Source organism: Leguminivora glycinivorella, chromosome 23 (assembly GCF_023078275.1).
Source record: "Leguminivora glycinivorella isolate SPB_JAAS2020 chromosome 23, LegGlyc_1.1, whole genome shotgun sequence".
NCBI classification, from domain to species: Eukaryota; Metazoa; Arthropoda; class Insecta; order Lepidoptera; family Tortricidae; genus Leguminivora; species Leguminivora glycinivorella.
Window position 1 is genome coordinate 3,571,336 of NC_062993.1, and position 255,098 is coordinate 3,826,433.

The 255,098-nt window shown below is 38.1% G+C and overlaps 9 protein-coding genes and 1 long non-coding RNA gene across 16 annotated transcripts; 5 read left to right on the forward strand and 5 right to left on the reverse strand.

Annotated features, from left to right (window-relative positions):
* Nucleotides 1–12,840: 12,840 nt before the first annotated feature.
* Nucleotides 12,841–53,997, forward strand: LOC125238181 (Y+L amino acid transporter 2). Its single transcript, XM_048145456.1, has 12 exons — nucleotides 12,841–12,930; nucleotides 13,497–13,734; nucleotides 20,256–20,399; nucleotides 28,057–28,159; nucleotides 29,596–29,721; nucleotides 40,492–40,585; nucleotides 41,015–41,156; nucleotides 41,759–41,889; nucleotides 42,377–42,545; nucleotides 46,433–46,526; nucleotides 47,824–47,982; nucleotides 53,750–53,997. Exons 1-12 carry the CDS (start codon nucleotides 12,875–12,877, stop codon nucleotides 53,995–53,997), a joined length of 1,704 nt encoding a protein of 567 aa, XP_048001413.1. The 5' UTR covers nucleotides 12,841–12,874.
* Nucleotides 53,998–65,260: 11,263 nt separating this feature from the next.
* Nucleotides 65,261–83,867, reverse strand: LOC125238281 (biorientation of chromosomes in cell division protein 1-like 1). The gene is made up of 8 exons (XM_048145569.1): nucleotides 83,692–83,867; nucleotides 76,189–76,376; nucleotides 74,088–75,431; nucleotides 71,534–74,010; nucleotides 70,284–70,421; nucleotides 69,646–69,786; nucleotides 67,836–67,972; nucleotides 65,261–65,623 (listed from the first exon to the last, which is right to left on the reverse strand). The coding sequence occupies exons 2-8, from the start codon at nucleotides 76,372–76,374 to the stop codon at nucleotides 65,478–65,480; spliced, it is 4,569 nt and encodes a 1,522-aa protein (XP_048001526.1). The 5' UTR covers nucleotides 76,375–76,376; nucleotides 83,692–83,867; the 3' UTR covers nucleotides 65,261–65,477.
* Nucleotides 76,860–125,486, forward strand: LOC125238282. 2 transcript variants are annotated; one of them, XM_048145570.1, is made up of 17 exons: nucleotides 76,860–76,955; nucleotides 85,475–85,749; nucleotides 86,306–86,475; nucleotides 89,593–89,732; nucleotides 91,385–91,550; nucleotides 93,477–93,638; nucleotides 94,910–95,040; nucleotides 99,506–99,582; nucleotides 100,525–100,606; nucleotides 101,178–101,240; nucleotides 102,687–102,760; nucleotides 104,332–104,406; nucleotides 105,954–106,026; nucleotides 106,501–106,630; nucleotides 123,719–123,925; nucleotides 124,264–124,378; nucleotides 124,915–125,486. In XM_048145570.1, exons 2-17 carry the CDS (start codon nucleotides 85,475–85,477, stop codon nucleotides 125,033–125,035), a joined length of 2,061 nt encoding a protein of 686 aa, XP_048001527.1. In that variant the 5' UTR covers nucleotides 76,860–76,955; the 3' UTR covers nucleotides 125,036–125,486. The 2 variants fall into 2 exon arrangements, with proteins under 2 accessions (XP_048001527.1, XP_048001528.1); XM_048145571.1 differs by lacking the exons at nucleotides 76,860–76,955; nucleotides 85,475–85,749; nucleotides 86,306–86,475 and adding an exon at nucleotides 89,382–89,498.
* LOC125238283 lies at nucleotides 113,826–115,481 on the reverse strand. Its single transcript, XR_007178421.1, has 4 exons — nucleotides 114,944–115,481; nucleotides 114,542–114,644; nucleotides 114,115–114,235; nucleotides 113,826–113,864 (listed from the first exon to the last, which is right to left on the reverse strand). It is a non-coding gene; the product is annotated as an uncharacterized LOC125238283 (long non-coding RNA).
* LOC125238182 (sperm flagellar protein 1-like) lies at nucleotides 125,214–133,263 on the reverse strand. Its single transcript, XM_048145457.1, has 5 exons — nucleotides 133,119–133,263; nucleotides 129,047–129,256; nucleotides 128,663–128,761; nucleotides 128,173–128,318; nucleotides 125,214–125,354 (listed from the first exon to the last, which is right to left on the reverse strand). Exons 1-5 carry the CDS (start codon nucleotides 133,234–133,236, stop codon nucleotides 125,214–125,216), a joined length of 714 nt encoding a protein of 237 aa, XP_048001414.1. The 5' UTR covers nucleotides 133,237–133,263.
* A 16,457-nt stretch (nucleotides 133,264–149,720) lies between these two features.
* LOC125238360 (retinol dehydrogenase 14) lies at nucleotides 149,721–172,345 on the forward strand. Of its 5 annotated transcripts, none has more exons than XM_048145662.1 (4): nucleotides 149,721–149,838; nucleotides 162,689–162,803; nucleotides 170,353–170,531; nucleotides 170,998–172,345. In XM_048145662.1, the coding sequence occupies exons 2-4, from the start codon at nucleotides 162,691–162,693 to the stop codon at nucleotides 171,741–171,743; spliced, it is 1,038 nt and encodes a 345-aa protein (XP_048001619.1). In that variant the 5' UTR covers nucleotides 149,721–149,838; nucleotides 162,689–162,690; the 3' UTR covers nucleotides 171,744–172,345. The 5 variants fall into 5 exon arrangements, with proteins under 5 accessions (XP_048001619.1, XP_048001620.1, XP_048001618.1 ...); XM_048145663.1 differs by lacking the exon at nucleotides 149,721–149,838 and adding an exon at nucleotides 159,758–159,889; XM_048145661.1 differs by lacking the exon at nucleotides 149,721–149,838 and adding an exon at nucleotides 159,837–159,855.
* A 1,768-nt stretch (nucleotides 172,346–174,113) lies between these two features.
* On the reverse strand, nucleotides 174,114–178,219 carry LOC125238362. Its single transcript, XM_048145665.1, has 2 exons — nucleotides 176,925–178,219; nucleotides 174,114–176,544 (listed from the first exon to the last, which is right to left on the reverse strand). The coding sequence occupies exons 1-2, from the start codon at nucleotides 178,113–178,115 to the stop codon at nucleotides 175,318–175,320; spliced, it is 2,418 nt and encodes an 805-aa protein (XP_048001622.1). The 5' UTR covers nucleotides 178,116–178,219; the 3' UTR covers nucleotides 174,114–175,317.
* Nucleotides 178,220–181,711: 3,492 nt separating this feature from the next.
* Nucleotides 181,712–210,730, forward strand: LOC125238355 (erythroid differentiation-related factor 1). The gene is made up of 16 exons (XM_048145654.1): nucleotides 181,712–182,015; nucleotides 183,225–183,409; nucleotides 183,837–183,945; nucleotides 184,268–184,405; nucleotides 187,740–187,857; nucleotides 188,399–188,945; nucleotides 189,920–190,065; nucleotides 190,831–191,180; nucleotides 192,162–192,290; nucleotides 193,287–193,932; nucleotides 195,850–196,008; nucleotides 197,609–197,825; nucleotides 198,422–198,593; nucleotides 199,959–200,098; nucleotides 208,378–208,535; nucleotides 210,308–210,730. Exons 1-16 carry the CDS (start codon nucleotides 181,977–181,979, stop codon nucleotides 210,688–210,690), a joined length of 3,636 nt encoding a protein of 1,211 aa, XP_048001611.1. The 5' UTR covers nucleotides 181,712–181,976; the 3' UTR covers nucleotides 210,691–210,730.
* Nucleotides 210,731–213,785: 3,055 nt separating this feature from the next.
* LOC125238342 (facilitated trehalose transporter Tret1-2 homolog) lies at nucleotides 213,786–225,076 on the reverse strand. 2 transcript variants are annotated; one of them, XR_007178432.1, is made up of 11 exons: nucleotides 224,918–225,076; nucleotides 220,173–220,334; nucleotides 219,490–219,692; nucleotides 218,836–219,022; nucleotides 217,768–217,889; nucleotides 217,346–217,522; nucleotides 216,755–216,847; nucleotides 216,011–216,237; nucleotides 215,362–215,514; nucleotides 214,828–214,916; nucleotides 213,786–213,832 (listed from the first exon to the last, which is right to left on the reverse strand). XR_007178432.1 is itself a non-coding variant. In XM_048145642.1 (10 exons), the coding sequence occupies exons 1-10, from the start codon at nucleotides 225,012–225,014 to the stop codon at nucleotides 214,895–214,897; spliced, it is 1,443 nt and encodes a 480-aa protein (XP_048001599.1). In that variant the 5' UTR covers nucleotides 225,015–225,076; the 3' UTR covers nucleotides 214,723–214,894. The 2 variants fall into 2 exon arrangements, 1 of the variants encoding a protein (XP_048001599.1); XM_048145642.1 differs by lacking the exon at nucleotides 213,786–213,832 and having other exon boundaries at nucleotides 214,723–214,916.
* Nucleotides 225,077–227,395: 2,319 nt separating this feature from the next.
* Nucleotides 227,396–234,691, forward strand: LOC125238440 (facilitated trehalose transporter Tret1-like). Its single transcript, XM_048145789.1, has 9 exons — nucleotides 227,396–227,509; nucleotides 228,112–228,273; nucleotides 229,576–229,778; nucleotides 230,694–230,880; nucleotides 231,372–231,493; nucleotides 232,050–232,226; nucleotides 233,105–233,197; nucleotides 233,389–233,615; nucleotides 234,448–234,691. Exons 1-9 carry the CDS (start codon nucleotides 227,461–227,463, stop codon nucleotides 234,596–234,598), a joined length of 1,371 nt encoding a protein of 456 aa, XP_048001746.1. The 5' UTR covers nucleotides 227,396–227,460; the 3' UTR covers nucleotides 234,599–234,691.
* Nucleotides 234,692–255,098: the final 20,407 nt, after the last annotated feature.

Below are 255,098 nucleotides of genomic sequence, written 5' to 3' on the forward strand. Positions count from 1 at the left end.
TAATTTATTTTTAAATAAAAGAACATATATATCTTTAATTAAATAGTATAAATTTTAGCGCCCGACATAAACTCATCACAAACATATAATAATACAGATTATATAATACATCTAACAGTCTAACACACGACCCGTCATTACCGATAACCCGGCACTGATATAATGTGTTATTTAATATCATAGTAACATATATGTGTGACATACGTGCCAGTAAAAGTGATAGTGTTCAATTATTAACTCTCTATCGGTTCCTTTTTATTTTCTGTTATACTTTTTCTTCCAAATGTGGTAATTTTGTACTTTTCTACTTAGAATCATGAACTCTTACGATTCCGCAAGAGAAAAAAAAATGTCTCACGATTTTTTTTGAGAGACACACAACTTGCTCGATCGTAACATTCATAACTCAGAAAAATGTATGGAAATTTTGGGACATTTTTGTCTCATAGAAAAATCGAAAGAGCTCATGATTCTGAGTAGAAAAAGTGCAAAAAATTCCAAAAATAAAAAAAAGTGAAAACGACAATAAAATAAAATACGTTTGTTTGCAAAAAAATTATTTTTGGCGTAAGCTTTGATCGCCGACTGTACCTTTCTTTCAACAGTCATCCTCATGATTCTGAGTAGAAAAAGTGCAAAAATTTCCAAAAATAAATAGTGAAAACGACAATAAAATAAAATACGTTTTTTTGCAAAGAAATTATTTTTGGCGCAAGCTTTTATCGCCGACTGTACCTTTTTTTCAACAGTCATCCTGCTTTCCGAGACGTTTCTAAAAACCCCTTACTCGATGGGGATGTGACGTTTCATAACAGAGTTCCTATGACCACCTTTCTGCTCCATCATCAGATCAGCTCTATGATACCATAATATTGTATTGTCACGTGATTTACATATATTATGTGTGAAAAATTTCAGTCCAATCGGAAACTGGGAAGTGGGTCAAATTTAGCTTCTACGTTTTGACCCAAACTAACATACTAACAAGGCAAGTTGAATAAAAGCTTGTAAATATGCCCACATTGTGATGACATGAGGATATTACTAATGTTATAAATATACATTTGCATACTCACTCTGCATCAGATTATCAATAAGTATTTGGGCATATTTATTTTCTGGATGATTTCACATCTTTTATTTTTGGAGATTTTTACATTTTTTTCTGTTCTAGGAGACATAAAATATTCCAAAATATACAAGTTTATTTTTTCTATCCTCTGAGTTATGATCAAACAAAAAAAGTTCTATGAGAAATTGTAACAGTCGAAATAAAAATGTGAGACAATTATTTTTTCTCCTACGGAATCTTAAGAGCTACATTATGAGTAGAAAAAATTCCACATTTGAAAAAAAAAAGTAAAACAGACAACAATATAAAAATCTGACAATTAACGGTTTAGTTTGAAGAATAGTACATTACATCAGAGGCCGGGAAAATGAGGATTTCCGGCCAAGTGGGTATATACGGATAGGGATACGAGGCCGGGAATCCGTTTTCACGCCGAGGCATGTATAGTGCTTTTCTCAAACATACAATGAAATAAAAAAAATGCTCTAAAGGACAATATTTTATAAAAAAAGTTACTTTGCAGGCCTAGGCCTAAAAAATAATATGAAATCTCTTTACAGTCCTCTCGAGTTGTTGCGCCCAAAAAGCGATACTTCCCAGCCCATTTTAAGGAACGTAAAGACAATATTTCATTGCATGTTTGAGAAAATAATTTTTACAATGAAATAATCGATCCATACCGTAACCAAAGCTAAAATTTGACATTATCTTAAAGTTCGAACCGCGTCGACGTGGATCTAATTGGTCAGTGTCAAAAGTGAGGTTTATTCAATGATAAAAAATCTTTATTACTTAATATTTGACTTATCTTTACATCAATTTAAGAGCAAAAGATCCAATGTAAATCATATTCTACTGCCAATATAAGTACCTACTTGATCTTTCAAAAAACTTTACCTTGTGTCTTTTTTAATCGTTATATTATAAACAAATAAAAAAAATAGGGACAAACTTCTGAATATCTTCAGATTCTTGTAGTTTATCTTTGCTACGCTGCTACATTCGTCGTAGCAAGCGTAGCGTTTCGTAGCCGCGTAGCTGATTGCATATCGAAATAATTTCATAGAAATTAGGTAACGTATGGGCTAGGTACTTGAATTATTATTAATTATTTATATATTTGTAATAGGTACTTTAAATATTTATTTATATCAATACTATGTAAGCTATAATAGTTAATTGTACAGGTGTCTGCACTTAACTGTAGGTAGTTACAGTAAACCAGTTAGAATCCTAGGCCACTCTAGAACGTTGTCGTATTGACACCGTGCTTTATTTGCTAACGATTCGCTCACGATTCGCTAACGATTCGCTCACGATTCGCTAACGATTCGCTCACGATTCGCGAGCGTTTCGTGAAGCGTTTTGCATTCGGCTACGCACACTGGTATTAATTATATTACTGTACTCAAAGTAGTACTCCAATATCTCTAACGACGTGTCAACTATTCAATTACTGACATTAACCTCACAAAACACAGGTCACCAATCTCACGGAAACCACACCTAAAAAGGTTTCATTAAGACATTTCTACGGATATTTCAGCCACGTGGTTCAATCGATCGGTGGGAACCGGAGCCTAAACAAACCAAAATACACCCTCTACCCTTACATTTAAGGCTATTTTCGCTTATATCTGACACTACCTCAAGAATCGTCCTATATTATAAGCTACAGTTGTTCTAAAACCAACTTCAGTACCTTTTATTTAAGTTCAAATCAGCGTGTTTTCATTTTATTCTTCAAAATTGGACCTTAGATTATGAGAGGTGATAGAAATGTGACCTTAATCCAAAGAGGTTGGAGTTATTTGCGAATGGTTTTAAATGCTCAGATTAGGGCGTTGACCTTAGGCTTTTTTAGTAGTCATAGCAGTGCTATTTATGAATAAAATAGTGACTATACCAGTGGCCTGTTTCACAACAGTGAGAAATGTCGCCCAACAGTGACACTAAACTTCGCCGTTTATTGCCTGATCAATAAGGAAATATTGACGCTGAGGGAGTATCGATACTCATCAATCTCATCATCCTCCTTGCGTTATCCCGGCATTTGCCACGGCTCATGGGAGCCTGGGGTCCGCTTTGACAACTAATCCCAAGATTTGGCGTAGGCACTAGTTTTTACGAAAGCGACTGCCATCTGACCTTCCAACCCGACGGCTAACTAGGCCTTATTGGAATTAGTCCGGTTTCCTCACGATGTTTTCCTTCACCGAAAAGCGACTGGCGAATATCAAATGACATTTCGCACATAAGTTTCGAAAAACTCATTGGTGCGAGCCGGGGTTCGAACCCGCGACCTCCGGATCAGTATCGATACTATCAATGTTATTTATCTACCCAGCAATAGGCACATCAATGTCGCTGTGGTGAAATACGCCATAGGAAAAGTGGTTGATTTTGATTGATTGGTTGATTTTTAGGGTTCCGTACCTCAAAGAGGAAAAACGGAACCCTTATAGGATCACTCGTGTGTCTGTCAGTAATTTAAGAAAATAAGCAAAAAAATTACCATTCCCCCCCCCCCTTATCTCCGAAACTACTTAGCGTAAAATTTTCAAAAAAATACACGAGATAGCCCTCTACCTGTAGATTACTGACAGGAAAACCTATTAGAAATCTACAGTCAAGCGTAAGTCGGACTTTTCCATCCTGATAGGAGAAAAAAAATGTCCCAAGATTTCCATACATTTTTCAAACCTTCCATTCCGTTACCGCCATGCAAAATGTATGAAAAATGGCAACGGAATGGAAAAAAGACCTTGAGACACATTTTTTCTCTTATTGGGATTGAAAGAGCTCGCGATTCTGAGTGGAAACCACATAAAAAAATCCAAATCCAAAAAAAAAGTGGGCTGGACAACTTTGATAAAAATGGCCCTATTGTCAGGGCATTGGCAAGGCATTATTACAAGGGGTTATTATTTAAGTGTTTCAAAGGAGTAAAAAAGGTTATTGAAACACAATATATGCGTCAAGTAACGCTTATCTTTAAAATTATGAGAATAAATAACTGTGACGTTGGAAATGGAACAAAGAATAATAACGATTGAAAATCAATATCCGTGAAGGTGTCTTTTAGACTTGTTTTTTAGTCTTTAGTCAATTGGAGGCAAGAAAAATTAGAAGCAATGCGAATAATATAGTAAGCGTTAAGGAGAGGCATACTATAATCATCTGCAATAATATACTGTATGAATATAGACTTATATTGACCGGGATATAGACCGTGATTACCTTTTTGATTTTTGTCGAACCGACGGGGTCAGTTTTCCGTGATCATGAAATGAAATGAAATGAAAATGAAAAAAAAATTTGATTGTTTTAGGGAATTTTAGGTGAATTGTACTCAGAATCACGAGTAAGTACTTTCAATCTCACTGGGAGACAAAAAGTGTCCCAGAATTTTCATAAATTTTTGTTACTTTCCTCTTTTGTTACCCTGACGGACAATGGTAACAAAATGAGAAAAAATCGTATGGGACAATTTTTTTAACTACTAGGATTGAAAAAGCTAGTAATTCTGAGTAGAAATAGCATTTTTTTTTTTTTCAAAAATATCACTTCATAAAAGTGGCAAAAAAAAAGAAATGCAGAGTACGGCAGAGTGAATTGTATTTCCGTGATCAGGGGTTTAATGTGATAGTATTTTTTACCGTGCATTTTTGCAGTTGACTACAATAACCCTAAGTACAATATATATAATGGAAGATATTTTGACCGATATTTTCCCAGAAACTTGAGCACACCTGTTACTCCACACACAAACACTATAACTTTATCAGAAGGCAAAGGTAATATGCGACTAGGATTTTGTATGGCAGTCAGCCTTTTCAAAGATGGGAAATCGGGGGGAAACCACGCAAATTACTTGACAAATAGAACGAACGACGTGACATGGGTACCTCGTTATTTTGTCCGTCAATGCCCATTTGATAATTATCATAATTATGTTTAGCTAGGATAGAAATAGAGACTCTATACTTGATAACTTGTACCTATTCTTTTTTTGTTGAAACATCAGGATTTTTGCCTAAGGGCTGGCCCTTACTTAGATTAGTATATAAAACCCTTTCCATCAATAAATTTCTCAGCAACTTGGAAATCGTCTTGATATAACTATATGTATTTGCTTCTACATTAATGTAGAAAAATTAATTATACTTACGAGTCCAAACTTATTTTAAAATTATAGGAAAATCGGCCGAAAGACGTTTGTGCACGATAAAAAAATTGAAGCTTCGTTAAAATTAATTCTTCGAAAACAAAACAACTCATTTTACTGGCATAAAGTAATGCTTTGTTTCAATCACCGCTATTGATGTTGTTTTAGTATTTTAAAAGGTTTATTCCAGCATTTAACACTTGTTTAGACTCGACAGTACCTAGGGCATAAAAGGCTAGTTCCCTATACTTGTAATAAAATATGTTATGCAGTGCACGAAATACCGCACCACATAATTAGAAGAAACATATGGACAGTGGTTATGTTTAAAATATAATTTCTATTTAATAAGTCAAAGAGAGATATAAAGTTAATGAATTTACCGTGACATCACTCCTGAGTATTTCATAGTAATTCCATATTTTTGCAAATCGTTTTGACAGTTCTTAAAAAGGAGCTGATTTGACTAGTAGGAAACTAGCCTAATGGGTCAAGGTCGTTGCTATGGTTATGTGATGTGTGAGGGTCCAATGGTGGCTCTTAAAGGCATCACAATATTGTCGCAACAAATGTTTGTTATTAATATACGTTTTTTTTTTTTTTTTTTCATTTTAACCTTTACTTTTATTCTTAATGATTTTTAAATGTTATATTATGTATAAAACAAATAACAAACTTATACTAAGTAAAAAACCAAAAACTTAAATATGAACTTATAAATAAAACTATAACTAAACTAAAACTAATACAAAAAAACAACTTAACTATATGAACTTATAAATAAAACTATAACTAAACTAAAACTACCTATGAAATTAAAACCCTACAAATAAAAAATTGTGTCTAAATTTGAGCCGACTGGTAGGGTGCCCAGAAGGCTGGCAGCATTGCCGCGCTGAACGGCAATGCCAATGCGCTGGGCAAGGTAAGCCCCAACCTTCCGGTCACCCGACGCGTCTATAAGACGTTTAGCCAGCTCCTTAAAAATGCCGTGTGCGCCTTGACCCCACGGCCCAAGCGTCTCTACGCCAAAGGGCTCAAATATGTAGCCGGCGTCGATGGCTGCATATTTTATTCTTAATAGGTATTCACATCAATTGTGCTCATCCTTTTCTTATTGTTTTCAATTTCAATGAGCTTTTATTGAACCTCCTTGTTATCTGACCTAAATAGAGGAATATTACAGGAATGAAGGTTGGGAATTGTCGATGGAATTTTATTATAAGGTTTATGGTGATAATAGCGATGTTTTGGTATTCGATGTTTGTGTATTCTATTTGTATAGGAAACTAAATTGGAAATCTTTTGGAACCAGGGTGTAATGACAAACTTACAAGTAAAATATATAGGTGCCAAAACTGTAGGTAATATAATAATGCAGAATAGAAATAAAATATTCCCGAAAAATATTTAGTAATATCAGACACAGATAGTGAGATACCCATTCAGATTTCCTACTTGTATGAACCGCGAAAATGTATCAGTTTAAAAAAAACCTCACATTTTTGTACTACTATTTTGATACGATTACTTATTACTACTACTTCGATATTCTTAAAACTCTTGGTCCTGGCAAAGGCCTTTAACACCACAATTCAATACACGTACCGAATCTCGTTACCAGTACATAATAATGGTACATGAGAACGCGCTAGTCCGACCTCTCTCAGGCCTTTGTACTGCAATTCAAAGAGTGACGTCAAAAGAGTGCGCTTAGTACTAAAGCGTTGCTTGGGGTCCCCCAAGGACGTATACTTGAGCCGCTTTTATTTCTTACTACTTTTTTAAATTTATTTTCAATGTAAATTTAATTTATTTCTTAATGGTTATTGAATTTAGGTAAAATTATATAGATTAAATATAAGAAAGTTTATCACGGGAAATATCGAAAGATGCTTCTCTTGACACAAGCTGTAATAATCTAAGTACCTATCATAATATGAAGTAGGCCATCATGTGAAGTAGGCTAATATTATTTTAAAATCCGATATTGTACACCCTAACAGGGTAATCATGTACCTACCTGACCAAATGTAATACCAAACTGTACAAATGAACATGATTTACAATGGAATAAATGAATATGAATATGAATATAATTATATGTATTAAAAAGTAGATTATTTGGACACCTACGCTACCATATTACCCACTTAATGCTTCCTTAGTCTTTTGTAGTGCTTTTCAAAGTGCTGCGTTATAAGAGACTAAGTACTTAAAGCGTGGCTTGGGGTTTTTCAAGGACGACTTCATGGGCCTCATTCCTTGCGACTATTTCTAAGTGTAAAAATACATAACTTCAAAAAAACCTATTTTATTTTACGTCACATTATATGTACTTATTCCATATAAGATAACCTCAATTTTACCTTTAAAACCAAGAATATTTAATATTTATGCAACATCGTGCTAAAATATAAGAAATTCACAAAAATCTGCATACGTAATTGTAAAATTAAAATCTGCATGTTTACTTTGACAATAACTGTATCATAACAGTGATACAATATAGTATAATAATTCATTTCATGGCTATAGACAATGTTACGTCAATAACAGTGTATAATAACTGTTACAGTTCAGTTCAAGGAACTTACTCCAGTTTCAATAGTACGGTGAATCTGGGGTCACTCAAGGACGCACTCTCGGACATATATTGTTTCTGTAAACATCTTTTGTGTTTTATTACGGTATAATGAATAACTGACAGTTATATGAATGAAAGGCATATGTAATTCAATGTTAATAATTATGGTCATAAGCAAATTTATCCAGTTATGAGAAGGCAAGGGCATTTATTTGTGTGATGAGCACAGATATTTGTTCCTGAGTCATGGATGTTTTCTATGTATATAAGTATTTATATATTATATATATATCGTTGTCTGAGTACCCACAACACAAGCCTTCTTGAGCTTACCGTGGGCCTCAGTCAATCTGTGTAAGAATGTCCTATAATATTCTTTTTTATGAGAACAACGAAACAATATATTTAGTTCAAAACACTGGTCAACTTCTTAATAGTTTTTCGATTCTGGGGTCATTCAAGGACAGTCTGCTCCTGTAGACATCTTTGTTGGCGTTACGGAGCTCGGAGGGGTGACGAAGGTACTTTAGAGGTCAGACCTCTTAAACGGCGCAGTCTTAGTATTGGTAATAAAGAAGTAGTATTCTTCATTGATTTATTTTAAACTTTTAATAATTACATTTATCATCAACATAAATTATATTGATATATTTGGAATATTATTTTTAAGCCAACCATTTTACTAATCTAAACTTAATGAAAAATGTCATGTAGGTATTGTAGGTACTATGCTCTGAATTGCACTACATAGACAATGCGAATTATCATCCTGTCAACCGTTGTCATGTGTAAATCATACAACATATCGAAACTACTTCGAAAAAATCTCGTATCTCACGCTGCTCCTCAAAGTTAAAACGTTAAAGTGGAATTCCTTGCCGGCGGCTATATTTCCGAGCTCATATAACCCGGCAACCTTCAAATCAAGAGTGAACAGGCATCTTCTGGGCGAGCTCACTCCATCGTAAGCCACGTCTTTGCCTTTGGCTAGTCTGTGGTCAAGAGTAAGCCCATTTATAAAAAAAAAAAACGCAGTAAGTCTATATGCATTCCATACATACTTACTACAATTTTCTTTTCATTGACAGACGAAGATACAAGTTTTTTTTAAAGTAGTGACGATATTATTGTTACTTTATGATAATTGGTTAAGAGCAGTGACCGTCAGTCGATTATGAAATCAAATATAATCTGTACCATTATCGGTGAACCCTGACTTATTCGTTTTTTTCGTATAGGTACGGAATTTTTTATAACTTTCTATCCTTCCTGGATGTGTTTGTAAATGAAGTATACATATAGTTTGCGGTTGATTCAATTTATGTCTGAGTAAAATTTTCTTTATTCATTTTGATTCTTAGGCTAGGTTTGTTATAATATGATTATAAAAGTAAAATACAAAACCACATACAAAACAATACAAAATATATAAACACATTATAAAAAACCTAACCTAGGGTGCCGCCAGCAGCGGGGCAGGGCCCAAGCTGCCGGTGGTTAGGGCTGCAGAGAGAGGAACCGTCGGACTATCCGCGCCGTGTCCAAGATCACCGCCTTCTGCATCTGACCCTTGATCCAACCACCTAGCGAGAGTCTCTCGAGATGTTGGTCGAGACTCTTCGCTATGAGACCGTTCGCTGAAACGACTATCGGGACAATGATCGTCGAATCAACATCCCACATGGCGGTTATCTCGTAAGCCAAGTCTAGGTACTTACTGGACTTGTCCTTCTCGGCTTTCACGAGATTCTCATCATGGGGGATGGTGATGTCGACGAGCACGGCCCGCGTTGCGATCGATCTATTATGACAATGTCAGGCTTATTGGCTACAATAGTCCTGTCAGTGATAATAGATCGATCCCAATAGAGCGTGGCACGACCATTTTCGAGAACTGGCGCAGGTATGTACTTGTAGTACGGTACTTCGCGGTCCACAAGACCGTATTGAAGAGCAAGCTGCTGGTGAATGATCCTGGCTACGAGATTATGCCTGTGCAAGTACTCACCGTTAGCTAGATGAGAACAACCGGAGATGATATGCCTGAGTGACTCTCCGGGACGGCGGCATGCCCGACAAATGTCGACCGTACCGTCCTTCAGGATATATTTCCGGTAGTTGTTCGTCATCATAACTTCGTCGGCAATTGCACAGGCAAAACTCTCGGTTTCTCCGAAGAGGTCCCCGAATCGTAACCAGTTCACCGATGCGAGCAGATCTACATCGGGTCCCGTGAGGGCCTTGTAGAACCGCCCGTGTAGCTGCTTACTCTCCCATACCGCCTTGCGGTCCGCAGTACTTAGTACCACAGGTTTGCGCCAGTTCTCTTTCGCCAAGGAGAGCGGCGTAAGGTTTCCGTCCACTGCCACCACATCACGATGCATCTCACACTCGTTGTTAAGGAAGTAATTCCTGAGATTGTACACCTCACGGTTGTGGAGATCTTTGGCGTTTAGGAAGCCTCGACCTCCGCACTTCCGTGGGATGTACAATCTCATAACAGACGAGCATGCCAAATGCCATTAGTATGCCAAAGGAGTATGTGAGTAGAGGCATTACCCAGGCGTTAAAGGCGCGCACTTTGTTGCCTCCTGACAAAAGACTGTTAAGGACTTTTGTGAGCCGACTGAAAAAGCGCTCCTTCACCGACTGTCTAATGCCATTATCCTCAATACCCAACGACTGTGACATACCAAGGTACTTATAGGTTTCTGATTCAGAGATAGATCTGAACGACATCGTCTCAGAAAGTTGTAAATTTTCTGAATTTACAACCTCCCCCGCTGTACATGCATAACCGCACACTTATCGACACCAAACTCCATTCTGATGGCGGTACTGAAAACTTCTGTGGTTTTCAATAGCACCATCAGATCTTGGGTGTTCGGTGCAAATAGTTTGAGATCGTCCATGTACAGAAGGTGAGAGATGACTTCACCCTCTCTCCGAAGCCGGCAACCTAGCCCAGAATCCTTCAGCAGGGTGCTGAGGGGATTCAGAGCTAGGCAGAACCATAAAGGACTCAGACTATCACCCTGGAATATACCTCGCTCAATCCTTATGAAGTCCTGCGGACCAGGGGGGGGCATCCCTACCTCCTGGTTGACGAAGGACTGTGGTCCACTGCCTCATACATGCGGCCAGGAAGGATATTAGAGCTGCATCAAGTTTATACAGCTCCAATATCCGCCTCAGCCATGAGTGAGGCACCGAATCATAGGCCTTCTTATAGTCAATCCAAGCGGCCGAGATGGCCCCCTTGTTCCGCCGAACTTGTTGGCAAATGGTCATGTCTATGAGGAGGAGCTCTTTAGTACCACGGGACCCAACCCTACATCCATTTTGAGCGGTGGCCAAAATGTTGTTAGCGACAATATGCGCATTAATTTTTGCTCTCAAAATGGATGTAAGGAGCTTGTACAGTGTAGGCAAGCATGTAATGGGTCTGTAGTTTTTTGCTTCCGTGGTACTACCGGACTTATGGAGCAGAAAGGTAACACCAGTTGTTAAGGAAGGTGGGAGAGAACCAAGCTCGAGGGCTCGTTGGAATTGCGTTGCCAACCGCGAGTGCGAGCATCGAAACCATTTTAGCCAGAAGTTGTGCAATCCGTCCGGTCCAGGACTTTTCCAGTTCTGGGCCGTACCGATGGCACAACTTACGTCGTCGGGGCTGATGTTGATAGCCCCCATAGGCTCGATGTTCTCGCACTCACGTTCGACAACGTTCATCCACTCGCCCTCCGTGTGTTCAACGGGCACCGACCAGATGCTACGCCAGAAATCAGACATGGCAGTAGCATCCGGCAGCCGCACGTCGGACACACGATTGTCGGTTTCCTCCCACCTTCGGTATACCTTCCTTTGGTCGCTTTGGAAAAGACGATTCTGCTGGAATCGGTCCACACGCTTTCTGTAGCGGCGAATACGGTTTGCCCATGCATAGACTTTTTGCTTCAGAAAGTCGATGCGCTCTGTGATATTGATATATATATATATATATATATATATTAAAAAAAGATATTTCAATTATACTTCTGGTCCTTATCCCCAAGTGCAGGTAAATTTTGACTTTTTGACAAACACGGGTCCACTTGACCAATATGGTGGAAAATCTCTCTGGCTTAGTTGAAGTCTTGGTGGCTCAGTTGGTGCTATAGAGCGCTGGTGAGCGTTGGTGGTATAGAGCGCTGGGATATAGATCCAGAGGCCGTGAGTTCAAAGCAGTACTTTTCCACATCTAAATTTATTCAAAGCCAAGTGCAGCTACTTCGACCGAAATAGTTTAACAAGATTACTCAATTGCAAATAAGACAGGATGAGACACTTTAGTCCAGTCGAACTCTCATTGTGAAGGTGTGTGCTTGTGTGTGTCATGTGATTGTGACAGATATAGGTTCATTGTGCCCATATATCATAGGGAGTAGTTTATCGTGACATGTAGTGACTATATGCGCTGTAGGAATATTAGATTTATGTAATCAACTATCCAATATTTTATAATAATACTCGTAAACAGCGCGTATTATGCTTCCAATTTGATCACTTATTTATGTGGATAAAGTATCCGTCACGCTTTGGCAAGTATGTCAGTGTGAGAGTGACAGGTATCTTTTTTAGCAACCGGCATTTAGCATTTTATGCAACCGGCATTTAAAGGAGGTAAAAAAAGACGAGTGGCGTGGGTGACAAATTTGAGGCGAAGCCGAAAATTGAGAATAATGACGCCACGAGTATTTTTTGACTCAGTTAAACACCCAGTTTTTTAGAATAACTTTCGTGAAATTCACACTGTTTCCTGCATTTTGACACAAAGGTTTGCACTGCCAGCGCTCGCGCCAGCTGCCCAAAGCCATCCCCCGCCGGCTCGCCGGCACCCTCGCAGTAACAGTAACCCTGTAAATGACGAATAACAGTTCGGGAGTGGTAAAAATAATTCATTGTAATATTTGCAATATGTTTGGAGTATGCGCGAATTAAGCAAATGTATTGTTCATAGTTTTTCTAATGTTGTGTTCTGAATCCCTCTCGTTTTAGGCGATAATTTATCATGGTGGGGAAGATTGCGGGTGCTGCTGTTAATGTGCGCATCAATAGGAAATATAGGTACTTACAATTTTATTGTGATATTACAAAGGACTTACCGTGAATTACAAGTAGCACGTAACTTTAGCGCTGACCGTTATTGCGCAGAAGTCAAAAACAGGTCCCTCAGGGGATTACAGGGGGTGAAGGGTATGCGTCCCCATGCGCAGCTATCCCCTCCACATTTCACTCGGCGCTAAAGTGACGTGCCGCCACTTGTACAGAGGTCTTAGCCAAGCGTGGATCCAGCTTTGTGCCCGGGGTGGGGGGGGGGGGTCACGTGGTAAAGACCCAGGCCTCAGGGTCAGGGGTCACGTAGTCTATTTGTATGGCCAACCTAGGCTCCAGGGGGGGTCATGAATGAACGGAATGGGAAAAAAACCTTGGGACACTTTTTTCTCCTATTAGAATTGAAAGAGCTCGCGATTCTGAGTGGAAACCACTTAAAAAATGCCAAATCCAAAAAAAGTGGGGTATGGCCCAAATATAGGCTTAAAAAATGAAAAGGTCGCTATACTCATCCGTGTATTTCATGTTCACCCCTAAATGCCAGCAAACAATATTAAAATTATTCTTTTCTCCTCCAGGTCACCCAAAAAAGCGACAGACGAAGAATGCGAAGACCTAAAAGCGGACGTCGAAGTGGAGGGGGGCAAAGATGCTGGAGCATTGGAAGCCAAGATGTCACTCCTCAATGGATGCACAGTTATTGTGGGATCCATTATTGGGAGTGGTATCTTTGTGTCCCCAACAGGAGTGCTGAAAGGGACAGGATCTGTCAACGCTAGTCTGTTGGTGTGGGTAGCCTCTGGAATCTACAGTATGGTAAGTTTTGTCATAAATATAACTGATTGAAAGGAGAAAAGATTTTTTAGAATCTTTCTGGAGACTTTAAAATAAAGACAAAAATGCCGTAATATTTAAGGCCAAGATGTCACTCCTCAATGGATACACAGTTATTGTGGGATCCATTATTGGAAGTGGTATCTTCGTATCTCCAACAGGAGTGCTGAAAGGGACGGGATCTGTCAATGCTAATAGTCTGTTGGTGTGGGTAGCCTCTGGAATCTACAGTATGGTGAGTTTTGTCATAAATATAACTGATTGAAGGGAGAAAAGATTTTTTAGAATCTTTCTGGAGACTTTAAAATAAAGACAAAAATGCCGTAATATTTAAGGCCAAGATGTCACTCCTCAATAGATGCATAGTCATTGTGGGATCCATTATTGGAAGTGGGATCTTCGTGTCTCCAACTAGGGTGCTTAAAGGGACAGGATCTGTCAAAGCTAGTCTATTGGTGTAAGTAGCCTCTGGAATCTACAGTATGGCGAGTTTTGTCATAAACTTAAGTGGTTGAAAGGAAAAGAAGAAGTTTCTGAAGATGTAAAAGGGTGTGAGATTATCTCTAAAGTATACTGACTTTTTTTACTAACATGGAGATCCTACCGATTGTGCCAACTAGATTATGCTATATTAAAAAATACGTAAAGGAGCAAGTAAATGAAGCTTTCTGTCTGTAAAGCTTTTATTTAACTTGCAATGTAGTTAAGTATGTATGTATATGTACAGGTAAAATCTTGCCACTCGATTTTAAGTCCCATCATCCTAAGATGTCATGTTGGTCCAGTTTTATAAGCCTGTTGCGACTAATGTATATGTGTTTCGCCAAGTACTGGCGAACTGCCAAAGTGAACAAAGGCATACTTACATGCATATAATGTACCGAACACATAGATCAGATGTATAATGTGAATCCAGAAACATACTTGGTATGTTTCCAATGTCTGCTCATTTGACGTGAAGTGAAAATGTACGAGTAGATAACACTGGAAGATTTAAATAGACCATGTCTTCAAGTTAAATGAATGCATGCATGAATTAATTATAATCCAACAAAAATACTTTTTCATTTGCAAGCAAATTACGTAATTGAGCATTTCTTTTTTTTTGCCAATAATTTTTTTTATCGTTTTAGGGAATTTTAGGTTAATTGTACTCAGAATCACGAGTACTTTCAATCTCACTGGGAGACAAAAAGTGTCCCAGAATTTCCATACATTTTTGTTACTTTCCTCTTTTGTTACCCCATACAACATGTACGGACAATGGTAACAAAATAAGAAAAAATCGTATGGGACAATTTTTTTAACTACTAGGATTTAAAAGGCTAGTAATTCTGAGTAGAAATATCATTTTTTTTTTTTCAAAAATATCACACTTCATAAAAGTGGCAAAAAAAAAAGAAATGCTCAATTGTGAAGCAAGTTTAAACATACATTGGAAATTGTTGTTTGATAACATGGCTTTTTCTATATTATACACATTGAGCCATCGGATCATCCCGTCCCGTTTAAGCATAAGTCCACCTTCGCTTACTGACAGTTGATAAAAACTTCCACTCAATCAACCACGATAACAGATGTTCACAAACTTTTTAATTCCAAGCCATTTCCAATTTATTAATTGCAAGTCATTTCCAATTTCAATTTCACCAAAAAGCTTTCGACAAAGTCCTGAAAGCTTCAGCAGATTAACTTCATCTTTAATGGCCCAGGGACTTGTTAACTTGGTGAGACTTGTCTTGCCTTGAAGAATAATTATGGTTTATTGAAAAATGCAGGCAGTTTGCAAAATAAATGAAATGAGATCTGTTTGAAATATGATGGTAGGGAAATAAAGCACTCTATCAAGTACCTACCTATCGGACTACAATATTCATTATGGAATAAGGGAAATTTAATAGTTATTTGTTATACAAGGGGGCAAAGTTGTATTTTAACGCCGAGTGTGGAATTGAAAAACGAGCAAGTGAAAGGATTCTATAGTTGAACCACGAGCGAAGCGAGTGGTTCGAGAATATAATCCTGAACTTGCGAGTTTTTTAACACACGAGAAATAAAATACATTTGCACCCGAGTGTAACACAAAACTTTTCCCCTCACTATAGCGAGGAAACTACAACGCAAAAAATGCGTTTATAACTGCTTCCACAGGTGGTAAATCATCTAAATTACTAGATTCACCTACTTATATCAATTTTAAAGCAGTTAATTTGACTTTATTCAAGGTCAAATTACTTTACCCACTAGTGGATAAAATGCGTTTTTACCCGCTGGTATTAAAGGACAAAACACGTGTTTCCGAGCTAGCGAGGGGAAAAATAATAAATAGCAGACCGCCAAGCTGAAATGGAACTGGGCAGGCCATGTCTGCCGTATGCATCCACAGAGGTGGGCTAAAGTAGCCACAGTATGGATGCTGCAAGACGGACGAGGATCTGGCAGGCCCAGGCGGAAATGGCGGGATGACCTGGACGTATATCTCAACGACTGGCCGGAGATCGCCCAGAAACGGGACGAGTGGAAGTCAAAGGGGGAGGCCTTTGCCCAGCAGTGGGAGTAGTGGGACACAATGTAGGCTTGTAATAATAATAATATTCAACGCAGGGCAGCTTGTGGCGAGCTGTTGGGGAACAGCGACCCCACGTACCCGAGTGCTCCTGGGGAGTTCTGTTACCCGTAAGGCGGGTGGGTGGGACAGTACTCTCTACCTCTGGCTTGCCTTGGCTGGCCGTCCAGAGTGGAGTCGTTAGGGCTACATGCCCCAGGGGTGGAAGTGAAAATTTGCATAAGACGCGAGTTGGTACAGTGGCTTAACAGCCACTCGGCAGAAAGCGGTGTACACCTCTCGACACTCTTGAGTTCTCACACCGGTGTTGCCCTTGAGCCATCTTGAATGTCGCTTTTTGTGGGGGCCCATCTTGTGGGGACGAGTCACCGTCTGCCAGAAATAAAATTGGATACCGTTTTATTAGGCAGGCGTCCGGTTTTTTATCCATAGTCCAGTATTTAGTCCATCACTTTCATCAAAATAGACCAGTTCATTTTAGATTCCATTAAGTCTCAAATAGTCCTTACACCCTGGCGGGTGTTGCCGCTGCGTGTGTCCCATGATACGGGCAAGGGCAACATCCGCTCGGTGTACCCCTTACATTTCATTAAAGTGTCGAAAGGGCCTCTACGTGTTGGCTTCGGCCCCGCGCACGCCTCCCAAAGGTCCGGAATACCATTGTTCCGTGATGGGAAAGACATACAAATAATAAATAACAGAACGTATTATGTGCCACTACTTTTATAAATATACATAAATTGATAAGTCATAATAACCTTTGTTAATGTTATATAAGTACTTAGTTGTAAAAGCAGACCCCAATAGCCGGTCTACATGGGACAAATTATTATGTAAATTTAGTCGCAAGATTTTACTTGTATCATGCACATACACAGGCTCCCATGAGCCGTGGCGAATGCCGAGATAACTCACAACATATTAACGATTATTTTTATCATCATTTTCCGTAAACATTTTAAGATTCTAGTAGGTATTGCTGCTTTGTAACAGTGACGATAATTATTTAAGTAGCAACACTATAATTATAGGTCAAATGCCAATCTCTCTTCTGAGTTCTGATAAGGAATAGTTGCTAAGGGGTCACACGTGAAATCGACTGACGTATAGAAAATATTGATATTATTGCATAAAGCAATGATCCTATGTGTGATCGTCTGATCGAAAAAGAGGTCAAACTTAGGGTACCCAGATATCATTATTAACCCTTAAATGCATGAATTTTTCTTTTAACGAGATATTAATATATGTGATAGACAATGGTTTGGGAAAAATAATAAAAAAAAATATTTAATACCGATTTTAATACTAAATCAGTGTTAGAAGTTAAATAGGCCAAAACTTATTTATATAAATATATAATTATTGGTAAGTTTTATTTGTAAAGTTTGACTACTATTAGAAAGGTACACTATTTGTAAAACCCCCATGATAAAATGTTTAAACATAAACTAAGTACTAAATCCGAAAAAATCTGCCTAAATCACATACTAAAAATCGCCATCATCCCGTTTTTTCACACTTTTCCGCCATTTCATCTTTATCCTTTTTAAATAATAAATAGTAAATCATAATATTATTTAATTTATTTAATTACTGATTAAATAATAATAAATACTGAATAATAATTAAGCTATAAATGTGATTTTGGATAGCTACATATTGAGCCACAGGCCAACAAATATATGATGCATATATACATCACCATGCATTTAAGGGTTAAAGCATTGGTCAAACAAATTGTACCAAAGCAAAACCTACAGGAAGGGTCACTAACATAATGAAAGCATAGATTAAATATAAGAAGATCATACCATCCCATACATTAAAATGCGACCACCTAAGAACGCGCATACACTACACCACACATAGATGGCGCCACAAAAATGTCTTGGAGCTTTCGATTATACTTGTAGATGGCGTTAAGTGTCACTTTTGACATAGATTTATGGCTCGACATTTAACGCCAATCGACAAGTAATCAATGGCAACAAGGCATTTTTTGTGGCGCCATCTATGTGTGGTGTAGTGTATGCGCGTTCTTAGGCGGTCGCATTTTAATGTATGGGATGGTATGGTCTTCTAATCTAAGATAAAGGTAGAAAGAAAGAACATGTACTTATAGTCATTTTGACAATATTTTGATTTATCGGGGTTTGACAGCAACGGTTTTCGTGTAAAGGTGTTTTTTTATATATTTTTTTTATTATAAAAGGGCTTACTCTTGGCCACAGACTAGCTGAAGGCAAAGACGTGGCCTACGATGGAGTGAGCTCGCCCAAAATATGCCTGTTCACTTGATTTGAAGGTTGCCGGGTTATATGAGCATATGGTTATATGGTTTAAGTAAAAAAAGTTTATAAATACAACGACAATAGAAGTTGTAACTAATAGTTCACATACATACATTGCAGTGACAGGTTGCCCGCCTCTCGCTTACGCCACAATTTAACCCGATATCCCACAGTCGATTTTTACGACACCCACGGGAAGAAAGGGGGTATTGAAATTCCTAACCCGTCTCCAAACGGGCTAATAGTTCATTGTAGTATTTATACATGTTTTTCGTGTGTACCCTTCATATAGTCTAGGAGACTGTAAAAAAAAAAATCTGTCGAATTGAGAACCTCCTCCTTTTTTTGAAGTCGGTTAAAAATGGCTTTTCTCCTCGGTCACCCAGTAACAAATACGCTTGAGTATTGCACGACTGACACCAATAATTGACATTGTTATAAATATAATATTTATCCCAAGTTTATTGCCGGTCAAAACCATTGACCCCGCTATCAGTTGATAACGTGATTTGTCTCCGAGCCGGTACAGTACAGCAACACGTTTTTCAATCATTATTGATAAGTAAACATAATAAAGTTTTAGCTTCGATTTATTGCCTTTTTATCGCTATTGTCGAATAAATAAGGTATAATCTCAAGGCGATTTAATCTGAACTTTTCTTTTTCCTATAATTGTATTATTTAATAGTAGCATAGTATTTGTAGTGATATCTAGCGTCATCCACGCGTCAACTAGCGTAAATTATCAGTACTGCTACTTGTCAATAGATGTCGCGACGAACAAAAAGTCTAATGCTCAACAATCTTTAGCTAATATTACAATAGTATTAATCAGTATTCTGTTTTCAATTCCTTCTGCTTGTAATATAAGTTGTAAACTGTTTTAATATTACATTTTAAGCATACGCAACACTGTGGCACCTAGTGTCGAGTAGTGGTACTGATAATTTACGCTATTTGACGCGTGATTGACGTTAGATGTCTCTACAAATAACTTGCATTTACTGTTGTATGGAGTTACAACTCTTCCGTTACTTATTACTCTATGACAGTAGGTAGGTACAATTGGTACATGCAATCCTCGTCAGACAAAGCCAAACGTCAGGCCGTCCCTATCGCACTTACAAATAGTGTGCACGTGCGACGCAGTGTGTCGGCGTGACGTTATATCATTTATCGCGCGACCATGCTATTGGTTCTCTATCTCTTTCTGACGTAGTTAAAGGACCTTGGTTTACCATTATGACTTTTTATGTTTGTGCGTGTGTACATTTCATTGTGTTGGTAGTACCAAAGACATATGTAACTCCGTATAGACAGCTAAAGTCTAAGAAAAAAACGTACCTCAAAACCATGCAGAAAAAGGCACGGTGTGACCTAGATGGCGATACACCTTTGGGGGACGCTCGGCTAGATGGCGCTAAAATTAATATTTGACATTTTAACACATATCAAGCTAACAATATGGGCCAAATTGTCAAAACTGAGGTTCAAAAGTGTTAAACTTGTGTCGAGAGATGGCAGTCTATGCACTATGATTACACATTTTACTTTGACAGTAACTCTCTATAATACTAGATCCTCTTTGGTAGTACGATAGTTTGAATTTGAAGGTATTGACTTATGTTATTATTTGTTCCCAGATCGGCGCCTACTGTTATGCAGAACTGGGGACCATGATTCGTCAGAGCGGAGCTGACTACGCGTACATTATGGAAACCTTCGGACCATTTGCAGCTTTCGTTCGACTGTGGATCGAGTGTATGATCGTCAGACCTTGCTCTCAGGTAGGTTTTAAACCAGGTAGATTTTTTTTTTAATTTAATTTATTTATTTCAAAAAAACTTATAGTTATGACTAATGTATTACATTTTTTTTCGCCAAACTGGAACCAGTTTGTTGGCGAATAGTGCGATCTCAAACATATTTTACCTTAATTAAGTTGTTTACCACAAACCACAATGCAACTTACAACTAACATGCGTTTGCGTGCCTACAGCTCCTTCTTCTTACTTCTTCTTCTTCTTATTATTTACATGCTGGAACTAAAATTAGGCATACCAATTAATAACCAGAAATCGAATAAAATAAGCAAAGCGCGTGTAGCCTAGCGGTAAGTACGTGCGACTTTCGTTCCGGAGGTCGCTGGTTCGAACCCCGGCTCGCACCAATGAATTTTTCGGAATTGATGTGCGAAATGTCATTTATTATTTGCCAGTCGCTTTTCGGCGAAGGAAAACATCGTGAGGAAACCGGACTAATTCCAATAAGGTCTAGTTTACCCTTCGGGTCAAGTCAGATGGTAGTCGCTTTCGTAAAAGCTAGTGCCTACGACAAATCTTGGGATTAGTTGTCAAAGCGGACCCCAGGCTCCCATGAGCCGTGGCAAATGATGTATGATGTTGATGAATAAAATAAGCCCTTGAATTGTAGCAATGCTCGCTGTATCAAAATGCTGATACGTTGTGCAAACTTGCAAAGGCGTTAGTCCGTCAACAATCTTATGCGTTTCGGTGGCTTCCATTCGGTAGTCAGCCCACCAATAATGCGGCAGCTGACGTCCAGTCGAAATCATGATCAATTATACATTGGGGCCGTCCATAAATTACGTCATCGATTTTTTTCAGATTTTAGACCCCCCCCCTATAATCATCCTATCGTCATATCTTAATGACCCCCCCCCCCCTTCTCCCAAAATTGACGTCATTACCAGTTTGACAAAATAAAACATTGCAGATTTGAGAAAAATAGGGTATTATATGATTAAAACACTTGGTTATGGCGCCAAAGACAAAGGAAGCAGACTTTGTTTAAACAGCGCCGATTTCTTTTATTCGCCGAGTCGCCGCCAATCTTCGTTTAATAAACACAGTGTCGCATACAAACTATTTTCATAGGTACGATGTTATTTATAGTTTAAAAAAATAATGTAGACATGCCTTGACCTTGTAATAAATAAATAAATAAATAATGAGTTCAATAATTAATACCATTAAATACTTGCAAAATATCACAAGAACATTATCTTTCCTTAGTATGAGACATGTATTTAAGTATAAGTATAGTATTTATGTACTTTTATTAATTATGTAATGTTGTAGTTATTATTTAAGTATTGTGTTTATTATCAATACATAGTATAAAACAAAGTCGCTTTCGCTGTCTGTCCCTATGTATGCTTAGATTTTTAAAACTACGCAACGGATTTTGATGCGGTTTTTTTAAATAGATAGACTGATTCTTAAAGAAGGTTTATATGTATAATACATTTAAGTACCACGGGCGAAGCCGGGGCGGGCAGCTAGTATTATATGTAATATTATTGTTAGAGTATTTTATCTGTAGTTATTACTGTATTTGTGTACATCTATGTTGCATTACTTATGTATGTTTATTATGAGTTATTTTAGTATTGTATGCGCCTTAGCCGCCTCTCACATTTGCAGTCTCACTTACTAGGTGTGCTGGAAGAAATTTCTTTTTAGAAATAATCTTTTTGTACGCGAAAAATAAACTATAAATAAATAAATAAGAATGACGTCAATTTCGAAACACCCCCCCCCCCCATCTATCATTTACCGTCATCCGCAGACCAAACCCCCCCCCCCCCCTAATTTAGAATGACGTAATTTATGGACGGCCCCATTGTCTTTTACGAGGTGACTTGACATGCGTCTTGGTTCATACCATAAGCACATCTCAGACAGTGACGAGTAAATAAATGAAAGTAGCGCGTTCCTACTCACACAGTTTAAGCTCGTGAAGTTGATCGCGTACCATGCTTGTATGAGTGAGATATGACAGGTCGACTGTTCGCGTTCTTGACAGGCGGTAAGTGTGAGGTAACCGAGAGCGAGTTGGCGGTACTTTCAGCGGGAAGCAGGAAGTGGACTGTACGATGGTAATCAATGGTAAGCTTTATAATAATACAGTGCCATAAGGTTAATTGGATAAATTTGCGCGTCATCCTGAAAGGCACAAAGCACAAACGATACAGTTTTAACGACCAAAGCAACCTTCACCAAGTTTGCATGCCATTGACCAAACTGTTACCAATTACCCTAATGTGTTGACCTTGATGGGTAAACAATCGACAGGCGTTTAGAGTGATAGTTTACAAAACAAACTAATGTAACTCAGTTGCGAAAATTTTCATCAAAGAATAAAGTTGGCACTTGTCGTATCAATTGAACAGAGACCGATTCAAATAAATAAATTAATCGTGTTTTGCATACACATGAAGTGGAAATGGGTAGGGCATATAGCTAGACTACCTAACACTAGATGGACCAAAAGAAGCACAACCTGGAAAGGACCACCTGGTAAACGAAACAGAGGACGACCACAGGCTAGATGGATAGATGACATAATAAAGCATGTCCCGAGAAATTGGCACACTGAAGCCCAAGATAGAGAGAGATGGCGCAAACTGGGAGAGGCCTTCACTCGCGAAGAGGTCCGCTCGTTTAAATAAAGTATAACATATAGATGTAAGTAGTAATAAGTTAAAAATGAGTCGGAATAAAAGGCTTTTTTATTTTTTATTTTTTTATTTTTTATTTTATTTATTTAATCGTGTTTTGATTTTTGATCACCTTTTGATACCTTGAATATCGCTTCCGATACGTGATGCAAAGTAAATTAATCATTAATATCATATTAAAAACCATTTTTGAGCAATTCCCGCGCGGCAACTTTGTACATAGCCACGTCAGCAAATTTTAATTGATCCTATTTTGTTACCAACATTTAGTAATATAAGTCGACTTTCCTAAGATATATACACATTAATTGTTATAATTAAGAAAATATAGATACTAGAGAACCTCAATGACGAAATAAAACTTACCTACTAAAATCTCAATTCATCAAAAAAATCTTGGTAACAAAATAGGAATAATAAAAACTATAGCGGGACGATTTGTAATAACAACACCGGCACTGACGTTAGAACAAAGTTTATTTTGTATCAAACAAAGTACACAAGGTTTGGTTATATTAAACAAGTGAATCCAAGCTATATTAGTTAAACAATTAAAGAGACTAAAGGGTCGTAGGGTCTATGTCTGACATGCGCAAACGCGTCCGTTCTCTACTAAAGCTAACGGCCACTGTCCCTGCAATGCGCAGCGCTGCCAGCCGCTACGTGATTGGACAAAACAAGTTACACACGATAGCCAGCTAAGGTTGACCCGCGGCTTAGTCCGTTAGGAAGCGAGACGGGGGTCTACCTCTGTTGGTCCTATTTGGGAGTCTTCTATCTCCCTCAGACTGACTCGTACCGTCTCTCTGAGACGCGTTAGGCGTAAAGCCAGTGTCACACGCTATAAAACAAATTTAACATTTTCCTTAATTTTTGTACAAACTTTTCGAGAACTGCTGTTTTAGTTATATTACAATTGACCTCCATCCAGTACCATAGATCCTTAAACCTGAAATAGAGTTGATCTGGCCGTCAGAATATGTAAATGCGCTTGCGTGGGACATGTGTAGGCTGTTCTATACTTAGTTTTTCTACTCCCGTACTGTTATTCGTGAGTTACAAGGTCGTGCATAGAACTTAAAAACCCTACATAAAAGATGTCAGGACAAGTCTATCTAGTCTATACCCTGAAAACATTTAGTAGAAGTAGCACGATATAGCTGTTACAGTTCAGTAAATACATTGCTACCAACTTAACAAACCAATTCGCAGAGTCGAGACTCCTTCGTTTTCTGCTGCGTTCATTGGCGACGCGTCGAATCGCATTTAAATGTATGAGAATTCGATTCAACTCGGCTCGATTCGTCTTAGTGGCCAGGCTTCAAAGAACCATACCATAGACAATTTTATTTTCATGTTTGCACTGAAACTGCATATTCAAAATGGTAGGCGGTCCACTAGATAACTAAGATGACTGAAAGTAGGTATTTGTTGATTTATAATTTTCTTTCAAAATAAGTGCTTGGTCGTAGAAAAAGTATTGTATGCAACGGTGTTTAACTGAGTCAAAAAATGCTCGTGGCGTCTTTATTAACAATTTTCGGCTTCGCCTCAAATTGTTACCCACGCCACTCACCTTTTTTGACCTCTTTTAACCACCAGTTGCATAAAATACTATTACTACCCGTCTTTGTCTTTTTTTTTAATTATAAATGGGCTTACTCTTGGCCACAGACTAGCCAAAGGCAAAGACGTGGCCTACGATGGAGTGAGCTCGCCCAGAAGATGCCTGTTCACTCTTGATTTGAAGGTTGTCTGGACTAGATATATCTAGCCGAAGATAAGATTTAAAAAATTGCGAAAAAAAATACAAAGATTGAGAGGGCTATTGAAAATAAATCACAAGGAACTCGTCAGAAACTAGTAAATGTAAATTGCTTAATTGCTAATTTGCTATGTGCTTATCAGGGTCCATGAGATGTTGAAACTATTTTTGTCATAACAACTGTATTGAAAACCGTGGTTGTAATACATATAGTACATTAAATCACATTTAAATCGACACGAGTTACGAATTTCCTTTTCGCACGTGTATCGTACGACGTTTTTCAGTACAGATGGCCCTCCGAAGTTTCGACCTGGCATATAATGAACCACTTCTCGCACTAGTGCGTAAAAATACACCATCTGTACTGAAAAAAATATTATTACTATCTTTTGCCCGCGGCTACGATCGCGTTAAATTGGAAAATTGTGGAATGCTCCATACAAAAATCCACCCCCCATTTTACGGAAGTGTCGGAAGTATGAGGTTAGTTAGAGAGAGACAAAAGTAGCCTATGTCACTCTCCATCCCTTCAACTATCTCCACTTAAGATATCACGTCAATTCGTCGCTCCGTTTTGCCGTGAAAGACGTACAAACAAACCGACACACACACACTTTCCCATTTATAATATTAGTATGGATATATAGTGAAGATCATAATTGCAATTTTAATTGACCGAACTTTCACCCACATAAGTTATCTTTCTAAAAAAACTTTGAATAAGGGCCCATTTAGACGGTACGAGAACTCCCATACGAGTTTTATTACATTGCGGTATTTGATGGTTGTGCAAAATTGTATGTAACCTCAAAAGCCCGCAATGTAACTAAAATCGCATGCGAGTTCGCACGTCGTCTAAATCAGGCCTTAGTAGGCAATCGAACATCAAGATAGTGCTCACTTGAATTTATTATATTCCGAACTACTAACAAGCAAAGTTTTTGTATCGACTGTACAATCCATATCGACCTATCAGCTCTTAGCCGTAACCAAGAGTACAATCGTTGCTGCCTCCCTGTGTGCGTAGCCGAACGCACAAACGCTCACAAAACGCTCATGATAATATCTCTTTCGTAGCTATCCATCTCTATCGCTCTTGCGTATTGGCGCAACAGAGCCAGACTACATTTCTGCGGCGTTTCGGTGGTGTTTCCCGTCGCAGGAATGCCATTCGGCTACACCCCTGCGTCGCGTCGCGTGCGAGACAGTTCCAATAGCCTTGTGCGCCTAGTGTTGGAATCTCCTGCTTGCGCTTTCTGGAGACACTGGGATACTGTACATATGGCAACCAAAGGCCAAGTGTATTTTTTTATAGTTTGGATTTTTTGCGAAATATATGATTGATGATAAAACGCTACTGGCTCCATCGCAACAACAGATAATCGATTGAGATAAAATACGATCGGAGCTTGATCTGAGAGACGCGACAGCCAGGGCTGTTATTGCTGCTGCCTATTGGGTATCTACTATATAAAAAAGAAAGAAACCTCGACACGATAAGAAGAAGAATACGATACATAGCGTTAACGATTGTATTCTTGGCTACGGTGCCTAGTTTATACTCTCCGAGCTTTTAGCTTCGATCGTGAAATAAATTGCTGTTCGTTTCATGAATCAATGTGTCATGTGCGTTTATTTTTATTCTATTGTTCGGCATCCATTATTGTTATGTAACTTCTGAACTTTAAATAAATAAATAAATATTATAGGACATTCTTACTCAGATTGACTGAGGCCCACGGTAAGCTCAAGAAGGCTTGACTTTACATTACAAAACTGGAAGTTTTTACAAAGGTTACAATTTGCCTGTCGTGAATTTTGCTACGAGTTCTCGTACGAGTAAGTCGATAGCGTATAAACATCATGCATTGAAAATGGATTGATTTGTAAGAAGAAAGTAAACAGTTATTTAAGTACTTTCTAGAACAAAAAACTACACATCAAATTAAAACTTTTTTTTGTACCACGTCCGTGGCAAACAGGCATACGGTCCGCCTGATGGAAAGCGGGAAACTGCCATAGCCATTCAACATTAATTGCAAATACTATGCAAAGTTAAAGTAGTGCAAAGTGACTTATATTGACCGGGATATAGACCGTGATTACCTTTTTGATTTTTGTCGAGCTCCCGATATTTCGACGCAGTTGCATGCATCATGATCACGGAAAACTGACGAAGGCGGGTGGATGTTAAAGTTGTATAGACAGCGCGCGATCTACCCTCCTTCGCGCGCGTCGGCTGCGTTCACTTTCAGCGTTACCACTGGTCGCGTTCACACTTGATGGTCACAAAAAGGTAATCACGGTCTATATCCCGGTCAATATAAGTCTAATGAAAATAACCGTGAATCATTCAAAACTCTTAGTGCAAAGTGATTCGACTCTAAACACGATCCGGTAATAAATATCACAATAAATCCTTATTACCATGGGTATTGCAGTCTATTGGTTCAGCCGGCCTAGCTAAAATGACAATCCTTGACGCTAGACGCCGATCGAAACGCAGTCTGGCTCTGTCGCGCCAATATGGAAGAGCGAAAGAGATAGCTACGATAACGATAGTATCGTAAGCGTTTGTGCATTTGGCTACGTATCCAGGAATAAACCTTCATTACCCTGTCTTTGCAGTACATTGGTACAGGATATCTCGCGGCGCTTAGATTGTAAAATGGCGCCCAACGTGGGTCCAATTTATTTTTATAGATTGCATTTGTGTTTAAAAAATATTTGATTAAAAATATTGTTAGTTACAACTATGACTTTAGAAGTTTTCTCTTCAACACGTCGTCATAATTATTTCCGAACTTATTACATACGAGTATTTCTTAATTGTCCTTTCATTTTTGAAATTTATTTTATTGCAATGATAACATAATTAACTGTTACTTAATTTCTTATTTATTTATATTAGTCATTCTTCAGATCAATTTATACATAAATCGTCACTTAAGGAGACGGCTCAATTCGTAAGTGCAGATATTTAAACATATTTAATCAAATCCGAGAAATATTGCAAAAAGGCCAGGTCAGAAGTATCTACTCGAAGACGAGGAGCATGTATGAGGAAAGTTATGTAAGTACGTGAAGCGAAAGCGGTTTATCAGATCCGTGATCTCTGCCTACCCCTCTGGGAAACAGGTGTTTTTGTGAGTATGTAAACATATTATTTAATGAATATTCTATTTGTCCCCAGGCGATAGTGGCGCTAACGTTCAGTGTGTACGTACTGAAGCCGATCTTCCCGGAGTGTGACCCACCAGCAGAAGCTACCAGGCTACTGGCAGCCTGCTGCATACGTAAAAACTGTTCCACGTTTAAATACTTTCTTATTTAGCTACACATTTCTTTTTATCCGAAATGTCGGGTGTTCAAGGACGACCCGGTTGGATTCCATGGATTGATGGTGCCAGACTCACTAGGGAGATGGTAACATGTGCACTAGCTACGTCTTTTCCGGGACATATCCCATGTAATAAATTTTATCACCTCATGAAGAAAAAGGATACAAACCTCTGTGACTATTGCAACAAAATAGAAGACTTAGTCCACATATTTATAGAATGCACCAGGTGTCTAGTTGAGCGGAGAAACATTTTAAGTGATATGTTAGATAGTGCCTTATCCCTAAATATGTGGCTTTCACAGCCTTTGTCAAAAGAGGCTGAGACAATATTTACGTATTTCAAAAAATATCTCGCACTAAGATCTGAATGTTAGGTACACATGTGAAATTTCCTATGAGGCTGGCATCGTCACCACGAGTGTACGGAAGCCTCTATAAAATAAAAGATTAAAAAAAAATGTCAGGAACAGAGTTCTGTGTTTATTCCAAACAGAATGAAGAGGTCAAAGCTGCAGGTTGACTCTCAAACGAATAAAAGAATGCACGTGTGTGACAAAATTACATGTTGACTCTTGACAATTACAGACGACTGGCGACGGTATATCGATACAGGTGTCACTCATACAATTAAAGTTTTGTTCATTCCATTCAACTGTCATAAATCGACCTGTACCATATTTCATCTCATTGACAAATCAACTAGGACAACCACATATCGAGGGTTTACTGGTGAAACCCATTAATTTGTCTTTGAAATAACACTGTGGAAATTGCAAATAGTTCGAATTTCAAAAACCAGTTTGCTCGACTTATCGGGTTTCACCAGTAAACCCTCGATATAACATGCGCAATAGCAATTGCCATTGCCAATGCTTCATTTAAAAAACCTACCTGCCCGCCTTTAGGTACCTAACACAATTCATGAATTAAGGGCTTTCTTAGCTGACCAAAATGCTTTACGGCTGTATAAATGTGAATTATAATAAATAGGTATATATTGATTTAAACTAACACAATTTGCACTCATAATTTTAGATCTAAACGGGACTTAATCGCGTAAACACTTACATTTATATTTGGCCCGAAATTAATCCAGTAGGTAATTAGCGAATGTAAGCTTGAAAAAACTCCTAGGGACACACCGACTGATATCGTGAGCGTTGTGTGTAGGCAAAGTGACAACCCTAGCGCAAAAGTGAATAATCAAGAACAAGTGCGGGTAGTTAGAAAATTCGCGCGGCTAGAAGATGTTGATGCAATTCCTCGCCAGTCTACCCGTGACCACGAACATAATGTGATGTTCGAAACGTCGGGCCAACTATAAACGTATGTTTTTACGCGATTAAGTCCCGTTTAGTTCTAAAATATAATAAATATGTTTTCTTTCAGTTCTCCTAACCTTCGTGAACTGCTGGTCAGTTCGGGCGGCGACACGCGTACAAGACTGGTTCACATACGCTAAGCTCCTAGCTCTTTTCATCATCATTGGAGGAGGCATCTACCAGCTGTGCAGAGGTTAGTTTCATTGTCTCCCATGAAACCTAGGAATGTATGTATACTCAACTACTTCTTCCTCCAACTGCCCCATACCCCATCTGTATAGTGTAGAGGTCTGAGGTTTTTCAAAATTTTAATTTTGTGGTTAGGTTATATTCTATGCCTATAATATATGCGCAGTCGCTTGCGCCTTTAGTAGTGGTGGAGCCATCTCACGGTGCAGTGGAACACTAACTCACACAAGGACACCAAGCTCACGCTCAACTGGATCACCCATTGGCTGCTGATCGATCGAAGCGATCGTTTCAAACCAGTCGGTGTTACTCATGACGGAGTATTTAAAGGTGCTGGTCTTCTGAAGAGTAGAAGAAGTGGACTACGCTCGTATTGATCAAAGTTAGGCCGTGTGTGACATTTCCAGCTTAAGAAAAGGGATGAAGATGACCATCGTAACTTGGTATCTTTGAAATTGTCGACTAAGTATTTTGCTGAAAAACTATGACGGCAAAGCATTATGCATTTATGTCTGTAGTCTGTACCTATCAGCACCAGCTGGTCCATACAAGCCGATTCCCACCGGCTTGCCTAAAATTGATTACTAGTACAGTACCTTAGGTTTCTTTTTACTCAGTGTTGCCTAGCAGAAATTTTCACCAGCCGCCACTGGTACCTATTCCTAGATTATGTATGAAAAGTAAACCCCATAAGTAATTCTTTTTTTTTACTTTTCGTCATGTTTCATTAAAGTGCAAGCATTACGTAAATCATAAATCCATTATTTTCAAGGCCTTCAATCTGTACAAATATTGAATGACGTAAAAAAAAGAAGTAAGTAAGTATGAACAGGTGGCGCTGTCATCAATGAGTGGCAAAATTACCCCCTCTGGCGTCAGTCAGTTAACAAGGCTGTCAAACGTTCGACGCCCTATCAAATTAAAGGCAAGACGGATCCAACTTCCATATTCCGGCCACAAAGCGGGCAATTACCCGCAAATTGGTTCATCTCGGGACACGGGTGGAGTGTTTCCATCATTACTGCTTTCTTTTGCAGTCCGGAGTGTTGAAAACGGAATTCATTTAAACTTTCTTCTCATTTGATGAATTATCAATAGGGAACTTGACTGTACTTAAAATAATAGTTATTTTTTATACAAGGGTGCAAAGTTGTATTTTAACGCCGAGTGTGGAATTGAAAAACGAGCAAGGGAAAGGATTCTATAGTTGAACCACGAGCGAAGCGAGTGGTTCGAGAATAGAATCCTGAACTTGCGAGTTTTTTAAGAGGGGGTAGAGCAGGGAGAATTTTCAGAATCTGTCAAATTACCCCATTACACACACAAACACCCTTCACTCACACTACCTCAATTTACTGTGAAAGGTCAGTGACCCTTAATTTTTTTCAAGGGTGTTATTTTGAGTTTGTAGTCAACTACTGACCTCCTTTGAGAAATTAAAACTGTAAAAAAGGTAGCATACAAGAAGACAGAGAAAAAATACGCGTCATCTAGCTTTCCTTCTCTGTCCATGTCTCATGTGACTTTAATTTACCTAAATATGTAGATAACGTTCCTTACTCAGTTGATTGTTTACCTAGGTGTATTTCAAATTACTTTGCACTTCATTTTGCGTTACTTTTCTATACTTAGATTAAAAATCGTCAGCCTGCCTATCCCCGCAAACATTTTTCAAAGACGTGTGTGAAGGCCGATACCTCCAGGCAAACAATTATGGTTGCATGCTAAATGATAAAACATCGGCCCTATCGCTTTATTTGTAAGTGCGATAGGGACGGTCCGATGTTTTATCATTTATCGCGCGACCATGATTGCCCTGCAGGTCTTCAGAGGCCTGAGCTGTGCATTACGTATATGCGGGTTGTATTAAAGACTATCAGATATTTTCTTTATTCTTTTTGGTCGTTTTAGCTTCGTTTTTTTATCATTTAGTTTATACAAAAATAAAGCATGTGTATAAAATAAAAACCTAATGAATAGAGTACAGCTAGCAGCAGTCAAGTCAGAGACCCAAAGGAAGACAGGGAATATCGACGCATATCTTATCATATCCAATACCGCCATCGCTATCTGCATCAGACTCTTGATCTTACCCAATTTCCTAGTCTCTTCTCTTAATTTCAGTTTCTTGAGTTGAAAATGTTGAAACTCATACTTAGCATTAAATAAAACACAAATACTTATAAAATCACAATATAATTTTAAATTATGGCTTAGGCCCTGTACCAGTTGCAGTCGCCACATCTGTAAAGCCACTTGTAGTTTCTTGTAAATGGCTAAATACCTAGATGTTATGTCATAAACATCTGTGACGTGACTGAAAATTAAAAAACATCGGTCAGAGATAAGGTTCAAATTAGCATGGCAAAAAATACAACAGTGCAGTCAAAATACCATCAAAATACGAAAAAGCCAATCAATCAATCAATCAATCAATCAATCAATCAATCAATGTCGCCGTATTTCAGGCAATAAGGGCTGTTTTCTCAAATATGAAAAAATCTCAAAAGCAGAACTTTATTAAGACTTTCTAGGAAAATTATTTTGAACTTGATAGGTAGAACAATTTATAAAAGTTTTACAGAAAAAAATTCTGAACTAAGTTTGTAACTATATGAAAAGCATTTTTTTTATCTCAGATTGCATATTTTAGTATCGTAACGATTTTTCTTTCAAATAAAAAGAGAATTATTAGAAAAGGTTCACGGTGTCTGCCGTAAACTGGGGTTACATTGACTAATTTGGGAATTTAAACTTCTCTAGCTTCTACATTTAATGGGTATTTTTACCCATTAAATGTAGAAGTTAGAGAAGTATAAATTCCATAATTGGTCAATGTAACGTAACAAAGAAAGAAAAAATGGGACCATCAACTTTTTTAGTCTTTTCCTGCTAAAAATATAGAAAGGTAACAAAATAATGTACGCAAAAAAAAACGATGTTATCAAACTTAAACTGACATTGGGGTTACTTTGATACCCTATGTATTTTTTTAATGGTAATCGAATGTAATCCCTTACAAAAGTATTTTATCTCAAGAAAAGATAAAAAACGGTTCGCAGAGTCAAATATTACAACTCTTTAACGCTATTTTGGGGTTACTTTGATTAAAAATAAAAATTACCATCTTCGAAAAACCAACTTTATTTGCAATTGTTTCAATATTTATCACAAGAAGAGATCAAATTATCAGTCTCAACAAGTACCGTGACATAATCAGACAATAATCAACAATGTGTCATTATGGTCAATGTTACCCCATGCAAGTGATCAAAGACACCCCACATAGTAAATAATTAGTAATAAATGCCTAGTTTGACTTTATGATACAACACTCAATACAATGGTATAGCTAAACACATGTCTGGCAAGCTAATGTTCACTGTGAACCTTTTACTTTAATACCCACTACGTTAGTTTAGAAGTTATTTAAACATGAAAAATAGCAACAAACTATGCTTATATTTTGACACGTTATCCGCACTGCCCACGACCATACTTACTTGTTCACTGCGTCAGAGCACCATATAAAGGTTGGTTTAGGGTTATCATATGTCTAGATTTCGATAAATTTATTTTATTAATACATTACCGACTACTCATTACATATTAGTTCCTTATTTTTTGATAAAATAAATATAATATGCTCGTGACAGGTCAGGTTTTGTTCGTAATCCAAAAAAGTCAACCCTAGCACTTTTCCCTATTCACCCCCTTCCCGACCCCATTCACCCCAACGTTTGGGTGAGCGAAAATTACTAAATAAAACGATATATTTTCAAAGACAACCCGGAGTTCACACCGCTGGAAGATTTTTTGTGTAAAAAATTTTCATGGCACATATAAAAAAACTGCTATCGACGTTCAAAAGTCGGTTTTGGCCCTATTCACCACAAATTAAGTTAGTTCATACCCGTTCCGACCCCATGAACCCAAAATCTTCAGAAAATGATGTACTAAGTAGCCCAAAGTACAGCGCCATCCTAGGTGAATTGGGTAACTAATTTATGCAAACTACTTAAGTCGCAATAGATGTCATTTCATTTAGTATTTTGGAGGTAACTAGTAAAGATAATTTAGTTTTACAATTGTGCGAAAATAGATTCTCATTTGGCCGGATTTTTTAACCGAATTCCAAAATTCAAAAGGTTATAAATGTATAGTTTTTTTTAAATATCACTCCTGGTCCAATTTAATATCCCACAAATATTAACGGCAAACTGTGTGGCTAGCCGAATGGCACAATCGCTCACGAAACGCTCACGAAACGAAGCGCTAGTAGATATCTATCTCTATCGCGCTTGCGTATTGGCGCGACAGAGCCAGCGGCGTATCGCTTTCGTTTGGCGTCGGAGAAATGCCATTCGGCTACGGGGCCAGATAATGACTTAAGTATTTTTGAAATAAATTTGTGACAAATGTGGGTAGTTTAGTAATTAGGCGCCGACTGATTGTGGGTAGGTTATATTTTCGGTCTCTGCTAATAAATCTTGTATGGAACGGACGTGTTTTCTTTGGTGCCTCTTCATCAGCGCTGATCTTCGGCTGGGAGCATACCTTACAAAATTGAATGCCGAAAAAAAAGTTTATCAGCAAAAGTTACTTACTTGAAAATAAAGTCATAACCGTTTTCATACTTATGCATTGAAATAGATATCACGCACGAAAGTAAGAACGACAAGGCCTCCTGGTGGCTGAGCCGGGAATCGAACCCGCCATCTCTCTCGCTATACCCTAATCCTCTAAGTGCCACTTGCACCAACGAATATGGAGGGTTAACCTGAGGGTTAACCCACTATTTTACATGGAATTTGACAGTTGACAGCCCACTAACCCTGAGTTAAGTGGTTGGTGCAAAAGGGCCTTAAAGATTCATATACGAGGTGGTCAAAATGTGCCTATCAGAGATAACATACACTAGAGAAATTTCGTCGGGTACCACACGGCGGGCGGGTGGCCTAGTGGTAATGACGTCAGCTGCGTAAGCTGAAGACCCGGGTTCGATTCCCGGCTCGGCCACCAGTGGGCCTTATCGTTTTTTCTTTCGTGTATGATATCTATTTCAATTTATGTATGTATGTATGTGAACACTTTATTGTACATAAGACAAGTTAGGACATAAAAATACAGTATAGTTATGGTGTACAAAGGCGAACTTATACCTATAAGGGATCTCTTCCAACCTTTGAGCGAATTGAGAATTTATTATTTATATAAACTTGAAAATAACAAATCAAAAATTATTCAATAAAATAATTTTATTTCTTCCCTAGATGTATAGTTTCATACTTATGATTTTTATTTTAAAGTAATCCGTTTATATTATAGCAACCATGGGTGATTTTTGTGGACTTAAGTAGAAACGTTGACTTGTGGTTGACATAAGTGTGATTAACATTTCTAAATGTTAATTTATTGTATCTAGTCTAACTACGAAGCAATACATTGACGTATAAATTGCGTCCATATACAGAGAGGTCATTCATAAAAACATCACTTTAGGTAAGTTATATATCTTTTATACAATTTGACAACCATTGACTACACATCCCAATTAACCCCTCTTCCGACCCTAATCACCCCCTTCGTAAACCTATTCACCCCCTTTACGACCCGTTTCCCCCATTATTGATCCTATTCACCCCTCAGGCCGCGGATATTTGTTCATCCCGTAAAAGTTCCCCAACACAGTTGCATCGCTTTCTTCATGAAAACCATTATAAAAATGAAAATATGTCTTATGATTTTCTGTTAAACATAAACTTTATATAGTATAGGTATACACTACATTCAAAAGGATAATGAACAAATTCTTAGCAAAATTTCACACAAAAATGAAGTTAAAATGAGTAAAAAATCCAATAAATTTGAATGCCTACTTTGACAGACATTTTCATGTCTGTAAATATATTATTTACATAAATCATAAAATACATTATTTAAATATAATAGCATTAGGCTTATGTTTAACTGAGCACCTAATTTAGTAACATTTCACACCAAATAAAATCCATTCTAGCACCAATTTTAGTAAATGAGCACCAAAATCAGTGTACCAATTTAATGAAAAATGATAACCAAATATTGTAACTTTTGTTAAAGAAATAATAACTAATTACCCAAAAATTGTAAAATGATCACCAACATTAAAATACCATTTTAATGTAAATGGAAACCAAAATTGTAAGATTTTGCCGTGCTATTAAAGTACATAACACTCAAAATAATCGTTGTCAACCCAAAAATAATTAATGAGCACCAATGTTGTTACCGCATTTTATTACAAAATGATACTCAAATACTATTGGCCTAAAAATAGTCTGTGTGGGGGGGTCGCAGTTCTAACCTAACCAATCCCACTTATTGTAGCAGTTCGTCTGTATACGGGTCGCAGTTCTAAACTAACCTAACCCACTTTTTGGAAGCAGTTCGTCTGTGTATGGGTCGCAGTTCAAATCTAGCCTAACCTACTTTTTGGTAGCAGTTCGTCTGTGTGGGGGTCGCAGTTCTAACCTAACCCAGTTTTTGGTAGCAGTTCGTCTGTGTAGGGGTCGCAGTTCTAACCTAACCTAACCCACTTTTTGGTAGCAGTTCGTTTGTATGCTGGTCGCAGTTCTAACCTAACCTAACCCACTTTTTAGGAGCAGTTCGTCTGTTTATGGATCGCTTCGCTGTCTCATGAGACTGGTCAAAAGCGCTGTGCATGAGGTGCGGTGTGCAGGGGGTTTATCGTGAGGAGCTACTAAATTTGGTGTTATTATATTTGGTAATATACCTATATGCATATTTTTTGGTAATCCATTATTTATTTAGGTTACAAAAGTGCATTAATTTGGGGCTCAAAATCTGGTGCTCATTTACTATTTTTGGTGCTACTTTACTATTTAATGTAAACGGTTTACTAAAACTGGTGGCATTTGTATAATTTTAAGTAACATTATTTTGGTGCTCAACTACTTTTTTTGGTCGCAATGGTTGGGGTACCAAAACTTTTTTTGGTGCTCATTTAAATAGTTGCCATAGCATTATATACCCCGGGAACCCTATTCACCCCAAATTACGGTATTTATTAAATTGTCAATATGTAAAATGTCGGAAAGTACGGAACGGAACCCTACACTGACCGTGGTCCGATGCGCTCTTGGCCGGTTTTTCTTATATAAAATAATATAAAAATTCACCTCCCAATTTATAATAAGTTTTTTTGCAAAAAAATCATTTTTGGCACAGGCTTTACCTTAGCCGACTGTACCTTTCTTTCAAAAATCATCTATTGCTCTCCGAGATGTCTCTAAATACCACTTACTCAATGGGGATACGACGTTTCATAACAGAGTTCCTCTGACCACCTTTCTGCTCCATCATCAGATCACCTCCATGATACCAGAATATTGCACTGTCACGTGATTTACATAAGTGTGCAAAATTTCAGCTCAATCGCAAATCGGAAAGCGGGTCAAATTTAGCTTCTACGTTTTGACTCAAACTAAGATAAATACTAACAAGGCAAGTTGAATAAAAGCTTGTAAAAAGGCTTCTGATATCAGATTTGTAATAAGTTTACTTGTCATAGTTTATCAACAGATGAGACAGACATATGCACTGACAATACTTCACGTGTTTCGTGAGATGTCAAATCACCTCATACAATTTACCGCTCTAAGGCAACTAAGGTAGGGTTTGTTATTGCACTTTAATTACATATTAATGATTTCTAGCCCGTAAGATATATATTTGCTTTAACAATGGATAGATATTTATGCGAGTGAGAGTGTAATTTAGATTTTTATTTATAAGGAATCAAATATTTTTAAGCTACCCGATCATACAGATATTTCTGCGGATAAGGACACTCCCCACATCTGCCGTCTAGCAATCGTAGCGTCGGGCCAACTGTATGGCTAAGCCGCGCCGACGCGGCGTCTTTTTCCATACAGTTGGCCCGACGCTACGCTCGCGAGACGCTAGAAAGAGAGACGATGTTTTTGCCGGTCACGGAGCATCACAAATTTTTGCCGGGAATATGTCGTCATATACTTATGGTCCCTTATAGAAAATTAGATATTTTTGCACGGCCGTTCATAGTCATATAATTATGCTGGTGACTGTTCCATGAATATTTGGTCTAGTCTAGTTGAGTGGAGAAGTACCATTCAAAACGAGCGTTAACTTTCTAAACAACAATATATTTAGGTACTTTATAATTATTATTGTTTTCAACTTACGGTTACGTGTTCGTGGTATGCACAGAGTAAATCTTTAATGAAATTGAGACATTTTTTTATATATACAATTAAATTTGAACTAGAACCACTAAACCTATACCCGCTCGCATTCCCTTTTTTCTATTCTAAGTAAGAATCAGTTAATAAGTATCTGAATATATGTATGAATAAATTAAATTGTAATTGTTTACATACAACCTGTGAAGTTTGGTTGACAAAATTTGACGTAGGTGCTGTCATATATATTTTTAAAATGACGTACTGTTAATACCAGCGTAATGAAAATGTATTCCGATGAGTAAAAGAAAACATGAAACTTTTTTCAATTTAACCGAACTAGAATGAAATCATTTATACTCATTCGGTTGTGTTCGTTATTTTCTTTAATAATGTGATATATTTTTATTTATTTTTTATGCACAAGCCATGCACCTTTAAACTTTAAATGAGATTGGATCTCCACCTGACATTATTGATTTACCCTATTTATTTTGAGCACAGTTTTACACTGGTATGGTTTTTCGTGTACGTACACTATTTTCTGTCAAAATATTTGTCAAATTTAAACGTCAACGCGGAGCGACCGGCGACACGTCTGCCTCCGATGAGCCGCTCAGGGCGTCTAATCGAAAGGAGAATTCTGACAGCAATGGCGAATGTATGGAAATTTTACGATAGTTTAAATTTAAGGTAAAATTTCTTTGTTGCCTTTGAGAGGAAAAATATAAAAAACCTCAAAACTTCTAGTCCATTTATCTGGCTTTTAGAATCACTTAATGTTATAACTAAAGTATTGAATTTTTTTAACAAAGTTTACTAAACGGCGACATACGTTTTTCTCATTTTAGGTCAACTTTGTGTGGGTTTAGTTATTACACCGTTAATAATTGGAGATTGTGAATAGTCAAAAGTTGTAGACACACTCTTTAAGATAATAACTACATTTATTTTATTTCATTTAATTTAGAAATGTGAGCAGCATTTGTTAAACGCCGAATGCACTTTTCGAGGATTTCGTACGACCCCCTCTTAAGTGTAACACAAAAGTTTTCCCCTCACTATAGCGAGGAAACTACAACGCAAAAAATGCGTTTATCACTGCTTCCAGTAGTTCCACAGGTGGTAAATCATCTTTATTATTACTAGATTCACCTACTTTTATCAATTTTAAAGCAGTTATTATTACTTTATTCGAGGTCAAATTACTTTACCCACTAGTGGATAAAATGCGTTTTTACCCGCTGGTATTAAAGGACAAAACACGTGATTCCGAGCTAGTGAGGGGAAAAATATTTTATACCATGCACAAAATAAAGCATCAGATAATTATAAGAAAAACAGCAACAGAAGTTATTAATTTTAACTCCAATTTATATTTTACTAGCTTTTGTCCGTGGCTTCGCTCGCGTTAGAAAGAGACAAAAAGTAGCCTATGCCACTCACCATATCTTCAACTAACTCTACTTAAAAAATTACGTTAATTCGTCGCCGTTTTACCGTGAAATACGGACAAACAAACAGACACGCACACTTTCCCATTTATAATATTAGTATGGATAAATCACAGAAATATATAAAGTAAATCAGTCGACCGTGACGTCACTCCATTCGATTTCATATTAATTCCATATTAGCAAGTCGTTCAAAATCGTTTTGACAGTTCTTAAAAAAGCTGATTTGAATAGGAGGAAAGTAGCCTATTATTTTACGCTAAATTTAGCCACATCGAAATCAGTTAAATTTCGACTTGCCAAAGGTCATCCAACGTGTCAAATCCATTTCGGTCGGAAGGCGTCGGCGCGCCTTATTAGAAGATTGCCCGGTTCCGCCACCGCTGAGCTTATAGCCAATTCAATTGTGGACTCCACACGGCGATATTAAAAGGTTAAGTGGTTTGAAGCATTTCTTAAAGATATTGTACCATTTAAGGCCACGCCTAAATTCAAAAACCGTAAATATTTCCTGGCTTTGGTTTAATAAATAAATAAATATTAAAGGACATTCTTACACAGATTGACTGAGGCCCACGGTAAGCTCAAGAAGGCTTGTGTTGTGGGTACTCAGACAACGATATATATAATATACAAATACTTATATACATAGAAAACATCCATGACTCAGGAACAAATATCTGTGCTCATCACACAAATAAATGCCCTTACCGGGATTCGAACCCGGGACCGCGGCGCAGCAGGCAGGGTTACTACCGACTGCGCCAGACCGGTCGTCGAAGGTGGTTTGAAGAAAGAAATTCGGAGATTCTTCTAAATTTTTGGAGATGTTATTTTACTTATTTTAATCTGTTTTGATTTCGGGTAACCACGGAATACCATAAATGGTGTAGGTATTTTATCCGAAAATGCAGGCGACAAGGTTGAGTGGAGGAAAAGAGGGGAGGCCTTTGCCCAGCAGTGAGACACCAAAGCAGGATAATAAAAAAATGGAAAAATAGGTACCTACAGCTTAGTATTTTATAAATGCCTATAAGCGTAAGCGTCAAAAAGTAATCATCTACTAACTAAATAAATATGATCCATTATTGTTTACAGGGCAAACCCAGCACTTCACGTTCGAGGGCACATCGAGTGACGTCACATCCATCTTTCTCTCCTTCTACTCGGGACTCTTCGCTTATAACGGATGGTACGTCATGAATTGCTCTGTGGGTAACTGTTACCTACCTAATTGACTTCAGTATAGTAATTGCCGTACAAAAGGGACGTCCCAATGGGCTGATTAAGTGTCTAATTTCTGTGAGAATATGTACTTATGATGATGACAGATCGACTGAGAAGTTGAGTTGAGGTTGACACAGTAAAATATTATAAAATCTGATTTTTCTTTTTTTAATACTGAAAAAGTACCTCTTAAAGAGTTGGCAACGCACTGCTTCTGGTATTTTGGCGGCGGCAAAAGCATGTCACATACGATCCGTCTGTTCGTTTCTCATCTCTCGCTCGTTCATCGTCTCATAAAGAAGGGACCGTTGTGAAACGCTCCAGCCTACGTCTCCAACATTTTATTAGGTGAAAGTCTATAAAATGATCTTACCTCACTTCTCTCTATCTACAGGAACTACCTAAACTTCATCATCGAAGAGCTAAAAGACCCCGTCCGCAACCTTCCACGAGCTATCGGGATCTCCGTTACTTTAGTCACTATCGTCTACACTTTCACCAACGTGGCATTCTATACCACCCTTTCACCCACGGAGGTAAGCAACCTCCCTACTTCTAATTGACCATAACTCCCAAAGCTTAAAGTAGACCCTACATCATGAAAAATCCAGGGACTCATATACCCCAAGGCCATGGATGGAGTGACAGATTGAGAAATATGGTCCACTCTCCATATAAAATTCCGAAGAAAATACACGTCCGAAAAGACCAGAAGAAAGCCCGAGGAAACGTTGAAATCACTTGAAAATACAACGAGGCAAGGCTTCTCCTTGTTATCCATATAACTGTCAACATTTTGAAGTACATTTACTTTTATTTACAAATTTTACAATGTTTAGGTACGTTGTCACCAATATGGTCATGCTCTCGGTCACATAGCATTTTACTGATCGCCATTTAGAAGGCGAGTAATCTTTATTATTAGCATCTTAGGAATATATGACCTTCATAATTACTGCCTGAAATTTTGCACATTTTCTACTGAGCCGGAAACTAAAGGAAATTTTGATATTGTTTCTCTGATACTCTTTAGCCGAATAATGGCAGAAAATGACCTAAGAAAAGGTGAATCTAAGTAACTGCCCCGTGTCTTTATGCGTCCTTAATAGTAATTTTAACAAACCGTTCTACTTTACAGATGTTGGGAACCCCGGCGGTAGCTGTGATGTTCGCTGAGCGGTTGTTCGGAGCGTTTGCGCTCTCCATCCCGCTGTTCGTAGCTGCTTCAACCTTCGGCGCTGTCAACGGTGTGCTTCTGACTTCTTCTCGGTAAGTAACAAACAGATAAAAGTGAACTTTCCAGAGGAGTACTGTAGTTTAGTAAAATGTTCATAGCAATTTTAACCAATAAGTACTTGGGATCGGCGCAACACGTCCTTTTCTTCCATAGGTATTAAGTACCTCTCAATCGGATGTCATCTCATCATTCCCTTACATTCGTTTCATATCATTTCTCACACAGTTCATCCACCTTTTATCAGCTTTCCTTTCCCGCTTTCTCCTTCCACATACATCCGTAATACCAAGTAATACTCTAAAATCTAAAAATTAACTGTTTTTGGGAGAAGTAGTACACATCTTCAAAGCTATGATCTGCTCCTTTCTTCCTTTAATTTCTCTCTCTCTTTTTCATTGTTATCTTCGACCTAGGTTTAAAGGCGCTCGCTCGCACTTCGCATTTGATTTTCTCGATACTGTAAATACTTACTGTACTTGTAAATTCTGCTATTATAACAGTTTCTTTTTAAATTTCCAGCCTGTTCTACGCCGGAGCAGCCCAAGGCCAGATGCCAGAGATGCTAACCATGGTGTCATCACGAGCAACCCCGGCGCCGGCTGTTCTCGCTGTAGCCTTGCTATCCCTGTTATACCTGATGAGTTCAGACATCTTCGTGCTTATCAACTACGTCGGCTTCGCTACCTGGGTAAGAATTCATTAAGTATCTAAATGACAGATGATGGCAACGTCCACTTTTCATCATCACATCTCTCTCTAACGACAGGGCGCTCATCCACACACCTTGCAACATGGTCGCGTACCGTGCGGTTTCAGAGGAATTTCCTCCCGCGGACGCTCCGGCTGCCCTGTCGAGGTATTCCCGATGAACTACAGTATGGGGTTCTTCAAAAAGGGAGTGTACAAGTTTCTAATCGGTCGGCAACGCGCATGTGACACCCCTTGAGTTGCAGGAGTCCATAGGTTACGGTGACCGCCTTCCATCAGGCGGACCGTATACCTGTTTGCCACCGACTTTGGTATTAAAAGAAAAAGATGCCAGCCGACCTAGCTGAAGTGACAATCGTTGATGCTACGTAGCATTCGCAACACAATCAATCGAGCTCTTTCTCGCCACTATAGAAGAGATAGAGAGAGCTAGCTACGATACGCTTACGAAGTGTAGTCGATTCATGCGCGGATCCGGGGGGGGGGTCATGTGGGTCATTACCCCCCCTGGAGCCTAAGTTGGCCATACAAATAGACCACGTGCCCACCCCCCCCTGGGGCTCCAGGCCTTTACCACGTGACCCCCCCTGGGCACGAATCTGGATCCGCGCTTGAGTCGATTGCGACGCAAGCTAGGTATCCAGAAATGCTCACCATGGTTTCATCAGGAGCAACCCCGGCCGTACCTCATGAGTTCAGACATCTTCGTGATTATCAACTATGTCGGCTTCGCTACTTGGGTAAGGGAAATAATCAAGGCAGTCTGAATAGTAAAGTCATCCTTTTTTTTTATTATTATGGACTGATCGGCGATTGACCCTAGTCACACCTGATGGGAAGTGAAGACAGAGTCTAAGATGGAGCTCACCGATTCAGTAATAGCCTATTCACTCTACGTTTAAAGAGACCGAGGTCGAGGTCGTATCCTCTTGATAATTGAGATGTCCTAGTGAAAATCAGTATTGTGTCAGATTTAAATGGTATGGTTTTGGCAAATCAACATGTTATCTTTATGTCTTAAAGGAGCTAGAAGTTTTAATATTTGCCTATTGGTACACCACCAGGAAAGTTCGAGGTTTAGAAGTGTTTACAATTTCAATATCCCTCCAAGTCTAACCACTACTGACCCTAAATTGGATTTTAGCACGGACTACGCATTACTGTTGCATAGTTGCTTTGGAGGGTTAGTAACTCCAGCACGGGAAACATGGTCGCGCGATAGACGATAAAATAGCAGGCCGACCCTATCGCACTATTAGTAAGTGCGATAGGGACGGCCAGATGTTTTATCATTTATCGCGCGACCATAATTGCCTGCCTGTAAGTATAATGTATTTCTGCTGGTATAATCAGAGATATGGTGCAGTCGTGCTCCATATCGTTCCATAGTTTTTTTTCTCTATCGATTAAATAGGATCGATTGAGAGAGAAAACTACGTCTCCTGGCTGGGGCCCATTTGACGACCGGTCTGACTCAGTCGGTAGTGACCCTGCCTGCTAAGCCGCTGTCCTGGGTCCGAATCCCGGTAAGGGCATTTATTTGTGTGATGAGCACAGATATTTGTTCCTGAGTCATGGATGTTTTCTACATATGTATATAAGTATGTATTTATCTATTTAAGTATGTAGATTATCGTCGCTTAGCACTCATAGTACAAGCTTTGCTTAGTTTGGGGCTAAGTTGATCTGTGTAAGGTGTCCCCAATATATTTATTTATTTTATATTAAGTATTTCTCGAAACTGAAAGTTACAAGTTACAAGCGGAAGTCTCTTTCCAACTTGTCATATTAGACTTTGACAGCCACTTGTAAATTGTAACTTGTAGCTTCGAGAAATGGTCTGAAATATTTATTTATTGGATGTATATCCTCATTATCGACCACTCGTTGCTTCTCTCCAAACTATCGCGCTACGGCTTCGAAGGCAACTTTCTTAATACGATCGCCTCATTTCTGAGAAACCGACAACAAAGCACTGTCGTCCATGACTCGAAGTCGAACCTTGAACCTGTAGGAGATTGCGCGGTACCGCAAGGATCTATGATGGGTAATAACCTTTTCCTAATATTAGTTAATGACATAATGACAGCATGCTCTGACCCTGAATATATTATGTTCGCGGATGACACGTGCATTATAATAAATGCAGATAATTTCAACAATTTAAAAACTACAGCAAATAAAGTAATGCATAAAGCCCCGTATTCATTGTAAACATTTGTTGAGCAACCTTGTTTAATCAACATGTTGCTGAGTTGCTGGCAACATGTTGCAGGCAACACTGGGTGTTGCAGAGTTGCTGACTGCGTGTTGCAGTGTTTTCGCTTGTCGATCAAAAACATCAGTTGATCAACTCATGTTGACATGTGCATACAGTTCTTGCAACTTTTCTAATAAACATGGCGGTAGTTTGGGACAACGACAAAATAATGCAATTAATAGAATGCAATTAAGATAGCCAGTCTTGTTTCAGATGAAACTGGTTGACGAAAATTTGTCGCTTTTTTTGTTATTGACGGGCTAATTAACCCTAGAAGATGTTCGAAATCACTTTTTGACATTCTCATAAAGTTAATAAAGGAGCCATCTCCCATTTTAAGATCACTTAATAAATTTTGCCTTTGTAAGAGGTACTTCCGTATCCATCATCTTTTTTTCTTTTTCCGGGGTTTTAGGTTATACGCTAGATACACAAGAGAGCACAACAACACGACTTCTTCAGGCAACATTTTCACGCAGTCTGCGGTGTGGACAGGAGGTCATGCCGTAAACAAAGTTTCCCGCAACTTTGTGCCATTTCATCAACAAAATTGATCAACTGTTGGTCAACAAATGTTTACAATGAATACGTGGCTTAACATTGCCAGGTGGTTTTCATCTAACGGTATGATTCTGAATATAGAAAAAACTAATATTATGCACTTTCAACTGCGAAACACTGGTATATGTCCGCTAGAAATATATGTAAACAATACTATGCTTCCCCAGGTCGAGCAAGCTAGATACCTCGGTTTTACCATAGACGCGGGTCTAACCTGGACCCCCCATATAGATACGGTTTCTGACAGGCTGGCGTCGGCGTGCTTCGCCCTTGCTAGACTCGCCCCATCTCTAACACCCCAAAACCTCAGAATAGCATATTACGGGTACTTCCACTCAATTTTAACACAAGGTGTAGAACTATGGGCTACTGCTGCCGAATGCAATAGACTGTTTAGATTGCAAAAGCGAGCCCTTAGGATAATTTCAAATAAACCATATGATTACCCAGCGCAGTCGTTATTTAAAGAACACAAAATCCTCACGCTGCCATGTGTCTATATATTGACTGCATGCAAGTACGTGCGGTCCAATCTAGGGTTGTACATGACCCGCGGGCAAAGCCACGGGCGCAACACGCGCGGCGAGCACCTGCTGCTGGTCCCGCGCCGCCGCCTAGCGAAGGCTCGGAAGTCACTCGGTGTCATGGGTGTAAAGATTTATAACACACTTCCGAAAGAGGTCATTGACTCACCTAGTGAGGCTATATTTGAAAATAAACTTAAAAAAATGTTGATTACATCTGCTTATTACACAATAAACGAATTTATATTAAGAACTACTAGGATGTCAAACTAAAATGAATTCTCTTTAACATAAATGTTGCAAAATAAAAAACTCTGTAACGACTGTAACTATAAACTAACTCATTAACTTAACTATAAGATAAAAAAAGATGTACCTAACTCACTATAATTGGGCCTAGCAATATACTAGTCTGTTTAGTTAATAAGAATTATTTATTATTGGAGTGACATGTAAAATTACTTATAATTTTATCAATAAAAATCTCATTTCTCATTAAAGTAATATTTGCATTATTTACAGTTGAGCATCGGCGCAGCGGTGGTGTGCCTGCCCGTGCTGCGATGGACGCGGCCCGAACTTGACCGCCCCATCAAGGTCAACCTCTTCTTCCCTGGTGAGTGAACACTTCGTTATTGTCAGTGAAAGGGAGAAATTAGTCGCAAAAGTGGAGAATAACTGACTAGATTATATCGCCTGGCGCAATTATTTACCACGTCATTAGCCGGGTCCACACAGAGCGAGGCAAACGTCCATTGTAGACATGCCTTGGCCGAGGCAGATTGCTTCCCCGAGCATAACGCGCGTACTACCTCGGCCAAGACACACCTACATAACACGTTTGCCGGGCGCGGAAATTCTTTATATTATATTCCTTAAATTAACATTAACAGACTAGCTAAACATGTCAATCGTACACAGGAGGCTATAAACATGGTACATTTATATAAAATAATGTGGCGGAACATAAAATAGTGTAGGTATCGAACATAAATGTGTCAGGGTTTCGAATCCCGGCCTGAAATAAAGTTTTTGTATTTTTTTTTTGTACTTATACGAGTTTTTTTTTTGGGGTCCGTAGTCAACAAGGAACTCTTATAGTTTCGCCATGTCTGTCTGTCCGTCCGTCCGTCCGCGGATAATCTCAGTAACCGTTAGCATTAGAAAGCTGAAATTTGGTACCAATATGAATATAAATCACGCCGACAAAGTGGTAAAATAAAAAGTGGAAAAAACGTTTTGTTAGGGTACCCCCCCCCCCCTACATGTAAAGTGAGGACAGATTTTTTTTCATTCCAACCCCAACGTGTGGTATATTGTTGGATAGGTATTTAAAAATGAATAAGGCTTTATTAAAGTCGTTTTTTGATAATATTAATGTTTTCGGAAATAATCGCTCCTAAAGGAAAAAAACGTGTCCCCCCCCCCCCCTCTAACATTTGAACCATATGTTTAAAAAATATGAAAAAAATCACAAAAGTAGAACTTTATAACGACTTTCTAGGAAAATTATTTTGAACTTTATAGGTTCAGTAGTTTTTGAGAAAAATACGGAAAACTACGGAACCCTACACTGAGCGTGGCCCGACTCGCTCTTGGCCGGTTTTTTTTTAATCTAAACACGTGATTTAATAAAATAGAACCGGTCGCCCAGATATTAAGTATTCATAAGTGGACGGTCTTCGTCTTCGCCAATTGACCTTACACATCTTTGAAAATTCGAGCTCTTGGGCCTATTACTTCACTTTGTTAAGTTTGTTACCATACAATCATAATTACTCTCCGCTGTGTTATAGAGAATAGAATAGTTATGCATATGCCGACGCAAAAACGACGGGGTGTTATAAGTTTGACGTGTCTGTCTGTGTGTCTGTCTGTGGCATCAAATTTTAATTTTGTGGTTATTATTTCAGCAATATACATCATCGCAACACTTCTCGTGGTGATCGTGCCAGCGATAGCGTCCCCCGCCGAGACCGGTATAGGCTGTCTCATGATCCTGACTGCCGTCCCTGTCTATCTTCTACTTCTGCACCCTCGCACGAGAGTGCGAGGTATGGCGTCTCTCACTAGTAAGTACATACTATACATACATACACTCACATATATCCATATTATTCATACGAAGTAATGTAATAATTTTTAATGTATTTCAACCATTTTCTTGTTAGTTGTTTGTCTTTTTTAATGTTTGCATGTTAATTTAATATAGAAATTTAATGTAATTGGTATGTGTATACCCAATTTCAAAATAAAATTGTACTTTGTATGCCTATCGGCGAAGCATAAGCGCTCTGACAGAATTTTGTACCAACATTGTTACCTATGTTTACTAACAAATAAATCGTTTAAATCGTTTAATATTATAAATGGGAAAGTGTGTGTGTCTGTTTGTTTGTCCGTCTTTCACGTCAAAACGGAGCTACAAATTGACGTGATTTTTTAAGAGGAGAAATAGTTGAAGGGATACTTTTTGTCTCTTCCTAACGCGAGCGAAGACGCGAGCAAAACCTAGTATTATAAAACTCACTCCTGTATTCCCAAAGGGGGTATTTCAGTGCCACTTAGCAACTTAGGGGTTGAAGGAAACGAGACTATGATATTAACAATAATAAACGAATTTTTAATGAAATAGGAGGCAAACGAGCATACAGGTCGCCTGATGGTAAGAGATCACTGCCGCCCATGGACACCCGAAACACCAGAAGTGTTGGAGGTGCGTTGCCGGCCTTTAAGATGGGTGTACGCTCTTTTCTTGAAGGTTTGAAGGTCGTATCGGTCCGGAAATACCGCAGGCGACAATTCATTCCACAGTTTAGCTGTGCGGGCCAAGAAGTTTCTGGAGAAACGCACAGCAGTGGACATAACGGTGATATTGCAGTGATAGGCCGGCAACAGACAGTCTTAAAATTCATAATCTGAAAAATCATAATGCACGGAGTTCTATACAATTTTGCAACTGTCCACACACACTCTTATTATGAATTTTCAGATTGATCTGAGAGATTGTATACAAATCTTCTCTTTCAGATTATGCATTTTAAGACTGTCTGTTGCTGGGCATAGGTTGGCTCGCCAATATGGATATCACACTGTCTTTTCTAAAGTAGATGGCGCTATATGACACCATAACATAAAGCTAGGAACATACTACGCGGACGTCCGTCGTAAATCGACCGCGACCGCGACCGATCAGTGTGCACGGTCACCAAAACATCCAGCGAGCCAGATTTCGATTCTTAAGAGCGTTATAACATTTCGGCGTCGGGCGAAATTAGGTATTTTACCCGCCGCGCGAGCCCAATATGCCGACCCTTTCTAGCACGTCTTATCACTCGCTCGCACTACAATAATGGACAAAACAATCTTGATCCTTTCTATGGAATTTTGATAACAACCACAATCTACTATCTCGATATAAACTTTTGATTTCTAATAAACATTATTTTGTACGAAAATACTAGAATGTAGCGCAAAATAATATCAATTATGTTAAAATTTATTTAAAAAATTAATTATAAAAGTAGATCCCATCCCAAATATTTGCTTTTGTTATATGAAAATTACTGTAATGCTGTATTATGATTACCTCTGTAATCCATTCCTTTGGAATCGGTATAATATAGATTCCTGTAATATGGATTCCTCGGTAATCAAGTACTTAAGTAATCTGAATTCCACTTTACTTCGATTCCAGGCTTATTACTTTACTTCTTTATGTCACTCAAATTGTTTTTGGTTTACATGTCATTCTAGCATTTTCACTTTCACATTTCAAGTGCATATACCACGAGTATAGGTTTTCGGGTGTGCTGATTTAAAAATTAATGACCGATTTGGAATCTGACATTGCTGACTGTCACTTTGACACAAAAGTCGTCATGGGTGTCGTAAAATAGGTTTTAGGGGGTGCTGATTCCAAAATTAATGACCAATGTGAAATCTGACATTGCTGACTGTCACTTTGACACAAAAGTCGTCATGGGTGTCGTCAAATAGGTTTGCGGGGGTGCTGATTCCAAAATTAATGAACAATGTGGAATCTGACATTGCTGACTGTCACTTTGACACAAAAGTCGTCATGGGTGTCGTAAAATTGGTTTTAGGGGGTGCTGATTCCAAAATTAATGACCAATATGGAATCTAACATTGCCGACTGCCACTTTGACACAAAAGTCATCATGGGTGTCGTAAAATAGGTTTTAGGGAGTGCTGATTCCAAAAATAATGACCAATGTGGAATCTAACATTGCTGACTGTCACTTTGACACAAAAGTCGTCATGGGTGTCGTCAAATAGGTTTCCGGAGGTGCTGATTTGAAAATTAATGACCGATTTGGAATCTTGACATTGCTGACTGTCACTTTGACACAAAAGTCGTCATAGGTGTCGTCAAAAAGGTTTCCGGGGGTGCTGATTCCAAAATTAATAACTATTTTGGAATCTCACAGTGCTAATTGTCATTTTGACACAAAAGGAATCATGGGTGTAGTCAAATAGTTTTAGGGGTACTGATTCCAAAATTAATGAAATGATTTAAAAAGTCATGACCGATTTGGAACCTGACATTGCACAGTACCCCTGGAAACCTATTTGACAACACCCATAACGACTTTTATGTCAAAGTGACAGTCAGCAATATCAGATTCCAAATTGATCATTAATATTGAGATCAGTACCCATGAAAACCTATTTTACGACACCCATGACAACTTTTGTGTCAAAGTGACAGTCAGCAATGTCAGATTCCACATTGGTCATTAATTTTGGAATCAGCACCCCTAAAACCTATTTTACGACACCCATGACGACTTTTGTGTCAAAGTGACAGTCAGCAATGTCAGATTCCAAATTGGTCATTAATTTTGGAATCAGCACCCCTAAAACCTATTTTACGACACCCATGACGACTTTTGTGTCAGAGTGACAGTCAGCAACGTCAGATTGAACATTGGTCATTAATTTTGGAATCAGCACCCCCTAAAACCTATTTTACGACACCCATGACGACTTTTGTGTCAAAGTGACAGTCAGCAATGTCAGATTGAACATTGGTCATTAATTTTGGAATCAGCACCCCTAAAACCTATTTTACGACACCCATGACGACTTTTGTGTCAAAGTGACAGTCAGCAATGTCAGATTCCACATTGGTCATTAATTTTGGAATCAGCACCCCTAAAACCTATTTTACGACACCCATGACGACTTTTGTGTCAAAGTGACAGTCAGCAATGTCAGATTCCAAATTGGTCATTAATTTTGGAATCAGCACACCCTAAAACCTATTTTACGACACCCATGACGACTTTTGTGTCAGAGTGACAGTCAGCAACGTCAGATTGAACATTGGTCATTAATTTTGGAATCAGCACCCCCTAAAACCTATTTTACGACACCCATGACGACTTTTGTGTCAAAGTGACAGTCAGCAATGTCAGATTCCAAATTGGTCATTAATTTTGGAATCAGCACACCCTAAAACCTATTTTACGACACCCATGACGACTTTTGTGTCAGAGTGACAGTCAGCAACGTCAGATTGAACATTGGTCATTAATTTTGGAATCAGCACCCCTAAAACCTATTTTACGACACCCATGACGACTTTTGTGTCAAAGTGACAGTCAGCAATGTCAGATTCCACATTGGTCATTAATTTTGGAATCAGCACCCCCTAAAACCTATTTTACGACACCCATGATGACTTTTGTGTCAAAGTGACAGTCAGCAATCTGAGGTACTACATATTTGTAATCTGAAAGTAATCAAGTCAATAATTTCAGTTATTTTGAATCGACTATGATTCCGAATTATTGGTAATAGTAATTATTGTATAGATGATTAGTGATTCCTTTACATGTAATGGTAATTTACCGTTTCACTTGATTACATTACAAGTAATCTGACACCCAGTAGTGGATTACAAAGTAAAATCAAGTAATCGTGTAATCCGGAATCGATTACGATTTCCCCATCTCTGGGTTTAGTTATATGGTTCATTGGTACTGGTGACCACCATCTGGCTCCATCATCAGACCCTGAGTACCACCTCTTGTCAAAGGTCTTGTTGAGACGAACCCAACGAGCCTAAACACGAAGTCGTTTACTTACATGGTTCACTGGTACTGGTGACCACCTTCTGGCTCCATCATCAGATCCCGAGTACCATCTTGATGTGTCTTATCATCTTGACCGTATTGTAATTTTTACATATTTATCATCATAACGTTGTAATACTTTAACATTCAAACATAACAAAATATTACAAAAGCAAATATTTACGGATCTAGGATCAAATTCGTTGGTCGCTGTTTACACACACACAATGCGAGGATAGCCCGTGTATAAACAAGGCGTCCGACCCACACAACGATAAATATTCTCGACGTTTGCGATCAAAACTCGGAGAGCGAAGTGACATACGTCTCACCTATACGAGCTCCGGCGCGGCACTGAAATCGCAGGCGTCCGTCGCCGGTCAAATAGCGACAGGAAGGCTAGTTTTCAAAAAATTGGCAAAAAATCATTATATAATATTATAACGACAAATGGATAACAGCAATTTAAGCAGATTGTACAGATTATTTATATACTAAAATAACTTCGATAACATGTAGATTTTCGGAGAAATGATCACTTGTTTCAATGTATTTTCAAGACAAAATTGAGTTCGTTTTACTTTCAATTTCTCAATTTCAAAGGATTAAATGATAAATATTGTTTAATGGGCCTTAAGTACAAGATATTTGGAACTTAAATTTACCTCATTTATGAGAGTGAGCTTATCAAATTGTAGATAATAAGAGCTCCGAATTCTGTGCTTCACGCGGTTTTTCCTAAACGAGCATCAGGAAAACAATCATTACTAATTGAAAAAGCTTTTTTTCCATATGTTTTTTAATTAACCGACAGTTAATAAGATGTTCTAACTGAAACAAGTACTTTCACTGTCTTTTAGTATGAGTAAAGTGTACAATTTTGTCGATAAATATTGTGCATTTTACAATATATCGCCTTTTTTGTCATAGCGCTCTTAGTAGCATCTCATTATGAGTAATTTCAAGTACATTATTTTACATTCCAATAGTATTACATTTTAACATACATAATAATAAAAATCGGACTTAAATAGGTTTGTATGGTTTATTCATAAAACCTATTGGGACCATCTCATATAAAGACGAGTTTCGTGTAAAATGTTCTTTTTCATGGAATAATTGTAATTTGAGATTAAAACTGAGCTGCAATCTCATTATAACGCTTTATTATGTTCATGACCTCGAAAATGACAATACTTTCGTAATTATGTATTATAAATAGTAGCTTTTATATATATCTCAATTATAAGAGATTAGGCACTAACAGGCAGTTGTTAAAGACGTGTTTACACGAAATATATCTGTGGTCCTTCGAACCTGATGAATGAGATAGAAGAGTGTGCTTAAAAAATACAAAAACATTAGTGACTTGACTTGTTGCTCGTTCACTTCATATATCTACAAATTCTGCACTTACGTCCATTAAGTAGGTAATAAAGTCCTTTAATTAAAAAGTAAGGGCAAAAACCCAGTTAATGACCAATGACATGAAATATAGGGTCACGGTAGATAGGCAGGATCTACAATATGTCGACCAATACACATACCTGGGCCAGATAGCATCCTTCGAGGACAGGCAATCCAAGGAAATTGATCAACGCATCAAGAATGCCTGGAAGAGCTTCTGGTCCGAAGGCGTTAATGAAGGGTAACCTTCCAATTGCGCGTAAACGCAGACTTCTCGACATGTGCATCCTGCCTATCCTAACCTATGGAGCCCAAACATGGTCATTGACAGAAGCCCAAAAGTCCCGACTCAAGATTTGCCAGCGAGCAATGGAGCGCAGCATACTTGGAGTCCGTAGAATCGATCGGATAAGGAACACGGAGCTGCGCTCCAAAACAGGTATCACAGATGTTGGTGTGAAGGCAGCCAAGCTCAAGTGGGATTGGGCGGGACACGTCTGTCGGATGCATCCGGAGAGATGGGCCAAGGTACCGAATGGGTGCCACAAACTACCAGAGGCCGAGGTAGACCAAAGATGAGATGGCGGAAAGACCTGGACTCATTTTGTGGCGGCTGGCGAGAGCATGCACGGAGCCGTGACGAGTGGCGGAATACAGGGGAGGCCTTTGCCCAGCAGTGAGACACACTATAGGCTATTAAAAAAAAAAATTTAAAAAGTAGCCAAATTAACATTCTTCAAATTTCTGTACAGTAGCTGTTAAAATACCTTAGTTTTAGACATAAACTTGAAAAGAGAAAAAGTATAATGCTTTTTAACAACTGTCTGTAAGTACAGGTTTGTAGTTGGTAGCAGTGTCTAAGGGCAACAGAGCATTAAGGTGTTTGACCTGGTTAGCTCACTGAATGCATTTATAAAATCATTTCATTAAAAAAAAACACTATTTAGTTTTTTAAAAAAAGTCATAAAAATGTGACCTTTCATGAAACGAGTCCCAGTTCTAATCACGTCAAGGGCCATACTTTAGAGTATAGCAATAAACTATTTTACTTTAATAGAATAATGTGAGTCAGTTTCTGATAAAACATTTTAACTTCAAAAGTCGTTGCCATTTTTTTTTTCAAATAATATGTTTTGGCTGTGTCTACTTTTTTAAGCCTCCCAAAGATTCATCTCTTGTGTTAATATTATTTATAAGCGTAGTGTAAGTAATTAAGTACATACATGTATTGATTTTTTAAATATTTTTATGCTTTTTGATAGATTTTTTGTTTGTAATTTTGTATATAATGAAGAAAAACATACGAAACATTCCAAAATACAAATGCCTCGATTTTAAATTGTTGGTATTTTTTTATTAAATATAATCAAATTGATAGGTTAAGGTTTCGTGAAAAATTTTTTTGCTCATTTTAATTTAAAATTGTGTCGCTTAACTTCAAAACTGGGTAAATCCATTTTGATTTAAGGTTGATTATATAAAAAATAACTATTTTTATCTGAAAGATAATCAACCTTATAGAAGAATGGATTTACCCGAGTTTGAAGTTACGCGACACAATTGTGAGATTGTATTTTAGTCAGTTATATGGTATAAAAGTCTACAAGGTTTTTTCTGACATTTATTTTTGTTTTTTCCTACATTATACAAATGATACTATTATACTTACTTGTTATCAGGCTATAACATCAGGATTTAATTTTAGTATGCACTTGCAGATACATTGCAGTAAGTATATATGTTTATTTATTATTTATAAAAAAAAACTGCTGAAAAATGTAAGCGCCAAAAATTGTAAAGACAGGAAAATCTTATTTATTTTCACTTGTTACTGTGTATACACTTGCATTTGTTTTCTATCTGCACTCATATGAATTAAATCAATTACTATACTAAGTGTAATGTTATATGTGTCGCCGTGTGTGTTGCATCGGATGTAGTCGCAGGATGGGCACAGTATGACAATAATAATTTGTTAAACAAACATTTTGAGTATTATTTTATATTTAGGTATACAGTTACCTATTTCCTGTTTCCCGTGTGTAAAACATATAAATTATAAATTCAAAACAGAAGTTTCGCAGTTTAAGAAGTTTCGATTTTCACGATTATAGTCCTGATACTGCTCCATCGCGTTTAACACCCCTGCATAGCGCAGTGTGCCTCCCTAGGTCCCAGGCCCTGTAAAAGTACCTTTTACTTTCAAACATCGATCATATTGTTATTTCTGCCTTAACATCTGTTTGACCTAGACTCGAGCCTACTGGGCGATAGGAAAAACCCACCACTATTGTTGAACGTTTGAACAATAATTCGTGATGGTACTTTACTTAACACTTAAATGCATGACTTTGACAGAGATTGGTTCAAATTTGAATTTTGACATGTAAATACAGTCAAAAATACATGATGCAAATATACATCACTATGCTATGCAAGTATGCATTTAATAAGGGTTAAAAATGAAAGGAAGACTTGGAAATACAAGCTTTTTGTCTATACCTGGCAACTTTGTCGTCTATGGGAGTTGGGGATACGTTCAAAATGAATCAAGATTTTCCATATTAGTAACATCTTAAATTACATTAACACTTTCGAAACCGGGCTCTACGCGGCGCTACGACATTTTCGCTACATACGGGGAAACCCATGTAATCGGCTACGCTTCTACGAGCGGTGTACCCGACAGTCGGGTTCTTGGTAGCGAAAGTGTTAAATGTTTACTGGGTAACTCACACTGAAATTATAATAGTTCATTTGTTACGACTGATTAAATAAATTGATCGTATTTTATTTACAAATAAACCCAACCACAAATATTGGACATAATTTTATTAAAGTTTTTGAACGTATCTATCAAACTGTCACTGTCACAATGACGCGCTGTCAATTCAGTCAATAAAATTGGTCACGTGTGGGTCTCATAGCAAGAATTGTACCAGAATCTCGTAATCAATCAAGATTTTGAAATATTTTACTGATCAGAATAAAAAGTAAAACGACACAATTAAACATGGTTAAAATGGGGAAGCACAAGTTGAAACTCCTGAACAAGTCACCCAAGTCAGAGAAGATCGAAACCAAACTTGTGGGTAAAATCACGAAAAAGAAAACGGGGGTAAGAGATCCCACATCAGAGAAGAAAAAGGTGTCTATGATAAAAGAACTGGCCACGACAAGCAACGATCTAGTGAATGTTAAAGAAAATAAGCAGCTGAGGTTTGCTAAGTCTCTGGTTTCAAAGGACGAACGAAAACCGCCACAGCCTAAGCAAAAACCGGTGGAGAAACAAAAAAAAAGACAGAAGACTCAGATAGATGATACTAAAATGCTGTTAAAGTTGATGAAAAAGAAATAGGGATATTGAAAGCATGCTAAAATATTTCTCTTTGCTAGGAGTTGTATCTGGTGAAGAAGTTTTGACAAATTTTAATATTGTATAGTGACTCTTGTGGTAAAATATTGATTATTTGTTAAGATTCTGATGATAATAGATAGGCACTGTTAAATTTAAGCGAGTTGTGTATAGATTTATTATAGATTATAATTTATAAAATTGTAGTTTCATTCCAATCTAGCATGATTCTTTTTTTTTCGTCCTGGGCAGGCTAGGACCATACGCCATACTGCCTCGTCTTGAGTGGGATAACTAGCATGATTCAATCCTGCATTGGCAGTTACAAAACTTACAAAGTGAGGTATCACACAGTGTAACTATTAAATTTTCATATGACGACTGGTCTAGCTCAGTCGGTAGTGACCCTGCCTGCTAAGCCGCGGTCCTGGGTTCGAATCCCAGTAAAGGCACTTGTGTGATGAGCACAGATCTTTGTTCCAAAGTCATGGACGTTTTCTATGTATATAAGTATGTATTTATCTATTTAATAAATTTGTCGCTTAGCACTCATAGTACAAGCTTTGCTTAGTTTGGGGCTAAGTTGATCTGTGTAAGGTGTCCCCAATATTTATTTATTTATTTCATAGTACATACTACCCACTTTTCACAAACACTGAAGTGTTTGAGTTTTGAGTTAACCACAATTTTTGAACAATTAATTGCTATATGATTTTCTAATTTCCAACCCCAAATTTTAGTGCCAATCATTGGGCAGTTGAGTCTACCTTAACCTTTCAAGACCCTCTGACTCCCCAGAGAGCCACCTTAAAATTTAAATAACACCTTAATTAATTTTGGCATAATTTAAAATTGAGTGTTCCTCACTCAATGCATGTGTGGCACTGAAACTTGAGTAGTTTCATGTGCTCTGCCTACCCCTTCATGGGATACAGGCGTGATTGTATGTTATGTTATGTTGAGTGTTCCTATTTGACGTATGGGTCTATTTTTTTGCTCTATATGGCAAAATGGCCTCTCTCTATGAGGCTAAGTGCGAAAATCGGAGCCCATAACCATAACCATGGCATAGCCGAGGTTGAAACCCACGATTTTTTAACGCATCCTCACACGACGGGTAAGTTAGCAAAAAAAAATAAAAGAAAAAAATATGTTCAAAATACTTTATTCTCAACAACATGTATAAAACATTCTCACTGGTACTATAGTAAGTATGTATGTACTAAACTATTACATTGGACTTAAATGTGTACTATAGACTCAAGATGGTGCCACCTCTATAAAAAGCCCTATTACCTAATCCTTAGTGCCTGCCCAACATGACAATTGTTTATAGTCCATAGCAAACGAGAGGCCAATGTGAAAGATTGAGAGATGACTACGCTACACTACAAACAATCGACATGTTGGCTAGGCAGGTTAGTGCTGCCAATTTATCAGGAAAACCCAGGGCAGGAATAAGTAATATTAGTATGATCTATTTATTTTCTTCAATAATAAAACCATCACAGATCAACTTTTTACAACACAATGAAAGTGTCGACTTAATTTTTGTTTAGTGTCAAATTTACCTACAACTGTAGGGTCGTAAGGGATAAGGCAGCGTTCCCACTTAAGCCTCGCGTATCTCGGGGCGCGCAACGGACGTCTCCGCCACGCCGCCTGGGGCGCGTCTTACGTCCTTCCTATACAAAATGTACTGAGACGTTTTTTGAATTACATTCAGGCGGCGTGGTGGAGACGTCCGTTGCGCGCCCCGAGACATGCGTCTTATGAGTGTGGATGGTCCCCAAGATAGCTGTCACAGCGTAGGTATATAATAGATAAAATAGCTGTCCTTCTTTACGATCTTTGAGCATTGAACTGTCTAGTCATTTACGACCTCAATTTGATGATTTTAAAAGAATATTTAATAATACAAATTGATTTTTCCTTCCGGATTTTCCTGGGAGCACCTTTATAAAACTTTGGTTAAGGGCCTAGGTATATGACGCTTATTTCTATTAAGATGCAGTCACACCTCACTTATTTTTGAGGAGTAATACTGGGCCATATGGTAACATCTAGGTAAGTTACCTACTTTCTGTTGCAGCAATTCTCCACAAAAGCTAACTGCAGTGTGGATACACCTTATATGTATATAGATACATTTATAATGTAGCAAAAAATGTACAGTTTGAGAAGGCATACTGACAATTTATCTCACTAGATGGCGCGACTATAACCGCCTGCGGTCACTGTAGAATCACACATTTTTTTCTAGTTCAGCAACACCACCGTATAAGACCAGCAGTAATTTTTATATAAAAATGAACGAGAACGAATCATTTTCATCCGCTTACATATGTCGCGTACGTACACAGTGCACACACATACATTCCGCTCGGCGTAAGTTAGAAGAGTTATTACTAGGCTTATACTGTGCCAACACCCTATACTCGCTAGGGGCATTTTCAAAAATTGGGACCTGAAATTAGTGAAAATTGCTAACAAAAATTAACTCGATGTCAGTTTTGTGACGACAATTAAGCATGAAATTTCAATTAAAAAATTGCTTTTGTGTTAATTACATGAATTATAAGCAATAATCTACATTTAGAACATGAAAAAAGTTGGTTTTTAGACAAATTTTATTCTTAATTTTATTGTCGTCACAAAACTGACGAGTTAATTTTGTTAACTGTCACTAATTTTGGATCCCAATTTCTGAAAATGCCCCTACAGCGGCCACAGCGTCTGTCTTAACCATTTAGTGTGCCTCCTTAGTAGATAAAGGTTTCCATGAAACGTCATTTTACTCTTACAACCACTATCCAATTCCATAGAACTATAAGGGTTCGATTGTTCCATTCAATATTCGAATTATAACGACAAAAATAATTCTGTAGCACTATTGAAAAGGGGTACCCGGTACAGTCAAGTGTAAAAACATGGGTAAACAAAAATTCTCTTAATTCGTAGGTACTTTGGTACACCCCTATTTTTACTCTTGTACCCTTTTTCACTGGGCCCACAGACATATATCGATAGGTAATTATTTTACACTTAAACTAGGAAATAAGATACAATTGAAATGACATAGTGAGAATGTATGCACATAAATTTAGAACTTAATAACGAACAAGTCATTGTTTTATTAGAGAAATCTTTTTATAATGTTAACATGTTCTAAAACTAAAATTTCACTAAGGAAACTAAATTCTACTAATAGAACTCTCGCTAACGTAATAGCGTTTTCCTGTGGTGGCAAACAAGGGTGTTGCTCACCAAATACAAAATTGCATATAAACAAAATATGTAGCTTTTTACGTTTTTCATAAGATTTTAGATGCCTTTTTAAGCTATCCATCTATTTGCTTCATATGAGATATAATAATAATATTTCAAAATACATAGGTTAAACAATATTGTGCTATAAGACCACATTCTTATATTTTTAGAGCGCGATCGTTTCGTTTATTTATAGAGAATTATAATTTTATTTTCGTTGACTTTTCATCAATCTTCTTCTATTAGAAAGAGAGATGGATAATTTCGGGCGCCAATTGTAACGTGAAAAACGCTAATACGCCATCTTTGGGCTACATCATGACAACTTTTGGCAGCACTAACAGTCTTTATTTGTAAACAAAGCATTTCAAAGAGGTTGTTATTCGTTTTAGTTAATAATATTAGTAAGCTGCCAATACCATAAGTATTTTCAATTCAAAATCAGAATTATTGACAACATTCACGTTTTTAGTAATTAAAATCAAGTTTACGTAGATATTATATACAGCTGACTGAAATGGAACTAAATTTTTTCATCATAGCAACACTTTTCTCATACAAAAGTTACTCAATAGTTGCGACATGCAAAACGGTTAACATTAGCCAATTATTTTCCACTCTATTTTGTGAAGCTGTACATTTGTCGATAGAAATTGTTTACCAAAGATATCTTTTATTGATTACCAAAATTGATATTCTGAAACGTCTGAAAATTTTAGAAATTAACTGTCATGAAAAAATAGTTTAAGCTCTGCCACTGTCGATAGGACACTCGTCTCCTCAGTGGACAGGCAGCCTTAGTGCCGCCATTTTGGAAGGTCTAACTTACAGATAAAGTACGAAATAAATACGATCACAACAGTACTCCGCCCGCGATGACTAGGCCTTCAATATTGTATGGAAAATCCGAACAGAAATGTATGACAGATATTCAACTTTATGACAATTTTGATTTTTGACGTCCAAGACAGCTTTGCATACGAATATTGTCCCAATGTTCATGCAATTTTCCTTTCTGGACAGTCAGACTATATTTTTGATGATCAAAGTACCTACATACCAGATAGTTTCCCTAATGGGGCCTATTATATCCACACTTCCCAACGGGCCAGACTATTTTTTGGTTGCACGAAATATAAGAACATCGTTAACAATATTTGAAATGTAAAAAAGTATGCAAAAAAATCAAAAGTTGAATATTTTTGGCTATAACTTTTTTTATATCACAAATATGAGATTTTCAATTTCTGTTCGAATTTTATTATAAACCTATATTTTAAATGTGCACTTATATTAAGTCGTTTAACTTACCTCATAGTTGTTACATTCAATGTTACAATACAGCCTTATTCTAAGCACTAAGCGCTTAAAAAGCTCAGAAAACTATACTTAGGTCATCCATATTGTTCAGTGCGTCTATATTTGTTCCACATTAGGAATTGCCGATATTCTATATTTGAATGGACTAAAATGGCAGATGTAAAAAAAAATAAAAAATATTTGTTTATATCCAAAGCTGTGATATTTTTGAACAAGTCGGTCGCTTCCACACATACACTGCACACATAGGCACTGGTCCCACCGCGAGCTAGTAAACTATGAGCTATCGGCTATAAAAACGAACAAAAGAAGATCACTCCCGTGTAAATAAAAGAGACACGGCGATGTTTATATGTAGTTACTCACCCAGCGGTGAGCTATAATATCGCCATGTCTCTTTTATTTGCACGGGAGTGCTTATACTGCTTATCTTTTGTTCGTTTTTATAGCCGATAGCTCATAGCTTACTAGCTCGCCGTGGGACAAGTGCCATAGGAACTAGGAAGGAAGGAGATCGAACATGCCGGGCGATATATATTGAATAGGCCTGTGCAAGTTCTTGGACAGTACCCACACCCTTGTAGATGGACGCTAAGTATATATACACACGCATCATTTCCTTGTCTGTGTACAGTCGACTACAGAGATGTATCCACTTTTTCACCTTATTGCATTGTAATGTAACGTGTCATGCTATTTCAATCAGTCTCAGTACAAGATGTACTAATTGACTGAACTAGCATGACAAATACGATAGAAACCCTTTTCGTACTACTGTAACTCTTATATTACCATCCTCCATTTTAGTCAATCCTTAAAAAGTTATTTAAAATTAAATAGTCAAAATTCTCAGTGTGTTTCTATAGTATTAGTAACTGTAAGTGTATATATCTGTAACTATAGTCTGTGGTTTAGGAACGCTTCAGTTTGGCACTAAAAATCTCAATGGAAGCTTATGGCGAAGAAATAGTTATTAAGCGTATGGATAGATAAAGACGTAAAGAACAAATACATTTGACGGAGAATAATACTACCACGATTTCTGTCAGAATGATAATTCTCTTACTTACAACGCCGAGTTTTTTAAATGATTTGGTAATCAACTTTTTTCTAACAGAATTATTAAATGACTGTTTGCCTATTTTTCAAATATGAACTGTTTCTACAGCTCATGTAGAAAAAAATTCAAATGGATTTGGATCAACAAATATTTTTGACATACTATCGCCACTGCCATTTTTATTTTAAAAAGAAATATTACTTCATTAATATGAAATGTTAACCTTTCATAAAACGAGTAAAAACGAAAGAAAGAGCACTTTTCTTTACAATAAGTCAAATTTATGACTACTTATTTATAATTAAATTTTTGGAGTCAAATATTTATCCTTCACGACTTTTTCTATTCACGCCATTAAAAAATCAAGTTTAATCTAAAAACATTTTAATCATAAATAAACCTTTGTTTTAAAGAAAAACGTTACTAACGTTAATTACAAATACCCTTTTAACACTCGCAGTCGGGTAAGAATTAAAGTGAATACCTATAATGAAATTGGTGACAAGGTAACTTATATAATGACTGTACTTTTAAAGTGTAAAAATCTGTCAACAACATTTCTGTCAAATAGTCGACAAGCGATACTTCCACAAGGGCTTTCCGATATTCGCCAGACGATACAGAGGCGCCAGGTTTTTCTGACAGCAAAAATTAAAAATCCATCAATCATAATTATCAAATCGACATCGAATTGGTGGATTTTGAAAAACCTCATTGAAAACTACTGGTTTAGGCAAAATTTGGGACCATTTAGAACAATTTTGTGTAATTCCAAACAGGAGTTTTTTTTTTTTTTTTCATTTTTCCTTAACTTAAACTTGGTAGCATCGAGGTTCAAATCTGATCGTTCACAGATTTTTACAAATCAATTGAGATTATCTAAATTTAGAGATAAAATCGTCAAAACTTTATACAATATGACCAGCAAATAATATACTAAGTATAATTTTACACAACCTAATGGTTTCCTCTTGATCTTATATCAAAGCAGACTTCTGTTTTTGATATATTGTTCATGATAAAACTAACATACATTTTTTTATTTGTTTTTTCAGTGGAGAACTAAGCCTCATACGAAAATTTCAATCGTACCATCTTACAATCAATAACATTAATATATATTTTCAAAACATTTTTGTGCTACGTTGTGGTCTGCCTTAACACGAATTAGTAAGCATATTTTTTATATTTTCTTAATTTTCCAACGATATCCATGAAGGATTTATTCAAACAATAAATTCGTACTTATTAATTATTTAATAAGCGAACAAAATAAACTGAAAACTAACTCAAAGAGGTAGCAGGATTAAGACGTATTTACAAAAAAAAAACTAAACTATAACTACTATTTACACGTTAAAAACTAAAGAGAAAACTACAGTGAAATATAAGTAGGTACGGCGTGAGCAAAAATGATCTAACACGATACTCTTAAATGTCTTTTTCGATTGCACGATTGGAACACAAAACCCGGCTGTCAGTTTGACAGCGGACGCCATTGCACTCACACAGATACACATGTTTTTAGCCAGGGGTTTTAGCCAAGAAACTTAAAAAAGAAACCTTTTTAACAGGGCTCGGAAGCAATTTTTTTTTAATTCACCAATGACTGGTTAAAGAACTTCTATTGAAATAAGTTCATGACAAAATCCTTAATTTTTGTGAAGTCGATTAAGCAAGACCAAGCTAAATTGACGGCGATTTCGATAGGGTAGACTTTGCAAGTGTTAAGTAAACTAAAGATGGGCCGAATATTCGGTATTCGGCAAATTTTTCAATGTTCGTATTCGGCCGAATAGTTCGGTTACATTGCCGAATATTTACCGAATAAACGAAGTAAATAAATAGCGTAAGTTGTTTCGTAAATTTCATCGAATAATGACATCCTATTTCAGCAATCTAAGGTCCTCCAATGCTTTTAAAAATAAAATACAATAATTTTGTAAAAAAGGTAAAATAACGTTTCTTATGAAAGAAAAACCAAAATTTTCTTATGCACTAAATTATAGGAACATTAAGAGCCTTAGTAAGATAAACGTGGTACATATTAGACGACCGGTCTGGCGCAGTCGGTAGTGACCCTGCCTGCTACGCCGCGGTCCCGGGTTCGAATCCCGGTAAGGGCATTTATTTGTGTGATGAGCACAGATATTTGTTCCTGAGTCATGGATGTTTTCTATGTATATAAGTATTTGTATATTATATATATCGTTGTCTGAGTACCCACAACACAAGCCTTCTTGAGCTTACCGTGGGGCTCAGTCAATCTGTGTAAGAATGTCCTATAATATTTATTTATTTATTTATTTATTTATTATTATTACCAATCATTGAAACGTTTTTAACTCAAAGCCAGGATTTAAAATATGGCTCAACCGAATATTCGGCCGAATGTTCGGTTCGGTAACAGCTGAACCGAATATTCGGCAAAGTCCGTATTCGGCCCATCTCTAAAGTAAACATCATCATAATTTTATACTACTAACCCCCTGAGGAGATGTCAAAATCTTTGTCAAGATAGCTTGGTCCTACTCTAGTAACTATTGCAAATGTTTAAGGAGTTATAGCTTAGACAGTTTACACAACTAAAATAGATCACATTTATTCAGTGTTACCCGTTCCATGGGTACCTATGGCAACTTTTATCCAGAGAACAGTTGCCATGGTTACCCGTGGCAGTGTCAAGACTTCTTACGTTGACTGAACTTCTGTATAACATCTATCAGCATGACAAACAAAACGACAAACGACCACCCAGACCTGTAGCTTTTACACGCAGTGGCTTGGCTTTCCCTGGCTATATATATTATGACAACTTTTATAGATTACTGGTATACTAGATGGTTACCATGGTTACCCGTGGCAATGTCAAGACTTCTTACGTTGACTGAACTTCTGTATAACATCTATCAGCATCGTTCAAACAAAATGTCGATACGACTACCTAAGACCTTTTCCACACGAATTTTACACGCAAAGTGGCTTGACGTTCCCTGGTCAACTTTTATAGAATTCTGGTATACTAGACGGTTACCATGGTTACCCGTGGCAGTGTCAAGGCTTGTCGTCATCCTTCTTGCGTTGGCTGAGCTTCTGTTTGACGTCGAGCAACATCTGTTCGAAGGACATGTCGTCGCGACGAGACATCGAGGTTGGGGCGCCGTGGAAGGCGCTTTCTACGTAGTCCGCCTCTAGGCCGTCTGTGGGTGAAAGGAGTTTTTAAGATCAGGGATATAGGGATATTTATTATTATTATTGTTTGGTATTGTGGGCCTTTGACGTCGACCAGTAGTGATCTATTGTGACGGCCCTTTGTGGTTAAATATCCTTACTTATGCCCGTTGAATCCAGGAAATTCCAGATTCTTTGGGCTGTAAGGTCTTGTACCTCCTCATAGGGTTGCAGTACTTGCCGCCCTAAGTAGGTACTTCTCTTTGACATTAGTGGTCCGCAGGAACAAAGGATGTGCATTGCAGTCTCCTCGGTTTCCTAGCAAAACCTGCATGTCGCCTCTTGTTTCAACCCCATTTGAAACATGTGTTTGTTCAGCTTGCAGTGTCTAGTCAATATTCTGGATACCGAGCTGGATATAGGGATAATAACCTAGAGCTATGTAAGGAATATGCTAGTAATGCAATAAAAATCAATAAATAACTAAATGGTACATCGTTATTGGGCTTGTGAAGTCCATAACCACAGTATAATAAAGAGTACTATCGTACAGCATGGCCACTCTGCCTCCCGCTAAAGCCTGGCGTTCACTAAGGTGGAATAGAGCCGCGTCGAATTGAGTTCTCATACATTTGAATGCGATTCGACGCGTCGCTAATGGACGCAGTCTCATAAGAAATGCAGGAAGCGAAATAACGAGGCTCGACTCGGCGCGCCTAGTGGACGCCAGGCTTAAAGTGCCTCCCACCCGCTCTTGGTAACCTCAGTCACCGGCTGTCAAAGATGTGACCAGCCAGTCTTAGGAAACTCTTATATAAAAAAATGTACTTATGGAAAACTCGTCACATTAGACAACCTAACAATAGTATTTTATGCAACAGGCGTTTAAAGGAGGTCAAAAAAGAAAAGTGGCGTGGGTAACAATTTGAGGCGAAGCCGAAAATTGTTATTAAGACGCCACGAGTATTTTTTGACTCAGTTAAACACCGTTGCATATAATAGTTTTTCTACGACTATGCACTTAGTTTTAATTTTTAATAGTTTTCTTGAATAACTTTAATACACGCGTACGCGCGCAGTATCGTTATAACAATGCGTTGCCGTGGTTACAGAGCCAAACAATGCGTTTTCAGTTTTTTCGATACCGCGCGCATGCGCGGAAAGCCGGTGGACGCTTGCTTTGGGGAATAGACTTTTACGTAGGGTTTTAAATGACGAATAACAGTTCGGGAGTAGAAATAGTTATTTGCTATACAAGGGGGCAAAGTTGTATTTTAATGCCGAGTGTGGAATTGAAAAACGAGCAAGTGAAAGGATTCTATAGTTGAACCACGAGCGAAGCGAGTGGTTTGAGAATAGAATCCTGAACTTGCGAGTTTTTTAACACACGAGAAGTAAAATACATTTGCACCCGAGTGTAACACAAAACTTTTCCCCTCACTATAGCGAGGAAACTACAACGCAAAAAATGCGCTTATCACTGCTTCCAGTAGTTCCACAGGTGGTAAATCATCTTTATTACTAGATTCACCTACTTTTATCAATTTTAAAGCAATTAATTTGACTTTATTCAAGGTCAAATTACTTTACCCACTAGTGGATAAAATGCGTTTTTACCCGCTGGTATTAAAGGACAAAACACGTGTTTCCGAGCTAGTGAGGGGAAAAAGAAATAATGCAATGTCAACGGGGGGATTATTGTCTTATCACTGTGCACTGATACAAGCATGGTACACGTTCACCTACAGAAGCTTATATTGTGTGCGTACGAACGCGTTTGTTTCATATATTTGATCGCCATTGTCCAAGGTATGCCACAACTGTGTATTATTTGAGCATTTCTTTTTTTTCGCCACTTTTATGAAATGTGATATTTTTGAAAAAAATATGCTATTTCTACTCAGAATCACTAGTTTTTTTCAATCCTAGTAGTTAAAAAAATTGTCCCATACGATTTTTTCTTATTTTGTTACCATTGTGCGTATATGTTGTGAGGGGTAACAAAAGAGGAAAGTAACAAAAAATGGACATTCTGGGACACTTGTTGTCTCCCAGTGAGATTGAAAGTACTCGTGATTCTGAGTACAATTGACCTAAAATTCCCTAAAAAAATCAAAAATAAAAAAATGGCAAAAAAAAAATGCTCATTTAAGTACGGAAAATCAAATCTCTCCGCAATCATGGATGGATGGTGTTGTCATGGATGGTTGGTGTTGGAGCAGCTGGCTAGTACTAACTTACCCAGGTCGGCGTAGGACTGGCGGCAGAAGGCGCGGCGGCCGCCGAAGCCCACGTCGTACTGCGGGAACTGGCCCGCCGCCTCCACCGCGCTCCACGCCTCGCGCCCGCGCGAGTACGTCACGAAGCCGTACCGAGTCCTGTCACAAAAAATAGGGATGACAACTACATAAAAAAACATGGCATTTCGTTTAGTCACTTCATCGTAGGCCACGTCTTTGCCTTTGGCTAGTCTGTGTAGGCCTAGCACATGATGGCCGCGGGAGTATGTCGCCGCGAGATAGACTACCCGTCCTTATGTCATTAATACAGTTAGAAGAAGACGTGGCATCTATCTCGCGGCGACATACTCCCGCGGCCATCATGTGCTAGGCCTAGTGGTCAAGAGTAGACCCATTTATAATTTAAAAAAAGTTCGACGTTAATTAAATAGTCCAAAAATACTGAACACATCATTATCCTCCTTGCGTTATCCCGGCATTTGCCGCGGCTCATGGGAGCCTGGGGTCCGCTGTGACAACTAATCCCGAGATTTGGCGTGGGCACTAGTTTTACGAAAGCGACTGCCATCTGACCTTCCAACCCAAAGGGTAACTAGGCCTTATTGGAATTAGTCCGGTTTCCTCACGATGTTTTCCTTCACCGAAAAGCGACTGGCAAATGTCAAATGATATTTTGCACATAAGTTCCGAAAAACTCATTGGTACGAGCCGGGGTTCGAACCCGAGACCTCCGGATTGAAAGTCGCACGCTCTTACCGCTAGGCCACCAGCGCTTTTTAAAAATACTGAACACATATTTTTCACTTTTTCTAATTAATGAAAAAATGCAAAGATATAGAGCATCAAAGTACCGGAGTAGGGGTTTTGACGTCACTTCTAAGTAAAAATTGTACCTAGGCGTGACGTCAAGCGAAACTTCAACGCACTGTACCGTCGTCATTTTTCGTTCATGAGAAAAAAGAAAAAATATGTGTCCAAAATTCTCTGATAATCTAACTAACGGACTAATTAATTTTTTTTTGTCGTCTCGCGAATTAAACATAGAAGTAAGGGAGTTAGTAGCTAGCAAAAATAGAGCAAAGTTCTTGGTTATATTCTAACTGAAATTTAAAAAACTTTAACCATTATTGTTCTGTTTTAGCAGACGGGAAAATTATTATTTGTATTGTTTTTAATGTCTTAAAAATATGTCCGGACGAAGGAATACATACATACACCCAAACCATGAAATCAAAGCACGCGTATTTTACATACATACAATCACGCCTGTATCCCATAAAGGGGTAGGCAGAACACATGAAACTACTAAAGCTTCAGTGCCACTCTTGGCGAATAAGGGGTTGAAAGAAAAAGAAACTGTGACATTGCAGTGACAGGTTGCCAGCCTCTCGCCTACGCCACAATTTAACCCATATCCCATAGTCGCCTTCTACGACACCCACGGGAAGAAAGGGGGTGGTGAAATTCTTAACCCGTCACCACACAGGTAACGCGTATTTTAAAGTGTCTTAAATGACTTTTTTTAAAACCTGAGCTGTTTCGGCGCGTTGTATTTAGAAACTGAAATATATTGTCAAAATATCTCATAATCAATACTATTTAATAAAAATATTGGATGCTAAACCAAATGGGTCTTTTGTTACCTGATGTAATAAATAAATTAAATTAAATTAAACATAATTTCTTCTATTACCTCGCAATTTTATTTAGAGAAAAGCAATCAAAAAGCTGTTAATAACTAATAATTTTTAAATTTTCCTGCCTGCAACAATTATTATTTCATCGCTAACAGATGTAGAAAAACCACTTACCCATCCTCCTTATTATGCAGCCGCACTTCCATGATGTGGCCAAACTTGGAGAACTGAGCTCGCAACGTCGCTTTAGTGCTGTCCTTTTCCAACTTGCCGACGAACACTATGCGTCTCTCTTCCACAGGCTTGTTGCTTTCTCTGTAACAAGATTTATAAGTGTTAATGCTAATTCTATAGAAAATAACCTAACTACAAAATTAAAATTTAAAAAAAAACCGACATAGTGGAGTGGAGTTTGATTTCCATCAAACATGACTGAGAATACTTCTGACGAATTCAGCTTTAAAAAAAACATAATCTAAATATATTCATCAAAAGCTACGATTCCACAGACAGACAGATAGACACATCAAACTTATCGGTGGTTAAAAACTGTTAAAAATAAGTAATAAACAATTCTTGTAGGAGATACAAGTTCTTGTGCTTTAAAATAGATAAATATTATAGGACACTAGCTTTTGCCCGCGGCTTCGCTCGCGTTAGAAAGAGACAAAAAGTAGCCTATGTCACTCTCCATCCCTTCAACTATCTCCACTTAAAAAATCAAGTCAATTCGTGGCTCCGTTTGGCTGTGAAAGACGGACGAACAAACAGACACACACACTTTCCCATTTATAATATTAGTATGGATTTACCTGTCATCAGGGCTGTAGCTCCTATACTGCCGTCTGTAGGGCTCCTGTCTGGGACTGCTCGAGCGCCCGGAGTGGACAGAATTCGACCGGTTGGTCGAAGATGATGACGAGGAACTGGACGATGATGATGATGATGAACTAAACAAAGAGGTTATGTTAATATGATGCGTAGGTTTTATATCGATTTATAACTAGTGATTATTTCATTTCATTTCATTTATTTTGCAATGTGTGTTACAAAGGTCTTAATAAGTATACATGTGAATAGTTTCAACACACCCTGTGAGGGTATTGCAATATATCTAAAGCTAAGATCTAAAAATAGATTTAAAGTTAATATTTCTACATTATGCTGCAGCGAAAGGGTTCAAAGACTTCAAAGTGACAACAATGTATATTTTAACATACAATATTGTTAATTCATCACTGTTGCACATTTTACAAATGGTGCACTCTTGGGTTGACACGTTCGTTTTTCGTCACGTTCCTAAATTTGTCCAATTCTGCTTTCGTCAGCCATTCTTCATTCGTCAACTTAGTCTGCAGTCATTATCGTCTTTGACCATAATGAGTTGTTGGCCTTTTTCTCATTTCGACTCAATCGTTTTTCGTCATTTCGTATTTGGTCATATTCTAAGTTGGTACAGACCTAAGACTGCGAAAAAACACGAAAAACATAGATTTAACAGCGAACATACCGAAAGAAGATTATGACGAGTGAAAAACGAGATAAGATAAAGGTGAACAACGAAGTTGACCGTAGTTGAGAAAGACCATCGACGATTGTGTCGAATAAAGAATGGCTGACAAAAGCAGAATCGGACAAATTTAGGAAAGTGACGAAAGACGAACGTGTCGACCTTTAAAATGCTTCAATACAGACAAGAGTCAGTTCAAACCTTTTCCCCGCCGCAAATGGAATAAAATGAGATCTTTTTTTTAGTTTAAATAGTGACAAAAACAACGAATACTTATACTGTCATTTTTAAAACTAAGTAGCGAATCGGCTAGTTTCTAATGAATATAATGAAGTTATAATTGTAATAAATACATTTATGAAAAGTATTAATTTAAAAATTGCATTAGACGAAGTCGTTTTATAAGACAATGATCATGGTAACATTGAAAACTGACCAATTCTACAAAAGATTTTTCAAAAACAAACTTCAACATTGTAAATAAAAATCCTGGAGCCACTATGCGCTCCAAACCTGCAACAGAAATGATTGAGATTAAACCACGATGCTTACCTAGAGGAGGAATCAGAACTTTCAGAAATGGTAGGTTTTCTTAATGGAGGTGTGTACGATTTGTCGCACTTCTTCTCAACTCGAGGGGGTGTTTTCCTAGGACTTTTGGATCTGGCTGAGTCGTGCCTAGATCTTGATCTAGACCGGGATCGACGGTAGTCCCTACGCGGGGTAGGCGTGCGTCTACGGTAGGGCGATCTTTTCCTCTTGTAAGGAGATTCGCGTCTTCGCCGCCTATAACGGTCGATGGAGCGTGAGCGTCTAGTTCTAACGCTCCTGCTGCGAGATCTTCGTCTTCTACGGCTGTGGGATCTTGATCGCCGTCTGTATCTATCGTAGCCACGCGAGCGGGACCTAGATCGCTTCTCTCTTGAGCGCGAGCGTTTCTCGCTTGAGCGTCGCTTCTCGATTGAGCGAGATCGCTTCTCGATTGAGCGAGATCGCTTCTCGATTGAGCGCGATTGCTTCTCAACTGAACGGGAACGCTTAGCTGTCTCTTTTTTGTTCTCTACGTTTGTTTTATCGCGTGATGGACTAGCATCGCTAGACATAGACATGTCACTGTCATTCCTCTTCCTTTGCACAGGACTCTTTTCTTTAGTAGCTGCTTTCTTCGGTTGTACTGCAACAGTCGCTTGGTCCATCTCTGTTTGAATGAGGATACTAGCAGATTCAGGTTTTCTCCTATGCTTGCCTAAATGTAGGATAATTTTGTCTTCTCCATGATCTGCTTTTGTATCATATTCACGTACAATAGTAGTTTTATAAGTTTTGACTGGTTTAGGTTGTTGTTTCGGTTTTTCGGTTGGTTCTTCTGGAGCTTTCTTTAGTACAACATCTTGAATAGACGCGAATAGAGAATTACTAGATATTTTAGTATCTACTTGTTTTTCTACACTCTTTAGAGCAGCCGTTATATCCTTATATCTTTCTTTATCTATTTTAACATCTGTATGCCTCTTATCGCTTTTATCTGGACTTCGTTTTTCGTTTCGTGAGCTGATCTTTTGCGCTTTCGAGTCGAAGACATTTTGCTTTAGAACTTCAGACTTTTTGATCTTAAAATTGATTAGTGCTTTAGCGTCTAATGGTGGTGACTGAGATTTCCTGACTTCTTTATGTTTAGTCTTTTCCATTTGTTTAAATATGTTTTCATCAGTATTTGTACCGACGCTAACTAGTACTATCTCCTCGTAATCAGTCGCTTTTGGTTTTTCATTCTTTATAACTGGCACTTCCTCTGGTGCCATTCCTCCAACTATTTTGAGCATTTCAGCGTCACTGATTAGGGGTTGCAGTTCCAAATTCTCTACTTTTGGTATTTTACTCATTACAATATCTTCGTCCCTCTTTCGCGTAGCCTCGGCTTTTTGTTTCTTGGTGTTCATGAGTATTTTCCTAGATGCCTCTCTGATCGGATCAAAGATTTTCTTTGGGGCTTCTGGATTCTTCTGTTCAGTTGTGTTTATCGTTCCATTTGGAGGCGTCACGTTCACATTATTAATGGCGACTTTTTCCAAAGGACACGGACTAGGTAAATCAGGGAATATCGCTTCAGGACTAACGGCTGCGGAGCTATTATTTGACGTTACCGATCTCCGCATTTTATATTCTTGGAGATTTAGTTTCTTTTTCTTTTGAGGCTGCTCCATCTCGTTCCTGTTCGATATATCGACTATAACTTTAAGTTCCTCGTCTATAGGTCTCTTTTCGGTTTTGAGTTCCATCGTTTGCGGTATCTGTACATCTTGCTTATTGCTAAACAACGCCGTGTAAAAGTTCTCCTCTTTCGGACGGGCTTCAGTTTTAACTTCTACACTCGCGCAATTATCGTCACTAATGTTTACACTTACATTTTTATCGCTATCTAATTCCTGTATTTTAACAGTTTCAGCGCTACTACTAACACTAGTACTACTAGACGTACACTTTTCAACATCTTTAACATTCCGATAGCCTTTATCATCACAGTTATTAAGTATAACCTCTGATTTATTTTTAATAGTTAACTTAATGCTAATGTTCGTTTGACTACCGTTCGTATCACTCGCTTTAGAAGCATTTTTAACCATCACAGAACTGTTAACTTTATCTTTACAAGTATCGTTAGCACTATGAGGGGGTGAGAGTTTTTTGCGACAATTGGACGGTGTCGGCTGTTTTATAGGTTGTTTGAGGGTGGACTTTTTAGCTTTCACATCGTCGTCGTCATCCCTCTTTTTGTTTTTGGCGGTCTTATCGGCTTCGTCGTCGCTACTGAGGTGGTAGACGACCTTTTTGTTTTTGCAGGAGCGGTGCCTGGAGTTGAGGATGCGATTGTTGCTGGAGAGGACCTCGGGTTTGAGGAGGCTCTGGCCGCCCTTGAGCGTGGGGAGGCTGTGGCGCTTGTTGGCGCAATAGTCGTGGTCGGAGCGCTGCGCGGGCGTCGGCGGCGCGGGCGGGCTGAGCGAGCGCCGCAGCGCCGCTTTCGGCGGCATCTGCAAACGAGTATACTGATACTGATAGTCTAGTATACGGGGCTTCACCTAGAGATTAAAAAAAGGGATGTACTCACCAGTATTTGCCGCATCTTGTTCTTGTTCAGCTGGACGCCTGCGTCCTGCAAACGCATACCGTTCGTCAGACCGTTGGGCTTCGCCTTAGGCTCCTCTTTCGGCCTTTTCGGTTTGGTCGTGAATTTCTCGTTAGCTTCGAACTGTTCTAGAAGGGAGTTGACGTTGTTCGCCGCGAGCACCGGTATTGACGCGTCGTTGCAGGATTCTACGTCTACGAAATCGTCAGTTTCCGCTTTCACGTCACCGGTTTCTACTTTCACTGGTGTAATTGCCGGTTTTTCTATACAAAAGTCTAGGACGTTCGGCTTTTTAATAGGAGTCGATGTTCGCGGAGTCTCTACGTGTATGGTTGCGTCTACGGGGTTTTCTATCTCCATATCTTGAGTGCTAAAATCGTCATCATCTTTCTCAGGTTTCTCAGTGTTGTTGGTAATCAAAAAGCTATTTACATCCTCGTCTGTTAAAGTTCGTGGAATGTCGTCTATTTTGTTACCGCTGTCCGATTTGTACTTGTCGCTGTCGAATGCTAAATCAGATAAGTCTAGGTTCAGATCTTCGAAGCTGAGGCAGGTTTTGGCGTCGTCGATGTCCATGCAAGCAAGGTGGTGCATCGGAGAATGAGGTACGGAACACGACCGTTGCGTAGTCTTGAATTTATAAGGAATATCTTCAAGCAGGTATCTTTTAATTTCCTCTATATTTGGAAGGACATCTAAATCGGACTCGTTTATAGAAACCTCTGGAATAGGATCTGATTCGTTATGCTCTGGTTCTTTAGCATCGACAACAGGTTTAACCTGAGGTACACTTTGAACAATATCAGGTTGTGTTTTAGCATCCTCAGGCTCTTTTTCTTTAATAAAGAACTCCTCAACATCTGGGACTTGAGCTACCGGTTTAGTATCTTTAATAAAATATTCGTCAACATCATTAACTACTGGTTCATCTTTTACATCCAAAATCGGTTTAGGTTTCTCTTTGATAAAATACTCATCGACATTTGAAACTACTGGACCATCTAGGTTAATATCTAAACCATCTTGGCATATATCTGTTCTGTTCTCCTGGTATTCGTATTGTGTTTCTTCTGTATATTGGGGGTCTTGTGCGTATTCTTCTTCTGAGTTGTATTCCTCGGCCACACAGTAGTCGGGTTGTTCCTCGTCGGAGGAGGCTTCAAGGTCAAGGTCGGGATGGACGGCGTATACTTGGATGACGTCATAATCGTCGCCTTCTACTAGAGTGTCTTCGTCGTTTTCATCGTAATGGTTATCGAGTTCGACGACCTCTACGTTTTCCTCTTCGTCAGAACTAGAGTCTTGACTTGTTTGAGTTGTGTTTGCCTGAAAGTTATAAGAGTGTGATACAATTTTGCCTGTCTAGGTTCAAGTCCCTGTATTCATGTTGCTTAGCCTAATAATTAAAGAAATCCTACTACATTGTGATTTGCTTTGAGCTGCGCCACTTTGTTCATACTTATGCTTTGAAGGTTTGCTCTTGTATATTTATTTTTTAAGATTCAATACTTAACACATTCATTGGCCACGTTCAGCCTTATTACAGAGCCGTAATGTTTACAATTCAGAGCGAAAAAATGAATGCGTTAAATTGTGTTAACTGTCCAGCAGCTTGCTAGGGGCAGTGATGCTGATAAGCGTCAACTTCGTCTGGTTTTCCTAATTCAGAGAGTTACTAAACTCATTAAGAAAATTAAAGCTCTTATAGGTGAGTGTGCATGGGAAAATTCCCACTTTGTCGATTTCTATAAAGCAGCTTTGTCAGTCTATTCATATAAAGATACAAACAAACCTTACCTTAATGGTAACCGACAAAGTGGGACGTTTTGAAAAAAAAACTTGTATCTTCTTCTGCCAATGAAGAGAAAAATGTAGTAAGTATGTGTGGAATGCATATAGACCTACTACATTTTAACTTTGAGGAGCAGTGTGAGATACGAGAATTTTTCAAAGTAGTGACGCTGACGATATGCTTTAACCCTTTAATCGGTAGCAGCAAAATACTTCATCATACTTAAAACAAAAGACGTCTCGACAATGAGAATAAATTGTTAAAGGGTTAAATAAATTCATAAAAACTGACCGTTTGACTCCAATATTCCTCATTGCCCTCATAACTCCTCCCGTACTCCGGCTGAGCCTGAGCGTACTCCGGGCTGTTCTGGTTACAACTACTCTCCGAGGAGAGGTCACTAGTGGAACCCATCCTTTTGTGCCCGATGGTGCGGTAGCGAGCCTGGTGGTATGTGTTCAGAACATGTGACTCCATCGCTGGAAAGAAAAAAATTTGGTCAGGTTTATTTCAGAACCAGGTTTTTTCAAGGAAATCAAGAAATAGTCTGTCTCCTAGAAAGTTTATTTGGGACCTTAAATGGAAATGTTAAGGTTGAAATTCTATTAACTTGTACTTATATAGTGAAGTATACTATGTCTGGAAAAAGGTAAATGTTTATTTGTAGTGTTCCCTGTCTAAAGGATCCTTTTTGTCAGATTTTCTCTAGGAATTTTCAGTTTTACTTTGTAAGAAGAATAATTCCACTTATTTTCTGAAGTTTTTACTTTAGGAAAAGTTTGATTCATTAATCATTAGCTCAGTCAATTGGTTTTTACTTATACTTCAAGACTTTTATTAATTAACTGTATAAACCATAAACAACTAGATAAAACCTTAAAATATACCACAATTAAATACTGGCAGTTTTTAAGTCACCATGACAAACACTTGACAGACTGTCTAACAATCACAACAAAACATCAAAACACAACAAAAAAATCGCAAAAAGTAATAAAATTACAAAAAATACAAGTAATGCTTTATTTTGTGTGTTCAAACAATATTTAAACTTGAAGGTAGGCCATTTAATATTATAATTATCTAGCAAATAAGTTTGTTTAGTCGTAGTTCGTAAGTAACAATGTTTTGATTGTGCTCTTATCTGCCACCTGCTAATAACTCTTCCGAACCTAAGTGACCGGCCACATCAGAGCGTCGCGTGTCTCGGGGCGCGCAACGGACGTCCGCGCCACGCCACCTGAGTGTAATTCAAAAAGCGTCTCCTCAGTACATTTTGTATAGGATGGACGTAAGACGCGCCCCAGGTGGAGTGGCGGCGGCGTGGCACGCGCCGCGCCGCTTGGCGGCGCGCCTTACGTCCTTCCTATAAAATCCCTCCCAAAATGTACTGAGGAGACGCTTTTTGAATTACACTCAGGTGGCGTGGCGCGGACGTCCGTTGCGCGCCCCGAGACACGCGACGCTCTGATGTGGCCGGTACCTAAATGTGTCATCATCATCCTCCTTGCGTTATCCCGGCATTCGCCGCGGCTCATGGGAGCCCGGGGTCCGGTTTTGACAACTAATCCCAAGATTTGGCGTGGGCACTAGTTTTTTTTACGGAAGCGACTGCCATCTGATCCTCCGAACCTAAATATAATAACATACATACATACATACAATCACGCCTGTATCCCATAAAGGGGTAGGCAGAACACATAAAGCTTCAGTGCCACTCTTGGCAAATAAGGGGTTGAAAGAAAACGAAACCACAGTATAAGAAATAGTACTACCGTACAGTATGGCCACTCCCGCTCCCCGCTGATAGCGCCGCCCACCCTCTCTCGGTTACCTCACAGTTACCGCCTGTCAAAAACGCGAACCGTCAACCTGTCATATCTCACTCATACAAGCATGGTACGCGTTCACCTACACGAGCTTAGAATGTTTGCTAGGAACGCGCCTCTTTCATATATTTGATCGCCAGTGTCCGAGATGTGACGAAACTGTGACATTGCAGTGACAGGTTGCCAGCCTCTCGCCTACGCCAAAATTAAACCCACTAATATAATATAATAAATGACGACCGGTCTGGCGCAGTCGGTAGTGACCCTGCCTGCTACGCCGCGGTCCCGGGTTCGAATCCCGGTAAGGGCATTTATTTGTGTGATGAGCACAGATATTTGTTCCTGAGTCATGGATGTTTTCTATGTATATAAGTATTTATATATTAAATATATCGTTGTCTGAGTACCCACAGCACAAGCCTTCTTGAGCTTACCGTGGGCCTCAGTCAATCTGTGTAAGAATGTCCTATAATAATAATATTATTAATATTAATAAATAAATATAATAAATAAATTGATAAATTTTTCATGAATTTCGACTACATTCAGTCAGGAACTTTTTTTATTGGGTACCAAAATTTGAAGCAGTCTTAGGCCCACTTGCACCAATCACTTAACTCGGGATTAGTGGGCTGTCATCTGTCAAATTCCATATATAATGGTGGGTTTACCCTCGGGTTAACCCTCCATTTTCGTTGGTGCAAGTGGCCCTAAGAGGGCCAGATTTTTACTACAGGTACTGTGCTGGACATCAACATCCTCCTTGCGTTATCCCACCATTTGCCACGGCTCATGGGAGCCTGGGGTCCGCTTTGACAACTAATCCTAAGATTTGGCGTAGGCACTAGTTTTTACGAAAGCGACTGCCATCTGACCTTCCAACCCGAAGGGTAAACTAGACCTTACTGGAATTAGTCCGGTTTTCTCAAATGGAAAAACTCAGTGGTGAGAGCCGGGGTTCGAACCCGCGACCTCCGGAACTAAAGATGCACGTACACCGCTAGGCTACCAGCGTTTACTGTGCTTGACATATCACACACTATGTGGAAGGCCTGATAAAATCCCTTCCTAGGCCTGTACTTTGTACTATGCCCACCACTGTACCGTATACCTACTAGATCCTTTTTAAAGCAATTTGACCTAAGCTAAAATTTAACCTGTATATGTTTTAAAAGAATCACATTTTTAACCCCCACACAAAAACGACAGGGTGTTATTGACGTGTCCGTCTGCCTGTGTGTGTGTTTGTCTGTGGCATCGTAGCTCCCGAACGGAAGAACCAATATAGATTTAGTTTTCAGTAGTGTTTTTAGCCATATTTCATGGAAATCGGTCCACTATGGGTTTTTTCAAAAATTTTTTTTTTTTTTTTTCATTTTTTTTTTCACAGACTGGACACACGCGGGTTGTTCGTCGCGCCGCGTGCGTCCAGTCCGTAGCCTTAGTCGTATAATGTAGGTTTGTTTACTTTTTTCTAAACAAAAGACTATGAGGTGGTCACTATTGCATAACATTGCCTACATAGAATACAAATGATGTGAGTCATACTACGCGTATTGACTTACTTAGGATACTATACTTTTATTTGCACTCTTATTTGGATACATACAATTATTATTAGCTTTCTATTATGTTCCTTACTCCTTATGCATCATTTGTAATAACCTAACCACAAAATTAAAATTTTGAAAAAACCCAGCCACGACATTGGTCTAAGCGCGGCAGCGGTGAGCGGCAGCCATACGTGCGAATGAAAAGTCCCATCGCTGTGTCTCGCTCTAATGTATGGCCGCCGCTCACCGCTGTCGCGCTTAGACCAATGTCGTGGCTGAGCCCTAAGAACACTCCCGACTAACTCAGCTTTCAAACAAAAAAAAAGTAAATCGAAATCGGTTCATCCGTTCGGGAGCTACGATGCCACAGACAGACACACATACAGATAGACAGACAGACAGACACGTCAAACTTATAACACCCGGTCGTTTTTGCGTGGGGGTTTAAAAAATTACCTTTTTATCAGAATTTCAGATGAAAACATCCTTAATGCACTTTAAGACTATGGTAATAGAAATCCTGATTATCTATCAGCTATTACCGTATGTACTCTTCATTGTTTTAATAGTTTGAATTAAATATAACATCCTGCATATCCCTTCCCTTTATTATGACTAAATTCATATTGAAATTGGAGACAAGCAAAAAGAGACTTCATCACTTTAACATAAAGTAGTCACAAATTATCAGTAATTATTGTATTCATACCACAATCATTTCTAAAGACTACTAAGTTATGAAGGAAATATTTGTAATATAATAGACTTCTATTGTAAACAATCAGAGAAATAATTTTAGTAGTAATAATAAACAATAATCTAATTAGTCTAAAACAAACATGATGAAAGATTGTTTAACAACAAATAACTGATAAATTAATTGCATATCAAGAAATAAGCCTTAGCACAGATATAGTTATTTGTTATACAAGGGTGCAAAGTTGTATTTTAACGCCGAGTGTGGAATTGAAAAACGAGCAAGTGAAAGGATTCTACAGTTGAACCACGAGTGAAGCGAGTGGTTGGTTCGAGAATAGAATCCTGAGCCTTCGAGTTTTTCAATACACAAGAAGTAAAATACATTTGCACCCGAGTGTAACACAAAACTTTTCCCCTCACTATAGCGAGGAAAGTACAACGCAAAAAACGCGTTTATCACTGCTTCCAGTAGTTCCACAGGTGGCAAAACATCTTCATCACTAGATTAACCCACTTTTATCAATTTTAAAGCAGAAAATTTGACTCTATTCAAGGTCAAATTACTTTATCCACTAGTGGATAAAATGCGTTTTTACCCGCCGGTATTAAAGGACAAAACACGTGTTTCCGAGCTAGTGAGGGGGAAAAAATATATATTTGTAGAAAATTGAAAGACAAGTCTGATACACAAACAATGAAATCTCTGTAGGTACACTTTAGAAATTAATTTAAATGAAGATATTTTATTATTATTATTATAAATGGGCTTACTCTTGGCCACAGACTAGCCAAAGGCTTCGACAGGCCTATGATGGAGTGAGCTTGCACAGAAGTTGTCGATGTTGTTGATTAGAAGATATTAGAATACTGTGAAGCATTTGGCATCATTTTTATTTTATTTATTGCGCTAACATTTTATAACATATGTTAGTTTCATGAAGGGAACCAGTCTGGCCTAGTCGGTAGTGACCCTGCCTGCCAGCCGTGGTCCTGGGTTTGAGTCCCGGTAAGGGCATTTCATTGTGTGATGAGCACAGATATTTGTTCCTGAGTCATTGATGTTTTCTATGTATATAAGTATATCATCGCCTAGCACCCATAGTACAAGCTTTGCTTAGTTTTGGGCTAGGTTGATCTGTGTAAGGTGTCCCCCAATACTTTTATTTATAATTTATCAAATTATCACTTATTATATCAATAAGAAAAATGTTTACAGTAAAGTAATATGATTAAAACAACTTTTATGTAAGATTTTTAAGTTATGTAACTGCATAGAGTGATCAACTCTGATTAAGTGAGACAGTAACATTTGTTTGTACACAAACAAACAATACATTATGATGTTACATGATCATCAATTTGGCAAGAATAAATATATTCAACATGCTAGTTTTGTTTGTTTACATTCAGAGGTCATTGTGCTAGTTTGTAACCACATTATGCTAATTTTCGGCTATAGCAAATGACCTATTGAATTTAATTTTTAGATAGACAGATATTTTGTTTACTCAGTAAGGAGTGCAAAAAAAAAAGAAATTTGAAAATCGGTTCAAGATTCTCGGAGATATCGAGTAACATACATACAAAAAAAAAATTCAGTCGAATTGAGAACCTCCTTTTTTTGAAGTCGGTTAAAAAAAGGTTTTACTTATACAGTAATACCCCGCTTTACGCGACCCCGTTTAGGGCGGATTCGTTATAACGCGATTTTATCAATTTTAACTCCCGACGCAAAAACGACGGGGTGTTATAAGTTTGATGTGTCTGTCTGTCTGTTTGTCTGTCTGTCTGTGTGTGTGTCTGTCTGTGGCATCGTAGCTCCCGAACGGATGAACCAATTTCGATTTAGTTTTTTTTTGTTTGAAAGCTGAGTTAGTCGGGAGTGTTCTTAGACATGTTTCATAAAAATCGGTCCACTATGTCGCGGTCGGGGGTTTTTTCAAAATTTTAATTTTGTGGTTAGGTTATGATGGATCGGAATCAAAAGCCACTCAGAAAACATTAGATTGTTTTTTTAATAAAAAATAGCAATCTATTATTGTTTTTTTAAATGTAAAATATTAAAGTTTCTGCAAACAAGCTATTTGATTGTAATTTTTCAAGTAAAGTATAAACTTTTTTTCTGTTTGATTTTAAATTTGGTACCTTATGCAAGTGACCCTGATATACGCGAAATTCGCTTTACGCGAAATTCGCTTTACGCGACTTTCCCTGGAACGCATCACTCGCGTTAAGCAGGGTATTACTGTAATTTAGTCATATTGTTACAAACTAGGGCTGTACAGAAACCAGCACACCTATATTGACGCAAAAAAAATCTCATGAGCAGTAGTAAAACATACAAGATAAAGAAGATAAATAAAGATTTGGTGAGAGTCTGAGTCAAATGTGCTTCATTCCAATATCAATCCTCGATCTTTGGGCTATTTTTTTCAAAGTTTGCCCCACTTTCTTTTGGATTGGGAAATTTTTATGTGGTTTTCACTCAGAATCGCGAGCTCTTTCAATCCTAATAGGGAAAAAAAGTGTCCCTAGGTTTTTTTCTCATTCCGTAACCATTTTTTCATACATTTTGTATGGCAGTAACGGAATGGAAGGTTCAAAAAATGTATGGAAATCTTGGGACATTTCTTTTCTCCTATCTTTAATAATTTTGTTGAGGAAGTTTGCCTAATGGCGGACCCTCGTTACTGTCTAGATCGCACAGTTAGATATAAAGTTTAAATTAATTATTTAAATGTCTATACGAGAGCACTATATTTCAACATTGTATTGCTTATAGTAACTATGCAGTGGGACACATTGTATTGCTAAATTTTAGGTTATTGCAACATATGATTGTAAATAAACAATAAGTACAAACATAATAAACTAAAATCATCAGGATGCAATATACAGTATGCACAATACTAATAACTATGACGGATAATACATGCTTTAAATTAAGCATGTTCATTAAATAAGGTTAAATTACTAACCTCACTGTTTTTAACCCACCTCATCCATTTTTGCTATGAGTTTATTCTACCCACATGTACTGATAAGTAAGGTTATGTGAATGTAAATATTATACAATTGGACACTTAATTACTTGAAAAATGAATTGTTTGTTTCATGGGAGTTTTCTGACGGCTATACACATTTTATCGTGTTATATTTATAAAAAATTGGCGAAAAAACCGCGTACACAGATAAGCGGCGCTCATCCACTCAATAACTGTCAAAATGTGAAAACAATCCAACTATCACGTGATTACCTGCAGTTTACAGTTAAACTGCGCTCAACTTAAGTGATAAACTGTTAATTACACGCGCACGGATCAACTAACGGTACTCGAAAGCAATTGTTGCAAAAAAACTGCACCAGATTTCGTTCTAGGTTAGGTCACGATTGTCCGATTTTTTTCGCTCTCTGGACATACTGGACGTTACGAAACCACTCCAAATTTCTAAATTACGTTTATTTAAGCTGTTTCCAAAGTTTTAACAGTTTATATGGAGGCATATATGTAAACATTCCCAGCGTGAAACGAAAACCCGCGCGCTACTCCTAACCTTGATAACGAAATAAGGTTGATACGGGTTTCTAGTTCAAGGTCTCATGAAAAAACTGAAAAGTCACATGCAGGCGTTACACAAACAAAACTGAAATATCATTGCGACCCGCACAAAAATCTATTTTGGGACAAACAACAGATGAAAAAAGTACTAACCTTACGGACTCAGGTGACGGCTTTATCCATGTAATTTGCACTTGAGGACTTGTAGGCCTCTATCACAAATTACACCACGAAAAACACTCACACTGATATATCCTTTACACTTTCAAACACGATTTGGCACTATAACTAATTGTTTTTCGTAAAAAATTAACACTTTTCACGAAACATCACATGTTACGAACTTCACGACTGCAAAATTTAGGTGTTGCCACAACAAAGAAAATATGTGATAAGAGGTTCAACACACGTACACATGTTACACACGATGAAAACACCACAAGTTAAAGTTAAAACACTTCACACTGCTGGGTCGGCTGATAGTTTGTAACTAAACATGTTGTCTTAGAGACGTCTCTTCTTCGTATTGAATAAGGTAAACTTACCGCTTTTCACAGAATTATCCCTTCCTATCTATCTTTTACTACCTGCCAGCTGAGTTTAGGACGTTTTATAATAGTTACCCATTGTTATGTTTGTTAGGGTAGGGAAATTTGGGATATTTATTTCAGCTGTTGCACAGGTCAAAATAAAAACAATTGCTGTCGTAAAGTTGTAAACAGCTTTTACTTGAGCCAGCTGATCTTTCCAGGAAAGTTTTTTTTGGTCTTGAATTGAATGAAGTTTTGAGAATAATTTGTTGAATTGTTTATGCGAGTGTATCAATGTGTCCGTAAACTTTCTATTCGTTGCAATTATTATTATAGCCGAGTTGATCATGGGATACACTTATATACACCGTGTTTCACTTAACACTAAAAAACCTGAAAACAGTTTGTTCAGAATCGAGAGTAGAATCGATTGAGCTATATCTTGATGGGGGTAATATTTTTATTTAAATTAGTATTATTAATTATTTTTTACGTGCCCATTCTATTGTACTCGTAATACAACATTGTGTATATCGCATTGCTAGAGGTCGTTTACCTTTTTTCAAATACTAGGGGTATTAATACTGGCCGGTTACTTGGACGATTATTTTTTCCGCTACTAGTTTGACGTTGTTTGTCAGTTTAATCTTAATGTTTATCATAAGTCATAACAAATTGAACTCGTACCTAATTACAACCTTGTCATTTTGAATATTGAGTTTATTTGCTTACTGCGATTACCTGCCCAATTTGAAGTTTACTGTGACAAAGCTTTAAAGTGTTTTACAGTGACATCTTAGCTGTCTATTGGTAAACCTTATGTCGTTGCAGTAACGTACACAAATAAATAGTGTTATGGTTTATTATGGTAGTTAGCAATTATTTTATTGAGTGTAGAGCTAAAAGTCAAGTACAGCTGTACAGAAAATTAAAAATTCAATAAAAAAAAAAGTAACGATCAGATTAAAAGATGAATAGAATCGTCCCACGATAAGTCTGCATAGATTTTAATAGCCCCGCCTCTGCAAGGGTTAAGTAAACGTCATAATTTCATCAAAGTTTGACGTTTAAAATAACATCTGCACTGGCGAGGGTGTGAAAATCGTTGCAAATTTATCGTGGGACGATTCTACTCTACATGAATTTAAAAAAATAAAAATCAGTTGGGGTGTCTGAGGTTTTGAGTGATACCGGAAACACCGTGTATATACTTCTTCTAGATACGGTATATCCTTCTTCTAATTCACCTCTTTCCAACTGCTGATCACTGATAAACTCCGTTAATTTTGGATCCATTTGGGCACTCCACATGTATTGAACGATGAATTAACTTGGATCAAAGGTGGCTAGATAATCGTACAAGAACCTGATACTCCACATAGGTATTATATACCTACTTATTTCAGATGTCTCGGGAACGTAGCGTCACAATCGCCGACGGAGATGGACTAGCGGTGATAAGAGAAGAGCAACCCAGTGCCTTTGTCTCAAAGGATGATGTTTCATTCACAAAAGAATCTGTCCAATCTCAAAAACGTGCTAACATAACTCTTGAAAATTATGGCGACGCTGATATCGACGCACTGTTTGCTAAAAGAGAAGCTCAATTAAGAGCAGAATTTGACGAAGAATTAAAAACACAATTAGGTATGCTGAGGGAACGATTTGACTTTGTGCTGCAGTAAGTGATATTAAACTCGCCGTCAATAGAAATTGTCAACAATGTAAACAAACTTTTATATAAAATATCAATATTTTAGCACAATTATAAAGGTTGAGGATCATAATGTGAGATGATTTCATTAAATAACACATGGATTTAGCCAGTATCTGACAGGATGTAGGAGTTAGAGTGGAAATTAAAGACATTTTGACTACAAGGTTTGTTTACATTGTTCACAAATTCTATTGACGGCGACTTTACCTGAGAGTTCTTATTCTATTCAAGCATTTGTTAAGCTAAGATTAAAAGATTGTATTGTTTTTCATAAGACGTACTAATATCACTTTTTGTTTTTGTTTAATCTCGTGGTGTTTTCTTCTAGTTGTCAGTAGTCAAATATGTAATGTGAAATTTTTTTTCTGATGAGATTCTTGATAAAATTTACAAAATGAAGAATACATAGATATGCTTATGTATCTATCTTGACCTCTACAATACTTTATTTATAATATTGTATCAATTATAATGTAGAGTTTCCAGTAACTATAATGACGAAAATTGTTTGTGTTTACAGACATGAACAAGTCCGTTCCTGTTACATGTTACGGGAAGCTCATAGGGAAAGGAAGGAGAAAGTTCAAGCTTTGCAGACACAGTTAGAATGTAAAAACTTAACAGGCCTGATGTACGTAATGTGCTCGGAAAGAAGAAAAGCGAAATTGGAAAAGATGAGGATCATTTCTGGTAGGTTTTTTACTTCAAAATACAATTTTATTATTTTTTTATAAACCAATAAACCTATCACGTTAATTTTACACACTGATTCTTAAGACTTCTTTTTTCAGTCGTCGGTTATCAAACTCTAATAAAGAAAATTAAACAATAATGAAATATTATTACCTATTCTAGACTAATTTTAAATAGGGTATTTCATTGCAATATTTAATTGCGCGGTTACAAGGGATTATAATTTGCTTCAATCAAGGACGTATATAAGGGGGGGGTTCAGGGGGTTCAAACCCCCCCCTTAGGCAGGGCCGGATTAAGGGTAGAGCGAGTGGAGCGGCCGCTCTAGGCGCCACATGGTAAAGGGGCGCCAAAATCGAGAATGTGGAAAATCCATACAAAAAAATTATACGTTGCGTGGGCGCGCACATATCACAAAATGGCGAGAGGATTCGGAAATTAATCCACCTAATAATTAATCTAGATTTGTAATTCAGATTAAGTGGAAAGTTGCACCATACTGACATTCATAAGGGCGCTGTTGCTAGGGCGCCGTAAAAGGAGGATTCTAGCCCTTGACGAACCACATTGTGCGGCGAACGGCAAAGTTACGTCGCTATCCAAATGCAAAAATATGACTCTACCCGATAGTCCAAAGCGGAGTTCCTCATAAAGCCAAAGGCGCAAAACGTCTCAGGGAGGCGCAATTTTGTGAGTCGCAGCATATCAGCATCACTCAGATCACTTAGTGGCAAAATACCGAAATGGGCGTCCCGCCGGTGACGATCGAGTCCGCAGTTAATCTCTTAAGTCTCTTAATTAACTCTTAAGCATTATTATAAAAATAATAGTGATGGCGAAATATAAGGCCTAGAAGCCGGGAACATAGACGCCCTGTGAAGTCAAAATACCCCAAAATATGTCAAAGACCGCAACTCTGCAGAGTGCAGACGATAAAAGCTTGAAAGTTCGCGGATTCCCCGCTGGCGGGTTGTCTTAATTAATCGAGTCAATACGAAAAAAAATCGCGCTTACTATTTATAATTATCTGCTCTTTTAGTTAGGACAAATTCCGAATTTGCTTTCCTGACTTGGCCACTATAGTGCTCCATTTTGTTTGTTATTTTATGTACATGATATTCACGTTCAGCCACACGGAACTATACTAGGGTGCGGCTACGAAAGTTCAACCATTTGTCCCTTTCGCACTCTGTCTGATGAAATCCATAAATTTTGTATTGCGTTAATCTTCAAATTACGGCATTACTATGAAAAAAATTTCGCGCTCGCTACGCTCGCGATTTATTTTCCTACGTAGTGAAACTTCTTCAAAAGGGCGCCGAAAATTTATGCCCGGCGGTGAACTAGTGGCACCTCGTACAACTGGTCGCCAAACCCATCGCAATAATGTTCTAGGGGAAACTGCGGAGATATACTACCGGCGAAACGTATATTAATTACCTATCCTTTCTTGGAACATTTGATATCCGAGTTAGACGCCCGATTCCAACCTTATGAATACACAGTTGGCACATTACAAAAGGTCTTGCCAACGAAGACTAATAATGTTGGCAACGCCACAAAAACGGAACTACTGAAAGCTGCTAAACTTTTTCTTGGGTTAACAGAAGCAGAAGACCACAAATTCAAATCTGAATACGAACTCTGGCATAATCATTGGTCAACCCTGGAGTCTGAAAAAAAACCTAGAACTGCTATTGGGGCCATCGACCAGTGTGATCCAAATTTCTTTCTTTCTTTCTTTCGATCAGAAAGTTGCTATTGCCACTTGGCCAGTATCAACACCAACTGCTGAAAGAAGTTTTTGAACCTTAAAAAGGTTAAAAACATTTTTGCGTAATAGGACGGGACAAGAGCGCCTCACGGGGCTAGCCTTTATGTCTATCCATAGGGAAATAGCTGCCGTAATAGACGCTAATGACCGTTAATCAACTAATTTTAAGAAGAAAACGATTAAATATAGGTTTATAAGGAAGTAGTGTCTTTTAATTTGCATCATTATTAATTAAATGTTCGAGACCGCTTTTTATCCGGTTGAGTTTATGACCCGGACCCCCCCCTTAGACTTTCTATATATACGTGCTTGGCTTCAATCAAAACAACTCGCAGCAAAAAATACGCAACATTTATTTATTTTTATACTAAACTACTGGGCACTGGCGCAATAATATACACGTTTCCGAATACGTCACATGTGATGTGAAAAACACCACGCGAAATTCTTGCATCTGACAGTTGCGAGCACGTGTGAAGCCCCTTTAGCCCTTCAGGAGGTCACAAGCGGCCTGAGATTAGCCGGTCGAATGACGGACGCTGTCGGACGTTCGCCGATAGACAAGACAATGCCACCTTTTCTTATGATCGGCTTTCTAGCAATACTGCAACGCAAAACTGACATTTATTGTTTTGTAATAGAGTTCTACGTATTTTTTGCAGGAATTCCTAATTTCGCAATGAAGCCGTGAGGTTTTGTGTGATTGACCTTTTTAGTGTTGTATAATTTGTTCGAGTTTGGCTAGGTCTGCAAAAAGGCTGGCTACGTAAACAAAGAAAAGAGGACGAAAATGCCATTTAAAAATAAATAAATGTTTTTTCATCACACCCGCACTTTAAATGTGTTATTGCAATCAGGCGGAGCGTGAGTTATAGAAAAATCGTTCTCCCAAGGGAATAATGAAATTTCTTGTAATGTACTTAACTTTTTTACATCTATTTACATATTTTTTACATTGCGAGTGTGATGAAAAACATTGTGTGTAACTCGGGGAGTATAAATATTACTAACTCGAGTCTTTAAATCGCTCCGGCAAGCCGTCGCGATTTAACTTACTCTCGTTAGTAATATTCAACTTCCTCCCCTTGTTGCACAATGTACTATTTTTTAATATCGCTAAAGTTAGCATTAGCACTGGGTCATCGTGCCACTTACTTTAGTTTTTATCCAAACAAAGTTGCGAAATTATATTGATTAAAGGATTGCAATAAACAGGGCAAAATGAACCAAAACTAAAATAGAATAGGTATGTAGGTAATGATTTATTGTTTAACTGCATAGGTGTTTTTTTATAAGCAAGCATCATTTTAACCGTTTAGATACCTTATTATACATTGTAGAGTACACCAAATACATCCACACTCTCCAAGACATTCTAACTGAAGGTCAGCGCCTCATCCTCCACCTTTCTCGAGGGTACAAGACGGCAGCTCGCGTGGACCACGAGTGGCGACAGAAAATGAAGACTATCATCAAAGAGGTAAGCACGGATATGGTTTCCTATTTGTTACGGATATTTGTAGAAATACCTACAGAAAAGGAGAAGGGAAAATAAAATTGATAAAGCTAGTTTGAACAATTCTAAGGATTTACCGTGGTGTAGGGCCTTAGTAAATAAAGAAAGAATTATTTATTTGCAAGAATATGTACAGATAAGGTGTTCTGACATTGGTATAAAGTCACAATGTTCAGCCATGCGGCATGCAAACATTTGCAGTAATCATAAACTAACATTATATAGGTAACAATATACAAATAAATCCCTGAATTCTTCGGTAACAATGAAATATTTACTAGTGTTCTATTTAAAACTCTTTTATGCAATATTCTGTAATGAAACTAATGAATGACATTTACGAGTTAGCTTAAATAGTGCCTGACAGAATAATCACTGACAATATGTTGCATTGCTTATAAAAATCAACAAGGCGCTTTTTAGTTCTTGACGATGGTGACGACTTAAAATCGAAATTTAGAGACAGACGAATCATCATCCTCCTTGCGTTATCCCGGCATTTGCCACGGCTCATGGGAGCCTGGGGTCCGCTTTGACAACTAATCCCAAAATTTGGCGAAGGCACTAGTTTTACGAAAGCGACTGCCATCTGACCTTCCCCGAAGGGTAAGCCTAGTTACCCTTATTGGAATTAGTCCGGGTTCCTCACGATGTTTTCCCTCACCGAAAAGCGACTGGCAAATATCAAATGACATTTCACACATAAGTTCCGAAAAACTCATTGGTACGAGCCGGGGTTCGAACCCGCGACCTCCGGATGAAAAGTCGCACGCTCTTACCTGTAGACCACCAGCGCTTTTTTCGCTCGTAGAGACAGATGAATAATTCATAAATTAATTCAGCACACGTATAAAAAATCTTCATTCACCAACGCCCTTCCTCCCGTGGGTCTCGCAGGAGTCAACTGTGTAATATGGGTTCAATATTGTGGCGTGGGCAACAGGGTGGCACTAGCATCCTAGCTGTCACTAGAATATCACAATTTTGTCTTCTTTTAACCCCTTAAGTAATTGCTAAGAGTGGCACTAAAGCTTGAGCAGTTTCATGTGCTCTGCCTACCGCATTTTGTGAGTATAGACGGACTGCAATTCAACTGCAGTTGCTTCATTCTATACAAGCATATACAAGTCTGAACATAAAAAAATACACGATGTATAAATGCGGTGTGGTCTAGTGTCACAATATAATAAAGAGTACTATCGTACAGTATGGCCACTCCCGCTCCCCGCTGAAGGCGCCGCCCACCCGCTCTCGGTTACCTCACAGTTACCGCTTGTCAAAAACGCGAACAGTCGACCTGTCATATTTCACTCATACAAGCATAGCACGCGTTCACCTACACGAGCTTAGACTGTGTGCCAGGAACGCGCCTCTTTCATATATTTGATCGCCACTGTCCGAGGTGTGGTAGTGTGAGTGTGCATAACCTCTACTCGTACACATCAATTTATAATTTACTAGCTTTTGCCTGCGGCTTCGCTCGCGTTAGAAAGAGACAAAAAGTAGCCCATGTCACTCTCCATCCCTTCAACTTTCTCCGCTTAAAAAATCACGTCAATTCGTCACTCCGTTTTGCCGTCACTTTCCCATTTATAATGTTAGTATGGATTTCCCAGTTTCAAGAATACGTATACCACTTCGCCGGCGGAACTCCCGAGACCAACCAGTATGTGTTCGACGTGCCAGCCCTACTGAAGACAGAGGCTGCCATAGTCGATGACCCTGAGGAGGACCCGTGTACTTGTGAAGAAGAGGAAGATAAAACTGTCGTTGATGAAGATGGTAAGATTTAACAAAACTATATCAAACGATATGGAAAGACTGCGTATAAACAGGGGCGGCTCACTCCGCGATTCTATCGCCGCGCTACAAGTACATGCTGGCGGCCGCGAGTTCGCGGCCTAATCAGGGATGGCGCGTGTTCTCACAAACCACACGTTCGCACTTTCTATTGTTATTTTACGTCGCGAGTTTTTTAAATGTTAATATGCCAAGTCCGCGTGTGGAGTGGCTAATAATGCTTATTTAAAGACATCATAATAAAATAGGACATTCTTACACAGATTAAGTCCCACGGAAAAGTTCAATAAAGTTTGTGATGTTGGAACTTAAACAAAAATATATAAATACTGTATATGTATATACTAGTACGTAGAGAGTACCCAAGTTTTGAATATAATAGTATAACATTTTATCTGAGTAGGTATTAATTCGTTTTAGGGCCAGTTGCATCAACCACATTTGACAGACACATCATCGTCACGCAGCAGAGGTCTATGGAACTTTCCATACAATAAAATTTAACGAATGCTTTGACGGTGACAGACGGTTTGGTGCAACCGGCCCTTAATCCAACCCTATCGTCGGACGCTGCGCACGTGTGGCTCGTTTCTTTGTAAGAAAATTGTAGGTATTTAAAAAGGCGGCATTTCGTGAACATCAAAGTAGTGGGCCTTCTGTACTTGTACTATTATATAATATTCTGTGGTATAAATAAAAGTGCCAGATATTAGAGCACTATAATGTTGGGTTACGGTCTTTGCGCTAGACCTAGATCTTGCTTAGATTTTGTTTGAGCTTGACCTTGATATTGCTTTAGTTTGAGATAGGTAAGTTAAAACAGTAGTGCCTACCCTACTGACGACAGACGCCATAGTTGATGACCCTGAGGAAGGTCCCTGCACTTGTGAAGAAGAAAAAACTGTGGTTGATAAAGATGGTAAAATTAAAAAAAAACTAGGTATACCAACGATGTGGAAAGACTGCGTATAGATAAGTGTTCAATATTAGCACTATTCGTTCACGACTGGTGCTGTTACGGCTCAGCCACGACATTGGTCTAAGCGCGGCAGCGGTGAGCGGCGGCCATACATTGGAGCGAGACACAGTGATGGGACTTTTCATTTGCACGTATGGCTGCCGCTCACCGCTGACGCGCTTAGACCAATGTCGTGGCTGGGCCGTTATCATTTTGTCGGCTTTTCCATTTTAAATTGTATAGTGTCAAATTAACACCAACGGCTGCCGCTAGCATTCATGTTGGACATGCCCACCTGGCACTCCTAGCTGGACTCGAACCTGCGACCTTTTGAAACACCGGTTCGAAATGTTGCTGGATAGAAATAAAAAAAAAATTGTGTCACAATATCACTATCATCATCCTCCTTGCGTTATCCCGGAATTTGCCACGGCTCATGGGAAAAAAATAAGTATATGCTTGTTCAAAAAAAAATTTGCAATGACATGTCTCTTCGAAGGCCGTGATGATATCTGAAACATCTTATTTATAAATTATAAGTAATAGACCGTGTCATTTTGCCACCTTCACAGAGTGTCTTTACCAACCTATATTTATGTTACTTACTGTTTCTTTAGTTAAAAAAAAAATGGGCTTACTCTTGGTCACAGACTAGCCATAGACGTGGCCTACGATAGAGTGACCTCGCCCAGAAGATGCCTGTTTACCATTGATTTGAAGGTTCAAGTTTTCTTCTTTCGCGGCTGCGTTCGTGGTCTCACAAATGGTCTCGTCGGAAGATCAGCGCTGACCTCCGGGTCACCATTATGCTGAGATTGCTGAGGCGGGACCATTTCGTGATAAACTTACCAATCCATGATACATTTGTAGTTTTAGTAATACTTTTTTTGCATATTGTGTAGTTTTAAGTTAATTACGAATAAATATTTTGATTGATTGATTGATTTCAGGTGTAACAGAAGACAAGACATGGTGGGAGCTGCTAGACTCCCCCTGCAAGCCGTTTGTGATGTTCGGAGACATGGAAGAGTTCCAGCCCCCGCAGAGGAGGGAGGTCGTCACCTCTGCTAAAGAGGCTCTTAAGAGCGCCCCGCCCAAGTGGAAGGAATACGGTATGGAAGACTACACTACATTATAATTCTCGTATGTAGGTAACTAGCTTGTACCCGCGGATTCACTCGCGTTATAAAGAGATAAAAAGTGGCCTATGTCACTTTTTTGACAGGCGGTAACTGTGAGGTAACCGAAAGAGTGGCCATAGTGTAACGATAGTACCTACTCTTTTTCGTTTACGAGAAAAAAGATAAAATACGCGTCTAAAAACAGTTTAAGATAGGGTAGTTCCTTCGGTCTTCAAGCTCCAGTGTTTCCATGCGTAGCCGGCGAAAACCCTGCGTCAGAAAGGTCAAGAAGATTACACTTTTAGCATTTTATTTTGGGTTAGCATTTTATGCTGAGTCGGGACCATTTCGTGGTAACTTATATGTTTAATTTTCTTTTATTTGCTGTTTCTGTTTTCTTACTTGTGTATTTTGTAGTTATCACGAATAAATAATTGATTGATTGATTGATTTATTGATTGACTTTTCGAACCACTCGCCTACTATTGGTTATTGTTGAATCTTTCGCTAGGTTCTTCTTCTTTTTCGTATACTCTTGTCAGAGTAGTCGTGGTCATTGGGGTCGTTGTGCTGCCTTTCTAATGGTTTCACGACAATATTAGCACCAAAGTTAATCAACAGTTTCGCACCCTTGTGAAACAATAGTACTTAATACTTGTCAAACAAGTCTGTCAGTAAATAAGAACAAAGAAAACTATAGGTATCCTTTTCTCTAGCACCCTAAAGAAAAGGATGCATATAGTTTTCTTTGTTCTTATTTACCGACAGACTTGTTTGACAGAGTTTAGGTACATTGTTTATTAAGGGCGGAAAGTGAAGGATTACGAACGAGAGGCTGTTTGAAGCCCGATGCCAAAAGCTTTAATAACTCGAGTTTGTAATATCGTAATTCAGCTGCTCGTGATATACACAATGTTTTCCATAACACTCGCGAAGTAATAACTAATAACTAAATTTTAAAGTAAATGTATTGAAATACCTGACAGTTTAGTTTAGTTTATTTCATAATGGTAAATTACAGTATAAATTATTCTACGTTAACCTGTATGAATTTACATTATGATTATGACATTTCGAACATTCGTCCACCATCTTGTAATCTTTGACAGGTCGTGGAAGGCCCCACCGTATTCACTTATTCCTAGGGCGGTAAAATAGCTCATTACGTATCAGTAATATCAGTATGCAGGCATGTAATAACACCGTTTACGAGCGAGTGTGATGAAAAGAACGTATTATAATGGCAAATCGTTTCCTTCCAGTGTTCAACGAGATGTTCCTGAAGTCCTCCTGCCCGCGCGCTGACGTCATCAAGGACGAGTACCCCAAATATTTCCCCACTGACAAGTGGGAGTGCCAGGTCCATGCGGACCATAGCAACGAGTCTAGCAATGTGAGTTTCCTACGATTCCGTTAACTTCAACATATACGATTTGTTCAATACTTATTTTCAGTCCGTTTTTATTAAAAATGATAAGTTGTGCCTACCTTTCCACCAAACCGCTCCGAATTGTGATGATTCTTTTTCAGATTGCCTTATTTCGACAATTAATATCACCTCTTCTCTAGTTGAAAGTTATCTCAAAGGACTGGTGACATCTAAGGGCTGCGGACCAGATGGAATTCATCCGGTATTTTTGAAGAATTGTCGGAAGAGCTTATCTTTTCCCATAAGCCTCTTGTTCAATTATTCTTTGAAGTCTGGGACATTGCCAAGTTGCTGGAAGAGATCTATTGTTGTTCCGATTTTTAAAAGTGGCAATAAACACGACATAAAGAACTATAGGGGTATCTCAAAGTTGTCAGTTATACCCAAACTATTTGAAAAAATTATTTACGACTCTTTGTTTCACGCAGTCCGGCCGAGGTTAATTGAACAGCAACATGGTTTTATTAATAAACGGTCCACTGAATCTAATTTATGTCAGCTAATTGATTATGTAACAAATGCCATGGATAAGGGTCTCCAAGTAGATGTTATCTATACGGATTATTCGAAAGCGTTTGACAAAATTTCGCATTTTTTACTTATTCAAAAATTACAAGCTTTTGGTATCCATGGCAACCTTTTGAGATGGTTAACATCTTATTTACGCAACAGGACCCAAGCAGTTGCTATTAAAGGGCACACGTCTAGCTTTGTTCCTGTATCGTCCGGTGTTCCTCAAGGATCGCATTTGGGTCCTTTACTTTTCAACATCTATATTAATGATGTAATTTATTGTTTTCAATCATCTGAATTATTATTATATGCCGATGATACTAAAATATACTCTATCATACGTTCTGAAGACGACTGCTTAAAACTACAGGCGGATCTAAATAGGTTAAGTACATATTGCTCCATGAATGAACTATATTTAAATATCGAGAAGTGTTGTGTTATCACATTTTCCCGAAAACACAATAATATAAAATACAATTATACATTAAATAATACGACTTTAAGTGTAGTATCAGAAGTAAGGGATCTAGGATTGCGTCTTGATAGCGAGTTAAAACTAATTTCACATGTAGACACAATAGCCGCTAAAGCATACAGAATGTTGGGATTTATATACTACGACAAAGCAAGGATTTTAAAAATGCTAAAACTTTAGAACTTCTATTCAACGCATTTGTTAGGTCGAACTTGGAATACGCTACAACAATCTGGAATCCTTGCTTCAAGGTTCACATTCATACAATAGAGAGGATTCAAAATAAATTTATTAGAAGTATGAAATATAAATTCAATAATTATAGTCCTAACGACTTGGACACTCTTCGAACACGCCGAGAAATTCGTGACCAGATATTTTTGTTTAAGATTTTACACGGTCTTATTGATGCTCCCGATCTACTTTCAAAAATATTTATTAGATGTCCCGATCGGCGAACTCGTTCCACAAATTTATTTGCAATTCAATCTGGGCGAACTACTTATGCAAGAAATAAATTCTTACCTAGAGCATGTAAGATTTATAACGAAAAATTTGGCGACATTGATATATTTCATTTAACCTTAAATCAATTTGTTTCCGCAATAAAAAATAAAAGTAGAAATAGCAATTAAATTATTAACTGTACCTTAGCAACCAACAATCACTCTCTTTGCATGTAACTTAGAACTGATAGATTTAAAATTTTACCTTTAGTATGTATTAGTAATAATTCTGAGCAACAGAGATACATGTGTTATACATTAGTGGAAACTGTGTGGCTTTTGTATGTGTATTGTGATTTGACTATATGTGTTGTATTTGCCTGTTTGTTTCCCAAAGGTTTAAATAAATAAATAAATAAATACGAATAGGAAACAAGGAAAATAATGGCATAGTTAGTTTACTTAAATTAGTATTTTTTTTCTAAAAAACCATACGCCTGCGATAGATATCAAATTGCTATTGAGAAACGGGCTTTACAATTAACTCACACTAAATAAATATGTTCATCTCATATCGAATACACAAAGCGCGTTTTTAACAGCAATTGATATGATTGATAATTGATATTGTTTTTAACACAAGCCTTCTTGAGCTTACCGTGGGCCTCAGTCAATCTGAGTAAGAATGTCCCATAATATTTATTTATTTTATTATTTATTTATTAATTGATGTAACATCTATCGCAGGTGTATGGTATTTAAAAAAAAAGATACGAATTAAAAAAAAACTTATGCTATTCTGTTTCCTATAATGGATCTAACTATATGCTGAAGTTAATGGAATTCAATAAAAACACGGTGTATAAACGATGAATGTTTGCAACATATGCAGAATAGTTAGAGATAAGTAAAAATGATGATTGATGGCATTCGTTGGCTCTTTGGGTGGACAACATTCGGAAATTGCGGGTCATACGTAACTGGATAAGACTAGCTCAGGCAGGCAAGAATGGTCGTGCGATAAAAGGTGCGCTATTTATAAGTGCGATAGGGACGGCCTGATGTCTTATCATGTTTTATCTGGACCGGGAAATCAGATTCCTTTGGGAGCGTAGGTTCGTATCCTACCGACTGCGCCAGTGTGCCTGTTTAGTACGCAATAGAAATGGGTAGTGAGTAAATACTCAAGAGTAAATATCGAGTAAATACTCAGTATTTACTCAAAATACCCGTATTTACTCGTTTTTACTCAAATTGATGGGTATAAACTATTTCGCGTGCTGAAATGGAAATACAAATTAGAAATATTGGTGTATTTTGTTATCGACTACTAAGTTAAGTAATCAAATTTATATTAATTTTATTTTAAAGACGTGCTCTCCATACATGTAACTATTTTTCACAAAAATAAAATTCAGAAATTACCAGTGTGTTATACATCATCTGATAGGTCTTTAAAAATTAATTGAATGTTTCTAAAAAAGTTTTTTAATAATATGAACAGTTTTGGAATAAAACGATAATTAAGGCCGAAATAATGTTTATACCTTTATAACTTTCGAATTCGTTGTTGGAAAAATATCCAGAAACCGTCAAATTATTGGCCATATAATACAAAACACAAAACTAGTACTTTAAACGTCACCAGCTGAGCCATTTTTCAGTTTTCTTTAGAAAACCCTTAATAAAAGGTCGTAAGTGCCACATTAACAATCACTTCCGAACGTCATGCCGTTATCTAGAACATCAATTTCATTGAAGTCTCATACTTTTACTGTAAATACCTGCTTTCTTAAAACAAAACTGCTAACTAAACATTATCACTATTTTTTCTCACAAAGATTACCTTTTTTTCGACAAACTAAGACTCCCATAAGCTTCTAATAATATAAATCTCATTTAAACATGTCCACACAGTTAAAATAAACACGACTAAGTACTTAAATCTCATTTTTTAAATTATTTTTAGGTAACAGTTTATACTCACCCAAATGAGTAAATACGAGTATTTACTCGGTGCTTTGAGTAAATTACGGGTAAATACTCAGTATTTACTCACCCCTACCCATCTCTAGTACGCAAGGACACATCGCCAGCATTGGCCACTGCATCCCTGACGGATGACTTTTACAATGTCGTATTAGGAGCGATTGAGCCGACTAACAGCTCGGCCACGACATTGGTCTAAGCGCGACAGCGGTGAGCGGCAGCCATACGTGCGAATGAAAAGTCCCATCGCTGTGTCTCGCTCCAATGTATGTCCGCCGCTCACCGCTGTCGCGCTTAGACCAATGTCGTGGCCGGGCCGTAACGCATTTTCGCCTATGACTGTACAGTCTGTACAGTCCAATTGGAACCCTAGGTCACTGTAGAACTATGTCATAGTGACGTTATAAATTAGATTGTAAGAAATCTCTTGCTGCTTGTCATTTTGACATGGTTATAGAGTGGCCTAGAGTTCCAGACCACTTAACGCAACGAACAGGCAACGAACATAATTTCACGTCGAATCAATCACTGACATAATAGAATGTATGCCTTATACCAAAGAGGATCGAGTATTATAGAGAGTTACTGTCGAAGAAAAATGTGTAATCACAGTGCATAGACTGCCATCTCTTGACACAGGCTTAAAAGTTGTGAACCTCAGTTTTGACAATTTGGCCCATATTCTAAGCTTGGTATGTCTTAAAATGTCAAATATTAATATTAGCGCCATCTAGCTGAGCGTACCCCAAAGGTGTAAATGCCATCTAGGCCACCGTACCTTTTTCTATATGGTACTGAGGTACGTTTCTTTCTTAGACTTTTATCTGTCTATACGGAGTTATATAATTATGTCTTTGCTCATACTTAGGTAAATGACAGAAAATATTGTTTTCGAGTCGAATGACGTCATGCACAGATAATCTATAGATTAAAGATTTTTAAAAAGTTTAAGTAGCCTATTATATTATACTTACAGATAAATTGATTTTAGTTATGTTTGTAGTGTTCCAGATACGGCAGCCGGCGTGTGACCACTAACAGCAATGAAATGCGCAGTATGGGATCCATACTGAAAATTATGTAAGTTTCTTGGTTAAATAATAGTACATTACGATCACAGACTTAGATTTAGATAAGTAGAAGAAACGAGTTCATTTATTTGTATGGCGGCCGAGCGTGTCAGATTTTGTACTGAAGTTGTTACTTACCTGTGATTTTAAATATGTCTCAGGCCCTTGAGTGTTGATAAGTTTTATGTTGTTGCAATTAAATATCATGTAACGAGGCATTTTTAATGTTTTTGTTGACTTCAACTTACAAAAATTGACGCCCGAAAGCTGCAAGCTGCGATTAAAGACGGACAACTCAGTGGATTTCACTGAGTTCATTTGACACGCTAAGTAGATACGTTTGCTTGATCTATGGTTTATATGACATCTGTGATTACGATACAAGTGCGTAAAAAAGGAAGTTCGAAACGAGTGGCGATAAATTAAAACACGACCGAAGGGAGTGTTTTAAATCGACACGAGTTACGAATTTCCTTTTCGCACGCGTATCGTACGAGGTTTTTCAGTACCGATGGCCCTCCGAAGTTTCGACCTTGGATATAATAGACCACTTCTCGCACTAGTGCGTAAAAAAATACCATCTGTACTGAAAAAGTTATTTATTAAAGACGATCGGTCTGGCCAAGCTAAGCATGTAGTGACTTTAGTGATCCTGCCACCTAAAAGGCGGTCCTGGGTTCGAATCCCGGTGATGGTATTTATTTGTGTGATGAGCACAGATATTATATTTGTTTCTGAGTCATCGATATTTCCTGTGCATTTAAGTATTTGCATAGGTATTGTATATATTATCGTTGTCTGAGTAGGTATCCACAACACAATCCTTCTTGAGCTTACCATGGGACTCCTATAATATTTTTTTATTTAGGAATTAACTACATAGACCATACACTACACTAATTTAGACTACTTCGTCTTCATCAAGTTTTGATCAATACCACTTTGTCCTCAGCACTTCAAGTGGCTTGTTACCACCAAAAACCAACCTTCTTGCAGCAAGAGACTCCATGGAGATAGCTTCGTCCACCAAAATTGTAAGGGCTTATTAAATTCACACGATCGCCGGTGATATAATGTATACAGAGTGATTTTGAAGTACTCGCTAAACTTTGCGTACTGATATTGTCTTCGGTTACCGCGATAGTTACTCATGAAATAAAACTATGGAAACGGATTAAATCGCGTATAATGAATTTACAATTCATCCCGACGTTTCGAACACTTTACAGCGTTCGTGGTCAACGGGTTTTTTTAATATTGTATAACTAGCTTTATTTATAGTGTGTGAACCTGCCTTAGAAATCTATATTATTTCTGGTCATGGTTTGTTAATATTTCTTGTATGTGGGTAGCTTTCGGTCATTGTAATTTTTCCTTAGTCACCCGTTGACCACGAACGCTGTAAATCCATGATACTGATATTATCTTATCTTTTTTTTATCTTTACAATATTTAAAACACAAAGGCGAACTTATCCCTTTAAGTTATCTCTTCCAGTTAACCTTTGAGTATATTTATCAAAATCGAAGACGTGATCCATTTGTAGAAACTTTTTGAGAAGGGGTCAGACCTAATAAATCTAAAAAACCTGTTTCATGGTTTCAGCGAGGAAAGAAGAATGGATGCAACGACACTAAAAATGTCTCCATCTGTATTGCAAGAACTAGAGTAAGTATACTCTGTCAAACAAATCTGTCAGTAAATAAGAACAAAGAAAACTATAGGTATTCCTTTTCTATAGCACCCTAACGGCCCAGCCACGACATTGGTCTAAGCGCGACAGCGGCGAGCGGCAGCCATACGTGCGAATGAAAAGTCCCATCGCTGTGTCTCGCTCCAATGTATGGCCGCCGCTCACAGCTGTCGCGCTTAGACCAATGTCGTGGCTGAGCCGTAAAAGGATACATATAGTTTTCTTTGTTCTTATTTACGGACAGACTTGTTTGACAGTGTTTATTTTCCATTCATCTTCGCTTTTAAATATTAAATAAATGTCATATACAAATATATTATTTTTCTAAAGTTTGCGTATTATGACGTAATACGGTCGCCATATTGAATTTTATGTGACGCCACATACCCTATGTTCATTGAGGTGATGTAAGGATTACAAGGATACATCAATCATTTAAATCGGTTAAGGCATTCAGAAGTTATGGTGGAACAAAGAAACTCACATACATACATACTTACTTACATACAAACATGAACGCTGAAAATAATACACTCTTTTTTTTGGGGCAGTCGTGTAAAAATGCCCAATGCCTCCAAGTGTTCCAAGCTGGATTCTATTCTAACCAACGTACTCCGACCTTGGAACACTTGGAGGCATTGGGCATATTTCTTTGTATATGACATTTATTTTACTCAAAAAATACAAATTAAAATATTTTCTATGAGAAAATAGTTTGATCGGTCTCTAAGGCCGATAGTCCACTATCATACGTTTATCATAGAAATATGATAATAGGTCTGTATGCTTCCCTTTTTCTCCAACGTAAAGAAAGAGGACGGCATGTTGCCCATGATATGATAAACATAATAATAGTGGACTATCGGCCTAATTGTGGATAATTTTACTCTATCCTTGAGCTTAATGTTTAACACGCTTCCTTCCATATTGAAACGAATATTAAATGCGTGGAAGAAAGAAGAAATAAAGGCGAAAGAAATACCATACCATACCAGAAATTCAACAACATAACAACAACATACAATCACGCCTGTATCCCATAAAGGGGTAGGCAGAACACATGAAACTACTAAAGCTTCAGGGCCACTCTTGGCAAATAAGGGGTTGAAAGAAAACGAAACTGTGACATTGCCAGAAATTCAAAGTTTTCAATATGTGCATTTTACCAGTACTCACTTATTTATTTATTTATTTAATCTTTATTGAACAAAGAAACACAATGTACAATAGGCGAACTTAATGCCATAAAGCATTCTCTACCAGTCAACCTTTAGGCAAAGCAGAGAAGTTGTAGGCGGACTTATGGATGCCAAACTTGGGCACTTACAGGAAAACAAGAAAAGGAACTGGCTACATGCCAAAACAATATGGAAAGAGGGCCAATAGCTACTTATAATTGTCTAATTTTGTCATGTTTACAGTCGTCGAGCCTCCAAAAATTGCCGAAAGAATTCATGCCCGGAAAATCGACCCAAGAGTCAGAAGCTCCAGACAGGTAACCACTTTGTATGATGATGATGAATACTTACACGACATAAAGGCGTATTTTAAATATTTAAGTATAATATGAGCCGATTTGGTGACTATGGATGAGGTCGTGGTAGCTCAGTTGGCAGAGCGCTGGAGTATCGCTCCAGATGCCGTGAGTCCACGTCTCACGGTCTCACCTAAATCAGTATTTTTCTGCTTTTAAATAGAAACGGTTGCAGATGTTTTGGCATGCTAGAAAAAAATGATCAGTGTAAATAAATAGGTACAAAATTTAGTTAGTTAACCCACATCTGTTTTAAATTTGCCGAAAATGTACTTACAAATTATTTCTTTTTCTTTTTTTAATACCTAAAATCAAAGACATATGTAACTCCGTATAGAGAGATAAAGTCTAAGAAAAAAACGTACCTCAAAACCATACAGAAAAAGGTACGGTGGCCTAGATGGCGCTAATATTAATATTTGACATTTTAACACATATCAAGTTAAGAATATGGGCCAAATTGTCAAAATTGAGGTTCAAAAGTTTTAAGCTTGTGTCGAGAGATGGCTGTCTATGCAATGTGATTACACATTTTACTTTGACAGTAACTCTCTATAATACTCGATCCTCTTTGCCTAAAAGTACAGAGTTTAAAGTACAAAGTTTAATGTGCTGCACTCTGGCGGGAGAACATTGCTGTAATATTTTCTATTCTAACTGCATAGCTTTGCAAAAAAGAGTAGATTATTTTTTATCATAGCAACTCTTTCTGTTCTCCTAGAAGTGTCGAAATCTGTCAAAATTTTTGCCACATGCGAAACGTTTTACATAGACGGTGGCGCCTCTATTGTGTACTCTTTTTTCCCCGGCTGTGGAAGTTGATTTGTCAACCGACTTCTTTACCGAAAGTAAAGAAGAAGGATATTCGGGATCATTTTATGTATGTCACCTGATTACTCCGAGACCCGTGATCCGATTTCAATAATTCTTTTTTTGTTTGAAAGGACCTACATTAAGGTGGTCCCATATTAATCTGAAGCTGTTCTGATGATGGGATTCATGTAGAGTTGAGGGAATTCCTCAATTTTTAAAGGCACATGTATGGTTATTTCGGTGTTTTCTTAAGTAACTCGAGTAGTTTCTCTCGAAAACTAGCACTTTCATAAAGTGAACCTCATGATGATGATTATTCTTTTTCAAGTCGGTTGTATTTTTTTGTAAAAAGTTTTTTCTCAAACATGAAATGAAATATTGTCTTTACGTTCCTTAAAATGGGCTGGGAAGTATCGCTTTTTGGGCGCAACAACTCGAGAGGACTGTAAAGGGATTTCATATTATTTTTTAGGCCTAGGCCTGCAAAGTAACTTTTTTTTATAAAATATTGTCCTTTAGAGCATTTTTTTTTTATTTCATTGTATGTTTGAGAAAAGCACTATACATGCCTCGGCGTGAAACCGGATTCCCGGCCTCGTATCCCTATCCGGCCTCGCTCGCACGCTCGCTCGGCCGTATATACCCACTTGGCCGGAAATCCTCATTTTCCCGGCCTCTGATGTAATGTACTATTGTATTATTTACTTTCTGTTTTACAGTCCGCCTCAGCGATCCCCTGAGCCTCGTGATGATGAGGATATAGTTGAAGCGGAGGACAATAAGAACGGCTTAGTGTACGTATCGAAATCTAAGGCACAGGACCAACCAATAGCTGGTTACTCGTAACCAGCGAAAGAAACGAACAAAAGATAGTCGCTACCGTGTAAACAAAAGAGACGTCATGATAGCGCGTGTGGATTCCATACGGGCGAATAATGTATCCAGAGGGTGCGTAGGCGAATGGCATAAACGCTCACGAAACGCCCACGATACGAAACGCTCGTAGATATCTATCTCTATCGCTCGTGCGAATTGGCGCGACAAGGCAAACTACCTTTCGCGGCGTTTTATTTTCGTTTCTCGTCGCAGAAATGCCATTCGGCTACGGCACCTGGACCCACCAAAAGCGAAGCTTATGATAGAAACGAACACGCTACCGTGTAAATAAAAGAGACGTGATGATAGCGCGTGCGAGTTATGGGACTATGGGACCGTCCACACTCAAGAGACGCATGTCCGCCGACGCAGAACGGACGCCAGCGCCACGCCGCCTGAATGTAATTTAAAAAACGTCTCCTCAGTACATTTTGTATAGGAAGGACGCGCAAGAGACGTCGCTTGGCGCGCCCCAGGCGACGCGTCGCTCGGCGCGCGCCGCGCCGCCTGGGGGTGCGTCTTACGTCGTTCCTATACAAAATGTACTGAGGAGACGTTTTTTAAATTACATTCAGGCGGCGTGGCGCTGGCGTCCGTTCTGCGTCGGCGGACATGCGTCTCTTGAGTGTGGACGGTCCCATAGTTCGTCGCCGAGGGAAGAACCTCATATAACCCGGCAACCTTCAAATCAAGAGTGAACAGGCATCTTCTGGGTGAGCTCACTCCATCGTAGGCCATCTTTGCCTTTGGCTAGTCTGTGGCCAAGAGTAAGCCCATTTATAAAAAAAAATAACTATGATCACTAAAAGCTCTCTCTTTTAACTCGGGAGCGACTATCTTTTGTTCGTTTCTAATGTTTCTATCCACGATAGTTCATCGCTTAGGCGCTCTTGGTGGGACCAGTGTAATAAAATTTACAAAACGCTCTTTAAAAAAAAGATATTTTCTCAAACATGCAATGAAATATTGTCTTTACGTTCCTTAAAATGGGCTGGGAAGTATCGCTTTTTGGGCGCAACAACTCGAGAGGACTGTAAAGGGATTTCATATTATTTTTTAGGCCTAGGCCTGCAAAGTAACTTTTTTTATAAAATATTGTCCTTTAGAGCATTTTTTTTTTATTTCATTGTATGTTTGAGAAAAGCACTATACATGCCTCGGCGTGAAAACGGATTCCCGGCCTCGTATCCCTATCCGGCCTCGCTCGCACGCTCGCTCGGCCGTATATACCCACTTGGCCGGAAATCCTCATTTTCCCGGCCTCTGATGTAATGTACTATTATTTACCAACCACACAGCACGAAATGGAAATGTTTTAAAATTTAGTAAGTAAAATTACAGATGTGTGTGCAGTTAAATGGATCTACTCTTCTGTATCAGTCCCTTAGCGCTTAGATACAGTTGCATTCAATTGCTATCGAGCGTTAACGATTAGCATCTTGTGTACGCAGTATTTCTTTTGCAGAAGCACTCAAGATAGTCTGCTGGTCATGCCTCAGCATAAGGCGGATACGGATCACAAAATTAATTATGAAAAAGTAAGTGTACCTACTTAAACATCCGCTGTATCTCTATGGCTTGTTTTAGTGTCGCGACCAATTTGTATGGCGCCCTCCGCGATGCTACGAACGCGAGTGTGGATACTTTCTTGCGTATCGAATCCACAGCCACGCGTTCGCGGCATTGCGCCGGGATACGCGCGCAAGTGTGGAGAATGCTAATGAAGTAGATGTTGTCGATGTAGATACTTTCTGCGTATCGAATCCATATTAGTCCGGTGCGGATCGCTCCGCGCGGTCAGTCAGCAACTAAAATCAGCCTATGATGCGCCTTAAAGTAATTTCCGTACTTTTCGGAAAGTTTAATGTCAGGAATGATATCAGGATCAAGATATCCTAATTCTGAGTGGGGCATACCCTAAATGTCCCGATCTGTGTAATAATTCTACCCTATCCTAGTTTGGCAAAGGTTCTGTATGGGTTTCTCCATTATTGACTGATTTCCTTTGTTAGATCTGCCCCATGGAGCAATGCCAGCGAATGCAAGTGGACTCCTTCATGCGTTCGTTGCCAGCTTACATGCGTGCGAGTCCGTACATGCTTTTTGAACAGAACTTCGCCGAGTACGAAACGTGTTCTCCTGGTGAGTTATCATCATCATTCGTTTAGTCTAGGTGTTTATTATTGTCTGACCCAAAAAGCTAACTTTTCAGTGTTGGATACTCTATGGCAGTTGACAACATTTCATATTTTTGAGTACTACTTTTTATTGATTGGTTTGAAAGAACTCAATACTAAAAGATACACGTATTTTTTTATTTTTCCAAAAACTGCTATTTTAATGAGAAAATCCCTTCTTATTACTACTTCGAGCAGAAAGAGCGTAAGTTACAAACGTCAAGACACAGCTTCGTGACGTCACATGTGTTGTTTCATACACCTAAGAAAACGACAAAATCATTTCTAAAAAAAAAGTTTTAACAGTCAGCTCAAACAGTCCGGTATGTCTGACTGTCAACCATAGTGAATGACTACGAACCATAGACTAAGCCATGAAATTTTTAATATCTTTGCTACGAACTGTGATAAGTGTCACTTGCTGTCAAATTCAAGTGACATCCTAACTAGAAGATTTTTTTGGTATAGTGGCAGCTCTAAATCAGCTATTTGACGTCACTTCCCCTTTAAACTATTTTTAAGATTTTTTTATACTAAAAATACGGAAAAAAAAATTAAAAAAATTATTTATGTGATCTACAAGCGTATATCTCGAAATGGTTTTCGATTTAGGGGCATTGAAAATTTTGAAACGTTGTCAGTTCCGACTCAATTATAATAAGCTCATTATAGTTGACTTTAGTTAACTGTAATAATTTCAAAAATAGAACTTCATACAATTTCTATACTAATTTGCGATACCTGGCAAATTTTCCTGCATCTGAAACACATTATTTTATCTGTCGCGTTATCGGCCAATCAGAGACGGTTATTACAAACAATTGGTTGCTAGGTAATTCGATGTTGATACGACGGTGAACGACTCTATTAATATTAATTTTAACTTGCATGAATGATGATATTTCCGTCCATTGATGATGAAGATGATGACTCGTAGAAAAACTATTGTATACAATAGTGATATAATTAAGCTTTTCACTCTCGTACCGTACTATTAGGCCACTCAGCAAGCTTCGTGGCCAAAACATGGTACTCGACTGAAAAGCTTTGTATTATATCACGATTGTATAAAATACTATTTAGCACAGCAAAAAAAGTTCGACAGATTTTTTGACGAATCAAGATGTTTATGATGAATCCGCCGCTTCGGTTGCACAAAAGCATCTATAAAAGTTCTACCCTGATCTCCTTCTAACGTTCTTTCCTATCATACGGATACTTTTCCATGGTATGGGATATACCTACTCTTTCGAGACAGCCCGAGGCTAGGCTGACAATAAGACGTACGACAAGGTATATTCTATGAGTACTGGTGCCGTAGCCGAATGGCATTTCTGTGACGCAAAACGAAAACGAAATGCCGCGAAAGGTAGTCTGGCTCTGTCACGCCAATACGCAAGAGCGATAGAGATAGGTATCTACGAGCGTCTGTAACAGAACAAGCGTCTATGACGAGGAAATGGACTCGTTATTACATATAAAACTTACGGCGAATCAACTTTTCCTTGACCAACTTTTTGGTGCATATTTCCTTTGGGATTTCATTGGATATTTTGACAAATAATATCTTTGAAGCTTTATCACATGTATAGTCACGTCTTCACTCATAAAATTCAATGTTATTTGATGCAAAACAGGTTGGAAAAAACGTATTTATCAACAAACTACGTTCACATGGACGGAATACTGACACTGACAGTTGTCAGCTGCGTAGCGTTCCGATATTATTATATAAAGTTGATAATGATTAGTAGTATACTTTCTGGATGTGTTTAATGTAGCATTTAGAAACAAAAATGATATTTTACTGCGTATTTGATCTACAAAACTAACTAAAACCCTTTAACAAAAAAATATCTGCATACCTATACTAACCGCAATACATAACTCTTCGTCGCTAACTAGGTATCAATAAAATTATTCCTATATCACTTTGGAACACGTGCAGTCATGCAGATGTTACTATTGAGAAGCAAAAACGTACGTGCTGAGATGTCTTGGACATTAATGCCTAAGGCGTACGACTTAGTAAACAAAACAGTTACGACCTTTTTCTTATAAGTGTAATTTAGCGGCTATCCATTGTTATTTGTCGCCAGTAGCTCTTTTGTCGCTCTTTTGTAGCCCTTTTGTAGCCCTTTTGTAGCTCTTTTGTCGCTCTTTTGTAGCCCTTTTGTCGCTCTTTTGTCGCTCTTTTGTAGCCCTTTTGTAGCCCTTTTGTCGCTCTTTTGTCGCTCTTTTGTAGCCAGTCGCTCTTTTGTAGCCCTTTTGTCGCTCTTTTGTAGCCCTTTTGTCGCTCTTTTGTAGCTCTTTTGTCGCTCATTTTTATCTATAAAAGGGTCGGAGGGAGCCGACGCGCGTCATTCTTAAAATATCTACAAGAATAACAGTGTCTCTGGCTTTCGTGTGTTATACTGGTGAGTGAAGTTGTTCTGCTATTATTTCTCTGTTTGTTTTTACTTGGAAATTATTCTAAGTGATTGTAAACTTTGAAATTGTGTCTCTGTTTGATTGTGCGGGGACAATATCGTCGTACAGTTGAACCTAGACCTGTGGTGGAATTGCTTTACCGTCAGTTGTGGGGTTAATTTAGTGTTCTATTTATAGTGTAGTGTTACATTTAAATTGTTGTGTATAGTGAAGTTTTCTGTGCTTTGTTTCATGAGTGCCGTCAAGCAATACAAAGACTGGGTCGATGTATGGCTGGTGCTTGGAGATAAGTCTGTGTTTGGTTTTGTAGGGAGTAATTCTTGCAAAACTAAGCTTAGATTATAGCACGTAAAGGAAACTTCACTCGTTTGTTTAGTCGGTCAGTAAAATTGAATTTAGTAATTTTCTATGGGGTTATTTTGTGAAAGTTATAAGCCAGATCATTGTTTGTGACAGACTGTTGTCCGGCTAGGCGCTTCTTCCCTTACGGTGTCAAATAAGAGGCGTTTAGGGGTCTTTTTGTTCCAAGTGGAGGGCTTGGACGCTTTTCTATACTTACAAAAGCGTATTTTCTCACCGGTCTCAAAGAGTCCAACTGTTAGATGGAAGTGAGGACTTTCACGATTGACGAAAGACATTAGGAGTAATCCTTGCTCACTGAAGTCGGCAGTATTTGAGGCTGGGGTCCTATATATATTTATATTTATTTACTCGGTGCTCTGGTCCATGCTGGCGTTGGTCGCTGGAGATTTCGGTTGTGATTGATCCATATCTAAGTAAAGTTTGATCGCAGCTGGGTTTCCCATGTGGCTGGTACTGGTATGTCCTAGAATACTGGATATATACACGGATAGGGCGATCTACTCTCTGCTACCCTAGCCCGCGGGCAAAAGCAGAGGGGGGGATCATAACTCAAGCCTATAGGTTGCCTATCTCAGCTTCGCTGGCTGAACTGTACAGCTTATGGTAGGGATACACTTGTGCATATTTTGAACACAAGATCTATGGTAAGTGATGGTCTGTGTTTCAGATATGCTAGAGTAGGGAAAACGATAGGACTAGGGTAAAGTCACACACTATTTCTATGAAAGTAGAGTTCTTTTATGATTGGTCTTGGAATATAATTGGTCAACGTGTATTGTGGAGAAATAATTTAACTACTACTATTTATATGGATTAAATGGACTTTAAATGTGGTGTTTACTATCTTAAAATAAGTGGTAGAACTGGTAATTTATAAAATCTCTTATTACTTAATTTATCTGAGTGAAATTAATAATTGTGGTAGCAATTTCTGATCTTTCGGTGTGGCTGCGGGACACTTAGTGTTGCTAACTGGTTTTAAAGGTAAATTCTATCAAGATGGTTAGGGAAACAAACTATTCTTTGGAATAAAAGGCATAGGTTTGTTATAGGGCCCAGTGGCATGCGAGCGCCGTCCACTGATGGAAAGTCAAAAGCTTAGAAAAGTTTGACTTACTTAGTTCTTATAAAAGTTAGCGACTGCTCGGTGTTTCGATAAAACATTAGAAAGATCGAGAAGTTATGGTCTATTAGCAGTATTGGGGAACGGGGGGTTTAGCTAGGGACAAGAAACAAAACAAAAAGGGGGTTAGTTTGTAGATAGATAGCCCTTCAGGCTTACTTGCTTAGGATCCTGATAATGTGGTTTGATCAGGTCAGGGGTCCCATACCGAATCGCAAGCCCTTGCCCAAACCGGGACCACTAATAAGGCGTAGCGGATGATTACCAAAATATTTTTTAATATTTATTTCATGTATGTTTCACTCACTAACTTTTATTCTAAAATTTCTTCATCACGTCATTAATTTTCTCACATATAACTTTCTAGGCCTAAATCTGATAAAATACTCTTCTATAACACTATATTATTATGCTACAATAACCTTTATTCTTCTTTAAAATATAAATAAATAAAATTTTAAAAATTAATCAAAAATACAGCTGATACTCATTAAAGGATCTAGGTTATCGCGGTTCACATCGAAGGGTTCTACATACTCACACTGGACGATCACAAGGCCAAATTTACGGGATATATTTAAAGGGGGGTTAGCTATACTGTTGGTTAGTCAAGTAAGTAAGTAAATAAGTAAGGTGAGCGGAGGTTTAGTTACATTTGGTGACGTGACCAAGGGATCTAAGATGTGCTCTGTAGAACACATCTTGGATACCAAGGTTTATAAATAAATAATAGGAATTAGCCTTACCAGGCTACATTTGTTGTTGTGAAAACGAGTGGGTGTGCTGTATTTCTTGACTTATTTCATCTCTAAATAAAACTCATATACCTAATATTTTTATTCAATCGCTATTTCATAAAAACTAAAATAACTTTATCGTTAATAAACAAGTCTGTAGTATTTTCTTCCATTGTTAATTCTTGCCGCGTTCCGAGCGAAGTTATGCATCAGTACAGAATCAATTATATTTTCGTCTTCCTCTGGTATCTGTAAAAATAAAATAATAAAATTAAAGTAGCGTAGTAAACTTAGACAAAATCTATTTCTAGGAAATTAGCTCATAATCGCAGTGGTTGAACTAAATATTGTCCCGATTAGGCAATTTTAGCACCATTCGGGTTGCATTGCTACGTAGCAATTGTTGGCATTGGCACATCTTGACGTTCCTTTGCGCCTGTGCGTAGTACTATTATTTATTCTGTGTCTTAATGTATGTTTTATGGCTGTTGTATAGGCAGGGCAAGTACTGGAAATACTAGGTACTTATATAGAAAATACCCATGTATCTAAAATAATAGGAAGCGCGGAGCTGTAGCACTTTAGAAGAGTTTGCCACCTCGTGACCGGAATTGGAAACATAAGTGTGTACACAATGTACAATAGTAATAGAATTTCATGTTAAAACAAATAGTTCTCTATATGCCCAGTACATTTTCTTAGCAGGTTCTGCCATCTTCAGGGTTATTTTGAAAGCTAACATCACGTTTGCACTTCACACCGGAGATCGGATAGCTTCGATGCTGTCTTATATAGTCTATGAACACTCTGATGATATACATATTCCTAGCAGGCTGTTATACAGAATTTCATTCATAGGCAGGATAACTACTAGTCTAGATGTAAGATGATTTTCCTAAAATAATCCTAGGATACCTAAGCCCTAGATTTAAGACCTAGTAATACAAGAAGATAGGCTATAGTCTAATGGCTATGGGGGCGCGATTATTCATTGTCGCGCTGAAGTACAATATTATATGGGGCGTCCCGCCATTTTTCTATGAATGCTGAATAGCTACACGCATGTGGTATTATGACAAGTACATCCTTCGATGGATGGCTTGTTTGCATTTCAGTTGTAACTCTATAATCTACATATTGGCTTACAGGATTTCATACATCATACAATAATTTGGCATATTGTTTGTACGGTTTGTACCAAATATTGTCACTGTAGTGCAGCCATGAGAAGAACAGGTTTCTGTCTGTTAAGATATAGGTATTAATAATATTAGGACTAATTTAAGTTCATTAGCTTATAAGTTGTCATACATTTTCATACTACATCATTGGTAAACAGGCATACGTCCCTCTTGATGGTGAGAGGTCACCGTAGCCTATATCTGCCAATTATTTCAATAAATTAAATCCACTGTACGAATTTCAACTTTCTATACGTATATATTTTTACTGTAGTAATACAAATAAGTATGTATGTATAAACAAGATTTTCAATAGCTTCATATGACATGAGTTCGATACCTCACATGATAAGCTGTAGGCTAGTCTAAAATAGTAAGTGTAAAACCATACAATCATTATGTTCGGTAGATTGTGTACACAGCTTTTATACAATATTACACAAGTCAGGAGTATGCCAACATACTGTACTTCATTACAACCATGTCAAACATATCCTACGAAATATTAGCATTACCAGCATCTGGGAGGTCGTACCTTGCCATACCCTTACTCCACTACTGCTTGATCATTGTCACAATTGCTTAATGAATTTCATGAAAATTGATTGAAATTTGTAATATTCCTGTTAAGTAGGCATACTCGTAGATAATAAGCACCATTACTACTATAAAACTATATTTTACTGAGGTTCAGAAATAGTATGTATGTAGTATGCAGTAGGTATGTAAACTTACCTAACGTGACCAGGTCCAGTCTGATTGTCGGATTACTTTGTTGTTCAGTAACGTTGAACATGAGCTGGTAGTGCAGATCAGCGAGTCCTTAGTACACTGAAAGGAAATAGTCAGACATTAGAAATGTTCATATACAAAGAGTAAGAAAAGGGTATTGTTTAGAGTGGGGTTCTGTCAAATTGGGTTCAATATTATTTCATTTATCTATTCACGGGGGCGCGTCGCTTAATTTTTGGAACTAAGACACGCCCGTGAGAGGTGTTGTGTCAGAAAAAACAACGCATACAACAAAATTTACAAAAGGGAAATTAAAAATAGAAAAGTTTGAGAACCTCTGCCGTGCAGTTCATATCTACATGAGCTAGGACATAAATGAGTTAGTAATAAGTTTGCTTAGCCAATAGAATTAGGATAAGTTCATTTAAGTTCAATTTTCACTTCATCGCTTATTGCCATCGCTATACTTCGCCTAAATTATCTAAATATAATATTAATGCCATGAGCTGTTCACTTTTAAATTTAATAATTAGAACGTGTTATTATAATAAAACATAAGTACCTTTCATTTATATGAAGTCAGTAGATATATGGAAAACGGTCCAACCTGAAGCATGGCCTCTCGGGTAAAACCTGAAATTGTATATATGAAAAAAAAATTAGTTAAAAAAAGGGTGTATGTATGTTTAAGGAATCTTATTTATAAATACGTATCATTAAGATTGTTTATATTTATCTAGGCCATTCATGGTTAAGAAAAAAAAAGAAGAACAACCATATCCATGTTTCTATGTAAAATTTCCTGCCGAGTCGTTTTACTCACTAAGTAGAGTTAATTAAGTTAAAAAGTAGCTGTTTAGTGGCAATGATTTTTTGTACTTACTTGAGGATAGTGCTAAGACGGAGTACAGTCCATAAAGGACACACCGGAAAATTCCTCAGTCCACCTGCACATTGCCGACAGCTGGTTGATGTTCTTCAAGGATGGTTACCCATTTCATATACTGAAAATTAATACATACATTGTTTAAACTCAATGTAGCAGAAATAAAATCTATGCTAAGTCTGGATTTTTAGTCTACATAATTTTATTTAAGTGTCCAAAAATACAAAATTAAAGTTTGGACAAGTTTCAATGCCTATTTTTAAATGTCATGACATTCATTTGAGGTCCTACAAATATTGCTTTCCATAATCCATAAGCTTGAGAAATTTTATTGGTTGGAACGGAAACAACATTACATTGTTCCAAGTACAGTTAGGAGACCTAGGTCAAGTAAATTAGTCAAAGATATAATTTTAATGCTTACCGTTTAACCAAGGTATGTTCAGTTTCTATAAATATTGTTTTCCATAAAATTTGTGGCAGATGTGTAGAAATATCGGGCATTGTAAATTCCAATTAGATGTTGACTGAAAAATCAAACAACCATATAAACCTCTTTGAAAGTAGCAAATATATTTTGACAGTTAGGACTATTTCACGTACATTTAGAATATTTAAGATCCTCTTAGGCAATGTGAAAGTCAGAAAGTACGAGTAACGTGGGGAAATTTATTATCATTAACTTATCTGACGACAGAACAATGAAATAAGCAACATTTCACCATATATATTTGGTCTATTTATTGTAGTTCGCAAGTATGTTCTGCTGGGTTTCGAAAACAACGACTTGTTTGAAAACACATCAAATAATAAAACAAAAGCTTACCTTTCATGCAAAACTGCTTTTGAAGTAGGCAATTAGTTCACTTTATCGATTGAGGCATAGCCCGATAAGACATCCTTTGCATGGGCTGTTTGCTCATTAGATCATGAGTATGAGCACTAGATTCTTCTATTATCTTGATGAGAAACACAACTAAACACATGTCCATTGCATTGCATTCACTAAATGTCATGTCAATTTCATAACCTCACTTTCGCTATCGGAAAATTACATTGCAATTGCAGTTCGGAGTTCAGTTTGATAAAACAAGATCACTTTGTCGACAAAAATTATTTAGAAGTAACGCGTGTTTAGGGCAAATAATGTTTTGTTTGCATTTTCTTAGTTTGCTAAATGACAAAATGGCGAATATGGACGGTTCATGACCGGCGTCGGCGCAGAATTGCCTGTCGTATTGTTTAAGCCGAGTAAAATAAAGCGAATATTTAAATAATTCTAGTTGTAGATCACGTAATTAATAATGAGCTAAAGAAAACAAAAACGGATCTGCCATTTTTTCGCGAACAAGCGGATTAGCGATTTAGCGGTAAGCATGACATAGATTAGAGAAAATAATTTAACCACAGATAACATATATCTTCGCCAAAAGGTGTTCTATCGGTGACATTACACAAACTATCATTGTTTTTAAGTTGGTACGCTTGATCGGTCATACAATTTTCGACAAAAGATATTCAGTAATTCAGTAATTTATTTTCCGGTGTCGTCATTTACAAAAAATTTACTTCACTTTTCTCTACTTCATTATAGTAAAATTAATACAAAAGATGTATTTAAATACAAAAGACTTTGTTAATTTAATTTTCTATTGCTTAAATCACATCAAACTATTCAAGTTGTGTAGATTCTGAACGGTATTTTGTAAATAGGGCCTAACACATGTCCCCTTACAAGTGCGGTCCGACCGTCTGTTAGATCCTTAAAGAATCTCACAATATATTTTTAATGTGGTCACACTTTTGTAAACCGATGCGCACACGCGATTTCCTACGCATTGACAAATTTACACGATAGTTTTCGTTCGATTTCATTAAATTATGAAAAAAAAAAAAATCTATTATATATTTCTAATAACTAGTCAAATATTTGAACATTATGATAGGCTAAATTTATGATATCAAATAATTGTTTTGTTGATTTAATGTTTGTGACTACACAAAACACTATAGTGTGTTTACAATGAAAATACGCCCATGAGGACAATTGTAAAAGAAAAAAAAACGGTTAAGGATGACAATATTGACAGTGACAGTTCCTTACGAAAAAAATCTGAGCGCGAAGTTATTAAATTTTATTTAAGAAAACGATTTCACAGAAATTACAGTGTTGTGTAGCTTCCAATAATTGGTATAGTTGATTGTGTAGAAGCACGTGTGATTTTTAGTGACGTCTTATTATCAGACGAAGAGAGATGTGAACTACGGTTTGAAACGAAGAGCTCTGTTAGTGAAAACATAGTAATTTCAATTAGTTTTAGGCCATAATTAGTTAGTTAAAAAAGGTGTTAGTGCAATAGTGCAAGACTTGAGTACATGGAGACAGAGTTAGCAACAGTTTGGACGCGAAAAACATGAAGTGAACATTGAGATATTTCGTGGGACGTTCGAGTTGAAGTACCCGGCTTTTGATGTCAACTAACGGAGGAGTAAGAGTTTTTGAGCCTGGTCTCATACCTGCTCATAGGACCAACGTGTTACTGAAGATTTTCAATATGATTATGTTGTTAGTGGTGCCATATTATGCCACACTAAACAGAAGAATGGAACAGAAAATGCCGATCAAGAAAAATACATATATGTAAGTGTTCAAAACCCCAGTTAATTTACCCTATTCTAGTTTTATTGAGCAAACAAGACGGAGTTTTATAGTCTGCAGTAATTTTTGAGTTAGAAAAATTAAAGTCACTTAGCGATCAGACATCATACTTGAGAAAAAAAAAAAAAAATAATAATAATTGTAGGTGAACGTAAATGAGACGTACGTCTCATATGGTTAAAGTACCTAGATGGTCCTGCAACCTTAGTTGGCAAATATTTTTGGAAAATATTTTGACCTTGTGATTTTTATTTTATCTTTCCCTCTGTTTATTGGAAGTCTTTAACTTAACTTTAGTTTTAACCTAAGATAGATTCTTATCACAGCAGTGTTCTGTCATTGAACATAGTGGATCAGCGAGGACGGTGGAAACATGCGGTGAAAACTTCAGTGTGTGTTTAAGTGCATGCTTAGTAACGCTAGTGAAATAACAAGTGTTTATGATATTCGATTTATGCAATATTTTATTTTTTGACCAATGATTGGACAAATAAGGACTAGCCAACTTTAGAGTTGAAGAAATATTCATTGGTTTCAAGTTACTTGCTGTGTTCAAAAATAAGTAACTGGATCTTTTGCGGTTATGCTGATTGTGATCAAGTGTGCAACGTGTCTTCGGAAGAGGTTTCATGGTGTCCTGGGTTATGACACCGACTGAGAAGAGAATAGTTTGGAAAATTTTGAAATATTACCAGGAGGCCAGCAGGATCTAATCATCATCATTAGCTACTCAAGAACTCATCATAGAACTAGCCAAGTATGAAAAGAAAAAAAAGGAAGAGAGACACTTTAACCAAGTTCCTCAGCCCATTGTCGTGTTTGTTAACAATTTGCAAAGTTTGCTGCAGCTGCAAATGTAATGAAGAAGGAATAAATTGCCCGAGGTTACAAAAGACTTTCGGGGCATGTTATACAATATTGAAGACATAGAATAGGACAATACAAGTTTTAAGCTCGTTTCAAGAAAAAAATCATTATTTTGTTATATTATTATCCAATCAAATAAAAGTATTTTGAACCTACTTATGCCATCATTTTGTATTTTATCATAAGGCAATTAAAACCAAAATAAAATTTTGCAGATAGTTTGAAAAAAAAAAAGGAATATATTTTATCAAAACCACAGCAAATTTGATGTTACATTATATTTTACAAAAAATATCAAAACCATATCAAAATTAAGGATACATCATATTTTGCGGGAAAAAATTTAAAATATGAAAACCACTTCAAAACTGCAATTACTTTTTTTTGCAAAATTATATTATGCGTTTATTATGAACATTACATGATGTGTAATGTAAATTCTATGAGTACATTGGTTACAAGTCAATGACTTCTTAGTAAAGAATGTTTATTTATTGCGACATACTTATGTGGAACATTATTATTTTTCTTTCTTATCATCATTATCATTATTTTAAATGCGTCATGAGTTCTTCAAAATTTTATTGAGATTCACTGTTATTATTATAGGGGTGGTAGAAGTCAAAATTTTGACTAAAATTAATTTTATTTCTATAGTGATCTGTGTGATAAAGGGCCTTATTGGCTAGCCCATCGTAAAGTTTCACTGTCATTTAGTAGTTTAATTCCTAGGATTATAAAATGGTGTATGGTGGTTGTAAATCTATAATACGGTTTTTTTTAAATGATCTAGATAAAGAAGTCAGTTCATTATATGGACAACAATTTTTTTTTAAAAATCTTTATTTTGTAAGAAGAATGTATTGGATATACATTGTATGGTTAGATTATTTTAATATAACAATAACTGGACATCATAGTAGCTAGTCTGCCTGGGGTAGACGTTAGGAAAATCGAGATTGGTGGAAAAGCTATTTTTCATTTTAGTTATTACAGTTAGCAGTGATATTTATTATTTATGCGTTATCATTTATTACATTATATAGGGTGGTATACTGTACGATATCGGTAATCACTCAGATCACAGACACAGCAGATCCTCGTTCCTAAGCATAACTTGGTCAGTATTTTATCCTACAAAGATCAGAGTAGGGAGGGCCACTATTCTTTTTTTGCTTACTTACTTTTATAATTTTTTGCATTTTATGCTATCAATTTTGCATTATGAACTGCAGGAAAAAAAAACAAAGACAGGAAAATTGAAAGTAGGGTAGTGTCCTTACAGTAATTGACTCTAATTAAAATGTGAACATAAAATGTAACGTTTTCTTCGTACGAACATTTTATTTTTAGTATGTGCATCAAACAATTTTCACACATTGTCAAATTGTTTGCGGTTAGTAATTATTTTATAAAATTAAATATAGATGTATAAAATGAAACCTATCATAAATAAATTGAAATTTTCTTTGCCTTCGAGTCAGGGTAGAGTGGAGTAAAATGGGATACGTAAACTTTTGAAGTTATTGTGTAATTTTATTTCCATTTTTATTCGTTATTTTGATTACTTTTAAAAGCGTTGGCTTTCTGTTGAGATCGAGTGAAAGAGCGAATGAGGAAGTAAGAATGGTTACATTATGTGTGTGTATAGATTAGAGGTGATGAATGCTTATAGATGTATGAATGTTTGATAGGATGAATGGATGGACGAAGTTTGTCTTGAATGTAATTTTTTATAGAATGAGTGGATTGATATAGACAGACAGCGCTGGAAAGTGGTCAAAACTAGTTTGGTCGGAATTTGCGGGGAATAAACAGCGGGGGGGCTGAGGGAAACACATTAGTCATAAAATTCTTATTGGTTAGGTTAAAATCCAATGGATTCGACCCATTTCAAGGGTAGTTTTTTGTGACTACTAACTACACAAGGTAATAAGACCCACACTGAATCCACACACCTCATCTTGAATGGGATGTATTTGACAATCGACATATTTAAGGGCCGATATCGTCTAGTGAGAACGAGGCTCTTTTCAATATTTGTTTCCTTGCTATGTGTTCAAAGATGTGAAGTTTAGTATCATCAAATCATTTCTTCATTTGATCATGATATGGTACCGAGTTGAGGTACATGCTTATGTCATTTAAGGTTTGTTTTATAAAAAAAAAAAAACACATCCAAACAGATCTTAAGTCAGTATATTTTATTCAAGTATGAGACATGCGCCAAAACATGTGGCTGGAGTGATTAGGTAGAGAAATTGGTTTGAGTTCCGACAATGGAGATTGAAGGCTCTGGACTTATAAAGAGAGCTCTAAAGGTTTCTTCGTAATTGCGTGGGAAGTTATTGTGAACTCGTTGAAATTATTACGATAATTATTCCGGTCCAACAGTGTGGATGGAATGAATATTCGCCGCGACCGGGGAACGAGCTAGCAAGAACGGGTTAGTAGGACCTATCAGATTCACAACCTGATATCCCTGGCGATGCGTGGACTCTGGGAAAAGAGTTATCATGGTTCATTGTCGAAATTCTGATGAGCTAATTTCAAAACTGAGTCGCTGGCAGTTGCATAGTATTGGAATACACACCACACGATTAGAAATGGGGGGATATTTCCGACTGATCTAGAGATATTTTTCTTTTATTCTTTTATTCAATTTTATTGCTTCTTTTGCTAGGTGAGATTGGATTTTTTTGCAAACTACTTTGTATTTTGTAAAAGAATTCCAATCTGGGGGCGAGTTGTAACAGAACAAGCGTCTATGACGAGGAAATGGACTCGTTATTACATATAAAACTTACGGCGAATCAACTTTTCCTTGACCAACTTTTTGGTGCATATTTCCTTTGGGATTTCATTGGATATTTTGACAAATAATATCTTTGAAGCTTTATCACATGTATAGTCACGTCTTCACTCATAAAATTCAATGTTATTTGATGCAAAACAGGTTGGAAAAAACGTATTTATCAACAAACTACGTTCACATGGACGGAATACTGACACTGACAGTTGTCAGCTGCGTAGCGTTCCGATATTATGTCTTGATTTCAATCACAGGTCATGAAAGTTGATAATGATTAGTAGTATACTTTCTGGATGTGTTTAATGTAGCATTTAGAAACAAAAATGATATTTTACTGCGTATTTGATCTACAAAACTAACTAAAACCCTTTAACAAAAAAATATCTGCATACCTATACTAACCGCAATACATAACTCTTCGTCGCTAACTAGGTATCAATAAAATTATTCCTATATCACTTTGGAACACGTGCAGTCATGCAGATGTTACTATTGAGAAGCAAAAACGTACGTGCTGAGATGTCTTGGACATTAATGCCTAAGGCGTACGACTTAGTAAACAAAACAGTTACGACCTTTTTCTTATAAGTGTAATTTAGCGGCTATCCATTGTTATTTGTCGCCAGTAGCTCTTTTGTCGCTCTTTTGTAGCCCTTTTGTAGCCCTTTTGTAGCTCTTTTGTCGCTCTTTTGTAGCCCTTTTGTCGCTCTTTTGTCGCTCTTTTGTAGCCCTTTTGTAGCCCTTTTGTCGCTCTTTTGTAGCTCTTTTGTCGCTCTTTTGTAGCCAGTCGCTCTTTTGTAGCCCTTTTGTCGCTCTTTTGTAGCCCTTTTGTCGCTCTTTTGTAGCTCTTTTGTCGCTCATTTTTATCTATAAAAGGGTCGGAGGGAGCCGACGCGCGTCATTCTTAAAATATCTACAAGACTAACAGTGTCTCTGGCTTTCGTGTGTTATACTGGTGAGTGAAGTTGTTCTGCTATTATTTCTCTGTTTGTTTTTACTTGGAAATTATTCTAAGTGATTGTAAACTTTGAAATTGTGTCTCTGTTTGATTGTGCGGGGACAATATCGTCGTACAGTTGAACCTAGACCTGTGGTGGAATTGCTTTACCGTCAGTTGTGGGGTTAATTTAGTGTTCTATTTATAGTGTAGTGTTACATTTAAATTGTTGTGTATAGTGAAGTTTTCTGTGCTTTGTTTCATGAGTGCCGTCAAGCAATACAAAGACTGGGTCGATGTATGGCTGGTGCTTGGAGATAAGTCTGTCTTTGGTTTTGTAGGGAGTAATTCTTGCAAAACTAAGCTTAGATTATAGCACGTAAAGGAAACTTCACTCGTTTGTTTAGTCGGTCAGTAAAATTGAATTTAGTAATTTTCTATGGGGTTATTTTGTGAAAGTTATAAGCCAGATCATTGTTTGTGACAGACTGTTGTCCGGCTAGGCGCTTCTTCCCTTACGGTGTCAAATAAGAGGCGTTTAGGGGTCTTTTTGTTCCAAGTGGAGGGCTTGGACGCTTTTCTATACTTACAAAAGCGTATTTTCTCACCGGTCTCAAAGAGTCCAACTGTTAGATGGAAGTGAGGACTTTCACGATTGACGAAAGACATTAGGAGTAATCCTTGCTCACTGAAGTCGGCAGTATTTGAGGCTGGGGTCCTATATATATTTATATTTATTTACTCGGTGCTCTGGTCCATGCTGGCGTTGGTCGCTGGAGATTTCGGTTGTGATTGATCCATATCTAAGTAAAGTTTGATCGCAGCTGGGTTTCCCATGTGGCTGGTACTGGTATGTCCTAGAATACTGGATATATACACGGATAGGGCGATCTACTCTCTGCTACCCTAGCCCGCGGGCAAAAGCAGAGGGGGGGATCATAACTCAAGCCTATAGGTTGCCTATCTCAGCTTCGCTGGCTGAACTGTACAGCTTATGGTAGGGATACACTTGTGCATATTTTGAACACAAGATCTATGGTAAGTGATGGTCTGTGTTTCAGATATGCTAGAGTAGGGAAAACGATAGGACTAGGGTAAAGTCACACACTATTTCTATGAAAGTAGAGTTCTTTTATGATTGGTCTTGGAATATAATTGGTCAACGTGTATTGTGGAGAAATAATTTAACTACTACTATTTATATGGATTAAATGGACTTTAAATGTGGTGTTTACTATCTTAAAATAAGTGGTAGAACTGGTAATTTATAAAATCTCTTATTACTTAATTTATCTGAGTGAAATTAATAATTGTGGTAGCAATTTCTGATCTTTCGGTGTGGCTGCGGGACACTTAGTGTTGCTAACTGGTTTTAAAGGTAAATTCTATCAAGATGGTTAGGGAAACAAACTATTCTTTGGAATAAAAGGCATAGGTTTGTTATAGGGCCCAGTGGCATGCGAGCGCCGTCCACTGATGGAAAGTCAAAAGCTTAGAAAAGTTTGACTTACTTAGTTCTTATAAAAGTTAGCGACTGCTCGGTGTTTCGATAAAACATTAGAAAGATCGAGAAGTTATGGTCTATTAGCAGTATTGGGGAACGGGGGGTTTAGCTAGGGACAAGAAACAAAACAAAAAGGGGGTTAGTTTGTAGATAGATAGCCCTTCAGGCTTACTTGCTTAGGATCCTGATAATGTGGTTTGATCAGGTCAGGGGTCCCATACCGAATCGCAAGCCCTTGCCCAAACCGGGACCACTAATAAGGCGTAGCGGATGATTACCAAAATATTTTTTAATATTTATTTCATGTATGTTTCACTCACTAACTTTTATTCTAAAATTTCTTCATCACGTCATTAATTTTCTCACATATAACTTTCTAGGCCTAAATCTGATAAAATACTCTTCTATAACACTATATTATTATGCTACAATAACCTTTATTCTTCTTTAAAATATAAATAAATAAAATTTTAAAAATTAATCAAAAATACAGCTGATACTCATTAAAGGATCTAGGTTATCGCGGTTCACATCGAAGGGTTCTACATACTCACACTGGACGATCACAAGGCCAAATTTACGGGATATATTTAAAGGGGGGTTAGCTATACTGTTGGTTAGTCAAGTAAGTAAGTAAATAAGTAAGGTGAGCGGAGGTTTAGTTACACGTCTCGTTTCGTGAGCGTTTGCGCCATTCAGCTACGTACCCTGATCGGTAATCACCATGAGGTTTTAATACAAAACGCAGCACCGGAAGCTCCAGCTAGGCCCTGGTTATCCCTTATTCCGTTTTACCATTCTGACTCTTCTTCTTGTCCATAGAACAACTAGAAATCCTCCAGCATCGCTTAGAGCAAAAGCAGAAACGACACATGCCCGAAGAAGACAGCGCGTCCTTACCAGATTTCGAACCAATGGTTGACGGCGTTGGTGTTCAGACTTCTGATGAGCTGATTACTGGACTACCGCCTTGTACTTGCAAGGACCCTTATCCATCTGTCGCTTCAAGTACTACTAGGATCTTTAAAGGTTACTTCAGAAGCAACTAGTCTAGTACATCACAGACACTGCTAGACTTCGGCTATTTTAATAGCAAAATTAAATTAGCTTTATTTGACGTTCATATGCGCATTGTAATATGCCTACTTGAAAAATAAATATCTCATTTTCATTTTCAAAAGACAAGAAGCATTTGGCACATTGGCAGACATGGAAGCGTGTCATGAATAGGTTGTTCACCACCATAGCCTAAAGTTTTTAAAAATGGAATATGCAAAGAATGACACCTTTCTTGAGGAATGAGGCACCTTCCTTGCATCGTCTTCAAACTAATGTGCAATTAAAAAAGATATATACAATCATTTCAGTGGAAGACCTTCTCCCGATGAAGGAAGCTCTGGACGAGATCACGAAGGAGTGCTTCTACAACCAGAATATCATGTTCGACCGGTTCAAAGTGGTGGGACAAGAGAGCAAACATTCGTATGTATACCTACTTTTGTAGACTCAGAGTACACCTCAGACAATGGCGATCAAATATATGAAAGAGGCGCGTTCCTACGCACATAGTCTAAGCTCGTGTAGGTGAACGCGTACCATGCTTGTATGTTTGCGAACGTGTGCATGATTTGTGTATCATTACTTCATATTCCTAGCTCCATCTTCGTTGTCATACGGTCCATAGCATCCACTTACTTGTGGACGATATCCGGAAAACTCCTAAATGATATTAAATCAGAACCGGGGCAATTAATGTACTGGAAGAGAGGCCTGGATGCTCAGCAGTTGGCAGCGATTATGGGCAGATATGATAATGATGATGCCATATAGTCCACTACCCTGCTGCGTCGGTATTCTTGTGGGCTATGTGGCTACCATCTTATTTTCACATTACGGTGCACAGCATTTATGTGTTGATACGAGTATAATGCCTCAACAGTTGACACAAAACTGAGGTTTGAACCCAAGATTTTTGACCATGGTACATTAAAATTTTGCTACATTGAATATCCTTTCAGGTATGCTACTGAACCGAAATGCAAAGAAGAATTCAAGAAGCTAAGAGTACAAGAAATAAAGAATATCCTAAGAAAGCACCCAAGCATGCTAGACCTGTTCCAGCCCAACCCTCAGTGTTAAGAAACTGAAATGTCAATTTTTGTAGATTTTATTACAAACATTAAAATTCTAACAAAACACGCTGTATAAATAATTCTAACCCTAATTGAAACATGTGAACAACACTATAACGTTTTATAAACTAAAGAGAATCACAAATTTAATAAATTAATAGGCACGTATCTAAATACAGACAAATTCATTTCAAGTAATAAGTTTCATTAGCAAATTGTAATGTGTTAGTTATTTCTTTCACTTCCTTCTTGATGCTATCTTCAATGGTCATTACAGCATCTTCTACACTATCCTTGAACTCGTCCATTAATTCTTCTGATCTTTGCTCATGCATTTCAATTTCTTTAAATACATTCGAATCAACATTGTCGACATCCACCTCATACTCCGCTACTTTAATATCCAACGTACTTAATTTTATCACACTATGTTTCGACTTGGTTCCGTTTTTGACAGAGTCTATTCACCACCAACAACTGTTCTACATACACGGTGGGAATGAGTATACCGACAGATTTTAACTAACGCTTCTAGGGCCCATTTCGACTCAAAAAGTTCATACAAACATTGCTAGTTAAAGCCTTAGTTTTCGAGATATTAAAATATTACAGTAATTCGCATGCTGAAAAATGTCCATGGTACCACGCCTTTATAATGTGACGTAACCATCCGCACAAGGATGCACACACGAAGTTTAAATGCGGTAATAGCAAACTTGCCTGCCAGTCCTAATCATTTTGTGAAACTTTTTGTTAATAGTTGAGTTTCAACAGCAAAGAGTTTTAATTATTGAGGATTATGTGTTAAGTACTTATGGCTGCCATAACTTAGCACTCGAACGAGTCGAACGTAACGATTGCTCTGTATGAACGTAGCTGTGCTCAAGATATCCTTAAAAGTTAAAATAATATTATCACTATAAGTTTGGTCTTATGTTTTACCACCTGTTCTCAACGATATGCAGACTTTTCTGGTTGTGTACGTTTACTGGCCTTTAATCAGTTAGGAAACGTTCTTGACATATTATGACAATAAAATCATAACCGATTGTCACCAAAGTCAAAATAATAAGTTATTATGCCGCAACATTATTGTAATAACCTAATAGCGGATATTCATTTTGTATATGGATTCTGTAACGGAAATGGACGCAGATCAGTTGCCGAATATAGGAGACGATTTCCTAATCGTCGCACTCCGCACCATACTACTTTTGCAAGTATTCATAGACAAATTCGTGAAAAGGGCTTAAAAGCGGGGCATGCAGAAAGAGCAATTAATTTAGACTTGCGTACAGAAAACCGGATCATGAATTTAATTGTCGAAGATCCCACGTTGTCTTCTAGAGCAGTAGCGAGAATTGTGAATGTGAACTACAGAGTTGTCTTACTTGTATGGAAAAGGTATGGCCTTCGTCCATATCACTACAGAAAAGTTCAAGGACTAATACCTGGTGATGGGCTAGCCAGGGTGGCTTACTGTCAAATAATACACCAAAAGCTTTTGGAAGATCCGGATTTTACAAGAAAAATACTATGGACAGATGAAGCCCTCTTTACCAGGGAAGGAATATTCAATTCGCATAATATGCATATGTGGCTTGAAGAAAATCCAAAGGCAAAGTGGGTACATTCTTACCAGCACAAATTTTCCATTAATTTGTGGGCTGGGATCATTGATAATATTCTGATCGGCCCAATTGAGATTCCACCACGCTTGAATTCCGCAAATTATTTAAATTTTTTGAGGAATGAATTGAATATTTTGCTAGAAGACATTGATTTGCAAACCAGACACACTATGTGGTTTCAGCATGACGGCGCTCCACCCCACTTTGGCCGTGAAGTGCGAAATTGGTTGGATCCAGCATATCCTCGCCGCTGGATAGGACGTGGAAGTGAATCGGTAGCCTGGCCGGCCAGATCACCCGACCTCACCCCTTTAGACTTTTTTTTTTGGGGAACGTTGAAGGACAAGGTGTACGCAAGGCCGGTAAATTACAAGAGAAGAATTATTGGCACGGATCATGACAGCTTCGGATGAAATAAGAAATAGTAATTTCTTATTACATCATCAAATCAGATTACGATTAGCTCTTTGTGTTGCAAATGAAGGCTCGCATTTCGAAAATTTATTATAATAAAAAGTATGTGGTATTTAACCGTATTTTTTTCCTAACTCATACGTAGTCTAGTTATCTTGCGTTACGACTAATGTGTCGATTTTGAACTCAAATTTTGATAGTCGTATCAAGCTATAAGCTGGCAGTGATTTTGACAGCCCCGCGGTGCAAATGATATTTCAAATAGGTATCAAACTTCTATGAAACTATTACGTCGTTTACACATGCGGGTCTGTTAAAATCTTTGCCAACTTATCTTGGACTGACTCTAATTGAAAAAAAGTACATAGTTTTTAGTTATTTATAAATTACAATAATCCCATTAATTAATAACAAAAAATACCAAATCCAACCTTTGGTAAAAAGAATTTAAATTTCTTATTTTGATAAAATAGTAATACCAAAATTAAGTCATAGGTAGAAAATATCAACAAAACATTATAATCCCGCCGTCTATCTACTAGATGAGGTCCTCTTATTGAACTTACATAGTCTCATTTTTTCTTATGTACCATCCCGACCAAATTACGTAGGTTCTTGTCTGCTGTCAGGAACATTCTACATACTCCAAACGTATTTTTAATTTCGTCGTATTGTCTCTAAGTCTATGGATCACACTAATATGGCGGCGAAAGTCGACGTTTGTTGTCTTAAACGCTTGAACTCGTAAAAAATCAAGTGTCATACTGAAGTTCACTCGTCTCTTATCTCGTATCTTGTCGGAGCCGTTCGTGAAATGTACCTATAGTTTTCTTTATCACTCCTTAGACTTAGGATTTGTTCACAAGGAAGACCATCGTTAATTGTTTTTTTTGTTCCAGAAATTAACTAAGTTAAAATGTCGGTATTGGACCAATGTTGATATAACAATATTTACTTGTAATGTCACCAGGAAGCTGTTGTTAAAGTCTGTCGGTATACTCGTTCCCACCGTGTATACACAAGACTTCACCATCAATAATTTTATTGTTCTACATAACATACCTAGTCTTTGTGCAAAGTGAACATGTTGAGAATGTACCTTGTTTTTCAGAACCTCGTTGCAATCCTGCAAGTCCTTGAGCTCCTGCTTCAATGCGAGGAAGGTTTCATGGCTGACCACCTTCTGCTGTATCGTCTCCAGGATTCCGTTCACTCTGGACTTCACTGGCACCACCAGGACGTGTTCTGTAGACATTAATATAATCATGCATTTGTAACCTACGTGTAGTGATCAGCTGATTCAGCTCTCATCTGTTACCAATATTCAATAACCCTGGTTATCGTGACCCACAAAATCTTAAATTCTAGGTGGATTAAGTATCACAACGGAATGCCCCGTATTACGTAACTTGATTTGTCCAGCCTCTCTTTGTTTTGCGGAATTAAATTTTATGGACTCAACTTTCGATTTTTTGCACTTTTGGTGGTTTTGGGTTATCCACAGAATCTAGAAATTTCTTACTCATATCTACCTATTAATGATTCTAGTATTCGATGCTTATCGTACTAATGAATATAAGAATACGAACCATCATCCCCACATTCATAGTAACTGCCGCCGCTATCCAGCGGTTCCAGCCCTTCCTTCGACTTGGTCAGTTCCTCGTCCCGACGAATTTTCTCTTTTACTGGAACTCACAAGATATTCAGTTAGTTTGGTGTAGGAGTAGCGATGCCAGGGACTTGTGGTGTGTTCTTAAAACTTTTTGAAAGGTCAGATGGCAGTCGCTTTCGTACTACTAATACTTACGCCAAATTTTGGGATTAGTTGTCAAAGCGGAACCTGTAGAGGTTGAGTTTAGGCTTCCTGAACACTTTCCTGTTGAGTTTTATCCAGTTATTGAGCTTGAGCGCGTGGCTGTTATGGGCAGGGCCAAGGTACACGTTGAGGATTTATAATAAGATTAATTTACCCATTATAAGCACCCGTTCTATAACTCCCGGGGCACAATTCGCCAATTGCTCCATGGTTGAGCAGCAAAGGTTGAGCTTAAGCTTTCTCAACACTTTCCTGTTGAGGGTCATCCAATTGTTGAGCTTAAGCGCGTGGCTGTTGCGGGGAGGGTAGTTGTGCATTTCCACCAGCTTCGGGTAGTAGACATTGAGGATTTCGGCGAGAAGCACTGCGGAATTGAAAATGGTTTGATAAACTGAATATATGGCCTGTTCACCATAATGACCATAGCTGGGCACCGTTAATCAAATAGTTAACTTCGTTAATCGTTAATCCGTTACTTAAAAAGTTAACTTCGTTAATCGTTAAAGCGATACATGTCGGTAGATTTAACGGAAGTTAAAGTTAATCGATAATTCGTTAACACGTCATAAAATAGGACTTCACTGTAGGTATTATGTATTTGAATTTACTTAGTATCCACCAAAAACCATTAAAACCTGTGACGCCAATCGGTAAAAAACCGAAATGTAATAATTACGGTCTCTTCGGGCTTTTACCGCCATTGGTTGGCTAAATCCTAGGTTTTACTTCGGATTGGTAATTATTGGGTCATTCATGCGGTCGCGATCGTGGTGCGTCGGTTCTTCAGATTGAGATTTGAGACGACAATTCGATGCTGGGGGCCACGATAACTTGGTAGAGTAATCTAAGGCCCGCCGGACTCGATGCGTCGGTTGCGCGATTTGTCTGTCATGCCTGATGATTGCACTCTATTCCCAGGTTAGTGATCGATCTAGCACGTCTAATAAGATTTAGAAGATCTCGAATAAGTGATCCAAAGTCGCCAATTGGTCTTTAGACTGTTTATAACCGACGGATCTGCTTTTACCGATAAATACTAGGTTTTGCCGTACGAGTACTACGGGCTTTTACAGTAGCAGTCAGGACGTGGTATTCGCGACGCAGCGAGCCGCTTGGGGTGCTGGATTAACGATTAACGGACTCGATGAAATTTAACGGAAGTTAACGAATCCGTTAACATTTTTTAAAGTTAACTTAAAAGTTAATCCGTTAACCGAAATGTTAACTTCGTTAATTAACGATTAACGGATTAACGAGTTAATGCCCAGCTATGATAATGACAATTGTCGCCCGACAGTGACACTTTACCGTTTATTGCCTGTTCAACCAGAAATTTGACGCTGAGTAATAATGTTACTTTTTCTACTCCCGTACTGTTATTCGTGACTTACAAGGTCGTGCATAGTACTTTAAAACCCTACATAAAAGATGTCAGGACAAGTCTATCTAGTCTATACCCTGAAAACATTTAGTAGCAGTAGCACGATATAGCTGTTACAGTTCAGTAAATACATTGCTACCAATTTAACAAACCAATCACTTCATCGTAGAAAATTAAAATATTGTATGAAATAGGTACATTGTTGCCAACCTTAGAATGTCAGATAAAGCCTGGCATTCGCAGAGTCGAGAGTCGAGACTCGTTCGTTTTCTGCTGCGATCATTGGCGACGCGTCGAATCGCATTCAAATGTATGAGAACTCGATTCAACTCGACTCGATTTGTCTTAGTGGCCAGGCTTCAAAGAACCATGTACCATAGACAGTTTTATTTTCATGTTTGCACTCAAACTGCATATTCGAAATGGTAGGTGGTCCACTAGATAACTAAGATGACTGAAAGTAGGTATTTATTGAATTTATAATTTTCTTTCAAAGTAAGTGCTTGGTCGTAGAAAAAGTATTGTATGCAACGGTGTTTAACTGAGTCAAAAAATACTCGTGGCGTCTTTATTAACAATTTTCGGCACCGCCTCAAATTGTTACCCACGCCACTCGCCTTTTTTGACCTCTTTTAACCACCAGTTGCATAAAATACTATTGTGAACCGAGAAATCGTCTAATTGAAAAGCGTCAAATCTTAATCGTCAAAATCTCCAGCATCTCCAAATACCTATTACTTTTAATGGCGGTTTTTAAAAATGTTTATTTCCATATTTCTTATTTGCTTTGGGAGGTTGGGAGAGTTAGTAGCTTGTATTTCTGTTTCATTTTGATCTATTTTGAAGAAATCTATGCCTATTAAACATCTAAAATCGGATAACTCACGTAAAATTGTCAAAGATCGCTCGACATAGCGCGTGCTTAATAAAAATACTCCTCGTTACGGAGCGAAACATGTCGAGCGACCTTCCACAATTTTACGTGAGTTACCCGATTTTCCATTTTTAATATGTCAGTGTCTCACGGTAGTTTTATTATTAAAATCTATGCCTCCTATAGGTGCTCTCCATAGTAATGTGGAAATTAAAACATAATACCGTAGAGGATGTTAACTATCTACACTACGTGACAAAAACCTCCGCCTTTGTGTGTGGTATAAATGGTATAGTGGTACATATTAGGACTCCCCTTCCTTACTAAACGAATTACGTTAATATAGTATGGTTTTCCCTGGGTACGTACATGTATTTAGATATCTAATTATCATTTAATCTTCATGATTACCGCAAGCTTGTAATGTAGCTTGTTTGATCAGAAAGTGATAGCGACTGATGTTATTACAGTTAATGATATAATTAACTTAATTACGTGCAACATAATATCAGTGTTTCCAACTGCAGTGAATTAGCATAAAAGCCAGTATAGTCGGGATAAGATCCTAATCGTTTTATTGTGCAGTTCTAATCTTTATTAAGTCATTAGGGCCAGTTGCCTCAACCACATTTGACAGACACATCATCGTCATGCAGCAGACGTCTATGGAAGTTCCCATACAATGAAATTTAACGAATGCTTTAACGGTGACAGACGGTTTGATGCAACCGGCCCTTAGTAATCTAAGATCAAGTGACAGTTACGCAACGTGGATTGAAATGCAGTATTTTTCTGTTGCGGGACAGAAAACTAGAGATGGGCCGAATATTCGGTAAATATTCGGTATTCGGCATATTCGGCAAGTTTTTCAATGTTCGTATTCGGCCGAATAATTCGGTTGCATTGCGGAATATTTACCGAATAAACAAAGTAAATAACTAATGAAGATCTTACGTATTCCACTGGATAATAAGCTCCTATTTTAGTAGCTTTTTAAGGAACTGCTAAAAAGAGAGAAACCTGTGTCAAAATATAAATACAATTGTTTTGTAAAAAAGTTCAAAAACCGTAGTTTAAGAGTTGAGAAGAGCTCAGAGTCGTTTTAACTAAGTTTAAGTTATCCTCTAAATGATAAAAACATAGTTGTGGTAACATTATGTAACCATTATCAATCATTTAATAGTTTAAATTAACATCCCCTTTAAAAATATGGCGTAACCGAATACATACATACATACATACAATCACGCCTGTGTCCCATGAAGGAGTAGGCAGAGCACATGAAACTACTCAGGTTTCAGTGCCACTCTTGGCAAATAAAGGGTTGAAGAAAACGAAACTGTGACATTGCAGTGACAGGTTGCCAGCCTCTCGCCTACGCCACAATTTAACCCATATCCCACAGTCGCCTTCTACGACACCCACGGGAAGAAAGGGGGTGGTGAATATTCGGCCGAATGTTCGGTTCGGTAAGAGCTGAACCGAATGTTCGGCCGAATATTCGTATTCGGCAAAGTCCATATTCGGCCAATCTCTACAGAAAACGATAAGGAGAGCTAAGCCACGATACGTTTACGAAGAAGTGATTAATGACGTTGGCTAGGTACCCGGTACTTAAAATTTCGAATGAGTGTAGATAATAGGTACCTACTGAAAGCACCAAAGAACGGAGTCCCAGTCTAAAGGAACCTAGGCCTGTTCCTATTTTTCAAATGGCTACCCTATTATGTATATATCTTCCCGTGGGTTCCCAGTCTTTCTTCCCGTGGGTGTCGTAGAAGTCGACTGTGGGATATAGGTTAAATTGTGGCTGGCAACTTGTCACTACAATGTCACAATTTAGATTTCTTTCAACCCCTTTTTGCCAAGAGTGGGTCCACTGAAACTTAGTAGTTGATGTGCTCTGCCTACCCCTTTATGGGATAGAGGCGTGATTATATGTATGTATGTATGTATCTTCCCAGTACTAACCGGCATCAGAGAAATCCCTATTAATCTTCTTCGTGGGCCTCGACAGCTTGAAATTGTCCACCCACGCTAATACTGCCTCGATATCCGCTAACGGGATGGGCGAGTCAAACGCCGACATGTTTTTGTATTTTACGTATTTATGCAATTTTTGCTTGTTTGTGATTGACAGGGTTTGACAAGTGACAAAGTGTAGTATTTTTTTGTAGCCAGTGTTTTTAAAAAATAAAGTTGGAATGCGTAAAGTTCGCATTGAATAGGTAGTAGTAGTAGTAGTAGTAAACACTTTATTGTGCAGAACAAATTACATGTACAGAGAATAATTATAACGGTTATGTACAAAGGCGAGCTTATCCCTTTAAAGGATCTCTTCCAGCTAACCTTAGAATAACTGAGAGAGGAAAATAGATGGTAGACAAACAACTAAAGTGCATCGGTATATATATACACACATAATACATACATAAATAGGTATAGGTAATATCCACACTTCCATACTTAATATTATAAATGGGAAAGTGCGTGTGTCTGTTTGTTTGTCCGTCTTTCACGGCAAAATGGAGCGACGAATTGTTATGATCTTTTAAGTGGAGATAGTTAAAGGGATGGAGAGTGTCATAGGCTACTTTTGTCTCTTTCTAACGCGAGCGAAGCCGCGGGTAAAAGCTAGCAATAAAATAAATGTAAAGTCGGTGCGTCAAATCAAGATAGAGTCTGGCCCATGGCATTTCTCCGACGCGAAACGAAAACGAAACGCCGCGAAAACTAGTTTGGCTCTGTCGCGCCAATACGCAAGAGCGATAGAGATAGATACCTACTAGCGTTTCGTTTCGTGAGCGTTTGTGCCATTCCGCTACGCACCCTGTTCGGAAAGTGAAGAGTCGTGAAATGTATTATGGGGTCCAATGTCCAATACATAGCACGACTCTTCTCTTTCTGAACATACTTTAAAAGTTATATATAGATGTAGTTTTACGCCCGGCAAAAAATTGATCCGGGATCGGCCCAAGATGGCCTTTCTTGTCCATAATAGGTCTATGAAATTAAAATCTCTAGAGCAAAGATTCTAAAACTCACAGAAAAACTTGTTCTCCAATTGTAGGTACCTAATTTTATCTTATTATAATTAAACAAAACCATTCAAAAGACGATCTAGAAACCAAAAATAAAATACCTACTTTTATAGGACACCTATCAATATCATACACAACTAGATTACTTACAAATACAATACAATACAAGCTTACAATGACACAAATCGAGAGCCTCTAACTCGGAGAAAGTCCTAACTGTACACTTGAATGCATTTTACTAGGCCAGAGTAACTTGAGCTTTTAGTTCTCTCCACGTCAGTTAGTTGCTGTAACCATAGACTAAAGATAGATAGATAGATAGATAGATATATTCTTTATTCATACCCACAACATACATGGCATTGACAATTTAACATCCAAAAAAAAATTAAAACAAAAAACAGTAAAAGAGTTACATGCAAACTTAACTAGTAACATTATTTTAACTAATACCTATGCCATGCATCGTGGCAGAGAAAAGGCGCTGACTCAGCGTCGTGATGCGGCAAGCCACATCGCTGGTATTCTGCCAGTACCTTAATATAAAATGTGCAACGCTTTTGCGAACAGTTTATACAAGAAAAACTAACGTGCTAGTTGTGTGCAGTGTGTGTGTGTGTGTGCGTGTGTGTGTGTGAACTGTGACTAAAAATTATTAAGACATTCTTATAGGCAATCCAAGATAAGTTTGCAATGATTTTCACACCCTCGCCAGTGCAGATGTTATTTTAAACGTCAAACTTTGATGAAATTATGACGTTTACTTGGGCCAGTTTTTTCAAAGTTGTCCACCCCACTTTTTTTAGATTTGGAATTTTTTATGTGTTTTCCACTCAGAATCGCGAGCTCTTTCAATCCTAATAGGAGAAAAAAAGTGTCCCAAGGTTTTTTCCCATTCCGTTACCATTTTTTCATACATTTTGTATGGCGGTAACGCAATGGAAGATTCGAAAAAATGAATGGAAATCTTGGGACATTTTTTTTCTCCTATCGGGATCGAAAGAGCTCTCGATTCTGAGTATGAATCGCGTAAAAAATACTTATGTTACAAAAAAGTGGGGTGGACAACTTTGAAAAAATATGGCCCACTTAACCCTTGCAGAGGCGAGGCTATTAAAATTGCAGACTGTCGCCAGTATCCTTGGTACAATGCCTCAAGGGCCTATTTTAGACATTAGCTAGCTTTTAAGTTTAGTCTTAGTTTCTTATACAGAGTGGGGCCTGTAACAAAGGCGAAGAATTGGACTCTAGGCTATTCTCCTTATACTGATCAACATTTGTTCGGCGACTTTTAAAAATAACTTGTATTTTGATTTTTATCACCCTTGAAAGTTTTTTCTAAGAGGTAATATATTGCGAATTCTGTTAAGTCTAAAGTGTGATAGACAACGTCAATGACAACAATAATGGCGTACATTGAAGCTAATATTTATTTTGTATGAAAAATTAAAAATTTAAAGACTTCATAATTTTTAAAAGTCACTGAACAATTGTTGATCAGTATAAGGAGAATAGCCTACAGTTCAATTCTTCGCCTTTGTTACAGGCCCCACTCTGTATAATTATGTAAATATGTTCATGTAAATAAAGATAATTGCCATGCTTGTCTCAATATTCTTAGATCTATGCCACAACATAACACAAATCGTATTGATGGTTCAAGAGGGTTCAAGTTAAATTGGATGACAGGTCTGGGTGCATTTTGTGAAATTACACTTTCTATTTATGCAGCTTTTGATGTCTCGTGGCATCTATAATGATTATAATGAAGGCATGAATTTGTAGGACAGTGTGGGCGTCAAGTCTTTAGAAGACAGTGCGTTTTCACATTATCCGATCCGATATCGGATGCCGGACCGATATCCCATACATTACAGGCGCCATTTTGGATTTTTTCTATTGAAATCCTTCCGACACCCGATATCGGATCGGATAACGTGAAACTGGCCTTAGGGCCAGTTGCATCAACCACAGACACATCGTCACGCAGCAGACGTCTATGGAACTTCCCATACAAACGGCTTGATGGAACCGGTGACAGACGGTTTGATGCCACCGGCCTTTGAGGACAGTTTCAGTCTGACTGAGCGTAGGTATAGGTACTGAGCGTAGCTATACCCGTGGCTATAGGTACCGGCGGCACGCCTCGGACACTGGCGATCAAATATATGAAAGAGGCGCGTTCCTAGCACACAGTCTAAGCTCGTGTAGGTGAACGTGTACCATGCTTGTATGTTTGCGAACGTGTGCATGATTTGTGTATTATTTGTACTCTTTATTATACTGTAGTGTGGGCGTAAAGTGTTTGAGTGGTATTTTAGGACAGTTTCAGACGAGCGTAAGTATAGGTACGGGTATACCGGCGGTGACCGGTTAAGAATTTCACCCCGTTTCTTCCCGTGGTTGTCGTAGAAGTCGACTGTGGTGTGGAATATGGGTTTTAACAATTTATTGCGGCGTAGGCGAGAGGCTAGGAACCTGTCACTGCAATGTCTCAATTTCGTTTTCTTGCAACCCCTTATTTGCCAAGCTAAGAGTGGCACTGCAACTTGAGTAGTTTCATGTGCTCCGCCTCTTTATGGGAAAAGTACATGTGATTTGCGGTCAGTGACACTATCTTGTAATTTTAAATTTTGCTATTATTTATAACCTAACCACAAAATTAAAATTTTGAAAAAACCCCCCGACTGCGACATAGTAGACCGATTTTCATGAAACATGGCTAAAAACACTCCCGACTAACTCAGCTTTCAGAAAAAAAACTAAATCTAAATCGGTTCATCCGTTCGGGAGCTACGATGCCACCACAGGCAGACAAACAGACAGACAGACAGGCAGACACGTCAAACTTATAACACCCCGTCGTTTTTGCGTCGGGGGTTAAAAATAACATTGACATCCATATAAATATATGATTAGTAAACAACACAGCTGCGAATACAGATAAAGTGTCAAAAATATGTATACACACAGGCAATAAAGTTCTCTTTCTCTATACATATTTTTTAGCACTTTGGCTGTATTCACAACCGTACAACCACAGAATATATGTATAATAGTACAAGGTACAGCTCAAAATGACACAAGATAAGACTTTGCAAAAGTAACTCAGATACAGTCGACACAAAAACTTGTGACGTAACAACTCAGACGGACGACCGCGCTTTCTCGACACCAAATATGCATGAGGAATAATTTCTATAAATAAACGTACAGACCACAGATGTCTTATATACCATAGATCAAGCAAACGTATCTACTTAGCGTGTCAAATGAACTCAGTGAAATCCACTGAGTTGTCCGTCCTTACTCGCAACTTGCAGCTTTCGGGCGTCAATTTTTGTAAGTTGAAGTCAACCAAAACATAAAAAATGCCTCGTTACGTGATATTCAATTGCAACAACACAAAAATTATGAACAATCAAGAGCCTGAGACATATTTAAAATTACAGGCAAGAATCAACTTCAGTACAAAATTTGACACGCTCGGCCCCTATACAAATATATGAATTTGTTTCTTCTATCTAAATTAAGTTCTGTGGTACAGACTGTCATTAGCCTAAGACCGGTACGATATTTTTGAAAATAATTCTATAACAGTAGTTTTATTTCATATACAGCGCTTAATCGCAATTTAAAAAACCTATATTTTCGAATCCACCAATAGTTTGGAATGGAAGATATTAAAAAAAACTACGCCCAGAAAGTAAGCGTTTTCTTTCAGCAAAATACCTAACAGTAATTTAATGGTGGAAACATGTAGAAAAAAATCCGTTTTAAGGTTTACAACCCGAAACCACCTATACATATGACGGGAAATAAGACTATTTTAATTGATATAGAATTTTTGAATTTTGTCTAACGTGCTCTAGAGCTGATATAATAACAGATATTTTTAAGCAGAAATTAATAGCACATAATTTTCCATATATTTAACATATAAAATCCACCAACATATTTATATGGAAATAAAAAAATCTAAATATTTGACCGGGCAAATTCGAAACAGATAATAGTACGAGGTTGACTTTTATTGTCCCTATTTAACAATATTAACAGCATGATAATCCACCCAATAAGTTTGACCTTTATTTAATACTTTAATTTAATAATATATTTACATTTTTGCGTGGTTTGGTTTGGACCTTAGTGTCTTACATTTAGGAATCCATATGGCAAACCACCACGCCAGTGGAGCTGGGCCGAGAGTAGGTGATGAGCCGTGTCGCATGCTTTTTATTCTGTTCTTCTATTACACATTAACGTAAATGAGGAGGTGGCACACTGACACTTTACCCCGCCAGGCGGCGCCTATGCAAGAGTCTAGGCATGTCACTGTCGTTCATATGTGAGAGAGAGAAAAAACATAATCATCAGCTTCTCGCTCTCACGTCTCACGGACTAATAGGGTGGCGCCATCTGTCATATCCTTTGAATGTTCCTCCTCATTACATGCCTGTTTCTACATAAGTAATATTTTAGGTAGATTAAAAACAGACGTTTCCCATTGATAATAAAGTCCAAAGTAATTTAAAAAATTACATATTTATTTTAGGCATGCGATTTGACAGTCGTCGAAAAGAGTATATACTTGTCAGTACATACATCTATCTCACGTTTTTCTCTTCTACCATTTGACAGATCTCCGTCATCTTGTGAAATGTATTCTTCCATTCTTCAGAATCGTTGAAGCAACGCTTGTTACAAACACGCGAAAGCTATGCTAAGTCTAATTTCAACCCATATGTCACAGCCAGGTATAGCCCCGGTGATTATCGTTAGACTTACAAGCCACAGGTCACGGGTTCAAATCTCAGTGTCGCATACGTAGATATTACAGCATTTTTAATTCATTTTTTTAATGTTTTATTTATATTATAAGTTGATGAGTACAAGCTACTGCAATGACATTAAGTAAATACAAGGACGCACAATTCCTAACAAAAATGTTTTAAAAATCAGGGTCTAAATTATATCTATAACATTCTTGTTGATGCTAATAACGTTAACTTCTTATCTGCTTAGGAAAAAAATCGTTCATGCCATAACCAACTTAGTGTATAAAGACCTAAGTATCAAAATTGCAAATGGAACTGCGACACACTAAAAACTCTTTATCAAAATACCTTTTGTCATAATATGCTCAAATGACTTATATGTCAAAATGAATTACGAACGAATATTGAACGAATGGAGCCGCTACCAATATATAATAAGTATGTAGGTATTAGATATTTCCAATTTATTCCATAAATAGAAATACCTAAAAAAGGCCGCAATTTTACTTCTTCATTACATAAACTTTAAAAATACCCTACTGTATCATCTTTATCTTGGTCACTTGTACTCCGTTTATTACAATAAATGTATGTAATGTATGTATGTGTAAATTTCCTGAAATAAATGTCATATCTTGTTGTCACAAAGAAAAATTTACAGGGCTTCCAAGAATCTCGAGCTGGAAGGAAAATATTTTTTATGAAAATAATTAAATTCGACAGCAGACAACCCAAAGGTTAATCGGATTTATTTATTATTGGGACCGTGCGCGACGACACGCCACGTGACAGGTGACCATTATGGACAATATTGTCGCCGCTGTTAAGCGAGAAGTAAGTAAAAATTGTGAAAAAATTAATGAAATCTTGTGTTATTTTACTATATTAGACAATTTTGGACGACGGTGGTTACAACATTATCGCCAATAACATTAAAATTGTTGTTTTCAGTGAGAAATTAACAAACTGGTGACTAAAACGGGGTTTCGTGCCATCGCTCACGAAACCATTTTCCAACCTAAGACGATGAATAAAGACAAGAAATTGGTGCTAGCTGGGCATTTTCTAGAGATTGAAGACTTTTTTACACCATTTGTACCTATGTGCAATAAAGTATAAATAAATCATTGGCTTTTGAAATAGTTGATCAGTTCACTGCTATCCTGTCATTTTCATAGGCTAACTATAGGTATTATAAGTATCATTGCAGGGTACAGGGTTTATTGTAAAATAAAAACAAACTAGCTATAATAACGTTTAATTATAATATACATTACATAAACTTGTTTCATTTACTTGAAAATATTGGAGGTTTACCAGATATCACATCAAATACAATCATGAATGCGATGAAATAAGTTCTCAGGAATTTTATTTAAAATGTGATAAGCCTTCAGTGGATGGACTGCTTCTGCTTCTATTCTTCTCGTGCTCCTTCTTCCCATTGAAACCTCGATATTTACGCATTTTCGTCAATCCGTTTCGATTTGTAAACAGGAGCACAGATGAGGAAACAAATAAAATTATTTCCGAACATAACTGGGATTGGCTTCCACGTCGGCTTTTCTACCTCCAATAAAATTTGCACTATAAATTCACCGTAAATTCAATTCAATACTTGTATCAAATGATTACGCACTTTAAGTAAAACTTCAGAGATTGGACGACACTTTTCTTCTTACGGCAACTATTCACTTAAACGGTGGTTTCGTTTCCACCACGGTCTTGGAAATAGCTAGAATTTAGTCGCTACTTTTCTTGGAGTTATTACAATTCGCCATAACAAATTTTACTGGGCCCGTATTAAATTTATCTCAAAAACGACATGAAAATGTTTACTGCAATATGGATTTGACAGCGCAAGTCAGCGACTAAGATGTCAATTTTGGCCGTAGTGAGCGCTGTGATCGTTTTAGCTACCCCCTCCACCCGCTTTGCACCCTGCCAATAGGCATTTGTTTTAAATTAAATACCAGTGGCTCTGATCTGATAGTGGGATATTCTTTAAAATTTCTTTTCAAAAGGAGATTTAATGTTGGTAATGCCATTCAAATAATGTTAGAAGTGTCTACGCGAGTGTTCAAATTTATTTATAGGATAGCACATATTGAAAGTACTGTAATATGGGTACAAAAGCCTGCCTATTGAAATATAAAATACATAGCAAATAGTATAGAAAGGACCTACGACTTTTCGACTTTTTATTTACACTACATACCGACCATACAACTCACTCTAATTAATCTTGGTTTTAAAAAGAGATTTAATGTTGGTAATGCCATTCAAATAATATTAGAAGTGTCTACGCGAGTGTTCGAATTTATTTATAGGATAGCACATATTGAAAGTACTGTAATATGGGTACAAAAGCCTGCCTATTGAAATATAAAATACATAGCAAATAGTATAGAAAGGACCTACGACTTTTCGACTTTTTATTTACACTACATACCGACCATACAACTCACTCTAATTAATCTTGGTTTTAAAAAGTGCGTTTTCACATTATCCGATCCGATATCGGATGTCGGACCGATATCCCATACATTACAGGCGGAATCTTGGATTCTTCTATTGATATCCTTCCGACATCCGTTATCGGATCGGATAATCTGAAAACGGTCTAATAGCGACTCAATAGTTTTTGTTCCTTGACGGTCATTAATTTGAACTAACAAAATTACTTATTTAAATCTATACAATTACAACGAGTATTGGAATGTATAATACATTCATTTTTTAATGTAATCCAAAGAAATAACTTATATAAATATATTCTACCCTTTTTTTCCGATCACTATTTAGCCAATTTTTCATTGAGTCATACCATGGATTTTCAATAGGGACTGAGCTCACACTTTTTTTGCCATACTAAATTGAACTTTATCACCGGTGCAGAAAGGCGTTCTTATTAGACTAGTAAAAGTGTGTCCACATGAGAGGGTCAAAGTTGGGGCTGATGTCCCTCTCGCACGTGTGACCAGTGTTAAAGAGATTACAATAGTAGTAGTATTTTTACCTGTATGATAACTAAGTTCATAAACTTCTTAAATGATTTTTGTATTATATCGAGGCAAAGATATTAATACCTTGTAACGAATTGGTAAGTCATTATTATGAAGCCATAAAACCAAAGATTTGAGCAATTAAAAAAAACCTTTAATTCGGTATTAGTAGATTTGGTAGTAACTTTGAATATTGACTGGTATCCCCAAATAATGACAGTGATGACGTTATTCAAATAATTTTGACAGTGGCAATAAGTGCGAGAGGGACACCAGCCCCCAACAGAACGTTACCCTCTCGCGTGGACACACTTTTTGGCCTAACAACTCAATCTAGCTAAATAATATATAAATCTATGAGTCATACCGGACAACTGTCACTGTACATTTGTAATCCTTATTACAAGGGCATATCGTCTAGCGATGGTTAGCTAAGACAGAGTATTGCGGTTAGTAGGAACGATGTTGAACCTTAGGTTACCTTCAATCAATACTAATACTGAAAGACAATTTTTAAACTTATTGCATTAAGTACATGTGTCTAACAAAATTTCAATGAAATGGGCTGTAAATCTAATACTAAAAAAATCTATATTTAAAAAGAGAGGGTTGAAAAGGGTATAAAATATAAAAAAATAATAACAAGAAAAAAAGGTCAGGTCAGGCACAACGTCAGGTCAGGAGCGCGCCCATTGTCTTACGCCACTATAACTGAGCTATTTAAGCGATAGTAAAGGTGGCGAAATATATTACTATACCGCGATGTAATGAAAATACGAATGAATAACTAACTTTTGAAATAATGCAGAAAATGACATCGTCAATAGCAGAGTTTGTAGGTACATGAAAATTATGAAAATACTTCTTTCAGTACAGGTTTTAGCGGTTCTTGGCGTGCATTTAAAGGTGGCTTATTTTTTATACTTCTTTATTATGATCTTAACGAAAAGTCTGTTCCAATTTTTTTGCTGATATAATTTTTGCCGTGAATGTTCTTCCGAGCTAGTAAAAAATTGAACTTCCGTTTTGTTTTTAGGGTGGTTTCAGTAGAAATAGTGTTTCAACACATAATGTATGTACAAAACAACCATAACTTCACTTGTCCTATTATTGCTTGTGTCATAACTAATTTATTTAGTTCGCTTTTTGTTACTACGAAGTATCATTCACAAAAAGAGGTGGTTTCTTAGTGTGTTATAAAGGTCGTAAATTAAAGTAGTCGAATTTAAAACAAAAGTCCTGATACCATTTTCGCCTGATTTTTAGTGAATTAAAATAATCTTTTTTTTATTATATCATACGTTTCTTGCCACAAATTTTGGTGGCTTCACTAAAAGAACTATACCAAATTACCAAACTTAATTTTTGGTGACATAAAAAGTACTGTTATAGAATTAAGTTATTTTCCCAGTAGTAGCAAGACCGGATAGCTCTTGGGGTACATGTATTGTATGAATGTTAGTGATAGAAGTTCGATGACCGGTCTGGCCTAGTGGGTAGGGTAGTGACTCTGCCTGTGAGGCCGATGGATTTATATAATGAACACCGTGGTTAGTTACACTGAGAGAAATTTGCATTGTGAATTTAACAAGTTCGACTTGTTGCGGTTTATCCGTTTGAATCAGCCAAACGTATGTTTAAAACAATATGTGTCAGGTTGTTTTTATAAAATCCACTTGTTGATTCAAATATATTGCCGATTCAAATGACAAGTAGCTTGTTGTTTGAACCAAAGAGCACGTAGGCGCTATTTTTACCAAAAAACTTGTTGAACGAACATGAAAACTGGTTGTATTTTCTCTCAGTGTAGAGTGATAATAGGCTAGTTTCCTACTAGTCAAATCAGCTTCTTTTTAAGAACTGTAAAAGCGATTTGCTAATATGGAATTACTATGAAATACTGACGAGTGACGTCACGGTCAATTCATTTACTTTATATATTTCTCTTTGACTTATTAAATAGAAATCATGTTTAAACATAACTACTGTCCATATTTTTCTTCTAATTATGTGGTGCTTTATTTCGTGCTCTGCATAAAATATTTTTCCCCTCACTAGCTCGGAAACACGTGTTTTGTCCTTTAATACCAGCGGGTAAAAACGCATTTTATCCACTAGTGGATAAAGTAATTTGACCTTGAATAGAGGCAAAATTTCTGCTTTAAAATTGATAAAAGTTGGTTAATCTAGTGATGAAGATGTTTTACCACCTGTGGAACTACTGGAAGCAGTGATAAACGCGTTTTTTGCGTTGTACTTTCCTCGCTATAGTGAGGGGAAAAGTGTTGTGTTACACACGAGTGCAAATGTATTTTACTTCTCGTGTGTTGAAAAACTCGCAACCTCAGGATTCTATTCTCGAACCACTCGCTTCGCTCGTGGTTCAACTATAGAATCCTTTCGCTTGCTCGTTTTTCAATTCCACACTCGGCGTTAAAATACAACTTTGCACTCTTGTATAACAAATAACTATTATTTTAAGTATATAGGAAACTAGCCTTTTGTGTTGTATCGAATAATACGAATTAATGCTAATATTGTTACCTGAGTAAGCGAAAGATTCCAATATAACCGCGAGCAAGAGTGGTTCGTAAAATGGAATCGAGCGATGCGAGGGTTTCAAGGCACGAAGGTTAACCCTTAAATCGGTAGCGGCAAAATACCTACCATCATACTAAAAACAAAAACGCATCTCTACAATAAGAATTTCAGTTCAAACTCAAATTTTCATTAAGTTTTTTTTTTAGGTTTTGAACACATTCGAGGAAAATGCTAAACTGTAAAACAGCAAACTAAATCAAATCCAACAATTGATGAAACATAAACTGAAATAAGTAGATACTACACGGTAGAAGCCGGGAATCGAACCCGGGTCTCCAGTTATCGCGGCTGGCGTGCTTAAACCATTTGATGAAACATTTAACCAGCAAGTTTAAGAGACTAAATAAAAAATTGTATGAAATTACTTTGCACTGTTGTGAACAAAATGCAACTTTCTCAATTGTTGAAGAATCAAAGAGTCTTTATCAGTTTGTGTGATGAAAATTGAAGAATCAAGAGAGGTTTACCATTTAGTGTGATGAAAAATAACGCACCTACTTTCGCTAACCATGCAGCTATTATTAAAACGTATCTTACTTTTTCTTTTACAACTTATTTACTTACAATACAATAGAATAAAATAAAACATAGTCAATGAAAACCAGTTATCGCCAGTGAAAGTATTGATACAAGGTAAATGACACTTGTCGCATAGATGCGACGGAATTCCAAAAAAAGTGTACTTTTTAATGGAAAGTGGAAATAGTAAATTGTGTTACTAGGGAGCAAAATGACAGTTTATTTTAGGAACTCAAGTGTTAGCACCCAAGGTCGAAAATGTAGAAATAATGTTGCTACAACCGAGTTCATAAATACATAGGTATGTGTACATTTCTTCACCTTAACTCGTTGCAATAAGGTAAAAAAGGCAAGTACCTACACATAATTATAAACGTGACTGTACCTAGAGACACATATATAGGTATTAGTCATTTTGGTATCTACCCGACACATTTTGAGGCCAGCAAACACCTCGGGTCTATACAGGGTGGAAAGATATCAGGCCCTGGAGTGAAACTACCTTAAATCCTTATGTAGGCTCATTTAACTTAAAGAAGACATTCCTTTATTTTAAAAATGAAAAAAAAAACTTTATTCATAGATTTCTGAAATTCGCTATGAATGTTGTGTAAATTGATGGTAAAATAAAGGTAATCTTAGATTTAGGTATAACAATCATTTTTATTTTTAAGACCGAATACTGTTTATTAAATAAATTTTATCCTGAATGCCAAGTGCTAGCCATTGGCATAATAAAATAGCGAATGTTTTTTTATTTATTTTATTTTAGTTACTTCGAGGCAAGAGAGTTTTCGAAGATCTTTAAACGCAGTTTTGATTCTTTTAAAAAAAGGAACGTCTCCTTTAAGTAAAATGAGCCAGGTTAAAGATTTAAGGTAAGGTAACCCCCCACCTCCCTAACATGGGGGGTGGAACATTCCGCAATTTTCGAATTTAACGCGAGCGAAGCCGCGGGAAAAAGCTAGTTTTTCATTAAAGGAACTTGTTACAAAGCTTTGTCGGTAAACATTGCTTTCTCGTAATTATTTACTTTAAAAGCTCTTACGATTGTTAAAATTTTGACTTTAGGCTTTACTTTGCGTTTACTCTGTAAACTGGATGAGGTTACAGAAATTAAGAGGGTAATGGACGACTTCAAAAAGTTTTTTTCAAACAGGGGTATATTAAATACCAGACATCGGATTCCGTGGGGCTAAACTTCTTGACAGCTAGGGACTTCCTATATCGATAAACTCATTTATCGATACTAGTTCTAAATACTAGTGATCACACAAAGGTTTGCTTATAAAATATTTTTTTATTAAAATAGTATGCGCATGTGACACCGTTTGAGTTGCAGGCGTCCATAGGTTACGGTAACCGCTTTCCACCGCACCGGACCGTATGCTTGGTTGCCACCGATGTAGTATAAAAAAAACATTATACCGGGTGCCCGGTAATTAATGGACAACCTTTTAACCACCAAGAGGGCACCTTATACTGGTCCAGAAAATCGACTTTAAGGTTTAGTAAAAGTCGCCTGGTTTTCGAGATTTTCATACTTTTTAAAATTTTAGGTAGTATTAAAATTTTAAAGGCGACTTTTACTAAACCTTAATGTCGATTTTCTGGACCAGTATAAGGTGCCCTCTTGGTTGTTAAAAGGTTGTCCATTAATATCCATTGAAATTTTAAAAAGTGTGAAAATCTCGAAAACCAGGCGACTTTTACTAAACCTTAAGTCGATTTTCTGGACCAGTATAAGGTGCCCTCTTGGTGGATAAAAGGTTGTCCATTAATTACCGGGCATCCTGTATAATAAAATAAGAACTCAATTTTCTTCTTCTTTTTAAAAACGTTTTTAAAAGTACGTCACAATTTATTTCGACGCTATTTATTTTAGACGCTATGTATGAATTTCATACTTGTCTTCAGAACAATAGTTACAAAAACACACACAATGTTGGGGGCGGTCACTAGTATATAGAACTAGTATCGATAAATGAGTTTATCGATATAGGAAGTCCCTAGCTGTCAAGAAGTTTCGCCCCACGGAATCCGATGTCTGGTAAATACTATACACGTGCGAATAGTAGGAATTTAGCTCGTGCAGATTTATGACACAAACTTAGACAAAAGGCTAATTAAAGTAGCTCCGTATGTAGGCATTAACTGTAAAACCCATACTTATACACAAGATGTGTATAAGTATGGGTATACATATATTTTAATATTATAAATGGAAAAATGTGTGCGTCTGTTTATTTGTCCGTCTTTCAAGGCAAAACGGAGCGACGAATTGACGTGATTTTTTAAGTGGAGATAGGTGAAGGCATGGAGAATGACGTAGGCTACTTTTTGTCACTTTCTAACTCCCACTTAAATTGGGGGGTGAAATTTTGTTTGGAACATTCCGCAATTTTCGAATTTAACGCGAGCGAAGCCGCGGGCAAAAGCTGGTATAGAAATAAATGAAGAAAATAGGAATTGAAAACTCGACTGAAACAAAATTTTAAATGAAGAATGAAGAAGCGATCATCCGCTTCCCTCTTAACCGATTTCCATACAAACTTGAAGACAGTTATTTTCTCAAGTCCAAGATTGTTTGTTTGGACATCGATTATTGACATTAGCTTTGTGGCTCAAGAGCACAGTTATCTGTTGTCAGCTTTTGCCCTCAGGGATTAACAAAGATACTTACCCCCTTATTCAAAAACGTTCACTAAAGTTTGTCTCTTTCTATCATACTAATACGTCGGAAAGGGACAAACGAACTTTATCGCCTTGATAACTTTAGAGAACGTTTATGACTAAGGCCCACTTGCACCAACCACTTAACTCAGGGTTAGTGGGCTGTCATCTGTCAAATTCCATACAAAATGGTAGGTTAACCCGAGGGTTAACCTACCATTTCTTTTGATGCAAGTGGCCCTTAAGGAGGTTTGTAATTGCCGTTACAACTAATACCTAAGAGATAGGTAACAAACAGAATCGTGATGAATTAAGGCCACCTCACACAAACAGTAGTAAGAACTAACAATGTAGATAAAGTTGAAAATTCTCAAATTTTGCGTAAATTACAGGAAATATTTATGAGAAAATGTTCATGTATATTGCCACCGAGAACATTTTCATTATGATTAGGAATGTATTACTCAATGTTCTCAACAGTTGACAATCGCTTCATTTGATGTTTGACACATTCGGGTTGAATTCATCAAATGCCGTGCCAAAATTCTGTGCATTGCTATGTAGTTTAGAGATAATGTCATCACATACATCAAATTGTGAATGTAGTTGTGGACATTAAAACCTTTTAAAAAATTGTAATAGGTAGTGCGACCGCCAAGTCTGTGAAATTAGTCTTAGTAGGTCACGTCATAGACAATGTCCAGTAAGTATATTTTTTAATAAGCAACGTTGTGGTCATGGCATGCTTCGATATCATCTCAGTAACAATGTTGCCTAGCCTAGTGCTTGTAGTTTCTCTTAAATGAGGGGAAATCTGCTAAAGCATAGATTATAGATTATTCGACGGCGAAGTGTATGTATATTACTTTGTACGTTGTTATGGTAACTTAGTTGTTACATTTTTTGTATACCAGATTGTGGCAAACAAGCGTACTGTTCGCATGCCTGTAAGCAATTACCGTAGCCTAGAGACGCTTACAAATCCATTTGCACTTTCTATAGTATGTTTTCATATAATGCAAATTATTTACTTACCTATTGAGAAACTAAATTTTAATGTTAGTTATAGTGTAAACATATTTAAAAGTAAACATATTTGATATTCCTGTGAGCTACCACCCTGACCACTACATAGTCTTGAAGAAAAAAACTCTACAGCTGATTTTCTTAACAGATGTTGCTTTGTGACATAATAAAAATATGTTACATACCTATTAACACGTTTTTTACATAGCTACTTTACCAATAGTTTAAAAAATGTATAAAAATGTAAGCTGTCCTGATGTCACCTTAACTACACATATAACAAACACTTATGAAGTCATGACTAATGAAAAATAAGAGTATATTTAAAAAAATGCATAGGTACATTAATCATAGTCGTATTTTACTAACAATAGAAGAGGCGTAGGCACTTAAAAAGACAGTCAACCATAAAGCAAAGCCCAAACATATAAAAAATACAGACACCGCTACCTCATCAACATTTACTACATTTTCACATTCATAGTACAGTCAAGGTACCTACCTATTAAATATAGATTCGGATGAAGTGCCAAAAATATATATCCACAACCTTAACATATGAGTAATAAAGACGAGCATTCATAGTTTTGAGACCTTGTTCGCATCTATATTGAAAACCATGACTGTACGTTCACTTCAAAAGTTTTTTGCCAAAATATAGCAGTAGTCATTTAAATTCAGCAATCTCTAAACTCTAAATTATCTAACCGTTAAAAACTTACCGAAAACAATATTAAAATACAATTTTAATACATTTTAAAGTCTTTATACTACAGTTCACTTTTGAATACAATAACAGTAAATCAAAGAAAGTCTTCAGGGACAAACATAAAGCATGCAGATGCAGTAATCTTTTTTACAAAGGCACAAGGAGGTTTTTTGTCTGTGTCGTAAGAAAATGAAAGAAAGCTTTTGAAGGCATCGCGGGTATGACCGGGGTACCAATCAGTTTGAGTAGATCCGTAGACGAGTGAATACGTGACTTTATTTATATCAAATTGACATTATATTAAATAAGTGTTTCTGACGAGAGAAAATAAATCAGTCGGTGAGTGATATCTTTGATTTACCTATGTGATTCAATTATTTGATTTTGTATGTAGTAACTTTTTAGGGTTTTATAGTTTTAAAATTTATGTACTACTTTCTGTCACACAGATGACCAATAGGGCCGGTACAGACGGACTGTAACCCAACTGCATTTGGCGTGCAGTTTCCTTATAAGATTTTGCTGGATCTGAATAGGCTCTTAAAATATCCTCCAATATTCGGGGTCATGGACATATTTGATAGTAAGAAAATACCTTTATGAAATTTTAATAAAATAAATAACCCCTTTCATAGGCAAATTTTGAACCTGATGAAAATATTTGAACTTAAATATATAAGAAACTGAGACGAAGATTAAAAGCTTAGTTAGCTTATATATAAAAAACCGGCCAAGAGCGTGTCGGGCCACGCTCAGTGTTGGGTTCCGTAGTTTTTCGTATTTTTCTCAAAAACTACTGAACCTATCAAGTTTGAAACAATTTTCCTAGAAAGTCTTTATAAAGTTCTACTTTTGTGATTTTTTTCATATTTTTTAAACATATGGTTCAACAGTTAGAGGGGGGGGACGCACTTTTTTTTCCTTTAGGAGCGATTATTTCCGAAAATATCAATATTATCAAAAAACGATCTTAGTAAACCCTTATTAATTTTTAAATACCTATCCAACAATATATCACACGTTGGGGTTGGAATGAAAAAAAATATCAGCCCCCACTTTACATGTAGGGGGGGTACCCTAACAAAACATTTTTTTTCATTTTTTATTTTTGCACTTTGTTGGCGTGATTGATATATATATTGGTACCAAATTTCAGCTTTCTAGTGCTTACGGTTACTGAGATTATCCGCGGACGGACGGACGGACGGACGGACGGACGGACGGACGGACAGACAGACATGGCGAAACTATAAGGGTTCCTAGTTGACTACGGAACCCTAAAAAGGCCCTTGAGGCATTGTACCAACTGTACCAAGGATGCTGGCGACATTTCCTCGCTGTATCGCAAAACTCACTGGGTTAGTTTTGAAATGCTTTCATAAATTTACTTGAGCCAAAATAAGCTCAGAAAGATTATACCCTTAACTGTACGACCCAATTATCACTTAAGAGTTTTGACTTTTGAATGATTCACGGTTATTTTCATTAGACTTATATTGACCGGAATATAGACCGTTATGACCATTTTTTATCGGGAATATCGGGAGCTCAACAAAAAAAAAACTAAAAGGTAATCACGGTCTATATCCCGGTCAATATAACTCCAATTCTCACTTTTCCGGTGAAAGGAACTTCAGTTACATTTATAAGAAAAAGAGGTTTAAATATAGCAATTACTAAAGAAATCAGAATGAGATAATATACAGTTATGGTCAATGGTTGTAACTATGTAATGATAGTACAATTCACACTTAATTATATCTGCGTGTGCTTAGCGTGATCTCACATACTTAATATATGTATAGAAACTTGACTGTACTTAAAATAAAATATTTTATACCATGCACGAAATAAAGCATCAGATAATTATAAGAAAAACATGGACAGAAGTTATTTTTAACACCAATTTATATTTTATACTTAAATCCAGATAATAGAAATATATAAAGTAAATCAGTTGACCGTGACGTCGCTGAATTCGATTTCATATTAATTCCACATATTAGCAAGTCAGTTCTTAAGAAGAAGCTTATTTGACTAGGAGGAAAGTAGCCTATTGCATAGAATTAGATGGTTAGCCAAGTTGCCAATCCTTCGACACAGCCAATATGCCAGTCATAGGATAATCCTCATCATAATTTCATATGTCCGACAAATACTTTTTTTCGCGATTGGCATCTTGGCTAGACGCCCTGATGGTTTGGTACTCTTATTGTCTATAGAAGTAGCTACCCTTTCTCATGCTGCATAAAAGATGAAGACAATTACAATTGCAATTCAAAAAATGCAAAATAATAGAAAGGGGAAAGTGTATTCTAACATTTCTAACCGTCACATCTCGCGTTGAAGGCGTCCACAGGCTACAGGCTGCGGTTACCGGTTACTATTGGGTGGCCATATACTTCTTTTTACCGACGTGATATAAAACGGGGACTCAAAGTGATAACCTCTGTAGGCATCCAATCATATAAATAACCTAACCACAAAATTAAAATTTTGAAAAAACCCCCGAGAAAGTGGACCGATTTTCATGAAACATGGCTAAGAATACTCCCGACTAACTCTTTCTTACCTTTTAAACAAAAAAACTAAATTTAAATCGCTTCATCCGTTCGGGAGCTACAATGACACAGACAGACACACAACATACAGATAAACAGATAGACAGAAAGACACGTCAAATTTATCGTTTTTCCGTCGGGGGTTAAAAAAATCAACAAGTAAGTCTCATGGACTAGCAAATATTCAAATTGGTATCGTTATGTCAACCTGTATATAATATGTATGACAGCTCACACCCACAAAAAAATCTAGAACGTTTACATACTTATGCAACTAACTTACATAATGCAAATGACACTAATCGACTTCCCCATCAAACAATACTCCTCATTTTCAAAAGGGCTTATGTTATACGGGTTTCATAGAGAGATAAGACCCTTTTAATACCTAAAGACATTCTTCAAATCTCTCTCACTCTCCATGTCAATTAGAATAAACGCCATATTTTGATTATTTTGCCCGCGGTGGCGAGAAAGCTGCACCGTGTCCGTCAAATTACCCGCAATTTCTAATGACTTGGCCGTACTTTTACAATTTTGCTTAAAGCAGGTACCGTTACTCTAGTTCTTGCAGTGTAAAAGTTTTTTGTGCTTACGCATACCATTTGTTGCTTTTTTGGTTTTTTAGATATTCTTTTGGGTTTCGTCTCGGTTGTAGAACAGAAAAATCTATTTTTTAACCGACTTCAAAAAAAGGAGGAGGTTCTCAATTAGACTGAATGTTTTTTTTGTATGTATGTTACTCGATATCTCCGAGAATCATGGACCGATTTTCAAATTAAAAAAAAAAATCTTGAAAGATCATCTCTAGATGGCAGTTTTAGTTATAGACATACCTACGTCATAGTCAACCAATTGGAACCCTAGGCCTACAACCAATACAACCATGTTAAAATGACAAGTAGCAAGAGATTTCTTACAATCTGATTTATAACGTCACTACGGCATAGTTCCACAGTGTCTTCGGATACATTTATTAGCTGCCTGACAAAGAAAAATTCCAAGATTTTCTTTATTATAATCCTCTTATTTTAGGCACAATTTATGTTCGTTTAAATTATAACATCGGTTACATTTTTTCCCCGCAATATTTTTACACACTAACCCAAAATGATTGTCTGAATAGGTAATTCGTTTTATTTATTTTAGATTTAGTATTTACTGGGTTTCTTAATTAAATAATTTATTTATGTCCCATGTTTTTTTTTTTCATAATAAACATATAGGCAAAATTGATGTAAACTCGATATAAACCTAAAATTTAATATGAAACAGCTCATCTTATCCATCAATGGGTATGTTTCGCAATAAACTAACAGTAAGTTCAAGTACGTACTTTCGCGAACTTTCCCTTTGACATCTTAAGAGATGCGTGTCATGTGTGTTAATAGGAAAGGGGCAGACCGCTTACCCATACAAACGTAAACCTCATTTTCCCCAGGCTCCGTAGCCGAATAGCATTTCTGCGACGCCAAACGCCGCAGAAATGCGGTCTGGCTCTGTCGCGCACTCGCGCCAATACGCAAGAGCGATAGAGATAGATAGCTACGAAAGATACATATCTCTTTATCGTGAGCGTTTCGTGAGCGTTTTATTCGGCTACGCACACAGATATTGACATTATGGAAATTGTTTTTATTACGTTCTGTAGGTAGGTAAGTACGTTCGACAATATAAAAGTTACAAAACAACGTTAAGAGCCCCAATTTTAATAATAATCAAAGATTCGTTAATGTAGGGACTATAACATCTAACGTAGGGACATAAAGTCGCCGTCAATAGAAATTGCGAACAATGTAAACAAACTGAATGGTTGAAATATCCATATTCCAACTTTTTTTTTGTTTTAATGGTCTAGGATCATGGTGTGGTATGAACTGAATGAATAACACATTTTAAGCCAGTATTTGATTAGTCAGAATGGAAATTAAAGGCATTTTGAATTACGGTTTATTTAAATTGTTCGCAAATTCTGTTGACGGCGACTTTAAACCATTCAAATAATCAAAAATGTTATATCCAGAGGGAAACGGGGCCATGTTTGTATGAGAAGGCGATTTCGTGAGCCCCATCCCACTTTTGTGTTAAGACCTCTTGGCCTTATAACTATAAAAGAATCGTAAATGCATTGTCACGTTTCTATTGAATCCGCACCTGCATAAAGTTAAGTGTGATTGCTGGTCGTTAATTTGGCTATGTGGCTATTATGCCTATTAGGGTGCATTGGGGTAATTTAGAAGCACAGAAATGCTCGGGTAATTTCGAAAGGGGAATATTGATATGATATAATGGTGGATAGAAATAATGGTAATTTTTATGTGACTTTCGAAATTACCCCAATGCACCCTATACTTATTTAGCTACTAAGTAACAGTGGGTAGTATATTTTACAATTTACCTACACTCATATAACTAGGTATGGGCATTTTCATAATTTGCGACCGCCCAATTAGCGTAAGGTGTTAACAAAAATTTACTCACTGTCGGTTTTGTGACGATAATTATTATAATTAAGCAAGAAATTTCAAAAAAATATTGTTTTTGTGTTAATTACATATGTGAAAAAAGATTATTTTTAGACAGATTTTGTGCTTAATTGTGGTCACAAAACTGCTACTTAACAACTTTTGCTAATTGGTGGGACCCAAATATTGAAAATGCCCCTATGTATATTTTACAGTACAGAATGGTACTTTTTACCCGCACTAGTGCGCAAAGTGGTCTATTTCTTGTCAGGCCGAAACTTCAGAGGGCCACTCGATCTAAAACGCCCGTGTCGTGTCGTGTTTTATTTTATCACCACTCGTTTCAAACTTCCTCTTTTCTGCACTTGTATCGTAATTAGTACGTATTATATCGTTTCATTGCTTGGCTCTTTTCAGTGGAGTAATCACCATTCGACGTGATGACCGGTCCGGCGCAGTCGGTAGTGACCCTGCCTGCTGCGCCGCGGTCCCGGGTTCGAATCCCGGTAAGGGCATTTATTTGTGTGACGAGCACAGATATTTGTTCCTGAGTCATGGATGTTTTCTATGTATATAAGTATTTGTATATTATATATATCGTTGTCTGAGTACCCACAACACAAGCCTTCTTGAGCTTACCGTGGGGCTCAGTCAATCTGTGTAAGAATGTCCTATAATGTCCTATAATATTTATTCTGTTTATAAGTCACTACATTGATATTCTCCTTAATTTGGTCTAAAAACTCAAATTTTAGCGTAGGTATATATTTAGTAAATCTTCTCTTTGGCTATTCATATAGTAACCACAAAATAAATTTTTTGAAAAAAACCCCGACCGCGACATACCTAGTAGACCGATTTTTATGAAACATGGCTAAGAACACTCCCGACTAACTCAGCTTTCAGACAAAAAAAACTTAATCTAAATCGGTTCATCCGTTCGGGAGCTACGATGTCACAGACAGACAAACACACAAACAGACAAACACGTCAAACTTATAACACCCCGTCGTTTTGCGTCGGGGTTTAAAACTACGGTTTAAAACTATAATTTTATTATATGGCATCAAAGGCACAACTGGCACATAAATAATCTTTTGTGTTTACTATATTTTACAGTAGAGCCAATCGGAAAGCAAACAAACATCAGTCCAAATCTGTGAACATAAAAATATTGCTTTATTCACTGACATATTTGCTCAGACACCATTGTGTGTTATAAAACAATAAAAAAATATAGGTATCAATTGATTGTAGGTACTCACAAAACACAAGAATAGGCGAGACGACTAAAAAAAACGAATTAGTCCGTCAGTTAGATTATCAAAGAATTTTAGACACGTATTTTGTCTTTTTTGTCGTAAACGAAAAATGGCGACGGTACAGCGCGTTGAAGCAGGGGCGGCTCACTCCGCGATCCTATCGCCGCGCTACAAGTATATCCTGGCGGCCGCGAGTTCGCGGCCTACTCAGGGGTGGCGCACATTCTCACGGAATGCACGTTCGCACTTTCTATTGTTACTTTACGTCGCGAGGTTTTTTAAGCGATGTCCGCGGGTGGAATGGCTAATAATACTTAGTTAAATAGACATATTGAATAAAATAAATACCAAAAGACATTCTTATACAGATCTACTACTGATTAAGTCCCACGGAAAAGTTCAATAAGGCTTGTGATGTTGGAACCTTGAACAAAAATATATAAATACAGCGTATATACCTAGAAAGTACTCAAGACTTGAATATAATAATATAACATTTAATGTGAGTATTAATTCGTTGGATCCATTGGTAACCCTATCACCGGACGCCGCGCACGTGCGGCTCGTTTCTTTGTAAGAATGTTGTAGGTATTTAAAAAGGCGGCATTTCGGAAACATCAAAGCAGTGGGCCTTCTGTACTTGTACTATTATATATTCTGTGGTTGAAGTTTCGCGTGACGTCACGCCTAGGTACAATTTTTACTTAGAAGTGACGTCACAAGCCCCCACTCCGGAACTTTGATGCTCTGTATCTTTGTATTTATTCATTAATTAGAAAAAGCGAAAGATAAATGTGTTCAATATTTTTGGACGATCTAACTGACGGACTAAACAGAATGCCATTTTTAATGTAGTCGTCATCCCTATTGAATTAGGTAATTTAAGAAACCTAAGCCTTATTTATATTTATAACCTACCTATAAAAGTACATACCTAACACAATTGAAAACGAGACAAATCTAAGTAACGTTTAAAATTGGAAAGTAAAATTATCAAACCGTTGATACAGTTCCATTCCGTTACTTTTTGAATATTAAACATATTCATTAGAAGCCCAATTACACATAGTTTAATTACCAAAATTAATAATTGGTAAGGTCCAGTTAATTTCTAGAACAAGAAACTGGGTAATATTACGCATCATGTTTTACGAATTTTGCGCGACTTGGCTCTGCTCTGCCGTGCACATATTTGTGTAAAGAGAATTATAGGGAGTAGGCGTGATATTTTTTCGGAAATATTGGATTTTATTAAATTGTGGTCTATCCAAGTGAACATTATTTTGATGTAAATAGAAGAAAACAAATGTGAATAGGCTATTACTGATTCGGCGAGTTCCATCTTAGACTCTGTCTTCAGCACTCTTCACTTTCCATCAGGTGTGACTAGGGTCAATCGCTGATCAGTCTACAGTAAAAAAAATACTTACATACTAGTCATACTACTATAAGTTGAAGACCCGGATTTGATTCGATTCCCGACTTTGCCACTAGTGGACTTGATCGCAGTTTACAATTTTATTATTTTGTGACTTTTTAGAACTCAACTATTATCCTTAGCTGTAATGTAATAATGTTGTAGAATATCGCCTTTTGACACGATTTCATTTGATTTATTATTTCTTCTCTTGCTAAAATTAAAGTTAGTTGCCATGGTTACCATATTAGCAAAAGTGATGGTCACTTCGTTTGATTGGGCCATAGTCAAACATAACTCTATGATTGAAGTCGTTTTGGAGGACACCTGGAGATGGTTTTATATTCAATGTAAGTCCAAAAATACCTAATATAAAGTACAATTAATTACCAGTGCTCGACAGTGTACAGTCGCCATCAGATATATTTGAGCGCCGGGGCGCGCATTAACATCGTTTTCCTTAACTTATTGTTAGAGGACCAACCTACATAGCTTAAATTTGGATAGTTTTCCTTTATTTTAAATTATGACTCAGGAGATTAAGATACAATAGTTATTTTCCCCTCACTAGCTCGGAAACACGTGTTTTGTCCTTGTTTTGGCATTTTATCCACTAGTGGGTAAAGTAATTTGACCTTGAATAAAGTCAAATTAACTGCTTTAAAATTGATAAAAGTAGGTGAATCTAGTAATAAAGATGATTTACCACCTGTGGAACTACTGGAAGCAGTGATAAACGCATTTTTTGCGTTGTAGTTTCCTCGCTATAGTGAGGGGAAAAGTTTTGTGTTACACTCGGGTGCAAATGTATTTTACTTCTCGTGTGTTAAAAAACTCGCAAGTTCAGGATTCTATTCTCGAACCACTCGCTTCGCTCGTGGTTCAACTATAGAATCCTTTCACTTGCTCGTTTTTCAATTCCACACTCGGCGTTAAAATACAACTTTACCCCCTTGTATAACAAATAACTATTTTTCCCCTCACTAGCTCGGAAACACGTGTTTTGTCCTTTAATACCAGTGGGTAAAAACGCATTTACTAGTGGATAAAGTAATTTGACCTTGAATAGAGGCAAATTTTCTGCTTTAAAATTGATAAAACTGGGTAACCTAATCCTGGGTAATCTAGTGAAGAATATGTTTTACCACCTGTGGAACTACTGGAAGCAGTGATAAACGCGTTTTTTTGCGTTGTACTTTCCTCGCTATAGTGAGCGTAAAAGTTTTGTGTTACACACGAGTGCAAATATATTTTACTTCTCGTGTGTTGAAAAACTCGCAAGCTCAGGATTCTATTCTCGAACCACTCGCTTCGCTCGTGGTTCAACTATAGAATCCTTTCGCTTGCTCGTTTTTCAATTCCACACTCGGCGTTAAAATACAACTTTGCACTCTTGTATAACAAATAACTATTATTTTACAAGGGGGCAAAGTTGTTGTTTAACCGCACGTGCCAGTATTGATACCCGAACAAGCGAAAGATTCCAATATTGAACCGCGAGCGTAGCGAGTGGTTCAAAAAGTGGAATCTTGAGCGTTGCGAGGGTTTCAAGACACGAAGGTTAAACAAACTTTGCCACCGAGTGAAACACAACATTTTTCACCACACCAACACGAACAAAATACTGACTAAAAAACATCAAACTAAATCAAATCCATCAATCTATCCAATATTTATGATTCAAAATCATCATTTATAAGTAAATTCTACCAGCAAGCTCAACACATAAAGTAAAAAATTTGTATGAAATTACTTTGCACTCTGGATATAATGCAATTTTGCTATCTGTTTTCGAATAGCAAAGTAAGCCTTTACCAGTTGGTGTGGTAGAAATAAAATTATATAAGACACACACAGCAAAATAAGTTTAAGTATCAAAATAATACATAACATTCCACACCAAAAGGTCCTTATGCCTTTTGCTTTAAGGACCACTTCATCAAAATTTCTGTTAGAATTTCGGACTATAATGATAAGGACCTTACCTAGGACCCTGTAGGCATAGAAAGTCACATATCTATCATTAGTCATCATAATAATCATTATGCTAATGTACAGTTACTTAATATTTGCCGCAAGAAATGCGATGTCAAAGAAAATTGTTGGCTAATGGTTCCTCACATTACGTTAGACAACTTTATAAATTCACTTGAAAGTGGCGCCACTGTCTTGGTATGACCCCACATTATTTTGCCATACGCTTGTTGTCAAGCAAAATGGCGGACTATTGGTTGCCAGTAAAGACGATTTCTATGAGCATTAGTATAGTGTGCTATTTAACACTATACTCGCCGCTATATTAAAACTGGCGACTCAAGTCATATTGCTATCTTTTTCATACTAATGGAGACCCAGTGCGATAGAAAGGGATGGTAATATATCTAACATCAGTCGCGACTTGGTATTGCGGCATAATGTCAATAGCTTAAGTTACCTTTTGTTTAAAACTACGTTTAGTTCCATATTTGTCCGTCGGAATGTAAATATATAATGTTAGTGCTTAGTATGCGAGGGAAAACATGGGTTACGAACTCTAGTTGTAAGCAAATGATCTTTTCTTTTTAGTTGCGTGAGGAGCTGCGGTTCATTCAAACGTGAATTTAATTTGTGGTTTAAAAGTTCATTAATAGAATATTACAAACGGTGTATGTGTGAGTCAAATTATTTAGCATATTAGTGATAAACGTGAGTCATTTAATGTTGTACTTTTCTTGTTTATCTAATACGAACGGAAGGTTTTTAAGGAAACCTCATTTTATACTTAGGTACTTTCACTACTTTCTTGATAAACTTGGCCTATTTTTAAACTTCGTGTTTTTGCCAAAAATTGGACAAGTCCGAGTCTGGCAAACAGAAGATTCTGTACAAATTTAACTTTTTACTTAATTGAATTTTTTCAACATTATTTTTGCTTCTACAAATTTATATTTTTTATTCGTTTCGAACTTCGTTTTAAAACGAATGTATTAAGAGAATGCCTCATGGCATTAAGTTCGCCTTTTGTGCATTAAGTTGTTCTTTTGTGCAATAAAGTTTAAATAAATAAATAAACTTCCTTTTTTACGCACTTGTATCGAAATGTACTATATTAACACATTGCAGATAGTTTAATGTTTTTATGTCGGTACCTGCCTATTTTCATTTTAAATGACAAATTTTTACTTTTCCTTACATTTGCCGGTTTTTTGTATAGGTAATTGACCATTTAGTATCTATCGGCAAAGTTACATTAAGTAGCAATACACAAAATGACGTATAGTCAGTCGGAACAACTTAGTCATACTCGTAACGACGACACCGTATCAATACGACTGGACCATCAAAAGTTCAAAACCAGTATTTAAGGTTATAAGTGAAGAAGCGAGTTCCGCTATGTAATAATATCATTCGTCTTTAATAGTTATTTAAATAAGTGAAAGTGTTAAAAATGTGCGATGGCTGTGCAGGGCCGTTTTTGTACTTATTTGGGATCAAGCAGTTCTCAATATGGGTGTTTCTGAGTAAGAATTTTATAAAATTGTCGCAATTATTAAAGTAGGTAAACAAAGCTGAGCTGACGCACCTTTTGAATTGCCTTAGGAGTGTCTTTTCAAAAGGACTTATTTCTATAAGTCAACGAGTGTTATTTCTTTAGGAAGACATAGATAACAATAACAATAATTTTGAAAAGACACTTCTCCTTTATACATACTTCCCTCTTATACATAAAGACCGGTATTTATACTAGTGTATATTTTGGTAACACGTTGATGGTGGTAAACAAAATAAGTACAACGTCAATATATTATGATGATAGCCTATGGACGCCTGCAATTTTAGTTACGCGCCTAGTCAGCTTTTAGCCTTTAAATACTTACAGATACGAGTATAGGTCGCACCATTTTCTGAATACTTTGAATATTGACTGCTCCCATTTTACCGGTTTCCCATACATATTGCGATTCTACAATTACCTATTGTTAATTAGACCTTTAATTTAGTGCCATTAGACCTTTAACGACATATTAAGTTATTTAAACCTAGTACATTTACCAATTTATAACTTTTATGGGACAATGCGTTTGAATCGTGTGATGGGGTCACTTTGCGACACTTAGGTACTAATTTATATTCTATTCAAAACACAATGTCAACTGTCGAAACGTATTTTGTAAAGAATTAATTGTTATTCTATCCTATACTTTAGTCATTAGTACGTCTTTGCAAATACCTAGATTATTTATTTGTAGTGTTCAGTTAAAGTTATGTGCGATTGTGATGAATCTATTAGTAGATTCGATAGATGTGTGTATAATGTTACTGTTAATATGCGTACGTATTATTGTCTATACTTTAATACCCAAGCTACTAGATTATAACAAAATATTTAACAAAAATCCTTGAACCTCTTCCAAATCACAAGATGCCGTATACTTTTCCACGAAAACAAATAAAATCTCCTTTTTGCACCTATGTATGCCTTTATGTATGCTATATTCATATATTGTTGTGTTATGTTCATATTGTACGAGTACAGCCGACTACAGAGATGTATCCATTTTTTCACCTTATTACAATGCATGCAATAAGGTGAAAAAGTGGATACCTACATCTCTTTGTAGTCGACTGTACCAAGAAAACAGCAGTTTAGGGTGGAATCGTGTTGTCCTATTCTAATGCATGGCGATAAACTAGTTAAAAACGACACAATATGGGCACAGTATAATAAAGAGTACTATCGTACAGTATGGCCACTCCCGCTCCTCGGTGAAAGTGCCGCCCTCCCCCTCTCGGTTACCTCACAGTTACCGCCTGTCAAAAACGCGAACAGTCGACCTGTCATATTTCACTCATACAAGCATAGTACGCGTTCACCTACACGAGCTTATACTGTGTGCTAGAAACGCGCCTCTTTCATATATTTGATCGCCAGTGTCCGAGGTGTGATATGGGATATGGGGCAGCACACGCAAAGGGACGTTAAGTTGAGGGAAAGGGTGTTAATAGTTATTTGTTATACAAGGGTGCAAAGTTGTATTTTAACGCCGAGTGTGGAATTGAAAAACGAGCATGTGAAAGGATTCTATAGTTGAACCAATATAGTTGTTCGAAAATAGAATCGTGAACTTGGCGAGTTTATCAACACACGAGAAGTAAAATACATTTGCACCCGTGTGTAACACAAAACTTTTCCCCTCACTATAGCGAGGAAAGCACAACGCAAAAAACGCGTTTATCACTGCTTCCAGTAGTTCCACAGGTGGTAAAACATCTTCATCACTAGATTCACCCACTTCTATCAATTTTAAAGCAGAAAATTTGGCTATATTCAAGGTCAAATTACTTTACCCACTAGTGGATAAAATGCGTTTTTACCCGCTGGTCATTCATTCATCAAAGGACAAAACACGTGTTTCCGAGCTAGTGAGGGGAAAATTAATAAAATGTTCATTTGTCCAATAAAGTCTAATCTATAGTCTAAACTATTAAACTCACCTGTTCCAGACATGATCGTCGCCGAAGCCTGGAGGTCCAGCTACCTTTTCTGGGTGTTCCCGCTCCTCATAGTCCTGGTGATCCTCGCCGTGCTCGGGATTTTCACAGTTCTGCTCGGCATCAGGTTGGTGACGATAGATGGCGCTGCGTAATACAATGAGTACATTCTCACACTTGTAATTATTATTACTTCATAAACGGGTATAAGTTTTTAAACTTACCTCCGAGATGTGTTTCAACTAGCGGGCGGGTGGTTTAGTGGTAAAGACGTTAGCCGCGTAAGCTGAGGACCCGGGTTTGACCGGCTCGGCCACCAGTGGGGTCGGTCGTTTTTTCTTTCGTGTATGATAATTATCTATTTTCAGTTTAAAGGAGACTATTTTATTTTTAACGTTTTTTTATATTATTAAACGAATCGTTTTTAAAGTTACAATTTGAACGTATTTCAACAAGGGGTCGAAAGTGGCGCCATCACTCACGATGATCGATATTTTACCAGCAATTATTTGGGTTCATTTACTAGCGTTGGAGGTAAAAAAAATGGCTGTGACAGACGGACAGACAGACACACGAGTGATCCTATAAGTGTTCCGTTTTTCCTCTTTGAGGTACGAAACCCTAAAGACTCGTATACTTATTAAATTTGTTCGCAGCATAAATAATACGAGGGCTGATTGGAAAGTTCGCGGCCTGACCATTAAAAAAAAAACTTGTTTTTTTTATTCTGCCGCCATTTTTAACACGCTTTTATTAGGTCGTCGTGTATGTAACTATGTATGTAATGGAATCTAAGGAAGCTAATTTAACCATCTTCCAGGAGTCGTAGCGTAATGAAAATTGGCAGCTATATGTAGTTCCGATGACAATACAATAATATGGTACTGTTGAGCTGATCTGATGATGGAGTCGGAAGATATGAACTGGAACTACATGATGGAACATCGTATCATAGCCGTTTTTGGGTTTCTTAGAAAAGTCTTGTAATGAACTTTGACTACAATTAGGTTTCAAGGTCTGATGATGAAGCCGAAAGATATGAACTGGAACTACATGATGGAACATCGTATCATAGCTGGTTTTGGGTTTCTTAGAAAAGTCTTGTAATGAACTTTGACTACGATTAGGTTTCAAGGTCTGATGATGGAGCCGGAAGATATGAACTGGAACTACATGATGGAACATCGTATCATAGCTGTTTTTGGGCTTCTTAGGAAAGTCTTGTAATGAACTTTGACTACAATTAGGTTTCAAGGTCTGATGATGGAGCCGGAAGATATGAGCTGGAACTACATGATGGAACATCGTATCATAGCAGTTTTTGGGCTTCTTAGAAAAGTCTTGTAATGAACTTTGACTACGATTAGGTTTCAAGGTCTGATGATGGAGCCGGAAGATATGAACTGGAACTACATGATGAAACATCGTATCATAGCTGTTTTTGGGCTTCTTAGAAAAGTCTTGTAATGAACTTTGACTACGATTAGGTTTCAAGGTCTGATGATGGAGCCGGAAGATATGAACTGGAACTACATGATGGAACATCGTATCATAGCTGTTTTTGGGCTTCTTAGAAAAGTCTTGTAATGAACTATGACTACGATTAGGTTTCAAGGCCTGATGATGGTGCCGGAAGATAAGAACAGAAAAAAAAAGGGGGGGGGGGCTCGAGGGGGGAAGCATGAAAGAAAGATCAACGTAGTATTTAAAATAAGTTGGGTTAGCGTTTTCTTGTGACCTTTTTAGAGCAAACAAAGGGGGGCTCGGGGGGCGAAGCCCCCGCATAAAAGAAAGATCAACGTTGTATTTAAAATAATTTGGGTTAAGGTTTTCTTGTGATCCTTAAGAGTAAAGAAAAGGGGGACGAAGCCCCCCGCATGAAAGAAAGATCAACGTAGTATTTAGAATAAGTTGGGTTAGCGTTTTCTTGTGACCTTTAAGAGCAAACAAAGGGGGGCTCGGGGGGCGAAGCCCCCCGCATAAAAGAAAGATAAACGTTGTATTTAAAAAAAGTTGGGTTAAGGTTTTCTTGTGATCCTTAAGAGTAAAGAAAAGGGGGGCTCGGGGGCGAAGCCCCCGCATGAAAGAAAGATCAACGTAGTATTTAGAATAAGTTGGGTTAGCGTTTTCTTGTGACCTTTAAGAGCAAACAAAGGGGGACTCGGGGGGCGAAGCCCCCCGCATGAAAGAAAGATCAACGTAGTATTTAAGATAAGTTGGGTTAGCGTTTTCTTGTGACCTTTAAGAGCAACCAAAGGGGGGCTCGGGGGGCGAAGCCCCCGCATAAAAGAAAGATAAACGTTGTATTTAAAATAAGTTGGGTTAAGGTTTTCTTGTGATCCTTAAGAGTAAAGAAAAGGGGGCTCGGGGGGCCAAGCCCCCCGCATGAAAGAAAGATCAACGTAGTATTAAGAATAAGTTGGATTAGCGTTTTCTTGTGACCTTTAAGAGCAAACAAAGGGGGACTCGGGGGGCGAAGCCCCCCGCATGAAAGAAAGATCAACGTAGTATTTAAGATAAGTTGGGTTAGCGTTTTCTTGTGACCGTTAAGAGCAAACAAAGGGGGGCTCGGGGGGCGAAGCCCCCGCATAAAAGAAAGATAAACGTTGTATTTAAAATAAGTTAGGTTAGGGTTTTCTTGTTACCCTTAAGAGTAACGAAAAGGGGGGCTCGGGGGGCGAAGCCCCCCGCATGAAAGAAAGATCAACGTAGTATTTAGAATAAGTTGAGTTAGCGTTTTCTTGTGACCTTTAAGAGCAAACAAAGGGGAGCTCGGGGGGCGAAGCCACCCGCATGAAAGAAAGATCAACGTAGTATTTAAGATAAGTTGGGTTAGCGTTTTCTTGTGACCTTTAAGAGCAAACAAAGGGGGGCTCGGGGGGGCGAAGCCCCCCGCATAAAAGAAAGATTAACGTAGTATTAAAAATAAGTTGGGTTAGCGTTTTCTTGTGACCTTTAAGAGCAAACAAAGGGGGGGTTCGGGGGCGAAGCCCCCGCATAAAAGAAAGATAAACGTTGTATTTAAAATAAGTTGGGTTAAGGTTTTCTTGTGATCCTTAAGAGCAAATAAAAGGGGGCTCGGGGGCGAAGCCCCGCATGAAAGAAAGATCAACGTAGTATTTAGAATAAGTTGGGTTAGCGTTTTCTTGTGACCTTTAAGAGCAAACAAAGGGGACTCGGGGGCGAAGCCCCCGCATGAAAGAAAGATCAACGTAGTATTTAAGATAAGTTGGGTTAGCGTTTTCTTGTGACCTTTAAGAGCAACCAAAGGGGGGCTCGGGGGGCGAAGCCCCCGCATAAAAGAAAGATCAACGTAGTATTTAAAATAAGTTGGGTTAGCGTTTTCTTGCGACCTTTAAGAGCAAACAAAGAGGGGGTCGGGGGGCGAAGCCCCCCGCATGAAAGAAAGATCAACGTAGTATTAAGAATAAGTTGGATTAGCGTTTTCTTGTGACCTTTAAGAGCAAACAAAGGGGGACTCGGGGGGCAAAGCCCCCCCCATGAAAGAAAGATCAACGTAGTATTTAAGATAAGTTGGGTTAGCGTTTTCTTGTGACCTTTAAGAGCAAACAAAGGGGGGCTCGGTGGGCGAAGCCCCCCGCATAAAAGAAAGATTAACGTAGTATTTAAAATAAGTTGGGTTAGCGTTTTCTTGTGACCTTTCAGAGCAAACAAAGGGGGCTCGGGGGCGAAGCCCCCGCATAAAAGAAAGATCAACGTTGTATTTAAAATAAGTTGGGTTAAGGTTTTCTTGTGATCCTTAAGAGTAAAGAAAAGGGGGCTCGGGGGCGAAGCCCCCGCATGACAGAAAGATCAACGTAGTATTTAGAATAAGTTGGGTTAGCGTTTTCTTGTGACCTTTAAGAGCAAACAAAGGGGGCTCGGGGGCGAAGCCCCCGCATGAAAGAAAGATCAACGTTGTATTTAAAATAAGTTGGGTTAGCGTTTTCTTGTGACCTTTAAGAGCAAACAAAGGGGGGCTCGGGGCCGAAGCCCCCCGCATGAAAGAAAGATCAACGTTGTATATAAAATAAGTTGGTTTAGGGTTTTCTTGTGACCCTTAAGAGTAACGAAAAGGGGGCTCGGGGGCGAAGCCCCCGCATGAAAGAAACATCAACGTAGTATTTAGAATAAGTTGGGTTAGCGTTTTCTTGTGACCTTTAAGAGCAAACAAAGGGGGGCTCGGGGGCGAAGCCCCCCGCATAAAAGAAAGATAAACGTTGTATTTAAAATAAGTTGGGTTAGGGTTTTCTTGTTACCCTTAAGAGTAACGAAAAGGGGGGCTCGGGTGGCGAAGCCCCCCGCATAAAAGAAAGATTAACGTAGTATTTAAAATAAGTTGGGTTAGCGTTTTCTTGTGACCTTTAAGAGCAAACAAACGGGGGCTCGCGGGGCGAAGCCCCCCGCATAAAAGAAAGATCAACGTTGTATTTAAAATAAGTTGGGTTAGCGTTTTCTTGTGACCTTTAAGAGCAAACAAAGGGGGGCTCGGGGGCGAAGCCCCCCCATAAAAGAAAGATAAACGTTGTATTTAAAATAAGTTGGGTTAGGGTTTTCTTGTTACCCTTAAGAGTAACGAAAAGGGGGCTCGGGGGCGAAGCCCCCGCATAAAAGAAAGATTAACGTAGTATTTAAAATAAGTTGGGTTAGCGTTTTCTTGTGACCTTTAAGAGCAAACAAAGGGGGGCTCGGGGGGCGGAGCCCCCCGCATAAAAGAAAGATCAACGTTGTATTTAAAATAAGTTGGGTAATGGTTTTCCTGTGACCCTTAAGAGCAAATAAAGGGGGGCTCGGCAAAAAAGAAATACTTAAATTTTGTTTGAATTTGTTGAAATGTAACAATATTTTCTAATCGAGTCAAACAAAATCCCACTAGCTGAGAGCTTCAAAACAATGTATGGCGAAAGTATGTCTCTCTAATGTCTTCAAAAAGTCCGCGATGGCACATGTCTATATTGTCTATCTTTTACGGATAACTTACTAGGTATAAACATTTTGATGATAATACCGTAATAAGAAAGTAGCCGCTAGTTATTATTAAGTAGCAATTAGCAATAAGTACACGTTAAGCCACAAATGGCATGTAAAATCCGCCTACTTGAAATAAATTTATGTATAAATGTTAAAAGTATTTCATTATTAATGACTAAAAAATATAAAATAAATTAATAGTTTAAAAAACACTATAAAACACGCTTTTATAAATGCACGTAAAAGCCAAAAATAAATTATGGATCGTTCAAGTTGTCTCTATTTGTGAGCTGAAGTTTAAAAACTATGTGCTTTTAATTATAATATTTGATTGTAAAAGCGTGGGGCGCTGGAACAGGAAAGACTTTCTTGTAAACAAATACTAATCCGAACTTCCTGGCGAATGAAGTTGCATAAGAACATAACGTTTACATATGCCGCCTAAGGGTTACCAAAGAGAACCAAAGATATCTCATCCACGAACAAGAACTCTGCATCCTGTCACTGTAGACACTTTCCCCTTTTGTACTTTGATTACCGGAAAAAAGCGGCGTTCTAAGTGTCGGTGACTGTCGACTCTCCTCGCTACTAGCGCATATTTTGTCTGAGTTCGACAAACTGGTACCTACTTTGAACACTGACTTTTAATGATTTGACTGTTTAATGTAGAACCTACTAGTCATGCTGCAACTCCAGTTAGCGCGTCAATCTGTGTAACCTCCTTCCCGTAACATAGCATAATTTGATTTATCAGCAAGTTATACAAAAAGTCTTTCCTGTTCCAGCGCCCCACGCTTTTACAATCAAATATTATAATTAAAAGCACATAGTTTTTAAACTTCAGCTCACAAATAGAGACAACTTGAACGATCCATAATTTATTTTTGGCTTTTACGTGCATTTATAAAAGCGTGTTTTATAGTGTTTTTTAAACTATTAATTTATTAACTCTCATTATTTAGTTGTCATCCCGCGAAATTTTAATTTAAATTCAATATTTTAAAATAAGTTTTTCCTCTCATTTAAAAATACGTGTAAGCAGTTTTTTCACAATGGATAATTTGGAGCAACGTGCTGTAATTAAATATCTTCATAAAAAAGGATTGACTCCGAAACAAATTTATGAAGATATGCAGTGTACATTAGGGCAATCCGGTAGGTACATCATATACGATAGTAAAAAAGTGGGCAGCTGAATTCAAGCGGGGACGAGTCAGTATCGCAGATGACCCTCGCTCCGGGAGGCCAACTACTGCGACCAATCCAAATAATGTGGTAACTGTATGCAAAATGATAATCCAAGACCGACGGTTAAAAGTGAGAGAAATAGCCGACATCGTAGGCATCTCCTATGAAAAAACTCAAAACATTATAGTCAACGAATTAGGTTTTTCCAAGGTGTCGGTGAGATGGGTTCCAAAGCGCCTTTCAGTGGAACAAAAAATCACTCTTCTAACAATTTCACGCGACTGTCTAGACCTGTATGAAGCTGACCCTCAAGACTTTTTGGACAGATATGTTACTATGGATGAGACATGGGTCCACCACTACACGCCCGAGACTAAACAGCAATCAAAACAGTGGGTTCGTGCTGGATCTCCGCCACCCAAAAAGGCAAAGGCCATTTTGTCGGCAAATAAAGCTATGGCATCAGTGTTCTGGGACGCAAAGGGTGTAATAATGGTTGACTATCTCCAAAAAGGTACGACTATAAACTCGGACTATTATTGCGAACTTTTACGTCGATTACGAGAGATTTTGAAAGTAAAAAGACCTGGATTGCTGACAAAGAAAGTTCTTTTCCACCAGGACAATGCACGCGTGCACACGTCACTAAAGTCAATGGCAGAAATTCATAACTGCGGGTTTGAATTATTGCCGCATCCGCCTTATTCACCCGATTTGGCACCATCGGACTTCCATTTATTTCCAAACTTAAAAAAACACATGGGTGGTAAGAAATTTTTGACCAACGACGAAGTCCAAGTTGAAGTGGATACCTATTTTGAAGGCCTGGAGAATTTTTTTTTTAAAAGTGGTATAATGGCTTTGGAATCCAGATGGAATAAGTGCAAAGACCTTAACGGGGACTACATAGAGAAATAAAAATATTATAAAAAAACTTTGGTTTTGATTTCATACTTAAGCCGCGAACTTTTCAATCAGCCCTCGTAACAACAATAGTTGCAGTTTCTATTACAATAATACCTACAAATTAATATATTATTTGATCCTGAAATCGTGATAAGTATATCGTTAACCGTTTTTTAGGGTTCCGTAGTCAACTAGGAACCCTTATAGTTTCGCCATGTCTGTCTGTCCGTCCGTCCGCGGATAATCTCAGTAACAGTTAGCACTAGAAAGCTGAAATTTGGTACAAATATGTATATCAATCACGCCGACAATGTGCAAAAATAAAAAATGAAAAAAAAAATGTTTTATTAGGGTACCCCCCCTACATGTAAAGTGGGGACTGATATTTTTTTTATTCCAACCCCAACGTATGATATATTGTTGGATAGGTATTGAAAAATGAATAAGGGTTTACTAAAATCGTTTTTTGATAATATTCATATTTTCGGAAATAATCGCTCCTAAAGGAAAAAAAAGTGTGTCTCTCTCTAACTTTTGAACCATATGTTTAAAAAATATTCAAGTTGTTAAACAGTTTACAGAGAATTTGAAATAAATGGTTTTATTTTCAGGCTATACGCACAACTGACCTGTGGCCGCTACCGCGGTAAAGCCAGGATGGACGGCAAGACGGTCATCGTGACTGGTTGCACCAGCGGCATTGGCCGGGAAACGGCCAAGGAGTTGGCCAAACGAGGGGCCACTGTCATCATGGCTTGTCGGAATATTGAAGCAGCGGAGAAGGTTAAAGGTAAGATATTATTATTAATTTGTAGGCCGAGATGGCCGGCAAGACAATCATCGTGACTGGCTGCAGCAGCGGCATTGGCCGGGAAACGGCCAAGGAGTTGGCAATATCGAAGCAGCGGAGGAAGTGAGTTTCCTAATGTTCTGTGTGGCCTTGCATAGGTAATTGCGGTCGATCGCCGATCTTGTACCGGCTTTTTGTTTAACATCGGAAATTCTACGATCTCATGGGAGAGTAGGAGACAAAAGACAGTCGCTCTTTCAAGCACAGAGGCCGAATACATGTCTGTCAGATTCTTGTAAAGACGCTATTTTTCTACGCAAGAAATTAGTGAAGCGGAGCGTTACGTTCCATATTTTAAAAATTTGTAGATTATATTTATTTTCTCGGTCTGTAACATATAGAACAGTTGAAGAATAGCAATAACTGCTCATACAATTGTTCCTCATATTTCCTTTTCTTTTTCCAGAGAAAATCATCGATGCCACAAAGAACTCCAAAGTTGAAGTGAAGAAGCTGGACCTCAGCTCTTTCTCTTCCATCCGCGCTTTCGCCGAAGACATCAACAAAAACGTCCAAAAACTGGACGTTCTCATCCACAACGCTGGTTACGCCGAAACCTTCAAGAGGGACAAGTCTCAAGATGACATCGAACTGACCATGGCCACGAATCATTATGGTCCTTTTTTGCTAACACATCTACTCATTGATTTGTTAAAGAAAAGCGCTCCATCAAGGATTATCGTCGTTGCTTCTTCCTTGTACCGTTTAGCTACGTTTAACCTTGAAAACCCTAACCCAACTTCAACTTTACCAGGATATCTTTACTATGCTTCAAAAGAAGCAAACATCCTCTTCACCAAAGAACTTTCCAGACGTTTAGAAGGTACAGGAGTTACAGCCAACTGTCTCCATCCTGGCATGATCGACAGTGGAATCTGGAGGTCTGTCCCCGCGCCTCTAAGCTGGGGTCTCTGGGCTATTAACAAATGCTTCTTCAAGACTCCGTTCCAGGGTTGTCAGACGTCAGTGATGTTGGCTGTGGATGAGCAGCTTGAGAAGGTCACTGGGAAGTATTATTCGGACTGTGCTGAGAGCGCGTTGTCGGAATCTGTGTCTGATCCTCAGAGGGCGAGGAAGTTGTGGGAAGTGTCCGAGAAGATGGTAAAACTTGAGGAGAGTGATCCGAAGATTGAAGCTGGAGTGCAGCAGTAAGAGGAAATTTTAAAAACACTCCCAAAATAAGGCATTATCGTGATCTTTCACGTAATGTCATTGGGAATTTTTGACTCAATTTTCTTTGGAAAATATAACTGCAAAGATTGTGACTCCGGCACACTCTTTTGGATTGTGTATCATTGAATTGACCAATGGATGTTCAATATGATATCAGTCAAATACAATCATGGCTACTGGTCACATGGCGACCACACCGTTCTTTTGATGTCCGACACATTTTAAGGACTCTTCTTGTCTTTGTTCAATTTGTTATTTGAACTCTATACGATATGTGTTAAACATTTCTATGAATTTAATTTTATGTCCAAAGCTTCACACCGTTATTAGATTGCTCAAATAGCTTTTTTATGTGAAATATTTATATTTTAACCTTGGACGACTAAAATTAGTCTTTTGTCTAAAAAAAGTACAATATTATAGAAGTTTCATTACATGTTATAAGCATTAATTTTCAATACTTGACCAAGCAAAATTAGGTACAATTACGCTAAGTTTGTAATAAGTAATAAGATAATAACTTATTTTTGGAAGTATTTTATTTACATTAAGGTGTTTTATTTTTGCAATAAACGTTTTTATAAAAAGGTGTTATCTTATTAGCCAGCCCAATTAATACACTTTTAAACTCTGGGACCCATTTCTCGAAGGTACAAGTTACAATTTACAAGCGGTTGTCAATGTCTTATGACAAGTTGGAAAGAGACTTCCTGTAAATTGTAACTTGTACCTTTCGAGAAACGGGCCCCTGGTCTAAAACTCGACTTGCTATTTAATTTTAATACAATTTGTTTACATTAGAACTTTTGTCACATTAAAATAAACCCGACTGGCGGGTTCATAGCCGTGAATATAATAACAATGGCATCTCGAGTTTTTGATCAAAGTTTAATCTAAAACAGAAGAGAATGCTACGGGTGAAATAAATCCAATAGGGACCTTATCTTAGATTATCCAGCGACTGATTGACCTTTAAGAATGTATGCTATATTTCCACTAATAATGTGGGCGTATAGTGGACACAATTATCGATAAGATATGTAAAAATCCACTTTTAAACACTGCTGTTAAAGTCACAATAGTTGTCGCTCCGTGGCGAACGACGCAACTGGCTTTGTCGCACCAATGGGCATTTTCATAATTTTGGACCCAACCTTTAGCGTAAGTCGTTAACAAAACTTAACTTGCTGTCAGTTTTGTGACAACAATTAAGCATAAAATCTGTCTAAAAAAGTACTTTTCTCACGTTTTGAATGTAGATTATCACTTAAAGTTTATGTAATTAACACAAAAATTTTTTTTTTTTGAAATTTAATGCTTAATTATCGTCACAAAACTGACAGCGAGTTAATTCCTGTTAACGGCTTACGCTAATTGTGGGTCCCAAATTCTGCAAATGACCCAAAACGGAAGAGTGATAGAGAAAACTGCAATAAAATACCACAATACGGAGAGTCAATGCTTGTAATCTTGGCAACAAAATTAGAAGATACTTTCTATGTCATATGGCGTTGATAACTTTACTGTCTTCTATGTTAATAACAAGTATAAATAATTAACTTAATCTATGATTATGGAACAAGTTACCAGTGAAATTTATAAGTAATAATGTTTTTAAGTTAATAAGGCTACAGGCTGATTAAGGCAACACGGCAATATAGAATTTCATTATCATATATGTGCCGTTATCTGGGTAAAGGGACCTTATTGCAAGCGCGGATCTAGCTTCGTGCCCAGGGGGGGGGGGGGGGGTGTCACGTGGTAAAGGCCCAGGCCCCGGGGGGGGGGGTCATGACCTACATGATCCTTCCTGGATCCGCGCATGCCTTATTGTCGGTGGCACTTACGTCCCAAGGCGACGTATTTGTATACGAATATCGCTCATCACGTCGTAAGTTTTTTTTTTTTTTTTTTTATCGTCAATAAGGTCCTTTTACCCACATATGACGTTCTCAAGCAATAGGTAAAGGAGTGTACAATTTCTAATGGGTCGGCAACGCGCATGTGACACCTCTTGCGTTGCAGGCGTCCATAGGTTACGGTGACCGCTTTCCATCAGGCGGGCCGTATACCTATTTGCCACCGAAGTGGTATAAAAAAATAGGTACCACATTGTCGCTTAATTTAGAATATGAGAAAATTTGTTATCATGGTGAACGAAAATGTGGTACCTTCTACTTGAGAACTATGTATGAGCAGTTCCCGTCAACTTTGTATATAGCCACGTCAGCAAATTTTGATTGATCCTATTTTGTTACCAACATTTAGTAATATAAGTCGACTTTCGTAAGATATATACAGGATAATAATTGTTATAATTAAGAAAAAATATATACTAGAGAACCTTAATGACGAAATAAAACTTATAAAATCTCAATTTATCAAAAAAATCTTGGTAGCAAAATAGGAATAATAAAAACAAATTTAACTTTTTCCTTAATTTTTGTACAAACTTTTCGAGAACTGCTGGTATAGGACACAAACTTAGATGCGAATCGGCTAGTTAGTTGTAGATATTTTTGTAGCAGCAGAAAACAGGGGTCATCCACAAGGTACGTGAAATGTCTAGACTGTAGGTATACATGTGACAATCTAACAATAAAAGCTGGATGCTATCCAGTGGATAGGTGAAATAGAAAATCTAAAATTCGTGTGACGTTTATGGACCGCCCCTTATTATTAGTGCAAAAAAATATTGAAAAGAACTGACATTTCAAAACAGTTCATGATTTAATTACGTATCAGTCGCGGAGCGTCGATACAACTCGATTCCCAACGGGTTCCTAAAATTCTCTAGTATCTGTAGAAGTCCATACAAAACAGATGCCAAAAACCCCTCCGGCTTTACCAATGAAAATTTTCACGCCCCGCCACTGTTACGTATGGCATGTTTTTACTCAGCTACATCTTTAATGTAGAATATCGAGAAATTCATTAACAAATAACGTACAAAGCAACAGCAGTTCCTAAACTAATATATACATGGTGTTTCTATTAGATCCCAATAACTAAAAATGACTGTTCAATTACTTTAACGTGCGTTATAATTAGAGATGCAACGAATAGTTGTTTGGCCGGATACAGGATAGGGATACCGAATATTCTGCCAGCAGAATTTTACCTACAATACCTACAATTTAAGCAGGGAGCGGGCGCGTCGTGCAGGTTTTGATTTGTTGCGTAGTGAACTTCGTGCGGAGTCCGTTTTAAGTGCAAAAAACTAGTTTTATTTTTTTAATAATAAAAGGCTATGATTAAAATTTAAAAGTATTACAACCGTAACTGTTTTTTTACAATTATCTATCCCAAAATCATTCAATCTAAAATAGCACATCCGGTATCCGGCCGGATAGTACGTCACTATCCGGTATCCGGCTGAATATTAAAATAAGGGCCGGATAAGCCGGAAACCGAATAGTAACCGAATATTCGGTGCATCTCTAGTTATAATGCATTCACTTTAATGAATCTTAAGTTAAGCGTAAGTTGTGCAAATTACGTTTTATGCAGATTAAATTATTGGGATCTAATAAAAACATGGTGTAAAACAATTTCAGTCTATTAGATCGAATTGGTCTAAAAACGTGTCATCAACGCCTAAAGCGGTCCCTAAACTCTCTCTAGGCCTTCTGCCTTCAGTCTTTTCCATTTCATCGCAGATCTCCTCCAAAAACTCACTCCCTTTCATCGATAGCACACTACAACTCGGACTTAACAAGTCTGGCAATAACACCTTGTTCGCTGTGAACACGTCTACATTTACTGCGTTAAAATTCTCTTTTTCTTCAAATATTGTCTTTATCTCATCGTCTTTTTCATCCTGAGCGATCACATTTGCGCGTACCTTTTTAAATCTATTTATTATTTTCTCTATGGAACTTGTTTGTTTTATAGGCACTGGAATCTTGCTTTTTGGCGTATCATTGTCGTTGTCTATGAATTTTTTAGAGCACATAGACGCTATACCAGACTCTAAGCTGTTTTCAATGTTGTTTATATTGTCGTTCAAATTGTCTATGATTTTGGCTTTTGCTGGCGTTATGATTATAGTTGGTATCGGGAAATTTGGAGACTCTATTATTGGTAGTTTCTCTCGCTTTGGTGTGTTTTTTTCTTCTAAAGTAGTGATCCCGGAGACTTCTAGGAGAGATGGGCTGCCTTCTTGCATGATAGACAGTTTTCTAATTCTCTTAGTATATTTATTTTCTTTGTTTTCAAACAGATTTGGTGAGGAATGGCATCGGAACAGTCCGTTTTCACTTGAAGTATTTGAGACATTAAAACCAGCTTTAGATGTATTTGAGGCATTGAATAGACCACCTTTTTTGATGATCATGCTAGGTCTATCAAGTTTAAACTTGTGTTTCTTTGTACTACTAGATTTTTTGTGAGTTGAGAGTAGTCTCTGTATTTGCTGTTTCGTAAAGCCAGCAGCACATTCCGCTATAGTTTCATTACTTCTTGCTTGTACTTGTGAGATGATGGACAAGTTATGAACATTTGAAGTTGAGTTCTGTCGGTCATACGGACCGGTTATAAAGTTCTTCAGGAAATCGTCCCTCGGTGCTTGGTACATTAAGGATCTGTTCTGCGGCTTAACGAAAGATGTAGTGTTTGCTCTCCTTAAGTTGAAGTGATGTCTGGTTGTTCCGAGAGGAGTGAGCATGTCGAGGTATGTGTGGTTCTCCCTTTTCATTGAAAGATCGGCCAGATCTGGTACGGGTGGTATTTCGTTGACGTCTTTTAATGATATTGACTGGTTGAATGATAGCGACGATGGCTGAAAATAAGAAAAAGAATACTTTTAGCCCAATAACTTTGAATTTTTGCTTTTCTAAGTTACATTTTCCAACACTGGAAGAAAATTATCATTACAGAACACAAGGGTATACAAGAAACATTTAGTCTAACCTCATCTAATTTTGAAACAATTTGAACAGAACAAAGTTAGTAATAAAAACTTCAAGTACAAATCACATCTATTTTACTGTATTAGTTTATTGCTATTTTTTTATTAGAATATCTATTTAGAATACTGAATAAATAATCACTTTAAAATCTAAAAATATCCTTATTTATTATTTTTTTGTAATTTATGATTGTAAACTGACAGTGTATGATTAATACCAATAAAAAAATAAATCTATCTATCTATCTTACCTCCAAACGAGCCTCCGCATTTCTCAATCTTTCAGTCAAAGCTCTCATACCCTCAACCATCTCCGTATAACTCATACTGCTCTGCTCCAAGTACTTATTATACCTTACTACCTCATCCCCAACCTGCTTGTTCTTTAAAATATAACTCACTGCCACGATGTAACTTCGAATCAAGTTCGGGAAACTTAACCGGTCATTTCTCACTATATTCTTAAGTATATACTTCTGTTGACTGTTCACTTTCTCTTGTAATACTTTTGTATTTATTTCGTCAGTGTTTGGATTATATTCAAGTACGAAAGAATTTTTATCAGCCTCTCCAGTTTGTCTTTCTATTAATTCTTTACTTAATTCCATTGTTTTTGATGCAGAGTTTACAATTGGTGACATTTTGGTGTTCCATTCTGTTTCTAAGCGATCCAGTTCTAGGTCAATGTTTTCAAGCCATTTACTGAAGTATTGAGCAGGTTTATTGAAGTTCTTTATTTCTAATATACTAGATTTAGTTTCTTCATCTATTGAGTTATTTTTCACAAAGCTATCCACTAAACTTGCAACTTTTTCTTTAGGTTTTAATTTAGTTAACTTATCCTCCATGGAAGTGATCCCATTTCGAAATAGCTCAGCTATTCTCTCATAGTTCTTCCTCTTTTGTAAATAGTTTGATAATTTCAGCAAAACAACCTCATTTTCTTTCTCAATCGCTTGGGAAAAGCCTTCTTGATTTTGTGTTTTGTATTTTTCCGTGATTTCCGCGTACAGTTTTTTTTGTTGTTCTTTTTTCATCATGGACTTAAGTGTGCCCTGTACAGCCAATTGGGATAGTTGAAACATAAACAGGGTCACTTTGTAACAAGCTGGATTCACTAAATACGACGACATTACTGGAGACAGCAACCCTTTACTGCTGTAATCTGCTATAAAGCTTGAAAGCTCGTTTCTATAAGCTCTTTCCGTCTTGGTGTCATACAAAGGCCATGAAAACGATGACGCCTTTACAGGATCCACAATAGTGACTAAATAATACGAAAGTGGATTAAACACATTCTGTGTGAGCTTCTCCAACGCATCTTTATTGAATATTTGCTTCAAATCGGAAGGCAGAGGGTGCAACTTGCTAATAATGGAAACATTCAAGAATGTTTCTGTTTTCATCGAGCTCACAAGGTCCCGCTGCGCAGATACAGCCATGTTGACACTTTCTGATCACTATCACTTCTAATCCATGGTAATTACTTAAATTTACCCTGCACTTACAAAATTATAATTATTATTTACGTTTTTTAATCGAAATGAGATATGAGCAAGGCGACTATAGCGACTCAAGCGAGCAAGAGATGCAAATATGATTTCAAATAAATGTCAAAAAATCCGTTACAAGGGAGCGTTCAAGGAGAACTATTCGATTCAATGGTATTGATGGTAATCGGCTTTTATATTACCCAAATATTACAAAAATAAATAAAGAAATCACAAACAAAATGACTATTAATGAAATATTAGCATTTAATTGAGTAATCTTTCCGCATTATTAGACTTACTAGTCAACAGATGTATCGAGTCCAAATTGACTCACAAATGAAATGGTCTTTTAAAACATTTAAAACTGAACGAAGTAGCATTAGATTGGTCAAAAAGAGAAATAAAAAAACAAAGTGTGATGTAAAGCTGCATTTTTGGTATATTATTTAGGGTCCTTGGAGGACTGTGAAACTATGTTTTGCAAGCAAAAAAAGGGTGTGCTTTTTTTTTAATTTGCAAAAAACTGCAAAAATATCGGACTTTTTTTAGTTTTTGTAGTGTCATTTAAAAACTAGACATTTAAGGCAATAAGTTGCTTCGCAAAAGTTAAAGAACATTAAATTTGAAATCATTTGAGTCTACTCGCAATGACGTATCTCAAACAGTTTTTGAGATATGACACTTCAAAAAAGGGTATTTTCCCCCTCTTTATGAAAATTTTCGTTTTGCCAATATTTTGAGACAGATTTCAGCAAAACATATCACGGTATTATATATTTTGTGAAATAAAGTTGTAGAAAATTTAATTAGCTTTCATTTAAGACCAAAAGAGGGCCAGTTAGTCAAATAATCAAATTTATAACCTAAAAAAATAAGATTATAATAGCATAAATCTAGTATAACTAGATCAGAAATCAGTGGTGGAGGGTGATGGCCAAACGGGATAGTTTACGTAATATATATTTCAAGATACGTAACAAAGAAGGCGTTATTATTATTTGGGGACTGTTCAAGTATTACGTAAGCACTATAACAATAATAGGCATTATACGTAAGCACTATAATTATAGGGGCCGAGGAGGTGATTTGCTCTGCTTATAGGGTTTTGGTGATGATTTAGAGCTTTCCTTACTTTTTTGCTGACAAGGGAAATGGGGGGAGGGTATATATTTGTAATAAATTAGCATAAGTAACTCTTGAATGACCCCTTGTCCTTGACGTAGTCCCATTTTTTACTTCCTTCTATACTATTTAAATGAGAAATACTACTATGTATTCTACGTCAGACTTATATTGACTGGGATATAGACCGTGATTACCTTTTTGATTTTGTCGTGCTCCCGATATTTCTAAAAATGAAGAAGGCGGATGCGGGTGTAAATCCGGTCGCATTCACACACGATGGTCTGTCCAAACACACTACACTTACAATGTCACTACGTTTGTTCAATTCTGACTTCACTTACTCAAACAAATCACTGGATTCCATACATTTGATAGTTTGAAGTCATCTTCAATCTCGGTATGTTGTGGCGTTCCGTCGACATTACCATAGAACTAAGCAACTTGACCGTCGCAATCCTAAGCCATGAGGAACAGAGGAAGAAGAAAAGTGTCATTTTTGACTGCAGCAACTTCTTTAATTCTGCAGGAAGTGCGCTTGGTCGGCCCTATCATAACTCTTAATGTATTCAACATGTTTGACGTATGTTGTCTGGACAGTCAGTGGCCTTTTTCACCGCAGTGATATTGATAACTTGACACGCCCAAATCTGTACTTATTTCTAGTGTTGATTTTTAGATGAATAGTGTTTGAGTGCTATTAAAAAATGACCATTTCAAACACAAATTCCAGTGTTGCAAAATATCACTCGTACTCGGCCACTGCAATAGTCGAGCCACATTGGTGTTGGTGTTGACCACTTCACACCAATGAAGGTTTTCCGAATCGTTTTTTCGTCAGGCGGCGATACTGATGTGCCAGGTCTTTCTCACATCAAAATTCAGAATCCAGCAATAATAGTAAATCGCCACTCATTTATTTAGTTCCACTGTTTCAGTGGCAGAGTATGACTGATATTTTGTGACGCTTGTGTTTGTGGTAATTTTTAAGAGCACTCACACACTATACAATCCATCCATCCAGCCATCTAAAATTTAATACCATAGGCAATACACAGATATTAAAAAAAACACACACACTTTAAGATACCTGACTGTCTAGACAACATACGAAACATAATATTAAATACATTGTTCTACACACCTTGCCCCATACAAAATGTATAGAGGGAAGTAACAAGTGGAAGTATGTCAAAGACAAGGGGCCGTTCAACTATTAAGTAAGAAACTGTACAGTAAAATAGATAAAAGACAAAACTTATAACAAGTGTTAACCCTCCCCATTCTTATCTTTATCCATCTTTTGGCATGATGTTTGGCCATCACCCTCCACTACTCACTTCTGATCCAGTTATACTAGATTTATGCTATAATCTTATTTTTTAGGTTTCTAATCTAATTTATTAAAAATATATACCATCCCCGCATTCCCCTTGTCAGCAAGAAAGTAAGGAAAGCTCTAAATCATCACCAAAACCCTATAAGCAGAGCAATCACCTCCTCGCCCCCTATAATTATAGTGCTTACGTATAATGCCTATTATTGTTATAGTGCTTACGTAATACTTGAACAGTCCCCAAATAATAATAACGCCTTCTTTGTTACGTCTCTTGAAATATATATCACGTAAACTATCCCGTTTGGCCATCACCCTCCACCACTGATTTCTGATCTAGTTATACTAGATTTATGCTATTATAATCTTATTTTTTTAGGTTATAAATTTGATTATTTGACTAACTGGCCCTCTTTTGGCCTTAAATGAAAGCTAATTAAATTTTCTACAACTTTATTTCGCAAAATATATAATACCGTGATATGTTTTGCTGAAATCTGTCTCAAAATATTGGCAAAACGAAAATTTTTATAAAGAGGGGAAAAAATACCCTTTTTTGAAGTATCATATCTCAAAAACTGTTTGAGATACGGCATTGCGAGTAGGCTTAAATGATTTAAAATTTAATGTTCTTTAACCTTTGCGAAGCAACTTATTGCCTAAAATGTCTAGTTTTTAAATGACACTACAAAAACTAAAAAAAGTCCGATTTTTTTGCAGTTTTTTGCAAATTAAAAAAAAAGCACACACTTTTTTTGCTTGCAAAACATAGTTTCACATTCCTTCAAGGACCCTAAATAATATACCAAAAATGCAGCTTTACATCACACTTTGTTTTTTTAGCAGATTTTCGTGTAAGATTTGACCGGTCTACATTTATTTTTTACTTGAATAGATTGCTTGTATTTTCTGTGCTAGAAATATATATTTTTTATTATATTCTGCTTTATTGATTTCAAATAATTAAAAAACCTCGAACTTGTTTCAAACATTTCAATACATTAACACACTTTGTAAATAAAGCACATGTCATTTCAGCTGTCAAATAAATGTCACAGGTGTCACAGGACCACACAGGACTCACCACGCGTTACCATGGGTTTCTAATATTCCCCTGTAAAACTTATCATACTATCCTTTTCTAACAAGCCCTGTGTAAATGAAATAAACTGAGGCTTCAAGTGACAAGTGACTGCAGATGAGATATTTGACAAGCAGCGTCGTAAAACGAGAAAAACAATTTGCGTGAAATTCCTTAAAACCCACATAAATTCCGCAAAATATCTTTTTAACGAAAGTGGAAAAGATCGTGTGATATTTTATTTGTGTATGGGCTATTCTTTTAGCTGAAAATGGAGGAGGAGAACGAATATGAATATAAACGCGCAAAGGTAAATACTATTCACTTCATTAAATTAAACGTATATCTAATTTACTTTATATTGCTAGTCTACTATCTTTTTGAATATATCTAGTAGTATTATTTAAAGTATACAAGTATGGCTAAAGAATTACCAACATTTTGTTTTCAATATCAAACTAGAACATTCCATGAATGCTTTTGTATGATGTGGATAAATAACTTCACAATACTCTTTCTACATATTTGACTAATATATATGTTTTCCCCTCACTAGCTCGGAAACACGTGTTTTGTCCTTTAATACCAGCGGGTAAAAACGCATTTTATCCACTAGTGGGTAAAGTAATTTGACCTTGAATAAAGTCAAATTAGCTTCTTTAAAATTGATAAAAGTAGGTGAATCTAGTAATAAAGATGATTTACCACCTGTGGAACTACTGGAAGCAGTGATAAACGCATTTTTTGCGTTGTAGTTTCCTCGCTATAGTGAGGGGAAAAGTTTTGTGTTACACTCGGGTGCAAATTGTATTTTACTTCTCGTGTGTTAAAAAACTCGCAAGTTCAGGATTCTATTCTCGAACCAATTGCACACTCGGCGTTAAAATACTACTTTGCCCCCATGTATAACAAATAACTATTCTCTGTCTAATAAAAACAGACTTTAAACAACTTTAAAGTTCATGTGGACAAAGTTGTAATTGCGAGAGAGCAGCATTACCAAACTCAGATTGTTAGATTAGATGGTTATTTTTTTTTTTTTTGGTTATTGCATCCTCAACAGGGCTTAAAATGGGTAGTTTATAAAAGCCACAAAAGTAACTAAAATTTTGATATTACACTTTCTATGTAGGACTGAATCATATATTTAGATAACAACAATGACTTTGTTGTTTCATCAGATTGTTTCATTATTACTCAGCTTTCAGACAAAAAAAAACTAAATCCAAATCGGTTCATCCATTCGGGAGCTACGATGCCACAGACAGACACACACAGACAGACAGACAAACAGACAGACAGACACACACACAGACAGACACGTCAAACTTATAACACCTCGTTGTTTTTGCGTCGGGGGTTAAAAACAACAAAGTAAATCAAAGAATAAGAAAAACTACACAAGCAACAGTACTTTTAAATGCAGTGAAACCCAGATTCTGACTTCCATGACCTGTTTCTAGTATCTTAGGAAAACCTTTAAAGCTATTATACCTCTAATTCAACTTTCTTTCCACAGGACCGCAGCCCTTCCCCTGGCATCAAATCCACAGCAGTTGTCAAGTACACAGCGTTCCCGAGCCCGGTGAGCTATGCTCGGCTGCAATGTAATACGGACTTGAACCTGCCGCCCTCCAACTGGGGGGCCGCTATAGACTCGTACGGGCTGAAGCAGATATTGACGGGGAGTACTCCGTTGTCTAGGTGAGTTAGAGTTTGTTTTGTAGTTTTTATATACATTTTTCATTTCACATGTACGGAAAGAAAATTGCCCAAACACCTTGTGCTTGTCCGATAGCCCTCGTGGACAATTTGGATTGTAATGAAATTAAATGAAATTAAATTTTTAATGATTTTTTTTACCATAATTGCTCACAGTAGCTCATTCTCCTTGCGTTATCCTGTCATTCGCCACGACTCATGGGAGACTGGGGTCCGTTTTGACAACTAATCGTAAGATTTGGCGTAGATTAAGCATTAGTATTACGAAACGACATTCCAACCCAAAGGGTAAAGTAGACCTTATTGGGATTAGTCCGGTTTTCTCGCGATGTTTTTCTTCACCGAAAAGCGACTGGCTAATATCAAATTACGCACGTAATAAATATTTAAATAATGTCTATAATTGCAGTTTCCGCATGGCGCATATGTTTCCCGACTGCGTTGGCGCTGTAGACGTCATTTCGGGTGCGGAGTGCATCAAGAAACTGCTCAAGTTGCCCTACCAACCTAACGGGACCGTAAGATCAACCTTATACTTGTAGCCTGAAATTGAATAAATTTCAACTCACGACCTCTGGATCGATACTCCAGCGCTCTGCCAACTGAGCCACCAAGACTTCAACCAAGCCAGCGAAATTTTCCACCACCATGTTTCGAACCTGGTTTCGAAATCGAACGTCCTCTTTTCTAATGTAAAGGATGAAAAAATGAAAAAAGTTTATTAAGTATATAAATTAACTGTGTTCTGAGGGACACAGGAAACCCTGTGTTACGGGACGCAGTTTCGCACTAGTACCTTAATCTATATTATATATCTATCTGCATTGCATTTTGTTGCAGGTGAGCATGATGGTGCACCGAGTGGAGAACACGCTTCTCCTGGATGATTTCGACGTTTACGACTATTTGATGAAGTCAGAATGGGGCTGGCTGAAAGACTTCTTTTATGAGAACATCTTGAAGACTATGTCGGAAAAGGTAAGTGAACATGAGAGGAATAAATAGAAAAAAAAATGCCCGTGTGGTGACGAGTTAAGAATTTCACCACCCCCTTTCTTCCCGTGGGTGTCGTAGAAGGCGACTGTGGGATATGGGTTAAATTGTGTCATAGGCGAGAGGCTGGCAACCGGTCACTGCAATGTCACAGTTTCGTTTTCTTTCAACCCCTTATTTGCCAAGAGTGGCACTGAAACCTGAGTAGTTTCATGTGCTCTGCCTACCCCTTCATGGGACACAGGCGTGATTGTATGTATGTATGTATGTAAAATAAATGCATAATTATTTCTTTAATTGTCATTTAATAACTCAGCTTTCAGACAAAAAAAACTAAATTTAAATCGGTTCATCCGTTCGGGAGCTACGATGCCACAGACAGACACACACACAGACAGACAAACAGACAGACAGACAGACAGACAGACAGACACTTCAAACTTATAACACCCCTTAGTTTTTGCGTCGGGGGTTAAAAATTGGAGAATTCTAGATATGGCTTTATGCCATTCAGGGATCTGTTTGCAACCACGAGAGAGGTCTGAGTACTCTGAGTATAGCTTGATGTAGTCTACCTTTTTATTTTTACATGTATATAAAATTTTACGGATTTTGAGTGTTTAGTAAAACGTCCCACTTTGTCGGTTACCATTAGCAGGGGCAGCTCACTCCGCGATTCTATCGACGCGCTACAAGTACATCAGGGTTGGCGCGCGTTCTCACGGAACGCTCGTTCGCACTTTCTATTGTTGCTTTAGGTCGTGAGATTTTTTAAGGTTCATATGCGATGTCCGCGTGTGGAATGGCTAATAATGCCTAGTTAAATAGACATCATGAATAAAATAGGACAATCTTACACAGATCTCAGTCCCACGGAAAAGTTCAATAAGGCTTGTGATGTTGGGACTTAAAAAAAAAAAATACTGTATATAGAAAGTACCGAAGACAAATATAATAGTACTTATAACATTTTATATGAGTATTAATTCGTTTTAATCCATAAGCAACCCTACCGTCCGACGCTGCGCACGTGCGGCTCGTTTCTTTGTTAGAATTGTGTAGGCATTTAAAAAGGCGGCATTTCGTGAACATCAAAGCAGTGGACCTTCTGTACTTGTTTGTTTATTTGACGTTCATATGCGCATTGTAATATGCCTACTTGAAAAAGAAATATTTCATTTTCATTTTCTTTTTTTTTTCATTTTGTACTATTATATAATCTGTGCTATTAGCGAGATTTACTTGTATCTTTGTAATAAACTGAATAAGCGGCTTAGCAATCGACAAAGTGGGAAGTTTTCCCGCCGTGCACACTCACATATTTTTGACTGAAAAATGTGATTTATTTTGAAGTAAAAAAACCGGCCAAGAGCGTGGCCCGAACGCTCAGTGTAGGGTTCCGTAGTTTTCCGTATTTTTCTCAAAAACTACTGAACTTATCAAGTTCAAAATAATTTTCCTAGAAAGTATTTATAAAGTTCTACTTTTGTGATTTTTTTCATATTTTTTAAACATATGGTTCAAAAGTTAGAGGGGGGGGGGGCACTTTTTTTTCCTTTAGGAGCGATTATTTCCGAAAATATGAATATTATCAAAAAACGATCTTAATAAACCCATATTCATTTTAAATACCTATCCAACAATATATCACACGTTGGTGTTTGAATGAAAAAAAATATCAGCCCCCATTTTACATGTAGGGGGGGTACGCTAATAAAAATTTTTTTTCTATTTTTTATTTTTGCACTTTGTTGGCGTGATTGATATACATATTGGTACCAAATTTCAGCTTTCTAGTGCTAACGGTTACTGAGATTATCCGCGGACGGACGGACGGACGGACGGACGGACGGACAGACAGACATGGCGAAACTATAAGGGTTCCTAGTTGACTACGGAACCCTAAAAAAACAGTAAAGTATTTTGGCCGAAAGCCAGCGCCCGCCAAAATAGTGCTCAAATTCTCGTAATGTTATGTCTCGGCTTCGCTCGCGTTAGAAAGAGACAAAAAGTACCTCTATGTCACTCTCCATTCTCCATCCCTTCAACTATCTCCACCTAAAAATCATGCCGATTCGTCGCTCCGTTTTGTCGTGAAAGACGGACAAATAGACAGACACACACACTTTCCCATTTATAATATTAGTATGGATATCATTGAATACGCCGCTCTTTGTGTAAACGAGATACCGCTCTACAAATTATATCATTATCATCATCATCATATCAGCCCTTTATCGCCCACTGCTGAGCATAGGCCTCTCTTCTAGTACGCCACTTATCCCGGTCCTGGGCTAGTCTTATCCAGTTGTGACCCGCTATTTTCCGGATGTCGTCGACTCAACGAGCTAACGGATGCCAGGCACTTCTTACATATGTTAGCGGCCACCATTCCGTATAATTTTAGTCCACCTGCCATCACTCTGCCTAGGGGCCGTCCATAAATTACGTCATCGATTTTTTTCAGATTTTAGACCCCCCCCCTATAATCATCCTATCGTCATATCTTAATGACCCCCCCCCCTTCTCCCAAAATTGACGTCATTACCAGTTTGACAAAATAAAACATTGCAGATTTGAGAAAAATAGGGTATTATTGATTAAAACACTTGGTTATAGAATCATCTTTTATTATTTTTACTTTGGCAATAATCATTGATATAATATAACTACTTATTTTTTACTTTAGTTAGTTATTTTAGTATTGTATGCGCCTTAGCCGCCTCTCACATTTGCAGTCTCACTTACTAGGTGTGCTGGAAGAAATTTCTTTTTAGAAATAATCTTTTTGTACGTGAAAAATAAACTATAAATAAATAAATAAGAATGACGTCAATTTCGAAACACCCCCCCCCCATCTATCATTTACCGTCATCCGCAGACCAAACCCCCCCCCCCCTAATTTAGAATGACGTAATTTATGGACGGCCCCCTAGCAACATGTCCTGCCCAACTCCATTTTTAACTCCCGACGCAAAAACGAAGGGAAGGGGTGTTATAAGTTTGACGAGTCTGTCTGTCCGTCTGTCTGTCTGTCTGTTTGTCTGTCTGTCAGTGTGTGTGTCTGTCTGTGGCATCGTAGCTCCCGAACGGATGAACCGATTTAGATTTAAATTTTTTGTCTGAAAGCTGAGTTAGTCGGGAGTGTTCTTAGCCATGTTACATGAAAATCGGTCTACTATGTCGCGGGCGGGGGTTTTTTCAAAATTTTAATTTTGTGGTTATAGGTTATAGTTTGGTAATAACGAAACCTACAGTTATATAGCGACATCCTACTCGCACACTCGATAAGTAACATTATTATTGTCTGTACTTTCAGGAGCGAATGAGTTTAACTCCTCCACCGACACACAACGCACTGCAGCTCACACACAAGTTCCTGTCACACAGCGTCTGTGTACCTGAAGCTAAGGGGCCTACACCTGGGCCCAGTCCTGGTAAGATCTAGATCTCTTTAGGATCGAGTAAATATATAGAGAGTTACTGTCAAAGTAAAATGTGTAGGCACAATGTATAGACTGCGATCTCTCTACACAGATTTAAAACTTTTCAACATCAGTTTGGACAATTTGGCCCATATTCTTAACTTCTTCTTCCAGTGCCATCTCCTACCGGAGGTTGGCTATCATAAGGGCTATACGGACTTTAGATGCAGCCGCGCGGAATAATGAGCGAGTGCTTTGATTAAACCATGATCGTAGATTTTTGAGCCAGGAGTTACGTCGTCGTCCGGATGATCGTTTCCCTTGGATCTTTCCCTGGATTATGAGTTGAAGGAGTTCATTCATTCTTAACTTGATATTTGCTAAAATGTCAAATATTTATATCAGCGCCATCTAGGCCACCGTACCTTTTTATTTACGGTTCCGAGGTACGTTTTTTTCTTCGACTTTATCTGTCTATAGGGATCTGTATATTTGTATGCCTTTGGTATAGGTTAACCAAAAATTTTACAAATTATGTGTTTCTCTCTTCAAGGACCATACTTGCCCGAGCCAGAACGTTCAGAACCTCCCAACGAGCACCTCTACGACCGAAACGTCCTCTGGACCTTCGAAGACATCCAAATGCTCATCGGGAGCGACTTGCCTATCTTCGGTGACAAAGACAGACCCTGTGTCTCACTCCGACTCAGAGACGCTAGAGAACCGATCAACGTTCTAACCGGCATCGACTACTGGCTTGACAATCTCATGTGCAACGTCCCCGAAGTACTAATGTGTTACCACTTAGATGGTATCGTTCAGAAATATGAACCGATGAAGACCGAAGACTTACCCAATATGGAAAATTCTAAATTCTCACCGAAGGTTGTGCGAAATGTTGCTCAGAATATACTATCCTTCCTGAAATATAATGCAACGAAGGCAGGACATACTTATTGGTTATTTAAGGGGCCGCATGATGATGTGGTTAAGCTGTATGACTTGACGTCTCTGTGCCCGGACAGTTTGGATAATCCGTTCACAACTCCCGTTGCTATGCTGCTGTATAGGGTGGCGAGGAATATGAGATTGACTAATAGGTAAGTTTTTGTGTGACATCAATTACCTTGTTATATTACCATGTAACGAGTATGCTAACGATTCCGAGTAGAATGAGCTTAATTATTCCAGATTTGTAAGAATTAGGTTTTTAAAAAGATACCCATACACAAAAGAAAAAGTAACCAATTCAATCGGCGGCCCAGAATCGAACATGGGATTTCAGCTTATTTGGCTAACTTCTGTACCACTAGACCACCCGGCCCTGCGTAACCCGTCTCGAATTCTCTGATGCTTTTTGCAAACTTAAACGTTGAGCAATGTCAAATAATATGCTTGCGAATCCGCTACTGAAATACGGAGAGAGAGAGATGGTGCTGCCATCTATCCCATCAAGGAGACAGTCATATTAAATATATTTTTATTTGTGTTTTTAAATAAGGTGCTGGTGCCTAAGATTACCCTATTTTTAAGGATCCGACTTTAAAATTGATACTTTTGCATGAGCGAATGGGCTTGAATTACCTGTGTCCATGACTGTTAGCACCATAAACAAAACTGCAAGTTCATATTAGAAATGAGAAAAATATAAATGACAATATTGTTTTCCGTTCAATTCGACACGTCGTTAGGTTCGTTATCAGGAACCACACTGTATACCTATCTTTTAGTTAAATTCGCAAAAAAAATTTTTTCATCGTTTTCATACAAAATAAATGAATTAATTAGTGTGAGAGACCCTTAAGAATAATATTCAAGTTAGTGTCAAGTGATTGACGGCACATGTCAAAACAAATAACAATGGGGAGTGGTAAAGGCTGTCACACACGTGTTCAGTAATTATTTTTATTTTTTTATTAACTCGATAACCGTAAGAGTTAAGACGCTAGTTTCTTAGAGAAATTAATTGTATTTGGTCTAAAGAACCATCCCTTAAAGTTAACGGAATTCAATAAAAACAAGGTGTATATTTAGATAAGCAGTTTACTTCAAAATATTTTACTTTTGTTTCTAGATCTCGTCATGTAAGGCAGTTGTTGGAGCAGGCTATAAACCTGCTAAAAGTGGAGAGGTACCCACAAATAGTGGCGTCTTCACACTACATGTTGGCTGACTTGTACGTACCGGCGACCACCAACCCCGCTTGCCCGGATTTTAAAGGTAGGCATTTTACAGTACAATGGTGGCTACTTTCTCGCACTAGTGTGCAAAATAGTACTTGCCTATATTGAAACTTTTGACTACCATATGTCAAGTAGGTATGAATAGGGAACTTGACTGTACTTAAAATAAAATATTTTATACCAATTTCACGACGTGTTTTAGACCATTGAGGTATAAAATTGAAGCATAGAAAATTTTGCGAGTTTCTGCGCGACTTCCGCAGCTCAATTGGTTAAGAGCAATGCACGGATTGCGAAAGTTGCGGGTTCAAGTCCCGCCGGAGGCGTATTTTTTTTTTCATTTTTTCCTTTGATATACAAATATGAATGACTTTTGGTAGTCAGTGTCTAGAGTAGGCAGGTGCCTCAGTGTCGCGATTTCAAGTCTCGCCCGATGCAGTTTTAATTCTCAATATTAGCAAAGAGGATCGATATAGAGAGTTACTGTCAAAGTAAAATGTTTAATCACAGTGCATAGACTGCCATCTCTCGACACAAGTTTAAAACTTTTGAACCTCAGTTTTGACAAGTTGGCCCATATTGTTATCTTGATATGTGTTAAAATGTCAAATATTAACATTAGCGCCATCTAGCCGAGCGTTCCCCAAAGGTGTAACGCCATCTAGGCCACCTTTTTCTCTATTGCTTTGAGGTACGTTTTTTTCTTAGATTTTATCTGTCTATACGGAGTTACATATGTCTTTGATATTAGTTAGCAGTAGTCTCGCCCAAATCTAAATTTCAAGTTCTTATTTGATTTTAGATGAAAGTTCAGACTCAGAAAGCGAAGATCCGGACTTCGAACCAACCGAAGTGACATCAGAGCGAGACGTAGATAGCGTGAAAGATGAGACGGAAACATTCAACGACATCGACGACAGTGGTGATAAAAACGAAAATGACAGTGGTGATAAAAATAAAAGTGGTGATAGTGAAAATGGGAGGGATGCTAAAATTAGTGATGATAAAGTTGGGGATGGTAAAGTGAGTGATGGTAAAGATGGTAAAAGTGAGTGTGGGGATGGTGATGGGGAGAAGGAGGAGAAATCTTTGGCGCTGCAGATGAGAGGGTTGGCGTTGAGAGATATTGGGGATAAAATGAAAAAAGAAGAGGTAAGTTGACGGTTTTCTTATAGATTAGACTATATTAAATAAATAAATAAATATTATGGGGCATTCTTACACAGATTGACTGAGTCCCACGGTAAGCTCAAGAAGGCTTGTGTTGTGGGTACTCAGACAATGATATAATTATATTATATACATAGAAAACATCCATGACTCAGGAACAAATATCTGTGCTCATCACACAAATAAATGCCCTTACCGGGATTCGAACTTGGGACCGCGGCTTAGCAGGCAGGGTCACTACCCGCTAGGCCAGACTGGTCGTCAAACAACACGTAAAAATACATATAAAAATCAATAAACTGCTCCCTTTTTCTAAGCCTATAGCTAAAAGATATAGAAAGGAATTAATTTTGGGCCCTATGTTCTTTTCTACTTTATAAAACACTAGCTTTTGCCCGCGGCTTCGCTCGCGATAGACAGGGACAAAAGTAGCCTATGTCACTCTCCATCCCTTCAACTATCTCCACTTAAAAAATCACGTCAATTCGTCGCTCCGTTTTGCCGTGAAAGACGGACAAACAAACAGACACACACTTTCCCATTTATAATATTGTATTAAGTATTAAGTATATATTAAGTATGGATGTGCGGTAAATGTCATCGAAATTAGTTAAGCAGCATGCGTTGCGAAATAATATACCTCCAATCTAATGTGTAATATTAGTACATTATTTATGAAAAGCATAAAACACATCTACATTATAAATGGGCTTACTCTTGGCCACGGGCTAGCCAAAGGCAAAGCTACGATGGAGTGAGCTCGCCCAGAAGATGCCTATTTGAGGAGTGTCTTTTCAAAAGGACTTATTTCTATAAGTCAACAGAGGTTATTTATATCTATGTCTTCCTAGAGAAATAACAATAACCCTTGTTGACTTATAGAAATAAGTCCTTTTGAAAAGACACTCCTCATTTACTCTTGATTTGAAGGTTTATTAACTATGAAATATTGTTTTCTTTCAGGACAATAAGCGGAAAGGTCGCGAAGCCAAAGGTTTAGGAGTGGAGCCTCCCGACCGCTGTGGTCATGCATTGAGGCACGCACTCAAAGGGTTGTTAGCTCTACACAATGTTACCATAGACAAGTGTAAGGTAAGATATAAACTCTAATTAACACAAGTTAAATTATAACCTATTGAAAATATTTCAATTTGTGCTATCTTAAAGTAGTCACACCACTATATATATATATAAATTAAAATCGAAATAAATTACACATACGAAAGAAAAAGTGACCAAGGCCGCCGGTGCCCGAGGCCTTGGTCACTTCACTTCCAGCCTCAGGCTCAAGAGGCCTTGGTCACTTTTTCTTTCATACGTGTAATTTATTTGGGTTTTAATTAATATATAAACTGTTCAAATCGATAGTAAACTTAATTAGTTCTCGAGATATCCATTTGCCAACGGAACAACAGACAGAATCGATCGTGCTATAGCTAAGTGTTCTTTTTTATCTTTTCTGTACGATACCCTAAGAAACGCTAGTTGATTTTGAGGTTTTCAGAGGTGAAATTCAAGATGACGGCCTTGATTTTTTTGCAAAAGTGTGCATTTATAAATATACTGGTTGTACTTTTTATAATCCATGAAGTCTAACCAATCAACAATTTAATTATCTTTAGTCACTATTGAATAATAGGTACTTGTTTTACAAGGGGGCAAAGTTTTGGTTTAACCGCACGTGCTAATATTGATACCCGAGCAAGCGAAAGATTCCTATATTGAACCGCGAGCGTAGCGAGTGGTTCAAAAAGTGGAATCTTGAGCGTTGCGAGGGTATCAAGGTACGAAGGTTAAACAAACTTTGCCACCGAGTGAAACAAAATTTTTCACCACACCAACACAAACAAAATACTGACTATAAAACATCAAACTAAACCAAATCCACAAATATATTCAATGTTTATGATTCAAAATCATTATTTATGGATAAATTCTACCAGTCAGAATAAGACATCAAGTTAAAATTTGTATGAAATTACTTTGCACTCTTGTGGATAAAATGCAATTTTGCTATCTGTTTTCGAATAGCAAAGTAAGCCTTTACCAGTTGGTGATGGTGTGGTGAAAACAATATTATTCCCACAGGAGGAAGAACGAGAAAGGCTAAAAGAACAAATCCTAATAGAAGAGCAACACCCAAAAATGGCGAACCCGTACGAACCGATATCCATGAACTACGAACCCATCAAACAAATCAACAAAGACAAAGAACACAACTCAAGAAGCAGAAGAAGGAAAAGAGAAAAGAAAATCTCTAAAAGCGAATACCTCATAGAAGCAAATAGTAACATAGACAAAAACGCTATTCTAGTGCGAAAAGAACAGAAAAAACTACCTACTTACAGCGAAACTAATCGAGATGACAACTTCGCTTGGAAATTGCATTTGAAAACTTTACTCTATGAGAAAATCTGTCTAGCGTATGCTACCTTAGCTGAGTATAGCTATGCTCATGAGCAGTACGGATTTTCGTTAAAATATATAGAATTAGCTAGTAAATGTCAGAAGTTATTATCAAATATGATAATAAAAAGTAAGGTAGTCGACTCTAGTTGCCTTATAGGGAGGATGGGGGATAATTTCTTTCAGTTGAGTAAGAACTGGCATAGACTAGAGCAGTTTAAGAAACAGTTTGAGACAGATCATGATATCGATAGTAAGATTAAGTTGGAGATTGAAAATGATTTGGTAGAGGAAGTGGAGGGGGTTTTGACGAATGAATTTGATTTGGGTAAGTTGAAGTTATTTTACTTGTACTATCCGCTGCAAAAGTGCATGGCGAATTTATGAATTCATTCATAATTTCTCCATGCAGTTTGCAACTCACTGTACAATTGACAACATTTCATATTTTCGACTACTACTTTTTATTGTTTGGTTCGAAAGAACAGAATATTTAAAGATACACGTATTTTTTTATTTTTCCCAAAAACTGCTATTTTAATGCGAAATTTCCTTTTTATTACTACTTCGATCAGAAAGAGCGTAAGTTACAAACGTTAAGACACAGCTTCGTGACGTCACATGTGTTGTTTCATACACCTAAGAAAACGACAAAATCATTCCTAAAAAAAAGTTTTAACAGTCAGCTTAAACAGTCCGAGATGTCTGACTGGCAAGTGTCACTGTCAACAAATATTGAATAACTACGAGCTATGGAATGTAGAAGTATAAGGAGAGAAATCTGTCAAAGTAGAACAGTCGAAAATGACGTGTCATACCCTTATGTACCTGGAATTGCAGCGCCACCTGGTTTTATATCTGCACTTCTGAAACTTAAAGCTTTCGCTCCTTACCTCTAATCTCCATACTACGAGCGGTGATAAGTGTCACAATCAAACTCAAGTGACATCCCAACCGGAAGATTTTTTGGTTATAGTGGCAGCTCTGAATAGTCTGAATTGACTATGTGACGTCACTTCCCCTTTAAAATATTTTTAAGATTTTTTTACTAAAAATAAGGAAAAAAAATTAAAAAAAATATATTTTTGTAATCTACAGGCGTATATCTCGAAATGGTTTTCGATTTAAGGACATTGAAAATTTTGAAACGTTGTCAATTGTACATACACGCTGTTTGTAATTTACAAGAGCTGGTATAATGGAGTGAACAAAACTTTGTATGAGTAACACCTGGGTGCATAGCCGAATGGCACACACGCTCACGAAACGAAACGCTCGTAGATATCTATCTCGATCGCTATTGCGTATCGGCGCGACGGAGCCAGACTACCTTTCGCGGCGTTTCGTTTCGCTACGGCTACGGGGTATGTATCGATAGTCATAACTGTCAAGAGCTACCGTTTTATTAGTTAACACATGCATATTATCATTCATTCATTCGCGCCATCTCTTGTGAATCGACCTGTAATAATTAATATTTAATGTCTTACAACATTTGCATTTAATGTTACAAAGTTAATAATAACCTAACCACAAAATAAAAAAAATGAAATTACCCCCGACCGCGACTTAGTGGACTGATTTTCATGAAACATGGCTAAGAACACCCCCGACTAATTCAGCTTTCAAACAAAAACAACTAAATCTAAATCAGTTCATCCGTTCTGGAGCTACGATGCCACAGACAGACAGACACACAGACATACACCGTTGTTTTTGCGTCGGGGTTTAAAAACAGTTCTACATTAAAATTTAGGATGGGTCTAGCTTTTTCAGCGTATAGTCTATTGTTCGCGATACTTCATTTTGTACATTGTCTGTATGACCATAAATTAAATATAACAAGATCATACCATCCCATACATTAAAATGCGACCGCCTAAGACCGCGCTTACACTCCACCACACATAGATGGCGCCACAAAAAAAAATGTCTTGTAGCTTTCGATTATACTTGTAGATGGCGTTAAGTGTCACTTTTGACATAGATTTACGGCTCGGAATTGACACTTAATGCCAATCTACAAATAATCGGTGGCAACAAGGCATTCTTTGTGGCGCCATCTATGTGTGGTGGAGTGTAAGCGCGTTCGTAGGCGGTCGCATTTTAATGTATGGGATGGTATGATCTTGTTATATTTAATTTATGGTATGACGGAGGTAGCAAAGAAGAACGGATGGTTTTTGAAAGTCTGTAAAATATATATAAGTAGTAAAATATATAAATGATTTATTTTTCCTTTCAGACATATCACTACCAAACAGCGAGCTATCTTCAATGTTGGCCTGTTGTTCATACTATCGCCTAGCATTGGCGGCTACAAGTGATAAAAGAGCTGAACTACAACGTCGGTTAGCCTCTGTCACCAATGAGTTGGCTGTTCGCTACATGAACGACGCTCAACGTAAGTATTTGTATACTATGCTCACTTTGCTCGCTTGTTCTGTGTACTGCCATCTAGCGGCGACAAACAAGATGAACTACGTCGAATGAGTTGGCTGTACGCTACATGAACGACGCTCAACGTAAGTATTTGTATACTATGCTCGCTTTGCTCGCTTGTTCTGTGTACTGCCATCTAGCGGCAACAAACAAGATGAACTACGTCGAATGAGTTGGCTGTACGCTACATGAACGACGCTCAACGTAAGTATTTGTATACTATGCTCGCTTTGCTCGCTTGTTCTGTGTACTGCCATCTAGCGGCGACAACCGACAAACGAGATGAACTACGTCGATTAGCCTCTGTCACCAATGAGTTGGCTGTTCGCTACATGAACGACGCTCAATGTAAGTATTTGTATACTATGCTCGCTTGTTGCTCGTACAGCCATCTAGCGGCGACAAACGAGATGAACTACGTCGATTAGCCTCTGTCACCAATGAGTTGGCTGTTCGCTACATGAACGACGCTCAACGTAAGTATTTGTATACTATGCTCGCTTTGCTCGCTTGTTCTGTGTACTGCCATCTAGCGGCGACAAACGAGATGAACTACGTCGATTAGCCTCTGTCACCAATGAGTTGGCTGTTCGCTACATGAACGACGCTCAACGTAAGTATTTATATACTGAGCTCGCTATGCTCGCTTCTTCTGTGTACTGCCATCTAGCGGCGACAAACGAGATGAACTACGTCGATTAGCCTCTGTCACCAATGAGTTGGCTGTTCAGATTCAGATTCAGATTCAATAGTTTATTCATGGTAAACACATAATTATCTACATAAGTACACTACATAAACGACACTCAACGTAAGTCTTGTTATTCTTTTTTTATTTTGGGGTTGTCTGCCTCGTGAATCGTGATACTTAACGACCTCACTTGGCTCGTCCGCTAATATTACTCTCGATTGTTTTTGCTCCTAATGAGGAGGCACACTCAAAGGTTATGACAGATGGCGCCACCTTTTTAGTCCATTGCACAGATAAAGAATTTGATACGTGAGAGCGAGATGATATTTTTTTCTCTCATGAATGACAGTGACATGCCTAGGCACTTGCACAGGCGCCGCCTGGTGGGATAAAATGTCAGTGTGCCTCCACATTGCTGGCCAGTGTAGTAATTTGTTTTTACGGCTCAGCCACGACATTGGTCTAACCGCGACAGCGGTGAACGGCGGCCATACATTGGTGCGAGACACAGCGATGGGACTTTTCATTCGCACGTATGGATGCCGCTCACCGCTGTCGCGCTTAGACCAATGTCGTGGCTGGGCCGTTAGGCTAACGAAATCAGCCGGCGCATTATGCTTCCAATTTCATCACTTATCCACTTGGATAAGACATCTGTCACTCCATACATTGACAAAGCGTGACAGATGTCCTATCGACATGGAAAAGTGATAAAATTGGAAGCATGATACGCGGCAGAACTAAGTTCTTTATAATGTTGGCAATGTATCAGTCGCCTAATTCAGTTCATAATTATTTGGAAATTTGAACCTCCCTTTAAGAAATTATTCCAAAACCTCTAGAAGTTTATATTAACCATATATATTTTCAGAAATCTACGCCAAATACAACGAAGAGGAGCCCCAAGACCCGAAAGCGCAGCTCCTCCTCAAACAATTCAACACTCTGTCCAAACGCTCGCTAGAATGCTTGGACGAGGCGTCCACCATATTTGAGGAAGTCAATGATGTGCCTAATCTGGCCTTGCTGTATTGTAATAAGGGAAGATACTTGAGGTTTAAGGCGCATTGTGATCAGGGCAGTTTTGAGTAAGTACTTTTTATCGTCATTTTTTATTCACTATTTGTAGAAATAGTTCGTTACCTAACACTCCTCCTCGCTTCGCTCGTTGTCGCATCTATCTTTTTACATTGAGTCAATATCTTTCCATATCACCTTTCTATATTAAACGCTCTCTAAAATGTTTGGACGAAATGTCTGCTATATTTGAGGAAGTCAATGTGGCTAATCTGGCGCTGTTTTATTGTAATAAGGGAAGATACTCGAGGGTTACCCATATTCTTATATCTGTATTGATATTTGTTTTGTTATTGTCTTTTTTTCACCTCTAAAACACTCCCCCTCGCTTCGCTCGTTGTCGCATCTATCTGTTTGCGTTGAGTCTGAGTTAGTATCTTTCCATGTCCCTCCTTTTTTGGAGGAAGTTTTGAGTAAGTAGTGATCAAACGATTTTGATAACACTTCGCTCGCTTCGCTCGTTGTCACACTCATCTTTTGCTTGCAGAGGACATTTGACCTTTTCATACATTTAAGGGATGATTTTCGCGACAAAAAGTATCACATGTTATGTCCTTACTGTTTTCCTTTGAAAAACAATGTAATAACAATTATTTTTCTGTTACAGTGAAAGGAAACGTAAACTATACAACACAGCCGAAGAACTCTACCTCACTGCCTTAAAATTAGTTGGTAGAGGCGACACAGGCGGAGTTAGAGAGTTGGTTCAATGGGAACTTTCCTGTCATCTCTATACCAGAGCTGTATTGATGCAAGACTGTCCTGGGAGTCGCCCTAACGTAAGTACTACCATAGACATATGTAACTCCGTATAGACAGCTACAGTCTAAGAAAAAAACGTACCGAAAAACCGTACAGACAAAGGCACAGATAGCGATACATCTTTGGGGACGCTCCTAGATGGCGCTAATATTAACATTTAACATTTTAACACATATCAAGCTAAGAATATGGACTAAATTGACTCAAAACTGAGGTTCAAAAGTTTTAAACGTGTGTCGAGAGATGACTGTGATTACATATTTTTACTTTGACAGTAACTCTATATAGCTTTAGTAGTATAGGATTAATCTGGGATTAATATTTTGCATGCCTTGTGGCGTAATATGCACTCATGAATTTGTACCGCACCAACATGACCTGTATTGTAATCTGTGTGTATTAGCAAATAAACAAATACAAATACTCGATCCTCTTTGGTACGACGAAGATAATAAAAAAATGTAGGTATATAGAATAAAAAAAACATTAATTAACGCCACATGAAAGTACAAATAAAACAGAAGACATGCAAATAAAAAACTCACTTATTTCACTTGTTTGTTTTCGGAAATTTTCATACTAGAAAATTACTTTTTAGACCCTAACAGTAGAAAAAAGTGTCAAAAAATCTGAATATTGAAGGATTTGCGGTATAGTATAGACTTGTCTCTCGTCCTTCATTATTCTTTGAATGTTGTAAGGTATAGCGGGGCAATTTCGACTGGGGGACAAATGAAACTGATCCATATTTTGCCATGTTTTACAATGTTTGCATTATTAATTAGAGTGTCCACTGGTTATATATGGCACGCGTGTTCAGTGGATACACGTGGAACTCAATAGTGTAATAATGGAAAAAATTGATCAGTTACAATGCCCCCCCCAGTCGTGATCTGCCCCGCTGTAACTTAAAGAAACAAATTACAAATCATTTATTCAGCAAATAGGTCACAGGGGCACTTTTACACGTCAATATACAAGTTGAACTGAAATTACAATTGATAATACTAATTCTAAGTTCTAACTAAAGTATTACGCTACTAAAATGATTAGAGATGTATAAGGTCTCTAAAAGTTTTTAGTTGAATATCGAATTCAACTAAAAACTACACACAATAATATATAAAAGTACAAATACAAAAAAAAGAAGTCTAAAATTACTTTAGAGATGCAAATGACTCTAAATGTCATAACTAAAGATAACATGTGTACTTAATCTAATTATCCTTAGAGATGTATAGGGTCTCCAAGAGTCAAATAGGTAATCAAAGTCGTATAGGTAATCAAAATATTAACTAAAAGAAAAGAAACAAACGAGAACCGAACAAAGTCCTAAACATTTAGAAACATTTGAGTTTAATTTGAACTGCGCTTATTTTCAGGAGGTGTCAGAGGTCGCCGAAGCGTTCAACCACGCTTTGAAGTACTGTCAACTAACACCAGGACCAAGGCAGTACTTGTACCAGTTCCGAGCTGCCATGATACACCATCGCTTGGGCTCGCTGTATCATTCACAATACAGGTAAAGTCGCCGTCAATAGAATATGTGAACAATGCAAACAAACCTTGTAGTCATGTATACACCGGTCAAATCTTACATGAAAATCGGCTAAAAAAACAAAGTGTGATGTAAAGCTGGATTTTTGGTATGTTATTTGGAGTCCTTGGGGAATGTAAGACTATGTTTTGCAAGCAAAAAAAGTGTGCTAACTTCGTAATTTAAAAAAAAGTAAAAAAATCGGACTTTTTTTGGTTTTTATTTTTTTATTAAAAAACTATGCGTTTTTGGTCAAAAGTTGCTGTGTAATGTTGAAAGCGCATTAAATTTCAAACAGTTTGACATCTTTTTTATCAATGTCCGTCAAATAGTTTTCGAGATATGAAGCGTCAAAAAAGGTTAATTTTTGACGCATTTATAAAATGTAGCGTTTTGCCAACATTTTTGGACAAATATCTGCAAAATACTTCATGATATGATATATATTGCAATACAACATTGTATAAATTTATTTTGCTTTAGTTTTAGTGCAAGTAAAAGTCAGTAAGAAGAATAGTTACTTTGGTAAACAAAAAAAAAATCTATAAATAGAGAAGCCAAGAGTCTGGTAGATTGGTTAAGGTATTAGTTTACGCTAAAAGTTTTAGGTTGAAAGTGTTATCTATTCGATCTTACTTTCTTTGATATCCGTTTATCTGATAAAATTGTCTAAGCTAACTTTGCATCGATTTGACTATTACTAATGAAGAAATAAAATACAGTAAAATTTTGAAGTTTAGTAAATTAATTTAATTTAATTTAATTTATTTATTATATCAGACAACAAAGGGCCCATAATGGTTAGTACTTATACATTATTGGATATTTTAAAAACTACCTGTTAGTATAACATATACAAAAAGTCGACACAATAATACAACAATAAAACACTCACCTAGTGGCCTAAATTAGAAAAATAAAACAGAATTAGTTACATTTTACTTTTTCCTTTTTGAGGGTCCTGGTTCTGCATCTTGATGGCACAACTCCTGTAGTGATAGAAAGTCCACTTGAGTTGTATTTGACCACCGATTGCTGTGGAATAAACTACGGGAACGGAAAGCGCCCACGCCAATTATTAAGATACTGGAGAAGTGGTATTCCCAGCAGAAGAACGTAGTAAGATGGAAGTCAACTCTGTCCACAGCCAGCGGGCTAAACTGTGGCGTGAGACAAGGAGGCAGTATGTCTCCGGCTCTCTTCAGCGTGTACATGGATGGGCTGTCGCAGGCTTTGACCAGTACCGAGGTTGGCTGCTCCATCAATGGGCAAATGATAAATCACATCGCATATGCAGACGATAATATATGGTCCTACTAGCACCATCTGTGGGAGCTATGCGTAAGATACTTGCAGAATGCGAGAGATACGCCAGCCAGAATAACATGGAGATACAATCCGGACAAGTCTGAATTTATGCTCATGGAGGCAGCACATATGCCCACACATGTACCACCTCTTTTGCTTGATGGAGTTCAATTGCGGAGAGTACACGAAGTCAGATATCTTGGTCACATCTTGTCCAGTTTAAAAGACCAGGAGGACATAGAAAGGCAGAGGCGAGCCACCGCAGTAAGGGCAAACCTGTTGGCTAGAAGATTCGCCAAATGTAGTGACAACGCAAAACTAGTGACAGCGCAAAAAGACAGCTGTTCCTCAGTGTATACTGTCGAGTTATGGTCCGACTACACCTGCGCGGCGGTGAGAGACCTGCGCGTGCAATACAACACATACTATGTAGTCTATGTACTGATATTTCGTTAAACGGAGAATACTATGATTCGGGCACGTCCACGACAAACGACAACGCTCGTGAGATTGCATCGATGTTATTGACCCTCAGTGATATGCTTTAAAAACCAGTCCGTACAAGAACAATTTCGGAACAATCTGATTCAATTAATGAGGGTTTTCTACTCGTAAATATTTTTTTCCGCCAAGCGTCGATCCTGAGGTCTTTTTGACCGTAAACTTAACTAACTAAATAAATGTTGATTTGATATACGCAAATATGTGTCTGAGTAATACTTGAACAGCCCCCAAATAATCATAATTCATTCTCCGCTACACCTGTAAATATATGTAAACTATCCCATTTGGCCATTACCATCCACCGATTATTTCTGATCCAGTTATACTAGACTTACGATATAATCCTATTTTTTAAATAACTGGCACACTTTTGGGCTTAAATGAAAGCTAGTGAAATTTTCTACATTTTTATTTAACAATTTATGTAATAGCCTGAGTTGTTTTGCTGATATCTGTCTCAAAATATTAGCAAAATGAATATTTTCATAGAAAGGGGAAAAATGTTCTTTTTTTGACGCTTCATATCTCAAAAAATATTTGACGGACATTGATACAAAATATGTCAAACTGTTTGTAATTTAATGCGCTTTCAACATTACAAAGCAACTTTTGACCAAAAATGCATAGTTTTTTAATAAAACGGCAAATACCAAAAAAAGTCTGATTTTTTTACTTTTTTTTTAAATTACGAAGTTAGCACACCATTTTTTTGCTTGCAAAATATAGTCCTACATTCCCCCAAGGACCCCAAATAACATACCAAAAATGCAGCTTTACATCACACTTTGTTTTTTTATTTCTCTTTTTGACCAGTGTAGTATGCCCCCTTGTATAACAAATAACTATTAATTTCCATTCTAACTCAGCAGATACTGGTTAGCCATTATCCATGTGTTATTTAATTTATTCATCTCACATTATGATCCTCAACTTTTAAAATGTTAGGATTAATAATATGTATGTAGCTATAGTTGTAGCGTATACCCTGTTTACGCCGTGTTATTATATCTATAAGTACCTACATAGTTATGTATGCATGTATAGCGCACCCTGCGCACCAATAAACTTCAGTTAGCTACCGACCGTGTGCGTGTATCATTCTCCGAGTCCTAACCTCAAACCTAACAGTGACGACGATGGCTAAAATTTCGGTTGGCGTGTTAAGCACATTTAACCACGAAACTCACGATTGGGTTATTTATAAAGATCGGTTGGAACAGTGGTTCGTCGCGAATGACATTGCAGGAGAAACAGAGGACGACAAGTCAGCGGGCGCAAAACGGCGTGCCATACTCCTCAGCAGCTTAGCCGAATGCACGTATAAGCTGTTAAGAGATCTTGCCTTGCCAAAGGAACTGGGGAACCTCAGCTACGCTGATGTCGTGCTTTTGTTGGATGGCCACTTCAAACCAAAAATATGTGGATTTGCTGAGCGTAATAGCTTCTACAGCGCCATGCAGTCCGCTAATGAAACCTTCTCGGATTGGGCGGCCAGAGTACGAGGGTTGGCACTACATTGTGGTTTCTCGGCATCGACGCTCGACGATACCCTTCGTGACCGATTTGTTTTAGGCATGGTTCAGGGACCAGAACGAGACAAGCTCTTCACTGAGGCGATGTCTAGCCTCACGTTTTCCAGCGCTTTGCAAACGGCGGAAAATGTTCGAAGCGCCCGAAAAGGCGCACGTGCTGGCGCAACCGGGGCCTCGGGCTCCAGCGCCGCCGACAACGAGCTTGGCGTATACAAGATGGCGGCCAGCAGGGCGCCCGCCTCGGCAGGCGCGCGGCTCACCGGATCTACTGGCGCCTCGTGCACAATCTGCGGCTACCGTGGACATTCGGCATCAGATTGCAGATTTGCTAACTCAATTTGTGATAAGTGCGGTTCTAAAGGGCATCTTAAACGCGTGTGTCGTAAAAAGTTACCAAACAAAAAAATTAATTTTGTCGAATGTTGCTTGGACAGTGGTGATGAAGAAGGTAAGCATCTTCTATTCAATATTCGCACTTATAAGGGTGAACCTATGCGAGAACATGTTTTAGTTAATGAGATGCGTATTAATTTCGAAATAGATACGGGATCAGGCATTACGGCCGTGTCAGATAAGTTTTATTTTAAACATTTTGCATCCATACCGTGGTCCAAGCCCCCCACGATATTGAGAAGTTACGACGACAAAATTATCGAAACTTTAGGTGTGTTAAGGCTACCACTTCATTACAACAACCAAACAAATGATATAGACATTTATGTTGTAAAGAATGGAGGTGATCCAATATTAGGTCGCGACTTTGTATCTGCATTTAATTTACAGATGTGCCCAATTCCTAAAAATGATTTGCATTCAGTTGATAAAGTAGGTAACGACACCGATTTAGTAGGTATGTTCAGTGGCCAATATCCGCACTTGTTCTCAGATAAGTTGGGATGTTGTAAGGATGTAGTAGTACATCTTAACCTAAAACCGGACAGCAAACCGGTTTATTTCAAAGCGCGACCGCTTCCTTTTGCTATTCGTGACAAAGTGGAATCAGAACTGAACCGTCTTGTTCAGTTAGGTATTTTACAGCCAGTAACGTATTCGGAATATGCTAGCCCTATTGTGCCAGTCTTAAAACAAAGTGGCAAAGTACGCATTTGTGCAGACTTTTCGGTATCAATTAATAAGCAACTTTTAATAGACAAATACCCGTTACCCCGTATAGAGGAGTTATTCTCAAAGCTACACGGCGGTCAACAATTCTCAAAGTTAGATCTTTCAAATGCATACAATCAGTTGCGGTTAAGTGAAGACTCGCAAAAGTACACTTGTATTAACACGCATAAGGGCTTATTTACCTACTCGCGGCTTGTATTTGGACTGGCCAGTGCGCCCGCCATATTTCAACGTTCCTTAGAAACCATTCTCGCGGGCCTCGAAGTATGTATTTTTTTGGATGACATTCTGGTAACTGGTCGTAATAGGGCGGAGCACTTGCAGCGGTTAAATGAAGTGTTCAAAAGGCTACAGGAAGCTGGGTTGGTGTTACAAAAAGACAAGTGTTCATTCTTCCAAGATTCAGTTTCGTATTTAGGTTACGATATTGATAAAAATGGCTTACATAAATCGCCAGATAAGGTAAAAGCCATACTTGAAGCGAAAATTCCACAAAACATATCCGAGTTAAAATCTTTTTTAGGTTTAGTAAACTATTACAGACATTTTGTGAAAAACGCATCATCAATTTTAAGTCCTTTACATACACTTTTACAGAAAAATACGAAATGGTCTTGGACGAGCGAACACGATGATGCGGTGTCTAACATAAAACATCAACTGGCTTCAGATGTCACATTAGCGCATTTTAATCCAAAAGCGAAGTTATTTTTAACAGTAGACGCGTCCCCTACAGGCTTGGGAGCCATTTTGAGCCTTATTAATGATAATGGGATCGAGCAACCCATATCATTTATGTCAAGGTCGTTAACGAATGCTGAAAAGAGGTATAGTCAGATTAGCAAAGAAGCGACAAGCATCGTTTTCGGAATACGTAAGTTCCATCATTATTTGTACGGCCGTGATGAGCCGTTTGTACTTAGGACCGATCACAAACCTCTTCTCAGCATTTTCCGGCCAGATAAGGGAGTTCCGGAAGTGTCGGCCAACCGCCTGCAGCGGTATGCTTTATTTTTATCAGCATACAATTACAAAATTGAATATGTTACCAGTGCGCGAAACACAGCTGATTTCCTCAGTCGTTCAGTGAGCGCGAGCGAGACCAATGTCATTGACGCCACCGCGAGCGAGCGAGATGAGGTAATTGACCGAGCCTCCTATCTCCAATTCATAACGGACGGCGACGTACCTATATCTATAGATAGTGTTTACGAAGCGACGCGCACTGATAACATACTCTCACAGGTGACAAATTACGTAATGAACGGTTGGCCTAATAAAGTAAGGGATTGCAAATTGCAACCTTATTATATATGTCGTTTAGAGTTATCTGTTGAACGAGGTTGTGTAGTTAGAGGTTCTAGGTTGGTCATTCCTGAAACTCTTCAAAATAAAATTATTGATGAGTTACACAGGGGCCACTTAGGTATGAATAAAATGAAGGCAGAGGCCCGACTGCGGTTTTGGTGGCCCGGCATGGCGGCCGACATCGAGCGGCGCGCGGCCGGCTGCGCGCAGTGCGTGAGCGTGCGCCCCGCGCCGCCGCGCGCGCCGCTCGCGCCCTGGCCATATCCACCAGAAGCGTTCCATCGCGTTCATATGGACATTTTGGGCCCTGCGCATGGGAAATACTTCCTAATCATTGTAGACGCACACTCTAAATGGGTGGAGTGTTTCGATGTATCAGTATCGTACAGTAGTCGCGTAATAATTGAGAAAGTTTGCGAAACTATGTCTAGATTTGGTATTTTCCGCAACATTTGCACAGATAACGGTACTTCGTTTGTATCTAAGGAATTTGAGCACTTCTGTAGAATAAATGGTATAGAACACATCACCACTCCCACTTATAGACCAGCCAGCAATGGTCAAGCGGAGATTTATTGTAAGCAGCTTAAACTAGCATTAAATAAAATAATATCTTCTGGCACACACTTACGTAATATTAACGTGAAAATACAAGAGTACTTATTTATGTACAGAAATTCAAAACACACATCAACAAACATGTCTCCCGCAGAGGTTCTCTTTGGGCGTAAATTGCGAAGTCGTTTAGACTGGTTACAGCTGGCGCAGCCGTCCTCATCACCACTGTCTGACGCAGCGATCGCTGATAACGTGTCGCGCCAACAGGCCTTGCAGACTAAATATTACGATGGTAACAGAAGTGTCCAATTTTGTATCGGTGAAACTGTGTTAGTTAAAGTTTATAATAAAAATCAAAAATCATACTGGACAATAGGAGTTGTAATTAAACAAATAGGTAAAACCATGTATATTGTGAAATTAGACAATAACAAAACGCTAAAAAAACATATTGATCAATTACAAAAGTATAAAGGGGAGGAGATAAGTGAAGAACGATCCGTGGCAGAACGAACACCCCCCTCCAGCACTTTGATTGAAGATCATGAGAACGAGCCTGACATGTTACAGGCTCTCCTATGGCCACCGTCAGGTCTCCAGCAGGCAACTCCAGCACCCGAACCGGGGCCTCCGCGAGAACGCCAAGAAGCGCAACCATCAGGCACTGCTCAACGGGAATCCTCGCCACCTCTTGATTCACTTACTACCGGCGGCAGTGACACTGACGGCCGTGCGACGTCAGGAACTGACGAGCCAGCCAGGTTGCCCTCGCCGACGCCGACGCCAGGACAGAGCCTGACGGACGGTTCGGCTCCGCAGGAAGATGTTCAGGCCGATACCGAGCCAGAAATATCCCACGTAAATACGAGGCCTCGGAGACCCTTTAATTTTGGCGATTACTTTTGAATTTAGTGTAAGGGAATGTTAGGATTAATAATATGTATGTAGCTATAGTTGTAGCGTATACCCTGTTTACGCCGTGTTATTATATCTATAAGTACCTACATAGTTATGTATGCATGTATAGCGCACCCTGCGCACCAATAAACTTCAGTTAGCTACCGGACGTGTGCGTGTATCATTCTCCGAGTCCTAACCTCAAACCTAACAAAAAACCTAATAAAATTGTGCAAAAATATTGATATTTTATATACTTAATGGTTTGTTTACATTGTTGACAATTTCTATTGACAGAGATTTTAAACAAAAATTACATCCAAATACATTTTAGGTCCATTCCGCATTGAACCCCCTGGTTCCTCCTTTATAGACGGTAGGCCAGGTGAAAATTTCGTCAGTCATCAGTAGTCATACTTTGTACAGTAGTCAACGGCCATGAATATTTTATTTTTTATTTTTTATTTTTTAATAAAATTTTATTTTTTATTTTTTAATAAAATTCGTAAATTCGCTGCGCTAACAACGATATACGAGGTATTTACCGGGAGGCGATTAGTCATGGAAATTTTCTCGTGGCTTGGGATCTTGTCTATGGTAGACGTTAAACATTCGTGAGACGTATTCAAATATTTATTGAATAAACGGTTGTACTCACGTCACACCTCGGACACTGGCGATCAAATATATGAAAAAGGCGCGTTCCTAGCACACATTCTAAGCTCGTGTAGGTGAACGCGTACTATGCTTGTATGAGTGAGATATCACAGGTCGACTGTTCGCGTTTTTGACAGGCGGTAACCGAGAGGGGGTGGGCGGCACTTTCAGCGGGGAGCGGGAGTGACCATACTGTACGGTAGTACTCTTCATTATACTACGCTCACGTTATGATATCGCGACTGTTGCGACATATTTCGGGTCATTTAGGAGACCCTTCAGGTATATAGGAGTGTCTGTGGTACTTGTATTCTCTGTGCCTTTATTTTATTTTATCCATAAACTGTATTATTAGAAGTTACATATAATTTTCAGGATAACTTCCGAAGAAGGTCCGAAGCGGCGTGCCCTGCTCAACTCTGCTCGAACTAACTATATGTCGTGTACACATATGTTTGCGGCTTTGGAAGACGCTAGCATGTTTTTAACGGCGAGGTTGGAACATGTGGCGTTATGCGAATGCAGTGCCGCTGGTAAGTCAATAATAACTAAATAAATAATAAATAAATATTGGGGGACACCCTACACAGATCAACCTACCCCCCAAACTAAGCAAAGCTTGTATGTACTATGGGTGCTAGGCGAAGATATACTCACATATATAGATAAATACATAATTATATACATATAAAACATCCATGACTCAAGAAAAAATATCTATGCTCATCACACAAATAAATGCCCTTACCGGGATTCGAACCCAGGACCTCGGCTTAGCAGGTAGGGTCACTACCGACTCAGCCAAACCGGTCGTCAAACTTTATTATAACTTCATAAAAAATAAGCAGAATTCGAAATAAGATTGGGCGGGAGTCACATCGCAATTTTCAGCACAAGCTGGTAGTGTGTTTGTATCAAATACTATGTAAACTCTACGATACGTGCAGCTTGGGGCAAAAGCTGGCAACACGCGATACTAGCGCCTCTAGCGGCATGAGTTGATCAAAATAGTTTTGTTCATACAATTTAAAATTAAAAAAAGTCACAGACTCTTATTTCTTTGTTTTATTCCGTCTAAAAATGTAGTGGATCAAGTCATCGCATTTTGTGTTGTTTTACGTACTACGCCTATACTGACAAACTACTTTGAACAACTCGTACCGCTAGATGGCGCTGCTAAAATTGTTGCCGCTTCATTGTATGGGAAACGTCACAAGCTGCACGTATTGTTTATATGTATAGTATTCGTTTGTATGCAATTAGAAGAAACACCAACAGAGAAAAGTTCTTAACTACATCAAAGTAACTAGAACCATTTCGTTGAGATTAAGAAATAAACTTTGATAGAAAATATGGCTTTACCACCAGCTTGGGATTCAGTAGTCTACCTGATAAAGGAACAAGCACGCCTGTGAGACATTTGTGTCGAATGAGGTTTGTTATTTTCAGTTTAGCGTTCAGTTGTGTATACATTTAATTAATTAATTTTGTATTTTTAATGAGAAGTAGTTTTTTGCAAGTAATGTATGACTAGCTTTATGATCAGCCCCTCTAGCACAGCTTGCCTTGTCGCGCGCGAGTCCATACTTGAAGTCGCGCTATCTAATCTATATTATTTATGTTTCACTTAGTTTTCTTGTACGTTAAAAGTTAAGTTTCTCTTCAGTCACCACGAACGCTGTAAAGAGTTCAAAACATCGGGATGTATTATATAAATTATATTATAATACACGATATAATCCGTTTTCGTTAGCGCGACTCATGAAATAAAACTTCATGAGTCACGCTAAACGAAGACAATAAGATACCTATTGTCCCGGATTTGTAAGTTCACATTTTTGACACATTTGTTTTGAAGTATGTTGCGATGTGGCTAAGACGTATCGTTTGCCAAATCTAACGATTAATTTCGAATTGGTTGAATCGATTAGGCCCTATGTACAAGGAGACGCTTAAACAAATAAACGATTTCTGTCAACTTACTGATTCATGTTATTTGAATCGAAACAACTCTGCCACAGCACTAGTTTAAAAATAAAAATGAATGATAAATGACATAATAAGTAAATCCTGCGTGATATATTAATATCGTAAAAAACTCACTGACGAAGATCCGCATGTGTTAGATTATGTTTAAAGTAAGCGAAATATTGTTTTTGAGTACTTGATTTTTTAACAGGTTTTACAGGATTTTATTTAAAATTTCGTTAGGTTGTGCGAGTTTACGTTTTGTGGACGCTGTCATGTGTCAAAAAGAGGTTCTTACAGCTCTGGGACAATAAATATTTGTATTTACCTATTTCAGTTTCTCCAAACCTCAAACTAAAATCCCTCCAAACTGCCATCGAGCTTCTCCGCCAGAGCCACTCCATCATGAAACTCCTCAAACACCGGGACCCTGAAGACCTCAAGGACGCCCCCAAATCCGAAGACCAAGACGAAAGATCCATGAAGAACGAACACAGCTTACTTTCACTCTTCGAGAATAGGCTACACTATATCCTTAAAAGTATAATTCAATATTGCAGATCTAAGTCGAATAAGGATTATGAGAAAATGACAGATATGTATAAAAGATTGTATTCGGCGAGTTTGAAAATAAAGAAGGATGATGATCTAAGGATATATGCGGGGAGTATATGTGATGTGTTGGAAGCCATGGATGATATTAGTAAGGAATTTGAGTAGTTGGAATGTAAGGTTTAAATATATGATAGTTGTGAAATTATATTTAGTTTTATTTGAAGATTTTTCTAACTTATCTTGGTAACTCAATTTAAAGAGCTATCTTCTGTAGCTACCGAGGTGAGTTGGGACAGGGGAGACTTATAACAACTATGATTTTTGGAAACTACCTTTACCTTACCACACCTCGGACACTGGCGATCAAATATATGAAAGAGGCGCGCTAGCACACAGTCTAGGCTCGTGTAGGTGAACGCGTACTATGTTTGTATGAGTGAAATGTGACAGGTCGACTGTTCGCGTTTTTGACAGGCGGTAACTGAGAGGTAACCGAGAAGAGGTGGGCGGCAGTTTCAGCGGGGAGCGGGAATGGCCATACTGTACGATAGTACTCTTTATTATACTGTGACCTATCAACTAGTGCGGAATAGCGCGCGTTTGCTAGCCCGAGGCTTGAACCAAAAAACCTGTGCTGTTGCGAGCTTGCTAATAGTTAATGTTTTCAAAAATCGTCGTCACAACTCTCCCCTGTCACAACTCACCTCAGTATCCCTACAATCGTTGCTCAGTATAGTATCGTTGTTATCTCTCTCGCTCTTCCGTATTGGACGTATAGGTGTGACAGAGCTGGTTGTTTAGGGTGCGCACATAGGTGAGAAAATAGCTCGACTTTTTTGCCGCACACATCTAGTCTATGGGCTTGTATGAGAGCGCGCACCATAGATTTAGAAGAATTAAACTAGATTGTGTAGTTAGGTCAAAAAGTGTGTCCACATGAGAGGTCATTGTTTGGGCTGGTGTCCCTCTCGCACTTAATAACAATGTCAACATTATTCAGTGACGTTCATCACTGTCATACATTGGGGATACCAGTCAATTTTCATAGTTACTACCAAATCTACTAATACCCAATTGAAGGTATTTTTAATTATACAAATCTTTGATTTATTGGCATCAAAATAATTACATTATAATTATTTTCCAATTCTTAGAAATATATCGAAACCCTAGTTTGAATATAACCCTAAAATAATATAAGAAGTTTTAAAGTCAGGTAATATACAGATAAAAATATTACTACTATGGTAACCTCATTAACACTGGCCACACGTGCGAGAGGGACACCAGCCCAAACAATGCCCTCTCATGTGGACCGTTTTCGCTAGTCTGATACGATCGACTTTCTATCTCAGTGATAAGGTTCAATTTCGTATGGCAAAAAATGTGATTCCGCTGTCCCCTGTAAAGGTATTTGGCGCGCACACTTGCTGGTGTGTACACTTTCATACTAGCCCATAGACTAGATACGTCCGACAAAAAACTTTATCGCCAGTGTGCGTATCCTCTTATCATTGGCTACGTAGCGTCGATTGGCTGGGGGGGGGGGGGGGGGGGGGCGGCAGGATTGAAACGGGGATTATATGTGATATGTTAGAAGATATGGATGATATTTGTATGGAATTTGAGTAGTTTTGTAGGCTCTGAGAAATGTAGGTTTAAATAAATAAAGTTTTCATATTATTTAAGTATTTTGTATTATTTCATTTTGTCTTATAAATAAACTAGTTTGTACAGAAACATAAAAATATTTATCTTAGTTTTATAGCGTTGTAAAAATATTTTCACCACACCAACTGTTAAAGGCTTACTTTGCTATTCGAAAACAGATAGCAAAATTGCATTTTATCCACAAGAGTGCAAAGTAAATGATTTCATACAAATTTTAACTTGATGTCTTAAGCTGGCTGGTAGAATCTACGTATGAATGATGATTTTGAATCATAAATATTGAATGCATTGATAGATTTGATTTATTTTGATGTTTTATATACCTAGTCATTTTGTTCGTGTTGGTGTGGTGAAAAATGTTGTGTTTCACTCGGTGGCAAAGTTTGTTTAACCTTCGTGCCTTGAAACCCTCGCAATGCTCAAGATTCCACTTATTGAACCGCTCGCTACGCTCGCGGTTCAATATTGGAATCTTTTGCTTGCTCGGGTATCAATATTGGCACGTGCGGTTAAACAACTACTTTGCCCCCTTGAAAAACAAATGACTATTATTTTCAGACGATTTATACAAATAAAACAACGATTGTAAAAGTCTACTTAAACATTAAAGTAACATGAAAGAATATACAATTCAAAAACAAAAGCTATTCTAGCTGAACGTATTAAGTGCGGCGCGTTTTCACATTATCCGATCCGATATCGGATGTAGGACCGATATCTCATACCTTACAGGCGCCATCTTGGATTTTTTCCATTAGGTAACTACCGAAGTCTGAGATATACGAGTATAAAACTGCCTATTTGTAAGCAGGTATGACGTTAGATTTATTACTTTATATTTGCATCTACTTGTACTTTTCTCTTTGGCATAAGGAACTTGCACACAAGTGGTCACAATACTTGCAAAAAAATATTTTTCTGTTCTCAGGCCGCTGCGCTAAACTAAGTTACCGTTTCTCGGCTCCGTCTAACAGAAAAATAGTACATGTACAGCTTGGCCAGTACATAAGAAAGCCTTAGATCACGTATACGAGTGTGTTCCTTGACGTAGCATCGGACTTTGATCCGAAAATGATGAGGCACACTGACATTTTATCCCGCCAGACGGCGCCTGTGCAAGTCCCTAGGCATGTCACTGTCATTCATATGTGAGAAAGAGAGAGAAAAAAATCATCTTCACGCTCTCACGTACGAAATTATTTATCTGTGCAAGGGACTAATATGTGTGTGCCTCCTCATTACATTTTATCTAAGACTATGTAAACTTCTACAGCTTGGAAAAAAAAGAGTAGAAATGGAACTATTTTTTTATTATAGCAACACTTTCTTTTCATACGAAAGTGACTCCAAAGTTGCCACATGCAAAACGGCTTACACAGATTGTGGCGCCCCTATAGGGTCCCCCCACATCTAGCGTCTCGCGAGCGTCGTGTCGGGCCAACTGTATGGAAAAAAACGCGGCGTCGACGCGACGTCGACGCGGCGTCAGGCTTTGCCCATACAGTTGGCCCGACGTGACGCTCGCGAGACGCTAGATGTGGGGGGACCCTTAATTTAACTCTTTTTTGCCAGGCTGTAGTATGCCTTCAATATCACTAGTTCAGTCCAATACTTAGCTTGGCTATTATGTACTTAATAGTACATTACTACAGAGGTCGGGACAAAGGGGCGGGCAACCCCATTTCCCGCCGAGGTATGTATAGTGCTTTTCTCAAACATGGTATGAAATAAATAAAGTCTACTGAAAATAGTAACTTTGGATGGCTGTATCTCCTAAGCGGTGCGTCGTAGCGCAAAAATAATCGAATTTTCGTTCCCCTTTGATGCCCCGTATACGCTTATAAAAAAACAAAAAGTTAAAAAAAAATTCAAAAAAAACGAAAAAAATTTTTTTTGTATGAAAACGCACCCAAAATCAAATATTGTCTAGGGCCCGTACCAGTTGCAGTCGGCACGTCTATAAAGCCCCTTATAGTTTTTTTTTAATTGGGTAAATACCTGGATGTTATGTCACAATTATCTGTGTTTGTAATAGGGATGTCACGAATGTCGTATGTGTCACATTCGCGAATGCGAATGCGAATGCGAATATTCAAAATGCGAATGTGCGAATGCGAATGCGAATGCGAATGCGAATATCGCTGAATTTCATAAAAAACCAAAATAAAAACCAAGCAATCACCAACAACCCGCTAGGTAAAAAATTTAAAATGCTTACTATTGGTCAAAATACCGAGTACGAACTTCACGCCGTACGAATTTGACCTATCTGCGCATGCGCGAGCCGACAGTCGACAAGTAGCAATTGGAGCGGCCGGCGCGGGCGAGGAACAAGCTGCGGCTTGCACACATTCGCATTCGCAAAACATTCGCATCGTTTGAAGCGAATGCGAATGTCAATGCAAATGTTTATAAAAGAATGCGAATCATTCGCATATGCGAATGCGAATGCAAATATTCGTAACATCCCTAGTTTGTAAATTAAAAAAGAGGACTTTGCCGGCCTTGGCCTGCAAGGTTTGTATGAAATTCCATTATCTATCAATCGGCCTAGCCGCACCTGCAACGTCATACTTCGCTGCCAATTATAAGGCACATATAACATCAATATTTCATACCATGTTTGAGAAAATTATATTTGTACAATAACTTGCAGTCAGTTAATGTCCGTGCTGTAGGAATGTGTTGCTTTTAGCGATTATGCCTTTCCAGGTGATTTGCTGTAACAAATGCAGTCATAAAGTTAGTTTTTAAAAAATCAACGACATAAGTCTACAGCATCTTTCCTTCTGTTTTTACTGACAATTAAGTTTCATCATGCCTTGACGTCTATGTTCGAGAAGACTGACAAGAGAAGTTTGCGGAAATTGGCCTCCCTTCTATCTCTTATCAGCGAGTGCAGCAAACCATGACTCATCAGTCATCACATACTTTGCGGCCCTCGACAATACATTAAAATTGCGCCACTCCGTTCGTTGTTCTGCAAACTAACAAAGTTGCAGTGTATATAATAGGTACTCGCTTCCCAGTCAGTATCTCCTGGATTTGTGAAAATCCCTTGCTCTTTGTCTCCTGCAGAGAGAATAGAACGAAGAAGAAGGCAGCACCATCCGTTTAAGATCGAGAACAGAGTGACAGAGATAACACTAGGTAATATCTACTCACTTCCCAGCCAGTATCTCCTGGATCTCCGAGAAGCTCTTCCCCTTGGTCTCCGGCAGACATAATAGAACGAAGAAGAAGGCCGCCAAGCAGCATACGCCGAAGATCCAGAACGCGACATACATGCCCAGCGCGTCCGAGACTGGGCCGAAGTATCTGGAGTCAAATATGAAAGAATTATGAAATATTTACGGTCAGTTTCGACTGTGGAATGAGCTCCTTGCCGAGGTATTCTCGATGAACATGAACTGCAGTATGGGGTTCATCAAAAAAGGAGTGTACAAGTTTCTAATGGGTCGGAAACGCGCTTGTGACACCCCTTGAGCTGCAGGCGTCTATAGGTTACGGTGACTGCTTTCTGTCAGGCGGACGGTATGCCTGTTTGCCACTGACGTGGTGTAAAAAAATAATTTCACCAGATTTATATGGTCCGCCGACCGACACCTTGATTACCTTTAAAATTTCTCTATCCCCTAATCCATCAGTTGGTAGAGGTTTGAGCAATAACCTCCCAGAGCCGTGCAAATCGGTGCTGCAAGAGCATTTACTTCTATACTTAGGGAAGACTATAGGGACTAGGCCAGAGACTAGGGTATCGGCCCCAGTTCTGTACAACATGATGACATACTGTATATATTGCTTCAAAACTTACCCAGTTACAATGAAGACCAGAATCCAGCAGAAAGCCGTGCAAATCGGCGCGGCTACAGCCTTCACTTCAATCGGGAACACCTCTGACATGACAGCCCACGGCACGGGCCCCAGACCCGTACAGCATGCTGACATGAATAACATCAGGGACGCGATGGGAAGGAACCCGATGGAACCCACTATTGGGCTGTGCTGTTCTTTCAGCAGGAAGAATAGGCCGAGGCACGCCTGAAAGAAGACAAAAAGTCAGTTCTACTTTAATTGTTGATCCACTTCCAGCTTATTTTATACTGGATACGTCATCTTAACCATGAAATACTTAACAAAAATGGCCTCCAAATGGCTCGACAATTAAAGTCCCCGAGTGTAGGTACATTAAGCCGAAGTTTTTTTGTCAAGATTTCATCAGGTCAACTGGATACCATAATATTGGTCACTGGCATCTGGATCTTATTGAAGTTCCGATAAATGACCCAACCATTTATAAATATAGCAAGTTGAATAGGATCATGGAAAAAGTAACCAACCATGACTTCATCAGCCCAAGGTAACGATCTATCTAACCATATATGTATATCTGAGGTGAATTCGGAGAGCAAAGTTATTAGATACACCTCATGGATGTTTATAAACTATATTTCATCGAGTGCTCTTTCTCTGTCTCTTTCCAGATTGCGAGGTTTTAATGATTTAACTACTTTTTGTTTTGTTTTTGATGCCATGACCTCTTTCAGTAAAAACTTACCAAGGCAATAGTAGCGCCACAAGTGGACCACAGGAGCAACGCCTTTCGACCCCATCTGTCCACCACAAACGGCGTCACGCAGGACGCTGCCATCTGTCAAACAAGTTAAAAAGGTATTTTGTTGAGCTATTTATAAAATTATGCATTGTTTTCCCGTAAAGACGTAAATTTCGAGTTTTTTTATACTACGTCGGTGGCAAACAAACATACGGTCCGCCTGATGGAAAGTGATCACCGTAACCTATGGACGCCTGCAACTCAGGAGTGTCACATGCTCGTTGCCAACCAATTAGAAACTTGTACACCCCATTGTCCCCTTTTGCTGCGTTAAGTATTAAGTACACAGTAAAAAGGAGTGTACAAGTTCCAAGGAGGGTTCGGTTTGCAGACGACTCAAAGGACAATAGACGGAACAAACAAGTTCCTTTTTCTGAGAGTGTTGCTTTTTCTGTGACAAATCGTCAAAAATATTCTCAAACCTAAATGGTTGCCAGATGTAAAAGTAGAATACAATGCCTTAGAACGGACTTCTACTTTGTTTCGAATAGTCATCCTCTAAGAACGTACTCGTAACGTAAAATAACTATCAACCTGCACAACGCCAACGATGATAGAAGCCACAGAGGAGTCCAGGTTAGCGCCAGCGGCCTCAAAGATGGTGTTCATGTAGAACAGAACTGCGTTGATGCCGCAGAACTGTTGGAAGAAGATCAGCGCGTTGGAGATGTAGAACGCTTTGAAGTTGGTCCCTTTGAATACATCCCATATCTGAAATTTCATACAGCGCATATCAAAAATAAAATCAGTAAAGTGAATTTCTGTTCATCAATTTTCAACACAGGAATTTTGTAAATAAGAAAAACAAGTGCTTCCTAAGGACTCGTATCGAGACTTAGCTATCTATGCCGGCCAAATATTGATAGAGAAACGCGAAAACGGCCACAAAAATACCGTACCCTGTTCCGTACGTAAAGTAAGAATGCAAGGCCAGTTCATAGTCTGACGGAACGTACCGTGGCAGTCTTAGACATGGAGGCAGCAACGTCATTGGCCATAATTTCGAGCTCTGCCTCCACGCCAGCGCGAGTTTGACCACGAAGCACCATCAGACATTTGGCGGCCGATTCACGGTCATCTGAAATCAAAATATGGCAGAAGATCATTATTTAAAGCATATTATAAAGTGGTACGACACGACAGGTTCTGCCCTCACTATGTAAATATTTAATCTTTGTGGAGGGGGGAAGGATGAAACAAAATAGAAAAAGACTGGAACCTCAGGTATGAGTCTTCTTTGCCAAAAATGACACGAATCGGCCTCCACAGTCATCAAACCCGTTGTCGAAACAGCGATGCGTAAATCGTCTGCAATAGACGCAAAGGCAATGATTAATCTTATGGGGCTAAATTAGTCCTACTGTCGCTAGAAGCCATAATTGACATTTTAAAGATTACGTACTTAATATTACAAGCATCGGCGTTCTTTCACGCGCGTTGCCAGCACCGGTGCCACACCTCGGACAATAGTTATATCTAAGGGCCACTTGCACCAACGAAAATGGAGGGTTAACCCACCATTTTATATGGAATTTGACAGATGACCGCCTGAGTTAAGTCACATCTCGGACACTGGCGTTCAAATATATGAAAGAGGCGCGTTCCTAGTACACATTCTAAGCTCGTGTAGGTGAACGCGTACCATGCTTGTATGTGTGAGATATGACAGGTTGACTGTTCGCGTTTTTGACAGGCGGTAACTGTGAGGTAACCGAGAGGGGGTGGGCGGTACTTTCAGCGGGGAGCGGGAGTGGCCATACTGTACGATAGTACTGTTTATTATACTGTGGTTAAGTGGTTGATGCAAGTGGGCCTAATACAGAAAGAGGCGCGTTCCTACGCACACAGTCTAAGCTCGTGTCGTGTAGGTGAACGTGTACCATGCTTGATGAGTGATATATGACAGGTCGACGCTTTTGACAGACTGTAACTGGGAAGTAAACCGAGGGCGGCCCTTTCAGCGGGAAGCAGGGAGTCGCCATGCTGTACGATAATACTTTTTATTATACTGTGCCGGTACTTACTTTTCGTGAGATGGTAAAATGGTGTCTCAGGCATGAAGAAGAAGATGACATCGAAGGCCACTAATGTGGCCAGTCCCACGTACGCGACAGTCCGGTACGACGCATAAGGCCCGATGCAGTACATGGATAGGACGCCCAGTGTGATGGACGCTTGGATGTACGAGCCTAACGCGCCTCGCCATTCGTTCTGAAACGCAAATAATACGCATGATTATTAATTAAAACGACAGATAGGGCATTAAGCGTCGCTACCTTTTAGTCTCGCTTAATATAAAAAAAAAACGGAACCATCTACACGAGAAGAAGAATTCAAACAGCTGCCCTTGCGTTCTATCACGGCGTTTTTCTATGACTTATGGGACCCTATAGTTTTAGGAAATGGACTGCCATCTGACCCTTCAAACTATGCTTTATTGGGATTAGTCCGGTCCTTTGCGATGTGTTGCTTCAACTTAAGGCCTGTGACAATTTCAGCACTGTACTTCAAAGCAGTGAACACTTGAACAGTATAAATAGCTGTGCCCATGCTTTAGATTATTTGGCCAGAATATATAATTACATACCTCTATTAGGATGTAGCCACAAAGATGCAGCCAAATAGAAGGGGCACAGTGGTTCAAATTATCGCCCATTTGTTCAAGAACTAGTACATACCGTAGCGATTTCCGCACTGTACATAGGCACAGCTGTAAACATCATTCCTATACCCGCGCCCCAGAGTATACGGCCGACGTATATGTAGTACACAGTAGGGGCTGCGGCCACGAACACCCAGCCGGACAGGAGGGGCACAGTGCCGCAGATGAGGGCCCATTTGCGACCGATCCGGGCGGCTATCGGGCCAGCTATGATTGCACCTGCAAGGAAAATAAAATATTTAGAATTTCTACTATGCTTTCTCTCTCTGAAAAATGAAAATGAAATATTTATTTTTCAAGTAGGCACCAGGTAATAAAGCATTGATATTCAAATATTTCTACATTTCAGGACCAGAAGAATGGTATTACTGAATAAATAAAAACGTGGATCGTGCTTTGGTATCTCTGGGGCATCTAAAGATTACAACCAAATCCTTAGATTGGCAAGAAACTCATATAAATTGATTACTGCCCACCATTTCGAAGAAAACGAGTAAGTACTTAAATATATTCCCGGCATCCCTTCTAAAAGGCACTTGCAAGGGAGAATGCTCCTTTAGTCACGAATGATGACTCCAATAGCTGTCCATGATGGGGAAGTTATAGATTACACGTCACACGTCTGTAAGTTTGAGGTCACTACCCATGGAATAGGGACTATTGTAGTATTATCTATTCCCCCTTGTATTGTAAACTTACCAATGATAGCTCCAATAGACAGAACGGAGCCAATCCACGCCTCCTCAGCCACAGTAATTGGTCTGGGTAAGGGCGTGTCTGTCATATTGACGTCTGTGAGTTTGAGAGTCACTGGCGACGTCCAACCCATGGAGAAACCTCCGCAGGCCATGCCTATGTTAGCTGTGAAGATAATTTGTGATTTTATATACAGATTGAATTTAATGTAAAGCCTGATCAACGACTAAGCGCCATCTTGCGGAATTTGATTAGAACTATTTTCTTCGTAATAAAGTGAACCGCATACATCAGGACAACAGTGCCCTCTTGACTATAGTCATATATTTCTGGTCAGGGTACGTAGCCGAATGGCACAAACGCTCACGAAACGCTCGTGAATATCTATCTCTATCGCTCGAGCGTATTGGAGCGACAGAGCCAGACTGCGTTTCGCGGCGTTTCTTTTTCGTTTCGCGTCGCAAAAATGCTATTCAGCTACGGGGCCTGGCTTCATCTGGGTATGTTCTTATAGATTGACGACCGGTCTGGCGCAGTCGGTAGTGACCCTGCCTGCTACGCCGCGGTCCCGGGTTCGAATCCCGGTAAGGGCATTTATTTGTGTGATGAGCACAGATATTTGTTCCTGAGTCATGGATGTTTTTTATGTATATAAGTATTTATATATATTATATATATCGTTGTCTGAGTACCCACAACACAAGCCTTCTTGAGCTTACCGACACGTGGGGCTCAGTCAATCTGTGTAAGAATGTCCTATAATACTTATTTATTTATTTACTTAGATTACGTCCAAAAGAGAAGTATGGATTGTCAACAAGGGTGCGGAGTTTTGGGGTCGGCAACGCGTATGTATCACATCTCGAGTTGGAACTGTTGGAAGCGACCTTAGGCTACGAGGACTATTTACAATAACGCGTATTTATACCACGTATGCTATTCATGTTTCTCAAGCGTAAAGATTGAAAACATAAAAATGTTAGAAATTGGCTCTAATTATGATATGAATCGGATATGTCATCAAAAATTGTGTTTTGTTCGAAGAAACATCACTGACATTAGCATATCCGTTCCAATCCTATCTAGTAATACATTCTGATGTACAGAGTGGGGCCTGTAACAAAAGCGAAGCATTGAACTGTAGGCTATTCTCCTTATACTGATCAACATTTGTTCAGTGACTTTTAAAAATTATGAAGTCTTTAAATTTTTAATTTTCCATACAAAATAAATATTAGCTTCAATGTACGCCATTATTGTTGTCATTGACGTTGTCTGTCACACTTTAGACTTAACAGAATTCGCAATACATTACCTCTTAGAAAAAACTTTCAAGGGTGATAAAAATCAAAATACAAGTTATTTTTAAAAGTCGCCGAACAAATGTTGGTCAGTATAAGGAGAATAGCCTAGAGTTCAATTCTTCGCCTTTGTTACAGGCCCCACTCTGTATAATGATAATTCGAATCCGATGTGACACTGTTATAGTCAATCCAAGATAAGTTTTCAACGATTTCGACAGTCTCGCCCGTGCAAATGTTATTATTATAACTTGTCCTGACACTACGCATTTCCCTTGCTTACGTATGGGGTTATCAATAGGTCCACATATCGCTATATCAATATAAACGATAGTTTGTTATTGTGCCCATGAACACATGGTCGCCATGCGATACGTTATCACATTGTTATTTTCGTCCTAATTGAAGTCATTGGAAAACAATACAATTTAGTTAATCTACGGGCCGAATAGTCAATATTTAGTCATGGTGCTACCATGGTAGTGATGGTAGAAAGGGTTATTTGAGGTTTCTCAAATGATTGTAAAATATTTTAATTAGTTTTGTCAAGTCTTAATTTTTATTAACTTTATTTTAGTTTTAGTACTTAGGTACTGTGGTTAGCCACAGTATAATAAACAGTACTATCGTACATTATGGCCACTACCGCTCCCCGCTGAAAGTGCCGCCCACCCCCTCTCGGCTACCTCACAGTTACCGCCTGTCAAAAACGCGAACAGTCGACCTGTCATATCTCACTCATACAAGCATGGTACGCGTTCACCTACACGAGCTTAGAATGTGTGCTAGGAACGCACCTCTTTCATATATTTGATCGCCAGTGTCCGAGGTGTGACCTAAATGTTTGCTCACTTTATCCAATGAATATCCTATTCCTAAGTAATCCTATTTCCATGATCTTTTCGACATCGAGTAATGAAAAAAAAAATCTGTGGCTTCAACTACAATTGCAGAAAAGGAATGACACCATCAGAGTCACTATTCAATGGTACAAAAATAATAAACAAAACAATTTACCATTATTATGAATTTTCGGCTATAGCCATAAATTACCAAACCATATTTATGTATGGCGAACATAATACGTATAATAACATCATCATCATAGATACAGTTGACCACCATGTGTGACTATCGCACAAATAGTCTTAACCGCCATTGGAACTTACATTCAGTTTCATACTCTATTGTTGTGCAATATAATCCAAATTCAGTTGTGTTGGTAGTGGTAGTAATGAATGATCCTAGCATATTTTGTGCCATGGCGAAGATAGAGGTCAAGTGTCAATAAAATGAATCTTGTTATGGAATGTTGAAAAAATTGACACTACCTACCATGATCTTCTATAGTAGTATATATAAAAGGCTAAGTCCTGACTGACTGACTTAAAAAAAAAAAAAGGATTTTTCGAAATTCGTCCCCGGCCCAAGTGAAATGTCTGACCAAAATTTGTATGTACCTTTATTTTGAGATATGAGCTTGAAACTTCGTGCTAAGGTAATAATTTTAGAATAAAGTCAACAGCGTCCTACGTACATTTTCCTACTAGAATATATTTAAACTGAACTACTGGAAAAAATCCTTTAATGTGATAAGTTCGCCTTTGTACAAATGATGTGTGTGTTATTTTTATTTTTTTCCTCTTATACGTGTTTTTATTTTTGTACAATGAAGTCTACTTATTATTACTATTACTACTACTTAATCCGATCTCATGATAGCTACGCAGATATCGAACATAAAAAGTGTGAAGAGTATTTTTTACGAAAGAGAAAAAAGTTCCAGGGTACGTAGCCGAATGGCACCACAAACGCTAACGAAACGAAACCCTCGTAGATATCTATCTCTATCGCTCTTGCGTATTGGCGCGACAGAGCCAGACTACCTTCGCGGCGTTTCGTTTTCGTTTCGCGTCGCAAAAATGCCATTGGGCTACGGCACCTGATCTTTAAGACGATACAGTAGGGGTCAATTCTCCATACAAACGCTCTCGACTATTTCCTCCCTGGTTTTTGAAGATAGAGCAATGATTTTTTCAACACAGATTGTTATTATTTTTATCTGTGTCGGACCGTTTTGATTTTTATTCTGCTTTTTAAAGACTCTAGAGCCAATCAAAAATTTCCTAAAACGGCCTTTTTCATTGTGGCGCAAAAAAAGGTGTGATACTCAAGATTGGTAACAATTAACCAAAAAAGCTAAACGGTCCGACATAGATTATTTCATTGTTATTCAGATTCTCAAATTTCGTTCCGATTGATTAAGTTTTGAAGGAGGAAAGAGTCGAGAGCGGAACCTCGATTTTAAAGATTTTTTTGAAATATCTTTTGACTGAGTTGTTCTTAATGGAATTTTTTTTTTCGATAAATCTACTTAATAACACTTGTATATTTAACTAAAATTCCCAAGTTGAAAGGGGGGCTCCTTTCCATTTTAGCATTTTCGCTACCGTATCCTCTTAAAGTTATGTGATGCTTTTCTAGTACGGGATACGTTGTAACGAATTTATCGATTTTTAAAAAAATGTGCTCGGTTCCACCCACGCGATGTAAACCGCACAAGATTGAAAGTCAAAGATTATCATTGTTTACAATTTTCGTTTATTGCTACGATAATGTTCGACAAATTTTATTGGAGGCCAACGTATTAAAGCAGATAGGTTAAAGATAATGTTCATGTTACGCGTACAGTAACGTAATTTGTGCAATTGTTTTATCTATTACGTTAATATATTTTTATGTTTTTGTGGAAACAAAAAAAATGGTACACTCTTAGAGTCTGTTCGGAAAGAAAAGAGTCGTGAAATGTATGAGGTCCAATACATTCCACGACTCTTCGTCGACGTCTCGTAACGTATACTTTGCAACTTTGCATACATCTAGCTCGTATTAGAATCTCTGATTGGCATATGGTTGGCTGGTAGAGAATGCCTTTTGGCATTAAGTCCGCCACTTGTACATTTTTGTGTCTATTTTGTGCAATAAAGTTTAAATAAATAAATATTAGTATTTACGCCGGCTTGCAAATAATTGCTTAATTAAATACATAATATCGAAAAAATGTTACTTTCCAAACATCATTTACTCTAACATTGCTTACTGCAAGTTGGCTACCATCGAGATTTGATGATACAGGCTGAAGAAGGCCATATAAACGCTATGATTAAATAACGCAGCCTCATTTGTTGGTGTTGATTTATCTGTTTCTATAATTTATAATGAAAAACAAGTGTAGTTAAATTTTTCTGTAAAAACCTCCACGCCTACATTTTTAAAGTTTTCGACATTTTATACAGACCAAAATCATTGTCAGAGTATTGTATTGTTAATAGATAAGTAAAATAGAAGTTCTCTTTGAAAATGAAGTTATTGACAGTTTTTTTTCATCCAGTTTCGTTTTATATTATTTTTACTAATTATACTTATATAATTAAAGATTAATCTCACCAATAGCAGCAATGAAGAACTGCCTCCACACCTGTCCCTTCACACCGTGCACCCCCGCTGCGGGCACGGGGTCATACGTGTACTCCGGTTTGTCCATGGCACCACACTGAACGCGGCGCGCGCCCGCAACTAATGGTACGTTATAGCTGGAAATAAGTTATGGGACGCGTTCGCGGACGCGTGTCCATGCCGCGATCTAGGTAATAAATACACACTGATTTGTACAAACTGTCGGACGTATCAAATATAAAAAAAAAATCTTTATTTTGCATAAAATATGGTACACAAGGTGGACTTCGCACATGCATATTTCACCAGCAGCTGGCATGCAAAAACACAAACATATGCAACTCTAGGCACACATGACGAACGAACAAATATCTGTGCTCATCACACAAATAAATGCCCTTACCGGGATTCGAACCCGGGACCACGGCGTAGCAGGCAGGGTCACTACGCGCTAGGCCAGACCGGTCGTCGTGTAGGCGAACGCGTCCCTTGCTTGTATGAGAAAGATATGACAGGTCGACTGGTCGCGTTCTTGACAGGCGGTATCTGTGAGGTAACCGAGAGCGGGTGGGCAACGATCGTAGTCTTTATTATACTGTGGTTATAGTGTGTATCCGCTATAGCGTATAGATCTGTTAAATTTAAGAATTAGCTTTTTTCAATAGTGATAGATAGCTTTTATTATATCAGTTTCGTTACGAAATCCAAAAGGTATAAATTATCTGCAATTGACCCAAATCTAACCTAAAAATAACATGATGTTATTGTTGTTACGAATCAAAGCACGCGCCTTCGTTAATGACACGATTTCTAACACGCATCGAAAAACAAATATTTGGCTTATAAATAGATGGTGTGAGGGACAAGGACGCATTGAATAATGTGTGTTTTGTTTTGTTAAAGTCGACATTTGATACAGGACTAATAGGCTAGTTTCCTATACTTAAAATAAAATATTTTATGCAGTGCACGAAATAAAGCACCATCTAATTAGAAGAAAAATGTGGACAGTAGTTATGTTTAAACATAATTTATATTTAATAAGTCAAAGAGAAAGATATAAAGTAAATGAATTGACCGTGACGTCACTCCTCAGTATTTCATAGTACCTATTTCCATATTAGCAAATCGTTTTGACAGTTTTTAAAAAGAAGCTGATTTGACTAGTAGAAAACTAGCATATTATGAGTTTGATAGTTTCGCTAGCGACTGTGTAGCTAACTTTCCAATATTTTTATGGATCTCGCTCGCAATTGACATGCATATTTTAGTGCGAACGAGATATGCTAAAGCAACGTTTCTCCAGCGTTACATACCTATCGGATAATATATGTAGACACTACAGACGGACGCAAAGAAACGTAATAGGAAGCTCTGATGAAAAAGAATATACCTGTTCTTGAAATCAGGTAAAATAGACTATTGTCATAATAATTAATTAGTAAACAATAAACTACTGTAATGAATGTAACAATAACATATAATGTGGTACCGTAATAACTATAGTTGATTCAGGTTTACTAAATTGTTTCGGTTTTGATCATATTTTGACACGATTCTCAAATCTCAATAGAGCGGATAGTTACTATGGAGATTTCAGAAATTGGGACCCAAAATCAGCGTCAGTTGTTAACAAAAAGTTGACTTGCTGTCAGTTTTCTGACGACCTATTGATTCAAATTCTGTGTTTTAATTTGAAGTTTCTTTGAAATATCAAACACATGCTATATGCTGTTCGGCGAGGAAATATTAGTCCGTTTTCACATTATCCGATCCGATATCGGAAGGATTTCAATGAAAAAATCCAAGATGGCGCCTGTAATGTATGGGATATCGGTCTGACATCCGATATCGGATCGGATAATGTGAAAACGCACTTACTCGCTCGCGCTATCATCGCGTCTCTTTTATTTACACGGGAGCGACTATCTTTTGTTCTTTTCTATCGCCGATAGCTCATCGCTTTTTTTTATGAAATAGGCAGCAAACGAGCCGCCTGATGGAAAGCAGTCATCGCCGCCCATGGACATAAGCAACATCAGGGGAGTCACCTATGCGTTGCCGACCTTTAAGAACCCTAAATACCTGCTTCTTGAAGAACCCCATGTCATAATAGCGCAAGGGGAACACCTCAGAGGGTAGCACATTCCACAACTTGCATGTTCTGGGCAAAAACGAGCGAGAGGCCCGTTTGTTCTTGGTTTGCTTACTCGCATTTAGTAAAACCAGTGCCTAAGTCTCATCAAAACCACTTTAAAATTATAACGAATTGTTAATTCTGAATCGGTTTTCATTACTAATCATCATAACTTTGTTGGTTTGTCGTAAATATTACTACAGTGTTAGTAAACATCTACTCTCAGTCCTGTAGTGTTAGAGAGTAGTGTTTCATTTCAAATAGTTTAGATTAGATTACATATAGTTATTTAATCTATTTTGTGCCAAAAGCAACGAAATTTAAATAAAATATAGTGAGGTGAATCAGGAGACAGTTCCTTTCTTGTGTTTTTGAAAACTTTCTTGATTTCTATGCAATGGGCACTGATGGCCAAATATGGCGACAATACATTATTGGTGCTATCGGTATGTATAATACATGCATAAGAAGTAGGTAGTTTGTCTGTCCCACGGTAAGATAAGTCACGGTACGAAGGCTTGTGATGTGTGTACCTACTCACGATATTAAATTTAACGTACCAACTACCAAATAAGGTAAAAGTACTAGTGCTCGACGCTGAACATAGTATTTGACATGGGCACTTTATCTATGTCAAAGTCAACGTTTTGAACAACGAATATTTATTCATTAGGCCGTTTTCACATTATCCGATCCGATATCGGATGTCGGAAGGATTTCAATAGAAAAAATCCAAGATGGCGCCTGTAATGTATGGGATATCGGTCCGACATCCGATATCGGATCGGATAATGTGAAAACGCACTTACTCGTATTAATTAATCCTTGTCACTTTGGCACAAAGTGTCCGTGTTGAATACTAGTTCAGCAGGGTTAGCACATGATTGCCGCGAGAGTATGTCACCATGAGATAGGCTACCCGTCCTTATGTCATTAATACAGTTAGAAGAAGACGTGTCATCTATCTCGCGGCGACATACTCTTGCGGCCATCATGTGCTAGGCCTACAGCGTCGAGTAAAAGTAGTTTCAACTTGTACAAATTTCAGCCAACATCGGTATTGTGATGACGGGCTACTCAATGGGCTGGACGTCCCCCGTCAGCATCAAGCTAAAAGACGCGAACCTAACCGACTCACCCTTGGCAGAACCAATCACCGTAGATCAGGAGTCTTGGATCGGCTCCATTTTAAATCTAGGAGCCATACTTGGTAAGTCTCTCAAAGAGATACATCTGTATTTGGAGACACACCAGCACGGGAAGCATGGTCGCGCGATAGACGATAAAATATCAGGCCGTCCCTATCGCACTTACAAATAGTGCCATAGGGACGGCCTGCTATTTTATCGTCTATCGCGCGACCATGCTACCCGTGCTGGAAACTTTATGTAGCCTCAAGCCAGCTTCAAGCTAAAAGACGAAAACCTAACTGACTCGCCTTGGCAGAACCAATGAGACCAGGAATTTTGGATCGGCTCCATTTTAAATCTAGGGGCCATTCTTGGTAAGGTACCTACATTTGCCCTGAAACCGCTGATGGCATCTCTTATTATAGTTTCCTATGATCACTAAGCTGAATGAGTCGCCTAAGGCAGAATCTGTCAATGTGGATCAGGAGCCCATTTCTCAAAACTGAAAGTTACAAGTTACAAGCAGAAGTCTCTTTCCAACTTGTCATATTAGACATCGACTACCACTTGTAAATTGTAACTTGTAGCTTCGAGAAATGGGCCCCAGTAGTCTTGAGTTGGCCCCATTTTGAACCTAGGGGCTATACTTGGTAAGTTACCTTAGGAGCTACACCTGTGTCACTTTTGGCTGCCATAGTCTTCCGTCGGCATCAAGCACGGAAACCTGACTGTCTCACCCTGGCTGAACCAATCACCGTAGACCAGAAATCTTGAATTGGCTCCATTTTGAGTTTGGATTCTTAACTTAGAGGCTAAAATCTGCGTTTGGACTCTAGTACCTATCTATAATTTGTTGACAGTCAAGTATCTCGTCAGCATTATGTATAAACACAAATACTTAAAGAAAGCATAGTAGAAACAATTTAAGTTTCATATGTCATTACTCATTACCTCAATATCGTCAAGTTAGTATGCTATAAGTACATACTGAAGAATAGAGTGACTAACTAATTATAGTTTTATGACTCTGACGCATCTGAAGTATGCATTACCTAGAACTAACAAATATTATCAGAAAAGTGTCGTTTCTTCCTACCCATCGTAGATACACATAATATATACAGGGTGCCCGGTAATTAATGGACAACCTTTTAACCACGAAGAGGGCACCATACTGGTCTAGAAAATCGACTTAATACTACCTAAAATTTTAAAAAGTGTGAAAATCTCGAAAACCAGGCGACTTTTACTAAACCTTAATGTCGATTTTCTGGACCAGTATAAGGTGCCCTCTTGGTGGTTAAAAGGTTGTCCATTAATTACCGGGCACCCGGTATAGTTCATGATTTAACCATATTTTTGTCTTTACTTAAATATTCCAGGGCCGTTCATCGCCGGGCCGCTAGCCGCCTACTTCGGCCGCAAATGGACCCTCATCCTATCCTCAACACCTCTGTTCATCGGCTACATTCTGATTGTGGCCGCTACCGCTGTGGAGTTCCTATATGCTGGTCGATTCATGTGGGGTGTTGGTGCTGGCATGCTGTTTACAGTGTCACCTATGTACTGTGCTGAGATCGCTACGGTAAGAATGTGTTTCCATCTCTCTTTTTATTGCCCCATCCCCCTCTTTATCGGCTACATACTGATCGTTGCCGCTACCTCTGTGGGATTCCTATATGCTGGTCGATTCATGTGGGGTATGGGTACTGGCATGCTGTTTACCGTGTCACCTATGTACTATGCAGAGATCGCTACGGTAAGAATGTGTTTCCATCTCATTCTTTTTTATCGTTCCATCCCTTTCTTCAGTGGTTGGTTCATGGATGGGTCCTTATAGCAGCCGTCACATTTCTGACCTTTCTCTACGCATATCGTTTCATGTGGGGCTTCGGCTGGCTGTTCACCGTGTCACCCATTTGTCGAGTTCTTAGCGTAATAATACTCCGTCAAGATCACAATGGTAAGTTAAATTTCAAGGGTGTTAGATGCGATGACCGAAAGCACGTAGTAGCACTTTGTATATCGTATCTCCGACGTTAAGAGATTCGCCCGTATTAACTTTACACCCTGTAGTTATAGTATGAATTTTCTGAGATGAACGTTTCGCTTTTGCCGTAATCTGTTAAACAAAGGCCTTTGTTTCTATTATTCACGGCGGCTAGCTCCCGTTTCCACAGCACGTGCTAAAGTCTCAGTGTAGTTAAAAAGCAACTTTCATGATAGCAATAAGGTTCAATTAAACAGTTTGCAGTATGCAGGTAACTTTTTTTGAAGATGACAAAACGTGTTATCTCCGAAAGGGCTTTTTATGGATTTGAACCTTATTACTATCATGATAGTTGCTTTTTAACTACACTGAGACTATAGCACGTGCCGTTTAAACGGGAGCTAGCCGCCGTGAATAATAGACACAAAGGCCTTTGTTTAACAGATTACGGCTAAAGCGAAAATTTCATCTCAGAAAATTCATACTATAAATGATTTATGTATGTTTCAGATAAGCAGCCGCGGTGCACTAGGTTCCTTTCTCCAAGTATTCATAACACTTGGTTTCTTGGTTGTCTACGTCATCGGACCTTACATATCTTACAGCGCTATAGCCTACGTGGCTATAGTCATCCTGGCAGTGTTCGATATTCTAGTCTTCTTTATGCCGGAGACGCCGATCTACCATCTTACAAAAAGTAAGCATCGTCTCATGCTCTTATCCTTTATCCGTCCAAAGGTTTTAGAAAGGGTATAAATCCATTCTATTTTGAATCTTATTAAATGTAAACTCGTGAATCACGATATGTAGGTAAAAACGCTCACGAAACGAAACGCTCGTAGATATCTATTTCTATCGCTCTTGCGTATTGGCGCGACAGAGCCAGATTACCTTTCGCGGCGTTTGTTTTCGTTTCGCGTCGCAGAAATGCCATTCGGCTATGGCACCTGGTTTTACAATAACTTACCTAACCTAGTCTAAGACGTCACGCGTCGGTATACGATATCGAAATTACGTTTCACAACGATGAGACTAGTTCAGGACCGGGACAAGTGGTGCACTAGAAGAGAGGCCTATGCTCACCAGTGGACGATAAAAGGCTAATGATGCTGATATGATGACGAAACAATACCGGTAGACATAACTATCAGCATATAAGACTAAGATATATAAATTTCTTACCTACAGATGATCGAGATTCTGCTGCCGTATGTTTATCAATAATTAGAGGTCAGAGTTGCGAAGGAGTGGAGTCCGAACTGGATGTTATGGCTAAAGACGTCGCTGCGTCTATGGCAAAAACCGCTACAGTGAGTTGAACCTTCGATATGGTATATTTTATTAATTTTACCTAGAACACTAACCTACTGGCCTAGTAGATATTTTAATAACCTTTTATTCTTTCATAATCATCATGTCGCTAAGGATGCATGGTTTACGAAATATAGCAAAAACCAATGGCTGGAACTTTCAAACACCCCTCTCTCCGCTGGGTACGTCGGAATGGCACTCAGGGAACGCTCACGAAACGAAACGCTCGTAGATATCTATCGCTCTTGCGTATTGGTGTGACAGAGCTAGACTACCTTTCGCGGCGTTCCGTTTTCGTTTCGCGTCGAAGAAATGCCATTCGGCTACGGGGCCAGATCTTAGTGGTACAAAAAAATCACGAACTCAAAAATGTCGTGCTAAACATTTACCTCTCCACATCTTCACGATCATTAATTTCCTGGCCTTAGTCAGTACCTCAACCAATTTTTCCGATATTCAGTTTTGAACTTTCTTTTATATCTATAAGAGTTCATAACTCGAATTTAATTTCTACTTAAACAAGTACGCTAGGACTTACAAGGTTCATCATTTCAGATCCGTGATGTGTTCCGCGGCAGCAACTTCAAAGCGTTCTACATCTCGTGTGCCCTGATGTTCTTCCAGCAGTTCTGCGGTATCAATGCAGTGTTGTTTTACATGGCCAACATCTTTGAGGCCTCTGGGGCTAAGCTTGATTCTTCTATTGCTACTATAATCGTTGGTGTCGTTCAGGTGAGCTTGATCTACATCTCGTGCGCGTTTATGTTCTTCCAACAATTTTGCGGGATCAACGCTGTGCTGTTTTACTTGCCCAACATCTTTGAGGCCTCTGGTGCTAAGCTTGACTCTGCCATTGCTACTATAATCGTTGGTGTTGTGCAGGTAAGTTTGATGTCGTATTTAGGCATACAATAGTTTTTTTGGAATATTTACCTTTGTGAAACAATTTAGGAACTGATACCTAGTAGCAGAATAGAAAATCATCTGGTTCCAAGCTAGTGCTCCTAATCTGTGACCTATGACCAAATTTACAATCTCATCGCTGTTTACTAGCTTGTTCGACCTTCTGTAGCCGGACGATCACAGGACCTACCCCAGATGCCAATAGTTTAAGTCGAATTTTCTATATCGTTGTGGCCTCCTGGCTTAAGGCACCAGTGGTCTGAAAGTTTGTGTCTTAGAATTTATTTTTCAACTGCTGCTGCTGTTACTTTAGAACTCCAGACCTCATCATCCTCCTTGCGTTATCCCGGCATTTTGCCACGGCTCATAGGAGCCTGGGGTCCACTTTGACAACTAATCCCAAGATTTGGCGCAGGCACTAGTTTTTTGTTTCCAACCCGAAGGGTAAACTAGACCTTATTGGAATTAGTCCGGTTTCCTCACGATGTTTACCTTAGTTAAAAGCGACTGGCAAATATGAAATGACATGTCGCACATAAATTCCGAAAAACTCATTGGTGCGAGCCGGGGTTCGAACTCGCGAGCTCCGGAACGAAAGTCGCACGTACTTACCGCCAGGCTACAAGCGCTTACCTTACCAGACCTGATTAAATATATTTTTTTACAAAGAATACACCTAAACAGTTTTAATAAATATATTGGTTTAGGCAGCAGGATCGTGGATGACGCCATTCGTCGTGGATCGCCTGGGCCGGCGGCTGCTGCTGATGATTTCCACCTGTGGCTCAGCCATTACTTCGGTTCGTACCATATGTATTCCTTATCCTTACTAATATTATAAATGGGAAAGTGTGTGTGTCTGTTTGTTTGTCCGTCTTTCACGGCAAAAGGGAGCTACGAACGGAGAAACGTGATACTTGAAGTGGAGATAGTTGAAGGGAGAGCGACATATGCGACATATCAACAAATCTGTAGTCAATTTTGTCCACAGGCTCTTCTAGGCCTTTACTTCCTGTTAGACCACCTGGACAGCCCCATAGCAGCCTCCATCCGGTTCCTGCCGCTCCTGTCCCTAGTAATCTTCATGGTGACCTACGGGGCAGGCCTGGGCCCCCTGCCCTGGGCCGTCACGAGCGAGCTATTCCCTATAGAAGTGAAGGCAGTCGCTGCGCCCGTCACCACGGCTTTCTGCTGGCTTCTGTCCTTCTTGGTCACCAAGTAAGTATTTGAAAGAGCATTATGGACGCTTTGGAAGGATCCAACGGCCTAATGGTGAATTTGCTGAACTTCTCAAAAGGGGGTCATCCTGGGATATTGGCAGGTGGATTCTTTTTATGTGTATCCTTCCGGCGAAAAATAACCCAGCATTCTACTGGCTTCTGTCGTTTTTGGTTACAAAGTAAGTGTTTATAGGTTATGCCAAGGATTATAGACGCTTTGGGAGGATCTAAGGAACAAGTAGTAGATTCTTGTCACTTTTATTTCTCAATTATTCATCCTGGGGATCTAGCTGCTGTAATCTTTATTGTGAGTGATCTTCCGGTAAAACCTAACTAGATAAGGCTTAGCCTGCTGTAAAACTGGTGGCTGTAGCTTTCTGAACCACCTGACCAGCCCAATATGCGCTTCATCAGGTCCTGCCGCTCCTGTCTCTAGTAATCTTCATTGTGGGCAGGCCTGGGCCCCCTGCCCTGGGCCGTCACGAGCGAACTGTTCCCTATAGAAGTGAAGGCAGCCGCTGCGCCCGTCACCACGGCTTTCTGCTGGCTTCTATCGTTCGCAGTTACTAAGTAAGTTTTTTAAAGCCAAAGCACCATGCGAGAAACACAATAAAATCGAGTTTATTTTGTGTTTATAGGCAATGTCAAAAGAATAGGGACGATTTGAAAGGATTCAAGGGCTAAGAGATTCACCAAGGGTCACCAAGTAAGTGGTTTAAAAACCAATGCGCGATACCAGAACCATAGTAAAATCATATGAAGTATGTAAATCCCATATAAATAATTTTATATTTAATTTATCATTAAATGTTTGCTATGTCTAATTCCAGGTACTTCGGTCCGGTCTCCCAAGCACTAGGCATGTATGCTGCGTTCTTCTTCTTCGGAGTCTGCTGCGTTCTGGCCTTCTTCTTTACAATCTTCTTCGTTCCAGAGACGAAAGGGAAGAGCTTGGCTGAGATCAGAGTGATGCTGTCTTGAAAGTGATTGTTATTTCATAGAAATAGGCTTAGAAATATTGCATTCGTCATCTCGAAAGTTATTCGTAAGCAAAATTGACAAAAAACAAATAAAAAAAAGAAAATTAGAAATTATGTTATTAAAGTCCTAAAGTTCAAATTCTTAGATTCTTCAAATTCTCTTCTCTAAAAATAAATTAATAGTTTAAAAAACACTATAAAACACGCTTTTATAAATGCACGTAAAAGCCAAAAATAAATTATGGATCGTTCAAGTTGTCTCTATTTGTGAGCTGAAGTTTAAAAACTATGTGCTTTTAATTATAATATTTGATTGTAAAAGCGTGGGGCGCTGGAACAGGAAAGACTTTTTGTATAACTTGCTGCTAAATCAAATTATGCTATGTTACGGGAAGGAGGTTACACAGATTGACGCGCTAACTGGAGTTGCAGCATCACTAGTAGGTTCTACATTAAACAGTCAAATCAATTAAAAGTCAGTGTTCAAAGTAGGTACCAGTTTGTCGAACTCAGACAAAATATGCGCTAGTAGCGAGGAGAGTCGACAGTCACCGACACTTAGAACGCCGCTTTTTTCCGGTAATCAAAGTACAAATGGGGAAAGTGTCTACAGTGACAGGATGCAGAGTTCTTGTTCGTGGACGAGATATCTTTGGTTCTCTTTGGTAACCCTTAGGCGGCATATGTAAACGTTATGTTCTTATGCAACTTCATTCGCCAGGAAGTTCCGATTAGTATTTGTTTACAAGAAAGTCTTTCCTGTTCCAGCGCCCCACGCTTTTACAATCAAATATTATAATTAAAAGCACATAGTTTTTAAACTTCAGCTCACAAATAGAGACAACTTGAACGATCCATAATTTATTTTTGGCTTTTACGTGCATTTATAAAAGCGTGTTTTATAGTGTTTTTTAAACTATTAATTTATTTTATACTTTTTAGTCATTAATAATGAAATACTTTTAACATTTATACATAAATTTATTTCAAGTAGGCGGATTTTACATGCCATTTGTGACTTAACGTGTACTTATTGCTAATTGCTACTTAATAATAACTAGCGGCTACCTTCTTATTACGGTATTATCATAAAAATGTTTATACCTAGTAAGTTATCCGTAAAAGATAGACAATATAGACATGTGCCATCGCGGACTTTTTGAAGACATTAGAGAGACATACTTTCGCCATACATTGTTTTGAAGCTCTCAGCTAGTGGGATTTTGTTTGACTCGATTAGAAAATATTGTCACATTTCAACTAATTCAAACAAAATTTAAGTATTTCTTTTTTGCCGAGCCCCTCTTTATTTGCTCTTAAGGGTCACAGGAAAACCATTACCCAACTTATTTTAAATACAACGTTGATCTTTCTTTTATGCGGAGGCTTCGCCCCCCGAGCCCCCTTTGTTTGCTCTTAAAGGTCACAAGAAAACGCTAACCCAACTTATCTTAAATACTACGTTGATCTTTCTTTCATGCGGGGGGCTTTGCCCCCCGAGCCCCCCTTTGTTTGCTCTTAAAGATCACAAGAAAACGCTAACTCAACTTATTCTAAATACTACGTTGATCTTTCTTTCATGCGGGGGCTTCGCCCCCCGAGCCCCCCTTTGTTTGCTCTTAAAGATCACAAGAAAACGCTAACCCAACTTATTCTAAATACTACGTTGATCTTTCTTTCATGCGGGGGCTTCGCCCCCCGAGCCCCCCTTTTCTTTACCCTTAAGGATCCCAAGAAAACCTTAACCCAACTTATTCTAAATACTACGTTGTTCTTTCTTTCATGCGGGGGCTTCGCCCCCGAGCCCCCCTTTGTTTGCTCTGAAAGTTCACAAGAAAACGCTAACCCAACTTATTTTAAATACTACGTTAATCTTTCTTTTATGCGGGGGCTTCGCCCCCGAGCCCCCTTTTCGTTACTCTTAAGGGTAACAGGAAAACCCTAACCCAACTTATTTTAAATACAACGTTTATCTTTCTTTTATGCGGGGGCTTCGCCCCCGAGCCCCCTTTGTTTGCTCTTAAAGGTCACAAGAAAACGCTAACCCAACTTATCTTAAATACTACGTTGATCTTTCTTTCATGCGGGGGGCTTCGCCCCCCGAGCCCCCTTTGTTTGCTCTTAAAGGTCACAAGAAAACGCTAACCCAACTTATTCTAAATACTACGTTGATCTTTCTTTCATGCGGGGGGCTTGACCCCCCAAGCCCCGCTTTGTTTGCTCTGAAAGGTCACAAGAAAACCATAAACCAACTTATTTTAAATACAACGTTGATCTTTCTTTCATGCGGGGGGCTTCGCCCCCCGAGCCCCCTTTGTTTGCTCTTAAAGGTCACAAGAAAACGCTAACCCAACTTATTCTAAATACTACGTTGTTCTTTCTTTCATGTGGGGGGCTTCGCCCCCCGAGTCCCCCTTTGTTTGCTCTGAAAGGTCACAAGAAAACGCTAACCCAACTTATTCTAAATACTACGTTGATCTTTCTTTCATGCGGGGGGCTTCGCCCCCCGAGCCCCCCTTTTCTTTACCCTTAAGGATCACAAGAAAACCTTAACCCAACTTATTCTAAATACTACGTTGTTCTTTCTTTCATGCGGGGGGCTTCGCCCCCCGAGCCCCCCTTTGTTTGCTCTGAAAGGTCACAAGAAAACGCTAACCCAACTTATTTTAAATACTACGTTAATCTTTCTTTTATGCGGGGGCTCCGCCCCCCGAGCCCCCCTTTTCGTTACTCTTAAGGGTAACAGGAAAACCCTAACCCAACTTATATTAAATACAACGTTTATCTTTCTTTTATGCGGGGGGCTTCGCCCCCCGAGCCCCCCTTTGTTTGCTCTTAAAGGTCACAAGAAAACGCTAACCCAACTTATCTTAAATACTACGTTGATCTTTCTTTCATGCGGGGGCTTCGCCCCCGAGCCCCCTTTGTTTGCTCTTAAAGGTCACAAGAAAACGCTAACCCAACTTATTCTAAATACTACGTTGATCTTTCTTTCATGCGGGGGCTTCGCCCCCGAGCCCCCCTTTGTTTGCTCTGAAAGGTCACAAGAAAACGCTAACCCAACTTATTTTAAATACTACGTTAATCTTTCTTTTAGCCCCCCTTTTCGTTACTCTTAAGGGTAACAAGAAAACCCTAACCCAACTTATTTTAAATACAACGTTTATCTTTCTTTTATGCGGGGGGCTTAGCCCCCCGAGCCCACCTTTTCTTTACCCTTAAGCATCACAAGAAAACCTTAACCCAACTTATTCTAAATACTACGTTGTTCTTTCTTTCATGCGGGGGGCTTCGCACCCCGAGCCCCCCTTTGTTTGCTCTGAAAGGTCACAAGAAAACGCTAACCCAACTTATTTTAAATACTACGTTAATCTTTCTTTTATGCGGGGGGCTTCGCCCCCCGAGCCCCTCTTTTCGTTACTCTTAAGGGTAACAGGAAAACCCCAACCCAACTTATTTTAAATACAACGTTTATCTTTCTTTTATGAGGGGCTTCGCCCCCGAGCCCCCCTTTGTTTGCTCTTAAAGGTCACAAGAAAACGCTAACCCAACTTATCTTAAATACTACGTTGATCTTTCTTTCATGCGGGGGACTTCGTCCCCCGAGCCCCCCTTTGTTTGCTCTTAAAGGTCACAAGATAACGCTAACCCAACTTATTCTAAATACTACGTTGATCTTTCTTTCATGCGGGGGGCTTGACCCCCGAGCCCCCCTTTGTTTGCTCTGAAAGGTCACAAGAAAACCCTAAACCAACTTATTTTAAATACAACGTTGATCTTTCTTTCATGCGGGGGCTTCGCCCCCCGAGCCCCCCTTTGTTTGCTCTTAAAGGTCACATGAAAACGCTAACCCAACTTATTTTAAATACAACGTTGATCTTTCTTTTATGCGGGGGGCTTCGCCCCCCGAGCCCCCCTTTGTTTGCTCTTAAAGGTCACAACAAAACGCTAACCCAACTTATTTTAAAAACTACGTTAATCTTTCTTTAATGCGGGGGGCTTAGCCCCCCGAGCCCCCCTTTGTTTGCTCTTAAAGGTCACAAGAAAACGCTAACCCAACTTATCTTAAATACTACGTTGATCTTTCTTTCATGCGGGGGGCTTCGCCCCCCGAGCCCCCCTTTGTTTGTTCTTAAAGGTCACAAGAAAACGCTAACCCAACTTATTCTAAATACTACGTTGATCTTTCTTTCATGCGGGGGGCTTCGCCCCCCGAGCCCCCCTTTTCTTTACTCTTAAGGATCACAAGAAAACCTTAACCCAACTTATTTTAAATACAACGTTGATCTTTCTTTCATGCTTCCCCCCTCGAGCCCCCCCCCCCCCCCTTTTTTTCTGTTCATATCTTCCGGCACCATCATCAGGCCTTGAAACCTAATCGTAGTTCATTACAAGGCTTTTCTAAGAAGCCCAAAAACAGCTATGATACGATGTTCCATCATGTAGTTCCAGTTCATATCTTCCGGCTCCATCATCAGACCTTGAAACCTAATCGTAGTCAAAGTTCATTACAAGACTTTTCTAAGAAGCCCAAAAACAGCTATGATACTATGTTCCATCATGTAGTTCCAGTTCATATCTTCCGGCTCCATCATCAGACCTTGAAACCTAATCGTAGTCAAAGTTCATTACAAGACATTTCTAAGAAGCCCAAAAACAGCTATGATACGATGTTCCATCATGTAATTCCAGTTCATATCTTCCGGCTCCATCATCAGACCCTGAAACCTAATTGTAGTCAAAATTCATTACAAGACTTTCCTAAGAAGCCCAAAAACAGCTATGATACGATGTTCCATCATGTAGTTCCAGTTCATATCTTCCGGCTCCATCATCAGACCTTGAAACCTAATCGTAGTCAAAGTTCATTACAAGACTTTTCTAAGAAACCCAAAAACAGCTATGATACGATGTTCCATCATGTAGTTCCAGTTCATATCTTTCGGCTTCATCATCAGACCTTGAAACCTAATTGTAGTCAAAGTTCATTACAAGACTTTTCTAAGAAACCCAAAAACGGCTATGATACGATGTTCCATCATGTAGTTCCAGTTCATATCTTCCGACTCCATCATCAGATCAGCTCAACAGTACCATATTATTGTATTGTCATCGGAACTACATATAGCTGCCAATTTTCATTACGCTACGACTCCTGGAAGATGGTTAAATTAGCCTCCGCAGATTCCATTACATAGTTAGTTACATACACGACGACCTAATAAAAGCGTGTTAAAAATAGGTTGTGTAGGTAGTGTAACAGTGCCATCTACAGGTTTTGGGAAAAACTACGAAGCAAATTAAGTTAACTAGATACTACAATGGTACTACACAAGTGCTATGAATGATGTGTGCTACCCCCCAAGAGATAGCGCTGCAATGCAAAACAAAATACAAGTAGAAATGGCGCTAAAACAGATCGCATTGCTACTCCACGGAAGATGGCGCTAGTAGTAATAAATGGATATTATGATGAAAACCTATTTAAGAATTGCTCTTTAAATGGAAGCTCAATTTAAAATTACACTAAAATTATAAGTCTTAATGACAACGCCCGTTTGATCGTCCTAGATACCAATGAAAGTACAGTGAGCTATAAAAGTGCATGGCGCAATTATAAATGAATTCTAGACTGGAGCTAATCGCAAGAGAGTCATGGTGTGGTTGTGGTTTTATAAAAAATCCTGAACAGGCGATGGAAAACCGGACACTTCAATGGACTGTCCAAACTGAAGTGGAGACGTTTCAATTCGCGTTCTGTTAACTTGCGTCTAAGTCGTCCCGCAATCTCATTTTTGGTCTTCCCGAACGTATTCCGCGGGTCCCAGTCTGTCACCATTTTGGCCCACCTTTGACATGTCCAGCCCAGTCCCACTTTAACTTAGCGGTCTTGACGCCTACATCTACAACTCCCGTTTTGGAGCGAAGTGCCGTGTTTCTGATGTGATCAGTTCTACGAACACCTAGGTATACTACGCTCCATCGCTCGGTGGCAAACCCTCGCTGGCTCGGTTAACTTAAGTTGTATCACAGAATATATAATAGTACAAGTACAGAAGGCTCACTCCTTTGATGTTCACAAAATGCCGCCATTCTAAATTCTTACCTACATTAACAAACGGACGGCACGCGAACATTGAATTTTATTGCGCCGCGCGAAGGTCGTCGCCAATGAATGGGCCGCGAACTCGCGGCCGCTGACATGTACTTGTAGCGCGGCGATAGAATCGCGGAGTGAGCCGCCCCTGGTTGTATTACAAGGGAGTGTTTTAAATCAACACGAGTTATGAATTTCCTTTACGCACGGTATTGTCAGATGTTTACCACGTCCATTACCACTTCCCGCACTAGTGGCACAAGTGCAATAAAGCGGATAAAGTACCAATATCATCATCCTCCTTGCGTTATCCCGGCATTTGCCGCGGCTCATGGGAGCCTGGGGTCCGCTGTGACAACTAATCCCAAGATTTGGCGTAGGCACTAAGTTTAACGAAAGCGACTGCCATCTGACCTTCCAACCCAAAGGGTAACTAGGCCTTATTAGAATTAGTCCGGTTTCCTCACGATGTTTTCCTTCACCGAAAAGCGACTGGCAAATATCAAATGACATTTCACACATAAATGCAGAAAAACTAGAAGCAATAAAGTAGCAACATGTGTACTGAAAAATACATTACAATAAGAGACCTCACGCTCACGCCAATCGAAATAATCTCTCATATCAATTTACCCTTAAGCTACATAAACAGTAAACGCTTGTCCAAAATAAATACATAACAAAACAAATATGACAGCCATCGCAACAATACATTATCCAATTTTAACACTCATTATCTTCGGTATTTAGGGCACATTTTATAAAAGAAAAAAAACAACAATGAACAAAATCGGATAAAATGCTATGTTTAAACAACACCGCGGGTGGCAGCGTACAATACTCAATAATCTAGTAAAATTCAATACATTTTCAACCTTATACTTCTAAAAATAGAGTATTATTTATTTTAATCAAATTGCAATGCTTTTGTGCTTCAATGAGACGTGTTAGCTACCTACATCATTGTACTTTTACAAACTTATGTTTACCGTCAATAATGGCGATAGTATCTACAAATCACATACAATTAGTTCCCGCGAATTTTAGTTCATTATTTTTCCGCTAGCAAAGTTAAGTTTGTAGTTTAGTGTAAGGCAGATCAAAGTACGGTTGGATAAGTGTTTTGCTAATCGAAAGTAGTTTTTTTCTGCTTAAAAAAACTTAAAAAGGAACCGCTGATAGTTTTTAGAGTATTTATGCGTACTTGATTTTTGAAGTAGGTCTCCCATGATGAAAAGATTTCGTTTTCGTTCCTTGTATGCCGATTGTGGGATTCCTTTGATGAGGTGATTTAAGTGCGGGTCAGTTACTAATGTTACCATTTAAAAGTAAAATTGTTATTGGCAGTATTATTTGTATATACTCTGTCAAACAAGTCTGTCAGTAAATAAAAACTAAGAAAACTATATGTATCCTTTTCTCTAGCACCCTAAAGAATAGGATGCATAATTATAGTTTTCTTTGTTCTTATTTACTGACAGACTTGTTTGACAGAGTATACAACCGAGGACCTTAAAAATGTGGTTTTAGTTTTGATTCGTTGTTTCATATACAGTACACTCTCAATAATCCGGCCCTGTTGCTCTTAGTTTACAAGGTGTGGCAAGCTGCATATATTTTCTTATCCGTTAACATAATAATATTTCAATTCAATTCAATTCATTTCTGCAGTTGACTGTACCTGCAGGGCTTTTAAACGTGTAATTTTTGTATGATTATAGATATACCGGCGATCTCGGAAACAGCTCTACGATTTCGCAGAAATTTTGTTATGGGTTTTAAAAATGGATCTACGAGTAGGTATTTTAGTTTTAGGTCACGGGAAATGCGTATTTTCGAACTCTGAGCGAAGCTTAGGTACTATTTATTAAATGAGTTACTTATTTCTGTAATCGACTGTGCCTGTCTGTGGTAAACTACAAAATCTCACAGAAATCGGTAAAGCAAGTAAAACGCATAGAGCTCTTTCGAGGCGAGGGCGTACCTACATTAGGTGTTTGGATGTAAAATATGAACGGGTGTCGCGGGCTTAGATTAGCTAGCTAAGTGTGGAGGCGATTTTACGTTGTTTTAGCCAAAATACTGTTGGTACAAATACAATACAACACAAATACTCTTTATCCCCCTTAATTGAATAGGTACAGCAATACGTAGGAAAGTAGCAACACAAACAAAGGTAGGTTTTCGGAATTGTAAAATGAAATTGATTTTATTTACGCAAACATCAACGCTCTAATTATAAACAAAATGTGACAGAAACTCATACGAGTATAATTAATGTGAATAAAGAACATCTCAGAAAACAATGGAGTTTGATTTCAAGTAATTATTTCAAGTAGGTGTAATTAGGTAACTATTTATCAATTGAGATTTTCGTAGTAGGTATTTAGGTACGTAGGTACAGGTAGGCGTGTAAAGTACATTACATAATTAGCATGTATGTTTCTTAAAAAGAGCCAATCGAACGTTCCATTTCTTTAAAATGGCCTGGGCCTTTTGGGCTTAAAACAAGATGGCGCTGTTTCGCAGCCTGAAAGTGGCCAAAATCATATTTTCCCCAAATATTATGAGACATTTATTTATTTAAAAATCATGATATCACGTCAATTCACATTTTGAAAAAAAAATGAAATAAATAAGTAGGCATCATCAGTGTAGTTATGATAGTATTTAATAGGTGGCGCTAAAAATCGAGGTACGATTCTTAGTATGAAGTATGTAAATCCTATACGTATAAATAATCCTTGGTTAAAGAAAAGTGTTGTTAAATTAAAATGTTATCAGTTTACATGTTACGTGAGTAAAAATAATAGTGCTTAACATTTCCATATCTTTCCCATACAGCAAAAATGCCTGGAATACACTACTAAAGCCGCCTCCACACTCTCCCGCGATAACACAGCCTCCATCAACCACTGCACAATACACTCCACACATACATACATACATATACAACGCCTCCCCCTGATCCCTCAAAACTCAGAAATGCCGCTAAGTAACGCAGTTCATCACAGATGAAGTTTGTCTGTCTTGCTGTAAAATGGGATTAAGTAACTTCAATCGTAAAATATGAAGACATATTTGAGAGCCGCGACAACTGTTTCATTTGCGGTGCCAAATTAACGTTACCTACCTACTTCACATTTTGCATTAAAATAAAAAATAAAAATTTTTTTTTTGCCCTCCGACCGGAAAGTGACGAATTTCAGGTAACTGTGCTAAACGAAGTTACCGCTTCCCGGCTTAGTCCGTTTTCACATCGGAAGGATTTCAGAGGAAAAAGACCAAGATGGCGCCTGTAATGTATGGGATATCGCGGTCCGACATCCGATGTCGATCGGATAATGTGAAAACGCACTTAGGTGAAGAGGAACATAGTATGTATAAGCTACACACCTTGGCTATTAATCTAATTAGTAATCTGTGCCTAAAGCATGGCAATAAATATGCAGAAAAATAATATTCGTACTTACGTACTTACCGAGAACTTTTCATGAAAACATGTAGGTAGGTACTCGTATTTGTAGGTACTGGGGCCGATTTTTGAATCTCGGCCCGATTTCGTGAAATTCGTTCAATAATATCTCCACTACTAGCGATTTATATTCTACTAACAGAATCGAAAACGAGTGGTCATTAGCACTAGTTTTATTTTAAAATGACTAGCCGTCCTTTTTCTAAAATAGCATAACGTCGTTTTCTACAGACTTTCGAACGGCGAATTCGTGCGTTCGATATTTAAAAATCGATCCCCTGTTCCTAATCGACACAATTAATGTTAGAATCGACGTCGACACAATTAAATAACACTTAAGTACTTACTGATTATTATATCATATTAGAATATGAGTTTATACCCTATCGGTAACCGAGAAATTTCCATAATAGTAGGTACATTACGATACAAGTGCGTAAAAACCGGCCAAGAGCGTGTCGGGCCACGCTCAGTGTAGGGTTCCGTAGTTTTCCGTATTTTTCTCAAAAACTACTGAACCTATCAAGTTCAAAACAATTTTCCTAGAAAGTATTTATAAAGTTCTACTTTTGTGATTTTTTTCATATTTTTTAAACATATGGTTCAAAAGTTAGAGGGGGGGGGGACGCACTTTTTTTCCTTTAGGAGCGATTATTTCCGAAAATATTAATATTATCAAAAAATGATCTTAGTAAACCCTTATTCATTTTTAAATACCTATCCAACAATATATCACACGTTGGGGTTGGAATGAAAAAAAATATCATCCCCCACTTTCCATGTAGGGGGGGTACCCTAATAAAACATTTTTTTCCATTTCTTATTTTTGCACTTTGTTGGCGTGATTGATATACATATTGGTACCAATTTTCAGCTTTCTAGTGCTTACGGTTTCTGAGATTATCCGCGGACGGACGGACGGACGGACGGACGGACGAAACGGACGGACAGACAGACATGGCGAAACTATAGTTGACTACGGAACCCTAAAAAGGAAGTTCGAAACGAGTGGCGATAAATTAAAACACGGCCGAAGGGAGTGTTTTAAATCGACACGAGTTACGAATTTCCTTTTCGCACGTGTATCGAACGACGTTTTTCAGTACAGATGGCCCTCCGAAGTTTCGACCTGGCATATACTTAATGAACCACTTCTCGCACTAGTGCGTAAAAAAAACATCTGTACTGAAAAAACTGTTGTTGTTTTAGAACGCAGCCATTTTTTTTAATTCGTCGCCTCTGGCGCCTTTTTGTTTTGCATATCTGTCACTTTGTTGAAGCGCTGGTGGCCTAGCGGTAAGAGCGTGCGACTTACGATCCGGAGGTCGCGGGTTCGAACCCCGGCTCGTACCAATGAGTTTTTCGAAACTTATGTGCGAAATGTCATTTGATATTTGCCAGTCGCTTTTCGGTGAAGGAAAACATCGTGAGGAAACCGGACTAATTCCAATAAGGCCTAGTTACCCGTCGAGTTGGAAGGTCAGATGGCAGTCGCTTTCGTAAAAACTAGTGCCTACGCCAAATCTTGGGATTAGTTGTCAAAGCGGACCCCAGGCCCCTATGAGCCGTGGCAAATGCCGGGATAACGCAAGGAGGATGATGATCTGTCACTTTGTTGTTAAATGCTGTGAAATATACCGTTAGTCAAGAATACAAGTTTTTTAGGGTTCCGTAGTCAACTAGGAACCCTTATAGTTTCGCCATGTCTGTCTGTCCGTCCGTCCGTCCGTCCGTCCGTCCGTCCGTCCGTCCGCGGATAATCTCAGTAACCGTAAGCACTAGAAAGCTGAAATTTGGTACCAATATGTATATCAATCACGCCAACAAAGTGCAAAAATAAAAAATGGAAAAAAATGTTTTATTAGGGTACCCCCCCCTACATGTAAAGTGGGAGTTGATTTTTTTTTCATTCCAACCCCAACGTGTGATATATTGTTGGATAGGTATTTAAAAATGAATGAGGGTTTACTAAGATCGTTTTTTGATAATATTGGTATTTTCGGAAATAATCGCTCCTAAAGGAAAAAAAAGTGCGTCCCCCCCCTCTAACTTTTGAACCATATGTTTAAAAAATATGAAAAAAATCACAAAAGTAGAACTTTATAAAGACTTTCTAGGAAAATTATTTTGAACTTGATAGGTTCAGTAGTTTTTGAGAAAAATACGGAAAACTACGGAACCCTACCCTGAGCGTGGCCCGACACGCTCTTGGCCGGTTTTCTTTATCTAGATCCATGGAAAGTCGGTCCCGGGTTCTAATCCCGGTAAGGGCATTTATTTGTGTGATGAGCACAGATATTTGTTCCTGAGTCACGGATGTTTTCTATGTCATATAAGTATTTGTATATTATATATATCGTTACCATTAGCAAATAATGACCCCATCCAACAGTTTTACAACAAGTTTGAAAAATGTATAATAAGAAGTATTTCCAGCATATCCAACATTAAACAGACAAATGATCAGAAAAATCGAATAATATCAAAAGAAACTCAAGCTCTCATAAATGAAAGACATAACCGGGCGATTCTCAGAGATGACGTTCGGTGCCTGATTTCGGTGCTGATTTTTATTTACTACTTTTTTGATATGTCAGTCTATTTACTAAAATCTAGCCTAAATATAAAAAATATTGGTGGTGGAGGCCTCCATTAGAACCTTATAGTTTGTAAGAAATCTGACATTGAAATTATGTATGGGCACTGTAATCAATTTGCGCCACCGAATTCAATTTTTTACACATTATTCCAAATTTTCATCTTTATATATAACTTATTATTCGATTTATTGATATTTTTCATTTTAATTCGATGACAGGTGATGTAAAAAGGCTCATAATCGCACAATTTTGCTAAGTTTAACATGGTAATATACTAGTCATTATCGAGTAGTGAATTTTGTACCCATAGTATGGCTTAATTTGCTTACAAACGTAGTTTTATGTTTTTACAAAGTATTTCCTACTATTTAAGTATTAAATGTTAGAAAATAATGCACAATCAACTAGTTTACAACGTGGCAATCGAAGTCGGTGGCCACTTTTTTTGATATCGGTGGTCAAAAAATCCACCGAAACCACGGAAATCAACTCCACTGATATCAAATTTTATCGCTTTTTTGGAGATAACTGCAAAAGCATGCATGATACAGAGGAGAGGTCATAATGACGAAATAACATACTTTCAAGGATTTATAAGTACCTTACATGACGACAAATGCACTAAAACTGTGGGAGTAAATTGAACCACCGAATCTTAAAAAACATGGGACCAAACCCACCGAATGACTGAGAAACCTTTAAAAAGTCCCCTTTATAAAACGGTACTGCATCTCCTCTACACTGAATGGTTAAAACATAGTTAAAACTTACTATATTTGTGCCACTATGTCCCTGATCTACTAATTTGTAAGAGTACTGTCATGTTTAACAAATGACACCGGAATCAGTCACTAGCCCGGGACACATCGTAAATTTGTCTTTACTCGATGAGCTTAGCTAACATATTATTTTTATATAGAAAATATGATAGGTAAACTAATACTTTATACGTGAATATCTATAACAACTGCGATCGACAACTCCATCTTGAGTTATGATTTTTTGTTTTGCAAATTCTGGGTGCGGGACACGCCCACCGAAGGTCATTTTCCGCATTAAATATTTTATTACTTATATTATACAAATAATAAATAAATCATTTTATAGTGTACCAAATAGAACAAAGGCTAAAGATTATGCCTGAATTAATTCAGATTTTTAGAATAGTCCGTTTTGACGTTTTTTGCCCCGGACACGTAAAAACGCGCCTCCTGAGAACTGCCCAACCTCCAAAAACAAAACCCTCTATCTAGAGAAGACAAATCTAAACTCTCACTGCTATACAAGAAGGTAAACAGAGCAATTAAAAACGACTACAAAAACCATAAATTAAAAATTATTGAAAATTAAAAATTATTGAATTTAAATAAAGTATAACATATAGATGTAAGTAGTAATAAGTTAAAAATGAGTCGGAATAAAAGGCTTTTTTTATTTTTAACACGCTTTTATTAGGTCGTCGTGTATGTAACTATGTATGTAATGGAATCTAAGGAAGCTAATTTAACCATCTTCCAGGAGTCGTAGCGTAATGAAAATTGGCAGCTATATGTAGTTCCGATGACAATACAATAATATGGTACTGTTGAGCTGATCTGATGATGGAGTCGGAAGATATGAACTGGAACTACATGATCGAACATCGTATCATAGCCGTTTTTGGGTTTCTTAGAAAAGTCTTGTAATGAACTTTGACTACAATTAGGTTTCAAGGTCTGATGATGAAGCCGAAAGATATGAACTGGAACTACATGATGGAACATCGTATCATAGCTGTTTTTGGGTTTCTCAGAAAAGTCTTGTAATGAACTTTGACTACGATTAGGTTTCAAGGTCTGATGATGGAGCCGGAAGATATGAACTGGAACTACATGATGGAACATCGTATCATAGCTGTTTTTGGGCTTCTTAGGAAAGTCTTGTAATGAACTTTGACTACAATTAGGTTTCAAGGTCTGATGATGGAGCCGGAAGATATGAGCTGGAACTACATGATGGAACATCGTATCATAGCTGTTTTTGGGCTTCTTAGAAAAGTCTTGTAATGAACTTTGACTACGATTAGGTTTCAAGGTCTGATGATGGAGCCGGAAGATATGAACTGGAACTAAATGATGGAACATCGTATCATAGCTGTTTTTCAGCTTCTTAGAAAAGTCTTGTAATGAACTTTGACTACAATTAGATTTCAAGGTCTGATGATGGAGCCGGAAGATATGAACTGGAACTACATGATGGAACATCGTATCATAGCTGTTTTTGGGCTTCTTAGAAAAGTCTTGTAATGAACTATGACTACGATTAGGTTTCAAGGCCTGATGATGGTGCCGGAAGATAAGAACAGAAAAAAGGGGGGGCTCGAGGGGGAAGCATGAAAGAAAGATCAACGTAGTATTTAAAATAAGTTGGGATAGCGTTTTCTTGTGACCCTCAGAGCAAACAAAGGGGGCTCGGGGGCGAAGCCCCCGCATAAAAGAAAGATCAACGTTGTATTTAAAATAAGTTGGGTTAAGGTTTTCTTGTGATCCTTAAGAGTAAAGAAAAGGGAGGCCGGGGGCGAAGCCCCCGCATGAAAGAAAGATCAACGTAGTATTTAGAATAAGTTGGGTTAGCGTTTTCTTGTGACCTTTAAGAGCAAACAAAGGGGGGCTCGGGGGGCGAAGCCCCCCGCATGAAAGAAAAATCAACGTAGTATTTAAGATAAGTTGGGTTAGCGTTTTCTTGTGACCTTTAAGAGCAAACAAAGGGGGGGCTCGGGGGCGAAGCCCCCGCATAAAAGAAAGATAAACGTAGTATTTAGAATAAGTTGGGTTAGCGTTTTCTTGTGACCTTTAAGAGCAAACAAAGGGGGCTCGGGGGGCGAAGCCCCCCGCATGAAAGAAAGATCAACGTAGTATTTAAGATAAGTTGGGTTAACGTTTTTTTGTGACCTTTCAGAGCAAACAAAGGGGGGCTCGGGGGCGAAGCCCCCGCATAAAAGAAAGATCAACGTTGTATTTAAAATAAATTGGGTTAAGGTTTTCTTGTGATCCTTAAGAGTAAAGAAAAGGGGGCTCGGGGGCCAAGCCCCCGCATGAAAGAAAGATCAACGTAGTATTTAGAATAAGTTGGGTTAGCGTTTTCTTGTGACCTTTAAGAGCAAACAAAGGGGGCTCGGGGGGCGAAGCCCCCGCATGAAAGAAAGATCAACGTAGTATTTAAGATAAGGTGGGTTAGCGTTTTCTTGTGACCTTTAAGAGCAAACAAAGGGGGGCTCGGGGGGCGAAGCCCCCGCATAAAAGAAAGATAAACGTTGTATTTAAAATAAGTTGGGTTAAGGTTTTCTTGTGATCCTTAAGAGCAAAGAAAAGGGGGGCTCGGGGGGCGAAGCCCCCCGCATGAAAGAAAGATCAACGTAGTATTTAGAATAAGTTGGGTTAGCGTTTTCTTGTGACCTTTAAGAGCAAACAAAGGGGGCTCGGGGGCGAAGCCCCCGCATAAAAGAAAGATCAACGTTGTATTTAAAATAAGTTGGGTTAGCGTTTTCTTGAGACCTTTAAGAGCAAACAAAGGGGGCTCGGGGGCGAAACCCCCGCATGAAAGAAAGATCAACGTTGTATTTAAAATAAGTTGGGTTAGCGTTTTCTTGTGACCTTTAAGAGCAAACAAAGGGGGGCTCGAGGGCGAAGCCCCCGCATAAAGAAAGATCAACGTTGTATTTAAAATAAGTTGGGTTAGCGTTTTCTTGTGACTTTTAAGAGCAAACAAAGGGGGGCTCGGGGAGCGAAGCCCCCCGCATAAAAGAAAGATCAACGTTGTATTTAAAATAAGTTGGGTTAGGGTTTTCTTGTTACCCTTAAGAGCAACGAAAAGGGGGCTCGGGGGCGAAGCCCCCCGCATAAAAGAAAGATTAACGTAGTATTTAAAATAAGTTGGGTTAGCGTTTTCTTGTGACCTTTAAGAGCAAATAAAGGGGGGCTCGGGGGCGAAGCCCCCGCATAAAAGAAAGATCAACGTTGTATTTAAAATAAGTTGGGTAATGGTTTTCCTGTGACCCTTAAGAGCAAATAAAGGGGGCTTGGCAAAAAAGAAATACTTAAATTTTGTTTGAATTAGTTAAAATGTGACAATATTTTCTAATCGAGTCAAACAAAATCCCACTAGCTGAGAGCTTCAAAACAATGTATGGCGAAAGTATGTCTCTCTAATGTCTTCAAAAAGTCCGCGTTGGCACATGTCTATATTGTCTATCTTTTACGGATAACTTACTAGGTATAAACATTTTTATGATAATACCGTAATAAGAAGGTAGCCGCTAGTTATTATTAAGTAGCAATTAGCAATAAGTACACGTTAAGCCACAAATGGCATGTAAAATCTGCCTACTTGAAATAAATTTATGTATAAATGTTAAAAGTATTTCATTATTAATGACTAAAAAGTATAAAATAAATTAATAGTTTAAAAACACTATAAAACACGCTTTTATAAATGCACGTAAAAGCCAAAAATAAATTATGGATCGTTCAAGTTGTCTCTATTTGTGAGCTGAAGTTTAAAAACTATGTGCTTTTAATTATAATATTTGATTGTAAAAGCGTGGGGCGCTGGAACAGGAAAGACTTTCTTGTAAACAAATACTAATCCGAACTTCCTGGCGAATGAAGTTGCATAAGAACATAACGTTTACATATGCCGCCTAAGGGTTACCAAAGAGAACCAAAGATATCTCGTCCACGAACAAGAACTTTGCATCCTGTCACTGTAGACACTTTCCCCTTTTGTACTTTGATTACCGGAAAAAAGCGGCGTTCTAAGTGTCGGTGACTGTCGACTCTCCTCGCTACTAGCGCATATTTTGTCTGAGTTCGACAAACTGGTACCTACTTTGAACACTGACTTTTAATTGATTTGACTGTTTAATGTAGAACCTACTAGTCATGCTGCAACTCCAGTTAGCGCGTCAATCTGTGTAACCTCCTTCCCGTAAACTTAGCATAATTTGATTTATCAGCAAGTTATACAAAAAGTCTTTCCTGTTCCAGCGCCCCACGCTTTTACAATCAAATATTATAATTAAAAGCACATAGTTTTTAAACTTCAGCTCACAAATAGAGACAACTTGAACGATCCATAATTTATTTTTGGCTTTTACGTGCATTTATAAAAGCGTGTTTTATAGTGTTTTTTAAACTATTAATTTATTATTTATTTATATATCGTTGTCTGAGTACCCATACCACAAGCGTTCTTGAGCTTACCGTGGGACAGTCAATCTGTACATAAGAATGTCTTATAATATTTATTTTTAACCCCCGACGCAAAACCGACGGGGTGTTATAAGTTTGACGTGTCTGTCTGTCTGTCTGTCCGTCTGTCTGTCTGTCTGTCTGTCTGTCTGTCTGTCTGTCTGTCTGTCTGTCTGTCTGTCTGTCTGTCTGTCTGTATGTCTGTCTGCCTGTCTGTCTGCCTGTGTGTGTCTGTCTGTGGCATCGTAGCTCCCGAACGGATGAAACGATTTAGATTTAGTTTTTTTTGTCTGAAAGCTGAGTTAGTCGGGAGTGTTCTTATTAACTAAAGTTCTCGGTTACCTAAAACAAACAGGGAAGAGTCTTCTCTAACCTTACCTCACTTAACTTGCTTTTGCACAACTAATCTTAAAGCCAGAGCCACTATATCGATCACACGTGTCTAATTGCCCAGATCTCTGGCATTTAGAACATTAATTGTGTCGATCAGGAACAATACAGCCGTCTCGTATTGGGGGGCTCTCAACTGCGGCCCGCAGGCCTGAGCCGGACCGCAGGCTAGCGTTGGACATTAATTAATCAAAAGTAATCATCCCGCTTGAAAATATACCGCAAAGGTTTACCACAGCCGCTTCGGCAAGGAAAACAGTTATAAATATATTTAGTTTTTTTAACCGCCGACGCAATAACGACGGGGTGTTATAAGTTTGACGTGTCTGTCTGTCTGTGTGTGTGTCTGTCTGTGGCATCGTAGCTCTTGAACGGTTGAACCGGTTTAGAGTTAGTTTTTTTTGTCTGAAAACTGAGTTAGTCGGGAGTGTTCTTAGCCATGTTTCATGAAAATGGGTCTACTATGTCGCGGTCGGGGGTTTTTTTTCAAAATTCTAATTTTGTGGTTATTTAATGATGTACCTACTTAGACAATAGTTGTTATAATTATTATAGTCGCCGTCGAAGCCATAACGCTTTTTTGTGTTCATTATAGATGGCACTTATTTTAGTTACAGCATTGATTAATTAGTGTTATTACGCAATGCAATAATTATTATATTTAAGTACGAGTAGGTACACTTTACAGATGTAGTGCGAAAAGGCTTTCCTTCGTATTTTTCCGGAAACGTTCTAGTTCAGACAGTGTCAGTACATCTTGTACTGAGACTGACTGAAATAGCATAATATGTTCGTACGTTTCCGTAAAAATTCGAAGGAAATATTTTTTGCTCTACATCTGTATTTACGAGAGTCACGAGTAATGTACAGTGGGGCAAATCTTGACTGGGGGGCAAATGTAACTGGTCCATTTTTACCATGTTTTACAATGTTTGCATTATTAATAGAGTGCCCACCATCCCCTCTAGCACAACTTGCCTTGTCGCGTGCGAGTTCATACTTGAAGTCGCGCTTGATGTATAGACTCGCGCGCGACAAGGCAAGTTGTGCTAAATGGTCAGTTATATATGGTAGGCTAAGCGTGTTCAGTGGCTACACGTAGAACTCAACAACATAATGGAAAAAATGGATCAGTTACAATTGTCTCCCAGTCGAGATTTGCCCCGCTGTACCTTATTATTACACTGAGAGAAAATACAACCAGTTTTCATGTTTGTTCAACAAGTTTTTTGGTTAAAATAGCGCCTACGTGCTCTTTGGTTCAAACAACAAGCTACTTGCCATTTGAATCGGCAATATATTTGAATCAACAAGTCGATTTTATAAAAACAACCTGACACATATTGTTTTAAACATACGTTTGGCTGATTCAAACGGATAAACCGCAACAAGTCGAACTTGTTAAATTCACAATGCAAATTTCTCTCAGTGTACAAATGTAGGTAAAATACGTAAAACGTACAAAAATCAAACGACAAACAAAATTATAGCTGGTATGTCCCACCAACCTCAAGTAGGTACCTAAACTATGATATTTTTTAAAGATAGGATAAATTCGTAATTATCATAAGTTTTAAAAGCAACACTGCTGGAATGCTGATTTAAGTATAATATTTCAAAAACAAACCAAGGCTCCCCCACTAGCTCAACAAATCCAATTTTGTAATAGCCGTATTATTCCATATCGTATGAAAATGCCTTTTATCATATTTCCTCTCATTGCCCTTTGAAGCAAAGATCGTCTCCTTTAGCCTATTTGGGAATAAGATGTTATTATATACATATATCTATAACTAGCTTTTGCTCTCTGATTTTATGTAGAGGTAGATACAGGGGAGGCCGAAGTGAGTTGTGACAGGGGAGAGTTGTGACATAGTCGATTTCTGGGAAGTTATCAACTATTGAGTGGTGAGTTCTGACAGGAGGCGAGTTGTGACAAGGTCGATTTTTGGGAATGTATTAACTATTAGCAAGCTTGCAACAGCGCAGGTTTGAGTTCAAGTCTCGGGCACGCACGGCAAACGCACGCTATTGCCAACTTGTTGATAGTTAACTAAGTTAAATCTCATTAATCAAAGAAGAGAGATTAGCCCAGGACCGGGAGAAGTGGCGTACTAGAAGAGAGGCCTATGCTCAGCAGTGGGCGATAAAAGGGCTGATATGATGATGATGATGATGATGAATCAAAGAAGATCATTCGTAGTTTTCAGCAGACAGGAATTATATAATAAATATTTAAATATAACATAACATAACCATATAATCACGTCGGTATCCCATAAAGAGGTAGGCATAGCACATGAACTACTAAGTTTCAGTGCACTCTTGGCAAAAAGGGGTTGAAAGAAATCCAAATTGTGACATTGCAGTGGCAGGTTGCCAGCCTCTCGTCTACGCCGCAATTTAACCCATACCCCACAGTCGATTTCTACGACACCCACGGAAATAAAGGGGGTAGTGAGATTCTTAACCCGTCACCACACAGAGCAAAAAAATATAATAAAAAAAAAATACTCTATCCGCTACACTTTTGCGCAACCATAAATGGAAATATCGCCAAAATATACTATAATACATTTTTCTGCCACGTACACATTTATATGTCCACTAATTTACCCAGACCAAAATCCTAAATAAAAACCAACACAGAGTTAATTGCCAAATAATTACATTATTCCCAACATTTGTGTGCGAAAATAGTTCGCCGATTT

Excerpts from the sequence above, each read along its gene's own strand:
- LOC125238181 (XM_048145456.1), top strand. The coding sequence starts at position 12,875 with ATGGTGGGGAAGATTGCGGGTGCTGCTGTTAATGTGCGCATCAATAGG. Across the intron at positions 13,735-20,255 it reads CCTCTGGAATCTACAGTATG|ATCGGCGCCTACTGTTATGC; the intron begins GTAAGTTTTGTC and ends ATTTGTTCCCAG. Across the intron at positions 46,527-47,823 it reads GGTCAACCTCTTCTTCCCTG|CAATATACATCATCGCAACA; the intron begins GTGAGTGAACAC and ends TTATTATTTCAG.
- LOC125238281 (XM_048145569.1), bottom strand. The coding sequence starts at position 76,374 with ATGGAGTCACATGTTCTGAACACATACCACCAGGCTCGCTACCGCACC. Across the intron at positions 67,973-69,645 it reads CTGCATAATAAGGAGGATGG|GACTCGGTACGGCTTCGTGA; the intron begins GTAAGTGGTTTT and ends TTTTTGTGACAG. Across the intron at positions 65,624-67,835 it reads CCAGTCCTACGCCGACCTGG|ACGGCCTAGAGGCGGACTAC; the intron begins GTAAGTTAGTAC and ends TTTCACCCACAG.
- LOC125238282 (XM_048145570.1), top strand. The coding sequence starts at position 85,475 with ATGTCTCGGGAACGTAGCGTCACAATCGCCGACGGAGATGGACTAGCG. Across the intron at positions 91,551-93,476 it reads AACTGTCGTTGATGAAGATG|GTGTAACAGAAGACAAGACA; the intron begins GTAAGATTTAAC and ends GATTGATTTCAG. Across the intron at positions 124,379-124,914 it reads GGACAAGAGAGCAAACATTC|GTATGCTACTGAACCGAAAT; the intron begins GTATGTATACCT and ends ATATCCTTTCAG.
- LOC125238182 (XM_048145457.1), bottom strand. The coding sequence starts at position 133,236 with ATGTCGGCGTTTGACTCGCCCATCCCGTTAGCGGATATCGAGGCAGTA. Across the intron at positions 128,319-128,662 it reads CTATGAATGTGGGGATGATG|AACACGTCCTGGTGGTGCCA; the intron begins GTTCGTATTCTT and ends TAATGTCTACAG. Across the intron at positions 125,355-128,172 it reads ACGAGGTTCTGAAAAACAAG|CAAAGATCAGAAGAATTAAT; the intron begins GTACATTCTCAA and ends GAAATGCATGAG.
- LOC125238360 (XM_048145659.1), top strand. The coding sequence starts at position 160,632 with ATGTGCGATGGCTGTGCAGGGCCGTTTTTGTACTTATTTGGGATCAAG. Across the intron at positions 160,705-162,688 it reads CTCAATATGGGTGTTTCTGA|ACATGATCGTCGCCGAAGCC; the intron begins GTAAGAATTTTA and ends CACCTGTTCCAG. Across the intron at positions 170,532-170,997 it reads AGCAGCGGAGAAGGTTAAAG|AGAAAATCATCGATGCCACA; the intron begins GTAAGATATTAT and ends TTCTTTTTCCAG.
- LOC125238362 (XM_048145665.1), bottom strand. The coding sequence starts at position 178,115 with ATGGCTGTATCTGCGCAGCGGGACCTTGTGAGCTCGATGAAAACAGAA. Across the intron at positions 176,545-176,924 it reads ATGCGGAGGCTCGTTTGGAG|CCATCGTCGCTATCATTCAA; the intron begins GTAAGATAGATA and ends TCTTATTTTCAG.
- LOC125238355 (XM_048145654.1), top strand. The coding sequence starts at position 181,977 with ATGGAGGAGGAGAACGAATATGAATATAAACGCGCAAAG. Across the intron at positions 182,016-183,224 it reads ATGAATATAAACGCGCAAAG|GACCGCAGCCCTTCCCCTGG; the intron begins GTAAATACTATT and ends TTCTTTCCACAG. Across the intron at positions 208,536-210,307 it reads ATGCGAATGCAGTGCCGCTG|TTTCTCCAAACCTCAAACTA; the intron begins GTAAGTCAATAA and ends TACCTATTTCAG.
- LOC125238342 (XM_048145642.1), bottom strand. The coding sequence starts at position 225,014 with ATGGACAAACCGGAGTACACGTATGACCCCGTGCCCGCAGCGGGGGTG. Across the intron at positions 219,693-220,172 it reads GTCTATTGGAGCTATCATTG|GTGCAATCATAGCTGGCCCG; the intron begins GTAAGTTTACAA and ends TTTTCCTTGCAG. Across the intron at positions 217,890-218,835 it reads ATTTTACCATCTCACGAAAA|ATGACCGTGAATCGGCCGCC; the intron begins GTAAGTACCGGC and ends TTTTGATTTCAG.
- LOC125238440 (XM_048145789.1), top strand. The coding sequence starts at position 227,461 with ATGGGCACTGATGGCCAAATATGGCGACAATACATTATTGGTGCTATC. Across the intron at positions 231,494-232,049 it reads CTATGGCAAAAACCGCTACA|ATCCGTGATGTGTTCCGCGG; the intron begins GTGAGTTGAACC and ends TCATCATTTCAG. Across the intron at positions 232,227-233,104 it reads TAATCGTTGGTGTCGTTCAG|GCAGCAGGATCGTGGATGAC; the intron begins GTGAGCTTGATC and ends ATATTGGTTTAG.